Source organism: Mus musculus, chromosome 6 (genome assembly GCF_000001635.26).
Source record: "Mus musculus strain C57BL/6J chromosome 6, GRCm38.p6 C57BL/6J".
NCBI classification, from domain to species: Eukaryota; Metazoa; Chordata; class Mammalia; order Rodentia; family Muridae; genus Mus; species Mus musculus.
Window position 1 is genome coordinate 66833878 of NC_000072.6, and position 288358 is coordinate 67122235.

Genomic DNA, 288358 nt, shown 5'->3' on the forward strand with positions numbered 1-288358 from the left:
AATGATGACTGGGTCAAAGAATATATCAATAAAATATAAAAACTTCCTAGAAATAAAGAAAATGAAAACCACACAATGAATCCTCTTGGATACATTGAAAATGGTCCTGTGAGGGCCCCCAATGGAGGAGCTAGAGAAAGTACCCAAGGAGCTGGGGGAATCTGCAACCCTATAGGTGGAACAACAATATGAACTAACCAGTCAGTACCCCCCCGGAGCTCGTGTCTCTAGCTGCATATGTATCAGAAGATGGCCTAGTCGGCCATCAGTGGAAAGAGAGGCCCATTGGTTGTGCAAACTTTATATGCCTCAGTACAGGGGAAGGCCAGGGCCAAAAAGTGGGAGTGGGTGGGTGGGGGACCATGTGGGGGACTTTTGGGATATCATTAGAAATGTAAATGAAATAAATACCTAATTTTTAAAAAATGAAAAAAAAAAGTAGATGGTCCTGTGAGAGGCATTGATAGCTCTAAGTGCCTATTAAAATTTCAGAAACAGTACAAATAAATTACTTAATGATGCAACACAAAAAGTGGGAAAACACAACTAACCAAATACAAACCCACTTGACATCAAGAAGTAATAAAAATAAAAAGCAGAAATCAACAAAACAGAAACAAAAGAAAAAAATCAATAATTATAAGAACCAGTTCTTTCAGAATACAAACAAATTTGAAAGATCCTTGGCCCAAGTAATCAAAAGAAAGAAAGAGGGACCCAAATAAACAGACTCCGAGATGAACATGCAAACATTACAGGAGACATCAAAGAAATTCATAACATTGTAAAAAGATATTTCAAAACCTGTACTCCATTAAGCAGAAAATCTTAAAGAAATGTATGATTTTCTATATTCGCCCAAAATACCAAAATTAAGCCAAAAAGTCAACAACAAATCCATTAAAATGTGTTCGTTTTGAACAAACTCATAAAAAATGATGAGATTGAAATTATAACATAAGCCGGGTGGTGGTGTCGCACGCCTTTAATCCCAGCACTTGGGAAGCAGAGGCAGGCGTTTTTCTGAGTTTGAGGCCAGTCTGGTCTACAAAGTGAGTTCCAGGACAGCCAGAGCTACACAGAGAAACCCTGTCTCAAAAAAAAAAAAAAAAAAAAAAGAAAGAAAGAAAGAAAGAAAGAGAAAGAAAGGAAGGAAGGAAGGAAGGAAGGAAGGAAGGAAGGAAGGAAGGAAGAAAGAAAGAAAGAAAGAAAGAAAGAAAGAAAGAAAGAAAGAAAGAAAGTAAGTGTGGGAAGCCACATGTGCCGTTGCTGAGTGGCACTGACTACTGCTGGCCACCACGCATAAGATTGGACAAACAACCAATGTGTACATATGCAGTAAAGTTTTTTGCAAAGACACTGCCTGGCCCAGGCATGATAATGAGGTTCTGTAAGGTACTGAGAGTATAACCAATCAGATGTGAGACATGCAAATGAGGTATGATAATGAGGTTCTGTAAGGTACTGAGAGTATAACCAATCAGATGTGAGACATGCAAATGAGGTATGATAATGAGGCTCTGTAAGGTACTGAGAGAGAGTAGCCAATCAGATGAGGAACATGCAAATGAGGCTTAGTGCATAACCAATCCGGGTGTGAGACACGCCCCTCCTAGGCCTATAAAAGCAGCACCAGTTCTGGGCTCGAGGTCTTTTCGTCTCTACAATCAAGCTCTCCCAATAAACGTGTGCAGAAGGATCCTGTTGCAGCGTCGTTCTTCCTGGCCAGTCGAGCGCGCGCTAGAAGAAAGGAAGGAAGGAAGGAAGGAAGGAAGGAAGGAAGGAAGGAAGGAAGGAAGGAAGGAAGGAAGAAAGAAAGGAAAGAAGGAACGAAGGAACGAAGGAACAAAGGAACGAAGGAAGAAAGAGTAACATAAAGCCTTTCAGCTAAAACAAAACAACAGCAAAAACAACAATAACAACAACAACAAATCCAGAGTCAAATGAAATCACAACAGAATTCTAAGAGACTTTCAAAGATCTAGAACCAGTCCTCCTCAAACTATTGGAAATAAAACCAGACAAAAGAAAAGTGAAATGAATGCATTTCAAACTACTACAATGCCAGAATTACTCTAATACCAAAACCAGGTAATAACACAACAGAAAAAGGAGTAAATCTTGGTGAACTTAGACTCAAAAATGCTCAATAAAATACTTGCCTACAAAATACAGACACATTAAAAAGAGTATACAAGAGTAAAAAGAGTATGAATAAGTTTGCTTTATCCCTCAAATGTAGGAATGGTTCTACATTTCAATAATGTAGTTCAATAAGATTGTTCTACAAATCAATTAATGTAATAAACCAAATAAATGGACTAAAAGACAAAAGTCACATGATCATCTCAATAATAGCAGAAAATGTCTTGGACAAAACCCAACAAGCCTTCATGATAAAAGCACTAGAGAATATAGGGCTAGAGGGAACATTCCTCAACATAATAAAAGGTATAAAGAGAAACCCACAGCCAACATCATCCTAAACACAGAAAACTTGAAGCAATTCTACTCAAGTCAGGTAGGAGACACTCCTTTTCAACAGTGTGCCCAAAGGACTAGCTGAAACGGAAAAGGCATGGAAATGAAAGGGACACATGTAGGGAGGGAAGAAGCCAAACTATACGTATTTGCAGGTGACATGAACTATACATTAGAGATCCCCCAATTCTCAGAACATTTCTAGAAATCATAACTAAACTCAGCAGCAGTGTGGCAGCACATAAATCAACTTGTAATACTCAATATCTTTTCTATATAGCAACAATAAAACATATACAGGAGAACATATAGGTACACTCCCACTCACAATAGCTTAAAAGAAAAGGAAATATTTAAGAAAAAACCTAACCATGGAAGTGGATAGACTCTACAATGAAAACTTTAATCCTCTTTTTTAAAAAAAGATAGAAAGATAGAAAGACACTGGGAAATAGAAAGGCTTCCCTGGCTCATCAATTAGTAGAATTAATATTATGAAAATGACTGTCCTAGCAAAAGCTATTTACAGATTCAATACAATCCAAATCAAAACCTTCATCTTATTCTTTTCAGAAAAATCCACCTAAGTTTCTTATGGAACCACAAAGACCCTGGATAACCAAACAAACTTGAGCAAAAGGAGCAGTGCTGGAGAAATCCCAACCCCAGTGTTTTATTTGTTTTTAGTTTTTGTTATTTATTTATTTTTTTAGATTTATTTAGCTATTGTGTATATAGTGTTCTGCCTGCATGTATGCCAGAAGAGGGCACCAGATCTCATTACAGACAATCATGAGCCACAAAGAGATCCTTAAATTCAAGACCTCTAAAAGAACAACCAGTGCTCCTAACCTCTGGGTCATCTTTCCAGCCCCATAATTTCAGTTCTTAAGATGTATTACAGAGCAATAGTAATAAAAACAATATGGTGCTGGCACACACACACACAAAAAAATAACCAGACATGTAGACTAGTGGAACAAAATTAAAGACTTGAACATGAGTTCATGTAATTTCGACAACTTAATATTTGGCAAAGTTGCCAAAACATACACTGGAACAAAAGAAAGTATTGTCAACAAATGATTCTGGCAAAACTGAATGGACACATGCAAAAGAATGAAATTAAACAAGAACTAAGTCCAAATGGATCAAAGACCTAAACATGAAACACTGAAAATGCTAGAAGAAAACAGGTAGTACCCTACATGATATAGGTGAAGGAAAGGACTTCCTGATTAGGACCCAACAAGAAAGGCAATTGACAAATGGGACTTCATGAAAATAAAAAGCATCTGTACAGCCAAGCAAACAGTCAACCAGGTGAAGATGTTCAGAGAGAATATTTTGTAGATAGCTATTAAGTCCACTTGATGCATGAAATTGGTTAATTCTTATGTTTCTTTATTTTTGTCCAAGATGGCATGTTTATTAGACAAATTGGAGTGTTAAAATCACCTAGTATGAATGGATTGATATTCATCTGTGTCTTTAAATTTAACTGTGTGTGTGTGTGTGTGTGTGTGTGTGTGTGAGAGAGAGAGAGAGAGAGAGAGAGAGAGAGAGAGAGAGAGAGAGAGAGAGAGAGATTGGGTGCCCCAGGGTTTGGTGACTATATCTGTTGAGGAAAGAAACATCTCCTTGGTTAACTGTTCTCTTCATTAGGTTGAAGGTGTCCTTTAACCCTTTTGATTAGTTTTAGTTTGAAGGCTCTTTTGCCAAATGTTAGAATAGTGACAACCGATTGCTTCCTCGTCTATTTGATTTGTCCATTCTTTACTCTAAGATGGTTCCTATCTTTAAAACTAAGATAGGGGAAGGGGGTCCAATTTTCTTTTTTTTTTTTTAATTGGATATTTTCTTTATTTACATTTCAAATGATATCCCCTTTCCCGATTTGCCCCTCCCCAGAAATCCCTTATCCCATCCCCCCTCCTCCTGCTTTTATGAGGGTGTTTGCCCACCCACCCCCTCCCAACTCCCTGCCCTGGCATTTCCCTACACTGGGGCATGGAAACTTCACAGAACCAAGGTCCTAGCCTCCCACTGATGCCTGACAAGGCCATCCTCTGCTACATTTAAGAAGTGTTCTTGTTGGGAACAAGATGGATTTTGATTCTTGATCCATTCAGCCAATCTATGACTTTTGATTGGGGGACTGAAGCCATTAATACCTTAAAGTTATTATTAAAATGTAAATGTTAATTGTGGTCATTATGTTGTTGGTTTTGTGTTGTGATTTGTGTTTTCAGTGATATTTTGTTTTTTTAAAGTATTTATTTATTTATTTATTTATTTATTTATTTATTTAATGTATGTGAGTACACTGTCACTGTCTTCAGACACAACAGAAGAAGGCATTGGGTCCCATTACAGATGACTGTGAGCCACCATGTGGTTGCTGGGATTTGAACTCAGGACCTCTGGAAGAGCAGTCAGTGCTCTTAACCACTGAGTCATCTCTCCAGCCCCAGGTATTTTGTGTTTTAATAATTATGTTTTAATACTGCTTTACGCAATCTTTTTGCTAGGCTTATTCTTCTATTCAGCCAGAAATAATGCTTCTTGTATTTCCTTAGATTTGTGTTGCTGGGTAAAATTGTTTTTAGGGTCTTATGTTGTTGAAAGTTTTCCTTTCTCCTTCAAACATGGCAGATAGTTTTGAAGAGTACATTATTTAGGCTGGCTGTCATTGTCTTTTAGGAGTTAGAATGCCTCTAGGCTCTTCTGGCTTTTGAAGTTTCTATTAAGAAACCAGATGTTATTGTGATGGGTTTTCCTATATTCATGACTTGCATTTTTTTTCTTTTTCAGCTTTCAATTTGCTTCCTTCATTATGTATACTTAATGCTTTAATTATGGTATGCTACACAGATTTTCTTTTCTGGTTTTATCTATTTGGTGTTCTGTGTGCTTCTTAAATTTGAGTGTGTCTTTCCTTAGTTTAGGGATGTTTTCTTCTATGATCTTGTTGAATATCTGCTTTATGCCATGGATTTAGGATTCATATCCCTCATTTATGCCTATAATTAAAAAGTTTAGTATTTTCATAGTGTCCCACATTTTCTGTGTGTGTCTTTCCTGTGCTGCCACCTTCTTCTTCCTCTTCCTCTTCTTCCTCTTCCTCTTCTTCCTCTTCTTTCTCTTCCTCTTCTTCCTCTTCTTCCTCTTCCTCTTCCTCTTCTTCCTCTTCCTCTCTTCTTCTTCTTCTTCTTTCCTCCTTCTTCTTTCCTCCTTCTTCTTCTTTCCTCCTTCTCCTTCCCTTCTCCCCCTCCTCCTCTTCCTCCTCCTTCTCCCCTTATTTCTTCCTCCTTCTACTCATCCTCCTTTTTCTTATTTTCATATCCCTTACTTATTTGGCCTAGATCTTCTATTTTAATCTTCAAACCCTCTTATTCTGTCTTTTGCTTGATTCATTCTGCTTATATGGTTTTTCTTTGAGTTTTCTAGTTTAGTTTTTGGTTTTGGGAGGGTTGTTTTGTTTTCAATTTCTTCTTCATTTCAGCTTCAGTTCTCTTAGATTGTTTTCATCCTATCAGCCTTATGTTTGTGTTTTCTTGGGCATCACTCAGGCATTTATTCTCTGTGTGCTCTCCTTGATTTCATTGAGCTGTTTCTGTGTGTCTCCTTTAAACTCCTTGAATTCTTTCAGGAGGTTTATGAATTTTTTAAGAAATCATATGTCATGGGTTCATGCAGGTGGTTCTCATAGCTCATGTACTGGGGGCCTCAATCTGCAATAAAAGATCATGACCTTTAATCAGGAATCAAAAGTAACAAAACTATTAATCAACAATAACACTATTTGAAGCATATTTTCATTCTGGCCTCATCAGTGGGGCTCTAAAATAATTCAATAGAAACTATATGATTTACATTTATTAGGCTTATGGACAATAATTTTGTTAGTGGTACTCTGCATATTGGCAGATGAGATCTCTGTCCCTTCTTTCCACAGAACAGGACTCCTCCAAAAACCAGAGTTAATTTTACTCTCTAGTCTTCTCAGAGCACTTCTGACTTTTGTTTCTTTTGTCTGCTGGTGTACAAAACCTTTCAAGTTACACTTTACTCAAGCACAATAGCCATTGTGGCTGTGTTCCTCCTCAGGCAACAAGTTATCTGAAAAAGATTATTTGAAGGCAAAGGCCAGTATTCTTGAAAGAGTTACATTCTCAGAACAAAAGTCTTCTTGCTTAATGTATTAGTCAGGGTTCTCTAGAGTAAGGGAACTTGTGTGTGTATGTGAGAGAGAGAGAGAGAGAAAGAGAGAGAGAGAGAGAGAGAGAGAGAGAGAGAGAGAGAGAGAGGGAGGGAGGGAGGGAGGGAGGGAGGGAGGGAGGGAGAGAGAGAGAGAGAGAGAGAGAGAGAGAGAGAGAGAGAGAGAGAGGGAGGGAGGGAGAGAGAGAGATGAAAGCAAGCAGGCAAGAAGCAAAAACTTCCTATTTCCATGTTCTTCCATCTGCCTCCAGCAGATGGCGTGTCCCAAATTAAAGGCAGGACTTCCTATCTCAAAAGACCTGGTCTTCCCATTCAAAGATCCTGAATAGAAAAAAATCTTCCCACTTGAAATTAACTAAAAATCCCTCACTGGTGTGCCATGTTTGGGGGTTTTACCATTTCAGAATCAGTTAAGTTGAAAACCAAGAACAGCCATCACACTTAGGGTCAGGGCATAAAAGTGACTAACTACTAAGAGTCACAGAAAACGTGAAGAACTGGTTGCACTGTGAATCTGTGATCTATGCTTCATCAGAAAGGAGAGCAAAAGTGGGTTTCCTTACAGAGGCTGGAAGAGGCCACTGAAATCATTACCCTGGATGACATGTGGATGGAGCAGGTATTCCTGCTTCTCTCAATCTTTCTCAGCGTTCATAACACAGAAATAGAAAAGAATTGTGTTCTTCCAGTGTCTACTGTGGTCTTCAGACAAGCAGTCTTCTGTGACCACGAGTTCTTTTTGTCTCCTAGAGTGCTGAGAAATCTTACCAACTGTGCTTCTGTCCTGGGTGTAAGGAAGCCCCATATCTGCACGCAGGTAAGCATCAGGGATATCTGCATCAGGGATATCTGCATCAGGGATATCTGCATCAGGGATATCTGCATCAGGGATATCTACTGAGAGACCAATGGAGCTCAGGTTTGTAACCTGAGCTTTAGAGTATGAAGGTTTGGTGTTAAGCTTTAAAAAAAAACTATAAAAACAAAGATCTTGACCAATATTCATTCATACATTTAAGAACATTTACTCTAGCCCACTCATACAATAGTGTGTCTTCACACAGCAATGTCTGGCCCAAGCTGAAGAGAAAAACTTCAAGTTTTCGTCTGCTTTATACTAAAACATCCTCAGAGATTTGGGGGTGAGGGGATAATCTAATTATTGTTCTGAATAAAAAAATCTGATTGGAATCATTTTCCCAGTTATTGTCCATGTTCCAATAAACCTTTTACATTTCTTCACCTCTATGCAAACTCTGGAAGGAGATTCTAAATTCTAGCCACACTTCTGAATCCATGTGTAAATATTCACTATATATCGTCTCTATGCCCAGAACATTTCTCAGCACAAAAAGAAAATGGGATAATCACATTTGGACTCTAAACTCCTTTTAACTGAACTGCCTGTCCTTTCTTCAGGCATAGTTTTATATTATGTTTCTCAAGGTTATTGATGAATGGATTATTCCTGATCTAAAATAGTTATCAGAATAATTTAACTCAAAAAAATAATAAATCATCTATGGTGTTCAGTGTGTTTGACTGAAACAAAGCCACTAAAACAAGGGAAAATGGGGACTCACCTGACAGTATAATACAATAAGAGTGGTGAGATCTGTGGGAAAGTGTATGGCATTCCCTTGGACCTGCACTTTCTGGTTTTCTTTTTCTTTTTATTAAGTCCAGGTAATAACTATGTGAAGTAATTTTTAATACAGTTAACAACACTTTTAAATTATGAAAAACTACCACAGTAAGATTTTTTTCTTACAAAATGTGCATTTTCGGTCTTAGAACACCTTAGTCTTAAGAGTACCTAATTGATACTTGGTTAATTTTTTTTCCCCTTCTGAACAAGATATCACTAGGCACCCCACGATAGCCTTAAATTCTCCATTCTCCTCCTTCAGGCTCCTGAAGTGTCAGGAATTGAGGAATATGCCAAAACCCCTGACCATTTTGGTTTTTGTAGTAGTGTATCTTCATTGTAAAACTCATCAAAAATATAAATGTGAAGGTGTAAAAAAAAACAGAAAAAAATTAAAGTATATTTACATAAAAGCATGTATTAACCTGATAAAATGTTATGTTAGCTTTAAGCCTTGGAACATCTTCATTCATCATGGCTTTCTGGAGGAATCCTAAGATCTTGGCATTCTTACCTCCTTGGCAGTCATTCTGAATGCAAATTCCAAGGTACTCTCAGTTCATTTCCAGTGTGCACCAACTCCTGGCTGTCCTAGTGCTTGGAATTCTGGGACCCTGAAAGTTGAGGGTAACTGTACTTCTTATCCTGAACACAATATTCCATCTTCACCAGGGAAAAGCAAACTGGGAATTCATCAGGTTCTATGACTGATAAATCGGAAATGGGAAAGAGAAGATTTCACTCTATGTCTGGAGAAATGAACTCCACTTTCCTGGTGCCGGGTCTTTAAAACTCTTTGCAGAGTATGGGCTGAAAAGCATGAAAAAGTGAAACAAAAATCTTTTATGGAACTCGTGAAAATTCTGAGTGTTCTCTTCCCTCCCTTACATACACTGTTTCAAACTTGCTAGTTTTTAATACCCCACAGCTTCCCTCTGATCATTCTCTAGGCTAAGCTGTGGGGAAAGGAAAGCTACCTCACTGCCCATGAGAAGCCTGGCTGCAGAGCTAAGAGTGGGAAATGAAATCTCTCTTTATAAATCTGACAGGTTTTGTATATGAGAAAGCACAAATTAGAGCAATTCTCTGAGAATACAATAAATTGTCAAACTACTTGAAGATTAAGAAAACCCCCAAACTGCCAACTGTTGAGTTAGTTCTATTAGACTGCCCTGCTATACTCATGGTATCTCCAGGAACTCGTGGCTCTGAGGAAATAGGGTAACAGAGTTTTAACTCTGCCAAACTATGTCATACACTGCCGCATATCTACTTTTGTGCATGTACTTCTTATTTGTTTGAGTTCTGCTCTCCTGTATATAAAAGGCAGCTGAACACAAACACGAGATGGGAAGCCAAAGCTATTATAGAGAGATCTGGGGAAACTTTCCTTTCTCCAACCTAAAAAAGGCTTAGGTCATGGTTTCCCAGAAATTCCAGCAACATTCTAGACGCCCCAGCGAGATTGCACTGTCACACTTGAGCCCTGCCCCAAACCTCTCAGTTGGGCAAGGCCAGCACTCAGAGAATCATCCTTTCATTTTAGCCAAGGTAACATAGGCTCTGGTTTCTAGCTAAAACAGGATTCCATGGAAACAGTTAGGGATTACATGTTTAAACTCTGGATAAATGAGTGTGAATGTGAGAACGAAGATGGTGGCTCCACAATCTAAGGCTACAGAGTCTGACTGGGCTGAAACCAATGGTTCTGCTGAGATTGCTTAACCTGAATGAGCTCTCACCTCCTGTAATGGGGGAGAGGGTGACCCATCACTGAGGTTAAACATTTGGCACGAAGGGAACCTCTTAAATCATTACAAGGTATCCAGCCTGGTGGGAATCAGACTAAGAAGGGGAGTATACTCCAGGCTCCCTACCCTTTTTTGTGCACACACAATGCACACATGCCAGGTGCATTTAAAATCAAACCATTAGAAGAAGTCACAACATCTGCCCCAACCCCGGGGAGTAACTGGGACCAGTGGAACCCAGGCACCCAGGAACTCCGACCAACCAGGATCATAAAATCAGAGGTAAGGAGGACACAACATCTGCCCCAACACGGGAAGTAACTGGGACCAGCAGGACCCAAGCACTCCGCCCAGCCAGTGGCACAAGTTCCTTCTGGTCTGGGCTGGTGCCCTGGGCATACATTGGGTCCACAGCCTGTCCCACAGCATCCAGAAGAAGCTCCATTCCCAGGAGCTCTAACACAACCAGGACCACAGGATCCCAGGATCACAGGAGCTTGGTCACACCGGGATCTCAGGGTCCCAGAGGCAAGAGCAAGAAAGTAATCTTTCAACAAACCCAAAAGAAGATAGACACACAAACGTAATTCCACCTCTAACAACAAAAATAGCAGGAAGTAACAATCACTTTTTCTTAATATCTCTTAATATCAATGGACTCAATTCCCCAACAAAAATATATAGACTAACAGACTGGATATGTAAATAGGACCCAATATTTTGCTGCATATGTGAAACGTACATCAGTGACAAAGACAGACACTACCTCAGAGTAAAAGGTCAGAAAACAATTTTCCAAGCAAATGGTCCCAAGAAACAAGCTGGAGTAGCCATTCTAATATCAAATAAAATCAACATTCAACCAAAAGTTATCAAAAAAGATAAAGAGAGACACTTTATACTGGTCAAAAGGAAAATCTACCAAGATGAACTTTCAATTCTGAACATCTATGCTCCAAAGGCAAGGGCACCCACATACATAAAAGAAAGTTTACTAAAGCTCAAAGCATACATCACATCCCATAGAATAATAGTGGGAAACTTCAACATCCCACTCTAAGCAATGAACAGATCCTGGAAACAGAAACTAAACAGAGACACAGTGAAACTAATGGAAGTTATGAACCAACTGGATCTAACAGATATTTACAGAACATTTTATACTAAAGCAAAAGAATATACCTTCTTCTCAGCACCTCATGATGCCTTCTCCAAAATTAACCATATAATTGGTCACAAAACAGGCCTCAGCAAATACAAGAAGATTGAAATAATCCCATGCACCCTATCAGATCACCATGGACTAAGGCTGATCTTGAATACCAACAAAAACAACGGAAAGCACACATTCACATGAAAGCTGAACAATGCTCTACTCAATGATAACTTGGTCAAGGAAGAAGTGAAAAAAAAATTAAAGGCTTTTTAGAATTTAGTGAAAATGAAGACACATCATACCAAAACTTATGGGACACAATGAAAGCAGTGCTAAGAGGAAAACTCATAACTCTAAGGACCTCCAAAAAGAAACTGGAGAGAGCTAACACTAGCAGCTTGACAGCACACCTGAAAACTCTAGAACAAAAAGAAGCAAATACACCCAAGAGGAGTAGATGGCAGGAAATAATCAAACTCAGGGCTGAAAACAACCAAATAGAAACAAAAAGAACTATACAAAGAATCAACAAAACCAGAAGCTAGTTCTTTGCGAAAATCAATAAGAGAGATAAACCCTTAGCCAGACTTACGAGAGGACTCAGAGTATCCAAATTAATAAAATCACAAATGAAAAGGGAGTCATAACAATGAAATATATCTTAGAATAATTATTCTGATTGTTAAATATTAACAGTAGAAAATATTAAAATCATATTCTACAAACATGAAAATATTTTTGATAATTTTTCTCACTATGCTTGAAATTATCATTTTAATGTTTAATTTAAAAGAGTTTTTGCCATTTTGAAATTTTTAAAATATACTTACTGATAAAATAATTTCTCTCCTTGAAACACTGATAATTTTTTAAGTAAATTTATAGTTAAACAATACACACAGATATATAATGCATTTTAAATACTCTCACAATGTCAGGTGGTATCATATAAGGGCTTTGGAATATATTTCTTGATGATTCATTTTTAATATTTTATGCTGTTTTACTATTTTTAATTTCCAAAGAATATTTTGTATGTTTTGAAACAGTTTAGTATTCAACATTAGATATAGAATCCTCAGTTATGGATTGTATTAAATGTTCATTAATGATATTTTTAGGATATGAAAGGATATGAATATAAAAGTTGAACAAATTTTTATGTATTATTTGATTCCCAAAATACTCAATATTATTAATATATTTGATGTATAAAATGCACTTAAATAATAAAAAAATTAGAAAAAAAATCAAACTATATTAAAGTACCCTATGATGTTTCAGAGGATGTTGGCAAATTTCAAGGAAGGATTCTCTAGAGACTACTGCAGTGGTGTGAGAATAAAGCTCTCCAGATTGAGAGCCTTCTGTGAAGTCCACTGGCTCTCCTAGACTCTCAGTTGGTCTTCAGAAGGAACTCTAGACCTGGCCACCATTCACAGAGTGTGAGACACCTTCATTGAAGAACCCAGACACCAAGTTTCCTTACATTGATTCTTGGCAGGATTTTCCCCTTTACCCCCTCTCCCACTTCAAGACCGGCTTCATTTCCATGCCCCTCAGGAGTCCACTGCAGTCCTGATCTCTAAGTCTCAACTCAGAAAAGTCACCTACCCTTCAGGTGAAGGACTACAATTTGAAACTTCCACCGTATTCCCCTCCTACCTATGGCCACCCTCAAAGTCAAAAACCCTAAACTCCAATGTCTGCTTTGTATCCTGCCATGCTACCTAGGACTATTCAAGACAATAGGAAACTTCTCCAGCTTTAGCCAGGTTTGTTACTCAGGAACTCCATTCTGAACTCCCTTGAGGATGACTTGCCTGTTCTGAGAAGAACCTAGAGGCCTCCAGATATCTTGAGATTCCATTTGGATGCTCACCCACAGCACTGCCAGTCCTTTATTTAAGCTGTTCCTGTTACAGAGAACTCTCAACCCACCCCCAATAAGCAAGGCATAGCAAGGTTTTTAAAGTCAAGAAGATTACATCAAGTCACATTAGCTGCAGGCTTAAGGGTTTGGTTATCTATCTATCTATCTATCTATCTATCTATCATCTATCTATCATCTATCTACTTCAAGGAATCCTTTCTCAGGAGGAAGGAGGAACTCTTTGATCTATGAGATCTTACAAGTGTCACTTCCCAGAAGAGAGAAACCATTTGTTTATACATAGGCTGTGGCTCCAAGGGGAGGAGGAATGGGGTCAGGTTAACCTGACCTCTCCTAGACCATTTCATTCTCCACCTCTTTCAGTAACTTTCAAATCTCTGATTCCTATCAAGGGGTAATATTTGGGTCATGGGGCATTCATTCTTCAGTCCTTTTTCCTTGCATTGTCACATTGGTCCCTGTCTAATGAACTTGCAGGTCCTCCCTCCTTTTGTGTTTCTGGGTGCCTGGATTTTCTCAGACCCGTAGTGCAAGATCCATACTTTTTCCTCTATTTCTAAGTACCTTTTATTCTGTCTCTGCAGCCCCTTATCAGTTAGCATGAGAGGGGCATGCAGGATGGTATTCATGGCTTCACACCTAGCTATTCTCCTTGGACCAGAGGTAGCCAATACTTGGGACAAGAAAAAAAGAAATCCTTGGACCAGAGGTAGACCAATACTTAAAACAAGGGAAAAAGAAATCCTATCTTATTCCCAATATTATTGAGCATGACCCTCATTGATGCTTCTGCCACAGAGCCAACCATGTTTGTGATCCAACAGGTCCAACATAGCCAGTTTTCCAACCAAATTATAAGAGGGCCTCAGCAAAGTCTAACAGTGCATGGTCACCCTGTAGCACCATATAGACTCCCTGGCATCCCAAGTAGAAGGCTAGACCTAATAATAGCTGGATAAGGTGGCATACATGTCTTCCTAGAGAAAGAAGGTTATCTCTATACGAAACAATCATGGATAGTAATGAAATGGCTAGACAATTGTTAGAACAAATCAAGGCCTGAGACAAGACCAAAGGACCTTACTGGGGTAAGACCTGGGCCTCCTGGAGCCCACGGCTAACTCGCCTCCAATGGGGCCTTCGGTTATCATTCTCCCAACTCTATTTTGGTCCACGCCTTATAAGTCTTCTAGATCAGTTCATCAGAAACAGGATAGAAACAGTTAGACTCCAGGTCCTCCACCAGTATCAGGGGATTCTTTCAGAAGAATCACAGGGATTATGACCAAACAGAGAAGGTGTGGAGAGCACAGCCAGTGAGCTGTGGGGCTTGGCAGTTAGGATGTCCACATGAGATTTGGTTTAGAATATGCTTGGCTTATTTACAAAAACATCCCTTACAACACGATGCTATAAATTATGGTAATCCCACGTAAACAGCTACCTCATCAAATAGAAGAGATGGATAGGAAGTGCTGGGGAATCCTTTTCCATGAGGACATTTGAGAAGCAGGTTCAACTCGAATGCACTGTAAGGTCCTTTAGCTATTGCAGGCTGGGAGGATGTCACTGTTGTAAATTCCAGAAGGTCCTTGAGAATCAGCAAGTGACAAGCACTGACAGGGGGGAACTTGACACTGGTGCTGAACACTCAACCATCGTCAGAGCCAGAGTCACACAGTTGCTAATATCAAAGTCCTAGAAATCAGTACAGAGGCTTGAAATGCCCTGCAATCCTGGGGCCTGTCTCATTTCAGTTCTCAAGCTCTTTGGGTGTGTCAGCTCATGCTTATCATATAAATTGTCACATACTTTTCTTCTGTTTTATTCACAGTCAAATCATGTTAGGTTCGCACTGTCAAGTCTTGTCTTTTATGACAATAACATCCTGTAAGTCAAAACACATTTATATTCATTTTGTCAAAACAAATTCTTGATTCAAAAATGACACGACTTGTCTTCAACATCATTTCCAGATTACAGAAAAAATGGTTTCACTTAACGTTCCTCACAGGAGGGAATGTGATGGAAAATCCCCAAACTGCCATGTGTTGAAACAAAGGAAATTCCCCAGTGCTGAAACAGTTCGGTTGAACTGCCTTGCTCCACTTGCAGTATCTCCAGGAACTCAAGGCACTGAGAGGGCAGAGTTATGGAATTTTAACCCTACCTAGCCAGAGCTCCTTTTGTACTTGCACTTCCTGTTTGCTCACTTCCGTGTAATAAAAGGCTATTGAATCCAAGAAAGGAGGCTCAGGCAATTACAGAGTGATCTGGGTGTGACCTAGCAACCTAACAAACTTTCCTCTCCTCACTTGAAAAAAAAACAAAAAACAAACAAACAAACAGACAAAAAACAGCTCAATAACTCAGTTTCCCAGAAATTTCTGCAACACCACCAAAGCAAAATAATAAGTAAACTAAAAGGGTCAAGTAATTTCCCTACAATGTAAATATTTAGTGGGTAGCATGGCAGAAACCAGAGGACTTAAAGAGTGTCAGAGGAGGCAAAAGCCTCCTTCATACACCAGACTAGACTACAGGTTTACATTTTCTCCTCCATACATTTAAGGCTTGGGGCTTGAACACTACTTCAATCTAGTCTCCCCAGAGAACACTCCTGATGCTTCAGGGAAACATAGTCTTCTTGATTACAGAAGCCTAAGGAGAGCTAGCATGTATACATACTCAGATGCAGGCTTGATTGCGCTCATCAAAAGTGTCAATCTATAGTTAGCATTATCCTCACAGAGCGAATGAACATCTATATAGCATCAAAAGGAGCAACTTTTAAAATGCCAGATTCGTCTCATGGATGTGGAGAAATTCCACTACTTTTCTCAACTGTGAAGAGCTAATCTTGGAGCCACTGCATAGTTCATCTTAAAGCTCAGACACCAGACTGAAGCCAGCAGCAGGACAGTGAGTCCCTTATCTTTCTTCAAGTATTTTTTCTCACTTCCCATACCCATTCATGATCAACATCTCAAGACTCCGTGCTGTTCTTCATCCAGCGTTTTATATCCATTTCTGTTGCTGTGATAAGACAGCAAAACTTATAAAAGAAAAAATTTCCTTGGCTTACATTTCCACAGGCAAAGGAGTCCATCACGGCCACGAAGCAGGGCAGCAAACATCAAGCACATGGGCAGGAACAGCACCTGAGTGCTCACATCTCAAACAACAAACAGGAAGCAGAGAGAACAAATTCAAAATTGCATCAAGTCTTCAAGCTCTCAACAACAGATAGACATAGTTTCTTCAGCATGGCCATACCTCCAAAGCATCCCCAAACAGGGCCACCAACTGGCAACCAAACACTCAAATGCCTGAGAATATAGGCAACCTCTCATTTAAACCACCACATAGTGGAAGGAGACAGTATAGACAAAACCAGTATGGCCCCATAGTCAGCCATAGAAATAAAGTCTGACATATGACCTTATCTCGAAGCAAGCATTTTCATTCCTCTAAGCAGGTAGTTGCTCTTTTCATTGTATCCTTGGGGCAGTTTATAGAGTTAGTTATGTGTATACTAATCCAAAGGCTTCATAGAGCATGACTTCTAAGCAACACTCATGTCTTCCTTACACCCGAGATTTACCATACCTGGGCACAGGAGAAAATGGTAAAAATGACTACATTTAACACATCTCATATTAAAAACCTGTAAGGAAGATGTGGTATTAAAAGGTATGACCCTGGTGTTGTGATTATAAAAAGATAAAGAGATATTAATATATGTTCTATGGGGGGTGTGGGGAGCTGTAGAGGAAGGGGATGTCTTGGCAGGCCCATGCCAAGGCATCCCTTCACCCTGTGGGACCAGCTACACAACCATATAGCATAGAATGTAGGTTATTTAGGCCATGGGGAGGGGAGTTAAGAGGGTAGTAGAGGCAGAGAAAGGCAGAGAGAAGGCGAGAGTAGAAAAGTAGAGGCTGGCCATGACCACATGGAGGGGAGAAGGGAATGAAGAGAAAGGGGGAGCAAGAGGCAGAGAGAGAGAGAGAAAGAGAGAGGGGGATGGGGCAAGCAGCCCCTTTTATAATGGACCAGGCTTACCTGGCTGTTACCAGGTAACTGTGGGGAGGAGCTTATCTACCCATTGCCAGGTAACTGTGGGGATGGAGTCCAGACAGAATACCAGCATTCCCTCATTTTGGCTTAATTTTTAAAAAAGAAAAAAAAAAAAAAAACAAAGAAAAAATTAGAAAGAGGTGATAATAAAGCAGGAATAGGGTCGTCCTGATATCTGGCTGCTTCATGCTGACATTGGGGCTACGTGTCTCTAGGGAACCTAGAGGAATGGGTATGCGACTGGAGAAGACTCTCCAGTCTTAGGAGAGTTGGCTGTTTCCTTGCTGTCCAGGGTCTGTGGAGCCATCTGAGGATAGGTCAGAAGGAACAGGTCCAGAAGCGTCTGTGTCTGTGTGGAGACTGGAGCATCTGGAGGTTGCTTCTCTGGAGCTTTCCTGAGTATAGTAAGTGCCTGGACTTGACAAAGTGTTGAAACGCATTATAGGTAGAGAATAAGATTGAGTCCATTTTGGAGAAAGAAATTTTTTTCTTAAAATATACATTTAAAACCCTGAGGAATCCCACCCTCTGGAATAGGTTAGGCAGATGGACTTATCTGGATGGAGCCTATTTGGTCCATGAGAGGTAGATCTGAGTGGGTGTCCTATAGTTTATAAGTTTATAAAAGAGATAACGACATGAGTTAGCAACACGAGCAGTCTTTAAGATGAGCCTTTTGTGGAGCGGAAGGAAAAAGATTAAAATGTTGGATCATATAATGGAATATTTCATTAGAGTTAGGCAAATTTATAGGATCTCAGATAATATTAGGACAGTGGCATAGCAAGAAGAGGAAATATGAGGCGTTTAATTAATGGAAACAGAGTATAGGTAAGGAGATAACAGATTACATCTGAGAAAGGTTTTTTTTCTAGCTGCTATCTTAGCTGTCAATGTAGTTAGAAGTCTGAGAAATAATAATTTAGCAGTTATATCATTTAAAAAGTGACAGAGTCCACTAGCCAACAGTTCCCGTGGTTTCTATGGCAACTTGGGCGATCAGTCTGACGTTCAAGCACAGAAGATGCAGGACTTTTTCTCTGTGGAATGGATATGCGTGGAATGAGAAATGACTTACCCTCCCAAATCACAAGGGAAAACTGTAGTGCATGGCAGGCAGGGGAATATTTAATTACAGCACTCAGGAGGCAGAGCCAAGCAGATCTCTGAGACTTCAATGCCAGATTGGTTTACATAGCAAGTTCCAAGATTAGCAGGGTTATGTATAGAGAAACCTTGTCTCAAAAAGACATTTTTTTAAAATGGAGAGTTATAAGGATATAATGGGGCACGGTACTAACACAGTGGGACCCAATGTTGTTACAATAGAGAACTGTAATGTTTTACAGAGAGTTGCATTGACACAGAGAGACTAATGTCACAAGCAAAAATTATGTTGTCATACAGAGATTTGTGATGTCAAAGTATAGCACTGTCACATCATAAGACATTTTGATGTTAAAATGGAGAATTATAACTTAATAATGGGCATTGCAATATCTCAATGGGACAGTGTGCTATCACAATGCTAAAGTCTGATCTTAAGACAAGCATTGTGATAGTACAGTGGGTTTTATGTTCTCACAGTGGAAAGCTATAAATGTAAAGCTGAGCATTGTGGTGTTAAATGAAATATTATGATGTCATAATATTATGATGTCACAATATGGAGATAACAGGACTTTGTGATGTCAAAATAGGGTATTGTATTGCCTAAATGGGGAATGTAATGTTATAAGGAAGAATTATGATATGACAATGAAGCATTGTTATGTCATTATACTTCATTATATTGTCACAATGGGACAATATGAGAATCCTGCTGAAAAATCTTAGTACTATGATGTTACAATGCAGCATTATGACATCATAATGGAGTATTATAGTGCCTAAATGGGGTATTGTGATGTCACAATAGGAAATTGTAACATCACAGAGTAGAATCTCAATGCCACAATGGGGAATTTTCATGACAATTGGACACTGTTTGGTCACAACAGAACATTTTAAAGGCATAATTGATCACTGTGTTGTTACAATTCAGCATTGTGGTAGAAGAATGGAGGAGAATTGTGATCCCTCAATGGAGGCATTATGATGTCACAAAAAGAAAGCTATTTCATAATGAAAACATAAGGATGATGCAATGTTTCACTGTGCTGGTACTGTAGTGTCAAATTATTGTGATGTCAGAATGGAAAACTATTATTTAGAGTGGACAGGTGTAAGAACTGTGTCACAATGAAGCATTATGGAGTAACATCGAGCATTGTTATCCTATGATTTAGCATTATAATGCTACTTATCATTCAAGAAAGTTCCAGGCCATCATGCTTATCAAGGCAATTAGGTGTGTAAGTAGTCCTTCATTTAAGCTGCTCCTGCCACAGAGAACTCTCACCGCACCCCCAATAAGCAAGGCATGGTAAGGTTTTTAAAGTCAAGAAGACTACATCAAGTCACACTAGCTGCAGGCTTAAGGGTTTGGTTATCTATCTATCTATCTATCTATCTATCTATCTACCTACCTACCTACCTACCTATCATCTATCTACTTCAAGGAATCCTTTCTCAGGAGGAAGGTGGTATCCTTTGATCTATGAGATATCTTACAAGTGCTATTTCCCAGAAGAAAGAAACCATTTGTTTACACATAGGCTGTGGCTCCAAGGGGGAGGAGGAGTGGGGTCAGGTTAACCTGACCTCTCCTAGATCATTTCATTCTCCACTTGTTTCAGTAACTTTCAAACCTTTGATTCTTATCAAGGCGTAAATATTGGGTTCTTTATTTTGCAGATTTTAAGACATTGTTGATTACACAAGGTCCTGCTGTAAGCCTTGTGAGGAGGAGTGTCAGGTCGGTATTGAGAACTGTGAACCAGGGGTTCTAGCCAAACATTTCATAGCACTGGCAATTATTTGACTCATGCTTCTGCTGTCTTTAATCTAGATTGCCCTTAACTTTTGTAAAGTCTCCTAAATAAGTCCTGACTAATTCACTAAAAGACGTCCAAGGGCCTCCAGAATGATCCTGGAGTTCAGCAAGATACACCACCCTATTCTGTCTGGGAATGTGCCATGTCTTTTTCTTCCTGGATTAAAGTTAGTTGTGGAGGATGTTTTCGGTTAGGGAATGTTACAGCTACTGTGGCAAAGCAGCACCGCAGCCTGCTGGGCCAGCTGATCTTCCATCCAGTTTCCTTTGCCTCAAAGTGTTAGTCATTTGATTGGCTCTTACAGTTTATAACAGCCTCCATTTTGGAAAGCCAGATGGCTTTAAGGAAAGGTAGAATATTTTCTGTCTTCCTTCCTTGTGAATCATGACCTGAACATGAAGCATGATAAAAACATACCCACTGTCTATATAAATGTTCATTTGTTTGCCCCCTACCCACCCTCCCAGAGCTTAGGCAAGTGCAGTCAGTTCTGCCTTTTGACATCTCATTAGGTCACCACTCCAATAGGTCAACATCTGCCTTGAGCCAGGAAGCATCTCTGAGATCTTAGCAGCTAGTCGGGGAAATGTCCAGCAGATTTTCAGTCATGGAAAAGGGGTTCAGAGCTGTCATCAGGCATCGGTGTCACTGGGTTAAGACTCTGAGTGGCAGTGAAGGTGAGGCAGAACTGGCACAATATCATTTTAATATTGAGTGACTCAGCCATTTGCTTCCTGCAGGAGAGTCTTGATAGTAGGGGTGGACGTCAACAGGATCCAATCTTAGTCTAAGTTGGGCTTGTCAGCATCTTTTACCATCATGGAGGTTGTAGCTATGGCCCCATGACAAGCAGGCCTCCCAAGTCCACTGGATCCATCCACAGGCTTGCATGAGTATGTCATGGGCCTCCACCAGGGTCTCATTGTCTAAGATAGATTACCTTTTGCAATGCCTTAAGTCTCATGGAGGAAAAGAGCAAACAACTTAGTAACATGGGGTAAAGCTAAGGTAAGGACTCTGGTTAGGACTTACTTTAAATCTTGGAAAACCTGTTACTGTGTCTCTGTCTAACTGAACCAGTATTCACCCACAGTTTATGACTAGAGAGGTGGAGCTCTTTTGGCAAACTCTGGAATCCAGAGTCTTGGGTAATTCCCCCCGGGGGTGGGCGGTGGAGAGAATTACTATAACTATTTCTTGGTCTGGGGCATGGAGACCCAAAAGAGAGGCCTCCTTCTGAGTGGCACTAAGAGTCTTCCTCCCTTGTGTGAGCTTGTATCCCAAGTAGGAAACTTCTATTTAGCAGTTGGGCCTTCTTTGTAGAGACTCAATACTTCAGCATCTGGAACTAGAACAAGTTTTTGGTGTCTTTTAAGCAAGTGGCTGAGTTGGCGACTGCCAATAAAAGATCATCTACATTCTGGAGCTGAGCCGAGTCAGGGTAGAACACCCTGAGCTCTATCAAGTTCTTCTCCAACAGTTCCCAGAAGATGGGGAGATAAATTTTAAGTCCTTAGAGTTATCATTTCTTGTTACCTGGCTTGTCTCACCAAACATTGAACTAGTCCACTCAAAGGCAAATATGGGCTGACATACCAGACCCAGAGGGGTAGAATTAAACAAGAAATTCTTCTTCCAAGTCCAGGACCAGTAGACCTGATGATCTGATGGAAAAGGCTAAGCAGATTCTGGAAGGAAGGACTATCCAGAGACTGCCCCACCTGGGGATCCATCCCATATACAATCACCAAACCCAGACACTTTTGTGGATGCCAACAAGTGCTTGCTGACAGAAGCCTGTTATAGTTGTCTCCTGAGACGCTCCACTAGTGACTGACAAATACAGAGGTGGATGCCTGCAGCCTACCTTTTGAGTGAGCACAGGGTCCCAAATGAAGGAGCTAGAGAAAGAACCCAAGGAGCTGAAGGGGTTTGCAGTCCCATAGGAGGAACAACAATATCAACTAGCCAGTACCCCCAGAGCTCCCAGGGACTAAACCACCAATCAAAGAGTACACATGGTGGGACTCATAGCTCCAGCTGCATATGTAACAGAGGATGGCCTAGTCGGTCATCAATGGGAGGAGAAGCCCTTGGTCCTGTGAAGGCTCTATGCCCCAGAGTAGGGGAATGCCAGGGCCAGGAAGCAAGAGTGGGTGGGTTGGTGAGAAGAGGGAGAAGGGAGGGGATAGGGTGTTTTTGGAAGGGAAACCAGGAAAGGGGATAACATTTGAAATGTAAATAAAGAAAATGTCTAATTTAAAAAAAAAAGATGGCTAAGCAGAGTGTGTAGTTTGGAATAATAGCATAAGTGATCTCTGTTCACTTATTAACCTTCTTGAGATACTGGATGAATGAATAATCTGAAGTTCCTGGCTTGTGGACTGGCTGGAAAGGTGCATTCCAAACAGACTGGCATGGGGTGAAGATCCTTGCTTCCAACAGTCTCTTGATAAATGTGTGTTGTCAGAAGATGAATGGGGAATCCCTAGTCTAGCCTTTTGGCTCATTGGATATTGCCAGACTCATATTGGTGTGTCTGTAGCCAAGAGACTTATCATGACTCATGGGTAGTATAACATCAAGCCTGGAGAGTTTGCCTCTATTCATTCCTTAGGAAGCCATCATTGAGCCATCACTGGACCTGGACATGATAATTATTAGGATTTAAAAGTTCCCTCCCACTCTTCTGGGAGAAGAACTTGATACAGCTCAGGGTATCCCACCCTGACTTGACTCTGCTCTAGCTTGTAGACAAGTTTCAGAGCAAATCCCAAGATCAGGGGTTGCTTCCTCTGTGGAATCTAGAAGGCTAGGAGGTATTCTTCACACAGAGAGTGATTAGACTGTGTTGGTAAGTGGCTGAAAAGGGAATTTTAGTCTCCTGGGGTGTAAAGCTGATAGTAGTTGTGTTAGTTAGTGTTCTACCACTATAAAGAGACACAATGACCATAGAAACTCTTTAAAAGAAAAACATTTAATTGGGGCTGGCTTACAGTTTCAGAGGTTTCAGAGTTTCAGAGTCCATTATCATCATGGTTCAAAGCATGGCAGTGTACAGTTAGACATGGTGCTAGAGAGACAGCTCAGAGTTCTATATCTGCATTGGCAGGCAGCAGAGAGAGACTGGTCCTTGCTTAAGCTTTGAAACCCAATGCCCATCCCCAGTGATACACTTTCTCCAACAAGACCACACCTACTCCAACAAGGCCAAACCTCCTATTCTCTGTCAACCAGTGCCACTCCCTAATAACCAACTGTTGAAATATATTGAGCCTATGGAGTGTTAGTGCCAGAACTTAACTTACCCAGCCAGGGTGACCTGACTATAGTTGGAAAGAATGTCAATTGGGTTGGGTTAAGAAGAGTCTCAGCAAGACTGAGGCTGTGACAAGTTTATTTCAAGCAATCAGACTTTTTATACTTTTATCAGAAACAAAATACAATGGTGGTTGCCAGAAAGAATATAATTGTAGTTGGCAAGATATAATGACATTTGCAAGCTATACAGGGTATTCAATATTAATGTATAAGATTAAGTGTCCTATCAAGCCTCTATATGTTTCACTGATTTCGAGAGAACACAGGCAGCCTGGATGCTTCACTGCCTAAGGGAGTGCCTCAGTTTCTCAGAAACTAAAAGGCACATGGTGCCCCAGGTACCACAGATTCTAACCTGAAAAACCTGTAGCATATGCCTCTCAAGGCAGCTAGACCAAGCCGACTCCATGATTTCCTACAATAGGAGCCATTCCTATTCAAACTACCATAGTGGTACCTAATTTTTAAAAAAAGATCTCTGCCCAGAACAGGAAAAGAACAGTCTGGGACTGCTATGAAGGAGTGGCTGGAGTTAGCTGTCTTTTCGGTGTGTGAGGCTCTAATAGTTCTTAAGTGCACTGGTATCACCCTGAACCAGCATTTGGTTATTTCTTTGTAACTAGCCCAAGAACTTAACAAGGTGGACTCCAAATGATGCTGTGATTAATCCTCCTGGGAGCCTAAGACATCATAGTCCTGGCCTCTTCATTCTGATTTGCTGTCCATTTCCCTCATAGCAGGGAGGATCAGTGCTTTCTTAGGTTTTGGGGCGGTCCATCTGCTAGTGATCCTTTTCTTTACAGTAAGCTCATTGATCTTTCTCTAATGTAGGCCTCTCCATCCTCCCTGTTTTTCTTTTGTTGTTGTTTGTATGTTTGTTTGAGGAGGGGTTTTTTTTGTTGTTGTTGTTGTTGTTTTCTTTTTTGGTGTGGTCAGCTGAAGCTTCAAGATAAGCTTCATGGAATGTAGCCAGCATAGTTTTGACCTGCCAGCACATGGTTCAACCAACAGCCAGAGCAGCCTGTTTATGTCTCTCAGTATCTTGATTACTAAAGACTGTCTAAGGGCTGACCCTATGAGTTAGAACATATTCACACCTGTAAAACTCTCAACCTTTTCATCTTTTTGAGGACATAAGGAACTGACTGAAAGACAAAGGTCAAATATGATGCCATAGTATTTTCTTGGACCAGAGGGTGAAAGCAGACATAGTTCCAAAGGTCTTCCCACAGATGCCTGAGGACTGCTGGGGAATTCTGCTGACCCTTGCAGAACGCTGGGGATTTTAAATGTTAGTAGATTTTCAGATTGTACCCCATATCCCAATTTTAATTAATATTTTTAAAGAAGATTTATTTATTTTATGCATGTGAATGCACTGTCACTCTCTTCAGACATCGGCTTCCATTACAGATGGTTGTGAACCACCATGTGGTTGCTGGAACTTGAACTCGGAACCTCTGGAAGAGCAGTTAGTGCTTTTAACCACTGAGCCATCTCTCCAGCCCACACCCCACATCCCATTCTTAAGGTATCAGTGATAAGTGACGTGCTTGAGAATTGGCAGATATATTGGAGTCCCAATTAGGAATTTGAATGGAAAGACTCCCTCAAAATTAAGTTTATGAGCATCCATCTTGGCTGTTGAGGCCAAGAAAACCTCCTTTGCCTCTTCCCAATACACCCTCATTCCTCTGAAGTAAACCAAGTTAGATCAAGGCTAGCAGTCATCAATAGTGGGGCAGTGGATATGGAGGACAGATTTAGAAATATGCTTAGGGTTTAGAGTGTATCAGAAAGAGGGTTTGGAGTTTTTCAGGTATAGAGATCAGAAGTAGAAAAGAGAACATACACCAGAAAGGAGCTCTAACTTGGGAGGAGGAGGTACTTCCTATAATGGAAGTACAAATGATGGTGTCTGACTTGGGCCTGGGACATGATGGGACGTTAAACAGAAAGCTACTTAGGATTGAAGGGCAGTGGACAAAAGAAAGTGAGATATACCAGCATTAGGAAGGTTGTGAGGGTGGCAGAGAGGTTGTAGATTATAAGGTGAGAAAAGAGAATCAAGGGATCTTTGGCATCATAAAGGAGCCAAACTGGTAGAGGAGCAGCAAGAGAATACCAAGACAGTAAAGTAATTTCTGAGAGCATAGAGTTTAAGCCAGGTAGGGAAGTTTAACCATTAACCAATGTAAGGGGTCAGTGTGTACTGGGGTTCCCATGACCTTAAACCAGACTGCTTGGATGACAGCCAGTCAAGAGTATGCAGTTTTTCTTTTATGAGAGTAACACTGTAATCATCCCCAAACCCCCAAGGAAAGTTTTCAGCATGAACTGAAGTGGAGAGAGCTTTGAATAAGTGATCCCTATGTTAAAAAGATTTATATGACTTGGTGTGGTATAGGATTAAAAGGATGGAGGAAGCAACAATAGTTAAGAGGTCCCCATATGTGTCGCCAGCATGGCCTACGGTGTTAGGTCAAGCAAATGAGTGAGCCAGAGAGAAAGAACCCTGAGTGAGCTTGTGTTGTTGGAGAATTCTCATTCTAGGAAGAGAAAAAAGAAGGGAGGTGATGGTACCGAGATCTGCAGACAGTGGACAGAGTGAACAACAGACAAATACAGATGGCAACCATTCACTGCAACTGTCATTATAATCCCTGAAAGGGACCAACTCCTCTCAGGCAATAGAGGTGATGAGGGTAGTGGGTCTCTTCATAAAAGCAACAAGAAGAAACAAAACCAATAACAAAAGGCATTCTCTGGGCAGAATCTGTCCAGAAGACATCCAGTCATTCACATAACAATCTGAATGGCGATCCATTCAAAACCCAGCTCTCCCAATACTTATCAGGGGAAGAACTGAAACCAAATCTATCTCGTATTCATAAAACACAAAGTTGATACGAGGTCTTCTGTACACTGGCAGTTTAATGTACAAATGACGTGGAAGGTCCCTTCCTCATCAGCAGCACTGTTTCCAACCCAGATTCAAATTGAATTTGTTGTATATGCTTACCTTCTAGGAGAATCAGAAGGACTCCAACTGATTTGGTATCTGGGAACACAGGCATTTCAGACGTTTCCAGAGTTAGCAAAGAAAATGACGAAGACCCTAGAACATCTTCAGGGGCAACTCCCTTGGAACCTCCATCCTCCTGAGGAAGGTGTGGAGTAAGGCTGAGTCCTAAGTGATGTGGAAAATCTCACTGGGGCTTCCAATTTTTTCATGGGTCACACAAGAAAGTTACTGACCACCATGCTCATCAAGCCAATTAAATATATAGATGGGGTTTTTTTGTATAACTAAATGATTTTATAATATTCAAAAGAGTAAAAGATGTCTGCTAACTTACAATGGCTTCTATACTATCAGAAAAAACTACAATAAATAAAAGTATCAAAGTAGTTCTTTAAAAATTGAAACTCAAATAGTATTCTGCCCAGAGTTTACATAAAATAAAAATGAAGCAATTTAGTCTCTTCTTCAATACATTTTAGCTCTATTGTTTCCATATTGGTGCTGACTAACATATGCACATCCACCTTTATTATTTTTGTATAGACACACAATTAATTCAGTGGAAATGATGTTGTGTTGTACAGAACTTTTAGTGAGAAACATGTATGTTTACTGACTTTAAAACACACACACACACCACATTACCAGTGAGATTGAGTAAATTATGGGACTATCTTTCTCATTAATGCTTATGCATTTTGATTCTCATCCTGTATCATTATATGGAAACTACTGACCTTCATTTGAAACATCATCAAGAAAAAAGGTCAATTCTGAGATAAATTGATTTTACACAGTGATATTTTCACTGTATATCCATTTGGGCACATTCTGCTAAAGACGTGTGTTTTAGGGGAATTGAATACACCAAATCATTAAAGTACCCTGAGTATCTACATATAGAATGGATTACTTACATGAATTAAAGCTTGATTAAATATAATAAATCCTAATTAAATTCCCATGTTCTTCTTTGGTTATGGGCTCATCTTTGATAAGGAAAATGATCATGGAACACGTGTGAGGCTAATCTTCTGATCTGTAACAGCCTAACCTTCCAAACAAGTCAGTATATAGATAGTGAACAATATCAAGAGTTAAAAATGGGCTTTTGGAGGCACTCAGAGCTGAATTCCTCTTAGCACTGTTTTCATTATGTCCCATAAGTCTGGGTATGTCGGGCCTTCATTTTCATTAAATTCTAAAAAGTCTTTAATTTCTTTCTTTATCTCTTCCTTGACCAAGTTATCATTGAATTGTTAAGCTTCCCTGTGTTATGTGGGCTTTCTGTTGTTTTTGTTGCTATTGAAGACCAGCCTTAGTCCATGGTGATCAGATAGGATGCATGAAATTATTTCAATCTTCTTTTACCTGTTGAGGCCTGTTGTGTGACCGATTATATATATATATATATATATATATATATATATATATATATATTGGAGAAGGTACCATGAGGTGCTGAGAAAAAGGTATATTCTTTTGTTTTAGTGTGTAAAATGTTCTATAGATATCTGATAAATCCATTTGGTCCATAACTTCTGTTATTTTTAATGTATCTCTGTTTATTTTGTGTTTCTATGGTCTGTCCATTGATGAGAGTGGTGTGTAGAACTCTCCCACTTTTACTGTGTGAGGTGCAATGTGTGCTTTGAAACTTTATTAAAGTTTCTTTTATGAATTTGGGTGCCCTTGCATTTGAAGCATAGATATTCAGAATTGAGAGTTTTTCTTGGTAGATTTTTCCTTTGATGAATATAAAATGTTCTTCCTTATTCTTTTTGATAACTTTTGGTTGAAAGTTAATTTATTCAATGTTAGAATGGCTACTCCAGCTGGTTTCTTGGGACCATTTGCTTGGAAAACTGTTTTGCAGTGCCTTACTCTGAGGTAGTGTCTGTCTTTGACACTGAGGTGCATTTCCTATATGCAGCAAAATGCTGGGTCCTGGTTATGTATCCAGTCTGTTAGTCTATGTCTTTTTATTGGGGAATTGATTCCATTGAAGTTAAGAGATATTAAGGAATAGCGATTTTTGCTTCTTGTTATTTTTGGTGTTATTTTTATGTTAGTGTGAGTACCTCTTTTGGGTTTATTACTTTCTTGCTTTTTCTAGGGTGCAGTTTCCCTCCTTGTGTTGGGGTTTTCCATCTATTATCCTTTGTAGGGCTAGATTTGTGGAAAGATATTGTGTAAATTTTTTTTTGTCATGGAATATCTTGGTTTCTCCATTTATGGTAATTGAGAATAGACAGCTTTAGATTAAATAAAACAGGCTCATCCCACAAGAAATCCTCAGACCCAAAGTGGGGAAGGGATTTTAAAATCAAAAGGCTGCAATTACATCACATGAAGCTGAGGGGTTTGTTTTGGTTTTAGTTTTTATTTTTCACAGCAGGGAACAAGGACCTGCAATACATCTTACAAACATTTCTCAGGAGATTATATTGTCATAATGGAGTATTGAGTTATCCTAATGAGAGATTGTGATATCACAACAAATAATTGTATGTAAAAATGGAGCATTGAATATTACAATGGGCTAGTATGATTTGCAGTGGAACACTGTATTATCAAAAGGGGTTAATTTTCACATGGCAACTGGGTATTTTGCTATCACACCAGTGCATTTTGGAATCACACTTGAGCGCTATGTTGACACAATTCAGCTTGTGATGCCACAGTGGAAAGTTGTGATGTCTCAGTGTACCATTACAACATCACAATTGAGAGATGTGATGTTTCGATGTGGCACCCAAGCCCTGTGGCCTAGAGCAGGTAGGGATCACTAAGATAAATACACAATGGACAAAACCGGAAGATAGAAAAGCAAAACAGCGGGTGTAGTATGCAAAAAAAACATAACTGGAGACATGATGGCAGTGACAGGTGAGAGAGAGGGCTGATGGACATGCTATCATTGTCCAGTACGCTCAGCGAGATGGTGTCCAACAGCCTGAACCTTAGGCAGCCATAGACTCAGCCCCTGAACTTACCACCATGCTGGGAATTCCCCTGGCTCTGGACAATGACTAAGGCCTCTCTTTGGTTAATGGTTTCTGGTGTGAATACAGGCAGAAAAAGACACATCCTCAAATGGACTTGCTCTTTCCCTTTGGGGGAGGTATCCTGGAGGAGGGGGCAAACATGGGAAAACTGGGAAGTAAGCATGACCGGGGTTCATAATGTAAGATTCCCAAATAATTTTTTAAAAATTATAATCACACACACACAAAGGAATTGTGATGTCTCAATGTAAAATTATAATATCATGATGTAGCACTAAAATGACACAGCGTAGAATTGTTTGGTGTCATAATTGGGCATTGTGAGACCACCATGGGGAATTGTAATGTCAGAGCAGAGCATCGTAATAACACAATAAAGAACACGGGATTTAATTTATGGTGTCACATTGTGATGTCAAAATGGCAAATTATAACATCATAATGAGACGTTATGATGTCACAATGGGACATTTTATATCATAATCTGGAATTGTCACAGTAAAAGAATTTGATAACAAAATTGAGCATTGTGACATTACAATTGAGCATTACACTGTCACAATGGAGAATTGTAATGTCATACTGTGACATCAATTGCATAATGGAGCATTACAATGTTATAAGGGAAAATTATAATACCACGATATAGAATTTTTATATCACAATGGGACATTTTAATGTCAAATGGAAAACTGTTATTTCCTAATGGCATTGCAGTGTCAGATTGTTGCAAAAAATTGTGATGACAAAACTGAACTTGCATAGTCAAATCAATCATTATAGTGGAATAATGAGATTTAATTTATGGTGTCACAGTAAGGAACTATAATATCACAGCAGAGCATTATGATGGCACATGGTGCATTTGTACACAAAAGTGATTCATTATAATAAATAAAGGGGCATTGTGCCATGATTGGGCAGTAAAATGTCACAATAGAAAGCTGTGATGTCACATTTTTTTTAAGCTAGGAATTATTACATAGACCAAACTGACCTCAAACTCACAAGGATCTCTTTGCTTCTGCCTCCCAAGTACTGGGGTTAAAGGCATCAATGCAGCTTTTTGATGTCACCTTTTTATGAGCAACATAAACAAAGGAACAACTGTGATAGCATATTGGAAGACAGTGACGACATAATGGAGAACTGAAATGTCACAATGGGTCATTTTTGTCAGGCTAGTCCGCATTCCTGGCCAAGATGGACTCACCTAAGACATCAAGATGGAGGAAGACCCAGTGGGAATCAGCCCCTTCAGGGAAATTGAAACTGAAAGTTCTATGCTTCTCAGAGTCATATGACCCTTCCCTCAGCAGAGCAGCTTGACAACAGCATGCTGATATCTTTTTTTTTCTTTTTTTCCCATTGTTTTATTAGGTATTTAGCTCATTTACATTTCCAATGCTATACCAAAAGTCCCCCATACCCACCCCCCCACTCCCCTACCCACCCACCCACTCCCCCTTTTTGGCCCTGGCGTTCCCCTGTACCGGGGCATATAAAGTTTCAGCATGCTGATATCTTAATGATCAGAAATCCCTTGGAATCATTTTGCTAACAGTTCCTTCTCACCGCAATGCTCTCTCACTACTCTTCCACCAACTTAAGCTACCCCATTAAAAACTCAAACTCAAAGGGCTGCTCTCCCTTTTCTTAGAGACAGCCTGGCAGTTTGTGCCTGAATAAAACTTTGCTCTTTGGCCTCAGTGTAGCTCTGATGATCTCACTCTCTTGTTAAGCCTTAAATTTACATTGTCTCAAAGATGCACTGAGGTATCAAAAGAATTATTTAATGTCACAAAGGAAAATTGTTACATCACAATCTAGTTTTTTATGCTACCAGCAAGTGTTGTCATGTCACAATGGTGCTTTGTGCTGTCACTGTGGCATTTGCAGAAACTGTTCCATTTGTTATAAGAGGAATGTACGTTCACTGTCTGATGGGACATTCTGAAGATACTTGTCAAATCCATTTGGTCTGTGGGCATAATTTAGCTCTGATTTCTATTTTGGAAAACCTATCTAAAGATGAGAGTGGAGAATTAAAATCTCTCAATATTAATTTGTCAGTACTGAGCTGATCTTTTATGAAATTGGATGTTCAAACATTTTTGCATATGTATTTATAAATGGTACACCTTCATGATTAATTATTCTCTTAATTAATGCAAAGTGGCCTTCTTTATCTGTTCAGGCTTTCAGTATAAAAGCTGCTTAACCAGGTAGAAGAATCCTCACACCTCTTCATATCTTCCATTTGGCTGGGAGGCTGAGTTTCATGCTTTATATGTGTGTGTGTATATACATATATATGTATATTGTATATGTAATGTGTGTGTGTGTGTGTGTATGTGTGTGTGTGTGTGTGTGTGTGTGTGTATCAGTGAGGTGTGTTTTATGGAGACAACAGACAACTGGGTATTGTTTGGAGTGTTTGTTTTAAATCCTATCTGTGTCTTTTAATTGATACATTGAAGCCCTTTATATTAAAGGTTAATTATCAATAATTTTGCCATTTTTGTGACTTTGTTTATTAAAGGTCTTGTTTGTTGGGTCATTAGTCATTCTTTTCTCTGCTCACTATTAAAAAACAGGATATCTGGGGATCTGTTGGTTTGTTTTATTGGGCATGATGGAACTCTTCCTGGTCATCCTCTATTCTTCTGTCCTTTCATGAAATGTATCTTCTTATGTTCTTGGATAAGTCTATCATCAGTATATAATGTTCCTTAAATATTTTCTACTGTTCCAACTTGTCTGTCATATTGTCTTAATTTGTTCTTGTCTTCAAATGTTCTCATTTCTCCATCAAATTTTTTTGCCTTTCATTTATTTTGTTTTGAAAGAGGTTCTCTCTACATAACCCTGGGTGTCCTAAAACTATGTAGAACAGGCTGGTCTTGAACTTATAGAGATCTGCCTGTCTCTGCCTCCCAAGTGCTGGCATTAAAGGTGTGTGCCACAGTCTTCTCCATCAATTTTTCAGAAGCAACTTTTCAAAGTATAATAACCTTGATTGACAGTTATTTCCTTTCAGGCCTTAAATACATTATTACATGACTTCTTGGTTCTTGTTCTCATGTTTCCTTTATGGTTTCTTTAATCTTCCATTCATTACGCAATAGCCTGTTGCTCAATATCCATGATTTTGTGTACATTTTATAATTTCTCTTGCTATTATTTTGTAGTTTTATTATATTCTGGTCAAACAGAATGCAAGAAATTATTTCAATTGCTCTATATTTGTTGGTACTTACTTTGTGTCCTTTTATATGATCTATTACAGATAAAATCACATAGATTTGAGAAGAATGTGTATTTTGTAATGTTCAGTTGTTCAGTCTGTAGATTTCTGTTAGATTCATTTGATCACTGATACCACTTAACTGGGATGATGTTTTGCTTAATTTTTATTGAACTGGTATTTCTATGGTAAGAATGAGGTGTGTGCGTCACTCACTCAGTATTCTTGTATTGGTGTTAATCTATGTGTCTACATTAACAGTATTTGTTTATAAGACTGGGTGCAGCATGTTGGGTTTGTACATGCTTAAAACTGTAATGTCCTCTGATGGATTGATCCGTTAGTCAGTACGTATGAAGTGACTTTTTCCCTCTTCTGACTGACTCGGAAGTTTATTTTGTAGGTGTTAGAACACTTGTGTCTGCTTATTATTTCCTAGTTCCATTTGTTAGGAATAACTTTTTCATATTGTACCTTTATGTTCGCATTTTTCTTTGATGGTAAGGTTCATTGTAGGAAGTAACAAATAGATCCTGTTTTTAAATCTAATTAATATGACTTTTGCTTAGAGAATGTATACAATTAATATTCAAAATAATTGTCAGAAGGTATATATTAATTCCTGTCATTTTGTTGTTTTGTTCCTTTTGGTGTTTTCCTATTTTTCATATGCTTGGCTACTATTCTAATATGCTTTATTCTTTCCAATATCCTAATAAATGTGCTTATCTTTCTCTTCAATCCAAAAGATACACCCAGGTATCTTCTGTCAAGTTGATATAGTACTTATGCCTTCTTTAGGGCTGATTTCTCATAGAAAAATTTTCTTTCTCCTTCAATTGTGACAGATTTGCTATGTACAGTCATCCAGACTGGCAATTTTTGTCTTTCAAAGCTTGAAATACATCACTGCAAGTCTTCTGAACTTTTAGCTTTTAAAGTTTCTGTACCTAGTTAATTAGGGTTACCCAACACAGGGGAGATAAGTCCTCTTGGAAGCCATAAACTGGAAGACAAAATGCTCAGTGGCAGGTAGGGATATCTCTCTTGGAACTGTTGGTCAAGCAGGCCCAAGAGACCCACACATAGCCCACTTTCACAATGTTGAAAGATGTTATTCAAGATGCTAGGAAAGAAAAGTTACTAACAGTCCTATGGGGATGTAAATCCTATGAACAACAATAATGACTAGTCTAACAAGATATGCCAAACAGTGCACTATCTTGGGAGTAGCCAAGTCTGATTTGACTTAAGGCCTGCTTGATAAGAGGGAACTCAGGCCTGATACTCTAAATCTCGCCAGGAACCCATGGCTGAGAGGCCATAGACTCAAGAAAAGAACCTACTAAACTACTATTTTGCTAAACCGGTATAGTATCCAATTACCTTCTAAATGCTTATCCACATGCCCGTTGTTGAGTTCAGCTCTCACCTCTCCATCAAAGAAGCTTTTTGCAGCAGATGGAGGCAATTCCAGAGAACCACAACTGGTCAAAGTGCACAGAATAAGGGATTGTAGAGTTCCCATCACCATGTGGTATATCTGTAATATCTGCAACATAACCTTTTAGAGAAACATCATAGAAGCTTAGAGAACAGCATAGAAGAGGTAGCAGAAAGACTGTAGGGTTATAAGGACTATTGTAAAACACTGTATGGACATGACTGAGATGTTACACAGATGAACTCCCAACAATATGGTTAAATGTACAAGAACAGATGGAGTAAGGGCACACAAGGTCCCACCTCTACTTAAAGAGCTACAGATGACTTCTGAATGAAAGAGTGTCCGTTTTCTTCAGGAAAAAGCTGCCTGATAGGCTGCTATGGAGGCTAGTTTTTACTTGACACAATCTGGAGTCATTTGGGAAGAGGGAACATCACTTAAGAAAATTTCCCCCACCATATTGACTTGTTGGTGAGCCTGAAGGGCATTTTTTTTTTTATTAATGATTGATGTGTAAGGGCCCAGCCCACTAGGGGTAATGCCACCACCAAGACTGTGTTCATAGTTGTATATAGAAGGAGGGCTGAGGAAGCCATGAAGAGCATGCCAGTAAGCAGCAATTGTCCATGGGCTCTGTATCAGTTCCATGATTCAGATTCCTGCCTTAAGTTCTTGTCCAGACTTCCCTTCATGATGCATTATGATTGGGATATGTAAGCTTAAATAAACCCTTTTATCACCAAGTTGGTTTTGGTCAAGGTGTTTTATCTCAGCAACAGGAATCCTAAATAAGATAGTTGCCCACACTCAAGTGGTCAGCTATACACTCAAGTACATATGAAAAAACACTAATTGGAACCTCTCTCTCTCTCTCTCTCTCTCTCTCTCTCTCTCTCTCTCTCTCTCTCTCTCTCTCTCACACACACACACACACACACACACACAATTATAAAGGAAAACGATGGGAATTTGAGATAAGAAAGTGGCATGGGAGGAGGAGTAGGGAGGGTTGAGTGTGATGAAATTATGTTGTACTCATGTATGAAATTCTAAAACAAACTTCTACTGAGCTTATACTGATATTCTGACACACCTACCTTTATCTGTGACTTTGTATTTTTGTCTGCTTGGGGTTCTAAGTACCTGCTATACCTTGATCTCTCCTATGGATTTTTAAAAATTGTTTCCTATGCATTTACCATAAAATTCTCCTTCTCTGTTCATGATTCATGAATTTAGCCTTGCCATAGTGTCCCATGTATCTAGAATATTGATTCATACTTTTTTACTAAACTATTTTTGTTATGGCTAAATGCTCCAATTCTTCTGCCTTGTGTTTAAGACTGATGTTCTGGCTTCTCCTTGCTATGTATTCTGTTGGTGAATCTCTCCATGGAAATTTTTACTTGAATTATTGAATTTTTCACTTTCAGCATTTCAATTTGGCTTTTTATTTCTTCAGCATGACTTTTTACTGAATTCTACATTCATATCCTACATTGACTTCTTAATTACAGTTACCATTACTATGATGAAACACTATACTCAAAATCAAGTTTGGGAGGAAAGGTCTTACACTTGCTTATCCTTCCACAGGCATAGTCCACCACTAAAGGAAGTCAGGAAAAAAATTCAAACAGGGCAAAAATTTAGAGGCAGGAGCACTGCAGACACCATGGAGGTGTTACTTACTGGCTTGCTTTCATGGCTTGCTCAGCTTACTTTCTTATACAACCCAGAACCACCAGCCCAAAGATGAAACCACCCTCAATGGGCTGGACTCTCCCACATCAATCACTAATTAAGACAATGCCATATAGATAACTCTAATAGAGACATTTTCTCAATTGGGTTTCTTTTCTCTCTCATGACTCTAGCTTCTATTAAGTTGACATAAAATTAGCTATTGCAACTTCCTTATTTCATTAAGTGGTTTGTGTTGTCTTGTTAATCATTCAGCAGTTTATTTTGTGTCCTCTTATTTCTTTGAGCAAACATTTTTTTCTTGTATGTTCTTTGGAATTTCATCTAAGTTGAGTTGGAAGCCTTTACTATGGGTTTAGTAATTTTGTCAGGAGCTTTGTTGCCATGTTTCTTTGTTTTTTAAGCTTCCTGGGCTTTTTATATTGAAACACACGCATTTGTCGTAAGTCATTTGACTGGATTTTTTAAAATCACTCTTCCTTTCAGTGGAAGTTTTTTTTTTCTTTCCATTTTTTATTAGGTATTTAGCTCATTTACATTTCCAATGCTATACCAAAAGTCCCCCATACCCACCCACCCCCACTCCCCTACCCGCCCACTCCCCCTTTTTGGCCCTGGCGTTCCCCTGTTCTGGGGCATATGAAGTTTGTGTGTCCAATGGGCTTCTCTTTCCAGTGATGGCCGACTAGGCCATCTTTTGATACATATGCAGCTAGAGTCAAGAGCTCCGGGGTACTGGTTAGTTCATAATGTTGATCCACCTATAGGGTTGCAGATCCCTTTAGCTCCTTGGGTACTTTCTCTAGCTCCTCCATTGGGAGCCCTGTAATCCATCCATTAGCTGACTGTGGGCATCCACTTCTGTGTTTGCTAGGCCCCGGCATAGTCTCACAAGAGACAGCTACATCTGGGTCCTTTCGATAAAATCTTGCTAGTGTATGCAATGGTGTCAGCGTTTGGATGCTGATTATGGGGTGGATCCCTGGATAAGGCAGTCTCTACATGGTACATCCTTTCATCTCAGCTCCAAACTTTGTCTCTGTAACTCCTTCCAAGGGTGTTTTGTTCCCACTTCTAAGGAGGGGCATAGTGTCCACACTTCAGTCTTCATTTTTCTTGAGTTTCATGTGTTTAGGAAATTGTATCTTATATCTTGGGTATCCTAGGTTTTGGGCTAATATCCACTTATCAGGAAGTACATATTGTGTGAGTTCCTTTGTGAATGTGTTACCTCACTCAGGATGATGCCCTCCAGGTCCATCCATTTGGCTAGGAATTTCATAAATTCATTCTTTTTAATAGCTGAGTAGTACTCCATTGTGTAGATGTACCACATTTTCTGTATCCATTCCTCTGTTGAGGGGCATCTGGGTTCTTTCCAGCTTCTGGCTATTATAAATAAGGCTGCTATGAACATAGTGGAGCATGTGTCCTTCTTACCAGTTGGGGCATCTTCTGGATATATGCCCAGGAGAGGTATTGCTGGATCCTCCGGTAGTACTATGTCCAATTTTCTGAGGAACCACCAGACGGATTTCCAGAGTGGTTGTACAAGCCTGCACTCCCACCAACAATGGAGGAGTGTTCCTCTTTCTCCACATCCTCGCCAGCATCTGCTGTCACCTGAATTTTTGATCTTAGACATTCTGACTGGTGTGAGGTGGAATCTCAGGGTTGTTTTGATTTGCATTTCCCTGATGATTAAGGATGTTGAACATTTTTTCAGGTGCTTCTCTGCCATTCGGTATTCCTCAGGTGAGAATTCTTTGTTCAGTTCTGAGCCCCATTTTTTAATGGGGTTGTTTGATTTTCTGAAGTCCACCTTCTTGAGTTCTTTATATATGTTGGATATTAGTCCCCTATCTGATTTAGGATAGGTAAAGATCCTTTCCCAATCTGTTGGTGGTCTCTTTGTCTTATTGACGGTGTCTTTTGCCTTGCAGAAACTTTGGAGTTTCATTAGGTTCCATTTGTCAATTCTCGATCTTACAGCACAAGCCATTGCTGTTCTGTTCAGGAATTTTTCCCCTGTGCCCATATCTTCAAGGCTTTTCCCCACTTTCTCCTCTATAAGTTTCAGTGTCTCTGGTTTTATGTGAAGTTCTTTGATCCATTTAGATTTGACCTTAGTACAAGGAGATAAGTATGGATCGATTCGCATTCTTCTACACGATAACAACCAGTTGTGCCAGCACCATTTGTTGAAAATGCTGTCTTTCTTCCACTGGATGGTTTTAGCTCCCTTGTCGAAGATCAAGTGACCATAGGTGTGTGGGTTCATTTCTGGGTCTTCAATTCTATTCCATTGGTCTACTTGTCTGTCTCTATACCAGTACCATGCAGTTTTTATCACAATTGCTCTGTAGTAAAGCTTTAGGTCAGGCATGGTGATTCCACCAGAGGTTCTTTTATCCTTGAGAAGAGTTTTTGCTATCCTAGGTTTTTTGTTATTCCAGATGAATTTGCAAATTGCTCCTTCTAATTCGTTGAAGAATTGAGTTGGAATTTTGATGGGGATTGCATTGAATCTGTAGATTGCTTTTGGCAAGATAGCCATTTTTACAATATTGATCCTGCCAATCCATGAGCATGGGAGATCTTTCCATCTTCTGAGATCTTCTTTAATTTCTTTCTTCAGAGACTTGAAGTTTTTATCATACAGATCTTTCACTTCCTTAGTTAGAGTCACGCCGAGATATTTTATATTATTTGTGACTATTAAGAAGGGTGTTGTTTCCCTAATTTCTTTCTCAGCCTGTTTATTCTTTGTGTAGAGAAAGGCCATTGACTTGTTTGAGTTAATTTTATATCCAGCTACTTCACCGAAGCTGTTTATCAGGTTTAGGAGTTCTCTGGTGGAATTTTTAGGGTCACTTATATATACTATCATATCATCTGCAAAAAGTGATATTTTGACTTCCTCCTTTCCAATTTGTATCCTCTTGATCTCCTTTTGTTGTCGAATTGCTCTGGCTAATACTTCAAGTACTATGTTGAAAAGGTAGGGAGAAAGTGGGCAGCCTTGTCTAGTCCCTGATTTTAGTGGGATTGCTTCCAGCTTCTCTCCATTTACTTTGATGTTGGCTACTGGTTTGCTGTAGATTGCTTTTATCATGTTTAGGTATGGGCCTTGAATTCCTGATCTTTCCAGAACTTTTATCATGAATGAGTGTTGGATCTTGTCAAATGCTTTTTCTGAATCCAACGAGATGATCATGTGGTTTTTGTCCTTGAGTTTGTTTATATAGTGGATTACATTGATGGATTTTCGTATATTAAACCATCCCTGCATTCCTGGAATAAAACCTACTTGGTCAGGATGGATGATTGCTTTAATGTGTTCTTGGATTCGGTTAGCGAGAATTTTATTGAGGATTTTTGCATCGATATTCATAAGAGAAATTGGTCTGAAGTTCTCTATCTTTGTTGGATCTTTCTGTGGTTTAGGTATCAGAGTAATAGTGGCTTCATAAAATGAGTTGGGTAGAGTACTTTCTACTTCTATCTTGTGAAAAAGTTTGTGCAGAACTGGAATTAGATCTTCTTTGAAGGTCTGATAGAACTCTGCACTAAACCCGTCTGGTCCTGGGCTTTTTTTGGCTGGGAGACTATTTATAACTGCTTCTATTTCTTTAGGGGATATGGGACTGTTTAGAAGGTCAACTTGATCCTGATTCAACTTTGGTACCTGGTATCTGTCCAGAAATTTGTCCATTTCGTCCAGGTTTTCCAGTTTTGTTGAGTATAGCCTTTTGTAGAAGGATCTGATGGTGTTTTGGATTTCTTCAGGATCTGTTGTTATGTCTCCCTTTTCAGTTCTGATTTTGTTAATTAGGATTTTGTCTCTGTGCCCTCTAGTGAGTCTAGCTAAGGGTTTATCTATCTTGTTGATTTTCTCAAAGAACCAACTCCTCGTTTGGTTAATTCTTTGAATAGTTCTTCTTGTTTCCACTTGGTTGATTTCACCCCTGAGTTTGATTATTTCCTGCCGTCTACTCCTCTTGGGTGAATTTGCTTCCTTTTTTTCTAGAGCTTTTAGATGTGTTGTCAAGCTGCTAGTATGTGCTCTCTCCCGTTTCTTCATGGAGGCACTCAGAGCTATGAGTTTCCCTCTTAGAAATGCTTTCATTGTGTCCCAAAGGTTTGGGTAAGTTGTGTCTTCATCTTCATTAAACTCTAAAAAGTCTTTAATTTCTTTCTTTATTCCTTCCTTGACCAAGGTATCATTGAGAAGAGTGTTGTTCAGTTTCCACGTGAGTGTTGGCTTTCTGTTATTTTTTTTGTTATTGAAGATCAGCCTTAGTGCATGGTGATCTGATAGGATACATGGGACAATTTCAATATTTTTGAATCTGTTGAGGCCTGTTTTGTGACCTATTATGTGGTCAATTTTGGAGAAGGTACCATGAGGTGCTGAGAAGAAGGTATATCCTTTTGTTTTAGGATAAAATGTTCTGTAGATATCTGTCAGATCCATTTGTTTCATCACTTCTGTTAGTTTCAGTGTGTCCCTGTTTAGTTTCTGTTTCCATGAAACTTGGTGAAAGTGGTGTGTTGAAGTCTCCCACTATTATTGTGTGAGGTGCAATGTGTGCTTTGAGCTTTACTAAAGTTTCTTTAATGAATGTGGCTGCCCTTGTATTTGGAGCATAGATATTCAGAATTGAGAGTTCCTCTTGGAGGATTTTACCTTTGATGAGAACAAAGTGCCCCTCCTTGTCTTTTTTGATGACTTTGGGTTGGAAGTCAATCTTATCAGATATTAGGATGGCTACTCCAGCTTGTTTCTTCATACCATTTGCTTGGAAAATTGTTTTCCAGCCTTTTATTCTGAGGTAGTGTCTATCTTTTTCTCTGAGATGTGTCTCCTGTAAACAGCAAAATGTTGGGTCTTGTTTGTGTAGCCAGTTTGTTAGTCTATGTCTTTTTATTGGGGAGTTGAGACCATTGATGTTAAGAGATATTAAGGAAAAGTAATTGTTGCTTCCTGTTATTTTTGTTGTTAAAGTTGGCATTCTGTTCTTGTGGCTGTCTTCTTTTAGGTTTGTTGAGGGATTACTTTCTTGTTTTTTCTAGGGCATTGTTCCCGTTCTTGTATTGGTTTTTTTCTGTTATTAACCTTTGAAGGGCTGGATTCGTGGAGAGATAATGTGAGAATTTGGTTTTGTCGTGGAATACTTTGGTTTCTCCATCTATGGTAATTGAGAGTTTGGCTGGGTATAGTAGCCTGGGCTGGAATTTGTGTCTCTTAGTGTCTGTATAACATCTGTCCAGGCTCTTCTGGCTTTCATAATCTCTGGTGAAAAATCTGGTGTAATTCTGATAGGCTTGCCTTTGTATGTTACTTGACCTTTTTCCCTTACCGCTTTTAGTATTCTATCTTTATTTAGTGCATTTGTTGTTCTGATTATTATGTGTCGGGAGGAATTTCTTTTCTGGTCCAGTCTATTTGGAGTTCTGTAGGCTTTTTTTTTTTTTCAGAGCAGAGACTTTAATGAATATATTTTACAAATACACTGGAGAATCATGCAATGCTGCCTGCGTTGGATGCAATTCTGGGCCACAAGTCTGCACACTCCTTTGCCACTGGACCTGTGATAGCAGAGCCTTTCATCTCTCCTTTATTGTTTACTATGACCCCTGCGTTATCTTCAAAGTAAAGAAACACCCCATCTTTTCTTCGATATGACTTTCATTGTCGAATTACCACTGCTGGATGTACCTTTTTCCTTAGTTCTGGTTTGCCTTTCTTAACTGTGGCCATCACCATGTCCCCAACACCAGCAGCAGGAAGTCTGTTCAGCCGTCCCTTGATTCCCTTCACAGAGATGATATACAAGTTTTTAGCTCCTGTGTTGTCTGCACAGTTGATCACAGCTCCGACCGGAAGACCCAGGGAAATCCGGAATTTCGCCCCGGAGGACCCACCGCGTCCTCGCTTCGACATCTTGAACGCCCGGAAAGGGTCAGAAAGTCTGTAGGCTTCTTGTATGTTCATAGGTATCTCTTTCTTTATATTTGGGAAGTTTTCTTCAATAATTTTGTTGAAGATGTTTGCTGGTCCTTTGAGTTGAAAATCTTCATTCTCATCCACTCCTATTATCCGTAGGTTTGGTCTTCTCATTGTGTCCTGGATTTCCTGGATATTTTGAGTTAGGATCTTTTTGCATTTTCCATTTTCTTTGATTATTGTGCCGATGTTCTCTATGGAATCTTCTGCGCCTGAGATTCTCTCTTCCATCTCTTGTATTCTGTTGCTGATGCTCAAATCTATGGTTCCAGATTTCTTTCCTAGGTTTTCCATCTCCAGTGTTGCCTCACTTTGAGTTTTCTTTATTGTTTCTACTTCCCTTTTTAGGTCTAGTATGGTTTTGTTAATTTCCATCACCTGTTTGTATGTTTTTTCCTCTTTTTCTGTAAGGACTTCTACCTGTTTGATTGTGTTTTCCTGTTTTTCTTTAAGGACTTGTAACTCTTTAGCAGTGTTCTCCTGTATTTCTTTAAGTGATTTATTAAAGTCCTTCTTGATGTCCTCTACCATCATTATGAGATATGCTTTTAAATCTAGGTCTAGGTTTTCGGGTGTGTTGGGGTGCCCTGGACTGGGCGAAGTGGGAGTGCTGGGTTCTGATGATGGTGAGTGGTCTTGGTTCCTGTTAGTAGGATTCCTACATTTACCTTTCGCCATCTGGTAATCTCTGGAGTTAGTAGTTATAGTTGACTCTGTTTAGAGATTGTTCTTCTGGTGATTCTGTTACCGTCTCTCAACAGACCTGGGAGACAGATTCTCTCCTCTGAGTTTCAGTGCTCAGAGCACTCTCTGCTGGCAAGCTCTCTTACAGGGAAGGTGCGCAGATATCTTGTTTTTGGACCTCCTCCTGGTCGAAGAAGAAGGCCCAAAACAGGACCTCTCTCAGAAGCTGTGTTGCTTTGGCAGTTCCCAGAAGCTGTCAGCTTCTGTGGTGCAGACTCTCACCTGTGCAGACTAAAATCCTAAGTTCCAGGGAGTCCTGGAACCAAGATGGTGACCGCTGCTCCTGAGGCTGAGGCCGTCTCCCGAGCCAGGCGGACACCTGTCCTCTGGTCCGGATGGTGGCCGGTTGTCTGTGGCCCGCCCAGGCTGCTGCCTCAGCGGCTCTGTGCTTCTGCCCGTCCCAGAAGCTGTCCGGTTCTCTGGCGCACCCTCTAACCTGTTCAGACTAATTTCCTAGGTCCCGCGGAGTCCCGGAACCCAGATGGCGACCGCTCCTGCTGAGGCTGAGGCCGCCTCCTAAGCCAGGTGGACACCTGTCCTCTGGTCCGGATGGTGGCCGGTTGTCTGCGGCCCGCCCAGGCTGCTGCCTCAGCGGCTCTGTGCTTCCGCCCGTCCCAGAAGCTGTCCGGTTCTCTGGCGCACCCTCTAACCTGTTCAGACTAATTTCCTAAATTCTGCTGAGTCGGAAGTTTTTTTTAAGTGTTCAAGGGGATTAGGTTGTTCTTTACAATGCTTAAGGGAATTGGGTTGAGATGTCTTTTGTTACACTGATGTTTGGGACACCAGGCTTAATTTCTCGTAGCATACTATCTACAAAACAATTACGGTGTAGACACCATATGAAAATATAATAATAGTCAAATAACCACTACCCCTTAAATGTCAGTTACTTTAGAAAATAAGGGAACACGGAGAGTGCTGGGCATACTGATGGATACAGGAGGAAGGAAGCACAGGACAGCTAGGGATAGGAAAAATAAAAGAGGGATAAGTAATGTGAGGGACAGGGTGAGGGGAGGGGGATGTTTGGATAAAGATACTAAAAGAAAAGAAATAGAGAAATACAATCAGATAAGCTAAAATAGTCCAAGCTCTCAGGAGGCTGCAACTTGGAAAATACCAGTAGGCACTCTGTGGAGTCAGTTTCTCCCTGCAGTTCCTCAGAGGTCAAGGTTACAGTGTCAAATTAAAGTGGAGGTAAGTGCTATCAGTGGGTTTCACAGGCATGCAGCACTGATCCCCAAATAGTAACAATGGAAGTTCCAGAGAGAGAAAATCTAGGGCTACGTGTTGTACAAACAGGCATACAGCACACATACTCGGATGGAGATAGTCGGGTACCAGAGAAAGGGAAAGCAAGGAGGGGACACCTGTTGGGTAAGCAGGCATCTAAATAGATACCAGATGCGAGCATTAGAATCCCAGATGGAAGGAAAGGATGACTACCTGTAGGGAAAGTAAGTGACTCACTGCAAGTCCTCAGACAGTCGACATCAAGGTTTTAGAGAAACACTTGATTACAATGATAGCCAAATTTATTTCTGCAGTCAGACCTCCACCGTGAATCCCAGACACACACATTTAACTGCAGTCTGAAAGTCTCGACTGAGATGTTTAAAGTTCACATTTACACTTTCTGAGTCTGATCTTTGGTTTCCTTTCATGCAGGCCTACCCTGTCCATACTCTTCCCATACAAAGCATGGCAACTCTGTGGTTTCATCCCTGGCTCCTCTTCTCCTCGGACACCCACAACTGCTTTAGTAGCAAGTCCTGTCAGTTCCAGGTCTGTGTCCTTTCCACGCCTCTCCCACTACCAACTTTAACCCAGGCGATCCCTCTCTTCTATACTGTGGCAATGTCTCTTAACTGGGTTCCTAACGTTTCTTCCCACCCTGCCTTGAGTGATCATACTATGCACTTCTTCTCAAATCTTCTAAACCCTCCAAACTTCATCTCTTGGCTCTCCCCCATGCTCTGCTTTGGCATATTTCTTCCCCCAAGCTTTTGGAATTCTATTACCTCTTCCTAAAATGTCTCTAGGAATCCTCATAGCTTTCTTGGTTGTTTTTTTTGGGGGGGGGGTGTCTTTACAAAGATGTAATTTTTCTTTATGTATGTGTACTTGCTAGTCTGTCTGTGCATTAAGTTCTTTTTCACAGGGGCCAAAAGAGGAAGTCAGAACCCCTGGACCTGGCATTACAAGCAGTTCTTGAGCATCATAGTGTGGATTCAGGGAACCAAACAGGGGTCCTCTGTAAGGGCACGTAAGTGTTCTTAACTGCTGAGCCATCTTTTCAGCACCCCAAATGTCATTTCAATGTGGCATTTTCTAACTCATTTAAAATTGAAACACACACACACACTTACACACGTGAGTGCACACGCACACCTTTCCAATTATGTATTTTACTTTTTCCATGCTCTCAGCATTATCTGACATAGTATATATACACACTTCATCTGTACAAATGACCTCCTGTCAACCACTAGAATGAATCTGTATGAGGATACTCTTCACTGCTTCTAATATTACTTAATACGTAGTATGCTCTCAATGAATATCTAGTACATGAATTGAGCTGCCCAGTCTTTCAGAATATTAGTGGAAGAAAATAATCCCAGCTCCTATGCGAGATTCATATAAGAAGCAAGGTGATGCTACTGGGAACTATATAGGGGTGAAGGCTACTGAAGTAGCTCTTTGGCCAAGCGCTTGTCTTGCATGTATGAGGCCCTGTTGGATCCTACACTGTGCAGGGGAAAAGCTGATGAAGTGTCCTGAGAGTATGTGTGAGGAACTGAGCTGCACCCTACACTGTGAGACCCTGCTTCCATTTGGTCACATTTCACCTTTCTATTCAGCAATCTTTCAAATGGGCCTAAAATCTGAAAACTTGATTTGCCACCTGCACTACAAGTTAAACTTCAAAACACTTTTTCCTTCCTTCTGTGGTTAAAGCCCATTTTTCTTGCCATCATAATTTCCACAAGAGAAAAAGATGAAAAGCAATATTCCTTGATAAGTACAGTAGCAACATTTCAGAAAGCATTTGAGAGATGCTCAAGTATTTTAGAATTCTGCAAAGAAGAATCATCTGTCAACCTGAAAAAAAAAAATGGAGCCAGGAAGAGCTGTGTGCAGAGGGGGTGGGGTGTCTGACTGAACTTTAGCCTGCAGCTAAAGCTTGGGAACTACTATAAATTTTATTTTCTCCCATACAAATAAGAGTAATATTCACACGGTTGTATATTCTGTGCCAAGTTCTACATTCTGTGCCAAGTTCCAAACAAAATAAGTGTTTGGTAGTATCCCACTTCAGAGGTTAGGAATTCTATCTTCATACAGATAACAAGTCCCATGGAAGAGGGAAGGCTACCCGAGCTCAGGGACTTGATGCAGTGTGTCAGGAAACAGCTTCTTCTCCATCTTCTTCCTACTTGTCTTCACAGCTTATCTGGCTGGACAGAAGAACTCCGTCTTGCATTAATGCAGTTTGGAGAAAGGGTTATCAAAAAGGAGCATCTACTACGAGTTTGAGCCTCCAAGGAGATGAGAAGGAGTTGGCTACTTGGTGTGGCTCATGTGCTTCACTTATGAGATCATGCTGGATTGTTGCCTCTGACCAAGGCTGGAAGAGCTGAGTCTTAGGGGACGAAGAGTAGGTAGGGGTAAGGGTCATTGTTAAATAGGATAATAAGACAAACATGTATTACATTATTTCAGGCTTTGGGAAAAAATTAATAGGCACAGGTTATCAAATTACATACTCATAATGACCCCATGGGATTAATACAACGATCAACAGATAAAGATGGAGGCTCAAAAAGTTTGTTTGAGACGTCTAGTGCTTATCAGGTGCTAAAAGTGAGAATTTAGAATTAAGGAGTCTCTCTTGTTATCAAGCACACCAAATCAGATGGCACATGCACAGATGTACAGTCATACATGACCCTTCTTGGCAGAGGCCACAAAGAGCCTTGCTCATAAGGCCACATTCACCAGTACATGTCACTAGACAAATCCAACAATACACGATGCATTTTCAGTGATTTTTGACTGGACTTAGGTTGTGAGCTCCAAGGAATCCACCCTCAACTAGCTGAGGAGTAAAGGGACCACACCTGGGCTTTTGTTGCCATCTGGAGGACACTTGGGCAGGCTTTTAAAAAAAAAAAGTCCACGGTGTGGGGAGTAAAAGAGGAAAGGGCTATGAATTTTGTAATCACGAGCTGTTCTCTTTCAGCCTCAGCTGTTTCAGTCTTAATTGTAGGACTCTAAGTTTTACTGTGCAATTAGGTGAGGCATCAAATCATATGATGGCTATCCATTGTTGGTCATCTGCCATACAAATGACACCTTTCCTTTGTTTTCATGATCTTATTAAAGTCACTTGCATCAGCTAAATGTCCAGGTCCAGACAAGAAACCAGAAGCCAAAACAATAAACCTGTCATATGATCCATCTATACCATTCCTGGGCATGCGCCCAAAGGACTGTCTCCTACTACAATAATATTTGAACTTCAGTGTTCATTGATGCCTTATTTATAACAGCTAGGAGATGGAACCAGCCTAGATGTCATCAACTGATGGATAATGAAAATGTGGTATATGCACAATGGAGTTTTATTTGAAATTTGGTGAAAAAAAATGAATGAAACTGGAAAAAAATATACTGAGTGAAGCAACTCAAGTTCAGAGAGACAAACACCGTATGTTCTCTCTGAAAAGATCAGAATCCACACAAGAGACCCTGTATTAGTCAGGGTTCTCTAGAGTTAAAAACTTATGAAATGTCTATATATATTAAGGGAATCTATTGTAATGATTTACAGTCTGTAGTCCAACTAACCCAAGTTGGACTCCTCAGTCCCACAAGGCTAGTTGTCTCAGCTGGTCTTCTGTATAAGCTGGACTCATGAAGGAGTAGGTTCCAACAGATGTGCTGGCAAGTAAGTGCAAGCAGAGTGAATCTTCTTTCTTCCATCATCCTGTGTCCAGCAGAAGGTATGGCCCAGATTAAAGGTATGTACTACCATGCCTGGATTAGGAACTTGCTCTGTCTCAGGCTGGCCTTGAACTCAGAAATCTGCTAGCCTCAGTCTCCTGAGGTTAAAAGCATATATTACATTGCCTGAGCCTAAGCTTTTCATGGCCGCTATGCCTCAAGATCTGGATCAAAAAGTATGCCCTCCATTTCTGAATTGTAGTCCATTCCAGATGTAGTCAAGTTGACAACCAGGAATAACCATGACACACACCAAGACCACGTTCTCAATACAAAGGAGATTTATTTGCCCCAGAAGGAGAAAGGGCAGGGAACATGAGACAGATACAAGTGTGGCCACTAAGGCTTTGGGGTATAATGTGTTTCTAGGTATTGGGAGTGGATACTTAGCAATGGGAATGGGCTGGAAGGGAGCACTGAGAGGATCTACGGGAGGGAAGAAAGCAGGGTGTTCTACCAGGATCTGCTAAATCGCCTGGAAACTGGGGCAGAGAGTGAGGAGAAGCCACAGCATGTAGTCTGCTACAGAGCTGGAGATGATGCATGGGAACTGGACTTGGAGCAGTGGAGGGAGAGACAACGATCTGCCATTGGCCCACCTGCTTACCTGGCTAGAGGGGCCTGCAGATTCCAGCAATGTCAGTTGGAGCTGGGTCCTTGCATGGGATGCGTTGAGGGAAAGAAGTTCAGAGGAGTAGATCTGTGGGATCCCCTGGTGTCTGGGACAAGGGAAGGGAGGAAAGCTGCAGCAGGTGGTCTGATACAGAGCTGGGGATAAGACTGCAGTGCGGGTTCAGGAGCTGATCTGATCTGCAGCAAGCCTACTTACTTCCCTGGCCAGACTGCACATCAACTTTTCCAAAATCTTAGAAATAGTATCCAGGTGTGCTAGCTCACACCTTTAATTCTAGCACTAGGGGGACAGATCTTTGTGAGTTTAAGGCTAGCCAGTTCTACATACCAAGTCCCAGAACAGCCAGGGATATACAGTGAGACCTTCTTTTTAAAAAGAAACAAACAAATAAAATCTAAAAATGAACTAAAACAATCACAATTCTCTAACATTGTATAATTACAAGCAACTAACCACTCCTGAATTAAAAGCATGCAGAGATTTTCCTGAATTACAAAAATGCACACCTGTTGATGGATTTAGTCATCTCTCATTTAGAACATGTATTCTTTCCTTCCTTAATTCATTAAACTGATGCTGAATTATAGTAATGAATCAGCATCATTGGAAACTGAAGACTGACTTGAGATCATTATGATATTCCAAGTGAATGCCATGCAAAGTTACCATTCCTCCTGGCTATAGATGCTTCTTTCAGTCATGATAAAGGCTCTTTAGCTGTTTTGAATCCATGTACTAAGGTCCAGGTCTACTCAGTTCACACTGTTCTCGTTCATTGCTTCCTGCCTCAGTCATTGTCTTTCCCTAACCCTGAATCTTTCTATTTGCTTGCTGGCTTGCTTGTTTTGAGATGGGGTTTCACCGGCTGGCTTTGAACTTACAGAGGTCTGCCTGCTTCTGCCTACAGTTTATTAGCAGTGTACACTACCATGCCCAGCCTAACACAGATTCTTGGGTACCATTACCAAGTCTCTCGTCTTCACAGCTTAGGACAACTTAAGACCAACCTTTACCCAGGAAGACTCTTACATCTTATTTATCCTTCAGTTTTACTGAATTTCATGTCTTTGTTTCAAGCATTCCTGTTCAAGTGAGGTATAACCAAACGGCCACTGGAATATTTTAGCTGTGTCAACAGTTCTCCAAGAGAATGTTTCAAGATGAAGAATGTGGAGAAAGGAAACCACTTATCCATTGCTAATAGGAGTGCAAACTGGTATAGCCACTATGGAAATCAGTATGGCAGCTCCTCAAGAATCTAGGATCAGATCTATTCAAGATCCAGCTATACCACTCTAGGGCATATACCTAAAGGACTCTATATCCTACTACAGAAACTCTTGCTCAACCACGTTCATTACGGCTCCACTCATATCAGCTAGAAATTGGAAACACCCTTGATTTCCATCAACTACTGAATAAATAATGAAAGTGTGGGATACACAAGGGAGCATTGTTCAATTATAAAGAAAAAAGAAAAGTTCAGGTAAATGTATGAAGCTAGAAAAAAAGTTGTCCCGAGTGAGGTAAGTCAGACACAAAAATACAAATACTGTATTTTCTCTTATATATTGATGCTCCCCCACAAGGAGAACAAGAATATATTGCAATGGAGAGGCAAATGGGAAAGTAATAGATTAGGACTAAATAGGGAGGAGGATGGGAGATAAGTGATACCTGATTGCAAAGGAAAAATCAGCTTTTCCCAAAGGAATATTACTGGGCATATCAACTACACTCCAGTATAGTTTCATGTCCATGATAACTTGCCAACACAAAATGAACTTCTTCTTCTTCTTGTTTTGTTTGGTTTTTTGTTTTGATTTTTGTTTTTTGTTTTGTTTTTTGTTTGTTTTTCTTTCTATAATTTTTGTTTCTTGTTTTTTGTTTTTGCTTTTTTTGAGAAAGAGAGAGAAGATAGGGGAGGGGAACAACATAATGTTTGGTGAGTATGGAGGTAGAGAGGATCTGAGGAAAGTTGGAGGGGGAAAGTATGATCAAAGTACAGTGTATGGAAATTTTTTTAGTGAAATAAAAAAACAAATACCAATGAGAACTATCAATTCTTAGTTTTTTTAAAAACAGTGTTCTGTATTGTCTATATGTCCTTTGCTTTATTTACAATGTTTATTTGATGTCTTGGTGAGTGTTCTGTTGCTGTGAAAAGACACCATGGCCATAGCAATTCTTATAAAGGAGAGCATCTAATTGGAGCTTGCGTGCAGTTTCAGAGGTTTCACTGATTATCCTCATGGTGGAAAGCATGGCAGCACTCAGGCAGAAATGGTGCTAGAGAAGTAGCTGAGGGCTACATCCTGATCTCCTAGCCAACAATGAGACTCTTGGCTTGTCATGGGCATTTAAAACCTTAAAGCCCATCCCCAGTGGCACACTTCCTCCAACAAAGTCAAACCTACTTCACCTCTGCCACACCTCCCAATCCCTCCCAAGCGGTGCCACTCTCTGATGACTAAGCATTCTAATACACTAGCCCATGGGGATGATTCTTTTCTTTTTTGCTTTTATCTTTTTATAATCCAGTCATTACCTTCCTCCTGGCCCTCTTCCCCACAGTTCCTCATCCCATTCCTCCTGGACTTCAACCCTATCTCCAAGAGGATACCCCTCCCTATTCCACCAGAAACCCCCCCCCCCGCACCCCAATTCCCTGAGGCCTCAAGTCTCTGAGGGTTAGGTGAGTCTTCTCCCACTGAGGCCAGACCAGGCCTAATAAAGCTTAAACAAAAGTAACCCACAAGGAAAGAAAAAGAGATCTAATGTATGTGATACATTTTTGATAAAAGAAAGTTAAAAAGAGGTAAAAGGAGGCTGAAGGGATGGCTCAGTCATTAAGAACACTGGATGCTCTTCCCAGGATGCAGACTGATTCCCAGCACTCATATGGTGTCTCACAACTATCTATAATTCCTGTCCTAGGAGAGTCAATGGCCTACACAGGCACACACATAATAATTTTAATATTTTGAATGAATAAAAAGAAAGGTAAAGACTTTATATGGCAAGATAAAGATAGTTACAAAACAGAAATAGATGAAAAGAAAGTTAGAAGAGTGAACTATGTTGTAGAAGGAGTGTGAGAAATAGAACATGGTTATAACTAAGTCAGTTGTGGGCAGGTGAGGGCTAGACAGTGTCCACCCCTTCCTCATAAGCTTCTAGTGAAAACACCGAAGTTTAATTCCACTGAAGTTCAGTGGGTGAGATGTGAAGAACTACAGTTTTTTTTTCAATTATGTATTTATCTATTGACTTTACATCACTAATGAAGCCCCCTTCCCTCCTCTCCGCTCAGTTCCACCCTTACAAACCCCCTCCCACATAATCTTCTCCCATTCTCCTCAGAGAAGGGGAAGCCCCTCTTGGGCATCACCCCACCCTAGGATATCTAGTTTCAGCAGAACTAAGCACATCTCCCACTGAGGCCCAACCAGACAGTCCAGTTAGGAGACTAGGTTTACTTACAGACAAGTGGGTGAGAGATTATAGACAGACATAGGATGACCTTAAAGCAGCTGCTCTGGAATGTCCATTCCCAAGAATGATGACAATGTCTCATTGCTTTGAAGATAGAGATCCATTCCCCTGCTACCTGCATACTCTAGCCCTTCCTTAAGATCCTGAGGCCATGTGTAATTAGGGCAGAAGAGCAAATTGGTCTAGAGAAGTGGCTATATACTGAGGTAAGACTCCTGTGGCTCTCCATATACCGTATTTCTATGAGGAATGTACACTATCAACAAGACCAGCAGTGACTTTTTTGAGAGCAGGCCTAGCCAAAACTCTGAAGATGGTGATAGGCTGACTCTGAAGATAGTTCCAAACAAAAGTTACTAAATTTTTATCAACATCCTGAGATAGAATTGATGCCTAATTCTTTGTCTAGAATAATAAGCTTTTAAGTATCAAACTTTTTTTTAGTACTTTTAAAAACTGATTTAGGAAAACAAGGACTTTGTTTTATCCTTTTACTAAATGAAGGGTCTAAACTTATGATAAGACTTTTAATAGGTTTTCTAGATAGGGTCTCTCTGTTTAGTGATGGCTATCCTGGAATTCACTCTGTAGATCAGACTGGACTTGAACTCACAGAGATCCACTTGCCTCTCAAGTGCTCAGATTTAAAGGTGTACACCACCACCACCTGGCTAACACTTTATTTTTTTATTTTCTTATGTTTTTGGATTTCTTATTGAATAAAACCCTCCTTTACTGGGCAGCTATTTCCTCAACAGTAGAGAAAATTCTTACTGATGGAATTATTCCAACCCTAACTAGCTATCTTTGCCACCAAGTGAAACTTCCTGTGCCAGGAATGCTTTACTTGTAATGGAGCTGTTGGCCAAAGGGGCTCATGAAAACACCCAAACAACTCATTCTATCACCAACGATATTGGTTTTTATCCACAAACTGATGGCACAGTTATACTGCTGAAGATAACGCTTTCATATCTCATTGAGAATTCGAGATGAAGCTGAACTAGAGCCTTCACCCCTACTGGATAGTGTTCAGGGTACTGAAAGACGGTACCCTGCACACTACCAGAGGGAAAATGTAATCCTCAACATTATCCAGTTACAAACGCTTTGACCTACAACAGTTAGGCAACGGTAATGACCTACAAGATACATGAGAGCAATAGTGGTACAAAAGTTATGGGAGTAACCAACTACTACCTGATTGGACCTAAGGCACAATCCAGGAGATGGAACCCATACCTGTGTGACTAAGAACCCAAGACTGGATAAGCCACAGGCCTAGGAGAAAACCAAATAAGGAACACAAACATACAATGACTCCTAATGGCATACTGCTACATCATAGGTCATTGCCTCTCTCAGCTATCATCAGAGAAGCTTCCTATTGCAGTCAATAAAAACTAACATGGAGATCCACAACTGACAATGTGTAGAGTGGAAAGTTTTGGAGTACTTAGTCCTGAATGGAATATTTCTATTACACCCTTCTCCTCAGGGCTCAGTGAGATAAGAGGAAGAAGAGACTAAAAGATCATAAGAGCCAAAGGGGACAGATGACACTAAAGAAACTGTCTTCCAGACACAACAGGATACACATATGAACTCACAGAGACTCAGTAGAAACAGGACCTGCACAGATTCAAGACAGATGAGGTACCAGTGCTGAGACAGGAAAGTAGACATGATCTCCCATCCCTAAACAAGAAACTATCTCTAATTGACAACCTCTTGCAAAGGAAAACCAGTTTTATCCCATGGAGTCTCTGTGGGTATATAAACAACAGTTAAGGATAGTCCCCATTCCCAGCAGTAAATGGCCAATACAAAACAAACATAGGCTACTGTTGTAGATCTTTCTTTCCTTCTTTCTCCCTTCCTTCCTTCCTTCCTTCCTTCCTTCCTTCCTTCCTTCCTTCCTTCCTTCCTTCCTTCCCTTCTTTCTTTCTTTTCTTCCTTTTCTTTACTTCCTTCCTTATTTCCGCCCCCCTCTCTCTCCTTTTCTTTCTTTCTTTTTTTTTTTTTGTTGCCAGTTTTGGAAATTTTATGGGTTTTGTTTGTTTGTGTCCATCTGTGTGTCTTTCTTGTGCTTTATCATTTTTGTTTGTTTGTTTGTTTGTTTGTTTTAAAAATTCTGGTTTATTTGCTTTTTTATTTTCCTACTTATTTTCTGAAAAGAGAGAAGGCATGGAGTTGGATATGGGGAGGATCTGAGAGGAGACAAGGGAGGAAAAACCATGAATCCAAATATATTGTATAAACTTTCAATTAAAAAAAAAAGCAGAGTTATTCCAGGGGATCAGAGAGATGACCCAGATGTTAAAAGCACTTCTTTTAGAAACCCAGGTTCAGTTCTTAACACCCTCATGGTGGCTCATAACTCTCTGAACTCCAGTTCCAAAAGATCATACACAATCTTCCAACCACCTCAGATACCTCAATGTACATAGTGCATATATACACATACAGACAAGCACTCATACATAAAATAAAAATAAGCAAATCATAGCCAGGTGTGCCGTTGCACATATTTAATACTATCACTGGGGAACCAGGAATTGATGAGTCTCTGAATTTGCGGCCAGCATAATGTATATATTAAGTTCTGCTCTAGTCAGAGCTACTTAATGAGAATTTGTCTATTTGAGGAATTCTGCTAAATCACACAGTAGTTATGGAACTCATTTTAATGGCCAAATATTTAAATCTATTCATAAGCTTGGACTATTAGAGAGACAAATAGAGATAACAGGTTGTCAGAATTAACTGAGCTTTGCCTTTTTTCTGAGATATGCCCTTTTAGAAAACATCCATTATCCTCTTATAAAGTACTTGGCAGCCTATAAAAATGAAAAATTATATGTGCCATCTCTACTAAAAGAGGAACAAAAAAGGAACTTTTAAATAGTATAACTAAAAATTCAGAATTGGTTTCAAAGTCTTCCTCAAAAGATTATGAAAAACATGATTTTAACTGTAAAACCAACAACAACAACAAACACAAACAAAGCAAAGTAGCTATCACATCAAAGATCCATTATGCCCGGAGGGAAAAGCCTCTGTCCAAGTTCCTTGAGGGCAAGATTTCATGCCATGAAATTGTATAAGTCTCACATCAAGTGTGTGCTAATGTCTACTTCCAACACGTGTGCATGGACCTCAGACATCTAGATGCTGCTCATCCTTAACGACATTGACAGCTGAGAACCCAAGTAACTGAACAGTTCTTGCATGGTTAGTTTTGTTAAAATCATTTACAAGTAGATATTTTTAATTGTTTAAAGTACTTAGTATTTCAAAACTCACCGAAGTTTCAAGTAATAGAATAATGCCAATCTTGTTTTAATAGAATTGCATGGGATGAGTTTAAGGTCAAACATGCCTAAACATACAATCTAGTTTTTAGAAATGTATAAATTTTGGTTGTTTAAAATGCTCATTTCCATTATCTGTACCTTTTCCTTGTTAGGACAGCTTTCTTGATTATTTTAATTTTAAGTATATTAATCCTATTATAGATTATAGATTATGTCAGATTACAAAAGGAAAAAAAAAGGAAAAACGTGGGTAGAGGAGATGGCTCAGAGGTAAAGACACTGATAAAATTCAACCCCAATCTCCTGGGCATATATCCAGAAGATGCCCCAACTGGTAAGAAGGACACATGCTCCACTATGTTCATAGCAGCCTTATTTATAATAGCCAGAAGCTGGAAAGAACCCAGATGCCCCTCAACAGAGGAATGGATACAGAAAATGTGGTACATTTACACAATGGAGTACTACTCAGCTATTAAAAAGAATGAATTTATGAAATTCCTAGCCAAATGGATGGACCTGGAGGGCATCATCCTGAGTGAGGTAACACATTCACAAAGGAACTCACACAATATGTACTCACTGATAAGTGGATATTAGCCCAAAACCTAGGATACCCAAGATATAAGATACAATTTGCTAAACACATGAAACTCAAGAAAAATGAAGACTGAAGTGTGGACACTATACCCCTCCTTAGAAGTGGGAACAAAACACCCTTGGAAGGAGTTACAGAGACAAAGTTTGGAGCTGAGATGAAAGGATGGACCATGTAGAGACTGCCTTATCCAGGGATCCACCCCATAATCAGCATCCAAACGCTGACACCATTGCATACACTAGCAAGATTTTATTGAAAGGACCCAGATGTAGCTGTCTCTTGTGAGACTATGCCGGGGCCTAGCAAACACAGAAGTGGATGCTCACAGTCAGCTAATGTATGGATCACAGGGCTCCCAATGGAGGAGCTAGAGAAAGTACCCAAGGAGCTAAAGGGATCTGCAACCCTATAGGTGGATCAACATTATGAACTAACCAGTACCCCGGAGCTCTTGACTCTAGCTGCATATGTATCAAAGGATGGCCTAGTCGGCCATCACTGGAAAGAGAGGCCCATTGGACACACAAACTTTATATGCCCCAGAACAGGGGAACGCCAGGGCCAAAAAGGGGGAGTGGGCGGGTAGGGGAGTGGGGGTGGGTGGGTATGGGGGACTTTTGGTATAGCATTGGAAATGTAAATGAGCTAAATACCTAATAAAAAATGGAAAGAAAAAAAATTCAACCCCAAGAACCCACATAGTGAAAGGAAAGAACTGACTTTCAAAAGTTGTTCTCTGGTCCCTACATATGGGCTGGGACACAAGGATATCCACACACATGCATACAAAATAAATAAAACATATATAATAGTTGGATTTGGATCACAATGGCCAGTAGATTTTGACAACGCATTGCAGGAATGCTTTCTTAATGGATGGACCTGATGTCTTTTCTCCAGCTGACTGCTCTGCCCAGCTGAGTACCTTGGCTGTTCTAGATAAAGCCAGTCTCTACTCCAGGAAGAGGGGTTTTCTGCTGGTTTATAGATCTAGTCTTCTAGGCCAGCTAAGGAGATAATGTGGTTCTCTTTATGTTCAACTTTGATCATTAGACTTACAGCTCCCTGCTGAGGGAGCTTTTGTGGTACAAAACCCCAAACTTCACTTCCCAAAGCAACCACCTCTTTTTCTTTGCTAGTTCCTCATCCAAGTAGTCAACCACAGATGAAAGCATCCTTTAAAACATTACATTTGTACTGAACGCTCACTATAGGAACACTCAGTATGTCTGCCTATGTGCTGCCATGCTTCCCACTGTGACAGTAATGGACTAAAACTCTCTGGAACTCTAAGCAGGTTCCAAGTAAATGGTTTCCTTGATAAGAGTTGCTGTGGTCATGGTGTCTCTTCCCAGCAATAGAACACTGACTAAGACAAAAGGGGGGAGGGGAAAAAGAGGAAGAAGGGGAAAGAAGGAAGAAACTGGAGACAGAAAAGATGTAAGAAAGGAAGGAACCATGACAATGAAGCCTGAAAACTCAATGATCGTGAATGTGAGGGGGTGGGGGGTTGTATAGGAAACACATGATTAGAGGTGACCCTTCCTGGAGGAACCACCTACACACATCACAAGGGACAGTGAGTGAGAGGGAGGCGGAAATAGAGATTAAAGCAGAGGCTTCAGAGGACAGAAAAGTAGAAAGGAGGCATTCTGTCTCCTACAATGGGCATTTGAATTGTTTTCCATATCATTTGCTTTCCATTTTTTGGTTGATTCACGAGCTATGGGAAACTCATGAACTCTTGAGCCAATATGTTTAACTTCTAGACAACAGTGTTGGGAATTTCCACTATGAAGGGTCTAGTTTGATAATGATGTAGAAACCTCATTAGTAACCAATGATGTAGTCTCACCTGAGGATGGAACTATATTAAACTGCCTTCTAATCTGTAGCCCTTATTTGGATCATAGTTCATTCTCATGGTCCCACCTGGGTTACAATAGATTGCCTAGGGATTCCCCGGACTGTGAATACTTCTCCCTTAGCTAACTTCTACATGGGAATATGTCAGCCTCTGACTGAGCAGAAAAAACAATTTGTGGAACACTAACCTACTTAAAAGGAGGTAGTTCTTCATAGTGTCTAGGGTAGGTTCAGACAGACAGTAGCCATGTAAAACAGGACAAGTCAAAAAAAACCACAGAGAATGAAGCTGCTGCCTATACTAGTTCTGAAGTCTGTGAAACCTCATCACACAAGGGCTCACTGGTTAGCCTCATTTCCCCTACTTCTTCAGAATGCTTTCCTACTGATGCTTTAGTTATTGTGATACTGTTGGAATACTGGATAAAAGCTTACAGAGTAGTGTCATGGAACAGTGAAAGAAATTCACAGTAGGTTTACATATAAGCTGCAATCAATTTTAAAGAGTAGCTGTCTTGAGCTATAAAATCATTTATCTTGCTGGCTTCAGGAAGGGTTATACAGGGGAGAACGCCACCTCTTTTGTAACATTTGGCTTTCACAGACTTGGGACTTTAGAATCATCCTCTTACAACCCCTTTATATATCCACTTATCCCTGAAACCTCACCCATGAGACTGCTCTCACCCTGATCCTCTACTTTTTCTTTTTTCTTTACAGCAACTGATTCTTTTATAAGCAACCGATTTGTTTGCTTTATTTCTGAGCCATGGGGAGAGTGGCATGTAGAAATTACAGAGAACAAATGAAGAAAAGAGAAAAAAATTAAAGGAAGCCTGGGAACAAGCTAGAGAGGAAATTAAATAGACCCATGATACCAGGGAAAGTACAGCCAGCAATTGCCCCCGTGTGACATACAAATCTTCACTCATGGGGCCGAGTGAGATGGCTCAGTGGGTAAGTTATCTGAGATTGGTACCACATAAAGGTGGAAGACAAGAGATGTCTTCCTAAAAGCTGTCTGCTGACCTCTACACACTCACCAGAGCATGTGTGCCCCCACATAATCAACTAAAAGAAAACTAAGGTCACTCCCCAATGGGTTCAGCTACATGCTCCAATTATTCCCAATCATAAACAAGCAGAATCTGGGAGATTCCCTTCTGTGAAACCTCTCCCAGGACCATGCTGTGGGTTGGTACAGATGTTCCCTGCTACAGAGCATATCCATCAATGGGCACTGCCTTAGCAATGTACTTTGTCAAAGTACTGCCTCTTTCTAGTAATGTAAAATACAGAGACACAGAGGTCAAACCTTGGCCCTGATTCAAAACAATCAACTAACCAACCAACCAATCCAGAAATCCAGAAAAGCCAAAAACAAAAACAAATAGACAAACAAGGTCAACGGCATGGACTCAATGCAGGCCAACTCTGAAGACCCACCCAGCTTCAGTCCTGGGCTCGGATGTGGGCTTAGCTCAGGCTTCAGCTGTCTCTACACTGAGAGGGTCTTGTGCTTCCTGCCAGTGCTACCAGTCTTACTTCCTTCCAGGCGTTTCTTTTAACTAATTAGAACTTCTTCAGGAAAGGCTTTTCCTGGACACTTCCTCTAAAGGACTACACAACTTCACACTCAGCACACTTCAGTGTCAGTCAGAATCGCGACTGAAACTCATTTTCTCACCTCATTAATCCAGACCATTCTTGATGACTATAGCTCCTTCTGTGGCCAGAGCTCTATCTACGAGAACGTAATTCTTCCTTCATGATAGGGGCTGCTGCTGGCTTCTCCAGACAGGTCTGGTACCTAGTTGGGCTTATTGTTACTTTAATAGCTGTTATTTTATCTTGAGATTGTCTAGAAGCAGAGCCTGAGATGAAGGAAGACTTAAAGGAAAATGATGTGTCAGAATCTAGGAGAGCCTCACCAATGTGCCAAGGAGAGTCACACCCGTGTGCAGTACACAGAAACCTATGTTTGACTTAATGCTCAGCCATACCATTCTGAAATTCTTAAATAATTTTTGAGCAATTTTCATTCTGCATTGAGTCACACAAATCCTTTTGCAGGTCTCCGTTGGAATATATTCCTAAAAAAAATTGACAGGGGAGTAGGAAGTAGAACTGGTAAGACCAAGAAGGGAAGGGAAGATGTGTTACTAAGCAAAGAGCTGGAGACAAGGAGAGATGCTTATCCAACCACTGCAGGGAGTGTTGCTGACATCTTAGACGCAGCCTCCAGTTATTCCAATTGGTGTCAAAACAGATGGAGCGTTTTTTACCTCCACTCTTGTCACTGCTTAAAGAACCGATGTAAGAAGTACAGTAGTTGCCAGGTTCTTCCAGCTGCCCTGTGCCCAGGGATAGAACACTCTCAAGCTGAATGTGGTAGTTCTGCCATAAGATGCAGGTGCTGGCAGGCAAGAAGTATCCGTGGAATCAGTGTTCATAAAGCTGAGAGAAGGGTTGGAAGAGATCAGACCAAGTATTAAGAGAAACTGATGGAGTTGGGCATATACTTACTATGTACAGGTTTAAAAAAAAAGATATATATATTATATACCTTGTAAATATACTACTACATACATGTATTTGTATGTATGTATGTTTGCATGTATATACGTATGCATGCAATAGGAAGCACAGCCACGTGGAGATGGAATGTGAGTCATCAAAGTTCAGGAAGCGGGTCCAGAATCATGGTTAAAAGCATAATCTGTTTAAGCAACCTGCACTTAAAACCTATCTCTTCAGTTTCATTGGGTTAACTTTGCTGTGCCTACATGCTAGGGTTGCTAGGAGAATGAAAAGATTTAATACATGTAAGACTCTTAAAGCAACATCTGCCGCACAGGAAGTACGGGTTAAATGTTACCTTTTACCGTTTTGCCTTTTGGCTACTATGATCAGAACCTCCCAACCCTCTGTAGTACAGCTGTCCCTCAGTGCCCACAGGGGATTGGTTCCAGGGCTGTCCTTCATTCATATACTAAAATCCAAGGATAGAAAACTCTCATACAAATGACATAGTATTTGCATATAACTTACCTACATTTTGCATATGATAATGCTTTAGTTATTCCTAGATTGTTAATTATCTAGTCCTGTACAATGTAAATATTAGTTTTGTTATACTGCATTATAAATGAAATAAAGACAAAGAATATACTTATTTATGACAGACTCAATTTTATTTTCAAATACTTTCAATCTGTAGTTGAATTTGAGGATGCAGACCCCTGTGGGTATAAATGATTAACTGTATTTTATTGTTAATTTGTTGCAGGCTGACATTTTAGTACAGAAAAGAAATAAAAAATGAATAATGTGTGAGGGGAGATAAAATAAAAGACCATATTTCAAACAACTTGATGCAATAGACAATTTCTGCACAAGTTTGTACATGATACTGGATTTCTGTTCTCTCCATATGCAGATAACTGTTTAAAGACTAATCGGTGGATACAATTTGAGAAGCCAGACATTCTTCAACGAGCCACTTTGCTTGTTTTTGCCACAGATTAGTGAGAGAAAAATTAAAAGTACATGAAGTACTTAACTGGGCTATATAATGATCCAGAGGTGGAAATCACAACCATAATAGTCCATTCTTGTGTCTGGCCATTCTGTTTAGGGTGCATCTTCAAACTGTCACGATCTGAATCAGCCAAGTGTTTCCTAACACTGTAGAAAGTAGGAAATAAAAGGCAGGCTGTGGTTTGTACCTCAACAAGAACATCCTCTGGAGGCTGCTCAGACCACACTGGCCAAGCAAGGCATTCTTGAGTAAGAGTGCAAACAGGAGTGAATTTAAAGCCTTCAGTGGGATTCAGTACCTAGATCCCAGCATCCCCAAGACCCACTCAACAGTGCATCCTCATCCAATGCTAGTACTTATTTATTTCTGTTTGATCTTTTAAATAATATATTTTATTTATTCTTTGACAATTTCATACAGGTATCCTGATCACACCCAACTTCCCCTCCTACTCTGCCACCCCCAACCCCCAACATGTTTCCCTCCCACCGTCCTTCCTTCCCCTTCCTTCCTTCCTTCCTTCCTTCCTTCCTTCCTTCCTTCCTTCCTTCCTTCCTTCCTTCCTTCCTTCCCTCCCTCCCTCCCTCCCTCCCTCCCTCCCTCCCTCCCTCCCTCCCTCCCTTCCTTGGCACTGAGTCCAATTACTGACCCCTGCTCTCACCCAATAGTAGCATCATTTTAAAAAGAGATCACGATGATTATTAGTGACTCACACCTTGGAGTACTCTAGCCAACTGCTGAGTGTTACCATTTCTGTACATCCATCTCTACAGGACTTAAGCAAGTCCCCCTCAGGTTGATGGTATCTCCTATCACATTTAGCATAATGCTTGACCCCACACAACAGGTGCTTCGTTTTGTTGAATGGCTGTAAGCAGCTTTTGTGGAAGCAAAACTAGCCCTTCAACCTGCCAAACTCTAAATGCTTACAAAACAAAACAAAACAAAACAAAACAAAAAAACAACCTGTCCAATTAATTTATTATGCAGTACTCTGTCCGGTCTGGGACATTCAATAATCTGGCTTTACCTCCATTTCTGGGAAACAACCTCCCTGTTGCCCCAGAGTCCTTTAAATATGACGGTGGCCGTTTCCTCAGACCTTTCTGGATCAGAGCCCCACTTTTGTGTGGGGTTTGGCAGAGCTCATCTTCGCAGCCTGGGGACTGCGGTGTGTGGTCCTGGTGGTGATGTATGGTGGTGGCCTCGCGTGGTTGCCCGGGCCCACCGCACCGCAGCGAGCTGCACCAACCCAGCCGCGGGCACGCGTGTCCTGACCCCCGACGGCCGCAGTTGGGCGCGGCGACCACGTCCCATGCCCGTGGGCCAGAGCGGAGGGGGTGGCGGCGACAGCCCCGCCCACCGGGCCGTGCGCCCCGCCCACGCGCGAGGGGAGGAGCTGGAGCGGAGTAGGGAGGAGAGGTCGGGCGGTCCCGGGAGCGCGGAGAGCCGGACTCCCAGGCGGCGGCAGCAGCGGCGGCGGCGGCGACGACGGCGAAGAGTGAGTGCCAAGGTAGCGCCGGGACCGGACGGGGCGGGGCGGTCGCCGCTACTTCGGGGCCGCCTGTGGGTCCCGCGGGCTGGCAGCGGGCTGGAGCTAGGGAGCGGAGGAAGGAAGCGCGTGCTGCGGGCGCTCTGGGCCGCGGAAGGGGAGTGGGAGCGAGGCCAGCCGGGGCCCACAGACGCGAGAGCCCGCTGGGGCGCGAGTGGCCCCTGAGGCTGGGTCTCCGTAGCTGCCTCGCTCGGCCTCGCCCCGCCGGAGGAAGGCCCGGGAAAAGCCGCCAGGTCGCGGTGGTGCGGGAGGAGCCGGTCGGAGCCGCCACGCACGCCCCTCCTCCGATCTCTAGACGCGCGTGGGTTGGCAGCCTCGGTACTGGGTCTTCACAGGGGGGTGGCGGCGGGTAAGGAGCTGATCGTGGAGAGAATTCGGGTGACACTTCACGAGGGACCCTGCGGCGGTGACTGGAACAGGAAGGTCGGAGTTCAAACTTGAGCCTTGTGTGCTTTTTTTATATTTTTTTTTAAATGTAGCGCCTGAAGCTTAGCCCGTGGGTTTAAAAAACTCCTCTTTATTTTAGTTAGGGCCTGTCAATTAAACTTCATTTTAAGACGCCATTGCTAGTGTCTCCTGACACTCGTTTATCCTTTTAAGTCTGTGGATGCCTTGTAAACTTGACTTAACTTTCACAAAGGGAGCCGTGATTCTTGTTAAACTTTAAGCAACTGGAAATCAGCTGGAAGGATCTGCCGAGGCCTGTGGTCTCGTGGTCCTCCTGTGCGGGCGTGGCTGTGCACAAACAAGTGGGTAGGAAAGGACGCAGCCCCACGCTTGAGCTGGAGGGGAGATCTGTGCCCATGTGCCAGGGCACGTTTAAACGCAGCTCCAAGTGGAAACACTGGGGATGTCTTAGGCCTTGTTGGACGGACTTCACATGATTCGTCTCATTCCGGTCAGTTATTTCCTCTCCCCACTGCTCTTTAGACACTGTTTATATTTCCTGGGGCGATCGTAGCGTCTCCTGAATAGATTGTCTATAATGAATCTTTTGGATGTTGTCAGAGCCAGGCTCTGTGTCTGTGTGTTCTCAATGTTTAAAGCAATAGCTTGGCTGTGTTTTGAGAGTGCTGGTCACCCTGCTGCACCATTGCTTGGCACTTCAAACCATGGATGTAAATTACCTCCGGATTCCAGCCCTTCCCCAGGGAAGCTGGGAAAGCAGTCACTGGAGAACAGTAAGGTTAAATTTACTATGATCAAGCAGTCACTTTCAAGAAAGGAGGGCCACCCTCCCCTTTTAGAACAAAAATGTATATGTCAGCAGGGTCATTTTCCAATAAATAAGCATATGGTCCTCACATATTTTTATATTTTCTCTATATTTTGTCTGTTTCGTACACGTGTACCCCCTTACCCTCTCTTTCAAGCCCCTCCCACTGATCACCTCTTTCCTCCCCACCACATTTTAAAAAGCAATCAATTGTAGATTGCTAAGTGGGCGTTTAGATAAAATATTCAGATCCTTTGCCTCTCTTAACAGTCAGCCAGCACCATAAAGTCCTGGGTGAAGTCCAGTGAATGCTGAACACTAAGTACAATGCAGCTGGATTGAGCACAAGCACGTTACTGTGTAGAACCCAGCACAGTGTGCAGCTCTTAGATTTGTATAGAACCCTATAAGAATAAGGATCTGTGCTTCTCAGGAGACGACAAGTGTGGTATACAGAGGAGGTGCAGAAAGCTCTGAGCTTATTTGAAAGACAAATCTCTTGACAGTTGGGTTGCTGTTGTCATAGGTTACAGAACACACATGGCGTTCAGGTGATGAGAGCAAAGGGCCCCACAGTAAAAAAAAAAATTTTTCAGAAAAAAGTTAGCTAATGCCCAATAATTTTTATTCCAAACCTCTCTCTAGTAGGAAAAAAAAGTCAGAACGATCTCACTTACTACGCTGTGTTTTAACTAGCTTTTGCTGTTGTTTGTTTCATTTTAGTGTAAGCCTTATAGGAAGGTGAAGTTCTAGAAGTAGTTTTCTGAGCTTGACTGAGAGGGGAAGGTACTTAACAGTGGTTTGCTGTGTAGGCTTTCTTGTCAGACACTCCAGGATGAGAATGTTATTTAGCCCTTTTCAATCCGATTTGTAAGCAGGAGTAACAGTGGTCTCTACTTGTAGTGTTTTGATGAAAGTGTATCAATTAGTCTTTGAAAAAAACAGACTGAAACTAACCTACATAAAGGGCTTAGAATGATCACTTTTCTTTTTAATCTAGTTTACACAGCAGGTTACTTGATAAATGATAATAGGTAGAACCTTCTGGAAATGCAAGATGCCACCATTTTAAGTTCCAAAGAGTGATGAGTGCTGGCAGGGTAACTCACACCTGTAATCTCAGCAGTTGGCAAAGCCGAGACAGGAGAATTGCTCTGAGTTCAAAGCCAGTTTGGACAACATAATAAGTTCTAAACTAGCGTATATTAGAGTGATATCTTGCTTTAAAAAAAAAAACAAAAAAACTAAAGGTTGAGCAGATTGTGTGTGTGTATGTATGTGTGAATGTATGTATGTGAATAAGTGTGTATAAGCTTGTATGTCCTGTTTTACCCATGGCAGTATGAAAATGATTGATGGGCCAATAATTTTAATAATGCTTTTGATGTTGTTAAATACATAGTATTTAATGCTAGGCAATTAGGAACATAAGTTGCTTTTTAAGTTTAAAAAGAATTTTTATTTTAAATAGTTACATTTATTAACCTTGGATAGGAAATTAAATAAATAAATAAGCCCAGAAGTAACATTTGTCTTTAATCAAGAACGACTGTTAAAGTTTGAAAAGATGTGATCCAAGAGTGTGAAGTGGTTGGCTCTTGTGTGCCTGGCTGTCCAAGGCCAGCAGATAAGCCATAAAAGTGGGGACTAATTGTGTTTATTTTGAAAATTTTGTGAGAGTAGATGGTTAATTCAGGAAATGAACTCACAGAATCACTGACTTATTTGCTAAAGTTTGCGAAATTGAAAAAAAAAAACTTTTTACTCTAAAAAACAAACCCCTTTGAGCATCTGCTTCTTCATTAATGCATATCAGATGCATCTGATGAACCAAGTCGGTGACACAGGAGTGCTAGCTTACCACGATTTCAAGTATAAAGGGTACAGTGTTCATTATGAATTGTTTTGAGCCTGTGACATTGTGTTCTACTGTACTGAAAGACTTGATTGACTAAATCATTGCCTGCTTTTACTCCTGGAATGTCACAGCATAATGTTGGCTTACTGGCTTGTGTCCCTAGGTGTGTGAATCAGATGACTTAGTTATTTCTCTGTGCCTTATTGAGGTTGTGAGGAATAAATGAATTTGCTAGGTAGACCACGTTGGACATTGCCTACCATGTATTCAGTATTCAGTAAGTATTAACATTAAGATATCTTTGTACAGATAATGAGTATGCATTACTTTTAAAACAGAAAAATGGCCACACAAAATTTTCATATTTCTCTCAAGTCAAAAAGGCTATTATTATTTTTAAAATTCTGCCAAATTGTACTTACAAAGTAAGAAACTATGCAGTGATTAGGCAATAACATTTTGTCTTTTAAATATGAAACAGGTTTTGGTTATCAACTTACTCAACGAATTAATTCTAGATCTTAATTTCATCTTCCTTTCTAATCGGTAACTCTGAGAAGAGGTTTGTTTTAGGTTACACAGTTGAAAGACAGATTCAGATATAGTGCATTATTACAATTACAGCTAGCTCTGAAGTTTTTTTTTAAAGGCTTGAAGGAAGATACAGATGGGTGCCTCCATTTTCTCCCAGTTTCCCTAGTAAGCGTGTACATATAACAGATCATTCATAATAGTTACTCAAAATAAGTTCTGGTTTATAACTGCACATAGCAGGATTTTGTTGCCTTGGGAAAGAAAAAAACACCAACTTTTGTGACACATGAATGCCATCAAATTAAGGGCCCATGCCTTCCTAGTAAATGAGAAGCCCTTCAGAAGTTTTTAGGTTTATCTTTGTAAGAGATATTTAGTGTGCATTTGGTGTGTGTGTGGTTGTGTGTGTGTGTGTTTTACTGGCAGTTGAATCTAGGTGCTTGTACATGCTACATGGTTCTATACACTGCTACCCAATCAGGCCTTGAACGTATGGGCCTTGCATTGCCACTTCAGGTGCTGGGGATGATCTCTGCTACCACAGAGATACTAGAAGTAACATAGTCAATAATAAAGAGCTACATATAAGCCAGTCCAGGTCTAATGCCTTGACAAGATGCATTTATAGAAGAGCACCTGTGGTCTGTCCTGGATGACAGAATTGAGGAACAAATGGGTGCAGTGAAGCTCACAGCAATGACCGATAAGACGTGATAGCAGTACAATTGACTGATTCTAATCACCAGACTGCCATCCAACCTGAGCCTTCCTAAGCCTTTTTTAGTTTAGGTCTTGCCCAGTTCTCAACAAGGCCCCCATGAAACTAATGTTTCTTAAGCATTCAAACCTCAAGGGATATAAAAAAATTTCCCCCAGAGTATCTGTAATTCTATAGTTGATTTAGCACTCTACCAAGAATCACAGGAGGGGCCCATACAGTCAGAGGAGAAAAAATAGAGGGCTTAATGGGAGCATATGCTTTGAAAAGCTGTAAATCAAGTCAAGAGACACATAAATAGGGCTTCTTATGTAAGTGAGATAAGTAACCAGAAGAGAATTATGGGGGCCTCTCCTTTGGAGCTCATCTCATCCTCAGCCATTGCAGTTGGTGCCCCTATCACATCTGAGACCCAACAGGCGTGAGATACATTCACAGACCAGTCTTTCAGAGACCTGTGAAGCTGTCCTTCCATAGGAAGCCTCGGTTGGGTAGAAGAGAAAATTGGCTTGCAAAGTTCTGTTCCAGCATAGCTCCTACCAGTAGGTGCAGGGTGCCCTACATTTTCTCTCAAGGGCAGGGGTAAGCAGCCTGGAGCTGGGGAGAAGGTAGAAATGATTGAGCTGAAGATGGCTTCCAGCTGAGTTACTCCATTTGCTGCCAAATCTCTTTTGAAAAATCATTTCTCGTGTCACTTAAATGTTTCGTTTGTCATGGCAGGTTTTATTGGGTGTCATAAAAATGCTTAGCTGCGAGTGTCTGGTTCGTATCCTGGCACAGGGAGGGTTTTTGTCTTCTTTTTAATAGGGCTGCACTTCAGAAGGTTACAGAACAACGAGTGAGAGTGTTGCAGACCTTTCAGATTTGATACTTTGAGCTGCTCCCAAAGATTGTAGCTAAAAGAAGTTTTTTTCTGGGTCTGTCTGAATGAATCAGTTGTTAAGAACTTGTACTTTTTCCATTTGTTGATTTTAAGTTTGTGATTTTGAGACCTGGGATTCAGAAATCTGTGTATTCTGTGTCCTTTCTTGCAGAATAGGCTGTAGTCATTCCTCTTGCAGGGAAGGTCGTACAATAGTTGACATGTGGTTGACTTGCGAAGAGAAGCTAGCTTGAGCCCAGGTTGGATTTGGGTGGATGTGGTCACCAGTGTTCACTGGCAGGCGGGACTCATTGCTATCGTCCACACTTGAAATCTCTCTGGAGAACCTTCATGCAGCATGACTATGTGCAGGCCCCATAAGACAGTCAGAAGGACACCTCACTGGCTGAGAACCCTCAGATTTCTGTTGAATTTCTATTAGCTGCTGATAAGCTGATACTGCTGGCCAAGATAACCCTGACCACTTGACGCTAAACCATTAGTTCTCACTGGGGTGCATTGACTCAGATCTCAAGCTCATCATGGTAACTTCAAATTTTGTTCACCAGAATATCTAGCAAATTAAAAAAAAAAAAAAAAGTAGGCCAAACTGGGTATGGCAGTGTATACCTATAATCCCAGCACTTAAGGGGCAGAGGCAAAAAGGTTGCTAGGAAATTGAGACCAGCCTGGTCTACTACATACTGATTGTCAGGACAGCCAGGGCTACACAATGGAACTCTGTCTCAAAAACAAGCTTCCTCACACCGTTAAAAAAAAACAACAACAAACAAATAAGCAAAATAACCAAAACAACAGCAAAAACCAACAGAACAAAACCATATACTGGAGTAGGACTATTCTGGGATGTAGATGTGTTTCTTTCCAGTCCACTCGGGTGTTTCGGTGGTGGTAGTAGTGGTGGGCTTTGTTTTCTCAACCCACAGAAGTGCTGTGTCTGACAATAGCTGTGCCTCTCGAAGCTCATTCAGCTACAATACCCTTCTAAATGCCCTGAACTGTAGAGTGTGACCCATACTAAGAACTTGACAAATGCCAGAGGACTGAAGAAATAAGGCCATGCTCCCTGAATGTGTGCCACAAGATGCGTAAGCCACTGTCTTTTTGATCAAAAAAGGAAATTAAATTGTGTTTTCTGGGAATCATATCTTCTTCAGTAGTACACAGATTATTTAACGACTTTTTTCTCTTGGATTCATTTTTCCCTTAAGGGGCAGCTAAAGACCTGGTTGTCCTTGACATTGTTTTGTGTTGATTGCTCTGCAGCAGTCTTGGGACCACCTAATACTTGTTGAGCTGGGAACAGCTCGTGCATTCCTTCGCAATAATTTCTGTCCACTAAAACACCCTCATGTCTGTGACACCAGAAGGGAGGCCTAGGAACTGCCGGGAATGTGATGACTCCTGTTAGGTACTAGACAGATGTGGTCCTCTTGCTGTGGATAAATAGTGGTGAGTCTAGCTATAAGAGCCTTTGGAATGGCACCTTTGGGAAACAGGCTTCTAATTTAGGAGAGAAGTCGGAAAGGCTGGTGCCAGAGCCACCAGAAGCTATGAGTTTCTCTGGATCTCCCTTGCTGCCAGCTGGCTGTTAGGCGGCGGCTTCAAGTTTGCTGTCAGAATTAGCTTCCTCTTCCTGCAGGGTTTTGGGAGGATTGGGATAGCAGGTGGGAACAGAGCCCTGTTTGGTGGGTGTTGCTGTCAGGTGCTGTGCGAAGGTGACGGGGTTGGTCTGCACTGTGCCTTCTGCTATTATATGGGCAGACCACGTGGTGAGAAGATGCCCGCGTGTCTAGAAAAGCAAATGCCTCCCGCTTTTCATTTGGTTAGATGGAGCAGATCATCCTCAGTCTTGGATCTCCGAAGCAGAGATAGCAGGCAACCGTTCCTTACAAAACTTCCCGGTGGCCTCCTTTAAACAGCAGACTCATCTGCCACATTGCAGTGTGATTTCAAAGACCCTGTGCCATGCATCTGCATGTGCTTTGCTTCTTGTCTAACTTACATAGGTGATAAGCAGAATGCTTCAGCTACTGCGTAGTCCAGAGAGCAAATAAACACTCCTGGCGTGCTGCCTGGGAGGTCGTGCTGGCTTCCTGCCTTTGCCTTCCATTTACCTGTTCTTCCCTAACTTCCTCTGGCTATAATACGTAACAGGGACTCCAGGCCACCCACACTCACAAGGGCAGAAGTCCCCTGTCCACACTCACTACACTCACTTCCTGAACTCTGCACGGAGTTCCTCTGACCTACAACCTTTGGCCTGAGAACCTGTTGTCTACACCTCATACTCATAGGGACAATCTCTTCATAAGAGGAAATATTAATATGTGCGCCCCAGTGTAACAATCATGGTAGAAAGGACAATACTAAAACTTTGTCGGACAGGCCTTTCTCACGCCACCTACAGGTGTTAACTTGTACATTTAAGGAGGTGTGAATGTGTATGTTGTTCTTCCCATTCTTTTGTCTAGATGGTTTCTCTACTGGTACCTGCCTTGCTGTGTTAATTAGCAGTGTGTCAGAAATAGCTTCTCTTTCGGTCGCATCAGCTTCCCATTGTGCAGATGCAACTGGGGCTGGGGATTGTATCTGATCCTTGGGCCGTATGTCCTGTGAAGACAGCTTAAGCATGCCATTTTGCATACGTACGGGTGTGTCCCCACAAGTGGTCTGCAGAGCCACTGAGCTCTGTGAGCACCTTCGGGAAGTATTGGATCAGCATGTTGCTCATAGACCACCAGTAAGAGGACTGTTGGGTCTTCTTTATTCTCCTGATCTGGTTCCTGAGAAGTGACAGTTTGGAGTAGTGATTTTTTTTTTTTTCCACAATTAGAAGTGAAGTGGAAGTTTGAGTTAAGTATGGGCCTTTGCGACATTGTTGAGGCTGGTAAGTTCTCTTGTGGGACTCTGTAACTGTTCTTGTGTATGGCCTGTCAGAATTTCTTAAATACAGACCTAAAAGTGTGAGCCTGGGTGGAGTGGGCTGCCAGATCATTAGTACAGAATCAAGACAAGTACAAAGTATGGTTTCTCTGCATTTGCTAATGTCTGAATTACAGGCTTCAGCTAATGCTGTTATTAACTTGTGGCTTCTCCAAGGCCACAAAAAAAATATCTTCTAGCCTAGAATTTCTCCTCTCCTTCCTTCCCTCCTCCCCCATACACATACAGACAGACACACAACACGTAATGCATGTACATACACATGGGTGTGTATGGAGATTGAAAAGGAGATTAAAACATGTAGACTCCAATTTTCTGTAGAAATCTTTTCAGAAGTCTAGACTTTTTCACATTTTTTTTTTATCTCTAGGAAGGTCATACAGGTCAAATTAGTTTGGTCTTATATTTGGTTGTTCTGTATGATTTTTATAACCAGGGAGGTATTTGATCCTTCCAAGGTAAAGGAGATGAAAGCAAAAATGGCTTAAGAGGATCAGAGCTCCGCATGCTAGGAACATGAACGGATGGAGCTGCAGTTTGCTTTTGAGATGCCTTTTTTAAAAGGAAGATTCTGTCTGTCCTTGTGTCCCAGTGTCTGTGTGAGTGCATGCCGTGTGTGTGCTGTGGATCCTGTATAGCTGAGGTCAGTGAGGAGCCTTCTGCTGTGGGTTCTAGGGACTCAGCTCAGGTCCTTTGGAAAACAGGATTCATCTTACCCCTGAGAGGACTTTTCAGCCCCTGCACGTGCTCTTTAGTCAGTAAACATTTGGGATGCTGTTAATCTAAAATTAATTTTCAGTTTTTAAAAGACTGAATTCTGTCAAAAAAAGGGGAACCTGATTTGGTGAAGAGAAAGCTGTGGTCCTTTTTTAAATTTGTTTTTTTTTAGAAATTTGTAAAAGGCAGTCCTATATAAAGCTGGTTTACCTGTTCATAAAAAATAAACCATCTGGGCATGGTGACACATGCCTGTAATCATACCCTTCAGGATCTTAAGGCAGAATGGTCATAAGTTCATGGTTAGCCTGGGCTGAAAGATTGAAACCAGTGTGGGCTGTCCAGCAAAACCTTTCTCAAAAGCAAGCAGAAATCTCTAACAACAAACTCACAGTTCACTAGCCGTAGAAGGAGTGACCAAGGGGAAAAGATCACCTCTCTCTATCTCTCTTGCTCTCTCTCTTGCTCTCTCTCGCTCTCTCGCTCTCTTGCTCTCTCACTCTCTCATTCGCTCGCTTGCTCGCATGCAATGGAGTGCTGTGGATGGTAACTTTTCTTCTAGTGCTCATTGTAGTATGTCACAGTTGATGCTCTTTGCTGTAGTGTCCATTCCACAAGGAAAAGGTTAGAGCCTATTACTTTATCCCAGGACCTAGAAGGATACCCAGCACCTTTGAGTGCCCTCTGGGTCTTCGTATTCGACGTGTCAAGGATCCTGTGTTAGATGCTGGCCTGGGCACCATCTTTGACCTTTATGGTATACTCAAACGCTTGGGAGCTGTGTGGCAGCATACTTAATGCTTCAGAATTTAAGCCTGCAATCTGAATTACCTGATGGCGTAATATAATGTCCACTTGCAAAACAGTTGACAGGTGTATTTCAGGTAATCTAAGATGCTGTCAGTTATGGAATAGGCCATTTCTCTCAGCTATCAGGGAAAAGAAATGCTGTCAGTTAAACTATATCAGGTATCAGCATAAGAGGGTTAGTTTTGATAACTGCTATAACAGATTATCAAAAACAGCTGAGACAACCAGATGTTTTATCTCATAGTTCTGTAGATCAGAAGTCAGGGTATGTGTGTGACTGGTATGTCTCCTTGAAGTGTTGGCCAGCTTGGCTTTTGTTAGAGGTTCTGGGAAGAATTTCCCATTTACCTCAGGCTCTTTCAGGTTATTGGTAGACTTCTGTTCTTTGAGGGTTGTTCCTTATTGTCTCTCAGTGGGGGCCACCTGCACTTCTTAGAGACTTTTTTGGTACTTGCCATGGGCTTTATACCTTAGCCTGGGCATTAGCACGGCAGACCCTTCTTGTATCTGGATTTTAATGGGCCCTTCTACTCTCTGTTCTCTAGCTAGGGAAATTACCTGCTTCTGAGGGCTGTTTGGGTAGATTTGGTCCAGCATTCATAGGTTCCTGGAGTTAGAGGACCTGAACAGCTTAGGAGGAGAGTTCCTGAGTCATCCTAATACCAGCAGTGGCAAAATGACTGTCTCTGTCTTAGCATAGAGGAGTGACTGATGCTTATACAGCATTGGGAATGTTGGAAAGCATGCTTGAGTGTTAGCTGTTTCCATACAAATGCCATGATCACAGTGGTGGCACAACGCCTGTCACCTTGAACCTTGGTGCATTTGTCAAACCCTAATTAAAAGAATGCATTTTGCTGACAGCAAACTTGATAACAAAGGTAGAGATTAGTACTTAAGTGCCAGAGGTAGGCATGTGCTAGGACACTTCCTTACTCCTTGTAGGAATGTGAGGTAGGGTACACCAGCTCCATTTACAGGGGAGAAAGTTGGTTTGGAAGGGGGCAAAAATCAGTGCTAGTGGCATTCCTCCTATGAATCCCAGGATTCTAAAGTTGGTATACTTTTTATGTATTCACTTGGCTCACTGTCCCGGAGAATAGCATATGAAAAGTGTCACAGGAGAGGCTTCCACTCACTGGAGCAGGTGGTCTGCTAGCTAGGAAGGAGATAAAGGGGAAGGCACATTTTCCTCTGATGGCTCCCTTGTTTGTTCTTGCTATTTAATCTTTAATTCATTGAGACAAGAGCCCCAAGCCTTCATCCTTTTAAATACCCTAATGATCTTCTTAAGTCAACAAAGCAGTTGCCTGATCCGTGAAGATATGGCTTTAAAAAAAGATATGAGCAGTTCTTTAGTAAAACCACACCAACAGTATCCATACAGGACAGGGTAAGTACTGTGGAGGTCATAGAACTAGGAGTCAGGAGACTAGGAGGACTTCCTTAATGGAGAACCTCAGGGAAGGCCTCTGTGTAAAATAATACTTCTGCCAAGACCAGGGTGTGCAAAAGGTAGCCTGAGCTTACCTGTAATCTTAATGTAGATGAACACAAAGAAAGAAGGCCTTTTTGGTAGGCATGAGTGAGAAGTTCAGAGAGCCAGATGATGGGGCTGGAATGCGACTCATTGAGAGTGCCTGCATAGTATGCATAAGGCCCTGAGTAAAGTTATAAGCAACACACACACACCATGTGTGCACCATGTGGTATCATGAATGAAAATGTCTCCCATAGGCTTACATGTTTGAATGCTTGGTATTCCCAGTTAGTGGAACTATTTGGAATGGATTAGGACGGTGTGCCCTTATTGGAGACAGGGTGTCACTGGGGGTGGGCTCTGACATTTCAAAAGCCTGTGCCAGGCCAAGTGTCTTTCTCTCTGCCTGCTGCCTGTGGATCAGGATGTAACTCTCTTAGCTGCTGCTCTAGTACAGTGTGGTCTGCTTCCTACCATGCTGATCATGGACTAACCCTGACACTGTAAGCAAGCCCCCAACTAAATGTCTTCTTCTATAATTGCCTTGGTCATGGGGTCTCTTCACAGCAATAGAACCATAACTAAGACACTGGGTTTAATGAAAGTGCCAACGAGATTTCATAGAGAAATCTCTGTTCACAGATCCGCTATAGTGAGCTGGGAGCCTGTGCCCCAGACATGAGCTTTGTATGACTTCAAAGGGGTGGAAGTTTTGGAACTATTTTTAATTCTTGCCTTTAGCCCCATTTTAAGTGTACCAAAGCATAGGGGATGAGTAGGAGGGTGGGTTGGCAGAAGCAGATAAAAAGAGAGGATGCTTGAGCTCAGAGTGCTCAGGGATCCGCCACACGTTGTGCCAAGAGAATTACTTCAGGTAAACGTTTTTGAAAGCTGAGCTCATCATCCCTTTGAGTCTAGTTTTCTTTTTGCCCTTTTCAGGTCTTTTCAGGACCTCCCCCTCCCTGCAAGTTGTTAGACTCTGAACCCCTGAGTTATCTGATCTCCTTTCTCCCTGACACTTCCTTCTATCCCAGGCAGCCTTGTCCCTGGCCACTTCCTAGCCAGCCTCTCTCTGCCCCTGACTTTTGCACTCTGCTGTCACCAGGTGATTTCTCTGAAATGAAGTTCTGAGTGGTTACTTCCTGCATGACAATGGGCTCCCCAAAATTACCATCCTGTCTGGAAGGAGTTTCCTGTCCAGGTTCAGTCCAGCTATGATTCTTACCAGCCCTGAAGACTTAAAATCACTACCCCTAAAGTGGAGGTGCCAGTGCACCTACCCAAAGGCAACCTGTAGATTTAAAAGGAGTTAATAGTGAGATTCAGTCAGCAGTGTTTGGTACGCGCACCCTCTATGAACAGTATTCGATAGCTACTCTCTGTGTGGCAAGCCCAGCTGGTCTAGCCTGCTGCTTTCAGGTCAGCCTCGCCCCACTCTTCCAGCAGGCAGCAAGATAAGTACAGAATTACTTATTGGGAAGATACAATCAGTAATCTCTGTAGCAGCTTCACTGTCAATGAATTCGCATATTGCCCAGTTTCTAGGAAATCTTTTTTATTGCATTTTACAAAAGTGTTCTTCCGAAGTGAGTTGGTAATAGCCAGTCAGTTTTTTACCCTCTGTCTGCTGAGGTCTAGTGCACACTCACTAAGCACCTATCATAAGGTTTGAGAACACAAGGAGGGTAGTCAACTATGAGAAGGTTTTTCTTTAACCATTGAGCTTCTGCCTATCTCGTTGACCCAGCCTAATCTCGTGTATTGTTGACCCATTAAGAAGATGTGTCTGAGGCACAAGTGATGTATGTAGTCCTCACTGTTCTAAGGTCTATGAGGCAAGGAGTATAAGGACAGTGTCGGGGAGACTGAGTCTGTCTGAGAAGGGCTAGGAGGAGTCAGGAATGGTTTCACAGGTTGTTAAGACAGAGGCAGTGTGACAGAAGATGGAGATGCATGTCTAATGTCAAGACAGTGGCTGAAGCCTCGCTGTAATACTCCAGCCATGTGGTTGAACAACTTCCTCCCAAAGTCTGAGACCTTTCCTTTGTGACCCAAGGCTAATAGCATCTGCCTCTCTCAAGATTGCCCAGAAGCGCTCGAGTATGTGCATGTAGAAAAGTGCCTGACTTCAGAGTTTATAAATTGCTACAGAGTGAGTTCCAGGACAGCCAGAGCTATACAGAGAAACCCTGTCTCGAAAAACCAAAGTAATAATAATAATAAAAATAAATAAATAAATTGCTTGGTGTGACTTTGCTCTCTATACTTTAATCTGGGCACATTAATATATTTTCTTGTCTATGTTTACTGTAACAAGCTAGTCAACCAGTATACTAATGATTACATTGGACTGGATAGTTTTGCCTGTACGTTTTGTCTTCTCAATATGTTGGATCTCAGTGGCATATTTTCATTCATAGTATGACAGGCATGTTAATATATATAAGTCTATGTTTTGAGATGTATTGAATTAAGGAACAGATAATTTGATAGTTTTCAGAAGCTTCAAGAAGAATCAGGTCAAAACATTAATTTCTACCTTACAGGTAGGGAAACTTAGGCACTTCTAGATAGCTTCTGATATTTGCCCAGAGTCATTTAAGATGGCAGATGAATGGCAAAGATAGGATTAGAAGCCTGTGCCCCTTGTTTTCCTGGCTTTATATTTTCTTGTGAACTCAATCCCAAGGCTTGAGAGCTTGGCCATGTTCAGCCCCTTGTTGTCTGTCACCTGGCTTCAACCAGGCATGGGAAGGTTGAGTGAGCCAGAGCCTAGCCTAAGGGAGAGCCCTAGGGAACACCCCACCCAGCAGCCTCTCGGCTGCCCTGAAGGTATTTATGAGTGTGAAGGTCCACCTGGAAACCGAGGGAGAGGCTGGGAAGAGCAACCAGCTGTAGCTGCCAGAGAGTGGAGGAAGGGAGAAGAGGCCTGGTCCCTGAGAGTAAATGACTTGTAACTAACTAGGGTCCAGCAGGAGGAGCCAGGTGGAGCTCAGGGGATGGAAAGCCATGTGGAGAAGTCCAAAGGGCAGGGGAGGCTGCCACAGACTGCTTCTTGGTACACAAGCCTTCTGTCCTCTCAGAGCATTCCCTTTTACCTTCTGCTGGGAAGCATGCGCTCTGCTTACTCACTCACTTGGTGTTGTAATCTTTATTGTGTAGGCAGGCAGAGGGGAGGGCTGCGCACACAGGAAGGCTCTGACCTTAACCCTCCTGACTTGAAACAGTTGAAGAGTGTTTGACATTGTGTTCCTTTAAGTGTGTCGTTTAGTTAGAGAGAAAGCGGTGCTCAGGGAGTAGGATCCAACAGCTTTCCTGAAGCCAAAGTTCCCAGGGTGTGGGTCACACGCTTGTCAACTGGGAGTGACTGAAAAATCACGACACCCAACCGCACCCAGACCTGTGGAGTCAGCCCTTCTGGGTGTGATCCAAAGGCAGTGCCCCTGTGGAGCTCAAGCGAGGTTCAGTGTAAGAACCTTGTAGGGTGCCAGATGAATTCTGCTCTGTGTCAGGACAGAATCAGTCCCTGGCTGCTCAAGAGTCAGGAATTCCATTTGGTTTTCTCATCTACATATGAGGTCTCCGAGGAGCCTTTGAGCACAGATCCATGCAAGCCCCTTCCTTGAAATTTGTCAGGCCTTGTGTAATCCACCCATTAAAGGGGGTGGGGTCAAACCAGAAACTTCTACATTTAAATTGTTACTGCATCCTCTTGTGGAGGAACAAAACAGAATGCCCTCAGAGGAATACTGTCTGTTTCCATTTCCACACACCACAGCTCAGCACAGGTGAGGCCCACAGTTCCGAGTGCCATCAGCTGAGGCTCTGAGGCAGGTCAGCAAGTATTTTTCCAGAGAAGACAGGGTTTTAATATTCTGAGACATTGAGGGTTAACTCTTGACCACCTTGCTATAACATGGAGTATAGGAGCAAATTGTTCTTTGAAGGCCACGTGGACTTCCAGTTTTTATGAGAAATTGTTTTCATGCTTAACATGAAATTCATGTCCAGCACATTTAATTTATCTGTGACTTTCAGGAAAGGCATGTGGACTATTTGAATTCACATGAAATCTGCAGTTTTAGGTTCAAGGCCAAACAGGGTCACTTTTCTTTTTTCTTTTCTTTTTTCTTTTCTTTTCTTTTCAATTCTCTTCTCTTCTTGTTTTTCTTGTTTTTTTTTTGTTTGTTTTTAACAAATGTTTTGCTTGTCTTGAATTTCTAAACCATATGTGTTTCTCTCTCTCTCTCAAGAATGTTCCCAAAAAACCTGAAAGTAGGCATCCCTTGAGAAATTTATGCTCACAAACCTGTTAATTATTAAAAATGAAATCTAAAGGATACAACTTGGTCTTGAAATGTTTATGACATTTGATTAAGAGAAACTGTTGTTTATTGTATCTGCTTTCCCAATCTCCCTCTCTTCCTTGTTTTTATTCCTTTGTTTGTCTGTCTATTTTTGTTTGGGGGTTGTTTTGTTTTTGTTTTTGTTGTTTTGGTTTGGTTTGGTTTTGGCAACTCTGCCTCTGTAGCTCAGGCTGATCTGGAACTGACTTTGTAGTCCAGGCTGGTAGTAAGCTATTGATTTTCTTGCCTTGGCCTTTCCAATCCAAGGACTCCAAGAATGAGCCCCTATACCCATCCATGCGCTTACACTCGACCAGGTATTGAAACCTTCTAAAGAAAGTGTAATTAATTTTACAAGGAGAAAACTACAGTTATGACAGGCACACTGGCTTGTCCAAGGATGCACATATGGACAGCAGACTAGCTCAGGCTTTTTGTGTTGGTATTTTATTGTTGTTAATGATTATCAGTTATTTTTCTTTCTTTGTACCTTTGAAAGACTCTGTCTTTTATTGGTCACAAGATTGTTCTCTGAAGTATATAAAACACAAAAAGTATTTCCAGCTTTCTAAAGCTTGAGGCTCAGCAGAGTCAGCATCCTCAGTATAAAGTCCGGGGAAGAGATGGCAGGTTGAGCATCCGAAGAGCCTACCATCATAACAACTTCGTGGGGTGGAGTTGCCAGGACCCACTCAGTCTCTGTTTCCTGTAAGGTATCGTTGCTAAGAATCCACCTGTAGTTGAAGTTTCATTGGTGGATGTCTTTAATTGACTGTTACATTGAAGTCAAAGGCTTTTCTATCTTGTTTTTTGTTTGTTTGTGTTTTTTGTTGTTAATTTATCAAAAAACACTGCCAAGGGGGTTTAAGAGTAAATGTTGGGAAAGAATTAAGAGTTTGGTGTTCTCCAGAACTCAAAAGAAAAGATTCAAGAATGGCAGTCTGGAAGGGTACTAGGACAAGCCTGGAAGCTGTTTGCTATACAGGCACAATCCCTTTTTTCTCTTTGGTTGTATGTCACCAAAATGTTTTGTAATGATTTTTAAAATATCTATTGACAGTATTGAAAAAGGGGTTTTGCATGTTGGCAATGCAGAAGCCTGATAGATAGTTTATAAATCTCAGCCCTGCCACCTTCAACTTGTGTGACCTTGAAGAACTTACTTAAGCTTTCCATGTCTAGGTGTCCTCTATGGCAAACTAGAAATGAATTCCTGTGAGGTGTGAGTTAATTATCAATGTGTTTATGACTGTATTTGACACTTCCTATTGCCATTTTAATTAACTGAAGCTTAATTATTATAATTGCTGGAGCCAGGAGAGACAGTGGGGGGAAGGGAGGATGCTAAAATTGCCACAGTCCAGCCTTCTGTGAATTCTCCCAGGATAAATAATTCCCTTTGGTGCAGTGATTTGAGGTTTTTGTTTTCATTGGCATGGAACATTGCTTTTGAATTTCCCCAGTAGAGTATAGTGAGATCACCAAACCACTTTAACCCATGCTGGCTTAGATAGAACTCACTGTGTTGGCCAGGCTAACCTCAAAATCATGGCAGTCCTCCTGCTTCGACTTCCCAAGTCCTAGTATTAGAGGCATAAGCCACTATTTACCTCTTAAAACACACTCTGTCTTATTTACTGTTCTATTGCTGTGAGGAGACATCATGACCAAGGTAACTTACAGAAGAAAGTACTTAGTTGGGAGCTTTCTACATTTTAGAGGGTTGATCCATGATCATCAGGGTGGGAAGGAGACAGCATGTTGCAGGAGCAGTAGCTAAGGGTTTTGCATCCTGTTCCACAGACAGTAGGCAGAGGGAGCCAGGCAACTTTAGCCTCCTCTATCCTCCTTCCCCTCCATTGTCTCTCCTGGCTCCTGAAATTACATGGCTTTTGTAATCATAATGACCTGTCTGTGCCTTGGTTTCCTCATTTATTAGCTGAAGTCAACACCTGAGATGTGGGATTTGTAAGCCTCAAAGGCCACTCTCAACGATACATCTTCTCTAACAAAGACTGTGCCTCCTAATCCAACCCAAACAATTCCATTAAGTGGGGACCAAGCATTCAAACATAAGAGCCTGTGGGGGCCATTCTCAGTCAAACCACCATACTCTTGCATTCATCTATCTTCCAAGAGGTGGGAAATTTGCATGAGATGTTTTCCATGGGTGGAGATAAAGGCTGGAAGCAAAGCTGTCAGAGCTCTACCCTAGAAAGAAATAATGCGATGTCTGTTGAAAAGGGCCTTCAATGTTTAGGCATTAATTCATACTTATCTCATAACCATACCATTTCTATTCTGTAGCAAAAAGAAACAAAACTCATTCTGGAGAAACAAGAATTTCGTTCCTAAATTGCAAACTTTTTCTTCTGTAGGTTCATATGGGAAGGACTTTGGGGTGAGCATCTTCTCTATTTCCAGCTGGCTTTTCTGGTGAGTAAAGTCTTTTTATGACTGCTTCATATGTTAACTTGGATATACTTAAAGCATGCTATTGAACTTGGACTTAGTGACTGATCCTGCAGGAAGTACTAAGTATCCAATGATGTTCTTCTCTTGGTCTGATTTGATAAGGGGTCAACGTGGACAGGATAGATAGATTGAATAGTCTCCCATTTGTGAGCAGAGTTCTAGGATGTTACTGCAGAAAGACTTTTTTATGAGGAAGAGTGGAGGGAGGCTCAGTTTTGCCCACATTCATAGGCCTGCTTGAAAGCAGCTCCAGGACTCCCAGTCCAGCGGCAGGAGCCAGCAACTACAGCCTTGTCTCACACAGTGCAGGCTGCGGCATCTGTGTGGTAGGGCACCCTGCAACTCCGAACTGTCTGTTCTGCCTCGTGTGGGAGCCACCATACATGGCTCTTGAGTGTTAGATGTTGACTGTGTTGCTTTCTCTTGCTCAGTTGAGAATTTAAATGTATATAATTATGTCCATTTTGGGGCTTCAAGAGGGAATGAGTTTAGCCTCGTGCTCCTCATTGTGGCCCAGTGGGAGGCCGAACCTTCTCCCCTTTCAAAGGGTATCTCTTGCCCAGTGAGGCTGGACGAGGGATCTCTGGGGCCCCCTCTTTGGATGCTTTTTGATTAGATCTGCTTTCTACTTATAATGACATGTCTGTGCCTCTGTGTCCTCATCTCCCAGCTGACGTTAATACCTGTCTGTTCCTCCCAGATGTGTTGGAAGAAGCTTGCACTTTAAAAGTCATGGAAGGAGCTTTCTTCACAAGCTTTTTTATTTTCTTTTCAAAACTATGCTGTTGTGTCTGGAAGCATTTCGGTTTGCATACTCGTTATGGATTGGGTCTCTGTTCTCTAAGACGGTGTAGTTGGATGAACTCGGTGTTTCCAGGTGATTGTCACTGTGAGACCAGAGACTCAAAGCCCTCCACTCCTGTGAGGCATGGCCTGGGAAGGCAGTGAGGTCAGGCTGACACGGCCGAGGTAGGCCTTCTCTAACCTGGCTGTCACCCCCGTAAGGTGCTTCATCTCAGAAACCAAAGCAGATGCCCTTCCCTTGACTTTGATGGGGCTTCTAGTGCTGTGATCAAACACCATGACCAAAAGCAGATTGAGGAAGAAAGGGTTTATTTCAGATTATAGCTTTTATAGCCCATCATCCAGGGAAGTCAGGGCAGGAACTCAAGGCAAGAACCTGGAGACAGGAACAGATGCAGAGGCCATGAGGAGTGCTACTTACTGGTGTGTTCCTCATATGGCTTGTTCAACCTGCTTTCTTACACCATCCGAAACCACAGTGAGCCATTCTGGTAGGGGCATTTTCTCAATTAAGGTTCTCTCTTCCCTCTTCACTCTTTGGCTTTCTGATCTTTAGCAGTGCTAAGTCTCAATTTCAGTATTTGGTGCCTTGTTTTCTTCAGCAAGTAAAACTCTCTCAGGTGTCAATGTCGATATGGCCGGAGTAGCTCTCAGACTTATATTCTAAGACAGGAATTTTAGCTGGTAGGGCAGAGCATCCATCAGTCAGTAGATTCCATTTGCTTCAGGAATGTGCCATTCAGTTTTGACAAGACAGCTTCCTCTGCAGCAGCAGCAAGCTGGGTCCAGGGAAGTAACTACACTAGTACTTTTTGAAAGGTTTGCTCTAAGCAGAAGGTATCATCACTGAAACAGCCTCTGTGGGAACCTGAGACATTGGTCAGTGAGAAGGGGTATAGCTATTGATGCTCCTGGATACCCCAGGGATATTACTTTATTATACCAGACTCTGCTTTATATTACAGTTTATGGGTATGGTGAGCTTTTTAATTTTTTTCAGCGGCACCGCCAAAAGTTGTAGTGTGTGTCTCAGTGACAGAGATGTTAGGGTTCAGTCTTTGGGTCCCATTTTCTATAGGTTTTGAAAACTCTGTAACCTATATTCACTACTGTAGTGTTCTACACAACAGTTGCGTAGCCCTGGAAGCACTCTGTTCTCTGTGTGCTTCCATCCTCCTTCAGCGCCAACCCCAGCAACCACTGTTGTTTCTACCGTCTCAGTAGTTTAGCTTTTCCAGAGTGTCCACCAGTTGAGATTGCCGTAATGTATAACCTTTCAAAGTGGTTTATCCTGTTTAGTAATATGCACTGGATATTTATCACCTGCTAAAGGTTTGGCAATTGTGGACAAACTACACAGACATTCATAGGCACATTTTTGTCTGAATAGAAGTTCTCAGTTCATTTGAGTAAACACCCGAGGACACCCTTACTGGATTGTGTGGTAGGGCTGCCTTTACTTTGGTGAGAAGTCAGCAAAGTGTCTGGGCCTCTTTGCATGTCCATTGTTAGCTTCTGTGGCCCTGTATCCTCATCAGCATTTGGTATTGGTGATGTGGATTTGGGCTGTTCTAGTAGGTGTGCAGTATATCAGACGGGTTGTTTTCTTACTGTTGAAAGTATTTAACTGCTTGAGGGCCATGGCATGGACCACCAGGTACGTGTTGTACTGCTTACTGCCGATTTGGGGGGGGGGATTTCCCCCCTCTGTTTGATAATAGGTCTTTATCAGAAGTTTCTTTTTCAAATATTTTCATTCTGCCTGTGGTTTCTCTTTCCATTCTCATGAAATGGTCTTTAGCAGAGCAGAAGGGTTTTGTTTTCCTTTTCGTTTTAATGAGGAGAAGCGCATTGGTTCTCTTTGACTGGATCACCTTCAGTTATTTCTGAGAAGTCATGCTGCCCCCACGCACGTGTGCGCGCACACACACACACACACACACACATACACCCATCATCATTTATTTTCCTGCTGCTGTGGTGGAGAGGTCTCAATGGCAGGAACTAGAAGCTGCTGATCACATCACTCCCAGAATTTGGAACACAGAGCAATGAATGCATGTGGAGAGCATGAACTATCCAGTTCCCACCCCAGGAAACGGTGCCTTCTGCAGGGAGCAGGACTTCCCACTAAAATGAACTGAATCCGGACAGCCGAGATAATTCCCCACAGATATGCCCAGAGCTCCCTCTCCCAGGTGATCTCAGATTCTGTCAGGTTCTCAAGTGCTGTTAAGCGTTACTACCCAAGCCTTCCCACACGCTCCTAGAGTAGCTTCTGGTTTTTAGTTTTTAGTTTTACCATTAGATCATCGGTCTTGAATCCTGTGAAGGCTGTGAGGTGTCTCCTCTGGTTTGGTTTTTAATGCTTTTGATGAGAAGGTTCTTTATACCATTGCCCTTTTTACTTCCCTGTCAAAGCTTAGCAGACGGTATTTATGAGAGTCTGTTTCTGACCCTCTTTCCATTGCTCTAACGACACTTTTGTCAGGACCATGCTATCTGATTACTGTAGCATTCTGAGTCTTGCAGTCAGACTCAGTCCTCCAAAGTGGCCCTTTAATAGTGATTTTCCAGGTCTTTTGTTTCTCTGTGTACGTGTTAGAGTGAGTTTATTAATTTAAAAAGTAATTCTATAGATTTGGGGGATGGTAAAGATCAAGTTGAGAAGATTTGCAATCATAAGGTCACTGCAGTTTTCTCTCTATGAGCATGAACTGTTCATTTATTCAGTTCTTTGATTCATTTCATCAGAATTTTGTACTTTTTCTTACGTAGTGTTTATAGCTCAACATTTCATTTGGGGAGGTGCTAATATAATTTTAATTTGAAATTCAACATGATCATTGCAGATAGATAGATAGATAGATAGATAGATAGATAGATAGATATAATAAAAGAAGTTGTATCCGGCAACTTTCCTTTGATCACTTACTTGACTGGAGACAAGTTTTGTTATTTTTTTCAGATTTATAGATGATCATGTCACCTGTGAACAAAGTTTTTTTTTCATCATTTATTTATGAGTGTGTGTTTGTGTGTGTGTATGTGTGTGAATTCATGTGCACATGGGTACACACACAGGTTTACACTTCAAGGTCAGAGGACAATTCTGGGTAGTCAGTTTGTTCTGGGGATCAAAGTTAGCCTGCCAGCCTTGGTGGTAAGCATCTCTATATCTCATAGATTCCTGTTTATTTTTTATTTGTCTTTCTGGTTACATTAGCCCTTTGAATACAATGTTGAAAGTAGTGGCAGTTTGTCATCAGATGAATGGATTTAAAAAGTATTTTATATGTATGTATGTATGTATATGTCTGGTAGAATTTGATCTTGCTCTAAAGAATTGAAAGTAGCGAGATTCAGAAAGACAGATTTTGCATGTGTTCTCATATGTAGACTCCAGATTTAAGTTTATATATAAACATATAAACTCATACCTATGTAGGATGTGGAAATAGAAAGGGGACTATAAGAAGAAAACAGTAGATGTAAATGAAAGAGAAGAGACAAGAAAGAAAAATAAAAAGAGAGGGGATGAGCTAGAGAGACAGCTCACAGTTAAGAACTCTCTTAGAGAACCTGAGCTCCGTGCCCAGCACCAGCTGTCTGTGAGTCTAGCTCTGGGCAATCTGACATCCTCCTCTGCATCCATGGATCCTGCATACATACACACACACACACACACACACACACAGAGAGAGAGAGAGAGAGAGAGAGAGAGAGAGAGAGAGAGAGAGAGAGAGAGGGAGGGAGAGAGAGAGAGAAAGAGAAAGAGAGAGAGAGAGAGAGAATGAATCAACCACAAATGAGATCTTTCCGGAAGAAAGAGAAGAAAAGCCATGGGAGAGGGCATAGTGATCTTTTCTAATTTTAGGAAAGCTTGCTGTTTAAATCGTTGTGTTTGACACCACTAAACGTTCTGTTAACTGCAGTTTTTGCAGTATCCTTGCTTTTGTTTTTGGAGATTTTTAAGGGGGAGGTATTTTGTTTTTGTCTTTGTGAGATGGGGTCTCACAGTCCTGGCCCATTTTGGCTTGGAGCTCTGTAGTTTAGGGTTGCCTTGAAGTGTGTCAGCCCTTCTACTAGAGTTTCCCAACTGCTGGAATTAGGGCATTCACCCCACGCTGCTCACTGTGGGGACTTTATAGACATTCTTGGTCAATCAGAGGATGTTTATTTCCAGCTGACAGAGTTTTTATACATATTGGGTTTTTCTAAGTGCCTTTACTGCTGAAAACCAAACATGTTATTGTGTTTTATCTGTCAGAAGCCTATTATATATTACATAATTATATCACAAGAATATTTCCTGACACAAATGTCAGCCTTTTTGTGAATAATACTGTTTTTATCTTGATAACTTTGTTTTCTAATTTTACAACATTATTTGTAACAAATCTTTTTCTCTATTATAATCTTTGAATTAGTGCTGATTGGCTACTGTATATGTCTTCCCAGTAACAAAACCAGAGCTCTCAACACTGAACAAATATGTATATATTTTATATGGGGTAAAGTACAGAAGCTATGCAGGCATGTTCTACCAAGGCCCTTAGTCTTTGGATTTTCTTAATTGATTTTAAAAGTTTAAGCATTTTTTTGAGAAATAATTAAAGCATATTTTAGTAATTTAATGATCCTTTAAATGTACTGTTAGTCATCTCTCTTCTGAACCTACAATAATGTTTGTCTTTTTAGCCTCAGTTTCCATAGTTAACATTTAAAAATGCCAGATCCAAACCATTCCACTAGGAGTTCAAAGAACTGAGAGTCAGCATCTCAGTATCTATAGTCTCTTAGGCCTGATGTAAGGAAAGTCATTGAATATCATTGGCTTTTAACTTCCGTCCCAAATTTAACAGTTAATTCCTGATTTGGCTTGGCCTGACTGAGGACCTGGAATAGCAGATTTTTGGAAAGAAGCGGTGGGCAGGGGCAGGGCATGGTACAGAGAGAACAGTAACAAAGCCATAGCTCCCACACATGAAAGACACAAGTCCACGACTAATCCTGAGGTGTTTATATTCACAGGCATACATGTCCATGGCTTAATTTCCTGTCAGTAATAGTAATTTTAGCACACATTAAGTTAAAAATACTAAAATGACGTTGTCAAAGATTTTGTTAATAAGGTTTAGAAATTTCAGTGGCAGATTTAATTTTCCTGCATATTGTTTTAGATACAAATGACATTATCTCATCATCATCACAGCTAGAGAGATGTTCACTGGCTACGGCCATTTTACTGGTTTTGCAGAGGACCTGTGTTTAGTTCACCTCCAACACACACACACATACACACACACACACACACACACACACAGCGGCTCACATCCTTTCTAGTTCCCATTTTCTCCTAAAAAAAAAAAAAAAAAGAATGCACAGATTGGGGGTCACAGATTGGGGGTCACAGATTGGGGGTTGCTCCGTCTTAGCAAAGGAGTGTATGAGTTGAGGCTGGTTTATGTGTGGATATGGGAATTTCCTAGATTTTTAGGCCAAGCTGGGTTTCCCACACTGTTTTGGCTGGGCTGCATGCCTTTGGGAATGTCAGGTAGAGTAGGTAGGCTCACAGTTTTATGCTGGACTCGATGTGAGCAGTTGTTTCAGATGCTCCTGTGCCTGGGCCTCTGTCATGGTGAACACTCCCCTTCTCCCTTCCGCCGCTTTTGCCGGGGCTGTGTTACACAGCATCATGAACATACACTAAGTGTGTGGAGGGATGGTTATAGCTAAGTGGGGGATCCTTGTGGAGGTTCCAGGGGCTAAAATGACATCATTAGGTAGAGGCTAGTGGTCTGCTAAGAAAAGTGTTCATAGTCACAAGGATTGGACACGGGGATGGGCTATGAGTGGGTTTCTGGGGGAATGAAACTAGGTCAAGGTGGTTTCAGTCTGGTCTGCAACACTTAACTCTCCAGGGTCAGGAAGTTCAATCAGTTGGCCTTGCAGAATTGTTACCACACTTGCGCCTTTTGTTTTTCCTTCTGTAACTTGTTTATGATAAAGTAGATGATGACTCTGAAGCACTTCCCGTGGGCTGGCTGCTGTGAGTGTGCTGCCTCAGGGCGCTTGCATACAGATAGAGAGGACTGCTGCTTCAGCCGTGCTCCAGTTCCTTCCGGATGCTCTCCCACCTTCCCCATGTCACCTTCCCTAGATCAGTACTTTCAACCTATTTTCATTATTATATGAGAAGAAAAATTAAAGAAATCTGAGTTCAGTGACTTAAATGGAAATGCCTGTCCTACAGGTGAATTTAATACTAAGAGTAAGTTGTAATTGAGTTGGGCTGTGCTTAGGAAGGCTGTAGACCACAGCGATGCCTATGATTCCTTGTGTCTTTTCCTGCCAAGAACCAGTTCACTCTACGATAATACATCCCATGTCTCTAAGGCTCGTCCATGGCACTTTGTCCTTCTGAAGTACATCTCATATTGTCTCTGACTTCTTCCAGTTTCTCGGGCCAGGGCAGGGCTGCTTCCTGCCTGGTATGCCTCTGGTGGCTCTTCTGTTTCCCTCCAGGGCTCACTCACCCATTCAGAACTAGCTGGTTGAGCATCTGGTACGTAGTGCAGTATAGAACAGGGCCACACCTAAGGGACACACATAGTGGGAGCTGTGGGAAATGTGTTAACACTATGTAGACTGGGGCAGAGGGGAGGATGTGGCTGGGCGGGAGGGCTGCCTGGAGCAGAGCTATCCTACAGCCTGGGAGGGACCTGGACCTTCAAAGGTACAATGTAGCACTGCTCATTTCAGTTTGATTAATCTTTGTGTATGTGTGTTTATCCATGTGTATGTACTTGTGTGTGTGTGTGTGTGTGTGTGTGTGTGTAGGCCAATGGTTGATATTAGATGTCTTCCTCAGTTATTCACTATCCTACTTAGGGTCACAATTACTGTCATTAAACATAAAACCAAAGCAACATGGGAGAAAAGATTATTTGGCTTACACTTCCATAGCAATGTTTATCATCAAAGGAAGTCAGGGCAGGAACTCAAACAGGGCAACAATCTGGAGGCAGGAGGCCATGGAAGAGTGCTGCTTACCAACTTGTTCTCCATGGCTCCTCAGCCTGCTTTCTTATAGACCAAAGCCCCGGAAAGGCACCACCTATACTGAGCTGGGCCTTCCCGAATCAGCCACTAATTAAGAATCTTATAGAGGTATTTTCTCAATTGAGTTTCCTTCCTCTCCGATGACTCTAGCTTATATCATGTTGACATAAAACCAGCCAGCACACTCTATTTTTTGAGACAAAGTCTCACTCTGCTATTTGGCAAGACTCGCTGCCCAGCAAGCTCCAAAGAACCTCCTGTCCCTGCCTTCAGCACTAGGTTTTCAGGCGCCCCACCACAGCTGCTCGTTCTAAGGCTGCTGGGGATCGGAGTTCTGTACCCACTGATTAGCCATCTCCTCAGCCCATTTTACCGTGCTTATAATATGATCTTAATATGCCACTTTGGAAGAAACATTGGTTCCAGAGAAGAAGTGCAAGAGCATATTGTGCCCAAGTCCTGTGACAAAAGCATCGGCTTTCCTGTTCGGTAGCGAATGGAGTGGCTGGCTAGAAAGCAGGGTGGGGACTAAACACACCTGACCAGCCAGAGTGTGGGAGCTAAGTGGTTTTACAGGTATGTCTTGAGCATCTTGCCTCTCATTTCTCCATCCGGCTTCATTCTCAGTGTCCTGTGCCCCACACGTGTCTGTCCTGTGTTCTGTATCCTCCTGTGACTTAGCCATTCCTTTTCAAAGCGTTTGCAGCCTCAGCAGCAGCTTCCTTGGTCCCTTGGGCTGGATGCCCTGTGGCCACCTTCAGCTCAGCTCATTTTTCTCATCACCCCGACTTGGAATCGTGGGATGACTTGAAGCTTCTTATTCTGTTAGGAAATCATAACAGGGCAGGCAGAGCTGCTCTCTCTGACACTGTCTGGGTCACTCCAGTAGCCTGCAACCATTCCTCCTCCTCCTCCCCCCTCCCCCTCCCCCTCCTCCTCCTCCCCCTCCTCCTCCTCCTCTTCTTCCTCTTCCTTCTTCTCTCTCCCTCTCTCTCTCTCTCTCTCTCTCTCTCTCTCTCTCCTTTCCTTTATTTCCCACACCTGTTTTCCTGTTTTTCCCCTCCTTCCTTTTTTCTCTCTTTTCTTTTTAAAAAGCAATATTTATTAAGCCAAGATCTGTACTCATTTCCCCACATGGATTATTTCATTAAATGCTCATAAAATCTGTGAGAAATTAGTACCACTATCACTCCAAACTCTGTAGTGCAGGCAAGTACAGACCAAATCAGACATGCAACTTGTCTAAACTCATGTAGTTTGGGATTAGAGTTAAGGACAATCTATGAGTTTTGTCCAACACCCTGCCTCAATGAGCAGCTTGCACACTCAACTGGGATACACATTGATCTCCTCCTGTCCTTCCTCTGTATGGGTCACAAATGTGACCCTGTCACTTCACAGAGTCCAGTATTAACATCCCCCACTCCTGGCTATGTTTTCTGCCATTCCCTGAATTAACATCTATCCCAGCCATGTTCTTTTGCCATTTTGAAGACACTGATTTATGGAAAGCAACATGGCTTTGAAAGCCTGGGTTCAGCCCTAGACTTTCTTCTTGTCTTTGCTACCATAAGAGGTAGTCCATTTCTCTGAGTTGTTCACCTGTTCATTTAGTGGGTATTGACCGCATGTTTTCTCCTACTGGTCTTGCGTGAGCAATGTGAACGTTCAGAGCTGCCAGACAGGCCATTTGCTCACCATTGATTTCTTGCTGGACTGTGTCGGTGGTCCTTGTGGAGTACACTTTGCCTGGTGCATGGTGCTAGTTCCTTAGAGCTGTTTTCTTCTGCTTTGCCAAGAAGCTCCTTCCATCTTGCTAATCATTTGTTTCAGCTTGTTCTAGCCTTCTGTTCCTTACAAAATACAATATAGTTTTTTTTTTTCTTCTTGTGTGTGTGGACATGTGTCACAGCCCTAGTATAGATGCTGGAAGTTCTCTGTGGACTCACTTCTCCCCTCCCACCTTTATGTGGGTTCTGGAGATCAAACGCAGGTTGTCAAGCTTGCACTGTTGTGCGACAGAGCCATCTTCCCGGCTCCATCTCGTGTCCTCTGGGTGGCTGAACTGGAAAGCTCTGTTATTCATTACAGCTTTCTGGACACTTCTCATTGAATAGAATTGTGTCATTTATGTGGCAGTTCAGCCATTCTCATTAAACCCTTTAAAAAGCAGGGGTTTTACCAAGAGTGACCCACAAACACTTGAGTCGTCTCAGACCCTTTCAGAGAGCAACAAGGTGAGATGTGTTTCTATAATAATATGAAGATATTTCTTGGTGTTTTCACTTTGTTGACATTTGGAATATGCTGCAAAAGACATGGAACAAACTTCGATTGCTTAATTATTAATCAAGGCAGGAGTCACATGCCTTACAACTTTATGCTCAGAGTGAGAAGAAAAAATGTTACTTAAGGATGCCCTTGATGTAGTGGAAGTTACTTAACTAAGCCTCATTTCAAAACATATCTTTTTAATCTACCATGTAACACCATGTAACACAGTAAAGAATAAAGCTCTTTTCCTGACCATCAAGCCTGGTGTCTCGGGGAAACCCTCTGATCTAGTTGCATGCTGAACTAGCTACATTGTTTTTTATTGATTTCTCTAGTGAGTTCTCTATTTTGCATCGCCCAGGCTTGACTATGGACAGCAAAGCACTAAGTAGGATCCTATAATGTTTTCTGCCTATCTGCCTTTGGACCTAGGTGTTAGTCCCACTGTCCCAGCCACAGGGATGTTCATAGTTGAACAGCATTAGAAGAATCAGGGATTGCAACTTTTTGTTTTGTTTTTGAGACTGGATAATAATAATAACACAGTAAGTAGGTTCTTTAATGTTTTGGTCTCTCAAACTTTCTGACACTTTTAAAAATTGAGAATCCTGTGGGGTTTTTATTTAGCTTTATCTGCTGACATATAATGGTTAGCATATAAGAAATTGAAATTGGGAAGTTTAAAAATGTTTCACAAAATTCTTATAATGATTCTCCCAGGGTCCCACTCATAAACAAATACTATAGGCAAATAAGGACTCCTGAGAGTGAGAGAAATAGTCCCTCTCAGGAATGAGTCCCAGGTCCTTATCCAGTAACAAGTGGTCAGCACTGAGTTAGAAGTGTGCTTACTATGGCAATGAGATAATTTATGGTAGGCAGCCCGTAGGTAGCTTCAGGATGAGGGATAACTAAATAAAACAAAACAGAACAAGAGTAGATTTCTGTGGTAGAAGTCCCAACACACCAAACTTTTGGGCGAGAAAAGATTATGGCAACTGGTGATTTTAATGGGCCAGCCATGCTTGTGTAATTAAGCCTCCATAAAAACTGGGAAGAGTAGTGTTTGGAGAGCTTCCTGGTAGTTCCTGGAAGTTGATGCATGATAGTTCCTTGTCTCTTTCCACATGCTCTGTTGTAACTATCCATCCCTTCATCTGGTCTTCATCCATGTCCTCTTTGATATCCTCTTAAATAGACCAGAGTGTTCTCTGAGTTCTATGAACTGCTCTAACAGGGGAGGGGGGTCTGAAAACCCTGTTTCTGGCCATTCAGTCAGAAGTGTGGGTAAAAAGTACCAGGGCTTTTTGCCTGGAGCCTGAACTCTTAGGGAATGTGTCTTAAGTATGGGAGAAAATTGCTTTATCCAGATAGACCATATCAGAGTTAAGTCAAATTGAAGGACATCCAGCTGGGATCCAGCTTGCTTGCTGGTGCATACAAGAAGACCCAAACACATCTGGCTGCACACATCTGGGTTGACTATTGAGAAAACCAGGATTGGTTTCCTTCCCTGTGTTAAGCCCACTGTCCAAACCTTGTTTTTATCCCTAGTACCACAAAAGAAAGAAGGAGAAGGCAGTCCTTTTGTGCCTTGGTTGTTCAGGAAAAACAGTGACTTTTGTCCTAACTAGTGTGTATATCCTTCTCCTACCTGTGCCTGCAAGCCACAGCTGATGGAAGTTAGTGACAAGAGCCCTTAAGTCCTAGTCAGCTCACTCCACTGGAAGCACCAGCGCCATCTGCACAGCCGCTTTATATGAAGGTGAAACCTGAGACTGGAATGTAAAGATGAAAGACACTGAGGTCAGGGGACACCTCGGGGAGTCAGCTGGTGGCCATAACCCTGAGGTTAACGCTTGCTTTCTAGTTAGTAATGTGTGGTATATGGCCCCTGTAGGTAGCCCTGGAGCTGGACTGATTTTTTTTTCATTGCCCCACCTATTTTTAAGGTTCAAACCTCTTCTGATAAAGTGTGGGAAGTTTAACTGGGAATTATTTGAGTAAAATCAATCTGGAGGAGTTGTCCAAAATTCAGAACTAAAAAGGGACTTTTCTGCACGGGCCATCAACCCCTACTTGGGCTTCCTTAGATCATGGTGTGCAGTTTTATTTGTGTGCTGTTTTAACTTGAGTTGGCGCCTTGATTTCACATTTATCTAAGTCACTGGTTATGCTCAGCCAGCAGCAGTGTGGCCTTCTGCAATGACTGTCTAGAAAATAGAGACCTTAAAGAAGAGAGTCTTGGAGACTTGGAGAGAGTCCCCAGTCTTGGTCTTCATGGCAGGACAGGCTCAGTATTCTTAGAAAAATAATCTGGGGCTGGAGAGATGGCTCAGCAGTTAAGAGCAGTGACTGTTCTTCTAGAGATCCTGAGTTTGACTCCCAGCAACCACATGGGCTCACAACCATCTGTAATGGGATCCGTTGCCCTCTTCTGGTGTGTCTGAAGACAGCTACATATTTATTCTTATAAGTAAATCTTGAAAGAAAGAAAGAGAGAGAGAGAGAGAGAAAGAAAGAGAGAGATAGAAAGGAAGGAAGAAAACTAATCTGAGAATTTACCTTGGTGTGCATGATTTTTATTTTTTATATGGCACTTTTTAACTAATAAAATATTCCAAATGAGAACAAACCAGAGCTTCAAGAACAGTGAGCTGAGGCGAGGCTAAGTAGCCTGCTTCTGTCAGCCTTGGCTTAAATTAACTAGCTTTTCCTCTATAAAAAGTCTGATAATTCTGTTACTTCGAACTGTGGACATGAAAGGTACCCAAGTTAAATTATCATGCAGCCAGCAAACATGTTCAGTGCCTGCCTTCTGGTCTGTATACTTTGGGATTACACTGTAAGACCAGGTTGAAATGGGATTCACAGGAAAGTACTTACCAGTGTGACTGCATTGTGGTAGAATACTCAGGAAATAGCACCGTTTCTGTTGTTACTGTTGCATCTAAGTTTAGAACTTCTTGAATTAGCCAGAATTAACCAAGAGAAGGATGAAGAAATAGTTGGCATGCCAGCCCAGCAAGGCGAGGCACATGACGCTGTGGGATGGAGCCTAACATACCTGCATCTGTAGTACAGTAATGTATGGTTCCACACAGCGTTCGTTCTTGGGAGGCCTTCAGACATTAGGAGCAGTATACATGTTTAGTCTGTAAATAAATGGATATATTTTGTCAAGAAGGCACCGTGATCAAAAAGTAATAATAATAATAATAAGGAAGAAAGGAGAGCATTCATGTTTTCAAGGACACAAAGACATGCCTTTTAAAACTGGTCAAATGTTAATTGTGAGCATATAGTTCATAAAAATTTTCAACATTGATAATATAACGACTCTAAAGAGAAGCAGTAGAAAGAAGGGCCAGTTTCCATTATTTTATTGAGTTGCAAACGTGAATTCTGGTGTTCTTATGAATGCAGATTGATATTTTCATGTAGGTGGGAACCTGTGTTGGCGCTATGGGTCTGTCTTTACATCTTCCCTCATTGTGTATTGCCCTTTTCCTGTGTCCTCATGCTCCCAGTTCTTCTTATAATGGCAGTAAAAGAAACCCTGCCCTGCTAAGTGCCTGTTGGCTTAGCTTTTCACCTGAATTGTAGAATATCAAAAGGCAGTGTACTTTTCTTGTTACATGTAAATTAGGCAACTGAAGCAATGCCTAACATTTGAAGCACAGTGAGACACATGTGGCATATATTGCACAGTGAAAAGCATAAGGCAAAACATTCAGATAGTTGAATCCCAAAGAGGTTAAACAGAGTTTTAATGTAGGAAAACATTTAGACCCCAAGAACCTCAGTGTCTTTGTCTCTAAAATGGGTATAGTTGTTTTGTGTCCCCTGAGGTGTTTGTATCTTCTATGCCTGATGGAGTGTCCATTGTAAATTACTGGTTCAGCACTTAGTTGTTGGCAGAAGGAAATGAAAGAAGGCAACCCTGATTGATTGGTGGATGGAGCAGCTGCTCTGGGGGGGGGGGGGGGGGGGAGCCCAGAGGCTCCTGAATTAGATGGCACAAATACATCCTGAGTACGTCACATTTGTCCTGTCAGTTGCAAGTTCGATAAAGTGAATGTTCCTAAATCTGCAAGCCCTGCCATTTTATGAATATTAAGGCTAAACATATCAGAAAAGCAAACTGACCAGTCATGACCTTGAAATGTTAAGGGCTATATCATGAAGGAGGCAGCTGTTTCTTTACTGTCATTAAAGGTCCATGCTTGTCTCGGCTCATTAACTTACCCCCTTGGTTGCATTGCTTTTTAATTTTAAATTTCTCATGGTCACCAAATGGCTGTCACAGCCTTTCAGCCAGCTTTAAAGCACCAGTAATACACTCCTAATTTTGCTGAGGACACAGAATCCTTTCCTGTGTCCTCCCCAGGTGTCCCTTCAGGTCTCATTGAATTGACCTCAGCTTGGCCACCCATCCAGAGCTCCCAGCATCCCTACACAGAAACCCAGACTTTGTCAGCAGGAACATTTTGGGAGCTGTCTGCCCAGTGACCAGGAGTGGTACTGCACATAAAACAGTGGAGGGAAAAAGAAAAACAAAAGATGGACAGGATTTTTCTGTGGGATTCTGATAACCCTATTAAGGGGTTCAGGAGTTACAAATCCTGAACTGAGGATTCTATTGGTTTTGAATCTAGGAGGAACACTGGAAAATACTCTCTGTTGTATATGTAAGAGTTTTCATCCCTACCCCTGCCTTTAAAAAAAAAAAAAAAAAAAAAAAAAAAAAGCTAAAAAAAAAAGTATGAATGTAGCCATGTCCGTGGGTGCCCACAAAGGCCAGAAGAGAGCATTGGCTTTTCCTGAGCTGAAGTTACAAGTGATGCTGATTCATTTAACCATGTACTGATACTCTCTGCCAGAACGGTACCTGTGAGCCTGCCTGCCTTCCAGTCCTTGCCTTACTTTAATCTTCATTTACTTATTCTTTCACATTGTTAAACATGTATGTATTTGACCACACTCACCTCCTTACCCTCTCTTACCCTATCCTGTGCCCTCTTCTTTCTGCTGCTCATCCCTTTCATGTCTTAGAATCTGCTTGTGACTCAGTGTCTCACAGAGTTTAATTAGGGTTGCTTAAGTAACCACACTTGGTTATTTACCAGACCACGGGCAAGTTACTAGTGGTGTAGCACTCAAGAAAATGACTTCCCCTTTCCTGGCAACCATTAACCACATTAGCTCCTCAGGGCACAGTGAGACGTCATGAACGTTGATGGATTCAGTGTTGTGCAGGTCATGAGCAGATAACCACGGTTGCTGTGAGCTCGTGAGTCTCAGCTCTCCTCCACCCTCCTGCTCTCAGTGTTCTTCCCACCCTCTCCCAAGTCTGCAAAGGGCTCTCGTACCACCTTCCTTTCTGGGTAGAGGAACGAAAGAATTGGAGACGTATGGAGGTTTGTGTTAGGCGTCTGAAATGTTTTAACCTTGAATATTGCCAGAAATACATCAAAACTGGCCAAAGAACTATTAACAGATTAATTACTCACCCACGCCCCGTGAGGAGGAGAAGAAAATGTACAACAGTATTAGGGCAGACAGGCGTTTGAGAGTGTTTGCACTGAAGCTTTGCAGAAAAGTACAGGAGTGTGAGGGTCCCTCAAAAAGTCGCCCATCCTCAGTTTATGTTGACTGCCTGGGCTAGTCCAGGTAGCAGAGACCCTGGAATTTATTCAGAGTTAAATTGTGCTCATATCCCAGGAGTCCAGATTTCTGATCATTTAAAAAAAAAAAAAAAAAAAAAGGAGGGAGGGAGGGAGGAAGGGAGAGAAAGAAAAGAAAATGAAAGGAAAGAAAGGAAAAAGAAAAGAAAAAAAGAAGAGAGAAAGAGGCTTTGTGGGGTCATATTAACTTGAATAACAATGTGTTTCTTTTGTAATTCATATTTACTATCTTCTTTTGGACGTACTACCCAAAAGCTTACATTCCTATATGGTTAGAGGGTCCACATCAGACAGAACCACTGCTGAGAGAGGGTAGCATATCACAGAGAGGACCAACAGTGAGAGAGGATACGCATCACATGCAAGACCATGTAAACATTAAAGACACTTCATAAATAAAAGTCCACCAAGACTCATGCATAATTTGTTACATTGTGCTTATGGAGGAGGTCACTGGGCAGGAAATCTGTGTGTTTTATTTATGTTATATGTAATGTTACCATGTGATGAGATCTTTGAACTGTGCTGTGAATTCTCAAGTGATTCAAAATTAAGAATATTGTAGTCTGTAATTTAATCACAAAGTCCTTATCTGTTCCTGTTAGCTCCCAAATGAATGAAACAAAGATTAAGTTTATTAACAATCTGTAAGCCTAGGCTAGGCAGGTTCTGAGCTGTTCTAATCCTCTAGGGCTGTTTTTCAGCCACATGGTTCTTGACCTTCAATCTGAGTCTGCCCCTGGTTTGCTCTGCTCCATGTGTGTCCTCATGATGAATCCCTTGGCAACCTGCTTTGTTAAGACTCCTCTTAGACCCTCTGCCTTATGGCCACCTCTTGGTCTCTCCACTGGGTCTCTCTCTTTTTTCTTCATGATCCTTCCTCTCCTTCTCCATGGGACCCCTGGCTGGGATCACAGTCCAGCCTTCCTATCTCCTCTGCCCAGCCATAGGCTGACCAGCTTCTTATCAACCAGTCCGATACTTACACAACACTGGTATAGCAGATGGTTCCATAATCATAACGGTGCTAGCTAGTGTCATTAGATCTCTGGACACAGGAATCAGCATTTGAATATACAGTGTATAAGACTCACTCGCAACACAGTATCTTGTTTGGGGGCCAGCAAAATGGCTAAGTGGGCAAAGGCACTTTCTGCCATGTCTGGTGTGAGTTTGATTCTCAGAACCTATGTGGTCCCTCAAGTTGTTCCTGACCTCCACATGCATGCTAGGGCATGAGTGTACCTCTTCACCACAATAAATAAATACAATAAACATTTTTTTAAAAGAATGCCTTGTTTTTAAGAAAGAATCCCAAAGTCTCACCTTTAAAAGCTCCAGAAAGATTATGCTTTAAGAAGTAGACAGGTGAGGGGCTAGAGAGATGGTTCAGTGGTTAAGACTACGGGCTGCTCTGGCAGAGGACTCAGGTTCACTTCCCGGCATGTACATGGCAGCTCACAACTGCCTACAACTCACGTTCTAGGGGATCCAACACCTTCACACAGACGTACATCCGGGCAAAACACCAATGCACATAAAAATAAAAAGAAAGAGGAAGAGATGAACCAGGTGGTTGTCATAGACCTGTGTTCTGTTACAGACCCAGCACTCAGGACACTGGCTCAGGTAGATTTCAAGTACTAGGCAAGCCTGAGCTGTAGAGACCCCGTCTTACAGCAAACATAAAGGATAGGGAAGAGCAGCTGGTGAGATGGTTCACCAAGTACAGTACTTGCTGAACTCCCAGACTTCCACAGCCCCCACCTCACAACAAAAATAAATAAAATGTAAAACGAAAACCAATTGAAAAAAGAAAAGCCAGTTGGCACTTGCTCTAACTTGTTGGAGCTGACTGAGCCGCCTTAGTGAGGCAAACAAAGGGAGGTGAAAGTATGATGGGAAATAGTGGTCTCTGTGGGGTTCCCTTCTCTACTACCCCGACAGATGCCAGGGTAGAGTGGCTGTCCCTAGAGCTAACACTGCCTACTTAGTGTGTTCTCATCAATGGAACTCATTCATGAAGAAGAAACACTGCCCCTCTGAAAGGCACCGATATCAGCCAAGCTGCCTGAACCCAAAAGGACCCACTTGGGAAGGGTTTGTGCTTGTTTCTAAAACTCCCTCTCCCAGGAGTTTTCTTAATGTTCTACAGTGTTTTCTTAATGTTCTACAGTGTTTTCAGTGGCTGTTGGCCCCAAACTTCATTGAACCAAGCAACAAAAGTAGTGGAGCAACCCACTTGGCACTGAGATCAGAGCCAGCAGTATTTAGAAGTAGCTGGAAGAAGCTGTGCTCCTCACCACGATAGGGCAAATAGGATGTAATGTTAAAGTAGCAAAGCCTGAAGGCCTTAAGAGACAGGGGACTGAAGAACAGCAGTTGCCTACCAAACATTTCCACTATAGCCATGATATTTTCTATTGAACTCATATAACTTCTTTGCAAGTCAACATGGCATTATTTATTTATTTATTTATGTGGTTTCTTTGTTTGTTTGTTTGTCATTTTTGGAAATGAGAAACATTTTCCTAGTACTAACTAAAACTCAGTTCAACAGAAAATATTTCTGGCCAATTTATAGTACCTGTGGGAGATGGGAAGATGCTTCAGTGGGCAGCGTGCTTGCTGTGCAAGCCTGAGGACCTGAGTTTCCAAACTCCAGCAGCCATGTAAAAGCCAGGCAAAGCAGCACTGGTGGTGGAGGCAGGTGGACCCCAGAGCTTGGTGGCCAGTCTAGCCAAATCAGTAAACTTGAGGTTTAGGCTGGAAATTGATTGAAGAAGACACCTGTTCTCAGCATCTCAGGCCACATGCATGCGCCCATATTCGAGCATGTGTGCTTGCTTGCGCTCAAGTTCTCTCTCTCTCTCTCTCTCTCTCTCTCTCTCCCTCTCTCTCTCTCTCTTTCCCTCCCTCCCTCCCTCCCCACATGCATATAAACTAAATACAGTTTTTATTAGATACTTATTCTTGTCAGGCTTCATTTCAGGCCCTGGGGTACATCATTAAACATACAGTCTGTTTGCTCATGGAGTTTTCATTTCAGTGAGAGAGAGGCATGTAAGTCAATAGCTAGAAAGGAGAGCATCAGAAGTTACACTGACATAGCAAAGCAATGTGGAGGAGGGCTCTTCTGAAGAAACCTGGAGGACCAGAAGAAACCAGATAGGCAGGAGTAGGTGTCTGCTTATGGTCCCAGTAGAAAAGTGAATATACTTGAAGGCCTCAAGACTGGAGCTTGCTAGTGATATTTGAAGAGAAGCCAAGTCTATGTAACTGGATAGAGGGCTAGGCCAAGGGGGCCTGGTGGCCAAGGGATGATCTTCAATGAGTATGCTAAGGCTGCTGTGACTTCTGAGTAGGAAAATAAAGTGAACAGCCCTTTGCTCACTGGATGGAGACCAGACTGAGGTCCAGAATCTGGAGAGGGTTATGATAGTCGTCTATGCAAGAGATGCTGGCTGCCTTAGGTAGCTGAGTGTAGAAGCTGGAGAGACTCAGAAGGTATTTTGAAGCAGGAGTCATAGGAGTTGCTTACGAAATAAAGTAGAGTTTAACTTATATCACTAAATGTGAGATGATAAGAAAGAAGCCAGAAATGGCCATGTGTGGAGTCGCATGCTTATGATCTAGTCCCCTGAAAGGATGAGACAGGAGGATTACAGTAAGCTTTGAGGTTAGCCTAGGCTACATAGCAAGACATTGTATCGACAAACATCCAAAGAGGACAACTAAGCCATGTGAACAGAATGATTCTTTTCAACATAAAATCTAACAGCCTAGAGTACTCCAATAAAACTGGAAGTTTTAGAAGGCAAAGTAATGTTAACATATATTATCAGTGACAAATGCTGCTAAGTTCTACACCTTTTATTTCCCCGGGGGGGGGGGGGAGGGGGCTTCTCTCTTAAATAGCTTTAGGTTTTTCTTAAATAGTTCTATCTATGCATGTTGGACTCTGAGCATTTTTTCATTAAGCTCTAACAGTGTGTTACACAGCATTGCTTTTTTGTCAAGTTACTAAAGCTCACATCCCCAACCATTCTTCTGACACTCTTCTTACCAGGAAATTGGAACTGGATAGCATTTGCTAAGCTTCCTGGGCAGATGCACTTGAACTGGAATTTACTAGCGGGCCCTTGGCACTTAATGGCTTAGAAGCTTTCTGCATCTCATGTTGGAAAGCCATTTAGCCTGCTTTACATTTTCCTCACTACCTGTTGTGTGGAAAGGAATATTTTTGAATAGTCTGCTGCTTTGGTATACAGCCCTGTACCTACAGCCCAAGAATATTCGACATCTTACACAGTCCAGGTCAACCTAAGCTGTTATGTTGAGTGCCTGACTCTTAGTGGTTTCCTTGATAATCATTGTCTGTAAGATTTCAAAGTTAGAATGCTAGAGATCGTGGGTTTTCTATTGCTGCATGGTTTGCACTGTAGTTCGCTCAATTTAGGTTCCGAATGCCTGGTAGTTCTTTGGCAATAAGGTGCCTCTCCCATCTTGAACTCCTCACAGTAAGCTCTTGCAACCACTGGAGTACCTAAGAATTCCTTCCCTCTTCTCGTTAGCCCTGACCACTCATCACATCACCCTTCTGGAAGCTTCCCATGAGCATCCTGGACTAGTACAGGCATTCTCTTTGCTCAGTAGAAAGTCCTGTGTCCTTACTACAGTTAGATTTAAGCCATCACTGCTGTCATGCAACAGTTGCCTGACTGGGTATCTATGATTTACTGTAAGCTTCTCAAGGAGAAGGCTAGCATTATTCCCAACCTCTTTCTGCCAGGCACATATAGATGCCAGATATGCTTAGATGGAGTAAGATGGTGGGAGAACCAACATGCTGCAAACCTTCTGCCTCTACAGTGTATCTGCTGTTTCCCCTCCCTTCTCCTTGGGAGATGATGACACTAGTTGTCTCAGAAGGGCTTATCCACTCCATAGGGACTGCAGTTGGGTTGTAGTTCGTACTGTAGGGCACAAGATTTTATGAAAATATACTTAAGCCAGTCAAGCCTGCCAAAGTGAAATAACTATCAGTGAGGATGGGTGGGTATAGAAACGGAGAACCTGTTACGTAAGGTGGGCCCAATGTCCATCTGTATATAAATAAACTAAATACATTATGTTATAACAAAGATTCAATAAGATGTGTCATCATAGAAAGTTCTGAAGGTGAAATGACACATAGGCTCTACTGTTTTCGGTTGTGAATTGTCAATGTTTTCCTTTCATATGTCGATCCAAATTATTTTGTTTTCTTGCCAATTAATGTCAGTTGCCTCCCATGAATTTTACTGTGTTAGGAAACAGATATTCCATATTTCTGTGAGACACTAATCGTATCTTTATGGGATATTCAGGTAGGCACACACACTCACACACACATACATACACAGGACTCTTCAAGAATGGGTTAGATGTGAATTGCAGATATAAGCACAACAGATATATTTATAGAAAGGCACAGCTTGGTGTCAGGTGTTAAATATCTTGGAACACTCCTTTTAATATAGCTTAGCATTGTTTAGCTAATACAGACTTTGTCTCATAATAGGAATGTGTTTGTGATGTATCAGAACATATAGTTAATGGAACTGCACTGCTCTTCCCATTAAGGCTTGCCACTTAACTGTATACCATTCTTTTATCACTTTATGAAATACTGAATTAGAATTATTCTGCATATTGCTAGACAGTGGGTTAATAGGACCACAAAACAACAGACTCTCAAAGCCTTCCCCTGCGGTTTAAGTGCAGTGTATTATGAATTACATTGATAAAGGGATAAATTGTAGAGCTTCAGGGAGTGGAATGATTTCACTGAATAAAGAATGAGGAAACCCTTGTGAGAAAATGTATGTTTATTCCAAGTTTAAAAAGACAACACCAACAAAACAAACAAAACAGAAACAAAAACAAAAGCAGAGCCACCTGTGGTGGTAGACACCTGTAATCCCAGCACTTAGATCAGAACAATTAAGTTCACTGCCAGCTCTAGGGCAATCTCAGAACAAACAAAATAGAGCAAAGCCTAAATTACATTTTAGGTATTTAAATTATTAGCTTCATGAAAGAAGGTTAAGGATAATTATCACTTTGGTAGACTCGCTGAATTTGCTAGCATCTCTTGAGAGCCTCCAGGATGCTTCCCTGGTGCTGGCTGGGAAGGTTTCCATAGAAATGTTACAGAATTGGTGCTGTGAGACTGTATAAAAATACACTAAAAAAAGCCAACCAGACATGACAGTGACATGAATGTGTGTGAGTGTCTGTGTGTGTCTGTGGGTGGGTGGGTAGGTGGCTGGGGTGGGGGGGTTGTGTGGTACAGAAATTGAGAGGACACACAATTCATGAATTGCACACAATTCATTTTATTTTACCTCACAACATTTCTTTCCTGAGAGACCCAGAGTCTGCTCTACAGCTGCCTAAAGGACTCCGGGACCCTACCATGTCACCTGTAGTCTGCACCTCAGTTTCCATGCTGCTCTGTGAGAAGGCATCGTTATACCTGGAAGCTTTCCCATAGACTAACTATGGAATTCAAAGTGGATGGAAATGGGCTTTGAAAAGCAGCCAAAAACATTTCACTAAAAATTTCACTAAGAAGCATCATTGTTTATGAGGCTTAGACAAATATGCTTGCTGCATATTTACTAAGTGTCATAACTGAGAAAAGCTACCTCAGAATTTAAAAAACTGCTGGTGTGGTGGTGGCAACTTTAATCCTAGTACTTGGGGATGAAGAGGCAGATAGATATCTGAGTTCAAGACCAGTTTGGTTTACATAGTGTGTTCTAGGTCCACAGCACCTATATAGTAAAACTCTGTCTCAAAAAAGAAACACACAAACAAGAACAACAACAAAATTACAAAAGTTTTGGGAATATATTTGTAGCAGTGTATATGTGTGTGTATACATATACATATACACATAATATATATATTATTGATGATCAACTATAAAGAAGACAGTTATAAGAAAAAAGGGTAAACTAATAGGCAAATGAACAAAGAATGAGTATTTTCATTGTAACAATTCATTGATAAATAGGAAATCTTCATTTTTATTAAGTTAGAAAAAGCAAAACATTAACAGTACCATCTTATTTATAAAATATTAAGATTTAAGAAGTGCTGGGGAGATGGCTCACTGGTTAATAGAGCTTACTGCTCTTGCAAAGAATAGGGCTTTAGTTTCTAGCACCCTTGTGGTGGCCCTCTATAGCCTGTAACTCCAGTTTCAGTGAATTGAACATGCTTTAGTGACCCCCATAGGCTCCTGTGTGCATGTGGTATGCAAGCACACATGCACACACACAAATCCTAAAAACTGCTGAGTAAAATAGATCTTAGGAACTATTTGTTCATTATTTTGTTGGTAGCGTGCTAATAAAAGTTTCTTTAGAGCAGAGGGGTTCACAAGTCCCACCCCTAACTGATGAAATCTGATAAAAATTGATAGCTTCTAGGAGAGGGGGAGGCCATTTCTTTCATGGTATGTTAACCCCTGGTAGGTAAACTACACTTCAGTGAATGGTCCTATACCATGAGTCTATAGACAGAACAAAACTGACTCAGTAGCAATTAAAAGAAATGAAAAGGAAGGGGAAAGTGGATCTTAAAAGAGTTGAGAGAAGAATGGGAAGTGATTGCCATCAGAATGCATTGCATGAAATTCTCTAAAATTAATAAAATATTATACTTTTAAATAGATCCCCTTTAAGAAAAGAAAAATAAAAGCAAACCAGCTAGCAATTCTATTCTTTGAATTCAAGGAAACTAGAGAAGTGAGCTAGAAGAATTACAAAGCTAAATCATAAAGACATCCAAAGTTAGTTGTACTTATAAAGGTAGAAGCCATTAATCACTTTAAAAATTCCAGCATGATAGGAATGATTTAATAAATTAAGGCTTTCAAAATGAACAACTTTAAATGCATATAGAAAACATGCACAATAGTTAAGGCTTAAAATTTTAAAAATAATGCCTATCACTTAACAAATTTTTCCCTTTAAAATTTTTATTGTATATGTATGAGTGTTTGGCATGTATATATGTGTGTGTACCATGTGTGCATGGTATCTGCAGAAGTCAGAAGAGGGCATCAGATCTCCTGGGACTGGAGATGTAGATGGTCATAAACCACCATAGGGTACGGGAATCTAACCCTGGTCCTCCGGAATGCTCTTAACCACTGAGCCTTCCCTCTGACCCCCTACTGAATGTTTCTGAGCGGCACTGTGCTAATAGTTCTCATCCTTTTAACAGCTACATGCAAACAGTATTGTTAGTTCCCATTTTATACTAGAGAAAACTGAGGCTCAGAGATAATTATCCAGGAACTTACTCCTTACTAATTAAGAATCCAGCTCTCCCTTTCCTCTGTCCTTACCTAGTTGTGTTGTTGATGACATAAACTGAAGTCAACATCATATAAAAATACATACATCCATCAAAAATTCCAGCACTGGGACAGTGGAACACACTAATATTTTAAAAAAGATTTTCTAATCTAATGAGTATGAGCCAATATGAATTTATGGGCACCACGTTGCACGTGGAGTCTGGAAGAGGGCATTAGGTCTCCTCGCACTAAGAGTTAAAGGCAGTTATAAGCCTTTGGGTGCAGGAAACCAAAATTTCATCTTCTCCAAGAACGATAGGTGCTCTTAACTGCTGAGTATCTCTCCATCCCTTAGTCTATAATAGTATGTATGTTCATAGTATAACAAAACAGAAGAACTAATGTAGGCCCATGATATAATTCAGCCCATAAGGCCCTTGTTGCCAGACCTAATGACCTGAATTTGAACCCAGGAACCCATGATGAAAAAGAATGCTTGTTCTAGCAATGTTTCCTCTGGTTTCTATACATGGAAGAACAGGTATATTAATGTTTTTCTGTGTTAGTGGTATTGTTAGACTACTCAACTTACCCATGCATTGGTTGAAAACATAGACTACCAGCTACTACGAGGAACTGGAGAGGTAGTTCAGTGGTTACGAGTCCTGGCTACTCTTGCAGAGGACCTGGATTCTATTCCTGGCATCTACACAATGGCTCACAACCATCTGTAACTTCAATTCTAGGACCCTTCCTAACTTCTGCAGCCACCATTCACTGGCTTCTTAGTGTTTCTGTACATTATCATCCTGAACAGGCCTTACGTCAAAAACACCATTCACCTTATTCACTGCTACATTCCCAGTGCTTTGTAAAACTCTCAGTAAACACTTGAGATAACAAAAAACAAAATACAGACACATAATTTGGTTGTGAATGATAGATGCCACTGATACTCATGAGAAGGTGGTAGGTGATGTCTCTGTGCTTCAATGGACAATACAGCTAACAGCATTTATATGTGAGTACGCGCTGGGCCACAGTCCTGGTGCAGTCTTTGGGATAAGTTAGAAAGAGCTATTTCTCACTGGAGGTCTTTGCATGTCTCTGATCCTAAAGCTGCCTTTTCTACTGCTAAAGGGCCATGTCCTTATATAAAGTTCCTTTGTGTGGTCATCCAGGAGGAGTTTAGAGAGATGCCTTAGAACTCTAGACCATTTCCTGGCAAGCACCGACAATTCTCATCATGGGTCTCTTTTCTCCAGACAAAGCCATTGTATGCTACTACTTAGGCAAGCTTTCCATGTAAGAGGCCATATGTAGAGGCCAGGAAGGAAACTCAGTCAGCAAACTACTTGCTTTGCAAGTATGAGGACTGCATTCAGCCCCAAGCATCTATATACAAAAGGTCGCTGGAGTAGCACACAGTAATCCAAGTGCTATGCAGAGAGTAACAGGCAAGTTCCTGGTCCTCGCTGGTTGTCAGCCTGGCCTTCATGGAGAATTCTAGATCAGAAAGAGTCTCTGTCTCAAAAACAGGTAGATGGTTCCTTAGAACAACCCCCAAGTTGTGCTTCAGCCTACACACACAAGCAGACACATGCATGCACACAAGGTACATATCCATTGTAGAATCAAAGTGATGAATCTCTTGGAGATGTGATTAAGTCAGTGAAACTCAGTTGTTTATGCTCCCTCTGTAGTGAATAGGCTGTGGAAGTAATGGTACTTGGTAATGGCTGAATTTAAAAGACTAAGATAAAATGTGCTTTGTTGAAGAAAATATGCCCAGAGACTCTTTCCTCTGTTTTTATGAGGCCCTGTGCCCCATCCATGCAGTGCCACTTTTCCATGTGTGTCTTTATTGAGCACCCACTGTATACTGAACATTTTAGGTCTCAGAGACTCAAAGATGGGATATAGAGGTGGTTCTCACTCTTCCAGGATTCTGGAAAATCTGCAGAGAGACCAGCACATCACAAACTAAGTGCTACTGAGCCAGTCGGTGTAAGGATGTTGAGGAGGGCAGTGGGACCAAGTGGGTCAGTGTAGCTGTTAGAGCACAGGCTCTGGAATCAGGTCGCTGCAGGTTCAGTGTAACTGTTAGAGTATATAGGCTCTGGAATCAGGTCACTGCAGGTTCAGTGTAGCTGAGACTCCAGAAGCAGATTGTCTGGCTTCACCATCTGCTGCTGCTACCTGCAAGCCTTGTAACCTTAGGCTATTGACTTCTTTGCCTGTGTATCTACCTGTTAAATGGGGCAATAAAGGGTGACTCACAGAATTACTGACAGCATTAAGGGAGCTTGTGGTGCATTCGTACCTGGCTCCATAAAGACCAGCTCTTACAGTACCCGCTGCCTGCTGTGTGTTTGTCAGCTGAGAAAAAAAAATGCTCCTACAGTTCGAGCATAGTTTTGGCTCACTGGGCTGGCTGGCAGGGAGGTCTGGATAACTGAAGAACAGCATGTCCGTGGGGAATGATGGGAATGGCGGGAATGAGACAGCTAGGAGCACGTGTGAGTCTTCTTACAGGTTGGGTGTGACTCTGAGCAACAGAGTGCTGCTGCCGCAGCCCACAGGCTATGAGGTGTCGTGGATGAGCTGGCCAGGTCACCCTGTGGGTCTGACTTTCCCTTAACTTCTGCCCATGCATTAATAAAGTAAAAGGATGTGATTTTTGTTTTCTATTTTTTCTGATTTATTCTTTCGGCCTTAACTCCCTACTGCTGCTAAGACAGATGCATAGATGTAGACTTGTGACTTTCTGGAGAATGATAAAGAGATGGGCCTTTTGCTGAGACAGATGACAGACACAAGGTGCTCTGTCAATTACACATGATCCTCCCCTCTTTCCCTTCCTCCTGATGCAGCAGATGCCAGATTCTGCTTGACTCCAGGCCTGCTTTGGTTTGCATGTTCCCAAGTCAAATTGTTTTCAGTTTTTAAGTATGAAGTTAACTTCCCATCTGGCATTACTGTCACTGTCTAACCATGGTATCATGAAAGCTGATTTTGATAATTAATGCTTATAATTAAAATGAAAGGAAATGTTCCAGTTCACTTGAGCGTAGTTTTGCTACAGCCCTCTGAAGGCCGCAGACAAGGCTTGTAATCTCGCTGTGTTTCAGGTGCCTCATTGCACACTTCCACAAAAAGCTGCCTTGAGGATTAGTGGAGGTAAAAAGAACAAGTGCAGGTCCTGCAGGCACCCGGACAGTACTGAAACCGATTTCTGCTAAGACAGCTAGTGACGGTTTATTTAGAGAAGGAAATGGTGACTGATAGCTCCATTTTGGCAGCTGGGGAAATGTCTCAGTGGATAAAAGTCTGCTGCCCCAGCTTAAGGATCTGAGTTCAGCTTACCAGCACCATGCAGCAGTACACATTTGTTATCCTAGCACTGTAGGACAAAGACAGGCAGACCCAGGGGCTCACTGGCTAAGCAGTTTAGCTGAAAGGGTAACGTTAAGATTTGGTGAGAATGAGAGGGGAACCCCTTGGTCCTGTGGAGGCTTGATGACCCAGGATAGGGGAACACTAGGCCACTGAGTCAGGAGTGGGTGGGCGGGTGGATGGGGGAACATCCTCATAGAGACAGGGGAGAAGGAGGGGATAGGGGGCTTGTGGAGGGGAAATGGGGAAAGGGGATAACATTTGAAATGTAAATAAATAAAATAACCAATTAAATTAAATAAATAAATAAATAAATAAATAAATAAATAAATAAAAAGATTTGGTGAGAAACCTTATCTCAAAAAAGTATGGAGAGAGAGCTGGTGAGCTGGGCCAGAAGTTAAAAAGTATCTGCTTCTCCTAAAGGGATCCTGTGGTGCATACAGATGCAGCCCAAACACTCATATACAGAAAATAAAAAATAAATCAAATAAGGTAGGGTGGAGAGCAACAGAGGAAAACATGTCACATCACCTCTGATCTCAACACACGTATGCATGGGTGTGCCTTATACCTCCATACATGCATGTGCATACATACACCCCATACATTGATAAGTATATATCTGTACTATGTGCGCTCGCTCGCTCTCTCTCTTTCTCTCTCCCCCCCATTACAGTTGATTTGCTTTGTAGTTTGGTTTTCACTGAATGCTGAAACACTCACTGAGAATAGTTTTACATTTTTCTCAATCTGTTCTATAGTTTTACATTTTTCTCAATCTGTTCTGTTCTGTGTGTAGCCAGCGGCTGTCGTGGACTATATTGTGGCTCCCCTGAGGTGAGAGGTACAGGATCTTGACAGTTTAGTTTTAAAAACCAAGCAGGGGAAGAGTTGGACAGCTGTAGGTCAAAGGCTGCAAAGAAGCAGATGTAAGGTGAGGAAGTAGACGCTACAAACAGGGACTAAGATGAGTAATGTGTAGGAAGGATTTGAGCTTTTCTTCTTACAGTGGGATCTGGGGCTAAGCAGTGCTGCTCTGGAGACCATTTCTCTATGTATGTAATTTTCTCATAACATCGTGTTCTCAATCTCAATGTATACAGCCAGGTTTATTTAAATGAAGAAATGTAAAATGACTTCAGGTTTTATGTGGACTTCATGTTCTGATAGTATTTTTAATCATTCAAATCTCTTGTCAAGACTTTCATCTGCTTTTTTTTTTTAATTTTTTGACGTAGCTTGTATTATATTTCTCTTGGGGCTCACCATTAATGTTAGGGCAAAATTTTATTATTTCCATGCTCAGGTGACTGCATTAGAAAGCCTGGCACATCCCTCCATATGTCCTTCAAGTTAGGCTTAATCCTAGCAGAAGGGGGTTGTGGGACCAGATCAAGAGTGACAGCCGAGGAGGCTTGTGCTCACTTGGAGAGCTTGGATGAAAACACTACCATTTATAGTTATGCTGGCCTCAGCCCTCCAGCCACTCTCCAAGGCAGAGGCAAAAATGCCTTCTATTCAGGAAGTTGAAGTATGTAGGCAAAAATTCACTCTCTAGTAGGAGCAGGACCAAGCTTCGTTAACCTGTAACTAAGAGAATAAATACTCGCATTACACAGTCGCTTGGGATGAAAGCAGACCCTTCCCACATGTGATTCACTCCTGGGATGCCTGTTTAATTCTCTTTCAGATTCACCCCACCATTTAAAACCTGGAGGCACTGGGCCACACAAAGCCTTGCTGGTAAGGTCCGTCTTCATTCATTATTCAAACAAAGTGGCCATGTGGAGTTGCTTTTAAAATGCTAGTCACATGTTTAGTCAAATACATCCCTAAAAAATGGCTGAATATTTATTTGCACATTTTTTCTCTGAATGATTTATGAATTTTCCATGCCTTAAAAAATGTTTTTTTTTTGTTTTATTGACTTTTTTTTTTTTACTGTTTTTTTGGTTTTTTTTTTTTTTCAAAGAATTGAGGAAGGAGTGGCTCTGTGATTCATGCCAGAGCTATTAAACTAAAACCTTCTGTGAAATGAATCCCTTCCCAGGTCCAAGCTAATGTCTTTCTTGTTTCATATAGTATTCAAAACACCAGAGCGTTCCATTCCTTGGCTGTGGAATTCAGGCTTCGCCTTGAAGTATGTTGTAGTGAAAATGGGTGCACAGCTAGCACACATTAGGCTGTGCTCACTTTCATTGTGTTGTCTTACAATTCTCCGTTATGTGGATGCACGTGTGGAGGTGTGTGCACAGAAATGCAGCGGCAGGAAGACATGGTTGTGAGTCACACAACCATGAGTGTGTTGGTGACCGAGCTGGATCCTCGGTTCTTCAGCAAGAGCAGCCAGTGCTCTCCGCACAGAGCCAGCTCTTGAGCCCCAGGCCATCATTCCTGCTTTGTATTCCTTCTCCTCTAACCTTAGTGTGTCTGACTGGAGTACTGACAGTACCTCAGAGGTAGGAAGCACTTGCCTTTTTTTTTTCTTTTTCAAGTGAAAAGCCTGTGCGGGTTGATATGGTATCACTTCCTGGTCTTGCAGCTGTAGACTGACAGTGGTGTTAGCTTTTGCTCTATAATAAGCCACCCCAAATTAACTCCTCAACTAGCAGTTGTTTATTTTCAAATTCGGGGAGGGGTGGCCACTCAGCTCAGTTATATGATTCTTCTGTCTTGAGTTGAGACTATTCAGGAATAACACCCAGGTAACTAAGGCTTTATTTTGTTGGTCACGTGGCTGTTGGCTGAACTGTTTATAACGCCTGCCCCATGGATAGAGTTCCTCTTGGTGTCCTTCAGGATGTCCCCTGCTCTGCTCAGAAACCATCTGTACCACCTGCACTCCCCATCACACCAGCCCACTCATCTCTCTTTCGCTTCTCTACCCTTACTACCTACGTGCATCATCCTCTTGCTCACTTCTTCCTTTTCTCTTTCACTCTTTGTGTGTGGTATTTGTGTCCAAGCCAGAGGTAAACCGTGGGTGTCATTCCTTAGGAGCCATTGACCCTGTCTTTTGCTTTTGTTTGTTTGCTTTTTCCCCAGACCTGTCGATGGCCAATTACCCTGGCCTCAGTGGCCAGCAAGCCCAGAGGTCTGCCTGTCTGCATCACCAGGATTGGGATTGCAAGCACATGCCACTACGCTGGTGTTTTACATGGGGACTGATGATGAATATGCATCATCAAGCTCACACAGCTAGCATTTACTTCCTGAGCCATTTCCCTCACCCCTAGGCTTTTTGGGGCGGGGGAGGGGGGTTAGGTTAATCTGTTTGCCCTCACATAAGGCATTTTATTTCATTCTTCATTCTCTTGTTTTTGTTTTTGATTTTAAGGCTCAGTCGTTTTAGCTATCTGTGATTTCATCTGCTCCAGCCTCCTTACAAGCCAAGCATGGCCAATTTTTTCACCTTGCCTACTCTACCCCCTTTTTTTTGGGGGGGGGGAGCTTTGTTTGCTCTTTAAAAGCAGAAATTTCCATATGCCTTCCTTGTGGCCCAAAACACAGGCAGAAAGTATAACAGATACTTGGTTAAGCAGAAAGCAACGCAGCCCAGCCCTCATCACAGCACCCAGCTCCTCAGAGTCACAGGAGGCCCCGCTGCAGGCCCGGCCCGGTTGCTTTCAATCATCAGGCTTGCGTAAGACCTCAGGAATCAAGGGATGCTTCAGAGCTTGGCCATCCAGAAGCAAGGACTTAGGTAAAGCTTGGGTTTAAGCACAACTCTAGGAGTTCCCTTTAAAAAGCTACCTTTCTGAGCTACAGTTTTCTTGTCTGGAAAGAGGGCATGATACATAACTCAAAGCTTTCCAGAAACGAAGGGGAAAAAAGGTTGTGTGTGAAAATGCTGTGTAGACCGTAAGGTAGAACTGAAAGACCTTAGTTAATGTGGATCTCTGACTACTCAGCAGTTTGAAGAGGGAAGCTGCCAATATAGTAGTGGGAGAGCAACAGAGAGTGGGAAGTTGAATGGAAATGGTAGAAGCGGGAGATTCAATAAAACAGCGTCAGTGGTAATAATTAGGGGATGCTGTCTGCCAGGCACCGTGCTGTCTGCTTACGTACAGATTTCCTGGAACATTCCCCATCCATTTACAGAGCAATCTTTTTCTTGAGATAGGGTCAGTCTTACTGTTTATTCCTGGCTGTCCTGAAATTAACAATCCTGCTTCAGCCTCCCAAGTGCCACAGGTGTCACATCATACACTGCTCTCATATGTACTATATTTTATTAGATATATTTCCCCCATTGGTGATTTGTGTGTGTTTGTATGTGTGAGTGTGCGTGTGTGCATATGTATGCATGTATGTATATATGTATGTGTATATATATGTATGTGTGTATGTGTGTGTGTTTAGTTTTATATTCTTCAAAATACCTAGATCTACCTATCCCTGGCAATGGTCTGGTGTTAAAGTTATCAACCATTGACAGTTAGACTTACTATGAGAATTTCATTCAGAAAACTGATTTTAATTCAGTCAAGATTGTTACTAGAAGGCTCCCAGAATTCTATTGGGCCTGGACTGTTCATGGAAGCAAATTTCCCTTGGGAAAATTTCCCTATGTTTTCCCTTAAAATAAGGTTTATCAGCTACATTTATTCAGTTTGTAATCAACAGAATTCCAACTTAGACTAGGCATGTTTGTCCTTCACAGTTGTGTTGAGGGCTCAGAGGCCTTCATCCAGCCATTTATATTCTCTATCCTGTTCTTCTCCCACCTTAAGTCCATCAGTGTCATCCCCATCTATGCACCACACTCTATAATCACACCACGGTGGCACCTGTAACCATTAGTGCCAGCCACCATTCTGGCAGCTTGTATCGTAACAAGAGTAACTCTTCAGCCATGATTCTAAGAGTAGTACCAAGGAAGTGTTTTCACTGGCCTGGTTGGATAACCTGTTGGAGTCAGCATGATTACAAGTGGGCAGTAGACAGCAAGCTGTTTTTCTTTGACCATGCTGTTCATATGTCCCATGACAAAAGGCAATTCCACCAATATCAAATGTGGTGGGTTCCCTCTGTGGGGTTGGTGGAGGGAAGAGTTTTCACGACAGGAAGGATGGGGGAAAAGATGCCAAGCAGATAAAATCTCTAAGTACCACAGTGGTCTGATTTAGAAATTTTGTAATTTGGAGTCAGTTAAACTTGAAAGGTTGAAAATTAGTTGTAGCCTTGGTATGTTATGATCCAGGCTATGAACAGTGAACAGATGCCAGGAATGAGAGTGAGTGGCCTTACTTTGGGTTTGGTGGGAATTCCTGGGTTGAGGACTTCATGTTGCCTCCCAAGGAGCCATAGAGTAGTTAGTACCTGGAGGCAGTGGAGCTTCAGTGGATCTGCGGACTCCGTAATGATTTACAAAACTGTGCAGGAGAGATCTTGTGTTCCATCACACTCTCCCTGGACCCCACTGACAAACCATTGTTTGACTTAACTGTAGCTGTTTTCAATTTGGCTAGTCTAGTCTCTGGCATTAGCCTCTGTTCTTGGCTCACCTATTGAAGCTTAGTGTCCATTATAAACATGGCTGCTTGTGGGACAGACAGTGATGTCAGTGGCTGAGCATTCTGCCTTAAATTATATACTGAGTTTTCCAGCTTTATGTATAAGGTTTTCACAGTCATAGCTGCCATTTACCTAATGCCAGGTTCTACTAAATACTTCATGTGCATTATCTGAACTGCATATTTCTACATGACTAACTCCAAGAACCTCAAATCTGTCCCAGTACATGCTGCTGGGACCAGCACCTTCCGGCTGCCATTCTGGAAGCACAAGACAAGTCTCTCTTGTTCTTCTTACATCTGTGTGTTCACCTTTCCATACACAGGTAGTAGGATCAAAGCCCCAACATTGGAAGACACTGCTAAAATCATGTGGTTCATTGGTTTCACAGTTTATTCCAGACCCTCACTGTCTTAGTTATGGTTTTATAGCTATTAGGAAATACCATGACCACGGCAACTCTAATAAAAGAGAGCATTTAATTGGGTCTGGCTTACAGTTCAGTCCATTACTGTTATGGCTGAAAGCATGGTGGCATACAGGCAGACATGGTGCTGGATAAAGGAGCTGACACTTCTACATCACAATCCACAGGCAGTAGGAAGTAACTGAGACACACTTCCTACAACAAAGCCACACCTACTCCAACAAGATTGGGTAGATAACTTGTGTGATCCTGGGCACACTGCTTGTCTCTGAGCCAGTTTCCTTATCTGTCAGATTGGATAGACACCAATCTTATGGAATTGTTTAAGAGACTAAATGAGGTTCATGCTCCACCCCAACACACACAAACACATGCATGCATACACGCGCACACACACAGACACTCACACACACACGCACATGTGCATACTCAGTTAATTTGCAGTACTCTCTAGGGAAGGCGACCTCCTCTTCCAGCTGCTTACCTTGTGTCTGTGTGCCACAGTTAGGAGAATGCAAAGGACTGTGCTGTGTTGGCTTTTCCAGGGAAGTTCACCCAGACAGGACAGCAACGTAAACCAATTCCACCGAAATTTAGCTCAGCAAATTAGCAGTGTTTTAAGCTTATTTACAGAGCGTGGGGGCAGTGCTGCCTTCAGGATCATGATTACCCTGAATGTCCTGTGTCAGAAACAGACAACTAACTCATTTGTGTCTTTCCACAGTGTCACAATTTCTTGAATACCAATAAATTTATAGGGTATGGTAGTTTTCAATGAGGCAAACTCTGATTCTTTTATTCAAGTCTTAATTACTAATACTAGTTTTCAGATCACATGCTGTGTATCAAATAGTAAATATCTCTTTGTTCATGCATATATGTAGGTTATAGAATGACTTCATAAGATTAAAGAGACAGGAAGTTTAAGGGGCTTCAGAAACCAAAGCTGGGACTGACAGGATTACACAAGTCTCTGTTGATAAGATAACCGAACCAAGCCAAGCTGCAAAGAAACTGAAGCAGCAGCAGTTATGAATGTCACCATTATAGTTGTCGAGGATCAAGGCCAGACAACCTCGTAGGAGGATGAGCAGGTGTCAGTAGAAGAAGGTTGTTGGCAAAAGTGGGGCCCAAGTCAAGCTGAAAGGACAGTGTGAAGTCCTCTGCCTGTTGGTCCTTGCTTCACACATCAGGAGGTCAGATGACAGGACACTGGGGCAGTTGCTATTAACACTGCTAGGTAGTGTCCAGGTTAGGGAGTTCTAGTCTTCCTTTGCTCTGGTATGTCTGGTAAGTACTTGCACCTATGTTTGTTTGTTTGTTTGTTTGTTTGGGGGGATAGGATTTTAGTATGCCCATGTCTCCCTATAGTCTCCATTTACTCTGATAAGTTTCTAGGGTGGCACCCCCTCTACTCCCAGGAATAAGTTATCAGTGGGTGCTCCTGGCTACATGGTACTTCTCTTGTGACCACTCAAGTACAGAGTCATCTTCCATCCTCAAAGCAGTGTCAAAACTGTTTAAAAGAATACAGTCTCTGGAGCAAGGCCCATGCAAAAACCTTTTACATAATGTAGGTAACAGAGCAGAACAGACTCTCAACAGCAGGTGAGCCCAAACAGCTACATCACTGAAAATTCCCACCTCACTATGGATAACCATCTCATGGAGGCCCTCTTTCAGATATCCTTCCACTTCCTGTATACTCAAGCATCTCTCACGAGCCTTGAAGCTGGGAATGTGGGGAATAGGGGAGATGACTGGCCCTTTCTCTCTCCACTAGGGCACAGTCAGTAACTGCATTGCTATTACTGTAGACCTAGCTATTGCTGATTTGTTTTGCTGATTATTGGTTCTTGTTACTTGACCAAGAATGGTCTACTTCAAGATGGCATGCACGAGCTGAACATATTATGTCTGGAGGGGAAACAGTCATCCTACAACAGGCTGATGGAGAAATTTGATCTTGTGATTGGATTCTTGTGCAGCTTTGTCCCAAACTCCCCACTGAACCTTTCTGTACCTTCCATGATCCTGCAGTACTGGGTTCTAGACACAGCTTCCGGTTTCCAGTCCCCTCATCTATTATAAAGGATACTCAGACTGCCTTCTAGAGCTCAAGATATGTGTGTTCCCTTACTCATGTTGTGGACAGCCATTTACTCTGACATTGAACAATCCCTCTCACATTTGGTTCCCTTGGGTAGATGTTTTGCATTGTCCAGGGGTTTGGGCAGAAGCTGCCTTTAAAAGTAGCCTCTCTGCACAGTCAGCTATTGGATGGATCACAGGGCCCCCATGGGAGGAGCTAGAGAAAGTACCCAAGGAGCTGAAGGGATCTGCAATCCTATAGATGGAACAACAATATGAACTAACCAGTACCCCCCGGAGCTCATGTCTCTAGCTGCATATGAATCAGAAGATGGCCTAGTCGGCCATCAGTGGAAAGAGAGACCCATTGGTCGTGCAAACTTTATATGCCTCAGTACAGGGGAACACCAGGGCCAAGAAGTGGGAGTTGGTGGGTGGGGGAGCGTGTGGGGGACTTTTGGGATAGCATTGGAAATGTAAATGAAATAAATACCCAATTTAAAAAAAAAAAAAAAGAAAAGAAAAAGTAGCCTCTCTGAACTTGTCGCAAAAGACTAACCCTATTGTGCCCACCACCTTGGGGTTGTAGAAATCAGAACATTTTCAAGAAATCCTCCTCCAGTTGTGTTGTCTATTTCCACTTACTTGTTCTGTTTATACCCTTGTTATAGCTCCTAGAACGGTTGGGTTGGCTTCTTTTAAATGTCCATGTTATGGTCTATCTAATCCTTCCTTTAGAATTTCTTATCCGCCACATCTTCATGTTCTGCTATAATATCATGTTATATTAAGTCAGCTCTGATCCAGGACAGAAAACTCCTCTCCAGAAACCTGAAACGGAGCTCGGTGAGCACATGGAAGCTTTTGACTGACAACCTGGGTAGCTTTCATTACCCTCATACAAGTACACTTGATGAAATCTAGTGCCTCTGTGGAAACTGCTCAGTCGCCATTTCTCATGCTCAGCACCCTGACGATCAGAGAAATGATTTGCTGCATATCATGAGGGTGTTTTGATGAGGGCTTTGCACAGAGCTTATCGGTTCCACAGAATCAAGCCTGTGGGATGTTCCACCTCTTCACTGAAGAAAAGAGACCTTTTATGCTGCAGAAATAGTCCTTACTACCTGTTTTCGTGGATTTTATTATTTTATTTGATATGTTTCGTATATTTATTATGCTTTGTTCTTAGGCACCCCATCCCCATCTCTTCCGCTTGGTCTGCTTCATCACTCCAAATATTGTTCTTAGGAGCCAGCCGCTGTTTCTCATTCTCTAGGTGAAGCACTTAGAATTCAGCCTTGAATTTGTGGCCCTGCTGCCTTAGCTTCCTCAGTACTGGGAACACAGTTTTGTACCCCCACCCCACTACAATGAAGGGAGCAGTTCAGTCCAGGAAGTGACATGTTACTAAGCTTTTCAGGTCAGCTAAAGTTAGAGTCACTCATAGCACAATGGTCTAACACTCTATCGAGGTTTCCACATGACCATTTGAAGACCTGGATACAGACACAAAATACTTCACATGCTTCTACTAAAACATGCTGCTTATATATGTCTTAGTTACTTTTCTATTGCTGTGTTAAAACACTGTGACCTGTGCAACTTAAAGAAGAGTCCGTTTCAGGTCTAGAGTTTAATAGTGATGATAGTTCATGCAGGCAGAGCAGAGAAAGCAGGTGACTGGAGCAGCAGCTGAGACATTACATTTCCAACCCAACAGGAAACAGTGAGGGCCAACTTAATGCTGTCTTTCAAAACCCCAAAGCCTACCCCCAGTCAAACACTTCCTCCAATGAGCCTGCACTTCCTAATTCTTCCCAAACTGCCACCAAATGGAGACAAAGTGTTCAAATAGATGAGTCTTTGGGGGCCATTCTGTTTCAAACAGTAATGAAGGAGGGAAGAGGATGGTGGACTAAGAGGCCAGAGGTTTGTGCCGCCTTCAGTTACAGAACCACTTGAACAGGGACTTATGCTGAGTCTCAGCTGCTTCATCTGCCCGTGAGATAATTCACTTCCATAATATGATCACTCCACTACAGGAAGCACTGCTCGTGACAACAGCCTCCTTCTCTGTAGTCAGTACTCAGCCTTCTGCAGCTTCAAGTGTTATCTATACATGGCTACGATGAGTTATATGTGGCTAGGGTGACATTTTGAAAACTTTTAAAGTCATTTTTAAAGTAGACCACTTCATCAGATTGTTTAAATCAAACAGGAATTTGAGAGTAACCTAAAATATGTATATGCTTTGGAAAAAAATAAGTGTCTTGGGCTGGGTTGATGGCTCAGTAGATTAAGGCACTGGCTACCAAAACTGGTAACCTAACTTCTGTTACCAGAACCCACATAGACGGTGAGAAGTGATTCCTGAACATTGTCCTTTGACCTCCACAAATGTGCCGACATATGCCGCACACAGTCACACGGATAAATAGTGTTATTTTTTTCATACTATATACATCAAATTTATACAATTTTATTTGTCAAATAAATGAGACAGAGAACATGTGAAAAAATTGTAAAATGGAACTTGAATCAAATAGAAAAAGCTCAATTTTGGCAAGTATTTAATTGCTTTACAATTCTCAGTACTCAGCAGCACTGCATGACTTTATCAGGTCTTTTGGGGCAATGACTACCATTTGACTTAGGTCTTTATCACTTCTGTGGCATTTGAAATGTTCAGACAAATTTCTTGGTTTCTCTTTTTGTCTTCAGTCAGAGTCCAAGTTAGCTATAGCTACTAGCTTACTCAGGGATATTTCTTATACTGCTGGTCTGTATCCTCTTTACAAATGATGATAACACATAGCAGAAATAATAAATTTAATTTGAAAAAGGACAGTAGTAATTATATCTTTTGACTCAGTCTTTTATATGAACAGATTAATAGTGTCATTCTTTTATTAGGTTCCATTTAATATTTTGTGAATAAATTTTGAGGCATAAAGGTATACAATCTAAGGTTTTTGTATAAAGAGCTCTCCTTTTAAAAATTATTTTCTTTTAAAATTCTCCTGTGTGTGTGTTTGTATGTGTGTGTGTGTCTGTCTGTCTGTCTGTCAATATGTGCATGTATCCTTAGAGGTTCATAGGCACCATATCTCCCTGAAGTTACATATGGCTGTGAACTTCCAAACTTTGGAGGTAGGAGGCCTTTGCAAGAACAATGTGCTCTTAACCAATAGTGTTATTTTTAAAAAATGCCGGTGTTATGAAGTTCATTAGTCATATAGTGTGAGAACTCAGAGCTTAGGTAGTAAGGATTAACTTCCTCCATGTAACCTAGATCGGGTCATTTTCATGGGGATAATGCACCCAGTGTCATGGAAAGAAAAGGAAAGCTTACAGTGCTTGGAGTGGGCACCGGCACACTGGCACTGCGCTTATGATGGCCGTTGTTTCCTGTCGCGGTATCAAATGCAAATGGACATGCATTTGAACAATGCTTTGTTCCTTGTGACAAGCGATGAACAGCAACCCGAAGGCACTTTTATGTGTAAAGTTACTGTCTGTTTTGTTTGAGGAAGAACATTTGGCAATTGAGAAGCTTTTAGTTACCAAACTAGTACATATATAAAGCAGCCACATTGACCTAATTAAACAGCTTTCCGTTTTTTAGATCTCATTTCATTGTTAAAATGAGACAGTGATTTTGCTACCAGATTGTGTATATATTTTTTTACAAGGATTAGGAAAATACATATTTACAGCCATATTAGATAACTGCTCTAAGTGCAGATGTTTATTTTGCTTTCTTTCCGTAAAAGAACAGGTGCCAACAGGAAGCTAAGCAGAGCGTGTGACTTCCCTTGGGAAGAACGGGGAAAGCAGGACTTGGAACCATGTGCTGATAGCCCAGTGCAGACAGGAACAGACAGGCTAAGCGGGAAGGTGCCTTTTCATGTGGCAGGCACTCACTCCAACAGTCCCCCACCCCCACCCTGGGCAGCCCAAAGTAGATGGAGCTACAGTCTCGTCGTCCTGTAGTACGTACAGGGAGTGTATGCACTGGTTTGGGCTGAGCTAGTTTCGTAGTCTGTTTTGTAACACATGCCTGTGTTCTTCTGGTGAATGAATAACCAGATGAGCAAGAAACCCATGCCTGTGCTGGTCCTGACAACACCTTTTGAGCAACAGTCTTCCTTTATTTGGAAGATAAAATATGACTAGGCAGTTGCAAAAAGGGAAGCGGTAGATGGGTCTGTGGCGTAGAGTAGACCACTTTAAACGGTTGGTTACCAAACGTTTAGTGAGTATCTAACCTACACTTGAGGTCATAAGACCTTTTTTTTTCTTTTTACAAACCTGTAGTCTACTCTGAGTGGCCTTAGAAGAAGAAAAAATGTATAGGCATACCTTGTCTGCCTTTTCAACCTTGTCCACAAGCAGGGCCCAGGACAGTGATTTTCCTCCTGAGTCTCAGTTATGGTGGCAGCAGTCAACCATTCCCATTCCTGTAGCTCAAGAGACCTGGCAAATTTTGCATTGTTTGGTTATTTTTTTGTTTTGTTTTTTTGTTTTTGACACAGGGTCTGCTCGGTAGACCAGACTATACTCAAACTTGTAATGATCCCCTAACTTTCAGATCATCTGACTTCAGTATATATAAACAGGACTGGATTTAATTTTGTAGTCTTTGTTTAAAGAAGACTCTCAAGGTAATGTAAAACTTAGAACCTACAAAAGTTGGATCTGAGTGTAAGTAAGTGTAGCAGGACTGACTGCCCCACCTCCAGGCCTTCCCTTTGCCCTGTTGTGTGGTCATCAGCATACTCAACCCCCAGCCTACAGCAGGCTCTTGGCAGGAGGTAGGGGCTAAGCCTGGTTGTTCAGTGAGGACTCCTGACTCTTCCAAAGAAGGGAAGACAGCCCAGGTTGCAGAGAACTGCTGCCAGAGTCACTCGTGGCCACCAAGCACTTGTATGATATGATGAAGTCCCACCACTACCCCATGAAGGGAGGCCTTCACTCTCAGGCCTCCCGTGCATCTGTGGTTGACCAAAAGCTCTACCGAGGAGGCCTTAGAAAGGAGCCTTGGAAGCCGTGACCCAAGCCTTAGGAGAACCATCCAGCCTGCAAGACTGTACAGATACGTGCTGACGTGTACTCGATCTCTCTCGGCCTTAAGTGTCTCTTGCCTCTCTCTGCATAAAAGAGCTAAAGCACTTTGCTCATCAGTCTGAGTGAGATGTACTAAGCAGAAAAGGGATGGGGGGAAAACCCTTTGGGAAAATCAATGTGAGGGTGACTTTTCCAGTACAACACTGGCTCTCCTCGCCCCCTGGAGGAGGACTAGAGAATGACTGTCACAGACCATCCCAAGCATAGAATGTTCCTTCTGCATGCCTTGAGAGTATTATTAGAAGCTTAGAATTGGACACCCGTTTATAGTGGTAAAGAGTGAAATGGTTACGACGCCATTAAATTGACATTTCATATTTGTTAAGTACACAGTTGTCTTAGCCAAGGTTTCTATTCCTGCACAAACATGACCAAGAAGCAGTTGGGGAGGAAAGGGTTTATTCAGCTTACACTTTCCACATTGCTGTTGATCACCAAAGAATGTCAGGACTGGAACTCAAGCAGGTAAGGAAACAGGAGCTGATGCAGAGGCCATGGAGGGATGTTACTTACTGGCTTGCCTCTCCTGGCTTACTCAGCCTGATTTCTTATAGAACCCAAGACTACCAGCCTAGAGATGGTCCCACCCACAAGGGGCCCTCTCCACTTGATCACTAATTGAGAAAATGCCTTACAGCTGGATCTCGTGGAGGCATTTCCCCAACTGAAGTTCCTTTCCCTTTGATAACTCCAGTTTGTGTCAAGTTGACACATAAAACCAGCCAGTACAATAGTGAACAGTTAGGACAACCTACCACTGCTGTGGTTCACATCAAATTATCACTAGTGTTGTGCATCGTCTCCCTCTTTAAGACTTTACCAAGGAGGCTGTAAAGATGGCTCAGTGATTAGGAGCATACACTGCTCTTCATGGGACCTTAGTTCAGTTCCTACTGTCCATACCAGGTGGCCCATACCTGCCGGGAACTATAGCTCCAAGGGATCCAACCTTTGGCCTTAGCAGGTATCTGCACTCACGAACAATTTAAAAAATAAAACAAACATTAAAAAGAATTTGTCAAGGATAAAAAGGTGATCAATCAGAAAACAGGAACTTTCAACTGTGAACTGAATACATATATCTAGAGTCTTGAAAACAAAATCAGTTTACTTTAAGTTGTTGGTATTACTACTAGCAAATGCCGAGGGGGAGGGGGAGGGCAGATTCTAGTTACAATTAAATTAAGGAGTAATCTTACCACAGCTCTACTTTCTGTGTATTCAAAGAAGAATTCAAAATAAGCCAGTGTTGCAGAGGCCTGTAATCTCATCATTTAAAGAGATGGGACAGTGCCATGGCCCAGTTGTTCAGCGTTGATTGTGTGCTTTATAAATGGAGAGCATCTGTAGGAAAAGTCTCACCCATTATCCTTGTTCGACTGCAGTACTTCCATCCCCCAAGTGACAGACACAGTGGTGCTGTTTAGTGATAGCTTTAGTGTTTGCTTTTTCCATAACCTCCTCTCTCCAGAACCTTGGGTGCACATCAGCGCCTGAGGACATACATGCACTGCTGAGATCTTGTAGTATTCATATGTCGGGGCAGGTGCTTCTCTGTGACTGTTTTTCCTTAAAAGAAAATGGACATGTTGTAAGTTATTGTTAGCTTTTAAAACACTTGGCAGAGGCATTAATAACTATTGAGGAAGTTCTTAAATATTTTGTCTTTAGTATTTCGCTTTTATATAGGCAAAAGATGAGAGTATCATCAACTTTTTTTTTTTTTTTTGCCTCAGGCTTCTAGAGACCCCAACAGGCTTCATCCAGAACAAGTTGATGGGCTGTGTTTCACCCAAGACAAATTCTTAGGGAACCCCTCTCTTTTCTTTCATCTTCTTCCTCTAAGGACATCTAGAGGTGACAGTGGGTCCTGGGAAGCTAGAATTTCTGGTGAACTAGATGGGTCCCTAGAACTGGCTGATCTCCGTTTTCAACACCCATCTTCACCCTGACCTTCCTTGCCACTCCTGTCATGGAAGGAGCACATGCACATGTCCACACAGCCATCAGTATCTTTCTCTCTTTTTAGATGTCTGTCCCCACTAGTAAAGCCACCATTAGGAATCTGCCATTAATACTGCAGTGCTTTGTATAAAATGGTATGTGCCTGCATAATAATGTACATATATGTACATTATTGACTTTTGAGACAAGTCTTGATATATATCTCAAATTGGCTTGACCTCAAAATGCTCATGCTTTGACTTCCCAAATACTAGGGTTATAGATGTGTGTCAACACACCTGGCCCTCTCCTGTGTAGATTGCTTTTACTGTCAGATACAATGCAAGTCCTATATAAATGCTGTTATGCTGTGTTGTTGAGGGAATAGTGACACCCCCCCCCAATCCTGTACATGTGCAATACAAACATGACTTCCTACCCTCTCCCCCGGAATATTTTTGCTATACAGTTAATTAAATCCACAGTTGTAGCATGCGTGGATACAAAGGCCTGTTGTGATGTAAGATGAAACTGGCCATGCCTCGGAGGCCCCACCCTCTTGCCTCTGGGCTCCCAGTTCCAGCCTTACCTGCTTATTTGCCTTTCTTGAAGAACCAGGCTTTTCCTTGCTGGTTTAGAGTACTCCTCCCATATATTCAGAAATTCTCACCTGTGTATTTCATACTGTCCACCCTGTTCTGTATTAGTTCTTTTGTGTCCTTATTGAAGCACTTTATCCAATTCCTAGAACACTTGTTCAGAGTAGACACTCAGTAAATATGAACTGACTAACTGAACAAGAGAACAAACAGATGTGTTCGGGGTCATGAGAGGACAGGACTTTTTATAGTCATACTTTAAGTTAAAAGGCCATTAAAACAGCAGTGCTCCAGGCATGGTAGCACACGCCTGTAGTTCCAGCACTTGGGAGGCAGAGGCAGGCAGATGTCTGCGAGTTTGAGGCCAGTCTGGTCTACATAGGGAGTTAAGGACAGAATATCATGTCAATATTCAGGGCTAGGAAGGCTAAGACAGAATTCCTTGCTGCGTGCAGATAGAAAATATTTTTAAAACTTAGTAGGATAAAATAACCTAGTAAGTTCAAGGCCAGTCTAAGCTAAAAATCTTAAAATAAGTACTAACAATAACAAAATATTCAACAACCTTTAATTTGTTAAGGAAAGATATTGTTAGAGAAAAGCCAGTAGATAAGTATTTAACAGGGATTCAATTTAGAATTATAGAAAAATTATAACATACTCCCAGAATTTTACAAGGAAATGTTTATCCAAATATCGTTTCGCCTGTCCTTTAAAGTGATGCATAATTGTGTCTGTAGTACCACTGCCAAAGTTACATACTTGTGCCTTATAAGAAAGAGGAAGCTAGCAGTTTCAAATTGTGGAACATTCTACTCTTAACAAATACCCAAATTGTCAAATACAAAGAAGGACTCAGGAGATACCCTTTCTGTGACAGCTTGAATGAGAAGGGCTCCTATAGTCTTATGTATTTGAATATTTGTTTCCCAGTTGGTAGACTATTCAGGAAGGGTTAGATCAGGAGATAAGACCTTGTTGGAGATGTATCACTGGAGCTGGGCTTTGAGGTTCAAAAGCCTCCCTTTCTTCTCCTCCACCTGATCCTCCCTCCCTCCCTCCATCCCTGACTTCTCCTCTCTCTCTCTCCCTCTCTCTCTCTCCCTCTCTCTCTCTCCCCCTCTCTCTCTCTCTCTCTCTCTGCCTGCAGCATGCAGATCACATGTGAACTCAGAGCCACTGCTCTATCACTTTGCCTGTCTGCTGTTGCCACACTTCCCTTCTTAATAATGAAGTAACTCTCTGAAACTATAAGTAGCCCCAGGTTAAATGCTTTACTTTGTATGTTGCCTTGGTCATGGTATCTCTTCTCAGCAATAAAATATCAACTAAGATATTTGTGTTAAGCCGGGCATGGTGGCGCACGCCTTTAATCCTAGCACTTGGGAGGCAGAGGCAGGCGGATTTCTGAGTTCGAGGCCAGCCTGGTCTACAAAGTGAGCTCCAGGACATCCAGGGCTATACAGAGAAATCCTGTCGAGAGAGAGAGAGAGAGAGAGAGAGAGAGAGAGAGAGAGAGAGAGAGAGAGAGAGAACACTGAAAATAGTGTATACGTTTAGATTTTCTTAATTACTATAATAGACATTTGTAGGACAGTTGCCAAAATCTGAATAAGGATGTTGGTTAGACCTACCCTCATTTCCTGAGTTGACTAACTATAATATAGTTATATAAGAGAAGCCCTTAGTAATAGGAAATACATGTCTATGTATTTGTGTGTCTGCCTGCTTGGGTATCTGTCTTTCTTCCATCCTTTAGAAGGAGATTGGGATTAAAGTAAGTACAGTAAGATGTTGAAGTTGGAAGGATTTGACTAAGTAAAAGGCACTTGTGCTCGTGTCAGTGGTGACTGTGTGGTCCTGCTCCTCAAGAGTCAAGGAGAAAGGACCACTTTAATTGAGCAGCATAAGGAGACTTGTGCCTCAAAGAAGCACCACAGTGGGTTGTTCATAAAAGTTGTATTACAAAGAATCCCACATAGAGATGCTTTTGCTGAAGTGACACAGGAAAGATTAGAAGGAATTGTAATTTTTGAGACAGGGTTTTGCTAAGATAAAAGCAAAGAGTTGGAGACAGAGCTTTGTAAAATGCTTGCCTGGTATGCATAAGGCCCTAGGTTTGGGCTGCAGCAAGGCAAGAATAAGGCTGTGTGTCACACACACACACACACACACACACACACACAATCAGAGTGATCTGTGGTCTTTGCTTCTCTATCACTATATTCTACTAAATGGAGAGATGTATAAGCTAACTATATACATATATAGGTGTATACAAAAAAATCCTGTACACATGTGTTGAAACAGAGCTATGGAACCCAGGCTAACCACAAAGGGTGACCTTGAACTTCTGGTCCCTCTGTTCCTGCTTCTTAGGTGCTAGGATTGCAGGACCTGGAGCTTTGTACACGCTGGAGAAGCACGCTTAACAAATGAGCTGTAGACCTCTGGCCCTTTAAAATAATAGTTCGAGAGAATTCCCATATCGGGTAGGAATGAACCGAGATGACTTTATAAGCATCTCTGGCTCTGGAATTCCTCACTTTCTTTTCAATTCTTTGGGCATAGCAGCCTCTATGAGCCAGATAACGTAGCAGTGTCCTTTCTAAAGATGTTTATAGTACATAGGTCAAGTTAGATAAGTCAGAGACTGGCTTCCCGGCTAGCCAGGAATGTAGGAATCCTGTGACTGCAGCAGTTCCTACATCAGGGACTTGGGTTTGGGTAGGAATGGCAGGCAGAGTTACGGAGATGCTTTCGTCTCTTAGAACTGGATGTTACGTGTGAGCTTCCACACAGAGCAGACTGACAGAGCACAGCTTTCTTTACCATGGTCTTCTCTTGTGCCATGTGGAGGCCCTGGTTGGAGGGGTCAGTCTTACAAGAGTTACAGGTCTTATTGAACTTAGATTGTGCAAAACCTACTTTTGTAAAGGTTCTTAAACATTTCAACTTCTCTTCCAGCCCACAAACCAGAAAGAGGTAGGGAAAAAGAAAGGCTAATGGGAAACAGCATTTGTGGACCTGTTTAGAAGTAGTTCCTTGGGGCAATTCTAATCTTCGTTGTCAGGATATCATCAGTCCCGTCCAAAACACTAAACACAAATCAGTAGCAGTGGCTCAATCCAGAAGAGACGGAGAGGCTCTGACCATCGGCATGAGTCCATGGAAGCGGCAAGAACCAGCCGGAATACCATGAGAAGTTCTGTGGTGTGTTTCTCTCTGCAAAGTCACAACACACAAAGATCAGCAGAGACCAGCAAAGTGCAAGGCATACTAATGCAAGAGCAGCAGCAAAGACCAGCGAAGCACTGCAGAGAACCAGTGCGAGAGCATCCTCTCTCGGTAGGGTTGTATTTATATTCTTTCTAAGCAGCAGGCACCCTCTCAAACATCTGCTCCAGCAGAACACCACATGCCCTCTCACAAGACAGCTTCCAGAAAAACACCACATGTGTGTTCTCAACAAAACAGCCTCTCCTGTGTCTGCCTCAGCAAAACATCCTCTCACAAGACAGCTTCCAGAAAAGCAGCAGGTGACACAACTTAGCCTCCAAAGCAACCAGAAACTTCCTCTTCGGTCTTGTCCACTCTCCTGTCCAGATAAAGGAAGGGGCAGTGGCTGCTGGTCCTGACTGGACCCTGTGCTTTTTTATTTATGGCATTACTGTAGAGTTTTCCTGCTTGTCCTACCAAGGAAAGCACGTGCTGTGTATGTAGATGAGGGAGATGGTGTGAAGGTAGCATAGTGGAGAGTTGCCTAATCTCTGATGTAGTCAGGTGAGTTGGTTGAGTGTTTTACTCATTTGAAATCATTAATAAAACCAAGAGGCCATGTTGTCTGGCTTTTCAGGTTCCAGAGTTTCTCCAAAGAAGTATTCTTAAGCACTGAGCGCTGGCTGCATTCCCCCAGACAGCACCTTATCTTCGAACCACTTGGAGGTTCATTTTTCCATTTCCTATCATGAGAGTCTTAGGACTCTAGTATATTTTTCCCCTCTGCTATGAAGCTAAATCAAATATACACAAATCCTGGGTAAGATTAGAATATTCTTTCTCTCTTCCAACCCTTCTCATAAATACCTCATTTGAAAGCTGCCTTCTGACTCCTAGGATTGTATGAGCTAATGTAATGTGAAGGCCTCACACAAAATGAACAATCAGTAGTAAACACACGCTTTGGAAAAAATAGGGGAAAATCATTAAAAGTATGTTAGTATCTAGCCCAATAACCTAAAAAGGCACAAGGTTTATTACCTCAAACCACATTCTGTCAATTTTAAAGCAAGACTAATGATAGCCACTCTCCAATGTAGGCCTTTTCCATGGTAAGCAAGTGTACAGCAGGCTCCTGGTAGTGTCTGGCAGCAGAGTCATCTCTATGTATGGGTAAATGTGCAAGTGGGTTTGGGTGTGGAGGCCACAGTACAGCGTTGAGTGATAATTCTCAGATGACTGGCCTGGAACTTGCCAACTAAGCTAACCTGGCTGTCCAGTGAGCCTCAGGGGTCAGCCTGTCTGTCTCCATCTCCCAGCTTTAGGATTACAACTGTGTATCACAGAACACAGTTATTTATGTGTGGTTGCTGGGGGCATCTCAGGTTCTCAAGCTTACCAGGCAAGCCATTTAATGAACAAGTCCTTGGTACACGCAAGCTAGCATGCTATTTTATAACACTGCGAATGCATGCGCTTGCTTACTGCCAGGAGATCTAAGTTTTCTACATTTCCTGCAGTTGTTTTTCACTTTAGGCATGTTGTTACATTTCTCTGCGTCTTGAATGAGAGAAGGAGCCACATGCTGGCCTCTTGACCAGCCACTAGGTGTCATCAATGGTCAACTAATAGAGAAAGTTTTTTTTGCACAGTGTGCAAGCCTGTGTAATTCTCTTTAGAAGCTGGTTGTCTCTGGATGAGGTGGCTGGCTTGCCTTGAAGAGAGGCAGGGAGTTTCTTCAAGCATTTGCATATGTGGACTTTCCAGATAAATGTGATTTAGAGTCCAAGATTCTACTTGTGCTAATACAGGGGAACCTCACAGGTCTCTTGGCAGCAAATGTAAGTCCTGTGGTCAGGTCTTTGCCAGGTGATAACAGGAACTGTACACAGTTCAGCAGTAATATGGGTTTCTCCTGGAGCCACATGCGGTAAAACAGAGCTGTTCTATTACCTGCCAAGTGCCAGGGTCCAAAGGCTTCTTCTTGCCTTGTTCTTGTTTCACAAAGCCAGCTTTTCAAATAGCCCCTCAGATAGTAATGTGGTGCCATCCCAACAGAGGACAAAGGGCAATCTAAAGTGTCAGAATAGATATCACAGATACTTGGGGGGGGGGGGGTCACTCTGGAGCATAATTAGCACCCAGCAGTATTTTGTAGATAATTGGAACTCGGAGTGAAGGAAGGTTAATGTCTTTGGTAAAACCATTCAAGGACAGGATTTTTTTTTTTTTTTTTTTTTTTTTTTGCATGAGCTATTGTTTGTGTCTGGGTGTCTGATTTCTTTTAAAATCTATGAATAAAACCTACTAGTACTTATTGTAAACTTAATATTTAGAAGGTAATATGCTGATTGCTGCACATGAATTTTTTCTGCCTAGTGCTCACAAAACATCCCTTTGATGTGGATATAATTATCATGTTCATTTTACAGATAATGAAACAGAGGCATAGAAAGATTGTAATAGGTCCTATACTTCCTGCAAGTCAACTGTGATTCTAAGACTTAAACTGCAATGTTCCTAACAACTCAAATATATGTTCTATCACTATCATCATTTTAAGATTAGGAAACCCAGGCACAGGGTGGTCTTGGCAGGGTCAGGAAGGAATGGTTCAGAACAGAAATCCGCAGTTAATTCCAAAGTACTTTTTTAAAAAGTTTGCCGGGCTGGTGAGATGGCTTAGTGGGTAAGAGCACCCAACTGCTCTTCTGAAGGTCCAGAGTTCAAATCCCAGCAACCACATGGTGGCTCACAACCATCTATAAGGAGATCTGGCGCCCTCTTCTGGAGTGTCTGAAGACAGCTAAAGTGTACTTACATATAATAAATAAATAAACAAATAAACAAACAAACAAATAAATAAATAAAAAGAGTTTTTTTTAAAACAAGAACATCTCTTTAAAAAAAAGTTTGCTACATTGTATTTTATATGCAGTAAATACTTGGTAAATGTTTATGACCAGCATAGTTAAGGACCTATAATTCATCAATGCAGACAAGAAGAAACCATACAGGTCTACTACCCCTTCCACCCAAAATTGTACTTCTGCCTGCTGCCTTTAGAATTCTGGGCCACAAATGCCATTCCCTGTGGTAGTCTCCACTCTTCAGTTTTTGCTAGAAATTGCATGTCTTTCAAGTAGAACATCAGGGAACAGCATCCTTGGGAGAATCTTGGCTCATTTTATTTTATTTAATTTCTGACATAGATATTTCCTGGACTTGTTTCTTCTTGCATAGTAGTGTCCTGAATAGTCTGTGTAGCCTCAGAAAGCCATGGCTGGAGGTTGCCGTAGTAACAGTCTAGCCCTCTGTATTGCACCATCTGTGTCTACTGTCACATGCACAAAGCACTTTCCAGCCGGGTGTGAGCATGCTCCACACTCCTGATACCAGCCCAATGCCTGGGGAGGGTTCATTAAGAGTCATTGCCCAGATCACCAAGGCCGGGGCTTGGTGCTGCCGTGGCCTGAGGAGGGAGCAGGGCTCAGCTTATCATTCTCCAGACTCACTGGTTTTCTTTCTACTATGCTGCCATATTAGGTAGTCTAAGGGAAGTTGGAGTAAAAACCTCATCAGACTCTTGGATCAGCGCACCAGGCTTGTTTCTGTAGCCACTTGCTCCTCGTAGCATGCTTGCTTTCAGCAAACAGCTCTCAAATGTCTCTCAGATCTCAGCATTCCTTCAGTGTCTTGGGACCCCTGACGCTACCCTCTCAAGAAAAGCACAAGCTTTCTTTTGGAACCTTTCTCTCTAAATACAAGGACATTTTCCACTGACCAGAATCAGTCAGAGGAAGTAGTGGGGAAGGTGTGGAGGAATGTCTCCATGGAAACAGCCGAGGTGGACCGCATTCCCTTTCTCATTGACTCATCAGCCATACTGATCATTGCCTTCTAGCTACACGGGCCATTATTTATCTATCCAGTGCACAGGTAGAATCGGGCTCTTTGTCCTGTAGTCAGAGAGCTAGGAGCCATGGGAACGGAAGGAAGAGATTGGGAGGCCAGATGAGAGCTGGACTTCTCTGGATGTTTTCCTTTCTATCTGCAACAAGAGTGCCTGTCTCTCAAAAGGACACACTTAGGAAGATCATAATGTTTTATGGAGGAAAGAGCCTATTTCCTGTCTAAACTGGGCTGCCCAGGCCCTGTCCAGCTATCTGTGTCTGAGGCAGATCAAAACCCATACAAGATACACCGCCTAAAAAACTCTGGTCCAGAGAATTGTTAAAAGGGGCAGACTACTCCTACAATCTGTTTGGTCTCAGAGATTACAGGTCTGACCACTTGATGAGGCCTGTGAGCAGAGTAAAAGAGGCATGGCCACTTGAGCTGCGTCATACAGGAGTCAGCAGCTGTGCTGGGACCAGATCCATCCCCATGGGAAAGGGTGGCTGAAGAGGAAGGAAGGCCTCATGTCACACATGTATACATACGAAGTTCAGCAGGAGCCTCTTTAAAAGTATCGGCCTTCCATCCTCCATTCCAACAAGAGTTTTTCAGACAAAAAGGAAAATTTAAAACTACTGTATTCTACCACGTTACCCCTAACTCACTTGCCCCTGCTTTTCCATCGGAAAACTGGAGCTGTCCAAAGCCATCACCTTTACGCAGCAGCCAGGCATTGAGGCCGTGCATCTTTTGTTGTTGACCTGTTCCAGCTTAAGAAGCTCCTGCTGCTCTCTAGTGAATGGCTGTGGGGACTCCTGTCTGCCCCACAGCAGACCTGCATCTCACCACAGTTCAGGCGTGTCACTTACGTTCCCCACACAGCCAGGACGGGCTTCTTGTCAAGTACACCCTCTTTACTATTACTTTGCTTGCCTCTCTTTGGGTGAACTGTCCTTTTATGTTCTGGTGCAATGCAGATGATCCTGTGGCAAGCTTTCTCAGTACACATCTGACCTTATGACCCATACTATGTCCTCCAGCTTCTTAGAAAGCATCTGCCACACTGGTGTGTGTGTGTGTGTGTGTGTGTGTGTGTGTGTGTGTATGCACAAGCACATGTGTAAAGGTATCCACAAGGGTCAGAAGAGAGCCTCAGCTGTCCTGGAGCTGGAGTTCAGGCATTTGTGAGCTGTCTGGTATGGATACCGAGTGGGACCAGAACTCCAGTCTCCTAGAAGAGCAGCAAACAGTCTTAGCTCTGAACCATCCCTGCAGCCCTATCTCCACGCTGTTTTGAAGTTGCTTTTCATTGTCCTCAGCCCTTAGCCTTTAAGCCCATTGAGGTCAGTGGGTTTGTCATAGTACCAGACCATGGTGCAAACAGGACTAGCAGGCAGTGCACATCCAACTTCTGCTTCATTGTACAGTGCTCAGCTCTACTTGTTCTATTTAAAGCTTCATCATCGCAGTATAGAGCCTCTCCTGTAAACAAACAGAAACTTTTTTCTAGTGAGGGCCTAGGACCAGGATATATTTAGCACAGCTAGTTGAAGACTGCTATTCATTGTTAAAGTCCTAGAACATTATAAAACTCCTAAGCGCCCTTGACTCATCAGAGGCAAATTAGATTATTCATTTAGCAAACATTCTGAGTGTACCCTTTGCACAACAGTGTGCTCAGTGTGATGGAATATGTCAGGGTAGGCTGACAGGGTTTGCTCCTAGGATGGATCATGGGGCTTTTATATTTTCTTCCTATATTGAACATTAGCAGATAGAGTGAGCCTAAAGAAGGCTGGCCTTCAGGGTAAAGTCACATTTCATATAAGACTGAACAGTGGAGGTGGGCTCTTCACTCAGATTCGGGGTAAGATAGACCACCAACCTTCTTATGCTTCACAGAAAGGCTGCAACCTTTCCGACCAGTGCCAACACAGAAAAGAACTGCTTGTTGACATACCTCTCCTTTAAGATGAGGTTACCTCTTGAAGCCCACGAGTCAATTTCTCCTCGTGTTTCCCTGGAGAGAATTAGGACACACATCCTTCCTGAACTTATCTCTGACACTTATGTGATCTACCCCAGTCTAGACTTATTGTAGTCACATGAAGAGGGAACTTACGAGGACAGCAGACCGGGGAGGGGGAGTAACAATCAAGATTACTCAAGAGACCACACCACCGTAGAAATCCAGAGAATTGGGGCATGTGCCCTGTTTCCCTGCAGGAAATACAGATAGAGTGGTCAGCAAGGCTTTCTGGAAAAAGTGATGTCTAAACTGTGGAAACGTGGGGAGAGACATTTTCTTTTCAGAAAGATCACTCTAGTAGCAAGAAGTAAATGAGAAGACTGCAGAGAAGATGTAGAGAGAGGAGCCTGGAGGTAGCAGAGGGGTGCAGGAAAAGTGGGGTGGAGTCGGGGCATTTGCCCACACATCGGTGCTATTCCCTGAACTGGAGATCGTAGCAATAGGTTGATTCTGCAGTTGGGCTAAAATGGTGAGCAAAGGTGCAACTAGTACTCTCTCTGTGGGAGGCTGGTGGATGGGTGGTCAGAAGAAGCCCAGGTAATCAGAGATAGACACATAGGGCCCTGAGTTGTGCCAAGAGGCCACACACAGTCCTTTTAAGAATGTGAACAGAGACAATGGTGAAGAGATGGGGGGAGGAGATACTGAGAGCAGGCAAACAGATCATACCTCTCCAGGTCCAGGCAGGGACAGCAAGGTCTCTGTGATAGTAAAGTGAACTGCACAAAGGAGACCTGAGTACAAGGATTCCCACCAGAGTGACAGCACTTGTCCTGAGTTTAGCAGACTTAAATCTTGGCAGTGTGCTTACATACACTGTTACTTAGTGCTGGCCTCTATGAGTGTAGGCATTCTTGCATTAACAAGCTTTGCAACAGACCAGGTAGGAACTGTTCAAGGGAGTCAGGGCATTTCTGAATGTAGCTCCTTGTCCCTTGTCTCAGGCCAATGCTTTGTTTACTAGAGACCTCTGCAGAGAGCCTTCATCCATCACTGACCAAGCATTTCCTGAAGTATAGTCTAGTACAGAAGACAGGGACAGGCAGAAATACAGCTGCAGAGCACCAAGTCACAAATCCGAGGGGCTGGGGGGAGAGCTGCTGTGGCTCTGGCCTCTGATCTAGCTGGCCTGCCTAGTACTTTCTGTTGACGTAATAACTCTAGTGGCCACTAGATCATCTGCTCACTGTAGAGCATGAATCAGAACTACTAAACAACAAGAGCTTCCCTTATGGCCACTGTGTCTCCAGGACCATTTCGAGTACTGATTGTGACAAATGAAGAAGGTGTTCTTGCTTTCCTAGAGCTAAGTAGGGAAGAAGGTCACAGGAACAGAGTTCTGTAGGACAGTGAAGCCAGTGCAGTGCTAGGACTGCAGGAAGCAGAGAAGCTCTGGGCTCCATCCCCCACTTCTCAGGGAATGCTGCTGGAAGCCGTGCTGGACATCTAATTCCAGCTGCCTTTGTCTCTCTGGGATCCTTCTAAGGTCATGGGGATGAATGATGTCATTTGGTGTCTAACAGCTTCTAGCACATAATGAGTTTCTGGAAATGATGGCAGATAGCTCACATTGTAGCCTAGACAAGTGGAGGGGTTTTGTGTGGTGGACTAAGATTATTACTGGGAAAATGGTGCCTCAGTCGCTTGTCAACTGTGAAATTATATGAGATATGCTACAACAGGACTAGCTCCTGCTTCTCAATGAATATTCTGTCCACACTTGATGAGGTTGTGTTTGTCATGCATCTCTAATTGACCTGGCATCTCTCTTAATGCTGAGGGAAGATGTACTTCTCGCAGAACATGGGTTCTGAGCCACTGAAAGCTTTTTGTCCAGTGAGAAAGTATGTAGACTTCCTCCAACTGTGTGCGTGGATGAGTTCATTCATGTGTATGAATGTGAGTGTACACTTACATAGCACACATGTGCGGGTGAGTTGGTCCTCACCTTCTACCTTCTGAGATGGCCTTTGCCGCTCACTTGTTGGTACACAGACTAGCTGAGCCAGGAGGTTCCAGGGTTCTCTTCTCAGCCAAGCATAGAACACTGGGATCACAGACCATGCTACTGCTCCTTACTTTTACTTGGGTTCTAGGGCTTTGAGCTTGGCTCTTCCTGCATGCATACACACTAAGAAAATAGAACCACTAAGATGAGAATTCTGCAGAAGTTAATGTTGCTGTTAACAAATGATTATTAAGGTAGATTTAAAGACATAAATATATTCTGTAGTCTGGAGAATAAAATAAGCCCTTTGCTCTGTATTGTACACAGCCTTCTAAGAAGTGGTTCCCAGGGACTAGGATCACAGGTGATTACATCTGTACTCCTTTTGATATCATGATTTAGTTATTTGAGTACTGCCAGTTTGATGGGAGACCTGAGATAGATGATGGTGCTCAGTAAGCCAGCAGATGAATATGTAAGGGCACTCTGAGAACTGAGTGGCCCTGGAAACCTAAACCCCAGCTGTTTCCATGGAGAAATATGCCCCATAAGGACCTTCTTTGAAATCAACTTTTGAACTCCTGCTGATTTATTAGTTGGGGGCTAATGATATAAAGCCATCACCTACTGATGTGTAAAATTCTCAGCATTAACCCATCATCAAGAGTTTATTGAGTGAGTGCTGGGTGGATTACACTGATAGGCGTAGCAGAGAGGAACAAAGGACAGAAAGAAGCGTGTCTGCCCTCCAGGAGTCTACACCTAGTTGAAGAGGGAAGAACTGACTATAAAGCAACTTCTATGGTGCCTGAGCCAAAACACAGGAGTCTGCAAGCAGCAGCAGGGAAGGGGATGTGAAGCCAGTGTGGTTAATCGGGAAAATGCAGTGTTCCACCCTGGAGCATGTTCTCTATTCATTTATAATCCCCAGAGGCACCAAAGGCTACTCATTCTTCCTGGAGAGCCTTGTGGGTGAACCCCTGGCTGTAGTGTTCCTGGTATGGGCAACTTGAAACCACACAGGAGTGGCTCAAACCTTCTCTGTCTTTTTCCCTGTATTTCCTTCAGCTGCTTTTGCCTCCATCTTGGCCATCTTTTTCTCCCTTTTTTTCCATCCATCCATCCATCCATCTATCTATCTATCTATCTATCTATCTATCTATCTATCTATCTGCTTTTAGTAGTGTTTTCTGTTGTCGTGTTTGGTGTGGGGTTATTTTGGAGCAGGCTAGGTTGCAGGCACATCCTACCCCAAGTTCCACCTGGTAAACCTGAGTGTCTGGAGCCTGATATTTAAAGCAGATTGTATATTTTTGTCTAATTTTCAGTGAGTCTGCAAAGGAGGCAGGTGTTGGCTAGTGACTCACCTGAGAGGTAAGGGTGAGGGTACATTAGCAGAAAGCATGACATTCCGCTCAAAGGACTGACCTCAATATCATTATCCCTGTAGTTGGCTTACTTTTTCTGCTGCAAGAGGCAGGAGAGATGGCTTAGTGGTGGAGAGCCTGGTGCACGAGACCAGCACCTACACAAAGGCAGTTCCTACCTGCTGGTAACTCCACCTTCAGGGCTGTCTGATGCCTCCCACCATCTAGGGCATTGGCATGCACACGCACATAAACACACACACAATAAAATAAAGGCCGTCTCTTAGGAAGCATTCTCCCCACTTTTCTGGATTATTTACAAAAAAAAAAAGCATGCCTTTTCCTTTTTTCTCTCTCTCTCTCACTTTTCTAAGCATGGTGTTTTTCATAGCACTCTTTCTAGAAATCCTTTTTAAAGGCATTTCTCCTCCCCACCATATGACTCACCTTTATGCCAACAGCTGAACTCGAAGTACATGGTCCCTCTCCCTCTTCTTTTTTATTCTCCATCTCTGGACAGCTTGTGAGATTCACAGCTTGGCTGCCTTGGGACTTTTCTTTTTGACTCGAATAAAATTGTCTTTGATAAATAAACTTTGGCTTTGCTTGACTTTTAATATATGACAATAAAATAAAAATCTCTGGGAAAAAAAAGAAAGTAATCTAAAAGATGGAGTTTTTATATTGGCCCACCGTCCGTTGTGGTGTGAATTCTTGGCAGTGGACTGTGAGGTATCTGGTCACGCTGCGCCTGCAATCAGGAAACAGAACAATGGATGTTGGTGCTCTGATGGTGCTGTTCCTGGTATTCAGTCTCCAGCTCAGCCGTGGGAAGGTACTACCCACCCATAGGTAATGTGGGTTGTCTTACTTATGAGTACAAAATCACAGACACACCATAGGCATGTCTAGGTGATTCTGTGTTCTGTGAAGTTGGCAGTATTAATCACAGTAGTCACAAGTAGCATAGAACACAAACTGGTATTTACTATGGTTTCAGCACCAAAGTACTCTGGACAAGTTTGCCTAGGTTGATAAGGCATTTTATATTACTAAAACTCCAAATGATGTTATCCTGAAATCGCAGTTGCCCTGTTCAGTTCCATTTGAAGATAAGTGAAATGCAGGGAGGTTCAGTAACCTGCCCAATGCTTCACTTGTATAGCAAATATGGCCTATACCCCCCCCCAAATACAGTATTCTTCTTAGATTCCTTCTTATTCACTGCCTTACTGGCCTGAGCTAGGAGAGGGAAAACAGATGGGAAATAAGAAGAGGGGGGAGACACCTTGGAAAAGAAAGAGATGAAGTTCTTTTCCAAAAGAAGGGCTCGTAAGGGAACTGCTGAGGTGGCTGGCAGCTGCTGAGAAAGGGGTACTTCTGAATGTCTCTGTGCCATGGTACTGTGTGTAGAAACAGAAAATAAACCAGGACACAGTGAGATCACACAAAAACCAGACTGCTGAGAAGGCCAGAAAGAGATTGCCTCTCTAAAGCCCCATCGCGCCTGCTCTCTGCAGCTCTCTTGTTTGGGGGAAGAGTTTCACATCCAGACAACAAAGTCAGGATGTGGAATTCTGAGTTTCTGCAGCGGCCTGTGGTAGATTGGGTTACTCTGACTTCTATCTGACAGTTGTTTTTGGTGGCTGCCACCAAACCCTTGGGCTTCTCTGCCACTAGCCTTGGAAAGCCAGAAACCTTTATTGATCAGTCACCCAATGTGAAGAAATATTTTACAAGCAAAAGAATCCCTTGAATGTATACTTCAGCCTGTGTGAGAGCCGTCAGGCTCTCTTTTATTTTTCCCCCAAAAGGAAGATTTTATTTTACCTCTCCCTCCTCCTGTTCCCGTCCCCCTTGTAAGACAATAGTCTCTTGTTCAAATGTAGCATGTTCTGTAATTATTTGTGCTTTCAGACTAGGAGAATGAAACATTTCAGTCACTATCTGTGAGGTTACGCTTTGCTCCCAAAGGACAGATCTCTGCCCTCACAGCCAGCACCGTGAAGGCCCAGTGTGTCTCAGCTTTGGCATGGAGAGCAAACATTCCTGCACAGCAAAAATAGCCAGTTCAACTTCCATTACGTTCCCACCAGGTTGTGGGTGTTCTCGTGAGAGGAGGAAGGATGGAGGCTTTTGTGGTCTACATATAGTGCTACCCACCCACCACACACGCATACCCAGTCCTTCAAAGGCTAGCTAACATAGAACATTTCCGGTGCAAAGCCACATTTTTAGCTACTACTGTCATCATCTTCAAAGGCAGCAACTATGAATACTCGCCTCTTAAACCTTCACCTATGTATCGTACCCTAAGTATATGAAAATAGTGCGAGCTCCTGTCAAGTTAATTTTTGTTAATGAAGATGTTACACCACACTTTCTGGAACTTATGTTAGGAATGGTGTTGACTGAGGGAGAGTGACACTCTTATCCCAAAGGCATGATCTTGCGACACCCAATACTTGGAAGATTTCTTGTGCTAAATCTGCAAGTTAGGAGTTCTTTACAGCTTCGATTGTATGGGAGTATATCCAGAACTGACATCAGGAAGAATGGAAGTAACTCAGTTGAGGCTCATCAGTCTCCCCCCCTTGCTTCTGTGAAGCGGTTTCTAGCATCCTCCCTAGGAAAGCATTGCCAAGCCCGCTCTGCTTTGGGATGTCGAGCTGCCACTCCTTTCAGACTGGAACTCAGGGTATCCATGTCCTCTAACCCACATACATTGCTCTCTTTGCCTTTAACCTTCCTCAGATTCTTAAAGATCCTTACAGCCCTGTAGTCTGAACAGTATTGCCAACCCTGAATTAACCGCTCCCCAGCTTTACAGCATAATTACTTGTATGTAATTTATAAGTCAAAACACCAAGTGGTGAGTTTAAGTCAAGCTCTTATTTTTAGATCACTAAAAATTTACATATTTTTATTTTGAGCCACATGGGTGCGCAATAATAAGGGACTCCTGGGTACTACTCCATCCCTCAGTGGCAAACTGCTTTGACACTTCCTCTTCTGGACTGCACTGCCCCTCCCCCTTGCCGCTGCAGCACCAGCTACTTCTGAGGCTTTGATAGTCTACTACTGAGAAGGAGTCCTTTGCAACATTCCTTTTAGTTCTGGTAGATTTAAGTGCCTGTCGAGCTTGAGGGGGGAAGTTAAGAATGGAGGGGAAAGTGTCCTGCATTTTTACAGAAATCAGTGTAATTATGCTGTGTCAGCAGGTAGTTTATAGGGGTTTCAGTTTCTTAAAGGAGTGACTCTGGCCTTTAATTATCCCAGTTGGTGTTCAGCTTTGGAAAGCCTGTGTACTTGGAGAGCATGTTAATTTAACCACTTTATAGTTGGTCATTCTAGAACCCAAACCCCCTTCCTAGAGGAAAGAATTTGAGGATCAAGAGATACAAAAAGTTTTAACTCTTTCTATCTCTGTTCCTCAGAGTCTAGCTCTCCTTGAGCCTTTAGGGCAGCATAAATCAGTATATTAGACCCTTCACAAACAGTTCATGAATACAGGTTAAGTGATGACTCTCCAATAGTTGTAGGGCTAAGGGACACCAATAATAGACAAATTCAGGAGATTATTTCAGTGAATGCTAGGCACCACAGATGTGTGGCTGTACACCTCCTACCAGGTGTAGGCCATTTTGGAGAGCCTGTTTTTCTCCATATCTATCAAATTCAGCTTACCCAACCCCAACTCTGAAAAATGGGAAGAGAGCACTATTTTGTCCATCTTATACAAGTAAATTGCAATTTAAAGAAATGGAACAATTTTTCCAAAGCCATAAAATTTGTTGACCCAAAGAAAATCTAGCTCAGCTCAACCCAAAAGTGTCCTGTGTCCAATGACCCAAGTTTACTCCCTGGAACCTATGTGGAAAAGAGAGAGTTCCTCCAAGTTGTCCTCTGACTCTACACACCTGTGGCATGCGCATACACACATGTTTTCCCTGCACCCTCTCTCCCACACAGACACACAGATACACTGTAAATGTAAAAGAAAAGTGCTTTGGTAGGTGCTGGTTCCAGGGGACCTTGTCCTGTGTTCTTTCCCTGGGCCTTGCTGCTGTGTCACACAGGCTGCCTTTCCCACTGGAGGAAACTAGGCCCACAGGAGTCAGTTGCCTTCCAAGCCCCACAGCCCAGGCACCACCAGATCTGCTATTCTTTAGTTCAGCAGCTGGAAAGCCTGAGGCCCCAGCTGTGTAGGTGGTGGTCATGTATACAGACCCCTGAGGTAGCCAGTTGACTCAGACACGTTGTATTGACAGGCCACTCTTTGTTCTTTCGTCGGCCACCTACATATAAGTTCCCACCTAAGATAGGGTTTGTTTTCTTCTTTCAAGATAGTATCAAAAGGTTAGTAACCTTTATTCAAGCTGAAATTTTTAATGTGATTTTTCTCTTCATGTATTAACTGTACAATATAATAGGCTTTATTCCAGTGTTTCCATGCATGTGTGCTCTCTGTTTTGACAACATTCACTCCACTTTCTATCCCCCCTCCCCCTCCTGCTGATCCTTTCCCAAACAGTCCTGCTTCTACTTAGGTGTCGCATATATTTTTCCCATATATGAGGGAAAATATTATTTATCTGACGCTGGCTTGCTTCACTTAACAGGATTCTGAAATTCCATCCATTTTTCCTGCACATGACGTGATGTGCTCTTCTCTTGTGGCTGAGTAACACTCCATTGTGTGTATCCCATTTTCTTTATCCTCATCCTTGATGAATACCTGGGCTGGTTCTCTAACTGGCTGTTGTGACTAGCACTCTGACAAAGGAGAGAATGTAATTGTCTGTCTTGTGCGCAGGCCGTGACTCTTTGGGGATATATACCCAGAAGCAGGATGATTAAATCGTGTGGTAGTTAACAGTGGAATGTATATTTTATTTGTTCCACACAGGCAAACATTTACTATGTGTCCAGCACATTCTAAACACCTCACAAGCATTGAAACACTCACTTTCAAGTAAGTGTAGAAAGTGTGCAAGAGCAGAAGCACTTTCCTCTCCCTCACAGAGGCAGCCGGTTACACAGCTGCTCTAATCCGAACAAACTGGATTTGCACTTTGGCCTATGAACTTGATTCTGGATGTTGTTGTCAGTAGTTCCAATAGTCCCATGCTCTCTTAGGTGGGACGCTAAGTCACAGAGGATCTTGAGTGAGAGAAGCCTAGATTCAGAACCCAGATTTTCACATTACTATGTTTGTGACTTGGAGTATATGAGTGTGGCACATGAACAAGGACTATGCCTCCCTCTGGGCCGTGGAGCCTCATTCATCTTGGTAGGCCATGAGGAGGCTAAGATGAGGTCTCTCTCTCTCTCTTTCTCTCTCTCTCACACACACACACACACACACACACACACCTTGCCTCACAGCACCCGAGTCCACTACCGCTGCCTGATAAGTGCAGCTGCACATTTGTGATTCTGGGGAGGCGCCTTTGTGCTGCCTCACATAGCACTGGACTGGATACATGAGTTCTAGACTCCATTGCACCCTTCTCAGAACTTTGAATATCTGAAATTTGATTCTTAAAAGAAGTGCCAGAACACAGTGCAGGCCACTGCAGAGAAAAAACAGTTCTTGGGACACCTAAGAATTTCAATACAAGCCGGCCATGGTTATGTGTGCATTTAATATGAGCATTCTCAGAGGCAGGCGGATCTATGCAGTGAGTTCTAGGACTATGTAGAGAGGCCTCTGCTCTAGAATTCCCTGCAGCTGAATACAAGGCCTGCTGTTTAACTCCGGCCCATCCTGCTTCAGAAGCTGCTGCTGAAGGATGGCTCTCTTCCTTTATTTAGCTGCAGTTTGCCAGCTCCGGTGACTTCGCTTCTTCCTGCCTTTGGTTATATTTATACCAAAGTAAAATCTCAGACAGGGTGAGCATGAAGGGAACCGAGGTGCTCTTGTATAAAGTTTTGCCTGGGATAGAAGTGCCCAGCAAACACTGACCCTACTGTCCTTATAATCAATGCCCTTTGGGGATCCGTTGGGCCCTCCCTTTATCTCTCCCTCCTCCCATTTTCTGTGTGTCTTTCCCTTTCAATAAAAGTGGCTTATTACATGATTTCTACCAACATTTTTAGTACTCTGATGGCAGATAAGCACCACTCTCTCTCCCTTTTGGTGCTTCCTAGAAAACTGTTTGCTATCCAGCTGGTGATCCCAAATCTCTTGGGATCACTCTCCATTTTTTGAAAAATGTGTTGACTGGCTTGCCTGGTAATTTACCTCCTGTTCCTCATATATATACAATTAGTTGTTTAATTATATATATATATATATATATATATATATATATATATGTGTGTGTGTGTGTGTGTGTGTGTGTATCTGGAATGCCCTAAGTATAACAAACATGCTATTAATTGCTGTTTGAGTTTTTGAAGTTCTAAAAATAAATCATAAATTTAGGTAGACTTTTAATTTAATTTGGGGGAAGGGGAATCAAATTCAAGCAGGGCCGCTAAATGTACATAACCTGTTTCATTTCCCCAGGAGGAAGCCCTGTATAGAGAGGCGGCCTCTTTCTGTAGCCTCTAGCTGTGCTGCCAGCAGCTAGAGAATCTGTCTGTACTGTACGAACCTCATGCCAGGGATTAGGAGAGTTTTCTGTTGTCTGTTAACAAAAATATTTACATTTTGTTTTGTCCAAATTAAAAAGGGAGTTAATTTAGATTGAAAGAAAAACAGCAATATCTGATACTAGATGGTTGCAAGGTATGGTGACTAGTGCCAGTGTTACCAGAAAGGTAGAGATGTAGTCTGTCTAGTTAGTGATCAGAAAAACAGGGTTCTAGATGCTGAATTCACCACCAGTCTGTCATTGGGTAGTCAAGTCCCTGAAGCTACCTTCTTGATCTCCAGCCTCACAGAGAAGAGGCAAAATGACAATGATATTTTGATGATGTCTAGGAACACCTTGCTGTTGCTTCAGGTACACTAAATATAAATGTCACACTTAGATTCTTAAACTTAAAGAGCCCTACTTCCCCACAAGATTATATATATATAATATTTATTATTTATTAAGTAATTACAAACACTGGGTAGTTTTAGAGCTAATCATGGGAAATGCACAGAGTCTGGGGTCATGAAATGAAGCCTCTCTTGCTGTTGGTTGATTAGTGAGTGCTGTGGTCGCAGAGTCTTGTCTTAAGGCTTATGAAGATTTACTCATGCCAGTCCACCTGTTATAGGAATGCTGGCGTCCAAACTGCAGTCTTCATGGTCGGAATTCAAGGGTAATGGATACCTTTGGTAATCAGTTTCTGTTTGGGACAAGCCAGTACACCCCCAGCCCATGCTTGTGACCATGTACTACTGATGCCCAGGAAGCTTAGGCAGCAGATGCCAGGCACACAGCAGTAGAGGTAACTCCTTATGGACTCCGGTGCAATGTGATAAACATTCTCCCAGGGTTGATGTATTTGTTTGTAGTGCAGTAAAAGCAGTTTGGAAGAAAAGTTCTTATTATCATCAGGTGTCTGTGACCTTACACAAGAAGATGTTATTATAAAGCCCAGGGGAACAGTCAGTTGAAACAACTTAAGATCCAGCATGCGTCTGTAACCCTGGCACTTTAGTACATAAAGCCTGAAAGGACAGAAGTTCAAGGTCGTTGTTGGCTACTTGGGGAATTTGAGATCAGCCTGGGCTACAAGAGACCTTATCTCAAAAAAGAAAAAACCCAGAAACTCAACTCTTCTTCCTAAAAGGTTGTTTTCAAAAACAAATACACAGAACCCCTAATTGTAAAAAATGCTTTTCAGTTCTCAGTTTTAATCTTCTAACATAAGAAACATTTCTGGGGGCTAGAGAAGTGGCCCAGTGGTTAAGAGTACCTGCTTCTTTTCCAAGGGTATCAAGTTTGGTTCCCAGCAATAGTGTCAGTGGTTCATGACCACCCATAACCCTTGTTCCATGTGATCTGACACCCTCTTCAGCCTCGGCTCTCACATAAAACACAGATGACATACATTCACACAGACATACACATAGAAATAAAAATAAAATTTAAGAAAGTAAGAGTTGTGGGGCAGTGGACCACACCAGGAAACTTGGTAACCAGGCCCCTGTCATGTGACCACACTCCCTACATAGGAATATGACCTATGGTCATGTAGATCAGAACAGAGTTCTCCATGCTGATGCGGTATCTAGAGGCCCTGAGGGTTTAGCCAATAAGAATCCTTTCCCAGACATTCCTTCCTGCAAAAGGTATTTAATCCATGGCCCACCTTGAGGAGGTGGTTTGCACCCATTTTCCACAACTAATAAACAATTGCCACTGACTAAGGACAGGCTCACATGACACCCCCACCCCCACCCCATCTCCTCAGCCCATGGACACAACTCCATCCCCAGCTCCCCTGATCCAGCAGCTTTAGATGTCCAGGAGTTTAGGAGCCCTGGGCTCCGGGCTCCTCATTGCAAGTTCCTGGACCCCCAACATTTTATCCAGACTCCTCTGTTCAGTTTCCAGCTGAGACTGGATACCTGGGAGTCCCCAGCTTTGGCCTCCCACATCCATAGGCTGTGTTTTCTCACCTCCTGAGTTGTATATTGGTGTTTCCAGTGAGCCCATTACCTGAAAGTGGACATAAGGTCAATGTAATCTAGTACCCTGCGTTTTGTCTGCCTGGCTGAGTTTCCATACCACTGTGGCAAGATGGAAGGTGGAGTGCCTCCTGTTTTGCCTGCCCAAGCAGTGCTCCCACACACCCAGGGGCTGGTCAAACTCAAAAGTTAAAATGAGTCTCAACTTAGGTAGTAAGTTTGTGTTCCTATGCAATCTTAGATGGTACCTTCTGACTTCACTCTCAATGTGGAGGAAGGAAGCCTTGAGTTCCTCTGAAGATTATCACCTAGGGGCTAAGTTCACAGAAGAACTTGGAGAGATTCAGGCCACAGGGTTACATATGTGGTAGGCTTCTGCAATGGAGTGTGATCTTCCCTTATTCTGGAATTGGGTTTGACAAGCCTGTCCCATGACAGAACAAATAGTTAATATGTCAGGTTTGTGAACCACATGGTCTCTGTCATAACTGCTCAGTCCTGTTGGAAACAACTTCAGAAGACAGATAAGCAAGCACATGACCTGTGTTCTTAGAAAACTTTCTTCGCAAGAGGAAACTGACAAACTAGAATCAGCCCAGTGATTATAATTTATATTGCTCCTTATGAATGAGGGAAAAATACAGACATCCTGTTTTCCATTCTTGCACTGCTCAAGCAACAATGGTAAAAGAACATGCACTGTCCTCTCTAGCAAATGAACCTCTTTTGTTCCACTCACTCAGTGTAATATGTAGTGCTTACAAGCTATGTGGATTGCAGAAATCTCATTCTCGTGTGTGTGTGTGTGTGTGTGTGTGTGTGTGTATGTGTGTACCTAAATTCTTTTATACATCAATAAATTCTTCAAAGATTGTACCCTCCCTGGTACAGAATTCAATGTCCAATTGGCGTGCCACCACATACCATTCTATATTTGAGAATTTCTTTTAATCCTTATATTTTATTTTCAGTAAATATTTTTTAGTGCTTGGCTCAATGCACATATCTTGGATTATTCCTGCAGGTTAGGATTACTGTGTACAAAGATATAAATGTTAATGTGTGGGCTGTGACATGTGCTATGGTCTGAACACAGAGCCCTGAGGTGTCTAGCAAGCATGCTACCACTGAACTAGAGTCCTAGATCCCAGTTTTTATGCTTTTGGGAAAGAATTGAAACAGTGGCTTTATCACAGCTGTAAGTACCCCTGGGCCATTGTGAAGGTCCAGTTCCATGATGGTTTTCATGAGTAGGCGCTGAAAATCTGGAGTCATGTGTCTGTTTCCCAGCCAGGGCTGACTTGCTCTTGTTTGCAGAAATGGAAGCCTAACACTTTTCAACTCGGCTGTTCATCTGATATTTGGACCCACAGGGCATCATATGAAGTTAATCCCCAACCGTTGGGGGTTGAGGGTGGAGTCCCTATGCTCTGTCACTTCTCTACACAACACCCTGCCTTACTGGTGTGATGTCGGCTTGCTGCCTGTGCTGTTGTCTACTCCTGTAGGTCTCTTAAGGATAGGAGCTGCTCAGTAAGCACACTTGGGGTGAATTAAATTCACAAGGCCCCTGTGGTGAATTGTCTGTTCTTGTTACCTTCATCAGGAAGATGTCAGGTGAACGTCCGTCAGGTTTGAGCATTTGGGCAAATGATTTTACAGTTCAGAAAAGAGTATGCCACAAGAGAGAGCAGAGTGTTTTGGCAATCATGACAGGAAAGTATCCCAAGATTTGCCTTACCGGAGGTTTGAAGTCTTAAACAGATAGGAGGAGCTGAGTGACCAGAGCTCCATAGGGAGGGTTTAGGATCTTGGTTAAGATTGTGTATGTGTGTGTGTGTTAATCTGTAGCAATTACACAATGAATTTAGTGCAAAATAAAATTACTAACTGAAATTTTTGTTTCATTGTTACAAACAAAATACAAAACTACTGGTTTATGATGAAATCAGAGATTGACCTTTCAAGGTCTTTTAAATGATGGCTGGTTCCTGCCAGGAGCAGAGGGTGTTTGCTGAGTCCACACAAGCTGAATATCATCGCAGACTTACAGCTAGGACTCAAGTGAAGATGTTACTACAGCTGTCTGTCCTCACACATGATTATCAGGCTTCAAGGACAGTTGTCATTTAGTGTTTGTACGAATTTCATATTAAAATATATGAGAGCACTGATGTCTGGAGCCTCCATTTACTAAGAAAGGAAAGAAGAGGTGGTGAGTGGCCTGAGTAAGCCATCCAGCAGCCTGACAGCTGGGCCTGGAGTGGCCCTGGGGGCTTTGTTTTATTTTGTTTTTGTTGGTTTGTTTGGTTTGGGGGGGGTCGTCGTTTGTTTGTTTGTTTGTTGTTTCTGAGACCGGGTTTCACTGTGTAGCCCTAGCTGTCCTAGAACTCACTTTTGTAGACCAGAGATCCTCCTGCCCCTGCCTCCTGAGTACTGGGATTAAAAGTGTGTGCTGCCACCACCCAGCTGAGCTTGGGTTTCTTGAAGGCTCTGTGTGATATCAGTGTGCCAGTTGCCTTTTGACTCTCTCTTTAGGCCATAAAATTATGTTGCTGTAGAACAGAAATCATTTATAGTGGGTCTTGAGATTGTTTCAGAGATTTATTTTGCCAAATGTTTTTATGAGCCGTTTAATGAGACCTTGCTTTAGCAGATTGCAAAACCTACTTGCAGTTTGCCAAACACCTTCCATTAGTGACGTAGAAGTGTAAGTAGCACAGGAAAGGTTGCTAAAGTAGGGTTTTCAGTAATCAGTAGTAGAGTAGTACTTGTGTTGAAAATTAAGATTTGATTTTAGGTACAAGCATCATTAAAAAAATAAAAACAAGCCTGTGAGCCTGTGTAGAGGGGACACAGGAGTCGGTTCTTAGTTTAAAATCTGGCCCCACAATTTTAGTAACTAAACTGATGTTAGCCACGTTCATTCCTGCAAGCCAGTTTACACATTTGCAAAACAGAGATGAGGCCCTTCCTTGTAGCATTGGTGTGGACACTGGATGCCTGCAGAAATGACCCTGGGAGAGACAGGCCCATCTTACACAAGAAGAAACAGAATCAATTGGAAGTGACCCAAGGATTCAACCCCAGTCCCCTAGGTTTTAATCTTCCACCAACCCATGCCCTGACTGAGGTTGCTGGCTGTCTCCCCAGACTGTTCTTGCCAGCAAATTGTCTGTTCTTGCCACATGGATGGGTTCCCTGGCAGAGAAGGTGACCCATGAGCCACTATTCCTGGGTTGGCATCATGAGTCTAAGCCTGCAGAGCTCAGCAAGTTCCACTGAGAAGCCACCCTGACAGTTCCATTGTCCCACAGCCCCCGAGCCCCAGCTTACCATCCTGTGTACTTACAGTAAAACACCAGAAGCAGGGTGGGTGGGGACCTGAGGCACTCTAGCCCACTGAGGACATGGTATTTCTCATGCCCTTGGAGCCTGTGCTCACGTTAGCTTTGGGGAAAGTGGCCTTCTGCTCCAGCCTTGCCTGCTTATGGCTTAACGAGCTTTCTGGTTACTTTTCTCTTAGCTCTCACATGTTTTCCAGGTATGAGACCAAAAGAAGTAGGGACAGGGTAGGTAGGAGTGTGGCATGTCTGGGAGTCAGCTTCCTAAACAAAGCCACAGATCCACCTTTCCAAGGCAGTGGCAGTAGATGAGTGCACCCCATAGATGCCATGCCATATTCTGCTCAGCAATGAGAACTTATCCCTCCAAAATTGATACACATCTTTCCCTGTGCACAGTAGTCCATGAGCTTAGCTTGTCCCCCCTGAAGGACATCTCTCTCCATTTCCACACAGGACACTAGTCCATGTCCTTGTCTGCATCTGTCATAATGAGCTCTTTTAAAAATGTTGCTTTTGTTATTTTATAATTTGTGTGTGTGTGTGTGTGTGTGTGTGTGTGTGTGTATGTGTGTGTGTAAGTATGGGTACCCTCAGAGGCCAGATCCCTCATACTGGAGACGTGAGCTGCCTAAGATGGATGCTAGGAATAAACTTAGATCCTATGGAAGCATACTACATACTCTAAACTGCTAAGCCATCCAGTCCTATCTATAGTCTTGATTGTGTGGCTTTCCCTATCATCATAAGAGATTGTCTGCCTATTTAAAGTATTGTAATGTCTTTGTCCTCAATCGCAAGGTATTCTTGATCATCAGGAGAGCTCCTATGTTGATATCTTGGAACCAGGCACCTTGAGACCTTTAAAGAAGGATATATTTTAAATTAAGTGAATGAGTGAGTGTAGGCAGGGGTAGGGGATCTGTTACAACATGCTAGTCTAAGAAGGCTGTGTAAGATGGTGCCAGTCACATAGACTCTGGAGGCAGAAGTCCCTGGTTTCCAGTCCTCTCTGTCCTACTCCATAGGTACAACATGTTAGCCTCCCATGCCTCACAGGCTTCATGCATGTACATAGGTACAACATGTTAGCCTCCCATGCCTCACAGGCTTCATCCATGTACATAGGTTCAACATGTTAGCCTCCCATGCCTCACAGGCTTCATGCATGTACATAGGTACAACATGTTAGCCTCCCATGCCTCACAGGCTTCATCCATGTACATAGGTTCAACATGTTAGCCTCCCATGCCTCACAGGCTTCATCCATGTACATAGGTACAACATGTTAGCCTCCCATGCCTCACAGGCTTCATGCATGTACATAGGTACAACATGTTAGCCTCCCATGCCTCACAGGCTTCATCCATGTACATAGGTAAAACATGTTAGCCTCCCATGCCTCACAGGCTTCATCCATGTACATAGGTACAACATGTTAGCCTCCCATGCCTCACAGGCTTCATCCATGTACATAGGTTCAACATGTTAGCCTCCCATGCCTCACAGGCTTCATCCATGTACATAGGTACAACATGTTAGCCTCCCATGCCTCACAGGCTTCATCCATGTACATAGGTAAAACATGTTAGCCTCCCATGCCTCACAGGCTTCATGCATGTACATAGGTAAAACATGTTAGCCTCCCATGCCTCACAGGCTTCATCCATGTAACAGAAAGAATTTGGAGGAACAGCGTGTATTTGGAGAACGTTTGTGAGGATCAAATCAGTCAAGGCGCCTAAAGAAACTCATCACCATTGTGCATATAGAGAAGTTGTCCCACATATGAGGCAGAGTCTCAAAACGTGTGCCTCTTGTGTGGATGTTCACCAAGAGGCTACTTCACAGATCTTGAGAAAGCATTGGAGGGAATCACGCCCCCACTTCCTCTCTAGCTGTCTGGTCCCTTCTCTGCCCCTTCCCCATCTCATTGCTCCAGAGTGTTCTTTCAAGCTGAGCTCTGATCTAGGCAGTAGGTCTTTGCCCTTCAGTCAGGATTAGCATTCTCCTCTCCAGGGACAGAGGGTAGCTGTCATGGTTAGCCACATGATATAGGTGACCCAGCAGAGGCTACAAAGAACAGACTGGTGAGTCAGGAAGGAAAGCTCTGTTTGAACAGTATAACTGCGTTTACAAAACCACTGGCTCTTGGGCTTCCAGAACTGGAAGCATCCGGAATCTTGCTCCTGCCCTGGAACAGCTCCTCCAAGGCGAGTGGACACTGTCCGTGGAGCCTTAGAATTCTTCAGGCATCGCTTCTGGATGCTGGTCTCTGGTTCCTGGCCTGCCTGGCCCGCCAGTGGAAGTCATTCTCCAGACAGATTAGCCTGTGGTTGGGTTCTGCTCATCTTCCCCCTTGTGTTTTGTGAAACCGGTCCTGTGTTCCTCAGGATGAGCTGAGAAGAAAAATAATCAGCTACAGGAATTTTCTAATTTCCAAAATGACCCTCAGTATTTTGTTGCATTGCCCGTCCCCTCCCCATTTTCCCCTCTTCTTGTAAAGACTTTAAATATCTCAAAATTAAAATCAGGAAAATAGGCTAGCCACCTGTGTAGCAAGGCTGATTGCACATGGTGTGTGTATTGCTATGTGAAACAGCAATTTGTAGCACTGTATACAAATAGACCGCATTTGTTTAAAAACTCCTATCTATGCATATGGTATGTTTGTAAAAGGCAGCTGAGGGTGTGGTGGAGGAAAGATTCTAGACAGTGGCTGCCCTTTGGAGTGAGCTTAGAAGGAAGGAATTGTAGCTTTTTGTTTGGTTCACATGAGTATAGTGGGGGTTTGCAGCATATTTCTTGTTTCATTTTTTAAAATGCCTTCATTTTTAAAAACGAAGAAAAGGCAAATACCTGAGCTGGCTTCAAACAACCGGGGCTAACTAGTGTAATGTCTAGAAGCTGGGTCTAGCCTGGCTGCTGTAAGGTTTTCCCTGAAGGAGCTCAGACAGAACATGAATTCATTTTGGGTACTTTGGTCCTGCCTAGCACACACTGCTGGAGCCGCAGACTGCCTCTGGAGCATTCAAGTGGGCAGTGTGCCTTGCCTGCTCCTCTTCCTTGGTGGGGGTGGGGGGAGGGGGCAGCTGCAGGAGCTGCCGGTGCTCATGAAGGAACACCATAACCACCCAGTCTCAACCAGGTCAAGGAAGGGGTCGCTCCATGCTGCAGTACAGTGAGGGCATTTGTCATCCCCAGTCACCTCTGAGCGCACTAGCTATGCAGGACTGATGTCTTGCCCACAGAATTTGAGACATTGAAGAGTAAATTCCTCGTTGGTAGTCAGCACCTTCTGTTCTGAGGGACCTTGGGCAAGCCCTCAGGTCTCTGCTTGCCTGTTTTCTCCTGTGCTGATGTCCTTGCAATTGCATACTTCCGAGGTATGCTAATGAGAGGGACGAGTGTCAGAACTAGAAGGTGACACCCAGGGAGGGACAGCACAGTGAGTGTTCCTAGCAGCTGGGTTCTTTTGCGGATGGTGGCCGGGACACATTCCTCACTTCTACCTTGTGTGCAGCTGTCTGTCCAGTAACCAGACTTCTCCTTTGCCATTGCAGTCATTCCTCTCATTGGCCATCATAGTGAACATTTGGGCAGAAAACAGCTTCTGAATATGGAACCCACCTCATTTTTATTGTACACCAGGTCGAGCGAGGGGTTCTGTGTTGTTGTTTTTTGTTTGCATTTTGGTGTGGGCTTTTGTTTGTTTTTAGCATTCCAGTTTTCTTTCCTCGTTCATTTAGATGCATTTTAAATGGATGCTGCATATGCATTTGTTCATACAAGCAAGATAGCACACTGCCACCAGAACCCTCTGTCCTTAAAGTGAGAGGACAGTACACAACAGGAAGGGACAGATAACCACAGGCTAAAGCAAAGGATGAAAAAGAGCCTCCTAGGTAGAAAGACGTGTTCTGTATCCTCCAGAGAGCACGAGATCCCTTTAGGTTTCTTTGTAATCCTCGGTGCCTGTCAAGGTATCATACAGTCCCTGTTGGAGAGCTGTGAAAGGGCGGGGACAGTGGGTGTTGTAGCTGAGGGATGAACAGAGGCTTGGTGGAGAGGCGGTGTGGCGTGAGCTAGAAGCAGCTATGGGTTTCCCAGAGACGGAATTGGAAGACAAAGGGGTGTCTAAAGAAAACAAACAGAGCCCGGCATGGTGGCGAACGCCTTTAATCCCAGCACTCGGGAGGCAGAGGCAGGCGGATTTCTGAGTTCTAGGCCAGCCTGGTCTACAGAGTGAGTTCCAGGACAGCCAGGGCTACCCAGAGAAACCCTGTCTCGGAAAAAAAAAAAAAAAAAAAGAAACAAAAGAAAAGAAACAGAACAAAAAGCAGGAACAAGTTATGGGGTTAAAGTTTGGGGACCACCTAAGGAGCTGGAAGTAGAGTACATGTTCTCTCTCTTCCTTGGGCAATGACCCTTGTGAACATCAAGAATGCTGTGTGTGCCTGCTGTGGACTGCTGTGAGCTTCTCCCCAGAAAGGGCCCACATCACATTTCACTGGGCTTTTGGGGTATTTAGTGTTGGAGAATCCACCAAAAAAGCAAGTAGCCCAGGGGCAGGCAGCTTGTTGCACCCAGTTCAGCATGCAGAGATCCTGACCCTGACTGCAGGGGCCTTCAGATGTAAGCACTGTCCCGATCCTTGAACCATCATTTATGACTGCCCAGCGTCCTGACTTCTTACAGCGTAGAGCAGTTTGACCTGTTTCTGTTCTGCATTGGCTGGAACCATATGGGGCACACTCCATTTTCATGCTTTGTGGCTGGCTTCTCTCATTCATCCTTGTTTATAACCCAACCCTGTCACTACAGGTGTCTGAGCTTGTTCTTTGCCATATTCTTTGTGCACACGGAATTCATTCAGTGCTCAGCTTGACAGTTTCATTTATAACCTACTTTAACAAGTGCTGCTGTGAACTTCTGGATTTGTGTCCCTGTCAGTGAGGCGCACATTCATTGGGACTATACCTGATCTGAAATAACAATATACAAATGTTTTGACTGCAAGTAAAATTCACATCTCCATCAACTGGTTGGCATAACCCATCAAAATGGAATTCATATTCCCACCAACCTGCTGACATAACCATCAGTGCTGAGTTTCAGGAAGATGGGCCTGCCTATGTGGTTTCAGTGTCCCCTCAGACAGGCTATGGGGAGAAAAGGGAACTGGTGATGTTCCAGACTCTAATCCCACTCCTAGAAGAGCAGCAGGTTTACCTTTGCCATTGTCAAGATCTCTGGGTCAAGCCCAGTTGGCTCATAGTTCAGAGAACAAAGAAAGCCAAAGTTGATGCCACCTCCCCCCCCCCAAAAAAAAAAGAAATGTTAAGCAAAATTTGAATGTACAGTTGCTGGCTGGCACATGGAGACAGAAGCACTGAAAGAAAATGGTACCAGTACAGGCCAGCTGATCTGTGGATGTGAGGAGACAAGAAGCTGGTCTCAGAAACACAACTTCCGAAATGGTAGCTGTAGTAAAAGAAAGATGGTGCTGAATCATCCGTGTTATGGCCTGAGCTTGCAGACAGCTGTGAGCCCAAAGACAGATGGGGCCCCTCAGCATCCCCTGGGAGTGGTGGGCTGAGTCAGGATGAGAAAGCAGCACTGGACCAGGTCTTCACGAACAGCTGTGCTTAGACACAGGAAGCAAGGCAGGCTCTGTTTGAAACATGAAGACATACTGTCCTAGATTGCTTTCTGTTGCTGTGATAAACACTTAACCCAGTGGTTCTCAACTTGTGGGTCACAAGCCTGTGGAGATCAAATGACCATTTCACAGAGGTGACCTAAGACCATCAAAAACAGATATTTACAACCCAACTGCTAACAGTAGCAAAAATTACAGTTATGGAGTAGCAACAAAAACAACCATAAAGCAGTAATTTTATGGCTGAGAGTCACCACAGCATGAGCAACATTGCAGCATTAGAAAGGATGAGAACTACTGTTCTAGGCATATGGCTTTCAAAGGAGTGCACATCAGAATTACATACAGCTTTCCCAGAATGCACCTGAGCCAGGTCCTATCCCAGGCACTCAGTTTAGTGGTGTAGGGTGAGATTGGAATTTGAGTAAATTGTAGCAGTTACTCAAGTGACTCTAAAATGCAGGCCTAGTATGAATACATTCCTAGAGGCTTGGTTGTGGATTCTCTGTCATGTTACAATATCCTGTACTACTTTATAAAGAAAAGCTAATTTCGGTCACAGTTCTGAAGCCTGGAAGCCGGATATTTTATGTCTTCATGTGTGGCAGCAGGTGAGAACATCATGACATACGGTATCACAGCAGCAGTAATACTTGCAAAGAGATCACAGGAGGAGATGGGAAGCCAGGCTTGCTGATTTATAACAACCTGCTTTCAAGGGAAGTAGCCAGGGTCTGCGGGAACTACATTATTCCCTTCCAAGGGAGGCATGCTCCCAATTACTAAAGGCTCTTTCACCTCATAGCGGTGCCATATGAAGACCACACATCATGCCGACGATCCTCGTAGGGAACACGTGGAACAATATCCAAGCCAAGCAAAGCCGGAGGACAGAGAGTCCTCTAATAACTATCCCTAGGAAATTACTGAAAGCACTGCGAATATACCTTACATTTAAGAAGGAAGCCCTTGATAGGCTAGGAAATAGTCTCCAGGCAAAAATAAATAAATTTTAAAGAATCTGGAGTTTTTAAAAATTATCTTTAATAAAAGTTGTCTAGCATTAATTGCATGTTAAATTCAAAATGTTCCCACAAGCCTCCAAAAGAAGAATTTAAATAAATTTTAGTAATTAATTGGCCCTGTCCAGTATAGACAATATTTAAGAAAGCGCTTTGTTTTGTAAAGTCTCTTGATGGCATTCTATCCAGCTTCCCAGAGTAAGTATCACCTCTGGCTCACTGGTGCAGAAGTCAAGAACATGAACACTGTGGGTGCACTTTAGAGATAAATGGAATTTCTTTCAATGGACATAAGAAGTGAGGTAAAAGTGCTGTGTTTTAACGTTGTACTTGTGGTTTCTAACGAGATCTGATTAGAACCAGAGCTAAATGTTTCTATTACCCTCTTCGTCCAGTAGATGATCTGTATGTAAAAGTACTCACTGGAGGAGAGCCTTGGCGATGAGACACCCTCCTGGTTTGAGAAGTCTCCTTTTTATACTCTGAGTGCAAGCCTTCTTGGCGCTTACCTATAGTGCATACTTCTGAAGTGTTTCATGATTGTGTTTATGGGGGCCTCGTTCTGTGATCAGTTCATTAAACTGTGTTGGGTCTTGCTCTGTACCTGATTTCAAGATAACACTGTTCCTCTTTGGCTTAGTTAGGGTTTCATTGCTGGGAAGAGACACCATGACCATGGTTAAACTCTTATAAAGGAAAAAGTTAAATTGTGGCTGGCTTACAGTTTCAGAGGTTAAAGTTCATCATTATCACGGCAGGAAGAGTGGCAGCGTGCAGGCAGACATGGTGCTGGAGGAGCTAAGAGAGCTACATCTTGATCCTTGGGCAGCAGAAGGAAACTGAGACTGGATGTAACTTGAGCACAGTAGACCTCAAAGCCTGCCCCCGCAGTAACACACTTCCTTCAAGGCCACACCTACTTCAACAGGGTCACATCTCCTAATAGTGCTACTCTCTGTGGGACAAACATTCAAACATATGAGTCTATGGGGGCCATAGCCTATTCAAACCACCACACTCTTTATTTCCTGAATTATGAAGAAGACTTACAGAACAATTTCTTCTTGGTACCCACATGTCATAATAAATCAAACCAACCTGAACTTGTGTTTGTTGTGCATAGAAGACATAAGCAACTATGTGCGTATGGCGCCATCCTTCCAGGAGACCATCAGATAGATACATGATTAGGCTAGAGGAAAGATACATGAAGCAGATATCAGCATTTGTTAAAAAAAAAATCCATGATGCCATTTCATGCTACTATGCCAAGTAATTTCCAGTGCTTCAAATAGGTCAGGCCTAGAAAATCCAGGGCTGACAATAGCCATAGAAATTCTTTTCCAGAGTTTACAAAGAAGAATCTTCCACTCCGTTCTATTTGAAAATTTTATTTTGCAATTTTTTTTAATTTGAGTGAATAAAATTTACCAGGCAAATTGTGTATAGTAGCCTACTGAGCACCTAATGTCTTTTATCCAATATGTGCACGTGTGTATGCACATATTCATGTGTGTTTGCAGGAGTCCTGGGCCATCTCCCCAGCTCCTCTCCTGGTGTCTGAAGTGATTCTTTGCAATAATTTGTCTGAACAATCTTATTTTTAAGTTCTGTACTTTATCTGAAGATAATCTATATACCTTTGAATTAATGAGTATTCCTTAGCAATCTTTGAAACGAATTGAAGACATGCTAAAATGTGTATGAAATTTGGTGACTAAACAGCTCAGAAGGTGTTGATGTTACTGCTGGATGGACCGGTCAAACCTGCAGTCCTGGTTCTGTTTCCCCTCAACTTTTTTATAAAGAAGTTGTTGGCCAAGTTGATGACTTTGCCTCGAGACTTAGAGTTCTAATCATAGAAACACCAAGTCTGAACTAGAAGACGTGAGCTTGGGAACTCCTTGCATTTTCAGCCTCCTACCCTTTGAACATGAACACTTAGGCTCTATGAAGCTCAGCACAGGTACCTTACCCACAGGGGCAAATGTAGGAACTTTATCTTACTGGTCACTGCAGGAGTTCCAGACGGTTCTGTTCCTCGAGTCTAGCATGTTTGAAAGCAAAATGAATACATGCTGCTTGCTTGTAGGTTCCTCGGGAGAAGGTGAAATGGAGGCTACATAAAAATAAAACATCCTCTTCTCCCAGGTTTAGCGTGTTCTAGACTTCTAAACCATGGCGTTGGGCATTTCACTTTTTATGGCAGTTAATACAAAATGATGCACCTGTGTGTGTGACCCAGAACTGAGCACTGTGCGAAGTGGGCAGAGCACTGAGATCATAGATTGTCATTTCGCCTGTGCTTCCTTAGAAGGCAGTTCTTTGCATCGTGGACACTTGCGTGTACCCTGGGTCGTGATCTGGAAAAGAAAATGAGATCATCATGATGTGCATCTGCCATTCTTGACACATCTCACCTGATAATAAATAGTTAACATGTAATGTTTTATGAGTGCTTAGAATCATAGTTTTAACTTTCTATCCTTTAAATTTTTCAGCATACACAAAAGTACAACTTAATTGTTAACAGCCAGCAGATAACACAGGGCCAATCCTAACTTAATGGACTTCTACTCTCGTTATAGCAGAACTTGAACTGTAGATATAAACCCAACAAGACAGCCTGCTCTCATTTGCCCCTGGTGGGCTTTGCTCATTATATTTAAGATATTTGTGTGTATTACATGTACTGACGCTCCTTAACTGGGACTGGAGAGATGGCTTAGTGGTTAAGAACATTCTGTTCTTCCACAGGACCTGATTGAGTTCCTAAAACCCACATTAGGCAGTTCACCACTGTCCATAACTCCAGTTTCAAGGGGATCCAATGCATATTCCAGGAGAACCTCAATGACTCTGGCCTCCAAGGGCACCTACACTCACATGCATGTACCTATATGCAGACATACACATACCTATATATAACCAAAATCAATAAAAATAAATCTTTAAAAAACAACAAATTTAAAAAAAAAAATCATTATCTGTGGCTGGAAGATGGCCAGTGATTAAAGCACTTTCCAGACAAAGAAAAAGATGTGGGCTTAGAACCTATGTAAATGCTGGGTGCAAATGGTCGCCTGCCTGTAGCTCTAGCCTCATGGAAGGAAGAGAAGGGATCCCAGAGTCAGCTGCCCTTTGAGACTAGCCATACCAAGCAGTTGTGTACACCCTGAGGACAATAGTTAGCCAGCATAGGTACTATCACAGCATATTCCATTGTCCGAAACAAAACCTCACAACTGCATCTGTGCATGAATAACATGAAATCCTCCTAGAATTCCTGTCACTGGCAGGAGGAACATTTTGGAATGTCTTTCTCTTATGTGCTTCCTGGGTATGTTTTTAACTACAGATCCTTCCATGGGCTTAGCTGCCTTCTGGAAGCATGCCCTCTTCCCCCTGGCTTTGGTGACACTGTTGCCCTTTTCAACTCCTCTGAAGATGTCCTGCTTTGACCCTGGGCTAAAGACTTAGGGGCCCGGGTGAACTCTAGTATTTTCCTCTGAAGTGCCTGGAAGTCAGATGTGGCTCTGGCTCTGTCAGAGCCTCCTGGCTCAATGACAAGAATGGAATCTTACTCATTTTTTAATCCTCTGCATCCAACCCTTTGCACAGTCGCATTCGTTTGTTTGAAGCACTGACTGCTGACGGTGACGTTGATCACAATGACGGTAGAGATGTAGATAACACTGTGTGATTTTCTCGTGCGCGCTATTTTCTGTGTGGTTTTGGTTGATCATTATGTCCTGTGAGGTAGCAATCTCCTCATCTTGTTTTACAGAAAATCCGGGAGTTCTTGAAGATTAAATTTCCTTACACCATTCTGCACTGGATGACAGGGCTGAGATATGAACCTAGTCTCATTTGACTGCCAAACCTTATCACATCAGCTTCGCCTAAACTTTCCTTGAAAACAATCTGCCTGGACTTCTCTGGCGCTCACTTGTCTCCCTGTCGGAGCTTGCCTGACCCTTTCCCCATCAGCTCCCTGAGGCCTATCACTTGTGCCAGAAACCTTTGGTGGCCCCATTTCTCTAAGAAATTCACTCTAGGCTGTGCTCTACTCCTCTTGCCAGTAACTGTTTTGAAATCCATTCCCCTCTTCATCAATACCTTGAGTGCCGGGTCCTTCGAGGATTGATTCATTTCAGTCACCTACACGTTGAGCCTGCCTGAGCCCTCAATGGCCACTCATTTCTCCAGGTTCCTAACTGCTGCCTTCCGGCATTCATTGTCCCACTTACATTCTTCCCCGGGTTCACCCTGGTGGAAGCATAAGCTACCAATCCAGCCCATATGACTATTAGCCATGCTCAGTGCCAGCTGGTAGTTGTGTCAGTGTCACTGAACTACATAGTCTTCTCTGGCCCTCCCTGGAAGGCTGTTCCTTGTTAACCATTTATCTTGTTCCTTCAAAGCAAAGCAGTGGCTTCATGTCCCCTATAATCCAAAATGGATACAGCAGAGTCTTATTGCTACATTTCCACTCTTTTGGGTATTTGGGGGTGTTTGGATGCTCTCTTGAAAGCCAAGCTCCTGCATGGTTAGCCATGGTAGAAGGCATGCCCTTTGCTTCATGTGAACCAGATGCTAGGTCTTAAGAATAGATTCCTAATTTTATTTCTTTTGCATTGTCATGGCAAAAAATGAGTAAAATAACTAGCTGCATTGTAGACAACATCTAGGGTAGATAGGAAGTCTGCTTAGAAAACAACCTTGGCTTTGCTGAGCCAGGGAGGTAACGGAAGGACAAGCTCCTAGGTCCCTAGGGAAGGCTGATAGGAATAGCACTCAATTTGTCAGGTGGATACAAAGAAAAGTTTCTGAATTCAGGTATAGAAATAGTAACAGATCTCTAGCACAGGTCTTTAAATCAAATCCCCAGCCTGAGCAAATGAGCGATTCTGCACCCTTCCTTAATCAGACTTCTCTCAAGTCCTTGCCACCTTTCAAGCTTTGTGTAGGCCTTGCACAGCTGTGCATCTGAAGCTAGGCTTTATTCTAGAATAACATCAGGAATATGATCAAGTTTGTTTAAATAAAACAGCTGTTTGTTTATTCCATAGCCAGATCTTCCTGCTGTTTGAGAGCTCTGGTTTGCACTTGTCCAGGGCAGCAAGTATTTCCTTAACTTGAGAGGCTTAAGAATGAACTAGGGACTTAACTGCCTTTATATTTATCCTTATTTGTAATTGTGTGTATATGTATGTATGTGGCTGTGTGCACATATGAGTACAGGTGCCTGCAAAGTTCAGAAGGTGTCAGTTGCCCTGGAGCTAGGGTTATAAGGGTTTGTGAGCCTTTCTCTCTCTTCCTCCCAGGTTGGTGATGAGAACTGAACCAAGAGACCAGTCTGAGCTCTTAACCACCGAGCTATCTCTCCAGACCCTCATCTTGAGTACTTAGGGCAGGGGTGCTTCTAGGACACTCATTGACAGGGTCCACCCCAGTTCTGATTCAGTATGTCTGGGTTGGAATCTGAGAATTAATGTTCTAAGAAATTCACAGATGTTCTTGAGGTTGCTGCTGCAGGTATGCAGAGCACAGGCTGAGAGCCACTGTACCAGCGAACACCTTCAGTGTAGCTGTTACCCTTTGTGGACCCTTCCTCTCACAGATGTATAAGAGCACCACTACATGGAGCAGGGAGAATTTCTCTTTATGCCATTTGGAATTCACGCCATTATTAGTAGCATGTATCTACTGTAGTAGTCTAAGGGGATGTGTGCATTCTTTTGTGTACACAGTGGAAGCCACTCTTTGCTTTAATATCTTGAAATAGGATCGCTTACTGAACCAGAAGTTTACAAGTTCAGCCAGGATGGCTGATCAAAAAGCTCTTGAGATCCACCTGACAAATGGTGAAAGTGCACACATTCAATATGCAGATTTTTTTTTTAAACCTGGGTTATAGGGACTTGGACTTAAGTCCTTGTCTTAGCTATTTCTCTATTGCTGTAACAAAATACTGTGGCCAAGGCAACTTATAAAAGAAAATGTTTAATTTGGCTTATCATTTCAGACAGTTAGAGTGGAGCTCATGATGGTGGAGCACGGTTGTGGTACAAGAGCAGCCAAGAGTTTACTTACATCTTGATCCTAGAGCAAAAGGCAGAGAGAGCTAACAGAGAATAGGGTGGGTGCCTGAAACCTCACAGCCAACCACCCCTAAGAGACTCAGCTCCTCCACTGAGGCCACATTCCCTAACCTTTCCCCAACTGTTCCACCAAAAGCCAAGTATTCTGAGGAGTTGATGGAAGCCATTCTGATTCAAACCGCTGCATTCCTCATGCTGTAGAGCAAGCACTGTTACCCACTGAGCCGGCTCCCAGGGCCCAGGATAGCTGTGTTTTATTGTAGACTCTCGCCCAAGCTAGTATCTCGCCAGCAAGGATTCACTCAGACAACCGGATCCTTCTACGGCAAAGCTTTTATTGCTTCAACATAAGGAAGACCCCGAACCCGGAAAATGGCGCTGCTTATATAGCCCGCAGCATGACGTTTCAGCACCTGATGTGGCGTGACAGCACCTGATTAGTTTCTCGCCCATCACCCCATTACTACGCCCCGAGATGGGCAGTGACAGGGCGTGAATTTACTCTTGCACTTGCGCATAAGGCTTGTTTACTAGTTAGGTGCAGTGGAAGCCAGCGCCATCTTATAATGGCGACGAATGCTCACGGCACGGCTCTCCACAGTAGACCACTCGGGTACCATTGGTGCTTACTGCTTATACTCCTAGCAAAGACGCTAATTAATGAAATAACAGTAATTTCTTTTTTAGGGGTGTTGTAGAGTAAATAAAAACATGACATAAAGCCCTCAACATGGTCCCTAACATAGAAAAATCTAGCTTCAGAGATTGACCTGACTGGGGTGACATGAGAATGAAGAAAGGACAGAAAGACACAGTACAGAAAAGCTGTGACCTGGTAGGCTGTGCTCATTCTAAAGGAAGACATCGCCTGCACAGGCCTGAACCTATTTTATGCATCAAAATCTAGGAGGTGGGTTTATTGTATACAGCTGAAACAAAGGAGGTAGATTTAGCAGTCTCAGGCTTCAGTCATCCTGGAGAAGGAAGCTGTGGTTGATAGTTTCTACATACACCACTCCCATTTGGACCAGAGGAAGCCTTTGCCACTCCCACTGATCTGAGGCATTGGGGTCCTTGACATAGCTCATGTCAACATACATTAACTGAAGCCTTCCTCTCTCCCCACATTACCACTTTTTAACATTCATTCATTCATTCATTCTTGAATAAACACATGAGCCATTTAGTTATCTTAAACCAGCCATGCAGACATAAACAAATATTTTCTGAGCCAATAGTTTCTTGCTGAACTAGGTTTCAGGTAAAACTTGATCATAAGCATTGTTCCCAGTGTTAACTATAAAAATTTGTCTGGACAGATGAATGGAGCATGGCCCACCATTAAAGCAGGGGCCAAGAACTGCACTGCTATAGGTCATAGGACACCTCTTGGACTTCCCTCAAACTGAAAACTTGTTTAGATACCTCACATGGGTACACAGTAGCATGGTTCTTGGAAACTCTCATACTGGAGGTGAGGGTTCACAGAGTGAACATATTTGTCCTAATCAAATACGTGGGAAAGCCAGGAATTCCTAAAATCTGTGCAGGGAAGCATACCAGTAGGTATTCATTGGCTTAGAACAGACAGTTTCACTGAATACCTGTGGGAAAGACCAGCAAAGTGTATCCTGTTTCTAACAAGCATCAGGTATACAAGCATCCCCCAATGGTGGTTTCACACTACCTAATACGTAGTTGCTTTGCTGTATGTCTTACTCTAACCCAGGTATTTATGGAAGTCTCTTCCTCTGCATTAGTCACTATGAGAGGGAAGGTAGAACAAGAAGATCAGGACATGGATTTGATGTTGAAGAAATATGAACTAAAATCTCTAGCTTTGTGATCTTGAGAATTCTGTAACCTTCCTGAGTTCTATGAGCATGATAAATCCAACCTCTAGGGATACTAAATAAACATGTATTTGCACAGAGCGCTGAGTACTAGTTACAGTGATTGGCACATGGTAATGAAGACATGTAGTCACTATATTACAATGCTTGTGTAAAACCAGTTAGGTAACAATATGCATTGGGTAGCAAATATGCATGCACAGCTTGCCCTGCCTACCCTTTCCATGCATGGTCAGGCCCTTCAGGAATCCTTTAGCCCCTGAGCTATAGGCATAGAGCAGGAATTAAGTAATAAAGGGGATTAGTCACTTCAAGCAAAAGTAGTCACTGAAGCTTTTCCTGAAGAGGATAGCAATGTAAACAGGGACCTAAAGCTAGAGGAAATTTAAATAGAGCCAAGAAGCTGGCAGAGAGCTTGAGTGAAGGCCCAAGACTTAAAAACACAATACAAAGTCAGGGACATGAATGTTACACCCTGACACTGTTTCTGTGTACCAATAAAAAAATTCCAGGCCTGAACCCTAGAATCAGTTTATCTGAACTCAAACTTTATCCTAGCAGCTTTTTGGATGCCTGGTGCTTGACACATGGCTGATGTCATGTATGAAACTAGAAATAAAATGGAGCCTCCCTCAGGTTATTTTGAGGACTTAGGACTGTGCACCAAGTGCTGTGTCTCACCTGGTACCTGGCATTTGATGCACACTATATAGAAACAAGCTTCTTTTGTGGTTGAGTTTTATTATGATGCAGAACTGTGAGAGGGCCTTGAATGCAAACCCTTTGGACTTTGCCAGGGGCACCCTGGGAAACCCCTGCATCTTGTTCAAGTCGGCCTTTCAGAGCTATAAGTTAGGGCTGGACTGGGCTGGTCAGGCCAGATGAGACTGGAAGGTTGGGGACAAGGGTGTTGCTTCAGGGATGATACAGTAGCTCTGGCTTGAGGTGCTCAGAGCCTAGATTCAGCTAAACCAGAAGCCAAGAATTGGGGAAAATGAAAATGGAGTTTGTCAGAGTTGTACTTGAGAGGCTTGACAGTACCCTCGTCTGAGATCCCTCTGTGCACTGAAACAGCCACTGCTGAAGCTGATATGGTGCTGTCACTGTCACTATTGAGCACTCAAATGTCACTGGTCCAATTAAGATTCAGTGTTTCAGTGATGCAGCGCCCCAAATGTAAACCATCTCAATAGCCTTATATGCGTTACATTAAGCTACAAGCATTGCTCGTAATATCTTTTTTCCATCTTTCTTTTCATGTGGCCCTTTAAAAAAAAATAAGACAGCAAGTAGCTCACATCTCTGTCAGACAGATCTTGATCTGAGGAGATAAAAGTCAGGCTGAGGAAAAAGTCTACAGTGTTCAGGACAGGCGAATGGGCAGGCTGTGTGGCTTCATTGGGTTTTACCTGTAAAATCCCTTGTTGGCTCTGCTACACCAGTACCCCAAGGTGGTCCTGAGACTACCTGCACTGAAACCAAGGAGCACCAGGTAGAAGCATGCCTGTGCGTGGCAAGTGCAGACTGTCTAGCATTGTAGCACTTTACAGAAGGAAGTGCCTGTCATGGAAACCAACTTGAACTTTTGTAACAAAGAAAAATGTCCACTAATAGAACGTTCTCATGCTAAAGGAAGTCAACCCTGTAGGCTACTGTCATCAAAAAGAGAATCATTCAGGGCTTAGTCAGAGCTTTGAAAAGTCATTCATGGACAGAAAGTAGCATTCTTCTAAATAGGCCCATTTTAATTAAAGGCAGAAATAAAGATGGGCAGGAGCCAGAGGCAGAGGCTGGCCATCACTACTGGTATTTCAGGAAAGTCTTCCACAGAAGCGTTTAAGCTGTTTATCTGGGCCTAGTTGCAGACCTCTGGAACCAGCTTTCTGAAGCAAGTGCCTCAGGTGTTCTTAGATACCCAGTAAAGTAAGGACTTCTCTGGCTGCCAGGGCCAACAGCTCCTGCCCATTGGATTTATTATGGAGATTGGCTAATTCTCCTGGCTCCTTCCCAGCATCTCAGGGCACATGGAATGTTGCAATCATCTGTGTCCTTACAGTAGCCCCACCTAGGGTCTGGGGCAGTTGTCCTGTTCTCTTTAACCCCTCCCCGGCTTCTTGCAAATTCCCTCCACTCCACACTTCAGCTCATACTGCTTGAGGGGCCAACTGTGAAAATGAGCCCCTGAATGGGGACCACCTTTTATTCAGTGAGGCTAGCGGGTGCATGCCATTCTTTTCTGCCAGCTCCATCCTGGATTCTGCTATTCAGGGCAAACTTCACAGGGTGATGTATATAATAACATCTTAAGAGTCACATAGCCTGAACTGTAGTCCCACTATGTGCGACCTCAGGCATTTATTGATTTACTTACTTACTTACTTACTTACATACTTATGTATTTAAAAAATCTGTGTACCATTTGCAAAAGAAGTAATAAAGGGTCAGGGCTCCTGACATTGCTAAGAAAATTAAATGCAATGATGTGTGCATCTGGTACAAGCAGTACTCAGCAAATGCTGGCAGTTGTCAGAATTAACCATTTTAACTTACTGCCTTTATCTTTATTATTTGGAAGTGTACCTTGGTGGCACACACCTTTAATCCACTTAGAGACAGAGGCAGGCAGATCTCTTCAGATTGAGGCCAGACTAGACTGGTCTACAGAGTGAGTTCTAGGACAGCCAGAGCTACACAGAGAAACCCTGTCTTGAAAAAAAAACACAAACAAAAAAAGATAAGCCAAAGAAAAATGTCAGATAAGTCTGTCTCAAGGAAGCCTGTGGAGTCTTTGAGAGAGATGTTATCTTTTCTGTTTGATTGATTCTAAACTATGTAAATGTCTCTTAGAGATCTCTAGGTGGTACATCTTCTCCATACAAAATGAGTGTTCCTATTCCTCTACAGAACTTCCTTATTGCTTCTCCTTTTCCTCTCTACAGACTGCCCACAGGAGCTGGGTACCACATGCAGCTGGGCCACAGGCTTGGATTCCCTTGGTCTCACAACCCATAACCTCACTGGGAAAAAGAGTGTTAAGACTTGGTTCTTCCTCCATGAAGTCCAGGAGTCTGAGGTGGTCAGCAATGATAGCAGGGCAGTAATAGAAATCAGAGCTAATCTGTAAACTATTAACAGCAGGTTAATAATTCTGAGTGATTCATGCTTCAGTTACAGCCAACAGAAAGCACCCTGCAGTTTTAGCAGAAGTGCTAAACTAGACTAAACCTAACATAGACTGAGGTACCTGTGCAATCACTGAAAAGCAGAACAGGCTCTCACTAGAGTACCTAGAAAGGACTCCAAACCAATACAAACTTGAGCCAGGGTTCAGTGTCCAGTGCAGGACCAGAAGACCCCCATGATATGTGGCCTCTCTGTGATTGATGACTAGACTCTGGAATACCACACCCCCAGCTCCTCAAACAGCAGCCTGCCTTCCACCCTTCTTGTCTGCAAAAATCCCTGTCACTCCCATGTGCCAGATAATTTCTAAATACTTTGAGAACTGTTTTGGTGGCAAGAGAACCTAGGTGTTGCCATTTGCTATTTGCTGTGTACTATCCAGTTACCACAAGCCAAGGGCTTAAGCAACAACAGTTTTAGGGTTTTGGTTTTTTTTTTTCTCCCCTCATTTCTGGAGATGAGAAATATGAGATCTAAGTGTTGGCCTACTTGTCTGTCTCCCTTTGTGAACCTCTAGGCCCAAATCTCCCTTTCTTTTTTTTTTTTTTTTTTTTTGGTTTTTTTGTTTTTTTTTTTTTTTTCCATTTTTTATTAGGTATTTAACTCATTTACATTTCCAATGCTATACCAAAAGTCCCCCATATCCACCCACCCCCACTCCCCTGCCCACCCACTCCCCCTTTTTGGCCCTGGAATTCCCCTGTACTGGGGCATATAAAGTTTGCAAGTCCAATGGGCCTCTCTTTCCAGTGATGGCCGACTAGGCCATCTTTTGATATATATGCAGCTAGAGTCAAGAGCTCCGGGGTACTGGTTAGCTCATAATGTTGTTCCACCTATAGGGTTGCAGATCCCTTTAGCTCCTTGGCTACTTTCTCTAGCTCCTCCATTGGGAGCCCTATGATCCATCCATTAGCTGACTGTGAGCATCCACTTCTGTGTTTGCTGGGCCCCGGCATAGTCTCACAAGAGACAGCTACATCTGCGTCCTTTCAATAAAATCTTGCTAGTGTATGCAATGGTGTCAGCGTTTGGATGCTGATTATGGGGTGGATCCCTGGCTATGGCAGTCTCTACATGGTCCATCCTTTCATCTCAGCTCCAAACTCCGTCTCTGTAACTCCTTCCATGGGTGTTTTGTTCCCAAAGCTAAGGAGGGGCATAGTGTCCACACTTCAGTCTTCATTCTCCTTGAGTTTCATGTGTTTAGCAAATTATATCTTATATCTTGGGTATCCTAGGTTTGGGGCTAATATCCACTTATCAGTGAATACATATTGTGTGAGTTTCTTTGTGAATGTGTTACCTCACTCAGGATGATGCCCTCCAGGTCCATCCATTTGGCTAGGAATTTCATAAATTCATTCTTTTTAATAGCTGAGTAGTACTCCATTGTGTAGATGTACCACATTTTCTGTATCCATTCCTCTGTTGAGGGGCATCTAGGTTCTTTCCAGCTTCTGGCTATTATAAATAAGGCTGCTATGAACATAGTGGAGCATGTGTCCTTCTTACCTGTTGGGGCATCTTCTGGATATATGCCCAGGAGAGGTATTGCTGGATCCTCCGGTAGTACTATGTCCAGTTTTCTGAGGAACCGCCAGACTGATTTCCAGAGTGGTTGTACAAGCCTGCACTCCCACCAACAATGGAGGAGTGTTCCTCTTTCTCCACATCCTCGCCAGCATCTGCTGTCACCTGAATTTTTGATCTTAGCCATTCTGACTGGTGTGAGGTGGAATCTCAGGGTTGTTTTGATTTGCATTTCCCTGATGATTAAGGATGTTGAACATTTTTTCAAGTGCTTCTCTGCCATTCGGTATTCCTCAGGTGAGAATTCTTTGTTCAGTTCTGAGCCCCATTTTTTAATGGGGTTATTTGATTTTCTGAAGTCCACCTTCTTGAGTTCTTTATATATGTTGGATATTAGTCCCCTATCTGATTTAGGATAGGTAAAGATCCTTTCCCAATCTGTTGGTGGTCTTTTTGTCTTATTGACGGTGTCTTTTGCCTTGCAGAAACTTTGGAGTTTCATTAGGTCCCATTTGTCGATTCTCGATCTTACAGCACAAGCCATTGCTGTTCTGTTCAGGAATTTTTCCCCTGTGCCCATATCTTCAAGGCTTTTCCCCACTTTCTCCTCTATAAGTTTCAGTGTCTCTGGTTTTATGTGAAGTTCCTTGATCCACTTAGATTTGACCTTAGTACAAGGAGATAAGTATGGATCGATTCGCATTCTTCTACACGATAACAACCAGTTGTGCCAGCACCAATTGTTGAAAATGCTGTCTTTCTTCCACTGGATGGTTTTAGCTCCCTTGTCGAAGATCAAGTGACCATAGGTGTGTGGGTTCATTTCTGGATCTTCAATTCTATTCCATTGGTCTACTTGTCTGTCTCTATACCAGTACCATGCAGTTTTTATTACAATTGCTCTGTAGTAAAGCTTTAGGTCTGGCATGGTGATTCCGCCAGAAGTTCTTTTATCCTTGAGAAGACTTTTTGCTATCCTAGGTTTTTTGTTATTCCAGACAAATTTGCAAATTGCTCCTTCCAATTCGTTGAAGAATTGAGTTGGAATTTTGATGGGGATTGCATTGAATCTGTAGATTGCTTTTGGCAAGATAGCCATTTTTACAATGTTGATCCTGCCAATCCATGAGCATGGGAGATCTTTCCATCTTCTGAGATCTTCTTTAATTTCTTTCTTCAGAGATTTGAAGTTTTTATCATACAGATCTTTCACCTCCTTAGTTAGAGTCACGCCAAGATATTTTATATTATTTGTGACTATTGAGAAGGGTGTTGTTTCCCTAATTTCTTTCTCAGCCTGTTTATTCTTTGTATAGAGAAAGGCCATTGACTTGTTTGAGTTTATTTTATATCCAGCTACTTCACCGAAGCTGTTTATCAGGTTTAGGAGTTCTCTGGTAGAATTTTTAGGGTCACTTATATATACTATCATATCATCTGCAAAAAGTGATATTTTGACTTCCTCTTTTCCAATTTGTATCCCCTTGATCTCCTTTTGTTGTCGAATTGCTCTGGCTAATACTTCAAGTACTATGTTGAAAAGGTAGGGAGAAAGTGGGCAGCCTTGTCTAGTCCCTGATTTTAGTGGGATTGCTTCCAGCTTCTCTCCATTTACTTTGATGTTGGCTACTGGTTTGCTGTAGATTGCTTTTATCATGTTTAGGTATGGGCCTTGAATTCCTGATCTTTCCAAAACTTTTATCATGAATGGGTGTTGGATCTTGTCAAATGCTTTTTCTGCATCTAACGAGATGATCATGTGGTTTTTGTCTTTGAGTTTGTTTATATAATGGATTACATTGATGGATTTTCGTATATTAAACCATCCCTGCATCCCTGGAATAAAACCTACTTGGTCAGGATGGATGATTGCTTTAATGTGTTCTTGGATTCGGTTAGCGAGAATTTTATTGAGGATTTTTGCATCGATATTCATAAGAGAAATTGGTCTGAAGTTCTCTATCTTTGTTGGATCTTTCTGTGGTTTAGGTATCAGAGTAATAGTGGCTTCATAAAATGAGTTGGGTAGAGTACCTTCTACTTCTATTTTGTGAAATAGTTTGTGCAGAATTGGAATTAGATCTTCTTTGAAGGTCTGATAGAACTCTGCACTAAACCCATCTGGTCCTGGGCTTTTTTTGGTTGGGAGACTATTAATAACTGCTTCTATTTCTTTAGGTGATATGGGACTGTTTAGATGGTCAACTTGATCCTGATTCAACTTTGGTACCTGGTATCTGTCCAGAAATTTGTCCATTTCGTCCAGGTTTTCCAGTTTTGTTGAGTATAGCCTTTTGTAGAAGGATCTGATGGTGTTTTGGATTTCTTCAGGATCTGTTGTTATGTCTCCCTTTTCATTTCTGATTTTGTTAATTAGGATTTTGTCCCTGTGCCCTTTAGTGAGTCTAGCTAAGGGTTTATCTATCTTGTTGATTTTCTCAAAGAACCAACTCCTCGTTTGGTTAATTCTTTGAATAGTTCTTCTTGTTTCCACTTGGTTGATTTCACCCCTGAGTTTGATTATTTCCTGCCGTCTACTCCTCTTGGGTGAATTTGCTTCCTTTTTTTCTAGGGCTTTTAGATGTGTTGTCAAGCTGCTAGTATGTGCTGTCTCCCGTTTCTTCTTGGAGGCACTCAGCGCTATGAGTTTCCCTCTTAGAAATGCTTTCATTGTGTCCCATAGGTTTGGGTACGTTGTGGCTTCATTTTCATTAAACTCTAAAAAGTCTTTAATTTCTTTCTTTATTCCTTCCTTGACCAAGGTATCATTGAGAAGAGTGTTATTCAGTTTCCACGTGAATGTTGGCTTTCCATTATTTATGTTGTTATTGAAGATCAGTCTTAGGCCATGGTGGTCTGATAGGATACATGGGACAATTTCAATATTTTTGTATCTATTGAGGCCTGTTTTGTGACCAATTATATGGTCAATTTTGGAGAAGGTCCCGTGAGGTGCTGAGAAGAAGGTATATCCTTTTGTTTTAGGATAAAATGTTCTGTAGATATCTGTCAGGTCCATTTGTTTCATAACTTCTGTTAGTTTCACTGTGTCCCTGTTTAGTTTCTGTTTCCACGATCTGTCCTTTGAAGAAAGTGGTGTGTTGAAGTCTCCCACTATTATTGTGTGAGGTGCAATGTATGCTTTGAGCTTTACTAAAGTGTCTCTAATGAATGTGGCTGCCCTGGCATTTGGTGCATAGATATTCAGAATTGAGAGTTCCTCTTGGAGGATTTTACCTTTGATGAGTATGAAGTGTCCCTCCTTGTCTTTTTTGATAACTTTGGGTTGGAAGTCGATTTTATCCGATATTAAAATGGCTACTCCAGCTTGTTTCTTCAGTCCATTTGCTTGGAAAATTGTTTTCCAGCCTTTCACTCTGAGGTAGTGTCTGTCTTTTTCCCTGAGATGGGTTTCCTGTAAGCAGCAGAATGTTGGGTCCTGTTTGTGTAGCCAGTCTGTTAGTCTATGTCTTTTTATTGGGGAATTGAGTCCATTGATATTAAGAGATATTAAGGAAAAGTAATTGTTGCTCCCTTTTATTTTTGTTGTTAGAGTTGGCATTCTGTTCTTGTGGCTGTCTTCTTTTTGGTTTGTTGAATGATTACTTTCTTGGTTGTTCTAGGGCGTGATTTCCGTCCTTGTATTGCTTCTTTTCTGTTATTATCCTTTGAAGGGCTGGATTCGTGGAAAGATATTGTGTGAACTTGGTTTTGTCGTGGAATACTTTGGTTTCTCCATCTATGGTAATTGAGAGTTTGGCCGGGTATAGTAGCCTGGGCTGGCATTTGTGTTCTCTTAGTGTCTGTATAACATCTGTCCAGGCTCTTCTGGCTTTCATAGTCTCTGGTGAAAAGTCTGGTGTAATTCTAATAGGCCTTCCTTTATATGTTACTTGACCTTTCTCCCTTACTGCTTTTAATATTCTATCTTTATTTAGTGCATTTGTTGTTCTGATTATTATGTGTCGGGAGGAATTTCTTTTCTGGTCCAGTCTATTTGGAGTTCTGTATGCTTCTTGTATGATCATGGGCATCTCTTTTTTTATGTTTGGGAAGTTTTCTTCTATTATTTTGTTGAAGATATTAGCTGGCCCTTTAAGTTGAAAATCTTCATTCTCATCAATTCCTATTATCCGTAGGTTTGGTCTTCTCATTGTGTCCTCGATTACCTGGATGTTTTGAGTTAGGACCCTTTTGCATTTTGTATTTTCTTTGACTGTTGTGTCGATGATCTCTATGGAATCTTCTGCACCTGAGATTCTCTCTTCCATTTCTTGTATTCTGTTGCTGATGCTCGCATCTATGGTTCCAGATCTCTTTCCTAGGGTTTCTATCTCCAGCGTTGCCTCGCTTTGGGTTTTCTTTATTGTGTCTACTTCCCCTTTTAGTTCTAGTATGGTTTTGTTCATTTCCATCACCTGTTTGGCTGTGTTTTCCTGCTTTTCTTTAAGAGCCTGTAACTCTTTAGCAGTGCTCTCCTGTAAATCTTTAAGTGACTTATGAAAGTCCTTCTTGATGTCCTCTATCATCATCATGAGAAATGTTTTTAAATCTGGGTCTAGATTTTCGGTTGTGTTGGGGTGCCCAGGACTAGGTGGGGTGGGAGTGCTGCGTTCTGATGATGGTGAGTGGTCTTGATTTCTGTTAGTAGGATTCTTACGTTTGCCTTTCGCCATCTGGTAATCTCTGAAGCTAGCTGTTTTAGTTGTCACTGTTAAGAGCTTGTTCTTCAGGTGACTCTGTTAGCCTCTATGAGCAGACCTGGAGGGTAGCACTCTCCTTAGTTTCAGTGGGCAGAGTATTCTCTGCAGGCAAGCTCTCTTCTTGCAAGGCAGGTACCCAGATATCTGGTGTTCGAACCAGACTCCTGGCAGAAGTTGTGTTCCACTCACTAGAGGTCTTAGGATCACGTGTGGAATCCTGTGTGGGCCCTTGCGGGTGTCAGGCGACTCAGCTGGCAAGGTAGCCGGGGCTCGAGTGGAGTGGAAGGGGTTTGTGCCCCAGATCAAGCCCGGGTAGCCTGCTTCCCTATGTACCGCAGTCTCAAGTTCCACGCGATTGGATTGGGGTAGGCGCTGTGTTCCACTCACCAGAGGTCTTAGGGTCCCGTGGGGAGTCCCGTGTGGGCCCTTGCGGGTGTTGGGCAAGACTCTGCTGTCAAGGTAGCCCGGGGCTCGAGTCTCGAGTCGAGCGGAAGGGACTTGTGCCCCAGATCAGGCCCGGGTAGTCTGCTTCCCTATGTACCGCAGTCTCAAGTTCCGCGCGATTGGATTGGGGCAGGCACTGTGGTCCACTCACCAGAGGTCTTAGGGTCCCGTGGGGAGTCCCGTGTGGACCCTTGCGGGTGTTGGGCAAGACTCTGCTGGCAAGGTAGCCCGGGGCTCGAGTCTCGAGTCGAGCGGAAGGGACTTGTGCCCCAGATCAGGCCCGGGTAGCCTGCTTCCCTATGTACCGCAGTCTCAAGTTCTGCGCGATTGGATTGGGGCAGGCACTGTGATCCACTCACCAGAGGTCTTAGGGTCCCGTGGGGAGTCCCGTGTGGACCCTTGCGGGTGTTGGGCAAGACTCTGCTGGCAAGGTAGCCCGGGGCTCGAGTCTCGAGTCGAGCGGAAGGGACTTGTGCCCCAGATCAGGCCCGGGTAGCCTGCTTCCCTATGTACCGCAGTCTCAAGTTCCGCGTGATTGGATTGGGGCAGGCACTGTGGTCCACTCACCAGAGGTCTTAGGGTCCCGTGGGGAGTCCCGTGTGGACCCTTGCGGGTGTTGGGCAAGACTCTGCTGGCAAGGTAGCCCGGGGCTCGAGTCACGAGTCGAGCGGAAGGGACTTGTGCCCCAGATCAGGCCCGGGTAGCCTGCTTCCCTATGTACCGCAGTCTCAAGTTCCGCGTGATTGGATTGGGGCAGGCACTGTGGTCCACTCACCAGAGGTCTTAGGGTCCCGTGGGGAGTCCCGTGTGGGCCCTTGCGGGTGTTGGGCAAGACTCTGCTGGCAAGGTAGCCCGGGGCTCGAGTCTCGAGTCGAGCGGAAGGGACTTGTGCCCCAGATCAGGCCCGGGTAGCCTGCTTCCCTATGTACCGCAGTCTCAAGTTCTGCGCGATTGGATTGGGGCAGGCACTGTGATCCACTCACCAGAGGTCTTAGGGTCCCGTGGGGAGTCCCGTGTGGACCCTTGCGGGTGTTGGGCAAGACTCTGCTGGCAAGGTAGCCCGGGGCTCGAGTCTCGAGTAGAGCGGAAGGGACTTGTGCCCCAGATCAGGCCCGGGTAGCCTGCTTCCCTATGTACCGCAGTCTCAAGTTCCGTGCGATTGGATTGGGGCAGGCACTGTGGTACACTCACCAGAGGTCTTAGGGTCCCGTGGGGAGTCCCGTGTGGGCCCTTGCGGGTGTTGGGCAAGACTCTGCTGGCAAGGTAGCCCGGGGCTCGAGTCTCGAGTCGAGCGGAAGGGACTTGTGCCCCAGATCAGGCCCGGGTAGCCTGCTTCCCTATGTACCGCAGTCTCGAGTTCCGCGCGATTGGATTGGGGGAGGCACTGTGATCCACTCACCAGAGGTCTTAGGGTCCCGTGGGGAGTCCCGTGTGGACCCTTGCGGGTGTTGGGCAAGACTCTGCTGGCAAGGTAGCCCGGGGCTCGAGTCACGAGTCGAGCGGAAGGGACTTGTGCCCCAGATCAGGCCCGGGTAGCCTGCTTCCCTATGTACCGCAGTCTCAAGTTCTGCGCGATTGGATTGGGGCAGGCACTGTGGTCCACTCACCAGAGGTCTTAGGGTCCCGTGGGGAGTCCCGTGTGGGCCCTTGCGGGTGTTGGGCAAGACTCTGCTGGCAAGGTAGCCCGGGGCTCGAGTCACGAGTCGAGCGGAAGGGACTTGTGCCCCAGATCAGGCCCGGGTAGCCTGCTTCCCTATGTACCGCAGTCTCAAGTTCCGCGCGATTGGATTGGGGCAGGCACTGTGGTCCACTCACCAGAGGTCTTAGGGTCCCGTGGGGAGTCCCGTGTGGACCCTTGCGGGTGTTGGGCAAGACTCTGCTGGCGAGGTAGCCCGGGGCTCGAGTCTCGAGTCGAGCGGAAGGGACTTGTGCCCCAGATCAGGCCCGGGTAGCCTGCTTCCCTATGTACCGCAGTCTCAAGTTCCGCGCGATTGGATTGGGGCAGGCACTGTGGTCCACTCACCAGAGGTCTTAGGGTCCCGTGGGGAGTCCCGTGTGGACCCTTGCGGGTGTTGGGCAAGACTCTGCTGGCAAGGTAGCCCGGGGCTCGAGTCTCGAGTCGAGCGGAAGGGACTTTTGCCCCAGATCAGGCCCGGGTAGCCTGCTTCCCTATGTACCGCAGTCTCGAGTTCTGCGCGATTGGATTGGGGGAGGCACTGTGATCCACTCACCAGATGTCTTAGGGTCCCGTGGGGAGTCCCGTGTGGACCCTTGCGGGTGTTGGGCAAGACTCTGCTGGCAAGGTAGCCCGGGGCTCGAGTCACGAGTCGAGCGGAAGGGACTTGTGCCCCAGATCAGGCCCGGGTAGCCTGCTTCCCTATGTACAGCAGTCTCAAGTTCCGCGCGATTGGATTGGGGCAGGCACTGTGGTCCACTCACCAGAGGTCTTAGGGTCCCGTGGGGAGTCCCGTGTGGGCCCTTGCGGGTGTTGGGCAAGACTCTGCTGGCAAGGTAGCCCGGGGCTCGAGTCTCGAGTCGAGCGGAAGGGACTTGTGCCCCAGATCAGGCCCGGGTAGCCCTCTTCCCTATGTACCGCAGTCTCGAGTTCCGCGCGATTGGATTGGGGCAGGCACTGTGATCCACTCACCAGAGGTCTTAGGGTCCCGTGGGGAGTCCCGTGTGGACCCTTGCGGGTGTTGGGCAAGACTCTGCTGGCAAGGTAGCCCGGGGCTCGAGTCTCGAGTCGAGCGGAAGGGACTTGTGCCCCAGATCAGGCCCGGGTAGCCTGCTTCCCTATGTACCGCAGTCTCAAGTTCCGTGCGATTGGATTGGGGCAGGCACTGTGGTCCACTCACCAGAGGTCTTAGGGTCCCGTGGGGAGTCCCGTGTGGGCCCTTGCGGGTGTTGGGCAAGACTCTCCAAATCTCCCTTTCTTATAAGCCCACTGTCTTATGACAGTAAGGGCCTACTCACGTGACCTCATTTTAACTCAGTTACCTCTTCAGATATAGTCCTACTCTGGCGTGTATGAAGTTGGGGTGGGGAACACAATCCCTCCCGTGAATGTTGGGACATATTGTTTATTGCTCCCTGGTCCTACAGATCAGTGACATATGCCAGGAAGAGGGCAGACCTCTGCCAAGTACCTGGAACTATAGTAGGAACTAAAGAGTATGGTGCACACCACGCAGATAAGCGTACAAATGCTAAGCACTCTCAAAAGAATTACTTATATTTATTAATCTACATGCTTTTCCCAGTGGCAGTGACTGAATCCAGGGCCTCAATTACAGTAAGCATGTATCCCAGCACTAAATTATACCTACACACAGGCTAATTTTATCTGATACTTTTAACAGTCCTTTAAATAGGGAAGTAGTGTTATCTCCATTTCTTACCATGAGAAAGTTGAGGCTTAAACAGCAAATCCTACACAAGACCTTTGCTGGGAAGAGCAAGAACGAGTGTGTGCTACCCTGCAACTGCATGTCCAGGGCACACAGAGCAGGGTCAGAGCTAGCAGATGTCAAAGAAGCAACTACCTATCAGATCTAGCAAAAGATTTTCCAGTTTTTCTAGACATCATCCTTCTACAGTGAAATCTCTGTTTTTCTATTTATTTTTATTCATTTGTTCATTCATAAATTTGTTGTTTGTTTTTTTGAGACAGTCTCACTGTGTATCCTTGACTGGCTTTGAGTGTCTACCTACCTCTGCCTCCTGAGAGCTGGGATTAAAGGCATGCACCTTAGCCAGCTGAAATCTCTCTTTTTCCAAAGGGTGATAGTCAATTTGATACTAAAACACACTGTACAGTGCTCGTGGGACCCAGTCTAACCATTAGCCTTCAGGCTCTGATATGAACCGTAAGTGCTCATGAGGCTGAAAGGCTGTAATAGCCTGCTCTGCACTTCACCCCTCTTAAGCTGTATTAAAAAGTGATTGCTACCTGATCACATAACCTCGTAATTCTCCAGCAGCGCATTAATTGTGGTTCACACTAAGAACATGGGGCTGAGCCCAGCACTTAGCGTCTCTGTGTTTGCTGCTTTGAGCACACACTGTGTGTATGTGTCCCATCTCTCACAGCCCTAGGAGGCAGGTCTTCTTGTGCCTCCTTTATAGAAGATGCAGAGAGCTGGAGTAAATGGAGGCTTGCTCTTTTGTTACAGCCACAGAGGGATGTTTGTTCTTGGAAGTTGCTTCGCCCCAGTGATTAGCTCTGGGCCAGGCCACTGTGACTTGTCATTCAGACTCTAGGCTCCTCTGTTCCTTCCACTGAAGAGTATGCTCTGTGACACATTTTATGCTCACTCTCCTCTCTGGCTCGGGTCCTCTTGACACAGATTTAAGTGCCTGTATTCCCTTAATGGAACACCCTTTTCCTAGGAATTTCTAAGAATCTCAGAATTTAGGCAAGCCATAGTGTCAAAACCAGTGCAAACCATTTGATTACCTAAATACCTCATGTCTGTTCCATTATTTTGCCCATGTATGAAGCTGAAAAGAAACAACAGCTGGTTTTCATCAGATGGTCATTGGCTCAAGTTCTAACATTTTGGCTCTACTGGGGAGAATAGAGTGCTAGGGTTCAAGATACACACTGACACCATCAGAGTGTCAGAGGTGCTCCAGTGATGACCCACATTGTGGAACATTCTGTGATGCCACACCCCCACCCCTCAGTGGGTTTTTTGTTTGTTTGTTTGTTTGTTTGTTCTTTTTGATTTTTTGAGACAGGGTTTCTCTGTGTAGCCCTGGCTGTCCTGGAACTCACTCTGTAGAACAACCTGGCCTCAAAGTCAGAGACCCTCCTGCCTCTGCCTCCCAAGTGCTAGGGCTAAAGGCGTGTGCCACCACTGCCCGGCCAGTGTTTAAATATAATTAAAATTAGCCACTTTAATTATATTGGTACCCTTTTTGTGGTACAGGTGGGAAGGGGGACATCTGGAAAGAAAAGTCTCACAAGCAGCATGGAATGCAGAATACTGGGTTGCCTGGGAGCCATCATTTCTAGTTCCAGATGCCTCACCTTTAAAGCAACAGTAAAAACTTCACGCAGGGTTGTAATAAGGCTTCCTGAAAGACTGTATGAAAGCAACAAGCAAGCTCCTGGTTTTCATGAGGATGCCACATGGTATTTACCCTGGAAGCTCTGCTTGGATAAAGCAAGCTGATGCATAGACGGACAGCCTGGCGCTCCTGCCCAGGAGAGAATAGAAACATTTGGGGGTGTTTTCTACCACTGTGGTCCTGCTCTGCCCCAGGACATTAGGTGAGGCTATATGAAGTATCTGCAAGGAGGAAGGTCCTCTATAGCCAGTCCCAGCCCCAGAAAGGCCTCCCTCCCTCCAAGCACTGAAAGAGACACAGTCTCTATCTAGATTTGAGGCAGCTCAGTAGAATTCCATGTCTCTGAAAGATGTTCTTCTAGTTAAAACTATAAAATTTCGACCTGATTCCTCTCTAAGAACAGAAACACTAATCAGAGATTCCCTTTCCTTTCCCCATGGCCTAGTGGTTGTTTTCTAGGGCTGCCCACAAGTAACCCATTGAATTGACTTCCCAAAGCTGTTGCTACAGAAATGTAATAAAAGCACACTGTATTTAAGAATGAAGATAACCCTGGCGGTGGTGGCGAATGCCTTTAATCCCAGCATTTGGGAGGCAGAGGCAGGCGGATTTCTGAGTTCGAGGCTAGCCTGGTCTACGGAGTGAGTTCCAGGACAGCCAGGGCTACACAGAGAAACCTTGTCTCGATGCCACCGTAGGGGAAAACTGGTTCTGGAAAAGGAGGTGCAGCCTCTGGGAGTGACAGTGCTGACAAGAAGTCTCAGGGTCCCAAAGGTGGTGGCAATGCAGTAAAGGTCAGACACATTGTGTGTGAACAACATGGAAAAATCATGGAAGCCATGGAAAAGTTAAAGTCTGGGATGCGATTCAGTGAAGTGGCCATACAATATAGTGAAGATAAAGTCAGACAAGGGGGTGACTTGGGTTGGATGACCAGAGGATCCATGGTGGGGCCATTTCAAGAAGCAGTGTTTGCTTTGCCTGTCAGTGGGATGGATAAGCCTGTGTTTACAGACCTACCAGTTAAGACAAAATTTCGATATCATATTATTATGATTGAAGGGAGAAAATAAAATCACATAAAAGACTGAAAAAAAAAGAAAGAAAGAAAAAACAAACCTAGGAAGAGGCCTCTCTCAGTGGTGAGAAAAAATACCTACCTTTTGAGACCCTGCTTCAAAAGGGGGACAGGAAATTGCCCAGCTTGGTAGCTTGTGCCTCTAGTTCCAGCTGTTTGGGAGGTTTCAGGAGGATGGCCTACGCCTAGGAGACTGGAGCCAGCCTAGGCAACATAGTGAGGACATGCTCCCCCACCACACACCTCATTAGTAAGAAGGAAAGAGGAGGTGTAGAGGAAAGGAAGAGTAGGAAAAATATCCAAGTGATGTATGGACCTCTTAGCGCCTGGGAACCTGCACGATCTCCCCGTGGCAGGGAGTGAGGGGCTAGGAGTCTGACCAAGTCCAGCTAAGGAGCAGTAGAGGCCTGAACGGACAGGAATGAATTGTGGATTGCTGTTTTTATCGCTTTCATTTTCTTTTGTCTTGACTTACAAGCTAACTGGTTTAAATATTAATTGTAAGACAGTCGGGGAAGGGAAAAAGTCGCTGTCCCATCCCCACCCCACCCCACCCCACCCCACCCCCACCCCACTGTGTAGTTCTGTGTAGCTATCTTCACTGAAAGAGGGAACTTCACTTCCCAAGCTTTTATAAATAGACCTGGACTGTGGATTGTTTGCTGATGGCACACAGGTAAGAGCAATGAGCGGTGTCCGTGTGTGACCTCTACTGCAGTTACATGAAAATTTGCCCTGGCCTTAGAAACTGTACCTGAAGGTTGAGAAAAAGAGAATGCTTGGCATGATTCCCATGGGAAGGGAACATAGTGAAACCCTGAAGGTGAAGCCTACAAACCACAGCCATGCAGAAAGAGAGTCAGGGTCACATTCAACCAACCTCCAACTGGAAAGAGAGTCCAGGCTCCCAGGCTGCAGGGACAGATGTCAGGGCCCTGCACTCTGTGCAAGGTGAGGCTGCCCATGCCTTGCCGGCACTTCAGACCATGATTAATAGACCCTGGCCTGCATGCATATTAAGGGATGTGGGCCAAGTCTGTGATGGGAGGCACCTTCCTGCTCCCCTGGAGACCCTAAGCCTCTCTCTTGGGTGGGGCTGCATGTCTGGAAGCTGAGGAAGAGTCTGTTAGTCTGTGTGTTGAATTAAGGTCACTTAAGGCCTCAAGACCAGGCAAGGCCACCCTGCCCTGCCATACACTTCCTTGTTTGTACCTCTGTCCTACTGGGGCCTCCCTATTCCCCTAATCTCCTAGTGACTGTCACCACACCTTTGGCTCTGTCCTGATACTGATGTGGCAAAATTGCCTAATGACTTGTTGGAAAGGGCCCTGCCTCGACCAAATTAATCAGAAGCCCTGAGGTTCACTGAGCAGGTAGGGGAAGAGGGAGGAGATTCCAGTCCTGCCCACAGCTGCAGTCTGTAGACCACCATTGTCCTGGACCCCATACTAGATCTGCATAAGCTGTGGAGGTGGCTAATGGTGCCCTTCTCTTACCAACGAGAAGATAAACAGTCAAAGTGAAACAACCTGCCCACTCTCAACCTCCTGATTAGTTGCAGGGAAGCAGCCAAGCCTGGTACCTGGAAGCCCGACGCGACGCCAAGCCAAGGCCTAGTCCAAAGTCCTGCACACCGATCGAAGGGATATCATTGGCTCTGGTTTTTGAATGTGTTTTGGTTTCATATAAATGTGTAAAAATGAACACCAAAGGGTTCAGCCCTCTGAGATCATTGACTCAGCCCTTGGAGACATCTGTGTCTCCAGTCACTCACTCGGTCTATATTACTGGGTTTTTCTACCTTGTCTAGTCTAAGTCTTGTGCAGCAGCAAGCCCTCCCAAAGAATGAGTCAGCCTGGGTTTGCTACTGGCGCCATGGTGCCCTAGACTGCTGAGTCCTCACATAGTGCCAGGGAGGCACACCTACTGCCCACCTGCTCCCATGAGTCATGAAACTGCCACCTTCCTGCCAGCTCAGCCTTTTTCTCCAGTTGCCACCACTCTAGGCATGAATGTAACCATATATGGAAGGGGCACCAGGCAGCACTTGCCCTGGACCTGCCCTCCTCTTGAAATGGTGCCCTTGGCTAAGCAGACAGGTCAAAGCTCAAGGGCCAGGCTCTTTCCACTGCTTTGCATCATCTGGTTGTACAGACAAGGCAACAGGGTGGAGTAGAATCCAAAGGCTCAGGCCAGAGAGGAGGGTCAACCCTCTAACATTAGAGGGCAGGTTGAGCAAGGGTCTTGGCCATTGGGATAAAGCAGGAAGGAATGATAACATTTCAGGCTATTATACATTTGGCATTTACTGTAGATCTATCATGGAGAGTCCTTCAGCTGGAAGTTCCCCCTAACTCCCTTTTAAATAAGGACTTTACCTACCAATAGTCTTAAACTTACTGCGCATCTGATGTCCCCTAACAGTTGCCCTGTGTGTAGAGTGCTTTAGGAGAGGACTTTCTCATCATTTCCTGCGACTTGAAGTTTTCATCAGACCAATAGAAATGAAGCCTTCTCTTATGGGTTGTGGTGATGGTAGCATGCTCTGCTGCCGGACACTTATGTTTGCTGTAGGTCCTTTAACTACTTCATTGTTTCTTAGGAAGTTCTTTAAAGGACACTTCTGTAGTATGTCAGCGCACACAGAGTAAACTGATTCGTGCTAAATTTCTGCAGAAAGGTTTTGTAGATACTCTGGCACATCTAGATCGTCACCAAAATTACTGCAGGGCATTTCTGGCTGGGATATTTGGGGATATGCAGCCAGTCTCCTTCAAGTAACCCATTTTAATAAAGGTTCAAATAACCCAAAGGAAATGCTGTTCACCTTCTTAAAACTTCTCTTCAGATTTTCAGAAAGAAGACTCATCAAAGATGTCCAGCAAGACGGCAAGCACCAACAGCATAGCCCAAGCCAGGAGAACTGTGCAGCAGCTGAGATTGGAAGCCTCCATCGAAAGAATAAAGGCAAGTGTGAGGGACCCGGTGGCGTGTTCTGGGTAATTCCCCCACCCTTCCTGGGCGGGAGCATGGGTCGGAGAAGAAACAGCTGTGTGCGGCTTGCTTCCAGGCCTTTCCTGGAGCAGGCTGACAAGAATTTAGTTTTCATTTCCTAGCCACCACAGGTGTTATTCCAAAACAGCTGAGGGAGCCGATCTCTAAGCTGGTCTCTCTGTCAAGCCCAGGACAAGCTGGAAGTGCCTGCTTTCCTGACTGAGTGTGATCAAGCCTTGTCTTCTGAGTGGGGACAGGATTCCCTGGGGAGGTGATAAACATCCTTGTCACCCTTCCAGAATTTATCAAGGGTTACAGAGTTATCAAAGTGTTGCAGGTAACTGCCAGTTTGACTCTTCCTGCAGAAAACAAAACAAAACAAAAAGGCTGCCTTTTGGTGTGCCACTGAGTGACTGCCCTGTGCCCCAGGGTTAATAGAGACCCCATCTTGAGGCAGATACATTTTCTTAGGTACCTTGACCTTGAAGTGTTTCCTTCAACCCTGAGAAGACTGGCCCTTGAGAGCACTGGAATGTTATGACTCATGCTGTTTCCTGAAATGGGAGCAATTACCTGACTGGAGATAGTCACCTGTCTGCAAAGCTTGAGGTTCCTGTGGTGGCCCTCATAGCTCTGATCTTGTCACTCCTGGAGTCTACCTCCAGACTCCCTTCACAAGACAGAGTTGCACATGCCACTCCAGAGAAAGGCATGGAGACTTCCCGTGCTCCTGTGTGCCTTTCACTTCCCCCACACTAGTATCACGGAGAGCAACTCTCAAAGCCTACTCAAGTATGAGCTCCACTATTCAATTCTTCAATTGTGCTCTGTGGAGCAGTCTTCTTCCTCTTACCTAGAAACTAAAATGTAAACTTCCTCTTGACTCGCATGCCTTTCCTTCTTTGTCCCTAACTTTTATTTTGAAACATTGCATACTGCAGAGGAATGGCAAATGTTCAAATACTCAGTTTTTACTATTAATGTTTTTGGGGTGTGTGTGTGTGTGTGTGTGCGTCAGTAATAAGCACACACGTAGACGGCAGAGTACAGCACAGAAGGCTGTTCTCTCACACCATGTGGGGCCTGGGGGGCCTGGGGGAAGAACAGAGGTCATCAGGCTTGGCAGCAGGAGCCTCACCCACTCACCACCATTTCACGGGAGTTTATTTACACTTCTTACCATTGAGTATTGTTAAATGTCATTTGCTTTCATTTTCTCTCAGTGTGTCTCTTTTGCTCCATGTTCATATAGAAAACACTAGGACTTTTACTTTAAACCACTTGAAAATCATTGCTCTTCAGGGTTTTCTGTAACAACATGTTTTATGGGGAATCCAGGCAGCTTGTTTCACAGAGTTGCCATCTCTTAGAATGGAGATTGATTGTTGCCTGTTTCTAGCTAAATGTTTTTGCTTGCAGGAGAGATGTCCTCCTCTGATCACTTGGTTAAGGCAGGTCTTACTGGCCAGGAACCATTTTCCCTGCACTTGACGAGCGGTGTGAAGGTCATGCTATGTCACCGATTATTGGGTTCAGTTACACTACTGACATTTGTCAGTAAAGTCTTCTCTTTCTTATTTTTGTCCATGTCAGGTCTCAAAAGCATCAGCAGACCTGATGTCATACTGTGAGGAGCATGCCCGGAGCGACCCCCTGCTGATGGGCATACCGACCTCAGAAAACCCGTTCAAGGATAAGAAGACCTGCATCATCTTATAGTGGACCAGGAAGCGCCCCTTGCCTCTTAACGCAAACCACAGCAGCAACCTGAAGGGATTCCTTCAGCTTACCTGGTAACCACAGCTAGTAACTAAAACACCCTTCTCTCGGAATAATAGACCCTGAAGTCTCTCTTTTTCAAGTTGTCCTTTCTTCACCCTTTACTGATTTAATACAGAATAACAATCTTATTTTCTATTTGATAACTATGGTATCATATTGGGTTACTGTATAAGGAAAATGGCAGGGGAGTTGTGGGAAGCTTGTCTTTACAAAATATAATTGATTAAGATATGTCAAGACCTACATTGTCTAAGCACCGGCAAATTAAAATGTCGAGAATCACTTCAGTCAAAAACCTTTATATTCTGTTCTTAATAATGTTTGTGCCAACCTATATCCCATGTAAGGGATCTGGGGAGGAGGCATGTGTCTACAACCATACCTTTTTGCACTATGGGCACTAACCACCCTGAAACTTCCTGCGGTAGCTCCCTCCCTTCAGAGTTACATCATTATCCTGACTCTGTGTAGGTAAATTTCCGTGAAATTTTTGTACAAAAAAAAAGGTAATGAAAGAACGTTGCAAAGATCATCTGCATTATAATGAGTTGATGCTGTTCTCACTCCTCTCTTGGAATTGTGCTGGCCCCTTAGTCTACAATAAACTGTGCCAATTAAAAACCTAAGGCTAAAACTGAAAGCCCTTTGATGGGGTCTTAACTCATATCAGTCATTTGGGCTTCTCTGATCCTGAGGCTAAGAAAGGGGAAGAGACCCTCAGGAGGCAGCTTCCACTCCAGGGCTCTTGATCTCTGCTGGATTGGGGGTGGCCACCTCAGAAACTTCCACCCTCATGACTGGAATGGAAGAGGGGACCGAGAGCCTCACAATCTCGGAGAGGGAGGAGAAATTCTTAAAAACAGCTGCTCTCCTGCGCCCAGCTTCACAGGCAGCCCTGCCCCTTTCTCCTCACCAGCATGGTACCTGCCCTTACTGCTAGAGCAGCTGCTTGTAGAGGGACATTCCCTCCTTCCCAGTTTTAACTGGTGGACCACAGTGGGGGGAAAAACATTCAAGCGATATAAAGACACTTGGGCTCTTTGCAGATGCCTATACTTCCAACACTACCATGTCCACAAACCACCCTGGGGGAGGGCCCTTCCAAAGGGAGGCTTGCTAGTTTCAGCGTCTAGCAGTTGGGTCCTCACTTTTACTCCAATTGTGAAAATAGCCCACGTACCCTCGCAGTGTCCAGTAGGGATCCCAGAGGCACATAACCAAGAAAGGATTTTGACTTTGTCACAGTGACTATTTAAAATAATCTATTCGAAGTCCAAACCAAACACAAAGCCTGTGATATTTTAGGTTATTAAGGTAACTGCTAATGAAGGATTTTAAAAAGTGTCCTCAAAAAGGACTTAGCCCCGGGAGTTGTTTATAAAATTTCCCCCACTTGTATACAGTGTGCACTAAAAGAAAATGTATTTTAATATCTAATGCCTGGGCTCTGAGCGTCATGCTTCTTGGTGGTAAACATGCAGTCCTGTTCCTAAGTGACTCAGAGGCATCAGAATTTCTCCACGTTACCCATCTGCTTGGCACTCGGAACTGAGCGTGTGAAATCCATAGCACTGCCCACAACCTGTTCTCACTGCTTAGCTCCCAGCTGGATTAAAGACACCTGCTCAGGCGGGAGAGAGAGAGAGAGAGCGAGCTTTTACCTTGGAAAAGGTAAAGATGGAAATGTACACCAAAAAAGACAATTTTTACATTTAATGGAACATTCTTTTTTTTTACAAGTATATTTTTCTACTGATAGTTTCAGAACACTAATCTTATATTCACTCTAATCTTAAACATGTTTCTTTAAATATTTATAAGGCAGTTTATTACAGAATATTTTCATGCAATCATGTGCACATTATTGGTAGCAAACATAGTATATCCTTTAGTACTTTAACATATTTTTGTTAAAATACTTTTAATGGTAAGAAATGAACTTGAGGTCCCAGGAGGTTTTGTTGCCTTTTCATTGATTAGAGACAATAAATATCTTGTAACTTCCTAACCAGATCTGAGCTGTGCTCACAATAATAATAATGAAATCAGATTCTTTGATGCTGGACTCAGGAGGGAAATCATTAGCCAACTGTTGACTTACTTATAGCTAGATGTCTATGTGAGAAAGTATAATATATATATATACACATATATATGACATGTAAGAGTCACTTTTATTTATCTGTCTTTGTTCACTTATGAAGCCGGTAACTGCAGCAGTATGTTGGTGATGTCATGATGCACAGAAGTCCCATGTGGAGTGTTTTTCCCACACTGACAACTTGGCTTCCTTTCTGTGTGTTCAGTCTGTTGTCTGAACTAACACTCCCGCGAGCACTATACTCTTTATACTCTGATCCCCCTAGTTCATCTTAAATTTGTCCGTGGCCCTGGCAAGATAGCGTACACAAGATTCCATGACTCCAGAGCATCTTGAAGAAACATACATATTTTGAAAGAGGGGAAATGTAGCAGATAGTTCACAAGCTGCGGGTTGTAGCTAAATATTCCATTTCTTTGAAATCATGTTTCTAAATTCTTTACCATCAGAAAGAAAAGGAGTGTCATACACTTTCAAGGGAAGGCTTGGTCTGCGTTTTCTGTGTTTGGATTATTTTTATACTTTGCTGATCTTTAAGCTATCCATGGGGGAAATTTTATACCAACGAGTTAATAATTCTCATTCATCGTTTACACAATGTAACATGTGTCATACTGGGGCCAGCGAGATGGCTCAGTAGGTAAAGGTGCTTGATGCTAAGCCCGGCAGCCTGTGTTTCATCTACAGGATGCACAACATAAAAGAAAAGATCTGATTCCCGCAGGTTCTCTTCTGACCTACACACACACACACTAAAATAACATTTAAAAATATGTGCCAAATTATATTTGTTCGGGTGCCACCTTCCACCAGCTTACCACTACGGTAGAACTGTCAAATTCATCTCCCTGAATTTGTCTTAAAGGGGTGTCCATGCACAGGCCCAAGAGTCACCTCCAATGAAATAAATGTAATACTGAAGTATGCCATGATGTTTGTTGTTTTCTTTCATCGTAAGCCTGTAAGCAGGAAAAATACGTCAAATCAGATAGAATAGAGCATTTACCAGTGGTCGATGGCCTGGTCAGTCCTGTGCCGGGTGACTTAGGACCAGGCACGTCAGCTCTCTGAGCCTCCCCTTCCCTTGTTGTCACAAGGGAATAGAAGCAGAAGAAGCTGAGAGCCTCCCTATTCCCAGATGCCCTGGTGGAATGACCTGCCTCTCTGCCGTTTCTGCCAACGTGTTGGTGCTATAAGCTGCTTCAAATACCAGTTTGTCTGTAGTGTGTACTCACCTAATCACTTGTTATCCAGTGCCTGTTCTAGGTTTATGGACTTAACTATTTCTGTGATGTTTCATTTTTAGCCATGTTAACTCCTAACACATATTCTCTTATGTCTCAGTAAAGTTTCATTTGATAAGTTGTTGAGATTCTGTTATTTGATAATATTCTTCGGCTGTCCATCCAGCATCTTAATCACTTTAAAACTGTGATTGTTATTTGCAACTCTGTTCTTTGGAAAGAATAAAAGCATTTTTTTTCACTTGCTAACATGCTCACAAATGTGAGAGAAGAGTCATTAAAAGCTTTACTTACTGGGTCAGTGCGTCATTGACTCCTTTCTGTGTTTTGCCCAATAAATTAATAAAAGACTATTTCTTCCCTTTCTCTTCATTCACTTGACATTGTCTAAGAACCTTCTGAGAGCCAGGAGCTGTGGTGTGCAGGTAAACGAGGCTCACCCAGGGCTCCCCAGCCTTAGGGATGGCGTGAGGAAGGTGGGGTGCTGACATTTATCGCTATCCTTGCAGCATTGTATAGAGAGCGTGAGTCATGAAAGGGCCTTCTGGGAGCCAGAAGGAGGGACAAATGTCACAAGATCTATTAGGAAGGCTACTAAGGTGTTATGGGTGCCGAGGCTTGATAAACAGAAAAAAAAAGCACTGCATTGTCTTGAATTGTTTTTTAAGAAGAGAAAGTAGACTTCAAGCTTAGATATAGGTCTCCCATACACTGCATCTATCCTGGAAAAACAAGAGACTTATGAGGTGGCTAGGGAGTGACACCACCCTGAGTACCATCGGTGACCATGACAAGTTAACATTGCAGTTGCTGAAGATACTCTGCTTTCCTGTAATCCCCCTACAATGATGAAGGTCAGACAAAGGAGCAGCCCATGGGCCCCAGGTAATAAAACCCCCACCCCTACAGAGGCCCATCCCCACAGCACACACACACGTGTGCAGGCACACATGATAGAACAGGAGGTTCTCACTCAGCCTGTCCAGAAAGGATTACAGAAGCACTTGCTAGGCAAGTTACTAGGAGACCATGTCTCAGCCTTGCCAGGTACCAGTCTCCCACACGTTGCAGAAAGCAGCTGTGATATGATAGAAATAATTCCTTCCTGTGCCCCAGAACCTACTTGGGAAACTACTAACGTTCCTCTGGGATCAAGTAGAATTTCATAAGAACATAATGGATGTGAAGACCCTGATGTTATGTATGCGAAATTATTATCTTCTGATGGTCGTAAATTTATTGTAAAAAGAGAACATGCATTAACATCAAGAACAATAAATGCCATGTTGAGTGGCATTTGCTGAGAATGAAACCAACGAGGTCAATTTTAGATCCCTTCACATGTGCTATCAAAAATGCATGTATTTTACCTACAAGGTCTGCTATACTAACAGCTCCACTGAAATCCCTGAATTCCCAATTGCACCTATAATTGCACTGGAACTGCTGATGGCCACAAACTTCCTAGGTTGTTAAATAGAATAAAGTATAATATACTGTTAAGAAGAGAAAAAAAAAGGAGGGAGGAAGGATTACAAAAAGTAGCTACTCTGGCAATGAGAGTCAGGCTACAGTTGTTCTTCCCGTTGTTACTGAATTCCCTAAAGCTGTTTTTTAGTCACCCTTTTCTCATCCTTGCTACAACCCCTCTTATACTTTTTGTGACTCTGAAGATGACTGTGTTGGAAATGATAGTGTTTAAAGAGAAAGGAGATGACCAAACTAAAAGGGGTGGCAGAACGTCAGGTGAGTGTACACTACCCTACAGTATGGACAGGAGGCCCCTGCCAAAAATGCCAGGTAAGTATACACTGCCCAAAGTTGCAGGCAGGAAATATCTGCCAAGAATGGCACTAGCAGCCCGAGATGCATGTCACTCAGTGTTTCAACTTTTCTCCACTTGTACCATCCTCAGCTTCTCCCTGTCAAGCGGATTACACAGAGACACAAGAATAGTCACTCCAGCCTTTTCACTGAAGGATAGGCAATCTTACACCCCTATCCGTGTGTCTGTCTCGGTCTTGTCTTCCAGCTCTAAGCCTATTTGTAGAATCTGACCCATCACCAGCTTTGTCTTTGAGGAGCCTTGGTATGGTCATCTCCTTTAATTGATTTGCCTTTGCTCTCTGTTACCCCGCCTGTGACTGTTGTGAGCAGCAAATGGCCTGTGCCTTCAGATGGGCCCTTTCTGTGCCATGTCCTCCTATGAGTCATTCCAATGCACGTCGGAATTCAAATCTGCATTTGAATGTCCAGGTCATCCCTGGACAACTGCACTGTGAGTTTTAAGAACATTCATCTCAACAATCTATTTGTTCAGAATTTAATATTGACTTTGCCCTGCAAGAAACTACTGTCCAGGGGCTGGAGAGCTGGTTAAGAGCATGAGCTGCACCTGAAGGCCTGAGCCTAGTTCCCAGCACTCTACAGCAGACAACCTAAATGTGCCTCCAGCAACAGGGAATCTGATGACTGAATTCCCAAGGCAAGCATGAGCACATAGCCCCACACAGATACATACTCATACACATGACTAGAAGTAAAATACCTTTAAAAAATTGCAGTCCAAGTAAATTCATTGTAAGGTATTAATGGCATAATGTGAGCTTGTTGGCACCATAAAATAAAACTATGGAGGAAGCAATGCTTGTTGGCACAAAGGAAAGCAAGATAATCATTAATATTTAGGTATCATTGGAAATTATTACAAATGCAGTATCCCAGGTAATACCTTCCACTCCTCACAGGCAGTCCTTACTGCTATGAAAGTAATAAAATCAGTTAAAATACAAACTGGATGATGCCAGACTTGAGGAGGAATAACTAGACATCCGTATGCAGATTGTGCTTCCGTAGACCCAGCACCTCCAGACAATTTGCTTAATGGCATTCACTAAAAGCTAGAGGACATAAACCATGTGACACAGGCACCTGGGGACCCGTTAGATTCTGAGCTAGATAGATGTAAAGCAGTCAAATGGGAGAGAGAACCTGCTGACCCAGGTGCTGGTAGACAGGGTTATTAAGGTCCCCTTACAATAGGGGAGGGGCGGTAGTACAGTTCTTTTCCTTTGGTGATGGGTATTGAAGCCAGCACCTCAAACTTCATAAGTGCACACACAATGAAGGGGGCACTCTCAACTACAAATTAATCCTTCAGCTCGCCCTTTATATAATTTTACATGTCCAAGGAAGCTAAAACTAGTTTAACAGATTAGATAAAGTCGCCTTCTGAAGTGTTTTTTTTTAACCAGTTTACACTTTTTAAATATAACTAGCACAACCTGTCTTTAGTTCAAAACTACACAAAGGCCTTGTGACACTGTAAGCACAGGATTACATCCTGCTCCTAACCTTGGCATACTCTTTCTTCCATGGCCAATGTATTACAAGTAACCACTCAGATTGGACAGATAGCTCAATGGTTAAGAACACTGATTGCTCCTCAAGAGGTTCTGAGTTCAATGTCCACCTATCTATAGTAGGATCTGATGCCCTCTTCTGTCTGATTTACTCTTCTGTCATGCAGGCATACATGCAAATAGAGTGTTCATATATAAATAAACACACCATTTTTGTAGTTCTGAATAAGTCTCAGATATGGTTATCAGTGAGACATATTTTAACATAGGGTATGGAACATCTCTCACCAGTTCTAGGCATTTGTGCAAGGCATCGGAGAGGGAGACCAGCGGTAGTTCAGGCATTGTGCATGTTCTGCTTAAGCCCTATAGTCACTGTTTAAAGACAAGTTAATGTAATGGAACCTCATCTTACAGGTTAAGAAACAGGCTCAGAAAGATTGCATCATACCCTATCACTCAGAAATACATAAGAGATGGCTCTGCTGTTAGGAGCATTTGCTACCCGTCCAGAAGCCCCAGGTTTGGTCCCCACCACCCATCTTGAGTCCTCACATCTATAACTCCAGTTCAGGGGGCCTAATGCTCTCTTGTCTCCACAGACACCGGTAACTCAAATGAGAAGAGCCGCTATAGGTACCAATATTCAAACAAATATCCACCACATTTCCCAAGTGGTGGAAGCCCACCACTTGGGAAATGGAAGCCAAAGAGAACCAGAAGTTCAGGGTCATCCTCAGAGTCATAGTGAGGCCAGCCTGGGCTACAGAAAAGCTTCTTTGTTGGCAGAACTGTTGGGGTAGGATTAGGTGTGGCCTGGTTGCAGGAACTGTGTCACACGGGCAAGGTTAGGTTTCCAAATCCATTCCATTAACAGCTCTCTCTCTCTCTGTGTGCCATGCTTGATCAAGATCTAAGCTCTCAACTACTGCTTAGCTCCATGCCTACCTGCCTGCTGCCATACTCTGTGCCATGATGGTCATGAAATTTAACCCTCTGACACTAATCCTCCAATAAACTCTCCTATAGGTTGCTTTGGTCATGGTGACTTATCACAGCAAAAGAAAAATAACCAATACAGACTCCTGCATCCATGTGTACACGTGCATACACAAGTGAAATATAAAACAAAACCTGGCATGGTGTTTAATTCCAGCACTCAGGAGACTGAAGCTGGTAGATATCTGAGTTCCAGGCCAACCTGGTCTACATCGTGAGACCCTGTCTCAAAGTGAATTTGTGTGAGTGTGTGTGTGTGTGTGTGTGTGTGTGTGTGTGTGTGTGTGTGTGTGTGAAGATCCTAAGTTTATGTCATGCAAATTCTATACCCAGGTAGCTCTCCCTGTTTTTAGTTTTGAACAGGCATGTTTTATTTTTGTTTTGTTTGTTGTTGTTTTGATAATGAAAATACTTCAAACCTTAAAATCAAGAAGGTAAGGAAAGAAAGAACTTCATCAGTAATCAAGAGGACCAGGAAGTATGATGGCTTCTATGGAGAATTTCCAACACTTGGGAAATAGAGGCAAAAGAGAACCAGAAGTCCAGCGTCACCCTCAGAGTCATAGTGAGGCCAGCCTGGGCTACGTGAAAGCCTCCCTGAAGGAACAAAATATAATGTCTGGATGAAGAGTAAAGGACTCCAGGTAAGTCCTGGGATCAGGTACTATTTGTAGTAGTTTGCATCTATTGATTAACTTAAAGCTCACAGCAAATCCAGGCATTAGCTACTATTTTTATCTGAAGTTACAAAGATAGAAGCTTAGCTCAAAAACATTTAATTTGCTTTTTGAATTAAAATTCTTATGGTTTGATTTACATAGAAAAAAGCACATGGTTGCTCCTGACTCTCCTTTCCAGTCCACAAGGGAAACATTTTAAATGCTGCCCGTGGGCACTCAAAACCACAGACAGCAAGCACCAAGTGCTATGCAGACAGCTTCTTCTTGTATGTACGTATTCATGATAAAGTTTAATTTTAAATTGGGCACAGTAAGAATTGAATAACAGTAACATAGTAAAATGATTATAAATATCTATAATAAAATTTGTGAACTATTCAATTTTCCTTGTAATATTTTCCAGCCTTGTTTGACCACAGAGGAGGGCCTACTGAACCATCCAGTCTCCCACCTGGTTGCCAGGCTCAGCACAGGAGAGCTAGGATCTCCAGTTTTGTTTTCTTGTCCAGTAAAAAGAATTCAGGCTAGGCGATGCCTAACATTTTCCTCTAGCTTTCAGGTTCATCTTGAAAATTGAATTTTGCCATGATCACTGTCTTAGGTTTCCATTGCTGTGATAAATACCACTACCAAAAACAATGTGAGAGGAAAAGGTTTATTTCAGCTTGTTCTACATCACAGCCATCACTAACTGAAGTCAGGGAAGAAACTCAAACCCCGAAAGAACCTGGAGGCAGGAACTGACCCAGAGGCCACAGAGGGGCACTAGTTACTGGTTTGCTCAGCCTGCTTTCTTGTATAACCCAGAAACTCATCCCTGCCACTAAGAGGTGGGGTGGAGTCACCACCCACATTGAACTGGGCCCTCCCCCATCAGTCATCAATTAAGAAAATGAACTACCAGCTTGTACACAGGCCAATCTGGTAGGGACATTTTCTCAATTACTGTTCCCTCTTCCAAAATGATCCCAGCGTGTGTCAAGTTGTCATAAAAGCTAGTCTGTACAATCACCAAGGCGATTTCCCCAGGGCAAGGCTTATCCCTGGCACTCTGGATATGTGGACCCTTGCTATTTCCCCAAATGTGGGAAAGTTGACTGCATAATTTGTGGTGATGGGGGAGGTCTGCATGCTCTGCACTGGGAGAAGGAAGAAAATTGGAGGGAAGCAGAGCCCAGAACCGGGAGGCTGAGAAGAGTGGGTTCAGGGTGTACAATTGGAGGTCACAGCTTACCGTTGCAGCTGTGGGCTTGTCACCAGGACTGAAGAAAAGTTTTAAAGAAAAACTAACTGCAGAAGGCAATTTCAGTTTTAATTGTCAATGGTAAATAGAGTTAAGAGAAATTCTTCAAAAATCTTTATTATGCTAAGTTACATGTGAATGATAAGGCCTTTGGCTTTCATTGACTCATTTACCAGGAAGATAGCACAATGGAAGACACACTCTTGGATAAACTCCAGAAAGACAAAACGGAGTTTTGGGGGGAGCAGGTGAAGTAAGAGTGACCAAGCTAAGGACTTCAGTGCCTCAAAGCGATGGAAATGATAAGGCCTTCCCTTGATTCCAGGATGGATGTTGATAGGATGTGCTGAAAGTATCAACCACAGCTTCCTCCTCCAAATGACTGCGGCCTGAGAATGTGCCTCTTCATAGACCTCTTATCCAGATTAGCAAACCAGCAAATTCGCATACACACACACACACACACACACACACACACACACACACACACACACACATATATGAAAGAAACACCCTGAGTTTTCCAGATGACTGGTGCATCTCCATCTGAGAGCATGGCCCACCCAGCCCCAGCATTTCGGTACGTGTGTCTAGGGTTTCTTCATTCCCCGTTGCCCCAGGCAGGTCTGTTGCGTCAGAGTTTGTTTGGAAATAATGGTGAATGGGCAGTAGGATGGAAAGATAAATTACTACCCAGCTTGGCAAAAGCTGTATTGCTGTTGCTGTGCCTGGAGGAATTGGCAACAGTTTGGGAGAGAAGGCAAAGTAACTGTTGGACTTTGAAAGATGAGTAAAGCCTTCTTTGTGAAGAATAGGGGAAGGATTGTAGACGCATTGCTTCTTGTCAGGGACAGAGCAGTTTCAATGGAGAAAGAATTTATTTTGGTGCATGGTTTAAAAGCTCTTGGTGGGGAAGTTACCTGTGGCTGCACAAGTTCATAGCACTAGATAAATCTTAGCAGATTAGTACGAAGAGAGGCCCCAGTCAAAGCCACATTCCTGAGCCACACTCTTTCTCCCTTGATCAAAGCTTTCCAGTGAGTGTCTTCTGGCTCCTTGTCCCCCCTCCCAGGGGACTACAACCTGGTTTTTGCTACTCCCACTGGTAGAGCGAAGCTGATCACACTGATCACACGCTACAGTTTGCAGGTTCAGGGAAGCATTCCATCACTGCCTCTGAGACCTTCCTAACAGTGTGACCACTCTCCTACACCACTGTCCTCTGTGACCTCAGACTTTACCCCTGTTCTTCCACCACCTCTTCCTGTCTCTTATTTTCCTCCTCAGCCACAGGTTTCTGTTTTGTGACCGCCCCCAGAAGCTTCTCTGACTTTGGCAGTTTTCCTTGGGAGATCACACCAACTCTTCATGCTGAAGGCTAGATGGTTTGGGGCTTTTCTCTCTCTCTCTCTCTCTCTCTCTCTCTCTCTCTCTCTCTCTCTCTCTCTCTCTCTCTCCCCCCCCCCTTAAGAGTTCTTTTGTCTTTGTGCAGGGAGTCTTTGTTTGCTTGCTTTTGAGATGGGGTCTTGCCAGCCTAGAACTTAGTTGTATGGCTCAGGTTGGCCTAGACCCTCTGCCTTTGCGCCCCTGTGTCCCCAGAGTAGGCAGCCGTGATCCATGTGGCTATCCATCATGTAGCACCAGAAGAAAATCTCCCCTGGAATGAAGGTGTTATGAAGATCTCTGGCTGAAAAGCTACATTCACTATTCCCAAACCATGGTCAAGAGGACAAGACATGTACATGACATGTCTACCCTGAGGCTGGGGTGAATATCAAAGGACAGTAAAGTGCAGGGCAGGAAATAAGGCAGGCAGGGACACTAACTAGTCCTCTGCCAGGCAAGCCTGTGAGATCCAGCTTTCTAGGGACTAGGCACCTGAATCTACCTGAGAAGAAAGAACCAGAAATTTGAACCTTTTTTTCTGGGTGTTGTGTGTGCGCGCGCGCGTGCGTGCATGTGTGTGTGTGTGTGTGTGTGTGTGTGTGTGTGTGTGTGTGTAAAAATCCTCAAGCCAAATGTGATAGCACTTACCTGTAATCCCAACACTTGGAAAGTGAGATAGAAGGATTAGGAGTTCAAGGCTAGCCTTGGCTACAATACTGAGTTCAAGGTTTACCGGAAATCCTACCAATAAATAAACAAACAAATAAATAATCCTGAGTCAGTTCACTGTCTACAGAGCAAAGTCCATGCTGTTGTGCCAGGCATGCAAAGTCCTCAGTGTGTCTCTCCGTTTTGTTTGCCTGTCTTTACTTCCTTAATACCAAAACCTGGGTAAACAGTATTGAGCAAGATCCACCCTTCTCCCTAACAGGATCCCAGTTAAGACTTGTGACTCAGGTCAGGCATCCCCCTTTCCTGGAAGGCTTTCTGACCATCACACTGCACAGGCAAAGGGGTGTAATGGGTGGGAGGGGGGCTATTTGTCAAGCCGATCTGAATGTTTTCTTTATGCAGAAACCACATGGGATCAATCTTGTGAAGCGAGCTCTAGCACAGCATTCGGCACAGGGCTTGTACTCAGCCTCAGTCACCAGAAAAGTGTTCTGTGAGCCCAAATGAGAGGGGAAGAGCTAAAGTGAGCACTTGGTATGCAGATAGATTAGTGATGAAGTGAGCACTTCCAGAAACACACCCCCACCCCACCCCCCACCTCCCCACCTCCCCACCCCCATCCCCTCACCCCCTCAAGAGGAAGCCTGTTATCAATGCATTGAGTGCCTCTAGAAACTGAATGTCCAGGACTTTATTTTACTAATTTACCTAATTTGTAGTCATCAGAAGTAAACTTTCAAGAGACACTAGAAGTTTGCCCACATTTAAGTGTTTTACTACTGATTTCTTTTAAATTGTTAAACATTGTGTGAACAAAATTTCAATTGGCTGAACTTTCTAACCTCTCAGGATTTTGCCGTTCGTTGCATCATCTTTCCCAGATTCCCTCAGAGTGTGATAATATCCCATTTCTCCTTTTTCGGTTGTACTACACAAATATATGTATAATTTATATATGCAGAAGTGTTCTTTTGTTTCCCCTTTGCACTGTACCACTAAGCTACAGCCCCAGTGTTCCTGGAGCTGCTCTGGTTCCAACAAGCTGGACTCAGCCATGTAGCCTCGATAGGAAATCGGAGACAATAGTGAGATGCAGCAAAAAGAGATTCTTGGGGGGGGGTGGCAAGTAAGAGGTTTAATGACCACCTCCTCCTAATTCCTGGCATGAGGCTTAGATTTAAATTGAGGACAAGAAATGTGCAGTCCTGGTGTCCTGGTCAAGGGGTGGCCCTCCCTACCAGGCACACATCACTCATTGTCTCCGCTCCTGCCTCCAGGTCTGTCCTGCAAGTGTTCAGCGCTGTGTGACAAAGCTTCCCCACAGGCTGGCAGCACCAGCCCTTTTCTTCTCAGCATGAGACTCCTGGGGGAATTCCAGTTCCTGGGGGTCCATTGTCTCAATAGAAAGATAGCCAAAGGGAAGGGCAGTCTTACTTTAGAATGTCTTCATTCCTCCCTACATAGTTACACAACCCCAACTCTCCCAGTTATTTAAAAATAACTTTAAAAAGAGCGGAGAGAGGGGGTCAAAGCTTGCCTTTCAACAGAATCGGGGTTTGGTGCCTTCTGTCTCTCCTGCCCCATCACCTTCTATCAGTAGACATGATGTGTTGTGCCACTCATTAACAATTTGCTCCTGGCCAAATTAGTCTCTTTTCCTTTGCCGCATGAGGACAGTAACAGAACCCACTGCCACAGGACTGTTGTGAGTGCTGGCGAATGGTAGTTGGTAAGGTACTTGGCACGAAGCTATCTTGGTATGTCCTGGGAGCTAGCTCCAAGTATGCCAGGAGCTCCTTCATTAAGAAGAATGTCAACCCCATCACCTGAGCTCCTTCTGCAACAAAGCACTTCACTTTCCCTGGCAAATGGGTCAACTTTAGGGACCTGTCTCCAGCCTCAGAAATCCTTAGGTGTTGGGCACCTCTCTATTCACCCAGTGTCAAGATAGGGGGACATACACATACAAACACACACACACGACCACACACGCACCAAACTAGGCGCATCCTTGAAGGTAAATTACTGCTGCTTTTATAGCCCTGGTACACAGTACTCTGTACATGACAGACATCCGGTAAATCTCTGGTAGGAACTTATTTGACTTTCTTACAAATTATAAACTTCTCAGTGCCAAGAGGTCCTATAGGCTACATCTCTAGTCTCTGCAGCATCTAGCAGAATTGGATATAATCCATCAGCCAAGCATTTTTATGGTGTTTGCAAAATGAAACGCTAACTCCGATCAAAGAACTTACAACCTTTTCCTCCATTCTGTCCTATATGCCCTCAGGAAACTTCTACCCTTCAAACTTCCACAATAGTCCTTTAAACCTTTTGTTGCTGGACTCTACTTTAGGCCCTATCAATGTGCTTTCTGTTTCACTAGACTGTGAGCTCCCTGAGGCCAAAGGATCTTTTTTAGACAATTCTAATGACCACAGTAAACATTCACTAAAGAGCTCTTGGTAGTTTCGTAAGTACAACTTCAACCAAGTTCTTATGTTTATGAACGAATTGTTTAAAGGAAAAGAAAAATTCAGCTTTTGTGTGAGGGATTCAGCTTTGTGTTGCATCAGTGCTATCAAGTTTTGTTCTTGAAGAAAACAAACCTTTTCCTATATGGCAAGAATACAATTTTTTTTTAAGGATGAAGGTTACAGTAAGGTCATAAGGCAACTCTACAAGTTTCTAGCTTCCTACAAATAGCACCTTTTATTTTAGCTTGCAAAATAGTTTATTATAAAAGGTTACTCTCATGGACTCTTTTCATTACGGAGCTTTAACATACTAAAGACCCAGACTAGCCAGACAAAGCAGAAGCAATACTGAATCTATGAAGTCACCTATGGAAAAATAGGTATTTTCCACTTTTCAGCAAACAGCACATCTCAGTAGGTGTGTAAAGTCTTTGTTCTTGTTGCATGTAAGGAAGTCAGTTGCTTGCTTTTGTGTTTTTAAGAGGATACCAGGGTGGGTTGGTACTAGGTAACCTAGTGGCCTTAAACTCAAAGTAATCCTCCTGCCCCAACCTTGTTTAATAATTTCTAAAGCAATTAACTAAATATTGGCACAAGTTAGAGGCATACTTTATTTATACTTAACTCTTTCATAGATTTAGCTTTTTATGAATTTTATTAATGTGGTGTGGTGTGGTGATGGTGTGTGTGTGTGTGTGTGTTGTATGTGTTTTTGTGTATGTGTGTATGTGTGTGTATGTATGTGTGGGTTTGTGTGTATGTGTGTGTATGTATGTGTGTGTATGTGTGTGTATGTATGTGTGTTTGTGTGTATGTGTGTGTATGTGTGTGTATATGTGTGTATGTATGTGTGTGTTTGTGTGTATGTGTGTGTATGTATGTGTGTGTAAGTATGTGTGTTTGTGTGTATGTATGTGTGTGTGTGTTTGTGTGTGTATGTATGTGTATGTGTGTGTATGTATGTGTGTGTATGTGTGTATAAGTATGTGTGTTTGTGTGTATGTGTGTGTGTGTGTGTGTGTGTGTGTTTGTGTGTGTATGTATGTGTGTGTGTGTGTGTGTATGTGTATAGGTGCATGTGCACATGTCATGCACTTCTGTGGTCAGAGGACAAGTTGAAGAGGTCAAGTCTCTTCTCCCTTGGGTTTCCAAGATCAAACTCAGGTTGTCAGGCTTCGGTGGCAACTACCTACTGAGCCAACAGCTCATAATTTGTTTTAACTTATGTTTGAGTTATCTTATGAAAGAACAACAAAACAAAAATCAAAAGAATACCTAACTCTACTTATTGTTGAGCTTTTCAAGAGATGGAGTAATCTGAAGGTTTTATCCCACTACTTCATCTCACTAAGCACTGGGGTTAAATGACTCAAACTCCTTTTTTTTTTTTTTCCTTTTTTTTTTTTTCTTTTTCTTTTTTTTTTTTTTTTTGGTTTTTCGAGACAGGGTTTCTCTGTGTAGCCCTGGCTGTCCTGGAACTCACTCTGTAGACCAGGCTGGCCTCGAACTCAGAAATCCTCCTGCCTCTGCCTCCCGAGTGCTGGGATTAAAGGCGTGCGCCACCACGCCCGGCCTCAAACTCCTTTTTAATAATATGTATAAGTAACAACTCTCTGTAAGGCCTTCAATATTCTCCTGTTGCTATGATCCGAGCAAATACCATGTACCAGGTAGTGATTATTTCCCCAGAGCCAGAGATATTGCAGGATCTCGTACATGCTCTATCTATCACTGAAGCTACAGCCTCGGGTTCATAATGATTTCTAATCATTCATTTATTAAACAAATATTACCTCATCATCTAATGTATGGATACATCAGTGGACCAGATATTAAGTTCATCCTTCCAAGAGATGACAAAGCTATAAAAGGCAACTCTGTAGGCTGGGTAATGTGCTCTTCATTTTACACATGAATGAATGGTGGGGGTGCTGGTGGAGACCTGACTGCCACTCATGTGCTTTCCAGCAAACAGCTGCTTTTCTCCACGTGTCCTACTTGGTTTAACTTAGTTCATGAAATACAACAGTTGTGGAAACCGAACAAGCCGCTAGTGGGAAGGCTAAAGGGCTTGCTCGAAAGGAATTGCTCTCAAATCTCCTGCTAATATAAAAGTAAATGTTGTTATTCCAGTTGTTTGGGATTACACATTGTCTTCAAGCAAAGACTAAATAAGGCCTAGAAATCCACATTCCTAAGAGTAGAAAAGCAGAAGGCTCATAGGCCTATACAAGATGGGCAGAAGCTTAAGGGTTTTGTGGTTTCTTCTGCTCTCCCTGATGGTCACAAGAAGGCTGGCAAACAGTAGGGGCCCAAGGAGTTCCAGAGAGGAAGGGAGGGAGGGAGGGAGGGAGGGAGGGAGGGAGGGAGGGAGGGAAATAGAGAAAGAGAGAGCTCCAGAGAGAGAGGAGAAGAGAGAGGGAGGGAGGGGGAGGAGGAGGGGAGGGAGAGGGGCAAACAGTGGAGACTATAGCTCTGCCAGGCTTTGTCTTCAGCACACACCTTTGCTTCCCTTGCCTCTGCCTCCCAGCTACAGTTAATTACCAGGTGCTTTCTAACCAGACAGTAGAAAGGCTTCTTCTACTGAAGTCTTTTCTTCTTCTTTTTCCTCTGACACTTCTTCCCTGACATAATCAGACCTCTCACAGCAGTAGGGGAAATTCTCTGGGAAGAGGCTACAACTTGACAAAACCTGCCCTTTGCCACGGTTCTCCCTTACGCTGGTACTGTATAGCCAGCCACTCACCCTATTTACTACCCCATACCTCCCCAAGTTATCTACCTACAACACTGACCAGGTCACTTCCTTCTGCAGACTGTGGCAAGTTCACAGAAAGAAGCTCAAATACATAATGGTGATGCAAGAACTCCTGTCAGCATCTGAGCTGAACCCCCACCTTTCCAACCCTCTCTCACTTATCTGCCTACACCAGAGGCAGGCAGAGACACCCTCGTAGGTCTCTCTGCAGGCTGTGATCTTTGATGCCTCCAATGAAATGTTTTTTCCTCAGTAAAAGCTTCACTCATCTTCAAGCAGCTTTGGTAACCCTCCTCTCTGCTTCCACGTTTTGCATGCAATTAATTATAGCATTTAAGTCATTCACTGTAATTTAGACTTTGCAAGGTGAATCTTGCCATATTCCCTTTTTCCTTACCCCGACCCTCTACAACCGCCCCCCCCCACCATCTTCCTGCCTAGTGTAAAATACAGCAAAGCTTCAATAGAATGTCCAATAATCAATATTGTAAAACACAAACCACACGTTGAGAAATGACACAATTATTCCATACCAGTTTATTTTAGATAATGTGCTTCAAAAACTTTATCATAAATAACCTTTCACATCATAAAATAACTTAGTAAGATTTATAATAAAACTTCTGAGAATTTAACATCTCATCAAAATACATTTAAACTGTGGCTTGAAAATATGATTAATCCTCTTTTACTTTCCTTTTATTTGAGGGCATAAAGACCAAAAAAAAAAAAGAAAAAAAATACCCAAACTATTGCTATACATTTAAAGTTTCAACAAAGCAATATTTGGCTTATTTGAAAGTAACCTGGCCATCCTAAATTAGCAGTTTTCTTTCTTGCAGTGCTTTGTAGTTTTTGTCCCTTTTGCCTTGGATTTCTCTTTTCTCGCAGCTTCCTTCTTCAGGCTCACCTCTCTCTCCCTCTGCAAAGTCATCTCTGAGCCCTCGTGCAGTTGAACTCGGCCCCTTGACATCAGTTTCTGTAATCCTTGCATCAGCGTGGGGAGTGACTGCTTGAGTAACTACAAAGGTATTTCAAAACTTCAGTGCAATTTGGTTCAGTTATTTCCATTCGGATGCCATCACCGTTCCGGGAGATTAATCACGGGCACCCACTGATCCATGTAGCGACTTTCCCGGCAAAAACAAATAAGTTGACTTAAGGCAGGATCCTTCCATTGTGATGAATGTGGGTTCTGTGAACAGATTTTGAAAAAATTACTTCCCCGGAAAATAATCAGCTTCTGCTACTAATTGTGCTACTTTTGAAAGGGCCAAACCCCGAACATTCTGTTAAAAACAGCATCTAGCATAGTCTAAACACCTGTAACGTGCACGGAACTACACAGAGTTTTGCATATTAACTACCCCATTCTGCATGAGGTTACCATTCTTAAGACCTCCCTTCCAAGCATGTACCCTGGTGGGTCATAAGTAAAAGACTCCTGAAAAGCATTCTCAGGCTGTGTGCACGGTGAGGGCTGCAGGGCAGGCAGCTGCTGAACTCTTATCTTCCCTGACGATGAATAGCACATTTTACTGGCAGCAACAAGTAACCAGGCAGTCACTTCCCTACACAAGTCAGAAGAGAAAGAGTACAAAAACAAAAAACCAGAAGACCTAGACAGCACGGTTCTTTCTGAAAACACTATCAACCCACCACACATTTTTAAGCGGTGGGGAGGAGGGAGCTCGTTTAAACAAACTCAAGAGCAGCAAAGAAAAGAATTCCACTCGGTACACTTCAGAGTATCTATCTATATCCAGGGAATTAATAAGGTCTGTCTCCTACACCACTTCTACCTTTAGCTTTGACAGCAAATGAAGAATGAAGCTAACTTCTTAACGAAGGGTAAACCGGGAATTTATTTGGCTTTATCTAATCTGTTCTGCTCAAAGAATTAGCCACGCGAGGTTGTGCAGAGGTAAGCAGAGGTAGCAGCTGGGCAGCTTGCTGACTCACAGGGATATCTTCCGCCGCTGGAGGCCACCCACGAGCTTAGACACGCTCCGTACCCTATCACAACCCCCGCGAGATCAGCGTTCAGCTCGGACAAGGTCCACCCCAGCAGATTCTGGGCTGCAGCCCCGGGTCTCTTACCGTCACCAGCACACAGTGCAGGTCCGGGGTCTGCGCGGCGCCCCCGCTCTCCGCCGGGCCCGCGTCGTTCTCCAGTAGCAGCAGCTCAGCTAGCCGACCCGGGTTGCTGACCCGCAGGATGTTGATGTCGTTCTCGCAGCAGAACGCACGGATGAGGGTGAAATGGATCTGCAGAGCCACATCCCGGTCGTCGTCTTCGTCAGCAGCCAGCAGGCACAGTACCACGTTATCGGGGTCTCTGCGGGCAGCGGGGCAGCGGTGAGTTGCATACGCTCAGGGGGGCGCGGGGTAGAGGCGGGTGGGTGGGCGAGCGGGGAACGCGGGCCACTTACACGTTGAGCAGCTTGGCAGCCTCGTACACGCCGACCGTAATGGTGCGCTGACTCCGAGCCTTGCTGAGCACTTCCTCCAGGGCATCGCCCACCGTGTCCATCCTGCGGGCGGCAGGGTGAGAGCGGGTCAGCCGGGTCCCCGGACGCGAGGCGGGAGGGGCGGCGGCCACCGAGTCGGCAGGCACACTTACCTTTCGGTCTTCTGCTCTGCAGCCGAGAATTCCTCCAAAGTCATATTGCAAGTGCGAGTCCCTCCCTCGGCGCGCGGGCTGCTCCTGGCCCCCACAGTGCGCGGCGCCGGCTCTGCGCTCGCTCCCACCCTCCCTTCTCCGCTCCGGCCGGCCGGCTGCTCGCCTAGCCTCGCTGGGGAACTCTGCACTGCTGCCTCGGGGCCACTGGAGGACAAAGGGCCCGATTCCGGAGATATGGGGCTAGCCCTCAGCCAACCAGGTCCAGCTTCATTTGCATGCAGTCAGGCCATTGGGTTATGCAAATTAGCAGACGTTGACACCCAGACCCTCGCTCCACCAAAGCAAGGCAGAGTTGAGCGGAAAGGGGCGGAGCTACGCGGGAGGGAGCCCACGGGACGAAGGTGGTGCTGAAACCCGGTTGGTGGGGTCCTGAGCCAGCTCTAGGTAGTTTGTGGAGCCTTCTGGTGCGGAGGGCTTTGCAGTGGTTCAAGTGTCCTCAGCTCTGACTGAAACAGCCTGCCAATTGTTTTTCTGGTTGTGGACATCTTTTGATTGTCGTTTCGTGCCCTTTGTGTTAAGGGGCTGCTTTTTAAATTTTACTTCCAGGGATTAATGCACTCCAGTCTAGCTGTTGTTAGTAAGCATATTTTTAAGTGTCCAGACATGCCGGGCAAAGCTTGCTTCAGTGTTTATATGCAAGTTTCAGGTAAACCTGCTTATTCCCAGTAGTAGTCTTTTGGTGCCCTGATGGCTGGTTTGATTTGGTTTTGGTTGGTTGTGAGAATTTGAAACTCCAGGGAGAAGAAAAAAAAAAAAAAAATCGCATTTGTGTGTAGTGGTGGCACAGTACCAAGTTGGAATCTTTTCCACAAAAAGTTGGTGAAATTTCTGCCTACTCCATGTAAGGTGGGGAGCTGGTGATCGCATGTTTAACGAGCCAAATTCACCGTTCTTAGAATCCTTCCTGAAGAAGGCTCCTTCTGATCAAGTAAGAGCTAAGAGAGAAATTCTGTGGTATTCAGAGGTGCCATCATGGAAATTCGAGGTGCTCACGATGTTCCCTGAGCGTCCCATCACAGGCAGAAGAGTATGACACCACCTTTACTGTCTATGAGCTCACTCTGAATTACTGAAGCTGAATCATGAAGCTGTAACTGTAGTACATTTTAGCCATGTGCTCAAATTTCACCTTTGAGATAATAGCAACTTGTAGGTAGAAGGCAAACCCTCGTAACTGCAAGCAGGAGTTACAAAGTAAAAACAATTTTTAATGCAAACTTTTACTGGATAGCTCAAAACTCTCTTTGTTTTATGAGCTTATTCAGTAAATACAAAAGCATTGCCTGAACCTACTAGTCACGGAGAGTGGTGAAATTGCAGCCCATATGCTTGCATTCTTAACAGTGCTAATATTGAGGTCACTGGGTAGCTTACAGTTACAGAAGTAAATTTTGCAGAGGTACATGTGAGTTATCCTTAAGATTTTTTTTGCGGGGGGAGGGGTGGTTTTTCGAGACAGGGTTTCTCTGTGTAGTCCTGACTGTCTTGGAACTCACTTTGTAGACCAGGCTGGCCTCGAACTTAGAAATCCGTCTGCCTCTGCCTCCCGAGTGCTGGGATTAAAGGCGTGCGCCACCATACCCGGCAAGTTTTTATTCTTGTGGACAAAATATTTTCAAATTCTCTTAATCTTAACTTAATGGATAATTTATAGGTTGGTTTTCTAGTTCACTTATTGGAGATGTCCCCAAGAGACAAAAGTTGAGTAAAGGAGCAAATGTCAGTGTATGACTTACCCTGGGTGCTGTGTACCTCATACTTACGCCTTAAAGCTTTAAATGGCGATGCTTTGTTAAAGAATCCCTTGGGACTGGGGAGTTGGCTCAGTGGTTAAGCACACTGGCTATCCTTCCAGAGGTCCAGAGTTCAATTCCCAGCAACTAAATGTGGCCCACAATCATCTATAATGGGATCTGATGCCCTCTTCTGGCATGAGGTGTACATGCAGTTAGAGCACTCAAAAGTAAATAAAGCGGAGAGGGGAGGGGAGGGGAGGGGAGGGGAGGGGAGGGGAGGGGAGGGGAGGGGAGGAGAGGAGAGAGAGAATTTCTCTACCATTGGGGGCCTGGGATTCTAGGTCAGTGGTAGAGCAGTTGCCTAGCTTGTTCCAGGCCCAGGCTCAGAATTTGATCTCTAGCCCTACAAAACAGCATCAGGGGCAAAATCTCAATATTGAAGTTTAGGCTTCAATTTCTATGGTTAACAGTGACCGTTACCTTAATGGTGATCAAGAGCCATTACTAAAACAAGCCTCTGGGCGTGACTGTGATGGGTCATCTAGATTAGGATGGATAAAACCATTCCATGGGCTCGGGGTCTTCACTGCATGTAAAAAGGAAAACAGCTACACTGAGCATGGTCATTCTTGGTTCATTCCTGACTGAGGATGCCATGTGACCAACCACCTCTAGCTCTGGCTGTCAAGCCTTCCCCATGATGGACTAACTGTACCCAGGAATAAACGCTTCCTTTCTTAATTTTGTTCCAGGAACAATACAGGTAACTGGCACTAAAATACCATCTTTAAAATACCATAATGACACAAACCACTCCGAGTCACCATTTGGAGACTAATGAACTGTGTTCCCTAGAACTCCAGGGCTCTACCCATTAGACATTTCTTAGAAGTTCTCTGGAAGGATGCAGCTGACAAAGAATTAGAAGATGATGTGACAGCAGAGACTATGACTTCATCAGCTTGGTGTCCTCAACACCCTACATTCAGTAGTACAGTGGGTGTCATGAATTAAAAAGAATCTGAGAATTAATCACCACCTCATGACCCTACAGTCCTGTGCATGAATTCTCAGAAAAGTCACCTTTAACATCACTTCAAAAATATAAGCCCTAAAAAATTTCTGGTCCTTTCTCTACAAAGACCTCATGATCTACTTGGTATGTCCATTGTATTAATCAGGGTTCTTTAGAGTAGTGGAACATATAAAATCAATATATATGTATGCATATGTATATACACACATACATATATACAAAGGGGATTTATTAGGTTGACTTACAGGCAGTATGTAGTCCAACTAATACAACAATGGCTGGCTATGAACAAAAAGTCCAAGAATCTAGAAGTTGTTCCGTCCTTGAGGCTAGATGTCTCAGTTGGTCGTCTGAATGTGCTGGGATCCCACTAAAGTAGGCTCTAATGGCAGTGAAGGAATAGACATGCTAGCAAGGCTAGAGCAAGCAGGCGATGAGCAAAAGCTTCCTTTTTCCATGTCTAAGCTTCCCACACAAGGTATGGCCCAGATAAAAGGTGTGCCTTTCCCACCTCAAGACCTGTATTAAAGGAGTGTGTCTTGTCACCTCAAGGTCCATATTAAAGGAGTGTGTTTTCCTGCCTCAGGATCTGGATTAGAAGTGGATCTTCCTATTTCAAATTAAGCAAAAATTTCTTCACTGGGGTGCCCTCTGTTTTTGAATTTTAGATAATTCCAGATGTACTGAATGAAGTTGACAACCAAGAGTCGCCATCACACCTATGTTTCAACTGGATTTTAGGACAAAATGGTATTCACTGTCATCAGCTAGTTATGCTGAACGTCCCATCTCATCTGAATGGAAGCTGAGTCGAACCATGCACTGTTTATGCAATTCAGATGAAACATAGGACTATAGTGTCCCATTAAAGGCAGCTATTTGAAGTTTAAAATGGGTATAACATAGCAAAAGTATAGTATTTATCCCTCAAAAACTATACTTAATGCTATGTTTAGCCTTATTGTTAAAAAAATGGCATTTTATCCAAATCTGGTATTCAAAAACTGTTCATGTCACACACTCTGACTCAGCCAAGCTTGTGTTACCTCATTGCTGAATTTCCCTAGAATGTTTCATCAGTGATTGTCTTCTGTGAGTATTATGGTTGGAAGGAGGAATTGCACTCAGCCCGCCTGCTTGCTTGCAGCTTTATATTAGAGTCCTGGATTATATTCCACCTAACGAGTCCAGTATGTAGAGATATTGCTTTAGATAGGGTTTCTTTTGCTGTGATAAAATCACCATGGCAACTTGGGAAGGAAAGGGTTTCCTTGGTTTACGTATCCTGAATCACAGTCCACTGGGGGGAAGCCAAGGCAGGAACTCAAATCAGGAAGGAGCCTGGAGGCAGGAGCTGCTGCAGAGCCCACGGGAGAGTGCTGCTTGCTGCCTTGCTTCCCATGGCTTGTTTAGACAGCTCTCTTACAGAACCTGTGGTCAGCTCAGGGATGGCACCTCTTACAATGGGCTGGACCCTCCCACATGAGCCACTAATTAAGAAAATATGCTACAGACTTACCTGTAGCTCAATTTTATGGAAGCAGTTTCTCAATTGAGGTTCTGTCCTCTCGGATGGCTCTAGTTTGTGGCAAATTAACATAAAACTAAGCAGCACGGTTACTGTTTGTTTCTGACAGAGTCTCAAGCTCTCAATCCTTCTGCCTCAGCCTCCTGAGTGCTGGAATTACAGGTATGCAGCATCATACCTTCCTAATGCTATTTTTAAAACTACTCCTGGTAGTCCCAGGTGTTGAAGTATGGAGGACTAGAGTGACATTTTAATCATATTTATGAAATCTCTAAATGGTTATATCTGGTAGTCATGGGGAAGTAGGTACTAGACAATTATTAAATTATTTTGCTGTTTTGCCATACTAGAGTTTTTGTGACAACATCCTCATCCTTATCACACATACATTCCTACTACTGGTTCTACAATACATAATTGTAGTGTTTCCTCCTTTCAAACTATAGCCAGTGCTACTGAAGGAAAGGAGCTTGTTATTTCGGTGTGAGTCAACTCATAGTCTACTGCCTAGAACGGAAATCCCAAGTTATGAAATCATAAGGCTTCAACTTCTTGTTGCTCTTGTTTATCTGCATAGGCTTGATAAGTCTTTTTTTGGTTTTGTTTTGGGGCTTTGGGGTTTTTTGTTGTTGTTGTTGTTGTTGTTGTTCGTTTGTTTTAAAGCAAGCCTGTGAGTTTACCTCCATTTTTATTTCAGAACGTTATTTGGACAAGATTTACCATCACTTAAAAATGTGTCTTTCCTTAGGATCAGTATTTCCTTTGAATTTGTAGCTTAGGTATGAAAAGTTGACCCTCCCTTCCATTCCCTCCCCCCTCCTCCTCCCTCTTCTTCACCCCTCTAAAGCTCGGGCATCAAAGGCTTGATCAGCAGTTAGTGGTGCTACTTCAGAAGGCAGCAGAAATGTTAGGAGCTGGTGCCTAGCTGGAAGAAGTAGGTAACTAGGGATGCCCTTCTGAAGGATGTACCTAGTTCCTTGTCCCTTTCTTTCTCTTGTCTCCTTCCTGCCAGGATTTAAGCATCCTCTGCCCCGTGTTCCCATGTGATGGCCTCACAGCTGGCCACAGTCAACAGAGCCTTTGAAACTCTGAGCCACAACAACTCTTTCTTTTCTTCTTTATGTCAGGTATATTTTTCTTCTTTACAGCCATAAGAAGTGTGTCTAAGGCAGAATGGAACAAAGTTTAGTTTCTTGGCCCATCACAGTAATGGGAAAAAGTCCAATGTGGTCATGATGATCTCTACCTGCTCCTGAGTGTGAGCAAAACTCGTGACTTGCTTCAACTAATAAAATATGACAATTGGGTTTTACATTCCATTGCAAAGAGGAAAGGACTTTGTAAGTGTAATTAAGGTCCTAAACAGTTGACTCTGAATGAAAGAAAGGGGGATTCTACCGTATAGCCCTGGCTCAGACAGATAAAGGCATGTCGGTGCATGCTTAGGTATGTGTCCATGTGTATGTCTGCCATGTGCTGTGTTCTTGGGAGTCAGATTAAATAGGTGTCTCCTTGGTCCAGAGCAGACCATGTAGGGGAGAGTGGCTGGACTGTTAGCCTCAGTTGAGGTCTTTAAAAGAGAACTGGATCTTCTCTAAAGAGAGATTGAATATGTTTTTCCATTGCTGGCTGGAAAGAAGCAAACAAGGAAAGCAATTGTTCTAACAGCCTAAGGAAGCTTAGAAACAGATCCTTCCTCATCAAGCTTCTAGATGGGAGTGTGGCCTGACCAACACTGGTTTAAGCATGCTGTGACTTAGACAGGGAGCCCAGTGGTCTGTGTCTAGACTACCAGTACTACTACATAGTGTTATTATTTAAATGTCGTAGACAGTTTCACACACACACAAAACACATCTTGCCCACTCGCATCCCCCACTTCCCAATCACCTCACCAACACTCTCCCCACAAACCTGTCTTACACGCATAGCATTTACTTTGTTTTGTGACCCACTGAGATTACCCAAGGCTGTCTGTGCGACCATGAATTTGGAGGCCAGTGGTCTCAGCAGTGGGTACTCAACTAAAGACAGTGGTTCCTCATCTTGCAGGGTCAATCACTACCAATAGCTCAGAGGTAAAGGGTAGAGCCCAGGGAGCCCTCCCCACTCCCTCTTCTTTGACTTATTGTTGATAGACATGATATTTTAAAGATTTATTTATTTTATGTACATGAGTACACTGTCATTGTCTTCAGACATCAGAAGAGGATATTGGATCCCATTACAGATGGTTGAAGGCCACCATGTCGTTGCTGGGAATGAACTCAAGACCTCTGGAAGAGCAGTCAGTGCTCTTAACCTCTGAGCCATCTCTCCAGCCCAGAACTGATCTTACATGGGTGGGTCCAAATGCAGGTAACTATAGTAGTTGAGGGTTAATAATTGCAATACTTGTATTGAGTCTAGAGAATGGTGTTTCATAGCCTTTACTCTATTGTCTGGCTCTTACTTACTTCCCACATTTTCCTCTGCAATGTTCCTGAGCTTTAGAGGAGATGGTGTTCCTGTCTTGCTTCAGGCTGGACCCATAACCATTGCTTATTTTCTGTATCTTGAGCAGCCATGAGTGTCTGTATTCACCACTGTCCTTTGTTTGGAGGGACTTCCCTCACTGAATGGAAGTCACTCTTGTCTGTGGATATAAGCATAGATATTTAAATGGCAATTCACTGCTTTGTCGATTTAGCTAAACATCAGGTACAAGTTCCCTGCCTACCTGAGCCTATGAACACCCCCAGGCCTGAGTTGTTAGCCAGACTTATAGATCCAAGAATAGGTCATCTTCTCACCTCTCCAACTTCTTTCCCCTGGAGCAGCTGTGCTCAGACTTCAGATAGTCAGAAGCTCTGAAATAGTAAATAGATGTTGTTTAATTTAAAAATGGGGGGGATGGAGAGATGGTACTGTGTTAAGAGAGTATAATGCTCTTTAAGGGAACGCGAGTTTGGTCTCAGCATCCATGTCTGATGGCTCACAACTGCCTGTAACTCCAGACCCACAGGGGTCTGATGCCTCTGGCCTCCTGGGGACACCTGCACTCACATACACATATGCACCCCCACATCCACATAATTAAAAATAAAATATATCTTTTTAAAAATTCATAAACTTTTTTACATTTATTTGTTTTACTTTATGTGTATGTTATGATGTGTGCGATCTGTATATGATATGTGTGATATGTGTTATATGATTTGTATATGTGATAGTTGTGTGTGTGAGATGTATGTGTGCATATGTAGTGTGAGAGAGAGAGAAAGAGACAGAGAGAGAGAGACATGTTTGTGCACATATAGGCACACATGTGGAAATGTCAGAAGATAACTTTCAGGACTTCTGACCTTCCACCACATACATGGATTCTAGGGATCCAACTCAGATTTTCAGGTTTGATGGCAAATGCTCTTTTCTAAGCTACTACATGTGGATAATTTGTTACCTCTCATGTAAAACTGTACAGTATTCCCAGTTCCTCTGATTTGGGGTTTAAGAATAACTTATCCTATGGCAACTCTTTTCTGCTATAAAGAATAGTTTGACCTGTTGGCATATGCCTATAATCTCATACTCAGGAGGCAGAAATAGGAGGATCACCACTGAGTCAATAGAGGCTACATGGAGGGGTGTGGGATGGGGAGAGAAAGTAATGGAGTCATGGTGTGGTGGACAGTTTGGGCCAGTTGCCCTGTGTTGCTTCTAGATGTTCAAATCTCACCAGCCATTCAGCATGTCAAAATAAGAGGACCAGAGCCTTCAGGACACCCCTCACCCCAAGTTTACCTCAGAAGGCTTCCATCCCAGGAGGGTTTTAAGAGGCTTTGTTCAACAGGCTGGTTCCTGGGGAAGAAGGTGGGTGCCTTGGTAGCTGACTTTTGTAGGTCTGCCCCTGCTCCTACAGGCTCGGAGCTTCCTCTCTGAAAGAAAGTCTCCTCCTCCCACATCAGCTTCATTGCAAAGTTTGTTTCTTCCTCTCAAAAGCTCTGTCCTTGAACCTCTTCTCTATCTGTCCTCATAATCTTAATGACTTCATATAGTCTCATGGCCTTAATACTGATACCCCGGTGACTGTCAAACGTGTATGCTGTTGGCTGAGCCTTGGTGCTTACTCATCTTTATCAGTAAGCATTTTGAACTTCAGATGACAAAAGTTGTCCAGCCTCTTGTTCTTCTAAATCTGTCCCTGCTGTGGTTGGTGGCATCACCTTTCCTCCCACTGACTCCTTTCTCTCTCTGCCCTCTTCCACTCTATCAGTAAGTACTATTGGCTCTACTTCAAACTGTAACATCAGGCAACCTTTTCTTATAATCGGGGCTAAGTGCCACTAAGATGAATGTGTGCACTGGTCTCTGCCCTGTTCACCTCCAGAAGTGTAAAGGTTTTAACACCTCTAAACCCTCCAATATAACTGCTTTGCAAGGGGTGTTCTCTTGATTTTAAAGTACATCAGTGCTCATCCTCTGACACATCTATCTTTCTTAAAAACCTTGGCTACCTGACTGTCCTCTGCTGGCCATCCCAGGCATCAAGTATAAGTTCAGTGGTTAGATTAGCAATCTTCCTAATGCTGTGACTTTTTAATACAGTTCCTCATATTGTGATGACCCCCCCACCAAAAAATTAATTTTGTTGTTACTTCACAACTATGACTTTGCTACTATTTTAAATCACAATATATTTAGCTAATATGCAGGATATCTTAAGTACAACCCCTAAAAAAGGGGGTTGTTCAGCTCCCTAAAGGGGCTGCAAATTTAGTTCGGTGCTCTGATCAATCTCCGAGTGAGCAGAATAGTGCTTTACAAACAGTAGACCCTTAAACATTTTTTAACTCGGATCTCATGCTGAAAAGATGTATGTATGGGTTTAAGGTTGTGGCAAATGAACTAGAGTTAGGGCTGTATCCTGGTCTTTCTGTACATGCCAAAGTAGAAGCTGTCTTGATGGAATACTATTTTGCTTGTGGCCTTGTTAAAGCACAGAAGGTTGTACATACTATTGCACATTATTCTTCATGCTCCCTCCATGCTGCCCTAGTGTTTTGTTAAATGGATTGTTTTTTTTTTTTTTTTAAGAGCCATCACCTGGTATGTTTTATTCACTAATGATCAGTGATCTCTACTAACTTATGCTGAACTCTAAAACTTAGTAGGTTAAAAAGGTGCTTAATTGCCAAGTTCAAGGCTTATTCTTTCAATGTAGCATAAACAGATTATAATGGTGATGGGTGTTTGTTTGTTTTTATGCTGGGGTCTGAATCTTTGATATGTTCTACCACTGAAATCCCCCAATTCTGAAAAGGTTTTATGGAGGTCCTTCTTTTAAATGGGAGAGTGCAAAAAGATGCAGTGCAAATAAGGAGAGCAAATAATTTTCAGGAGATTGAAAACAAAAGAAATGAAGAATAAAGGAAAGTTAGAGCAGTCTTTATTATAGTTTCAACGTTTACCCCTCTAACTTCAATGCTTTTAAGAAAGCAGTAAACCTTACGCTGTAAGATAACATTATCACACTGTAACTGTCCTGTTTGCACAATTCTGTGCTTCATAGACCATATCAGTGTGTGGCACAGTGATGGACGGTGTTTAACAACATTCTCATGATGACATATGATTTTCCCCATATGTTTTGGTTCAGCTCCTTATAAGACCCAGGAGTGAGCCCAGGAGTGAGAAGTAGTCTTGTTAATCCTTCTGACCACTAAACACAAAGGAGCCATGGATTTTTCTATGCACTTTTAGCTGGAGCCTCAAAATGGGGAACAAGCTGTCCTCTCTATTGTAGGCAGCCTCACTACAAACACATGAGAAGCTGCTTGTAGATGTATTTCATGCTTACATTTCATACCTGGTCTGTATTTAAGGAAGTTTTGAAGTGATGTTGTACAATTAGTATTCGTGTAGGTACTTTGTATGTATAGCCAACTATGATAAATCTAGTTTGATGTCCTTCCAAGGATGTGCATTAGGTAATATGTCCTGTAAGGCAGGTTATTTACTGGCTCTATTCCTCAGTTTTTTCATTTGCCAAATAGTTATTAAACCTAAAAAGAAAAAGAAAACCACAAGGCAGAATTTTCTCCAAAGACAAAATGGGCACACAGCAGAGCAGAGATGTAGCTAGAGTGGCCTAAAGGGAGTGGGGGGGGGGGGGCGGGGAGGGGGGGGCGGGGAAGCATAGGCTTCTACTCAGCATCCACTCACACACATGCATTCAGTGCAGCCGCAGCCCCTGAGATGCACAGTGAGCCCAGCTGGAAATAAGAAGGCTGCTCTCTAAGTCCACTCCAGCTCTAACATTTTGTACTTATTAATTTGTTATTCTATTATTTTCTGCAGTCACTGAAACACACCATCCCTTATCACCGCTGACAGAGAGAGGCAGACAGAGACAAAAAGACACACATACACAGAGAGACAGACACACAGACTGAGAAACAGACACAGTAACAGTGTTTTGGTCTTACAATTTAAATCTCCAAAGAATGGGTCTAAGAATTCAAAACACATTTTTTCACAGCTTTGATATTGAGTTTTCAAATTTTCCATTTCACCTCCAGAGTTCAGTTGAAGCTCTTACAGTTTGCTGAATTAACCTCAACACGTTGACTGCTTCCCAAATGCTATGGTATACAGCTTGGCACTGCATCCTAATAAACAGGCCACACCTGGGAACTGGTGGGAACTCAAACATTGGAGAACATCCACAACAGATGGCGAAACAACTGAGGCCAGGTGGGCTTCTTGTTTAATGACCATCTGGATTAAGTTCAGTTAATTTGGCATGTCTCTAATTATCCCTAGCAACTGGACCCTCTACTCTGTTTTAGAAGTTTAGGTTTATATACTACATATAAACTTATCATAACCAGCCCATCTGTGACCCAAAGCTATACACATGTGGCCTTGAATCCAGCCAGTTCTCAGGTTTTTTGATTGAGCTCTTAGCAACCTTCAAGGCAGTCCTCTCCAGTGCTCTGCCGCCTACTTTTCTCAGATTTGATGACATTTCTCCCTTGACTTTTTGCTAGGTTTTTTAATTAATAAAGAAAGCTTTTTAGACTAATGTAATATGCTTATTTGCACAGTATTCAAAACTCAAGAATGTCTAGATGCATGTAGTGGCAGATGCCTATAATTCCAGCACTAGGTAAGAATAACATTCTTTTTCTAGGGATAAAAATCATACAAATGATATTTAAGAAACAGCATTAACTGAAGTAATATGTCTGTTTAGTACTTTTATAGAACATGATAAAAAGTCATACATTGTTCATGATATGGTCCCATCTTTACAGTTTCTATTTTAACTATATTTGTTCTGATTTCTTTCATCTAAATAAAACACCATGTCTGTTTTCACTTTCTCTAACCTTTACACTGTCGTTGATGGTAACAAAAATACTAGACCTCCCAGTCCGCCCACTGTGATGAAAGCTTCCTCTGAATTTCAGTGCAGCCTTGGCTACAAGCAATATGCACAATCCTTCCTGGATGAAGTCAGCCCTCATGAAAGGAGATTGGACAATGGGAAATGATGTATTTCTGTGCGCTAAAGAGTTGGCCTTGCTGTTATGCAAATATTTCTCATCTGTGCCTCTTTATATACCAAACAATGACTTCCCCCAAATCCACTTTAGAATGGCTGTATGTTTTCTCTCATCCTCTGAAGGCTTCCTGTGTTTGTGAACTTTCAAACCAGCAACTGCAGCCTCAACATCTGGACCCTCCCTCCTTAGGGGACATTAATTAGCTGATAGTATCCAGTAACTAATAGAGGCCAGAGTAGAAAGGAAGAAAGGGTTGACATGGTTCAGGGATGTAGCAGTTGGCTGGCAGGCAGCACCTCACAACTGGCCATGGCTGACATGGATAATACTGTTGCTCCCAGAATTGAGCTGCAGTACCAGGAACATACTCCCCCCACCCGGCCTCACCCCCTCACCCCCACCCATCTGACACCCCTTGCCACTACCCTGTGCTTCTCTGCCGGAGGGCTGGGGGCCATTATCAACTCCCAGCTGTCATTTGATCTCCATCTGGCTGCTGTCATTAGAGATGCCTTTTATCGTTTGCCAGAAGTGTAAAGCTGAAGACGGTTCTGTTTCTCACAGATCTTTGCTTCTGGCCCTTGCTTTTCTACTTTTCAAATGATTCTGTCCAAATGTTTCCCATCATTGGCAAAAGAGGACTCACCAGAATATTTAACCACAAGTTATCACGCTTCTTGCTAAGTGAACCACACTTAATGTGTTAATGATCATGTGTGTGAGCACAGATGCATGTGGGTCACAGAGAGCATATTGACGTCAGTCTCTGGTCATCCTGTTTGAGACAGGATCTCTTGTTTGCAGCTGCATATGTCAGGTTAGCTGGTTCTGTGGATTCTTTGCCTACTTTAGAGATTTAGGGTTAGAGATTCTCACTACCACATCTGGCTTTACATGGGTTCTGAAGATGTGAATGCAGAAACTTACTCTTGAGCACTTTGTCCCCTGAGCCATTTTCCCAGTACTGGCAATGGGACTTTTAAAATAGAAGTTCTAATGTGATCTGTCACTTTGTTGACTTCAAATATAGTTTTCAATTTAGTGTGATTTTTAAATTTCATATATGTGAGCTTTGCTTGTATGAGCTCATGCTGTGTCATGTTTCTGAGGTTGTAGATCATGACAACCTAGTCATGCAATGATGCAGGTCTCCCCAAGTTAAAAAAATAAGTCCAACGAACCAGACTGGTTTTTTTTTAATAGTTTAACTATCTGAGGATGACAGAAGAGCAAATTCTGAGATGATACTTTATGTACTGCATCAAATAAATGTTCTACTCCCAGCCTAATGATTTACTGCTGTGATCTTCTGGTAGCTAGGATTCAGGTCTCAATCAAGGAAGCTCTTTAGGGAGTGATTTCACATTCTACATATGCTGCTGCAGAGAATGCTGGATATCATAGGCTCCAGACATCACCAAACAAATGTAGAACCCTTGTTCTATGTAGCAAACTAATCCTTTAGGAGATAATTATAAAGAATCTTTAAGTATGTTGTTAGTACACAGTTTATTTACAAAATTAAAACATAAAACTTTCTGTCCAACTCAATGCTATGTATGTATGTAGAAGTAATTAGGAAGACCACATGTTAAAATGTAAGCAGTGCTCCTTTGAGTGTAGAATCACAAGTTATGCTGGTTTTTTTTTCTTCACATTTTTTATTGATGTTTTCCCTAATAAACATATTTTACTTAAGACATTTTAAAGTGAGGCTAGAGAGATGTTCAGCAATTAAGAGCACTTGTTGATCTGGTAGAAGACTTGAGTTCAATTTGCAGCACCCACAAAGTGTCTCACAACTGTTTGTAACACCAGTTTCAGGGACCTGACACCCTCTTCTGGTCTCTGTGAACACTGCACACACATGATACACAGACAAATCACACATACATATAAAATAACAAATTAATTATTTCTTTGATTAAAATGTTTTTGAGGCAAAATTTATCTTCAATGAAGCACAAGATGCTTGTATAACCCAATAAAGATATAAGGCCAACACGAACAGGTTGGGAAAGGATTTTTACCAATCCTAAATCTGATAGGGGACTAATATCCAATATGTACAAAGAGATCAAGAAGCTGGACTCCAGAAATTCAAATAACCCCATTAAAAATGGGGTACAGAGCTAAACAAAGAATTCTCAACTGAGGAATACCGAATGACTGAGAAGCACCTGAAAAACTGTTCAACATCCTTAATCATCAGAGAAATGCAAATCAAAACAACTCTGAGATTCCACCCACCTCACACCAGTCAGAAAGGCTAAGATCAAAAATTCAGGTAACAGCAGATGCTGGCGAGGATGTGGAGAAAGAGGAACACTCTCCATTGCTGGTAGGATTGCAAGCTTGTACAACCACTCTGGAAGTCAGTCTGGAGGTTCCTCAGAAAATTGGACATAGTACTACCGGAAGATCCAGCAATACCTCTCCTGGGCATATATCCAGAAGATGTTCCAACTGGTAATAAGAACACATGCTCCAGTATATTCATAGCAGCCTTACTTATAATAGCCAAAAGCTGGAAAGAACCCAGATGTCCCTCAACAGAGGAATGGATACAGAAAATGTGGTACATTTACACAATGGAGTTCTACTCAGCTATTAAAAACAATGAATTTATGAAATTCTTGGACAAATGGATGTATCTGGAGGATATCATCCTTTGTGAGGTAACCCAATCACAAAAGAAGTCATTAGATATGCACTCACTGATAAGTGGATATTAGCCCAGAAATGTAGAACACCCAAGATACAATTTGCAAAACACAAGAAAATCAAGAAGAGGGAAGACCAGTGGGTGGATACTTTGTTCCTCCTTAGAATAGGGAACAAAATACCCATGAAAGGAGTTACAGAGACAAAGTCTGGAGCTAAGACTAAAGGATACTATCCAGAGACTACCCACCTGGGGATCCATCCCATAATCAGCCACCAAACCCAGACACTATTGCATATCCCAGCAAGATTTTGGTAAAGGGACCCTGGTATAGCTGTCTCGTATGAGGCTATGCCAATGCCTGGCAAATACAGAAGTGGATGCTCACAGTCATCTATAAGACGAAACACGGGCCCACAATGGAGAAGCTAGAGAAAGCACCCAAGGAGCCGAAGAGGTTTGCAACCCTATAGGTGGAACAACAATATGAACTAACCAGTACCCCCAGAGCTCGTGTCTCTAGCTGCATATGTAGCAGAAGATGGCCTGGTCAGCCATCACTGGGAAGAGAGGCCCCTTGGTATTGCAAACGTTATATGCCCCAGTACAGGGGAATGCCAGGGCCAAGAAGTGGGAGTGGGTAGGTAGGGGAGCAGGGCAGGGGGAGAGTATAGTGAACTTTCGGGATAGCATTTGAAAATCGAAATGTATATAAAGAAAATATCTAATAAAAAAGTGCAAAAAAAACCCAAAAAACAAACAAACAAAAAGGATATAAGTCCAAATCGCACTCTGACCCTAACATTGGTATATGCCAATAAGACAGATGCTTGGACTACGTCAGAAGACTTCCTGCCTTTCATTTCACACAACCTCTGCATCCCATAAGCAATTTCTGTTCTTATCAGAACAGTTACTTCGGTCATTTTTGTCAAGTCACATATGACACTTTGTTGTTTGATTGACCATTTGTTTTTGAGATAGAGTCTTACTACAAAAACTAGGGCCCATAGCTAGCTTAAATTCTCAGTCCTTGTAACCCAGTTTACTGAGTCTCTGTCGAGTTCATAACAGTTTGTGTGTATGTGTATACACATGAGTGAATGACATAGTATCAATACGAAGGTTAGATGTCAGCTCTGTGGAATCAGTTCACTCTTGCCATATTTATTTTCTGGGGATGAACTCAAGTCACCAGGCTTGAGTGTCAAATACCTTTAGCTGCAGAGTCATTTTAGTGGCTTTCAAAACAGTTTGTTACAAGAAGTTTCTATACAGACTTAGATAACACACACATGCACACATACATGTCCATATACAAATACCCCATATACAAACACCTCCACCCACAAACACCCCAACACAAAATCACATACATAGCCACACATATATGCACACAGACACTCACACACATGCCCATACACAAATACTCCCATATATAAACACCTCCACACACAAACACCAGAGCATAAGCACACATACATAGACATACACTCATATACATGCACCTATATACAAACACCTACACACACACACAAACACCCAACACAAACACACATACACACATACACAAACACCCAATACAAAAACACACAAACACCCAACACAAATACACATACACAAACACCCAACACAAGCACACATACACATACACCCAACATAAGCACACACACACATACACCCAACACAAGCACACACACCAGAAGAGGGCATCGGATTCCCATTACAGATGGTTGTGAGCCACCATGTGGTTGCTGGAAATTGAACTCAGGACCTCTGGAAGAGCAGTTAGTGCTCTTAACCACTGAGCCATTTCTCCAGCCTCATTTATTTGTTCTTGGACAATTATTTCTTATTGTGTCATTAATTTACTCAACTCTGGATCTATATAATGGCATAAAGGTAGGCATGATCCCTAACTCCATAGAGGGATCTGGTGGAGACTAGCATGTGGAGGGATCACAGAGGAAGGATATGGGCGAACCTGAAGAAACAGAGCAAGAATTGTGCTTTGGCTAATGAATAAAGGGTGGGTATCAAAAGTGACTGCAGATTGTATGAGCAACTTGGTTAATGGCAGAACCACTTAACTTTGTTTTAATCATAGAGAATGCAAGGAAGTCCTTGGCTCCAGGATGAATTGGAATGGGGATCATATCTCAGTGGTGTACTGGAGAGGCAAAGGTGACTTGACAGATGAGACACGGTAGTACGAAGAGCTGGAAGGAGTGTCCTTAGTGCCCAGTAGCTCTTCTCTTCTCTGTTCTCCTTCTGGTGTATTATCTTCAACTACCCCTCATATCCTTTTTGAGTGTCTAACTCCTCATCCTACTGAGGTGATGGCTGCTCCTTGTGCTTCTGAGATGCATTTTTTTTTCATTTCTCAAAGTGCCACGTGCATGTAGTCTTTATATTTTTGTGGAAGGGATGTTAGGAGGACAGGATGGGCCAAAAAACAAGGTCTTAGAATTCTAATTTCTTAGCAGAAGGAGCTTCTCAGGCTGTGTGTGTGAGGCCCACTGTACCAATTTCTCTTACTCCTGCATACTCTCCCTTGCCTTTCCCAATATTTCCTTTGTGACATTTGTGTTGATTGGTTGTCTTTGTGTGCGATCCTATTTCTGTGACTTGGGAAAATTTCTTCGACATAACCATTCTCAGCTTAAGGACCTTTGGTGCACTGCATCGGTGTGGACTCAGCTTAAGTACCTTGGGTGCATGGCATCAGTGTTGGCGGACTTGATGTCTTACACATTGATAGTTCCCCAGTGTTACCATCACACATGGTTTTGGATCTACTGCTGAGATCTCATACTCAAAAACTCACTCTAGGGCATAGTTAGCCTCCATTGGTAGACTGCACATACTCTCACATGGGTCTCTTTCCCAATCTGCAGGGACATGACATCTATTTCTTTAGGGATTATGGAACTGTTTAGATGGATTATCTGATGGTATTTGGTATCTGTCTAGAAAATTGTCCATTTCGTCCAGATTTTCCAGTTTTGTTGAATATTGGCTTTTGTAGTAGGATCTGATGATTTTTTTGAATTTCCTCATTTTCTGTTGTTATATCTCCATTTTCATTTCTGATTTTATTAATTTGGATATTGTTTCTGTGCCCTCTGGTTGGTCTGGCTAAGGGTTTATCTATCTTGTTGATTTTCTCAAAGAACAGCTCCTGGCTTTCTTGATCCTTTGTATTGTTCTTTTTGCATCTACTTGGTTGATTTTAGCCCTGACTTTGATTATTTCCTGCCATCTACTCCTCTTGGGTGTGGGACATGACATCTATGAGAGATGGTCATTTGTTCCACTGAGGTTTAAGTATACATCCTCACATACAGTAATTATTAAGGGAAATAGTGTGTCTGAATCTGCACAGATCATCCCCACAATGATAAAAGCACTTCAATACATAGATTATACATGTGTTGTTTGATACTTTCAAGATGATGAGATTCATATATCTATGAATAAAATAAATAATCTACTCTAATAATTTATACCCATGAGTAAATATACATGTTTATACAAATCACTTAGTATCGGTCCAACATTCATCCCTGTACTCACACACTGCTATTAAGTACCTACTGTATACAGGCAAGTGTACCAGGTGCTATGCCTATAGTGAGGAAAAAGACAGAGTTTCAAAGGAGATGATGTTGGAGAAAAAAAAATCAGGATTAATTGTTTGATTTTTAATTGTGGAAAGACATAATACATAACACTGGAAGTTGTTATGAGAGTCAGAGCCAGGGTTCAATCAGGTAGTTTGGTCAAGGTTGAGGGAGACTCCTGAGGAAGTTACTGAAGCACTAAGAAACCGAACACAGTTTGTAGAAAGGGAAAGAGGAGAGTGCTTTGCTACTCATAGGATGGAAATGGTGTGTCTCTAGACCTGACCTAGGGGAGTCAGATTCAGGCTTTAGAAACTTAATGAGGTCCTAAAGTAGGGACCACTTAGCAATAGGGAAGAAAACCACCCGTACTTTAGAAGCTAACCAACCAATTGACATTGGTGACAGCATAATAAAGATATTAAACATTTCCCTTACAAAGTATACACAGGCTATCTATCCAGGTGTCCAGCTTTATGGGTGGTCTCACTGAGCACAGCTGCTTTACACATCTGTGAGTTCATTTGTTCTTCTAACCTTACAACACAGCTCTACACTCCATTTTAGACCAAGTAAAGTACAAGTTAAATAACTCATCTGACACTGTACCTGTGACCTCGCCCAACTGAGGTGAAAGGTCAAGATCATTCTGCCATATTCAGCAGCCCAGTTATTAGCTCATTATCTAAAGAATTCTTCCCTATTGAAGGACAGGTAAAATATTAAATGTGTGGCTGGGTTGTAGCTCAGTGATAGGATTTCTGCACAGCACACTCAAGATCCCAGGCACTAACACTAACAGAATGGCAAACATTAAATTTACAGTGTGATGATTATCTCTGGAAACAGGAAGTGAGCTGTAGAGTTACCCGCCCCTCTTGTTTTGAAAGATTACTTCATACAGACAGTTATGAATTCTGCGCAGATACCTTGACGGTTTCAATGTGTGAGTTGACGTCCTAGGTCCTAAAGTTTCTCAGCAAAGAAGTAAAAGGGAAGTCAGAACAGGCAGTTCACACGAATGAACTGAAGCATGAAAAACCAAACAGAAGAGCACAACTAGAGGGTTAAATAGAAGGACTTTAGCTGTGGGAACGACTCTGAGCCTTCTGCAGGTTTGGCGTTTGTGCTCCGTGTCAGTGGGTCGATATGCCAAAGCTCTGATGCGTACATGTAACTCTTCCTTTGTAGATCAGATGAAACGGGGTTCGTACACTGGAAAGAATGCAGGAAGCTTCCAGAGAATAGTTTGGTAGCTGAGAAATCTCATCGGAAGGGTGTAAGGATCGGTTCTATCTCATGGGGAACTCCAGTGACACCCAGAGGCTATTTGGAAGGAAACCAATGATAAATAAATAGGTTCTTCACCCACTTGTGCAAGTTACAGAAATGGAGATCTGCACAACAGCTTCATTTCTTGCATTTGTGCCTTCTCTACGATGGGCTTCCCTAATAAAAATTATAAGATGGTGTTAAATAACTAGAACAGACCAAAGCAAAAATGGTGTTCTTTTATCTTGAACTTTATAACCACTGCCAGCCCTCACCCATGTTTCTTTCCAGTGAGTGCTTTGTGTACCTTAAGGTTTAACTCTGCAAGTCATCTTCCTAGTCTTTCTCAGCACTACTGTTCTTGGATATCCCTGGTACAAAGGCCAAGTTCAAGGCTGGAGCCTCTCTGGCCCATACAATCTCAACTATTGCTGAGCTAGCCAGGGCTTCCTCCCTTATCCTCCCATGTGCCTCTGACAGGACTACCAGAAGAGTCTTTTTACAAACTAATCCAATCAACTTACATCATTGCTAAGAAGCCTTCTGTGGCTTCTTATTAGTTATGGGATAGATTCCAGCCTCCTTACATGATCTCGCCTCCACTGACCTTGCCAGTATCATTTCCTGCCTCATAAAGTACTGCTGAGGTACTTCTTGTTCCAGCAATTCTGAAGCATTTATGGTATCTATCAAGTCTGCCTTTATCCGCGTGACACCTGTTCAGTTGCACAAAACTTGGAAGCACTTCCTGTTTGATTTAGCAGCCTGCTATAATTGTTATGAAATTGTTAAGAATGTGTGTCCACAGCTTCATTTGTGTTGGGCTCAACAATGTAGGTTGCTGGCACCAGAACACAAAACATGTTGTTTCATTCCTCTATGCTGCTTGCCTAGCAAGTCTCTCCCTCCACTCCGATCAGAATGCTCTTTCTCTAAAGCCCAGTTAGAACCGTGCCTCTTCGAGAAGGCAGATCTGAAAGTGTGCACTTCCACCTCTTGCATCCATGGCTCCCCCGTTCTGTTTTGCCCCTTTATGTTGCCCATACACCTAACATAACCCAGTGTGGTGATTAGGCTGCCACCTGCCTGTCTCCTTTAATGAGACTTTGAACTCCTTAGGGACAGGGTTCATGCAAGGCCTAGGCAGTAGAGTACCATGGTTAAGAACTGTAGAAAATGACTGCCTGACTGGCCATGATCCTGGAGAAGCCACTCGATCTCTCTGTTTCTTTAGTGGTAGGAACATAATCAAAGAATCTACCTGGAATGGGTAATTGCTTCCAAATTTAAAAAAAGGAAAAAGGAAAAAGAAAAAGGCTCAGCATTTAGTGGGTGGCATATAACTACTACCTATTCCGGGACACTGTTCTCTTTATGTTCCTTTAACCTACTACAACCTACAGCCAACAGACATTTATTCCTCATGAGCTAAATATGCACTGTGTGCCAGGCTCTGTGTTGGCTTCCTAGGCTGCAAAGTAAAGAAAGTCACAACTTCTGTCCTTGAAGGGTTGACGTTTATCAGGGAGAAGAACGCGCAGTCGAGAAACATGGTCCAGTGTGATAAATGCTAAGTGCAGAAGATTTTAGAACGCAGGGCAGGGCATTCAAATCACCCCAGGGAGAGGAAACTCAACTGGAGTTGTATAGAATGAGTAAGAGTTGGCTAACCATGGAAAGGAAGATTACTGTAGGGACAGAGATCATATGCAAAAGCACAGATGCATGTTTTTAGGTCTGCATTTTTTTCTGTGTGACTGGAGCAAGTGGTGTTTGACATGCTCTGCAGAGGCTAGAGAAAGTGAGTCAGGCAGGAGTGGCAGACAGGTTCCTATGCGGGCCTGTAGGTGGGGGTTTCCAGAAATGCCTTGCAAAGGATTAGAAGCCTATACTGAGTCTCCATAAAAGCCACTCTCACTTCTCCAGTGGGTGTGGAGAATTCACTGCAAGTTACTATGCTAGACATTAAGAATACCAAGGTGCAAGGATATGGTTTCTATACACAAGAAATCTACAATAACTCATTAAAGTTTTATTTCACGTTCTAAAAGTTTTTATTTAATTACTTAATGTGTGTTTATGTGTGTCTGATATATATGTATGGGTGCCCATAGAGGCTAGAGGAAGGTGTTAGATCACCGAGTGACAGGTACCCAATGTGGTGTTGGAAACCAATCTCTTGTCTTCTGCAAGAGCAGCCTTTTGTTCTGTGGTTAGAGGAAGGGCTACGGAGTCCTTCACCACAATTTCCTTAAAGGACAAGTAAAGTTGACCTTAAGTCTGGGGAAATCTTCCAAAATTAAAGGTGAAACATGTTCATTATTCCATTTCCTGTATAGAAATCCTTCTATAAGAATGTTTTTAACACGCTAGACTAAAGATACTCCTTACCTCAGAGATGGATGAGTTGGTTTCTGCTTAGAAAGTTTCTCCAAGTTGTGCAACACTGGCTACTGAAGCAATCCAAGAAACTCCCAAGGCTACCTTCATAACTATTAAAAAGTTATATTATCTGAACTGTGCTTTTTAAAACCTAAAAAACATATACTAGATTCAAAGCTCAGCTTCTTTAGCGGCTATCTTGTTTCTTTTTTGTACAGCTCCTTCTAAACCTCAAATTCTTTTTCTTTCTATCTTTTTTTTTCTTTTGGTTTTTTGAGACAGGGTTTCTCTGTGTAGCTCTGGCTGTCCTAGAACTCACTCTGTAGACCAGGCTGGCCTCGAACTCAGAAATCAGCCTGCCTCTGCCTCCCAAGTGCTGGGATTAAAGGCATGCGCCACCACCGCCGGCAAACCTCGAATTCTTATTTGTAAAATCAATACTATAATATATTTTGATAGTTCACCTATTCAGTCATCCAAAGACCATCTTATAAATGTTTACTGCATACCAGTAATTGATCTAGGCACTAAATAAATATCATTCAATTGGAAGCACACTCTAGTAAGCTTATAGCTAGGGAAGGGAGGAACAATAATGGATCTTGGTGCTATGATGATAAATAAAGGGGGAAATATAAATCTGGTATTCATTGTTACAGGAAAATGCTGGAAGCTGGCTCCGAACCCTGGAAGTACAAGGTCTAAGGACAATTGTATTGAGTTCCTGTAAAGACCCCTAGGCTGTGACATACAGAAGTACATGTGTATCTCTGTCTGTGTGGCCTCTCATCTTATAGAGACACCAGGACTCAATCATATGGCTTCACCTGAAGGACCTAACCTCCCTAGCGGATATAACCCTAAATGCTATAGTTGGATAAGTGATTAGACTCTTATGTGAGTTTAATCAACCACATCCAATTAAAGCAACAGCTAATTCATGTGGGAAGTCAAAGGAGGTTTCTGTGCAAAGGTCATACGTTGTAAAGGGCAAACTTTGTAAATGAAAATGGGGGATGGGTTATAGGAAAGGAAAGTGGCTTGAGTAAAGGCTCTGAGCTGGTTGAGGAGAGTCTTGGGAGGGAAAAACAGAAAATAGCATCGTAGGTTGAAAACTGAAAGCAGGGCATTGTCTTAGAAAGAGGATGTTTCTTACCCTAAACCTCAGTGAGGCTACTTCTGGGAAATCCTGTAGGAAATGCCTGTATGTGCCCACTAGTGGACATATGTGAGAATGTGTTAACCGTCGCTCCCATCAGCATAAAGCTAAAGAAAAACAGACACCGAAAGAGAAAAAAGCTTTATATGCTCATATAATAAAAGATGTTTTGAGCCCAATGGTGATGGCACATGCATTTAATTCCAGCACTTGAGAGGCAGATGCAGGCCGATCTGTGTAAGTTCAAGGCCAGTCTGATCTACAGAGCTAGTTCCAGTACAGCCAAGGCTTCATAAAGAAATATTGAATATGAATCAAATATTCAGACCAACAGATTGAAATTTTATAAATAATACATTACGTTGAGTAAATATACTGTTAAAAATAAAAGCAACCAGTGGTATCGCTAACTATACTTTTTAAATGATCTTACTATATCCAACTTTTTTTTAAAGATTTATTTATTTATTTATTATATATAAGTACACCGTAGCTGTCTTCAGACACACCAGAAGAGGGCATCAGATCCCATTATAGATGGCTGTGAGCCACCATGTGGTTGCTGGGATTTGAACTCAGGACCTCTGGAAGAGCAATCAGTGCTTTTAACTGCTGAGCCATCTCTCCAACCTATATCCAACTTTTAAAAAAGTTGTAGAACCTATATTTGAAGTATTTTTAAAAGAAAAGGAATAAGAAACTTCTGGCAGGATCTTGGAACAGAGAGTAAATCTACTCTTTCATAAACAACTAGAAAATATGTCAAACAATGACTTGAGAACGTGAGCAAACAGTAACAGGTCAGTAGTAAGACGGCATTTCAGTGACTCTTCCAGGCCTCTGCCTGGGCAAAAAAAGGGTCTTCTGAACAGAGTCCAGTGGTCTCTTCTGATTGGAGGGAACAGAAAGTGGAGTTGGAGAATAAGGTGACCACAATCCACACAGCAGAGTATCCCAGGGTGGACAGCCAGACAGTACAGCTCTAAGAATTTAGAGGAAGACTCACTTCATGTCTTTGGCTATATACTAACCCTTGCTAGACTGATGGGGATCACCGGAGGCCAGGAAAAGGCTTTCCAGAAAGAAGAGGGCAGAATCATTCCCAAACCTCATAAAAACCAAGAGACGGTTTTGTTCCCATAGTTCAAAGCAGAAAGGTCTTGTAATGGTTGACCTATCCGAAGGAACCTTAGATATAAAATACCTTGGTACTGGGCTTCAAGAGGGTGCAAAACCCACTCCCAAATAATAAGGCTTAACAGAAAGCTGGAAGAGACCCAACTGTAATCCAAAAAGCCTGACTCTATGCCAGAAGGAAACATAGTAATTTTCAAAGAGCACAAGAAAATCTGGAAACCAGCAGCAAAAATTCACAATGCCCAGCATAGGATTTTTAAAAAAAGGAACCAGAAAGCATAACTATAAATAAGAAATGAGCAAAATTATGACCTAGAATATGGGTAAAAGTACAAGCAATAGAAACAGAAATTATATCAGCGATGAAGCAGTGGACAGGAATGTTAGAACTGCCATCATAAATATGTTTTATGTGTCCAGAAGGCAGAAAAAATATCAACATAATGAAGAAATAACTTGCAATGTTATTGTCAAGAACACCTACATGGAACTTGTAGAGATGGAACCCACCAGACTGAAAGTGAAAATTGTGTTGGATGCGGTTTGGCTTTGGTTGTGGGAGATGTATAGTCTTTCTCCCTTTCCTATCCAGTCTCATGGTCATTGGCTTTCGATTCATTTGTTTGGACCACTCACATTGGGTGTCAATATGAACTTGTTGGATAAGTCGGCCTGTTTGCTCCTTTCCCCTAGTTTGGCTTCTGTTTTGTTTTGTTTTGTTTTGTTTTGTTTTGTTTTGTTTTGTTTTGTTTTGTCTTTCTCTCCTTCATCTTTTTGTGTGTTAGTTTTTTTTATTCCACTGTAGTTCTTTTTTGTTTGTTTGTTTTGGTTTGGTTTTTTTTTTTTTTTTTTTTTGACTTGGTAACTGTACTTTTAGCTTCATTTCGAGGAGTTCTTAAACCAGAGTGCTTCTTTAACTTATCCCACTATAAATCAAGTAAATGCTAATGATTGTTGCCAATACATAGGAGCCTCTGGCCACTTTAGTACACACACACACAATGCTGTGATGTAGTGTTGCAAGATTCTTTTCAGAGAGTCAGATATCCAGGGTTGGGGAGTTGAAGTATGTGCTGCACAATCAAGACCTGGGCTTGGATCCTTGTCACCAGATGAAGTCTGGATGCAGCAGCACCTGCCCTGTAATCCTAGTGCTGGAGATGCTGTGGGGCAGTCTGGAGGATCACAGGGGGCTTAATAGTCAGCCAGGGTAGCTTAAGGTGAAGTGAGCCAGCATTTCTCAGAAGATAAGGTAGAAAGCAATAGAGGAAGTTACCAGAAGTTGACTTTGGACCTCCGTAAGTACACCTCCAGGTGAATATGTCCATCCACAGTAAGTGTGCCACCACACAAGCACAACACATACATAAAAACACATGCCAAAATATGAGTGACTTTAAAGAGATGAAGGGAAAATATATAACTATGTACACTATTTTGTACTTATATCCATATTAGTGTGGTATAGATGCATACTTTTTATGCATAGTCACATGTGTGGATATGTGGGCATGTGGGCACAAGCGCACGAGTGTGTGTGTGTGTGTGTGTGTGTGTGTGTGTGTGTGTGTGTGTTTTCCAAGCTACCCAGTGCTACCCAGTGAAACTTACTTTGCCTTATTAATTAAAAATGAATTTCCTTATACATACCTATAAAAGACACCTTTAAATATTTCTTAAATCTAATATCTAGAGCCTTTTGGACTCAATATTTGTTGATTAGTTTTTTTGTGTTTTTTTGTTTGTTTTTGTTGTTGTTGTTGTTTTTTCAAGACAGGGTTTCTCTGTATAGCCCTGGTTGTCCTGGAACTCACTTTGCAGACCAGGCTGGCCTCGAACTCTGAAATCCGCCTGCCTCCGCCTCTCGAGTGCTGGGATTAAAGGCATGCGCCACCACGCCCAACTTACTGATTAGTTTTTATCTCCCGAGTATGATCTTCTTCTGATTATTTTTTTGTTGTTTAAAAAGCAAACATTGAGATAATATGCTTAGTTATTTTGTATTTTGTTTATCCTACTTATAATTATTGCTTTTTGTCTCATTAGGTAACTGACTTGTCTGCACTCAAAACTCAGAGCCTGTCTTTCCCAGAGTATGACGTCACTCATCTCTACCCACCTGCTTCCCTCCAGGAGTAGCTGTGCTTGGCTACCTAGCGCTTGGCTTATTGATGACCAATGATGTGGTCAGAGGCTACACTCAGTGGTTTAAGCCACAGAGCTTTTGTTCTCTGCTGAGTATGTGGGTTGGGGTACATTAAAAGGCACAGAATTTTTCAAGCATCGCAACTGTAATGACTGAAGTTAAGTGAACTTCACCAAGTGCCAACAAGGGTTTGCAGTAACTGGAAGTTTCATGTATTAGTGAGGGAGATAAACAAACAAAACAATAACAATAAAAACAGTTCAGCCACTTTGGAGAGTGTTGACAGTGTCTTGAAAGCTAAGCATATACTTTACACACACAATTCAGCAATCTCAAACCTGGGTGTGCACCCAAGAAAACTGAAAAGATATTCTTATAAACAGACTTGTCCATGAGCTCTCACAGAAGTATTAGTATTAATGTTCTAAAATGCTTAATAACTCTCATGTTTATCAACTGATTAGTTGGACAATGCTGCATAAACTGGGAAATGAATCTCAAAAATATTGTACTCCCTGGAAGAGGTAAAATGGAAAAGATCGCATACTTTTATAAAACTCTAGGAAAAGCAAGACTATACTTTCAGGAAGCAGTGGTTTCGAGCAGCTGAGAGTCGGGGAAGAGACAGACTACGGGTCAATGAAATCTAAGCTGTAATTGTGTTGGTTGTTACTGATTATACTTAGCAAAATTCATTGCATTGTATATCTTCATCATGTGAGTTATTACATATAAGTTATGATAAGTCTGGTTTTCTTAAAGTAGGGCATAGCTTTCATAGTATGGATAGGTGCTGTGAAGGCTGATGGGGGAAACTGTTCTCCAGAGTCTTTCTTAGCTCTAGACTCTCTGTGCTATACTTGCTAAACAAGATGTGCACACTGGTGTAACTGTAGCTTGACTGTTATGGGGGTAACAGGTTATGATTGAACTTGAAACTTTTCCACAAGAAGGAATTTACAAATGGTACCCAGTCAAAAGCTTATCCGGGAAGGTCATAGATCCTAGAGGGTGACTGTACACTTTGCTAAATGGACAGGATGTACCTGTCAAAATGCCTGCTAAATATTTATGTTGCTGCTGTCATCTTTGGTCAGAAAAGCTTCTTTTTCATTTAGGTATCAGTTACTGCAGAGACTCAAGAGATTTAAGTGCAGAAAAGAAGGGACTTTTGAGTGCTCAGTCCTAAGTTGAACAATGATATCATCCCCTCCAAAGCTCAAGGTATGTCAAAGAAAAGAGAGCAAAAGAAATGTGAAAGGTGAAGGAAGAGTGTTATAGAACACTGTTGTTTGGGCAAGATGTGGGCATTCGGCTCCTGAACTCTAAGCAGCTATGACTACTTACAGAAGAGCAGAACAAGTAGCGGTCTATTGACCCTCCAGCATAGATGAGGACAGACTAATGAGGCCCACTGTGTCTTGATGACCTAAAACAGCTGATGGTGGCTGTGGAGGAAAAGAGATTTCCTCTGGTGATGTAGTCACTGGTAAGTTACATGCAACCAGCTCATTCAAACCCTAGACAGGAGAAGAGGGGAAGAGTTGGGAAGAAGATCAATTGGAGTGGGAGGGAGAAAAATAGGGAAATGTGATCAAAACGTACACCTATAGGAAAGTGTCATAATGAAATCCATTATTATGTTGTTAAAAATATTTAAAAAGATAAAAAAAAATCAAGGGAATAATTAAAAACAACCTTCAAAACAGTGATTATCTTTGGAAGGTTATAGGGAGATGAAATCTGATAGATACATATAAGAATTTTGAATGTTGGTTATGTCTTCTATACTTTTCCTATTTTTTTTAAATTAAAATGTAGAAAAGGGGAGACAGAGTGAGGAAATGAGAAGAAATGTGGACCTATGTGGGGAAATCTTAGAAACAAAGATAGCAGCTAGAGCAGAATGTGGTGGCAAGATATTTTTAAATTAAATGTATATCTTTGATTGAAAATGAAATTATTTCATACACCATATTCTGATCATGATTTCCTCTTCTTCTCCCAGATCCTTCCCACCTCCATCCAGCTCCATTCCATCTTTCTCTCTTTCAAGAAAACATGCAAGCAAATAAAAAGACAAATAAACAAATATAAAGCAAAGTGAAATAAGAAACAGAGAAAAGAAAATGAAAGCACAAATACAAAGATACACAGGCAGGCTCACATGCACACACGCACGCGTGCACACACACACACAGACACAGACACACACACACACACACACACACACACACACACACATAAACACACACGTCAAATAAATCAGTCAGTATAAGACCAAAAAACTTCTCCCCAAATACCTTTGAGTTTGCTTTGTGCTGGACATCCCTGTTATTTGGGCTGGGCATGGGGCCTGCCCTTTAGTGTGGTTTATACACTCAGTAAGACTCCCTTGGAAAAACTCATTTTTATTTGTAAGTGGCTGCTAATTGGAGCTAGTGTCTGAGTTAGGAATGGGGGCTTGTGTCCACTTCCCCATCCTAGCACTGGGACCCTGTCTGGTTTGGATCTGTGCAGGCCCTGTGCATGCTGCCACATCCTTTGTCACCATATATGTACATCAGTCCTGCTGTATCTAGAAGGCCTTGCTTTCTTGGTAACTTCCATTCCCCTGCCTCTTCCAATATTTCTGCTTCCTCTTCTACAAAGTTCCCTGAGCCCTGAGTAGAGGGATTAGATGAAGACATCCCATTTAGGACTGAGTGTTTTGAGGTCTCTCACTTCTGCGCATTGTCCAATTGTAGGTCTCTGTATTAGTTTCCATCAACTGGAGGCAAGAGCTTCTCTAATGATGGCTGAGCAAGACAATGATCTATGGGTATAGCAGAATGTCATTAAAAGTCATTTTCTTCCTGTTCCTTTATCATAACAATAGTATTGAGTTTTCCCCTGGGTCCATGACCTTGATAATTCCAGATTCTTGGCCACTGGAACAGTGTCAGGGATGAATTCCAACTCATGGAGTAGACCTGAAATGTAAGCAGGTAATGGTTGATTTCTCCCACATCACTTGGGCCACCATTGTACCAGCATGTCATGCAGCCAGGTCACCATTGTAATCAAAGGGTTTGTAGCAAGGTTGGTGTTTTCTTTTCTCTGGTAGTGTGCAGACTCTACTCAAAAATGGTGAAGTCTTTACTTAGGCACAGATTGACTCCACAAGTTCGTTCGTTCATTCGTTCGTTCGTTCGTTCGTTCGTTCCTTTCTCTCTCTCCCTCTCTCTCTCTCTCTCTCTCTCTCTCTCTCTTTCTTTCTTTTAAACTTATTATATTTAAGTACACTGTAGCTGTCTTCAGACACACCAGAAGAGGGTATCTGATCTCATTACAGATGGTTGTAAGCCACCCTGTGATTGCTGGGATTTGAACTCAAGACCTCCGGAAGAGCAATTAGTGCTCTTAACCGCTGAGCAATCTCTCCAGCCCGACTCTGCAAGTTTCAGTGAGATATGTAAGTATCAACTTCAGCAATCAGGCCTTCCCATCAATTTGTGGAGAGTAACCAATAGCCTTGGTAATAGCCTAAGTTGTTTGAGGGTTTCTATGGGGCCCCTTTGGCCAACAACTCCATTAGCTGTAACCCATTCCTGGCACTGGAGGCTTCATTTGGTGTCAAGAGATATCTAGTTTGGACTTTGTCTCCCTGTTATTTGGTAATTCTTTTTAGATTTCTTTCATACATGCATATATTTTAAGAAGCTTCTACTCTTGTAGATTTTGTATGACTCTTCAAATGGTCCTTAGTATTAGCTGTCCACCCCATATTCCCTCGCTTACTCCCCTCTTACTTCCTCCTCTTCACCTAAACCTCCTGTTGCTATTTCTCTATACTATTTCTCCTTCCTTGAGAGATCCCGCTGTTTCCTCTGGTTCCTTACTTTATATCTAACATCTGTAATAATTAGGATAGTAACACATCTGTCATAGATTTAAAAGTTAGCAGCCACATATAAGAGAACACACACAATATTTGTTTTGGGGGGGTTTCGATTAGCTCATTTTTTTCTAGTTCTATCCATTTATCTGTGGATTTAACATTTTCATTTTTTAATAGAGGAGTGATCTTCTGTTGTGTAAATGTACCTCATTTCCATCATCAACTCATCAGTTGGTATATGTCTAGGCACTTTCTACTTTGAGGGTATTATGCATATAGCAGCAAGGAGCAAGCATCTCTGTTATAGAATGAAATGTCCTTAGGGTAGATGCCCAAGAGCAGTATACCTGGATCGTGGGGTAGACTGATTTGCATCTTCCTGAGGAACCATCACACTGATTTCCATAGTGGCTATGCAAGTTTGCACTCCCACCAGCAACGGATGAGTGTGCTCCTTACCCACAACTTTGCCAGCATGAGCTGTCATTTGTTTTATTGATCTTGGCCATTCTGGCTAGTGTAAGATGAAATATCAAACTAGGTTTGATTTGCATTTCTCTGATAACTAAGGTTGTTGAACATGTCTTTCAGTACTTCTTAGCTAGTTGTGCTTCATCCTTTTGAGGCCTGTCTGTTTAGCTATATGCTCCATTTTTACTTGGATTCTTCATTTTCTTGATGTTCAGTGTTTTAGTTCTTCTGTTTGTTTGGTTTGGTTTAATTTTGTTTTTTTGTTTGTTTGCTTTTGGGGGGTTTGTTTTTTGTTGCGTTTTTTTTTTTTGGTTTGTTGTTTTTTGTTTGTTTGTTTGGGCTTTTGGTGGTTTTTGTTTGTTTGTTTTTGTATTTTTTAAAGACAGCATTTCTCTGTAGCCTTGGGTGTCCGGGAACTCATTCTGCAGAGACCGGGCTGGCCTGCACTCAGAAATCTGCCTGTCTCTGCCTCCCAAGTGCTGAGATTAAAGGTGTATGCCACCACTACCTGGAAAGTTCTTTATATATTTTAGACACTAACCTTCTATGAGCTATGCAATTGGTGGGCTGGAGCGATGATTCAGCCATTAATGACTAGACTCACAACCAAAAACCAGATAGGTAATTGGTAAAAATCTTTCCCCATCCTGTAGCCCGCTGCATTACCCAACTGATAGTGTCCTTGGTCATGCAGAAAATGTTCAGATTTGTGGCATCGCATTTATATATTGTTGGTATTAGTGCCTGTAATGTTGGTGTCCTGTTCAGAAAGTCTTTTCCTATACCAGTGAGTTCAAGCCTATTCCCCACTTTCTCTTTTATCAGATTCAGGGTATCTGAGCTTATGTTGATGTCCTTTCCTTTATCCACTTGGAATTGAGTTTTGTGCAGGGTGATAAATATGAATCTATTTGCCTTCTTCTGCATGTATGTATCTGTTTGGTCAGCAACAGAACCACTCATTGAAGATGCTGTTGTTGGTAATATCCAGTTTTGATCCATGGCAATAGTAGGGTATTGAAGTCCCCTACTACCACTGTGTGAAGGTAGTGTTTTTTGTGTAGTAGTGTTTTTTTTCTATGAACTTGGATGCCCTTTTGTTTGCTCCATGGTTATTTAGAGTGGCAAGACCCTCTTAGTGGAGTTTTTTTTTTTTTCTTTGAAAAGTAAGTATACAGTGTCCATCCCTATTTCTTCTTCTTAGTTTTGGTTTGAAGTCTATTTAGTCAGATACTAAAATGACGACTGTTGGGTTTCAAACCTAATCAAATCACTAAGGTACCTATTTAACATGTCACTGTGGACCTGATCATCCGACTCTCTCTGAATTTCTCAGTCTCACCCTATTGCAGAGCCACCCTGACTCAGATACATAAACTCTCCGTACCCTGAACTCTGCAGCCCAGGGGCATCTTCTCATCATTATTACTATAATAATAATTCACTTTACATCCTGATCAGAGCCCTCCTCCAATTCCACCTTCACAAATCCCTCCTGTGTTTCCCCCTTCCCTTCTCCTCAGAGAAGGGGAAGCCCCTATTGCGTAACATCCTGTCTTGGGACATCAAGTCGCAGCAAGACTAAGTGGAGATTGTGCCTCCACTACTTCCTGAGTGTGTGCCACAAACTTCTGTCATAGAAAGGGAACAGCAGCAGGCACAGGGACAGGGACAGGAACAGGGTCTCTTGTCTTTTTATTAGGGAATTGAGAACATTAATGCGAGCCAGTGGCTTGTGGTATTGTGTGGAGGAAATCAACTTATGATTTGCGATTATCCCCTCTCTACTGTAAGACGGGGGCACAAAAAGATGAGCACATATTTAGTTAAGCTTAGAAACTTAGCTGGGGGGAGAAGAAGAAGGTCTCTCTGGAAAGTTCTCAGCCACGTACTTTTTAGGCAAGCAGCAGAAGCGGGAAGGGCAGGTTTGAGAACACTGTCGGAAATGGCTTTGTGAATTTAGTGAGGAGCTGAGGAGCAGAGTCTGCTTGCTCACTGCCTGCTAGACTGAGCAGTGCTCCTTCCTCCTATCTTATGTGCTTACTTTAGTCCGTTCGGGGCGTGGGGTGTCTTGTGGAAAGCTAGCTATGCTGTGTCTATAGCCCAGAGGAGTAGAGCTCTGTTCATGGGCCAGAGGAAGAGTCCTCAGAGCAGGCAGCTACCTTCCAGCACTCCCCTTGCCCTAGATCTGCTGATGTAAACACAGTCGGGGAGCTGTTTTAAGCATTGTACAATCCCCAAGGGCAGAGGGACTCCTCTCTGCTAAGGTTTGCGTGCCAGCCAAGCATTCTCGGCGCCGGAGCTTTCTTGGAAAGTTTTTGTTTGGGGTATTTGCATGTGGTTGATTCACTGTGCACTGAACTGACCCATCTGTTGTTCCTTTGGCTGAGCTTCCACTCTCTGGGTTGTATATGGATCATCCTATGTCAGGGTAGACGTGTGCAGTGTAGCATATGCCAGACTGCAATAGAATGGTCTACTTACAGTGGAACTCCTGCTTTACTTCTTGTGTATCTGGCACTGCAGAAGCTCAATAAATGTGGAGAAGCCAATCAGCCAAGTGAAAATATACTAGTGAGTATTTACTTCAGTGCTTAAGAGACAGGCTTTAGCCAGAAATCTCATATAAACTCTGTCCTCAGTCACCCAGAAGCAGACTGGTAAAGACATACAAGGTATTAAGGAGATGGCAGGGGTAATATCAATGTATAGGATTAGGAGTTAAATTTGAATTCTTCAGAAATGAAAGATTTGTGAGTTAAGGTGTGTTGTCTTGCTTTCTCAGCCTATCTCTTTGTTTTTATAGAAATTAGATGCTTATAATCACTTTGAGAAATAACTGAAACAGTATAGATAAGGTGACTAACAGTGTCTGGACATGGCACTCACTAAAGTTAGCCATGCATGAAAACACCTTTTACATTCTGTAAAAGCAGAATTATGATCTCATCTGCTAATGAGGGTTGTATAACACAATGCTTTCAGTTTGTATAGCAAGATCCTCACAGTAGCTCCTGGATATGAAAGGACTTGTATCTAATTTGCAGAAGAGGAATACAGAAAGATCTATTTTCTTTCTCTTCCTTCCTTTCTTTTTTTGTTGTTATTGTTGTTGCTGTGGCTGCTGCTGTTTTTTATTGTTTTATTTTCTAAGACAGGGTCTCACTATGTAGATCTGGCTGTCCTGGAATTTGCTCTCTGGTCCAGGTTGGCCTTGAACTTACAGAGAGCTGTTTGTTTTAATCCTAGCTCTGAGTGCTAGGATTAAAAGCATGTGCTACCATACTCAGCCAAGATCCATTTTCTTAATGCCTGGCTACTAGTAAATGGTAGAAGGAAGATATGCAAATTGAGCCTCATAGCTGGATGTTAATAATAGTAGCAGATCTGTAATACTACAAGTATTAATAGCAAAAGTATGAGTACAGAGAGCTCATGTTAGCCATGAGCTACAATCTCAGCACTTAGATGGTAGAGGCATGAGAATCATGAGTTTGAGCCTAGGCTATATGGTGAGACTCTTTTTTAAGAGAAAGAGATCACTTTGGTGGCAGTGAGCTCTTTGATGGTTTTCAAATATGACAAGATCTCAGTGGGGGAAGAGGATAACCCATTCCCAAAGCATGGGGTGACGAGAGTATGCATAGAGACAGTCTTCCTTACAACACTAGGCCTATTTAACCGTGTCAGGTACATGCCTCACAGGGAAATAATATAAGATGAAGCTGCCTTAGATATATGTAAGAACTAAATACTCCAACATGCTGTTGCTTATAAGTTTATCAAGATCTGATATACCTGCCTGGAACTGAGGAAATCAAGATTTGAAACTGTGTTACAGAGAGTGTTTGTATATATATGAATGAGAGAGAGAGAGAAAGAGAGAGAGAGAGAGAGAGAGAGAGAGGCTGACTAAGGGATGACTCAGTAGGTGAAACACTTTTGTACAAGTTTGAGGACTAGAGTAAGAATGTTCAGCACTGATGCCAATGTCTGCTGGGCGTGGTGGCTCTCTTATAATCCCAGTGCTTAGGAAACAGATAAGATCCCAGAAGAAAGCTGGCTAGCTAGACTAGACAAATGGGTGAGCTCTGGGTTCAAGTGAGAGACCCTGTCTCAATTAATGAGGTAAAGAAGGATGAAGGAAGACACATGACATCACCTTTGGACCCCCCACATAACCGTGCTGACACACATGTAAACATACATATATTTATACACCACATACACATAAACACGAAGAACAATCATAATGGACATTCTCACAGAACCTTTGAGTGTATTCATTGTGTCATATCCAAAGCTTTTTGGTGTTCTTCATGATAAGCTTGTCACTGGGGTAGTCACATCCAACAAGCCTACTTCAGAATGGGTACTAAGTCTGTGGCCATAAGTACCCCCAATAGCATCAGAGTGGGTATTGAATTATAGTGGAGTTTTTTTTGTAAGTACCAACCAGTGAAGGTCGACAGTACTCCTCAGTGACTTGTCCTGGTCACCAAGCCAGTGTGTGCTGGAGCTAGCACTGAGATGAGCTCCTTGCCCCCAGCTCACTCAGCTTGGCATGCTCTTGCAATTAGCCTAGTAGTCTTTCCCGTGTAACTCATCCAAGGAATGTCTGGGTGCCTACCTACTGTCCACATCATTTGTATCTGTCTACAGGAATGCAAAGACGAGGATGTATACAGTGCCCACCAATCACTGGAGAAACTGCACTTTCATATCTTTAAAAAACTAAAACAACCCAGAGCACAGTGTGGCTAGGCCAAAAGCACTAGGAGAATTCCAGCTGTATGGGATGGGAGGAGGAGGCGAGTGGTCTCACGGGGAAGGCAGTTTGAACATATTCAAAATCACATTCTCACAGACAGCCGGGGGTCACCCTTAACACTCCCAGGCTATCAAGTGTTAGTGGACACACTGGAACTAATGAGGCTCATAAGGGGACAAGCAGTACTAATGAGCACAATCTAGTACAGGTGTACCAGCGTGGGAGCGCTAGACAGCTTCACGGAACAGCTGGAAGAAGTACAGTAGCCGACAGCCAACAGCTGCTGCCCCTCTGCAGCCCACCGCTGTTGTCTGTCACACAGAGGTGACACTCCCTGCGAGTTCCAGACCAGAGTCAGAGCATGTTGGTGGCAGCAGAGCTGGGTCATTACTGACCTGACATAGGAGTGTCAGGTACATCAGCCTGCCCACACCTTCTCAGAGGTGCCCCGCCTCCTGGAGCTTCCTGTCCGGTCTCTCTTCACTTTTCTTCCACATTGCTGTACCCTGTGTGAGGCACGCCCTGCCTGCTCTTTTTTGGGAATGGGAATGAGGGAGAGGAAGGGCAGGGAGAGAAGGGGGTGCAGCAAGAGCAGAGGTTTGGGGCAATACCTTAGGTGAAGAGCGAGGGACAGAGAGCGTGGTGGGGTTGAAATGCCAGAAAGCCCTGCAACCTGTATACAGAGAGAGTAAATTCCAGGAGGACAATCCCTGGATTCTAAAGAAAAATGAAAAGTGGTGAGGCTATTCAGCCACATATTTGGTTTTGGAAAAAAAACAAAAACAACATTTTAAAAAATGTTAAGTGAATGTATAAACAGAGAACTATTCATGCAAATAAACCCCCAGTGCCCAGGCATTTTCTCCCAGCAAAATTAAGGTTCTATATTTGTCTAATTATTTGCTTGCTTTTTTCTCTATCAAGGTTCAAACTGGCCTAAAATTTTCTAGATGCTCAGACTGGCCCCAGCTTCCCAAAAGCTGAACTGGCAAGCATGTGCCGCCATGCCTGGTAAAATCTGAGATTTGCACGCATTGCAAAACCAGTCCTGCAGGTAGTTTCCTTGGCTTGCCCATCTAGAGCAAGTGTTTTCCTGGGTGTCAAGGAAGGGGAGGAGGGAGGAGTGGGGTGGGGGGGTGCGGAGTGGAGAAGGAAGGGAAGGAATCATTTCATCTTGATTTTTTTTTAGGTTAGCACAGCGTAATGGGCTTAATTTTCATATGAGTGTGTCCTCATCTGGCTTATTCTCCTCCCACGCGGTCCTCAGAAGCCTTTCAAGGTCTGACCTATGAGTGGACTTTCCATCACCTCTCACTCCTCATTCGGAATGGGCATTTGGGCAGTGTGGGACCGGAAGTAAGACCCTGCTCCTGAGAGTGTGGAAGAGAAAGCACCATGAGACAAGACTGGGTAAAACCAAAGACTTCCTCAGCCACAAGGCAATTAGGGAACCAGGATACATCTTCAAAGGGAGGGGCAGGGGCAGGACCTCTATGCCAGTCAAGTGTTTTAACTTGGTGACAAACCGCAATGAGTGAAGGGAAGCAGGGGTGGACTGGTTGGAGACTGAACTCGGAACTGCTTTGGGGATCCTGCCACGCTGTCTTGGGGAGGGGGGGGCAATGTCACCCACTCCCTTCAATCTCTTGCATTTACCAGCCTTGCCCAGCACTTGTGAAGTTCTTGCTGCTGTCTTATCTGGGCTACAAGCCCTTTAAGGGGGACTCTGCCTTTCAGGGGGAATGGTAAATGTCCGAATGAAGACCTGACTCCAGCATGGTGTCTGGCACAACACCACTCTCTCTTAAAAGGAAAAACAAAACAAAACAAAACAAAACAAAATTATTCAACACTCTGGAAATTTTGATCTAAGAACCTGCGTGAGGAAAAAGAACCTATTATATTTTTAAAAATAAAACCTTTATTTCTATGGTCCTGCATGCATATAAGACTTACAATTTCAACCCTTTAATTAAAGTATATAGTTCATATTGAGCATGCTCAACACCCACTCTTCCACAGAACATGTCCTACCAGGGAAATCTTCATACCCTTTAACAAGTAGCTCTCCATTCTCCCTCCCCCGACCCCCAGTGGTCACTGCTATATGGTCTTGTCTTTATGACTTAGCTACTCAAGGCACCCTCATGACTGGGCCATTTCTTGAAGTTTTACTGTAGTCCTCACGGTCATTCATGTTGTAGCTTAAATCACAACTTCTTTTCTATTTCTTGTTTATTCATTTAACTATGGTGTGTGTGTTTGTGTGAGTGTGTGTGTTTGTGTGTGTGTGTGTGTGTGTGTGAGAGAGAGAGAGAGAGAGAGAGTAAGTTAGTGTTGTATGTGTGTGTTCAAAGAGGCCAGAGGAAGATGTCAGATGTTCTGTTTTATTCCCTTGAGAGAGAAACTCTCACTGAGCCTGGAACTAGGCTGGTGGCCAGCAAGCCCTAATTATTCTTCTGTCTCCACCACCCCCACATTGGTGAGGCTACAGGCATGTGACTACTCAGGTTTTTGGTTTTGTTGTTTTCTTTTGTTTCATTTTGTTTTGAATGTAGAAACTGGGAATTTGAACTCAGGTCCTTATGATTGGACAAGCAAGCTCTCAGCCTTGAGTCATCTCCCCAGACCCATTTCTTTCCTCTTTAGTAACATCGCCAAATAGACCTATACCATATTTTGATTATCTCTCGGAGTGGAATTGGAGATGTGTCTCTATGTTGGCTGTAAATGATGTTGCTACACATGAAGGCTCCAAGCACTTCTTTAAGATCCTGGTTTAGGTTCTTTTATGAATATCTAGACTTTTTGTTTTCTAGCTCTTGGAGTAAAATCACAGCTAGATCTGAAGCCCTCTGTCCTGCAGAGGAGACAGTAAACTAAATAGCAAGGGATGCAGGCTGGAGGACAAGTTTCAGGAGGTAGTGAAGATGTGAGATGACCTGACTCCTTCATCTGCTGACCAGAGCAGAGGCAGCGGAGGACTGAATCAGAGGCTTGAGGAAGGAGAAGAGCCACCGCAGCCGCTGAGGGCAATGTCACCGCAAGATGGCAAGATTTTGGCAAAGGACCTGTATGTGCTGTATGTCTGTATCACTGGAGGAGATGGGGTGAGAGTAGAGGAACCCCTCCTTTCTTGGGAGACAGTATGTCTCATGTAATTTAGCTGCCTTCAAACTTGTGGTATTGTCTAAAGTAACTTTGGTCTTCTGGTCATCTCCTCCTCCCAAGTGCTGGGATGACAGGCCCTCACCACCCTGCCTTGTTTATGTGGTACTAAGGATAGAACCCAGGGTCTTGTGCATAGTAGGCAAGTACTCTTCCAACTGCACTATGTCCGAAGTTAACTTAAAATCTAGCTCATTTGTGTAGGGAGTAAAGAAAGCGTGCGGTAAGCATGCTTGGAAATGAGCCTTGTGGACATCTGCCAGGACCCAGGCACAGTTTACGGGGTCACAGAGTAGGGTCAAGGGCTACAGAGGAAAGTGGTGGTGGTGGGGGGAGAATGGATACTGAAAATGATCTAGCTCTGTAAATGGGTCAGAGGATGTAGCAGGAGGCCAAGGGAGGAAAGGACAGCTAAATGCCAAAGAAGTGCTGAGTGTGGCATACCTAAACGAGCCGAGGTTCCTACGGGAGCTCCCTGAGAAACAAGGAGGGGCACAGCCATGGCATAGCACAATTATCTGTTTTATCAAGTCAACTCCCGATGCCTCCTGTCAGCCCATCCTTGACATGATCCCTCTCTATGCTCAGACTGCTCATCTTTCCTAGACACTGGTAACTTTCTTCACCATCAAGATCTCCATGCTGCATCCAGGAAACAAACGTCTCACTTTTTGTTGACCTTGTTGCTTCATCCCTACAGTGACTGCCTGGCCCAAGGCTGGCCAGTAACAGAAAGCTGAGACCTCAGGGAGTCTCTTTGGTGACTCTATGGGCTGACTGCACTTCCAGTTCTCCTCTGTCCTAACTCATTACACAGCTGTGGGCTGAAGTGAAACTGCCCAGGGATCTCATTTGAGCTCATCTTTGGTCTGTTGTTATGAAGGAGGTGAGAAAAGGAAGGAAGAAGAAGGATAGGGCAGAAAGAAGAAGGGGAGAGGAAAAGGGAGGAGAAGGAAGATGAGGAGAAAGAGAATGGAGAGAAGGAGGAAGAGAAGGAGGAGGAGTAAGAAACATGGTTTTAAAAGCAACTGTCCTGAAACACCCATTCTCTCCATCCTCCTAGATAACCAGCTTGTCTTATAACCTGGAACTTCTTTTATAAAATGGGAAAACTTTATTCTTTTCTCCCTAGGATGCCCCATTTTGCCCTTTGATGACCTCCTCCTCCTCCTCCTCTTCCTCCTCTTCCTCTTCTTCCTCCTCTTTCTCCTCTTCCTCCCCCTCCTCCTCTTTGTGCCTCTGCTTTACTAGGGTAATTGCTCTGAGTGCCCCCTGACCACTTGGGGGAAATCTATCAATTGCAACTGTTCGCTTGCTTCTCTGGGCTTCTGGCAGCCCCCACCCGCTGCACCCCCTGCACATTGCTGCTGTGCTGGAACTGTACAAGACCTGTTTGTTTTTCTAAGCAGCCTCTTAAATTAGTATTTTGCTTAGCACTTTTTACTGTCTTTCTCTCCTTGCAGACATGTTAGAAGCCTTCCCACAGGCTGTTTACCTAAAGAAACCACTGTTCTCCTGAGGCACTGACTATCCAGATGACAGTGTCCCACTGTGCGTCCCACAAATATGCTGGGCAATCAGGTAAATAGGGTTTTTAGGGGAAGAGGCAGTACTCAGAGTTGGGAAGGAAATGATTTTGTATAGTAAGTTGAATAGTTAGCTAACTGTAAAAGATGGGCCAAGGGGAAAATTAGGAAAGGATGTGTCCTCTCAGTTTTCCTTCTGACTGGAATGAAGCAACCCTGTCAAAAGCTGTGCTCAGGACGCTCCTTGCTCAGTCTCCAGTCTTCTACTGTAGTCCATTTCTGCCAAGTTCGTGCCTCCTGTTTGTCTCTGTACACTAGTGAGTTTCCCTGGCTTCCTGTGTTTGCACTGTCAGAGCTCCCTGGAGACCTAGACTGTTTTGATTCTTGCCTGCCCCAGATAAAACACCCTTTACTAGCTGTGGTCCTGTTTGAGATTAACCAACCAGAGGGAGGCATGGCAGTCAGGCCTTCTCTCTCTCCCCAGGCCTTCTTAGGTGGTCCTCTTGGACGGGCAAAGGGAAAGCAGAACAGAGTTCCCAGGAAACATTTGAAGGATGCTTGTCCTTCTGAGGCAAAAATGGGAGGGTGGAGAATTTCCAAGAAAGGAATGGAAAGATTTAGAGTAAGTTCTTTGCAGTGTGAGCAGAAGAAATAAGAGCGTTTAAAAGAACACCAGTAAAATAGTTAAGCATCTGTGGCTTCCAAACTGACCCACATGTTAAGAAACAAAGATAAAACTTGGAGTCAAATACAAGAGTAGAACATAGGAGTGTGAGGTGACTTGGTGGCCATCTAGACCCTCAGCTCACCACTGGTTTAAATGCCAATCCATAAACAGGGATGCCTGTCTCACACTGGCATTTTATTGCTGACCTGCTGTACAGATTCTTTTGACCACAACTTCATGCCTGTTTAGTGCTAGACACCACAGGAGTTGCAAAGCAGCGCAACCCAAGGACACACTTCCCAAGGCTGAAGTCATCACAAAAGTCAGGACAGAGCTCCAGAAGGCACTGCACAGGAACACATGGTTAAGCCTGGCCAACTCCCACACGTCTGCTACCACAGCTACTCTGCAGCCCAGACTGCAGGATCCAGAAGTTCAAGGTTTGTATGAGCTACAGGGTGAGTTCAAGGCCAGCCTGGGTAACTTTATGACGTCCTGTTTCAAAATAAAAGCAAAATAGTTCTCAGCAGCAGAGCACTTGTCTATAATTTACAAGGCCCCATATCCAATACCCAGCAGTACAGAATAAAGTAAGTGCGTGGTTGAGAATGAATGAAGTTGGTACCATGGGCTTCCATGGGGGAGGGGGGAGACGGGGAGCTCCCTGCAGGTGGGGGATTGCAGAGAGATGTCTGGATGAGCCTCAAGAGGAGCTTGGTGGTAAGGCAAAGGAAGAGGCAATCCCTGGTTCATGGTTTACTGCATTCTAATTACAGCAACAAACTCTACAATAGTTATCTCCCATTAAAACCAAAGAGCAGCATTTTGCTCTTGTCTGTGACCACCAAAGACTGAAGGAGAAGCGTGAACAGCAAACACCTGGCTTCTGGTTGCTGGGGCAGGGTCAGGTGTGGTGGCTTGCAGGTGTACAGACTTGGGAGGTGCATTCTGTGCACTGGAGAATTATGCATATAGAGTCATGAAGCTCTCTGTGCCAGGAATGGGGGTACAGTGCCTAATAGTAATGTTATTAATAAACATGTTTAAGTATCCCTCCTAACAGATGTGGTACTATATGCCTATCATCCTAGCACTTGAGGATGACAGGAGGATTAGGAGTTCAAGATGAGCCTTGTCTGTGTAGTGAGGCTAGAACCAGGCTGGGCTATATATCTCAACTGGAGGGAAAAGTCTATAGTCTGTGCCTGCCCACACATACCCATCTTCGGTGGGGGTACTTTTGCTTGCCATGGGCTAATCTCATTACATTCATAACATGATGGCTACAGTTGGCCATGGAACTGCATTTCAAACACGAAGAAAGGGACAGGACCAAAGATGTTTTCCTCATCTGCTCTGTCTTTCCATTCACAAAGAAACATTACAGAACAGTTATCCTGAAACCCCATTGGCCAGAACCCAGCTATACACCGTGCCCTAGCAAAAGTTAAGCTAATCATAATTTCCCATGGTCCTAGTGGTCCATGACCAGATCCCATAAGGTCTCCAGTTGCTACCTCAGTAAAGCCAGAGATGGGTGTGAGGATGGTAGATGGGTAAGTGATGACCTGTATCTGCCTCCTGAGCCCCTTCCTGTGGGCTCCATCTCAGTGGTAGCCTGTGAGTAGAATCCTAAAATTACCCTCCCAACACATAATGTATATATCTGACTTGTGCAAGAATGGCAAACCAAAATTCTATGCAGCATGCTTTCAATCTGAAAAAGTGCATAGGACTGCAGATGTGTTCCTAGCATCCACATTTGGTAGCTCACAGCTACCTGTAACTCTAGCAACAGGACATCTGACAATCGTCTGCTGGCCTCCAAAAGGACTCGCATGTATGTGCACATAAATACACACAGAAATAAATAATGCACATATGTAATGTAGCAATAACAAAATGAATCTTTCTTTTTTTGACAGAATCTCACTATATATCTCTGGCTCCCTGACTGGACTGGAACTCTATATGTAGTCTAGTCTAGCCTTGATCTCACAGAAATCTGCACACCTGCTAGGACTGGCCATGCACACCATTACACAGGACAAAATAAATATTAAGAAAGAAAGGATTGGTGAATGAATGTACACTTATGTATAAAAACCATCTCTATTATATACCTTTTTTGTGTGTCTCCTGAATTAAACTAAACTTAACCTACAAATGTCTGGTCCTAGCTGATTTTGACAAGAATACTTCTTAGAATTGTTGGTGTCTTTGCTGGAACTCCCTGTTCAGTTGGCTCAAGGGTGGGTTTAGGGTTCCATCTTAAGCTCTAGGACTGTGGATTCTATAGTAGCTGTTAGCTGTACAAACTCACTGAGCTCCGGAAGTGTATGTAATGTGGCCAGTGGGATGAAGGAGCTAAACTTTTAACCTTGTTAAGTTTTAATGTATTTAAATTTAAATTTTCACTCAGTCCCTATCTATGCTTGTAATAATTTGGATACGTGAATCTCTTCAGCCATCTGTGTTATGAAACCTTAAATATAATTTAACTCTACATGGTGAAGGTTTGTTACGTCGACTGAGATTATTGTAAGTATAAAACTACCAAATCCTGAAGGCCTGTACAGAGTTTTAAAACTCAATTTGTATACAGGTTATTTATTGAAATGCTGACATTTTAAATATACTTAGTCTCTAAGGCATATTAAAATTAATTTTACTTGTCTATATTGTTTTGTTTTTGTTTTTGAGACAGGATTTCTCTATGTAGCCCTGCCTGGTCTGAAACTTGCTATATAGACTAAGCTGGCATCAAACTCACAGAAATTTGCCTGCCTCTGCCTCCCAAATGCCACATTTAAAGGCATGTAAACCACCATCTTTAGTTTCTTCACTGCTTTGTAGAGGTGGCTAATAGAAAATGATAAATCACACATGTGGCTTATGTTCTATTGCTCTTGGAAAGCACTGTTCTAGCACGGGGTTACTATGAATGTTAGTTGAATGAATGCATGAGTCTTCCACATAAACTTCAGACTGGATCATAGGATTTCTAGTTTTCATACCCATTGCTTCACATCATTCCTTGCAGCCTCTGATGTCACAGGCTAGCTTCCTGGTCATGCAGGCCTACTCACTTGTAAAACAGCAACGTTGCTTGTAGGAGTTAGTTTTGAGAACAGTCAAGGAAGGAAGGAGTGCCTGTGTTGGGGGCGTACAAAAGGCATGGTTTGTAGGAAACAGAGCCTTTATAATGGAGCAAAGTAAGGTGACCTTTTTGTTTCAGAGTTTGCCATTTCTGGGTGTCCGTTTTGAAATGTCCAGTCAGCTCATTCTGATAAGTGTATGTCTCATAGAAGGGTTGGAACTGTACTTCTGGGCAGAGTCCTGCTGTTGCTCATTGTTATTTCCAATGCAGACACGCCGCCTTGGCTGTGTGACTACATCTGGAGAAAAGAGAAATGCCAGCACCCAGGCTGGGCACCAGAAGGGGATTCCTAGCAAGACCTGCTCTGTCTGAGCCTGCAGAGGCTATACCCAGCTTGCAGTGGCCTAGCAAGGAGCTAGCCACTGCTCTCCAGATACATAGAAAAATAGGTTATATATTGAAAGGCTAACAGTGAGTCACTGTGGGTGAAATTAGGTGTGGCTTTATTTTCTTCTTTATACTGTAGGTTTAGACTGTAATTGTTTACTATTTCTAAAACAAAACTTTAGAAGATCTAAGTGAAATGAATCATTTCCCTTCATGGAGCTAATTTTGAGATATTCCTAACCCAGTTCTCCATTCATCCTTTCTAGACTTCCTTAAATATTCACTTTGGCTTTGTCATACTTGACTCTAAAATTCTGAGTCAGTTTGTTGCTGGTCAGTACCTACTGTGTGGGCACTTGCTTCCTGGTGCACCAGTTGGGCTGTCACTCTGGGCTTTATCCCCTATCCAATTCTCTGCTTTATGTAGTGTTGTTGTTTAATATAAATAAGTCACTTCTTTTAAATTTCTATTTTATTTACTATTAGTGCATATGTGTATGTATTTGTGCCTAAGTACAGTTGTGTGCATTCTACATTGTACCTATGGTGGTCAGAGAACAACTTTTGGGAGTCAGCTCTGCCCTGCCATTGTGGGTTCTAGTCTTGAACTCCAGCTCTCAAGTATATAAAGCTTTGTGCAGCCAAGAGTCTTTAGTTACTGGGCTATCTTGCCAACCATATGAATTTCCTTGTGTATGTTCATTGTACATGGCTCTGTTACATGAGATTCTCTCACACAGTATACATGCTACAGTTGAGTGTACTTCCCCCTCCCTATTTCTGGTCCATCCCTTTCATTTGTCTCCTTTGTACCTTTGGACAGTTGTAACTCTATTTTTGTGTCATCTATACCTATATAAACATTTCTTTTCTAATTGTGATAAAAGATGCAGAACATTAAATTCTCGTCATCTCAGCATTCCAGAGGTGATAGGCAGGAGAAGGGTCAGATGTTTATGTATCTCATCTATGAGCTACATGATACATGATGAGTTTCAATCATCATCATCGTCTTACCACTTTTATGAAGTTTAAATGCACATGGAGTATAATACCATGAAGCACACATACATTGGTGTACAACATCACCACTAACCCATTTCAGAACCTACACAGCATCTCTTCTCCGCCTATTGAACTATAGTTCTCTATGCCCCTGTCTATACCCCAGCTCCTGGTAACTACCATTATTTCTGCCTCTGGCAGTCATCTACTCTAGGTCTCTCATTTCACCAGTGTCCTGTGGCTCGCTGATTGCACTTAGGATTTCCAGGTCCAACCATGTGTAGTATATGCCAGAACTGCCCTTCTTCCAGGCACTGAGTATTAGTGCACATTTCCCTGTCTGCCCATGGGCACAGGAGTACCTGGACTGCTTCTAGCCTTTTAGCTTCTGTGAATAGTAATGTTCTGAACACAAACATCTATGTTGAGGAATTCTTTTTCTCAAATCAGACTTTCTAGATCATCTGATGATTCACTTTCTCAATTTGTGGAGATTTCCATAGAAGCTGCATCTTTTCCCCCATGTGGTGCTATTTTAAAGAAAGATGGCTTATTTAGGTAGCCATCTTCCTGAGGACAAGCACCCTGTTAGATTCATTGTGAAATCTCTTAAGTACTGTAGATGCTCACATGTATGTGAATGAAAGTCATGCACCCCGAGCTCCCGCGAGCTCCTCTGCGGGCTGTGGGAACGATTCCCTGTGTTCAGCACTCAGCTCCTATGATTTACACCCCTGTTAATGATGGTTATAGCTTCAAAAACTCGCAGTCTGGTCACTTAGCTCTTCAGAGGAAGGACAACATACTTAGAAAGTCTTGGCTTCAGGTCCTGGCTTAGAAGTTGGCCTATCTTCTGACCTTTTGTTTCAGATAGCTGTCATGTCATGTGAAGGCTATTCTTGGTTGTCAACTTTACTACATCTGGAATTAATTAAACCCCAGGAGGTTAAACTCACCTGTAAGGGATTTTTCTTGATTAAGTGGAAAGACACACCTTTTTTTTTTTTATGTTATAGGTCTTTTGCTTTAGTTTGGTTTCTGTTTCTGTGTGTTTTCACCAGGTTTGTGTCTGTGGTTTTGCTTTTTGTTTTTGTTTTTTTTTAAGAGAGAGAATTGGGTAGGTGGGGAGGTGAGGAGGACCTGGGAAGAGTTTAGGGAGGAGAAACGTGTCATCAGAATGCATTGTATGAATTTTTTTAATTAAGATTTTTTTAAATTATTTTTAAAAAATTAAAAATAGATAAAAGAAACAAAAATAATAAAACAGAAAAATCCTACTTTCAAATGCAATCATTTGGGGGAATTAGGCTTCAACATAAAAATCCGAGGTCAAGCCGGGAGTGGTGGTGCACGCCTTTAATCCCAGCACTCGGGAGGCAGAGGCAGGCAGATTTCTGAGTTCGAGGCCAGCCTGGTCTACAAAGTGAGCTACAGGACAGCCAGGGCTATACAGAGAAACCCTGTCTCGAAAAAACAAAAAACAAAAAAAAAATCCGAGGGCAAGTATGCTTTGATAGTTTCTATTGCCCATTATATATTGTCATATGTATATGGGTATATGTGTGTTTATATAAACGTAAATAAATATATATGCAAATGCAAATATTTTCTAACATGATCTGGCATTTTGTTACTAATATCTTCTGCCACATATAATATTTCAGTTTTTCTTATTTATAGCCTTTTTTAAATGGCTCGTTTAAGTCTACATAAGATTATAAACCTATTGGTTTTATTCTCATTATTGTTGTATTATTGTCAAAGGAATAATAAGGAGTTTTAGGTTTAGGTTTAAGTAGAAGAAAGACTGGAGCAAGAGACAAGAGCATGCCAAGCTGTCATCTTAGGTCTGGCTCTTAAAGTGGCCCAAGAAGGTATTGTTATAAGCCAAGCATGGCAGTGCACAACTTTAATCCCAGCACTTGGAAGGCAGAGGCAAGTAGATCTCAATGACTTTGAAGGCTAGCCTGGTCTATATAGTGAGACCATGTTTTAAAAAATAAAATTAAAAATGTGTAGTTATAATTGTCATTGTCTAGGACCAGCCTGGCTCCTAAATAATGATGTGCTCTGGGTACAGCCTCACCATCCTAGATAATTGTCTTTCAAGATGAAGAGGTCTGTGCTTAAGGCTTTGCTGTTCCTGGTGTCCCCAGTGACTTCAGGTTTAGTACTTATCTCTGTGCCTTCAGCCTTGAACTCAACAGTCTCTCCTGAGTGATTATCATGTCTGTGCAGAGCAAGCAGGAGTCTGATCCAAAGTAAAGGAAACACATAGAAAATGAATTGAGAAAACTGAGAAATGAGAACGAGACAGCAGATGCATGCAAGTGAAGAAAAAGATGTTAAGGCTGAGAGAAGCGTTATAAAGCACAATACATAAAGTAGAACATGGAGCCAAAGCCAGCGAGCATCCAGCAAGGTTGCATGAGGTCCTCTCTTCTACAAAGCTCCATGAGTTCATACTCGTGAAGAAAATGCTTAGACCTTTCTTGCCTCCACTTTGCTAGAGGAGTTTATCAATGGTATGGGTTGTCGTGGAAGCAGTTTAGTTCTGGTCAGCATATGCACGAACCGCTCCCTTTGGAAGGACTGGCACAGGTGACTCCATTTTTATTTTGGTTTTGAAAAGGGTTCTTGCCATTAGCAAAGGCTAGCCCCAACTCAGAGTCCTGCTGTTTCAGCCTCCCATCTGCTAGTCCTACTACTTTCAGGAAGCCAACACACCCAAGGGTAACTTCATTTTGATTTGGACCACTTCTTCCTCTTGTCTCTTTCCCTGAAGACTTTACTGACCAGCCTCTTTTGTTTGGGGGTTTTGGTGACAGCCTCTCAGAACAGCTGAACTCTGTCTTCACTGCTCAGGTCTGGACCCAGGTTGGGTGTGTGGAGCAGGTAACAAGGATTCAGTGTCAAACTTACCAATCAAGAGAAAAGCCCATTGCTGACTGATATTTTTACCTAATGTTCTTTACACGGGCTAGGAAGAGATTCATTTACACTAACACTTTAGTTTCTTTAATGGTCATTACTTAATCAGTATTTCCTACTTCTTGGACAAATGTTGGTTAGCTGTAGTTTCTTAGAAAAGCATTCTCTTTTCTGAGTTTCAAGTTTAGTGTTAAAAAGTTATGTTGAGGGGGCTGGAGAGATGGCTCAGTGGTTAAGAGCACTGACTGCTCTTCCGAAGGTTCTGAGTTCAAATCCCAGCAACCACATGGTGGCTCACAACCATCTGTAGTGAAATCTGACATCCTCTTCTGGTGTGTCAGCTACAATGAACTTACTTCTAGAACATACTTAATCAATTAATCTTTTTTAAAAAGTTAAGTTGATGTTAGTATTTAAAGTTAGGCTTAATTTTTCATGTCTCATAATGCATATTGAGCACTTTATCTCTCCTTAAAATTGACTTTCCAGCCAAATATTTTTACAGATTTATTTTATTTTATGTATATGTCTTCTGGAACTGAGGCATGAATGACTTTGTGCGTCGTGAGGGTGCTGAGGACTGAACTTAGGTCCTCCGTAAAAGCAGCTGGTACTCCTAACTGCTGAGTCATCTTTCCAGCACCCACCCTGCCCCCAAATCATTTTTAACTTGAAAAAAATTGGTGCTGATGGGTTTTTTTTTTTGTTTTAGTTTTCATGTTTTGCTCGTTGGTTTGTGTTCGGTTTGTTTTTTCCACCCGTGGTTTTATGTGTCTGTGTGTCAAGTTAGTATTCAAAGCCAGGAGCTTGTGCAAGCTAGGCAGGCACTCAACCACTGAGCTACAGTCCTGGCCCAAGACTGTGGTTCTCTTGTTGGTTTTACTGAGTCCTCTGCCCCAAACCCAATCTCATTAATTTCTCCGTCTATCGTAATTAATTCACTTCCTCCTACTTGGCCTTATTTTGTTTCTTTTTTTTCCCCCGTCATTTTTATGTTTTTAAAAAGTGAAGTAAGGACAGAGCTTTTTCTTGGAAGCTGCTCTGGCCCTATGTGGTCCACTTCCAAGTGGTTTCATTCCTCCATAAACTAAGAGAGTTCTAGAAGTATGTTTTCATGTTTTAGGAGTATAGATTTTTCTTTGCTCTATCTGTTAATTTGCATTCAGGTCAGTGAATGTAGCCTATACAGTAATATTTTTTATTTGTTTTGGCACTTATGTATACACATGTGTGTATGTTTGAATGTATTCTAATGTATGTAGCTTTTTTTTTTTTTTTTTGCTACCATTGTTAGCACCTTGAGATAGGCTGTAATTTAGAAGCATACAGCAATAAAACTATTACTGGTTCATTTATTCAACATACTTTTTTTTAATCCATGCATTCTAAGAATTTTGGAGATTCTTGTATTTAGGGGCAAGAAGCTGAGCAACAGACATGGCGCAGCCCATGGGACTGTACATCCTGGTCACTGAGAGGGTCAGGAATGACAGTCCTATTAGTGGGTCAATGATCGACAGCACAAACATGTTCTGTGAGAGTATACACAGAAGCTTGGTCCTACAGAGGTCCTCCCGATGCCCAACAGAGAGCTAAAAATGTGGAAGTTTAAAAAGAGCTGGAGGAGCCAGAGAGATGGCTCAGTGGTTAAGTGTATCAACCGCTCTTCTAGAGGACCTGGGTTCAATTCCTAGCATCCACACAGTGGCTCACAAGGTGTAATTCCAAGATCTGACAACCTCACACAAATATACTTACAAATAAAACCCTAATACACATTAAAAAGAGCTGGAAGAAGAGTGGCTGTGGCCAAACAGCATTCTGTGGTCACCGGCAGGATGCAAACAAGGTTCTCTGGGATCCTTGAGGCAGGCCAGTCCCTGCAGCACCCAGAGCTGAGGGGCAGACCATAGAGGCCTTTCCAAGAGTTTCTCTTTTAATTTTAAAAGGACAGGAAGCCAACACATTGACTCAGCTGGTAAAGGAACTTTCTATCAAACTTGACAACCTGAATTTGATCCCTGGGACTCACACAGTAGAAGGAAATAAACAATTCCTGCAAGGAGTCCTCTGACTTTCTACACACACACATACACACACACACACACACACACACACACACACACACACACACTGAATGAATAAATGAAGAAGGACTGAATTAGGTAATGCTCATGAGTTATGTATGAGTCAGGGCTTGACCTGGGGGTCATTTCCCCACTATCTACCATACACAGAACTCGTTCCCAGGACAGAGGGTAGCTTACTCCAGAGTCTCCATTTCTCTCCCCCGTGACAGTTTCTTATCTCTTGGTGTGACAAGAAATATAAAGTTAATTGTTTTTCTAGTTCTGCCATGGGCTTGGGTGTGTCTGTAGTGGATACGTGCATGAAAATGTATAGTGAAAATATAAAATTCAATGTAAAGTTCCACTTCTTTAGAATTTCTATTCTAACTGTATAGACGCACATTAAAATGTTTGGTTAATTTTTGGGTGATTTTTTTTATTTGCCTTTTTAAAAAGTAATAAAGTTTTTTTTCTTTAAAAAAAAAAAAGTCTATAGCAGTACAAACAGACAAAGGCTTATTGTCCCAGCGGCAAGCGCTGGCCAAAGTGAGCACCCTACACACCCTGCAGCAGGAAGCCACTTAATGTCCCCACATGGCTAGTAAGGAGACCCAGAGCAGACAGGCATTTCCTCAGAGCAGAGAGTAGGTACATAGAAAATTAGAAAGGACATAAATGTCTGTGAGCACAAGTTATCCTGGGAAGAAAGGGAAGAGAGGTCAGAGGGAGATGAGATAAGATGAAGAATAGTTATCTAAAAAAGTACCACATGACCACGTGTATCTCCAAATGAATGTATGTATCTGTGTGGGTGTGTATCTACACACACACACACACACACACACACACACACAAAGAAATTAGTTTATTGTAGAAGCTGAAGTTGAAAAGCGAGAAGCTGGAGAGATCTTGCAAGGCCAGAGAATATTGAGGACAAAATTTCACTGTGTGACACAGAAAAGATACATGGTGTGTGAGATGAGAAACTGTCACAGGGGAGAGAAATGCAGAGTAATTTCGGGAGTAAGCTACCCTCTGTCCTGGGATATGGTAGATACTGGGGAAATGGTTCACATCTCCATCTTTGAGACCCCGTGGAGCCTCTGAAGGCTCCCCTCAGAGTGTTCCCCACTATCACCTCAAGCAAGATGTGTCTCTGTGTCTCACGTGTTTCTCACGGGTGTCTCATCTGAGTGTGTCTACCAGAATGTCTATTTTATGGAACCTGGGGGGCTCGGCACCCTGTGTGCAGCTGAAGAAGAGACCAGAGAAGATACTGAGCTGAAATTCAAACTCAGGCTCACATAACAGCAAAACCTCATTCGCAAGGATAGGGACGTTTTCAGTGCTCTCAAAGATAGTGAGTACTGAAGAAACTCGCAGAGTGTCCCCTGCGTGGGAGGCCTGGAGCCCACAGAGGGTACAAAGGTCAGAGTCCAGGTACACGGGCGTGGAGAAGAAAGCTTTACTGTGGCAAGGCAGAGCTAACCTCACAAACCTTCCCTCTCCCGACCCCTCTCAAGTTCTGTGCGCGCTTGCACGATCAATCGCCTCTGCCACTATCCAGCTGCCAGCGCAGAGGACAGAGGGGTCTGCAGCGTCACTGGCTCCGCAGAGAGCTCTTATGGCTCCTAATCGTAACGACACTGAAGACTCTTCTTTCCCTGATTTTTACCCAGTCACCTTTTACACTATTCCTGCTGTTGGTCCTGTCAGACCCAACCATGACCCAGAGACCAGACAGACCCACAGAGGTGAGACAGTTAGGAAGAGCCCGGATCACCATCCCAGGTACCGCCAGGAAGCACAGTGACAGAGTCCAATGGTCAAAATCAAAGCCAACCCCGAGACTTCTGCAGGACTCAGAGGCAGCCTCTGTGACAGTCTTCACTCTTCCTAAGTGAACATCCACTGCAACGTTAGGCACTGGGTATTTTTATTTTAAATATCCACTGCTTTCTGGTACTAGTTCGTGTCTGTAATCTTACCACTTAGGAGACTGAGCCAGGAGAACCACCAGTTGTAGGGCATCCTGGGCAACATAATGAAACTCCACAAAAGAAAATTGCACTTTAACTTAAATAAAAGTAGGACATTCTAGGAAATGAAAAACTGAGGCTCACATGTCCAATAGAAGGAAGCCTTAAACATACATTTAATTATTTCAGTGCTAATCTTTCGTCCATGTTTCAGCTGAAACCTTGGCCCAGTTTAACCTGACTTGTGTCCCCTGCCTATTGATCCCATTTCCACAGCTGTGGTTGGGAGCTTACAGTCAAATGGACACGTGACTTCACCAGATGGTTGGGCCTCATTCTCTTCCCCGGTTACCAGGGGTAATCACAGCACCTGCCTCCTAGGCTAGTTGCAAAGATGGGAGGAAACCCACAATGAAGAAGGTGCTTAGCAGAAGGCCTGGCACACAGCACACCTGTCCTAAATCCTGCCTGTTTCCCAGACTCCTTCCTGAAGGCAAGGTTGTGACTGCCAGACACCTACTGTGACAGTACTTTGGGGAACATGCTTTTTATCATAAGTAGATCAAAGCTCAGTGTGAAATGGAAGGCACCAAGGAGAGTGGGAAAGGTGCAGAATTAGTGCTATTGCTGTAAATAAGAAGTCAGGCTCTGGAGTGGACAGCTTACAAGGTGAGTGGGCCAAAATCAAAGGCATTTTTCAGGCTGAGGCTCTAGGGAGGCCTCAGAATAAGGTGTATATTAAGTCCTTCTTGGCATAGCCCTCACCCCAGCAGTGCGTCAAGGACACTTGGGCTAGAACACCAACTCTGGACTCTTGGCCTTATAGGCTAGAGGCAGCTCATTTTGAGCCCAGACTACAGTCCTTAGCCACAGGCCTCACTTCCCAGGTACCCTGGGATCTTGCCAGAAATGTGGCTCACCTCTCAAGAGAGTAATGATGACTCAGCCCGGGTCAGAAGACACCTGAGCACTGCACAACCAAAACTAGACCTTTTCTCCCAGACGTTTGCAAGATGGAGAGCAAGCCCTCCAGCACAGCTCAGTACGGGAGGTCTTGAGATTCCCTTGTTTTTAACCATTTCCCCTCTTTCTCCATGCTCTGTCTGGCTTGGCTTTGCATGCTCTGTCTTATTCACAATGCCACTTCACCCTTCCTCTGGGAGATGAACTACTTTCCCCTCTCCTCCTCCTTGGCCTTTCTTGTGCCCCCTTTTCCTCTCTTCTCCATTCAAGTCCCCTTTCCCTGTTCATCTCTCCTTTTCTTCACAAACATGTCCTGAGTCATTCCTCATGGACTGGCTATTGGTTCCAGGAGATACAATGGGAGCAGAGTCATTATCTGTGACTTTAGTCTGAAGGGGAAGACAGATTTTAAAAATAATTGTCAACAATTGTTTAAATATGCCAGCAATTATGCTATTAATAAGGCATCCAATTCTCCAGAACTCATTTGGCATTTTCTACATCTGGTTGACTTGGCAAATAACTAGCATTAGGACCATCCTGGAGAGCAAAGCCTCCGGTGTCTAGTTCATGTGAAGCCTGGAATGTATCTAACGTGCACTCAGTAATTGTTTGTGGAATAAATGGAGAAAAGACTTCAGAGTAGAATCTGTGAATGAACACTTGATACAACCATCATGAAACAGAGAGTGAATCTCTTTGTCTGTGCCATCCCTCTCCTACTCTACCAAGAGACAAAAAGATGCCAGGAGCATAAGGTGTCAAAGAATAGATGGATGCCATGTAGCTGAGACTCTCGGTCATCAGCTCTGCCCTCAGGAAAAATTGCCGGGACCTTTCCTTCCGTGAATTAACTTTTCAGTGCCTTAGTTTGTTTTGTTATTACGACAGAACACCATAGATTGACAAGGTTTATTTTGTAATCCTCTTAGTTCTGGAGGCTAACAAATGAAATATAAAAGAGTCAGCATCTCCTGAAGTCCTAATAACACTTCATTCCATGGTGGAAAGCAGGAGTCCATCATGCTATAATCACTGTCACCACCATGGTAAGGACCTCTATCTACCTACAAAGGCAGAGGCCTGACCTAGTCACCTTGTATATACCCAGCCTCCCAACACTACTGCACTGGGGATTAAGCTGACACATGAACTAAAAGCCAGAGACAGAAAGAATAAAAGGGCAATCACTGTAACCCACTTTCAGGGCTTCGGAGCATGACAATGTTTGTCTTTTGTAACTATGGCCATATAAGTGCCTTTCCATTCACACCCTCTTTACGAGAACTTTATTCTGACTACTCCAAATAAATGGGAAGCAGATGGCTACTAAAAGCAATTACCCAAGGAATGGAGAAAAGACTCAGTGGTTAAGAGCACTTACTACTCTTGCGGAGGACATGATTTCTGTTCCCAGCTTCCACATGATGGTTCACAACTGCTTGTGACTCCAGTTCCAGGGAATCTGGTGCCCTCTTCTGTCCTCTGTGGTGCCCTCTTCTGTCCCCTGAAAGCACCAGGCACACATATGGTGCACATGTACACATGCAGGCAAAGCATTCATACACATAAAATCAAATAAAACTTTAAGGTTATCATTTAATTAAGAGCTGGAGACACGAATCCATGGGCAAGAACCCTGGCTGCTCTTCTAGAGAACCAGGGTTTGGTTCCCACACCCATGATGGCTCCAGTTCCAAGGAGCTAATACTTTCTTCTGACCTTCATGGGAATATGCACTCAGAGAGTATACGTATTTACACACACACACACAAATTAATTAATTAAAATTAATTAATTAATCTTTAAAAAGTAAAGAGATTTAAAGAGCCATGAAAAATAAAACCTAATGAAAAGGACAGTATGACTTTGTTTCCGCTCTCACATTTGTACTTCACACTGCACAATGAAATAATAAGGGAACATCAGAATAGGAGTAAAGTCAGCTGAACTACTGTTCCAAAGGTGGGCAGAGAGGGAACAGTATTCATCATCAGGGCTGACCAGAGCCCCAGAAGTTGTAAGAAATGATCAGACCTCATGTAAGGAGGCAATGGGACCTTTGGATGGACCTGGATTTGACCTGGTTCTTAAAAGAATGTATCATTTGCAGTCTTATGAGTCTAAATTCCATGCATTTCGACAGGGAACTTCTGCACGCACACCCCCAAAAAGTAAATCTAGATTGCTCTTTTGGACAGAATTGCCCAAAATTCATTGTTATAGTGTAAGAAACATGACATCTCTGACCTTCTGGCTCAGGGCACAGTCAGCCTGTTTCCCCTCAGTATATGTGAGAGGGAAGCTGATGTAAGGGCCAGTGACGTCATCTTCGGTGATGTGTGCACAGGTGAGCACATTAGACAAAAAAAGAAATGGATGCTCTGACTACTTCAGAGCAAACCGTAGCTCATAAACCCTATTCCTGACAGGATCCTAATGACAATGGGTCTATAGACTCTGAACTAGCTCTAAATCATTGCTTCCACAGAGAACTGGAGGTCAGGACAGGGGAAATAACTTTCTCAGAGAGCATCTCTAAGTGAGTAGCTGAGCCCTGACTGCTGACAAAATACCTTTGTCTGCTTCTGCCAAATCTCCATGGTAAGTGATTTTGCATCTTGCCTTTGGTCCACCCTGGAGCATTTTGGTGGCATCTTTCTACTTTCAAATGCAGACACCAGGGAGATTACCCAGGACCACACAGCTGACCAGCATCAGAGCAGGAAGGCCATCTGACTCTAGTGTCAGTAACCTTTCCAGGAAGCCTGCTGTCCTCCCAGCATTCTGTGTATTGTAAGGCCAAGAATCAGAAAGTCCCTGTCCATCAGACTACACAACCAATGCTCTGCCAGTTCTGTCCACAGAACAGCCGTGGTGTTGTGATGCTCACCAGAGGGACAAAACAAAGACCTCAAGACAAGCATTTCCTTCCATTGTGAGTACACCCCTGGGAATGGGTATAAATCATGAGCAGTTGGACATAAAGGTGGACAAGGAGCAGGACCCAGAGGTCCTGAGTCATAGACAAGTGTCTAGACTTGATCTTACCCATGGAACTTGGTGGGTGTAAATAAAGAACTCTGGAGGTCATAGGAGTTTCATGCCTATGAATGGATAAAGGCTGGATAAAGAATGTTCTTGAGAGAGGTGGGGGAGATGCTAAACCGGGAGGAGGAAAGAGCTACTGTGAAGTGGTTAATGATAGAGGCTTAAACATCAGTTACAGAGAAGGTGTGGAGGGAGGGGCAGAGGCAGGACAGATGAAGTGAGGCTGAGAAAGAGGAAGAGTCAGAGGCAGCTCTCCAGTTTCCAACTTTAATGGCTGTGGTGCTGGTGAGCTCCCAAGCACAAAGAAAGGACAACTGGAAATGACCTGAGTCTTTGACCTCTCAAGGCTCACCTCTGTTGACTTACTTTTTCCAGTCTCCTCAAAGAGCACTACCAATCTGAGACTAAGCATTCGAATGTATGAACCTGTGGGGGACATTTTCATTCAAACCATCACGAGGTCCTTATGCTTTAGTGGAAGAGTTCAAGTTATGCCATGAGTAACTGCAAGTATCAGTGACGTGCAACTTACCAAAGAGATATTTGCACATTCGTGTTTGTTGCTGACCTAGACACAATAGAGGGAAAACAGAAGCAGCCTACATGGCTATCAACACATGAAAGGATAATGAAATGTGGTATTTGTGTAGCCATATATTGGACTGGATTGGAAATCATTGTGTTAGGAAAAATAAGCCATACTCAAATGATATATTAGAGTATTATTATATGCAGAAATATTTAAATATTTAAAACTGTATTGTTTAGTATTCTTTCAGATATTATGGGTATTGTGAGAAAAAGCTTTATTGTCAAGAAAGCAAATCCTGGTACCTAACACAGTGGTTTTCAAGGAACTACACCACTGGAAGTTGATAGGGAACTATGAAAGAGGAGGAAAGGACCTTAAAGGAGTCAAGAGAGGCACACAGTGTGAAAGCAAAGGAGAAACTATTTGGAGAGAGGAGGACAAGCAATAGTGAGGACACAGGGAAAAGAGAAGGATAAGAACAATTATATTGATCCATGTGTATGAAAATGACATAATAAAATTTTTCTTTATACAACTTAATTTAAAGATGATTCCGTGGTTAATTAAGAGCCCCAGCTGTGATGCCAGGTAACCCAAGCCTGGTTCCCAGTGGCAAAATCACGTGGCTCACAACTTCCTGTACCTCTGACCTGAGGGGTTCTGAGACTTTCTTGTGGGTTCTGTGCAATGGCATACACGCAAACAGACACACACTTGTAACTACTTCTTAATTAGTTAAAAAAAAAAAAAAACACAGTGACTTAGCAAAAATGTTCTTCATTTATTTCTCCTTTGCCCAAAGTTTGTCATATTTCTCCAGGGCAATGATCCTCCACGTGTCCTCCCCATGTCTCATGAGTTCAGGAGCATCACCATCTCTCTGTAAGGCAGCTTTAATATTAAAGGAGGAAGAGACAATGAAGAGTTTCCTATGGGTTTGTCAATAGTGCGGCTTGGAAGTGACCCACCACACTGTCTCTCAGGACACATCACATCCTCACCCAATGACACAGAGACTAGGAAATCTGAAGTAGCCTGCAGATGATTTGGACATTGTTGTATTATTGAGCTACCTCTGTAGTCCATGGCTATCTTTCCAGAAAGATACTGTTGTGTTAACACGCGCCCTCCATCCCATTGCTCTGTGTCAGGGCTTGTTGGGAATCGCTGCATTGTGAACCACGCACAATGACCATACTTTTTTCATTTTTCTCCCTCCCTTCTCCATCTCTTCCTTCTCCTTCTCATTGTCTTTTTCTTCTGCTCCTCCTCCTTCTTCTCTTCCTCCTTCTCCTCCTCCTTCTCCTCCTTCTCCTCCTTCTCCTCCTCCTTCTCCTCCTTCTCCTCCTTCTCTTCCACCTCCTCATTCACCATCACCAGAATCATCACCATCATCTTAGCTCATCTATAACTACAATTGTCTCTAGCTCACAGCTTTAGATCTTGTTAGTTGAGGAGCTAATTAAAATTTATTAAACAAACCTCTAATGTAGTGTTTCCTAGGAACTATTCCAAGAAAATTCATTCTTTCAGATATTAATAGGTATTCTGAGAAAAGCTTTATTGTCAAGTAAATAAGTCCTGGTACCTAACATGGATTTTTACCACAGTATGTTTTAAATTAATATGCTGTCGGAAGGACTTCCAAAAGGTATACCTGGAAGAAGGGTGCTAAAGAGTCAAGCTAATATTCTCTAGTTTCATGTGTACTCTTGACAAATAATAACATGTCTGATTGATCCAACTGATGGTCCTCTTGTCCTGTCTCCATCCTTACCAAACACACACACACACACACACACACACACACACACACACACACACACCCTCTGTCTACTCTGGTGTTGGTACACTGCTCATCATATATAAGTCTCTGTCTAACAAAGGCACCATAGTAAACATCATCACAGAAATGGATTCTAGGGACTAGGGACTAAAGCCTCAGCAAGTCAGGCACTTTCAAACTCTTGAATTTTAATGGAACTGAAGGACAGGCTAATGGAGTTGTTAAGGGAGATAGACCATTGAAATCTTTTCATGATAAATGACTGCATGTTCTTTTTTTTTTACATCTCTAAAATAAACTTGTTTGATAAATCCATCCCCTTCTACTTACTTATATGAACAATTTCTCCATGCCTGTCTCTGAAAAAAAAGAAAGAAAGAAAGAAAGAAAGAAAGAAAGAAAGAAAGAAAGAAAGAAAGAAAGAAAAAGAAAAAGAAAAAGAAATTAGAAGGGTTGCTGCACCCTGCCTCATTCAGCACAATAGAGAAATGAAACACTTGAGAAAAACCCACTTGACTTATTACTTACTATAACTCCAATAAAAATGTGCTTAAGTATTAATATCTTCTGCTGTTTTAACTAATTCTAGCTTAATAGTAACTAAACCCAGAAAAATATAAGCACTTGTAGACTTGAACTTACATAGTGTATTAGCTGGCAGTGACAAACACCATGACCAAAAACAACTTGTGGGGGGTGGGGAGGAAGGGTTTATTTAGCTTATACTTCCAGGTCACAATACAACATTGAGGGAGTTTAGGCAGGAACTTAAGGCAGGAACCAGCAGACAGGAACTATGAAGGAAGACTACTTATCAGTTCCCTCACTGGCTCAGGTTCTACTAGCTTTGCTATATAGGTCAAGGTCACCTGTCTAAGGATGACACTGCCTTCAGTGGGTTGAGCCCTCCTACTTCAATTAGCAACCAAGAAAATGCCCCCACAGACATGCCCACAGGCCATCCTATTGGAGGCAGTTCTTCAACTCAGGTCCCTCTTCCCAGACAACTCTAGGGTGAGTTAAGTTGACAATAAAAACTACCCAGGACAGGTGTGAATTTTTTTCTTTTGATATGGAGAGGGGGCAGAATATGACACCTTGACTAATAAAACACTTTCAAGCATTAAAATATTATTTACTTCGGGATAAAATTCTGTTGTTGAAAATGAAATGGTGAAAGATTTACTAAAAAAAAAAAAAAAAAAAAAAAAAAAAAAAAAGAGCTTGTTTGTGGCTGGGTTTGCAGCCCAGTGGTAAAGCACTTGCCAAGCCCAGACTTCAGGCTCTGTCCCTGGAAAAGGGAGAAGAGCCTGTTATGTGAGCTGCACTAGCTGGTGGTGGGCTGTGCACCACCCTTCACTAGCAAACCCCAGTAGGGTTCCTCAGGAAGCACTCACTAAAGTAAGGACTTTGCTTTTTAATGGCATCAGACACTGTCGTTCACTGTGCTAACTCAGCATGAAACTTTTCAGATACGTAAAACTAGAGACAAGGAGAAAAAAGTTTCCAAACATTTTGGAATATGCAGGCAAAAGAAAGAAAGAAAGAGAGAGAGAGAGAGAGAGAGAGAGAGAGAGAGAGAGAGAAAGGAAGGAAGGAAGGAAGGAAGGAAGGAAGGAAGGAAGGAAGGAAGGAAGGAAGGAAGGCCTGCCTTAACATGATCTGTTTCATGACCAGAAGATATGAAAATTGTAGAAGTGTCCCTTCTGCCAATACGACCTGTTCTTTTTAATCATGTATTTGCATATATGGCATATATACATGTATGTATGAGTGTTTGCATATGTGTGGGCACATGTGCATGCATGCATATGAACATGTATTCAGAGGCCAGAAATTTTCAGATGGCTTCCAATTTAGCTGAGGGATTGCAGATGGGATGCCAGCACACCCAGCTTTTAAAGTGGTTCTGAGAATCTGAAGTCTGATCTCTGGTTGCAAGGCCACAACCTTTTTCCATTGAGTCACTTCCCAAGCTCCTGTATGTATGTATGTATGTATGTATGTATGTATGTATGATTGTTTGGGTTTTTTGTTTGTTTGTTTTAAAGCTAGTGATAGCATTTGGGTGGCTAAGGCCAGAGGCTATTTGAGGCTCAACAGGCTATACTGTGAATCCATCTCTTAGCAGGCTGATTATATCCATCCAGTGTTGTACATGCACTACAAACACATACCTAGAGAAATGTTTTTTATGTAGATAAATGAAAGGTAAACTTCCCTCCTGCCTCTCTTTTACTTACTCCAAGACATGGCATCAATCCATGAGCAAGATCTCATCTAAATAGCAAGTAAGAGGACTCTATGCTCCACAAACAGCCTGAAATAGAGATACACCTGAGGGTAAAAGTCAGGGAGATGGAAGAGGACAGGCTCATGTCGAAGCCATTGGGAATATCAGGTACATGAATATTATACCATGGCTACTTGGAGACTAAACGTTTTCCTTGGAGATTTGTTGGGTCCCAGCAGCTATAAAAAGAAACACAGTGAGGAAAGACTAGCAGTCAATAACTATGAAGAGCAGACTATCTTAAAAGACCTGTATACAGTACATCTGTCTAAAACCATGCATCTGAATGCATGAATGAAACTGGAAGTTAAATGGAAACTGAAGGATGCTTTTGAGAGAGCCAGATCTTGAGAAAAGGATTATTTATGGTATATTAATGATACATTAAAATTGTAAGGGATTAGTGGTTTTAATAAAGAACTTTGACAATCAAAATTTCAGTTTTGATTATCCCCCAATTTAAAACTTGTGATAAAAGTAGGGTTAAACTGTCACCTCCAACCATATTAGGACCCTAAGAAATCCTAATATTTAAAAGCAATTTAAAAGTTGTTAATAATTGCTCTCACAATAGCACTATCAGTAGTCCCAATGGCTGAATAGTAACATAGTTAACACCCAAATGCCGTATTGAGTCTTGTACCTAGTGGTCAAGCTTCCTTTATAATCCTGTCTGGTGAGATGTCAAAATGGTCCAGACATGGAAAGGATGAATGATTTACAGCAGAGACTCCTGCTGTCTAAAGACAGTGAGCCAGAGGAACATGCAGGAAAGTGGACCTCTCGGCTCAGCCACAATAGAACAGAAACCCCTCTTTGAAGAAAACGGAGCTACCTCACTCAGGAGTGTATTTTCTAGCTCCATCCATGTACTGGCTTGTTTTGTGTGTCAACTTGACACAAGCTGGAGTTATCACAGAGAAAGGAGCCTCCCTTAAGGAAATGCCTCCATGAAATCCAGCTGTAAGTCATTTTCTCAATTAATGATCAAGAAGGGGTGGGCCCATTGTGGGTGGTGCCATCCCTGGGATAATAGTCTTGGGTTCTATAAGAGAGAAAGTTGAGCGAGCCAGGGGAAGCAAACCAGTAAGTAACATCCCTCCATGGCCTCTGCATCAGCTCCTGCTTCCTGGCCTGCTTGAGTTCCAGTCCTGACTTCCTTTGGTGATGAACAGCAGTTTGGAAGTATAAACTGAATAAATCCTTCCCTCCCCAACTTGCTTCTTGGGCATGATGTTTTGTGCAGGAATAGAGACCCTGACTAAGACAATTCATTTTCCTGCAAATTTCATGATGTCCTTGTTTTTAACAGCTGAGTCGTATCCATTGTATAAATGAACCACATTTTCTTTATCCATTCTTTAACTGAGGGACATCTGGGTTGTTTCCAGTTTCTGTCTATTATGAATAAAGCTGCTATGAACATAGTGGAGCACATGTCCTTCTGGTATGGTAGAGCATCTTTTAGGTACATGGCCAGAGTAGTATGGATGGGTCTTGCAGTAGAACTATTTCCAATTTTCTGAGGAACCTCCAGGTTGGTTTCCAGAGTAGTTGAACAAGTTTTCACTTCCACCAGTAATAGAGAAGTGTTCCCCTTGCTCCACATCCTCACCAGCATGTGCTCCCACTTGAGTTTTTGATTTAGCCATTCTGATGGGTGTAAGGTAGAATCTCAGCATTATTTTGATTTGCCTTACCCTCATGACTGAGGATGTTGAACATTTCTTCTATAAATGTTTCTTGTACATTAGAGATTCCTTTGTTGAAAATTGTCTGTTTAGCTCTATACCCTGTTTTTTCTATTTGTGTCATCCTGAGTGAGATAATGAAGACACAAAGACATGCATGTCGTGTACAAAGTTAAAAGTGGACACTAGCCATAAAGTACAGAATACCCAGGCTAAAATCCACAGACCCAAGAAGCTAAATAGTAATATGACTCAAAGGAGGATGCTTGAATCTCACTCAGGGGAGATGACATTTCTAGGACATGCCAGAGACTTGGGATAGGGGAGGCTCCAGAGAGTCTATGAGGGTGACTCTAGCTGAGACTCCTAGCAGTGAGGCATATGGAGCCTCACGTGGCCACCTCCTGTAACCAAGCAGGACTCCCAGTGGAGAGAAAAGAGCACGAACCCACCCACAAAACCTTTGACCCAAATTTGTCCTGCCTACAAGAAGTACAGGGACAAAGACGGAGCAGAGGCTGAGGGAATGGCCAACCAATGACTAGCCCAACTTGAGATCCATCTTATGAACAAGAACCCAATCCCTGACACTATTAATGATATTCTGTTGTGTTTGCAGACAGGAGACTACAATAACTGTTCTCTGAAAGATTCCACTCGGCAGCTGACTGAAACAGATTCCCATAGAGAGTTCCAAAAATTAGATGGAGCTTGGGAAGTCTTGTGAAAGAGTTGGGGGAAGGATTAAGGGACCTGGAGGGGGTAGGGACTCCACAAGAAGACCAACAGAGTCAATTAACCTGGACCCTTGGGGGCTCACAGAGGCTGAGCTAGCAACTGAAAAAGCATACTTGGGCTGCACTTAAGCCCCACACACATATGAAGCAGATATGCAGTTTGGTCTTCATGCAGGTCCCCCAACAACTGAAGTAGAAACTACTCCTGAATCTACTGCCTGCTTGTAGGTCCTGTTCCCCTAACTGGGCTGCCTTGTCTGGCCTCAGGGGGAGAGGATGTGCCTAGTCTGCAGCGACTTGATGTGCCAGGGTGGGTTGGTACTCAGGGGAGCCTCCACCTTCTCAGAGAAGGGGGTGAGGGGAGGAACTGTGGGGGAACTGGGAGAAGAGGTGGGGCTGCGATCAGGGTGAAAAAGAAAGAAAGAGAGGAAGAAGGAAGGAAGGAAGGAAGGAAGGAAGGAAGGAAGGAAGGAAGGAAGGAAGGGAGGGAGGGAGGGAGGAAGGGAGGGAGGGAGGGAGGGGAGGAGGGAGGGAGGGAGGAAGCAGCAACCCATTCTCTAGTCTCTTGTGATGTTCCACATGGTGCTGGTACCTGCTGATACCCTCTCTCCTGTGGTGAGCTTGCAGCCCAGCACCTGCACTTGACAGCTCCCATTCACTAACTGCCTGTTTCCTAAACTGGGAATGTACCCTTGAGTTCCTCTGCTGCGTTCTCCCAATCCCCCTTCTCAGCTACTGCTTCCCACTTTCCAAAGTACATCAAAATAACAGTGTTTGTCTCCTTGCAAAGGACTCAATAAACTTGAAGCATAAATGTCCTGATTTGATACAATCTATAACTAACCTCGTTCCTCAAGGAGTGTTCTGCCAAGAAACACAAACGGTATATAAGAAAATACCTATCCTTTGGGCTGTTTGGGTGCCACCTCCTCCAGGAAGCTTTCCAGATCATCTATCAACCAGACTGGAGTATATGGCCTTCTTTAATTCTTAAACCACTAGTACTTACCATTATTAAAAAGTGGAACTCTGCCCTGTAAAAAGCTGATGTACTCTTTTGAGTGCCACCTCCCCTTTGTAGAGAGACATAATCACATGGATCCCCAGGAACTACCATATTATCTGGTACAAAGAGAAAAGTCAGTGGATATTGTTCAATGAATGAATGGATGGATAATGCAATAAATAAGAACCAGTGGAGACACACCAAAGCCATGGTGTGGAGACTCAGGCGAAGGTACTGCTGATTCTGCTGCTGAGGTGAGGGACAGTATGAGAGACTCTGGGATCTATCTTGAGAGATTGAGTTAGAAGACTATAGCTGTAACTTTGTGTTAGGGGACATGGCCAGTCTGTGTAACTTCCTGGGTTTCACTCAGCAAACCACCAAAATAAAATAAGCAAAAGACAAGTTGGCATTTCCCTCAAGACTACTGCATAGAAGACTATTCCAAGGTGAAGGGACAGCATGAGCCAAACCACAGAGGTGCGAAAGCATGTGGGTCACTGCCAGAGACAGCACTGCAGATAGCAGCACTAAAAACACTGGAGACAACAGCACTGAAGACAGCAACTCCGCACAGTAGACAACAGCACTGTAGATGACAGCGCTGTAGACTACAGTGCTATAGAGGACAATACTACACACACTGCAGACACTGCAGAAGACATCACTGCAGACACTGCAGAAACTGCAGAAGACAGTAGTACTGCAGACACTGCAGATGAGACAGCACTGTAGAGGACAGCACTACAGAAGACACCACTGCAGACACCGCAGAGGACAGCCTGGCAAGACTCCAGAGCAGTTCTTAGTGGGAGGAAGTGGGACAGGTGGGGCTGGAAAGATCTCAAACAAGTTTCAAAAGACTTGGAACTGACACCGAGGAGTCTGAAGTAAGTCACTGAAGTCTGTAAGCTAACTAATAACATAACTAGATGGCTAAACAGGAGAAGAGGATTTGTTTCCTTTTCAGTAACTAAAAAGCCCAATTTCCTCTATTTTTATATCTCTTGTCCCTTCGTGAAAATGGACAAACAAAATCCAGCTGCAGTGCTCCTCCTTGCAAAACAAATTCGGGTTTCTCCTCTTGCTTTCTGGCAGCCGGCTCAGAAGTGAAGGCATCCGCCGTGCAGCTGGGAAAACAGGAGCTTGTTTGGCTCTGAGCAATGCGGGGAGTGCTGGTCTGGGCAGTGAGTCAGCTCCTTCCTGAAAGTCTAGGTCAAGGGAGTCCATACCACAATCTTGTTTACTGGCTTTTGCTTCCACTGTCCGAGCATTGATTCTGATTACTGCAAAGGTGTATTCGGTCACTCTTGGCTTAAAAGCCTGTAATTCCGTTGACAAGAAGATGTGATCAGAACAACAGTGACCCCATTTTAATCCTCCAGTTCATTGGAGAGAGCTGGATGAAGAGTGGAGCGTTGTTTTCTGGTGGCTTTTGTTCCTGCCTGACCACAGTCATGTGTGGGAATGACTCTGCAGAGCTGTTTGCTGGCCTGGCAGATTTGGAGGGGAGCCGATGAGTGACCTGTCTGAATCAACTCCTCCAGCCCAGACACGTGGGGCTACAGCTAATCAATCAAGTCTGCTGAGGGCTGCTCCCTGCCAACCTCTGAGGACAACAGGATGCCAGGGTGAATAAGACAGTCTACCAGAGTCTAGGAACCGGGATAAAAACTCAGGCAATGGAGACTTCAGCTCTTAACTATTATTGTTGTTGTTGTTATTATTATAAAGGAATACAAATTTTAATTGTTATTTTATTTATTTACACTTCAAATGTTATTCCCCTTCCCAGTTTCCCCTCTGCAAACCCTCTATCCCATCTCCCCCCTCACCCCCGCTTCTATGAGGGTGCTCCCCCACCCACCCACCCTCTCCTGCCTTACCACCCTAGCATTCCCCTACGCTGGGGGCATCAAGCCTTCACAGCACCAAAGGGCCTCCCCTCCCATGAATGCTAGTTAAGGCCATTCTCTGCTACATATGCAGCTGGAGCCATGGGTCCCTCCATGTGTATTCTTTGGTTGGTGGTTTAGTACCTGGGAGCTTTGTGGGGTCTGGTTGGTTGATACTGTTGTTCTTCCTATGGGGTTGCAAACTCCTTCAGGTCCTTCAGTCCTTTACATCTCACAAATTGACTAGCATGGTGTACATACCAAATGCCTTAAATGAATAGGTATAATTCAAGTTTGCACAGGTACCTCCAAGCACCTGTTATTAGCCAGTGTCTACTAGGTACTTGAGCAGGATGCCACCCATACTCTCAAACTGTTCACAGCCTTGAGGAGAACCACTGTTCTGCCAATGCTGATGGGAACATCCAGGGAGCCCTGGGGTCTCCACTGAATTCCTTAACATCTGGATCCTCCTCTGGAACCCTTAGGTCTCAATACTAAATGCTAAAACAGCTGGCATCAGAAAAGGGGGATGATGCAGAGAGAGGGGGAGGGAGAGGGGGGAGGGAGAGGGGGAGGGAGAGGGGGGAGGGAGAGGGGGAGGGAGAGGGGGAGGGAGAGGGGGGAGGGAGAGGGGGAGGGAGAGGGGGAGGGAGAGGGGGAGGGAGAGGGGGAGGGAGAGGGAGAGGGAGAGGGAGAGGGAGAGGGAGAGGGAGAGGGAGAGGGAGAGGGATTCTGAACTGTCCACTATCCTTACACCCATTCTGGCTGTTGAACTCTGCTTTTTCACTGATATCTGGATTATCATTGCTACAGGCAATAGTGGAGGTACAAGCTGTTCTTCATGAGGCCAGAGATGGGTGATCTGAGGAAGGTGACTGTTAGATACTGAAGGAGAGTTTGTAGCCTCCCACAGAACCTAAGGAGCAGAAGTATACCATTCCGCCTACCTCAAGCTCCTCCTGACTAACTAATACAAGCGTTGTTCACAGTCCAGACTCAAGGAAGCCTGTGAGCCAAGACGCTCCAGCATCATCTGCTGCAATAATTAGAATCTAGAAACAGAAAAGGAATTTGAAATGGCATGATGAAGCATTTCCATTTTAAGAGTTGATTTAATTTTTTGAGAGATGATCTGATTGGAATAAGCTCTGTTGCATCTGAATCCTTCCATTGTTTTGGAACAATGCTGTCAGATGCAAGTGCCCTGGCCTCAGAGTCACCTGTGGCCAGTCCTGCCAGATCCAAGCCTACTTTCAAAGTATTTAGGGTACACCACATGGAGGAGAGAGGAGTGCTTCTGTTTCTCCTTTTCTACCTTCTGCTCCCAGCCTGCCTATGCTCTGGTGGGGCCTCTGACTCATTCTGGAAATGAAGAAGGGCAGGCCTACCTGGGTACTAATTTCATGTGTGTACAGTTAAAGGTCTCCAACCAAATCTACTCTATCAAAAGCTACCAAGAAAAAAAGAAAAAAAAAGTTTCTCTGCTCCAGCTGCTCCAGACTGATGATGGAACCTTGATAGAAAGTACCAAGAGGAACTAAGCAGAAATAAGGGTTTCTTGATGATTGAAAGCCCTGTTGTTAGAATAGCTATACGCCAAGAACAGGGTTATTTGATGCTGTATCCTGTTTTATGGTAAAGCAAATCTGAGAAACCAAGGGAAGAAGAATGCAGGATCAGCTGTCTTGGAGGGAGGTTTTGAAAAGTTTACTCCTTTTGGATCACTCTAGAACATCTGAGGTACTATGGAGGATGACCGTATCTGTTGGCAGAAAGGACCCCCAGTAGGTGAACCTGCTCTCTTTTAATGCTGCTGTCTTGGAAAAGGAAGACCAGAAACACCCTGGAACTTTCCAAGTGAACAGAGGATAGCATTTCAAATTAGATGCAAGAGCTGTGACACAGAGGTCTGAGGACAGTGCACGATGCTGCAGTCCCCAGAGACCTGGGGTAGGGGTGGGGGTGGGGAACACAGAGGCTTGAGGTGGCTTCACATCAAAGTGTGGATGGAAAGGACCTTGTGAAGGAGATGGGTGTCAGTGAAAGGATGTGACCAGAGCAGAGAGTGGTTTAGTCTCTAGAACCTAGCAGCATGTTGTTCAACAGAAGTGCTGTGTGACTGACTGGGTAGCTTAAGTCACAGGGTGTTGAGTCAGACACTGTTTAGTGTCTTAAGGGGTCATAACAAAGTACCACAAACTGGGCGACTCAAACGTCAGAAATGTATTGTCTCACAGTTCCGGGGGCTGGACCTAAGATCAAAGTACTGGCTGGGTGGCTCCATGCAGGGTTTTGAGAGACTGTTTTCACTGCTGTGCCTGTTGGCTTGCTGGCAATCTCCACATTTCTCGACTTCTAAGGAGGGGCTTTACAAATCTCTGCCTTCATCTCCACACAGAGTTATCCCTGTCTGCATGTCTGTCTCAGCAGTCATCACACCTTAATCGTGAGGTCTTCAAATATCCTTTTTGCAGATAAGATCAAATTTGCATAGGTTGTGACTTTCACATCTCTAGGTGGAGGTGGGGGATACAGCTACACCCCTTGCAGGTTTTCAGTTCAATTCTGCTACTTAGTGTCTTTGTCTTCCTGGAAGTATCACTGACTAGGTGTCTTGAAAAACTGTTCTCTTTCTTTTCAGCCCAGTTATCTATTTATAATGGGACAAAGAGTGTTTGTTTTGTTTTGAGACACTGTCTTACTATGTAGCCCATGCTGGTCTTGTGCATTCTATCCCACCTCTGCACCCCACCCCTACCCCCCATCCTAGGACTACAGGCCTGGCACCAAAGAATTCTTCTAGATACAAGAATTAGCATGAAGTATCTAGTGTCCATCCAGTTGTATTCACAGAGCTCTTAGGGAAGCCAAGGACTGGCAGGCACCACTTCTGAGACAGAGACAGAGGTGCCCCTGACATACTCATTCTCTTGGTTTCTTTTCTCCTCCCAACCTGAAATCTTTTCAATCTCTTCTTTCTTTCTTTCTTTCTTTCTTTCTTTCTTTCTTTCTTTCTTTCTTTCTTTCTTTCTTTCTTTCTTTCTTCCTTCCTTCCTTCCTTCCTTCCTCTCTCTCTCTCTCTCTCTCTCTCTCTCTCTTTCTTTCTTTCTTATAGCTTTAGACTTAATCTTTATTCACATAATTTTGGGGTGCTAGAAAGTAAAAGCTGTCAACTTAGGTTTTCTTCACCTCTTGCCAGGATTGTGGTAAATCTCACTACCCTGTGCCATGACTCAGAGCACTGGCATTGACTGTTGCCCATTCACCTGTCTCCTGGGCTTCTTGCCAGGCACCCAGTGTCTGGGTTTCTTGTGAGACATTAAGTGACCAAGTAGAACTATGGCACCAGTCCCCATGGGCTTCAATGTCCTGTCCCATTGACCACTGAGACCTAACAGGGACTCTGCCACCTCCATGCCTCCCCAGGTCAAGTGGGATCTTCCCTTTCTGTGCGCCAGGATGGAACGTGGGAGGTTTCTCTTTCTGAGTTTCTCTGATGGTTAGTTGCTGTGAACATTTACTTCTGGGGACTTCCTCTAATGCTCGGTGTGGGGAAGGGCACAGCACCCCTACCTCCGGGCTTCCCAGAGTTTCTGGACAGTTCTAGCCCCCAGGAATCCTTGTTCTGAAACCATCTCACCCATAGGATTTGGTTTGTTTGGTCTGATTTGGTTTTTGCTTTTTGAGACAGTGTCTTTCTACATGCACCTGACTGTCCTGGAACTCACCATGAAGACCAGTCTGGCCTCCAAATCACAGAGATCTATCTGCTCGTGCCTCGTGAGTGCTGGGATTAAAGGTGTGCCCCATCATGCTGGGCCTCTCAGCCCTGCTCTTACTAGCCTTTCCTATCATTGGGGATGCCTATCTATTGTCTCTATTTCTGACCAGGCTTGGGCTTGAAAACATCAAAACCAGAAAGGGGTTGCAGGCCCCATGCCTTTCTCCTTAATAACTCTGTCCCTGAGGCCTGAGCATTCTGCCCCAGTGGGAAATATCATGAAAGTGAAAAAATAAATTTTTTGTAAAAGTCTATCATCCTAACTTGTTTCAGTGAACGTATAAACCAGTAAGTGAATCGTGCCCAGGTTCCTTGGGAGATCCTAGCTAGCTTCCTGGAGCCCACACCTACATGCTCAGTAGGGGATCAGAACCCCTATACTTATTCTTCACGGACAGCATAGTGACTATGCTCCTGGTCCCCAAGCCTAACTCGAGTCACTGTTCTCTCTGTGCTCTCAAGCATGGCTATGGTGCTAAAGAGAGCTCATTCATGCCTGCAACGGTTGTAGTTAATATTCTACATGGTTGGCCTCCTTCCTACCTGGAACTGGTGCTTACACATGCAGTGAAACCTTTGTCACTCACTACTTGGGTGACCTTGGCTGACTTTGCCATTCCCTGCTTCCTTTTCCTAGTAGGTAAAACGGAATGGTTTTTAAAGATATGTAACACCCATAGCTGGGTTGCTATGAAGTCTTAACTAACAAGCTTGTAAGCCTCTAGTGGACCTGACAGTGGTGCTGTGGTGGATTAGCTATGGCTGCTGTTGGCTTGAGCTGGCTCCCTTTTGTCTCACCTTCCTAGAGAAGAGACTGGATGTTTGCTAAGAAGCCTCACTGCAGCAGAGTGGACTCCCCTGATAGGAGTCATCCAACTGAAGGCCTCTCCTGAGGTCCATCACAGATTCATAGTGTACTAACCACTCATCAATAACATGTAGGATATCAAGCTCGAGCAGGACAGCCTATACCCCAGACATCTAATTGAGAGAGAGGCAGACGGGAACAGGATACAAAAGAATGGTGATGGCAACAGCTAACACACTGGGTTCAAGGAGGCACAGAATCAGGGAGGGTATTGTTTCCTTACTTATTTGTGTGTTACTGTTGTCTTCTCAGCCTTCACCTTTTCCAAAAAGGGGTTTAAAGGAATCAGGTAGAAATTCTGCCCAAGAGGGCATCTGTGACCTTGGCTCAGGCCTTGGCTCAGGCCTCAGGCGGTTGACACTAGGTGCCAGAAGGTCAGGGATTGTTGGGGCTCAGGGGACAGCATGTGCCAGGGCAGCACTGTGTGGATACCCAGGTATGGATGTTTCTTTCCCAAGAGAGGACATGGCTGCTCAGTCATAGCTGTCTTCCCACCCCCTCCAACTCCCCCAACCCAGTCACCTTCAGGTTTCTATTTGAACTTGCTATCTTAACAAGCTAAAGCTTGTTTCCTAACTACTAGTCTCAGATCAAAAGGACAGACTGCTACATTCCAGGAACCATAAGAGATGAAGAGGAATAACAGGGTCATGCCCCCTTAATAAAAGTTAAAATATGCATGCTGTATACCAGAAACTAATATTTTAAAATACTCTAAATTCTGGGCTAGAGATTGGTCAATGTTTAAGAGACTAGCAGCTCTTCAAGAGGACCTGTGTTCTGTTCTCAGCACCCATATGCTGCCTTACAACCATCTATAACTCCAATTCCAGGTGATCTAGTGCCCTCTCTGGCCTTTTTGGCACTCCGTGCATGTGGTACATACCTATGCATTCGGACAAAACACTAACGTACCTAAAATTTAAAACAAAAATCTTTAAAATACTCAAAATTGACCATTTTCCAATTCTTTACTATTATGTACCCAATGGCTGTTGATATCTAACATCCCTGGTAGAAACTGTTGTGATTATAAAAAGATAAAGGGGGTCTAAGAATATGTTCTTAGAGGGTTCTGTAAGGTATGGGGGGAAAAGGGTACCTCAGAGGGCCCATGCCAAGGCATCCCCCTCCCCGAGGAACCAGCCACACAATGGTATAGTATAGAATAGAGTTTATTCAGGGCATGGGGAGGGGAGTTAAGAGGGTAATAGAGGCAGAGAAAGGCAGTGAGGGGAGATAGTAGAGGCCAGCCATGACCCTGGGGAGAGAGGGGGGAAAGGAAAGGGGCAAGAGAGAGGCAAGCTGGAAGCAGTAGTAAGAGAGAGAAAGGAGGGGGCAAGCAGCCCCTTTCATAGTGTGGGCCAAGCCTACCTGGCTGTTTCCAGTTAACTGTGGAGTGTGGAGATTAGACAGAATGCTAAAAGAAACACTGCAGAGTGCTATTCCATGGTACACTTCTTTACAATTCTCCCTTGAGGCCAGCTTCATCATGGCATTGCCAATGTAGGCATATTTACATCCCTGAAATTGGTCATTGCTACAAATCAGACCTTTGTCAGTTATTTCCTTGTACCAGCACACCACTGAAAAATCATGTCACTTAAAGCTGTAGCCACCTACTCCCTCCATTCCCATGTACTCTGATTTGTTCTCTTATGAACATACTACTTTTAAAATGTGTTTCCTTGCTTAGTGTCCTTATTCCTTGTAAGCTCTATGAGGCCAAAGTTTGGGGTTTTTTTTATTTAATTTTTGCTTTGGTTGTTTTTTTCCCCCTGACTGTGAGGCTTTTCTTGTGACCCCAGTACCCAGAAGAGTGACTAAAATAGAGATAAATTTGAATCCCATGAATGTTGGCAAGTGCTGATCCTGTGTGTAAAACTGCTGTGGTCAGCATTTTTCCACAGTCTTCCCAAGCCCCCGTGGACTCCTTCCTGACTCGTAGGCTGACCTCATTTGCAGTCACTCTCTCTCCATCCCTCCACCATGGGTCACAGCCAGCGAGTTAGTTCTTTTTGAGTGTGCTCCTAAAGAGACCAGTACTTGGAGGGCAGAGGGTGACAGATGTCTGTGAGTTCAGGATCAGCCTGGTCTACATAGAAATTTCCGGGATAGCTAGAACCACACAGTGAGACCCTGGCTCAAAACAAAAATAAAAACAAAACAAAAAACAAAACAAAACAAAGCCATGTCCATAGGATTTCTTGTCACTTAGCAGCTTTTGTCTCAGCCCTGAAAGGGCTCAGCACATGGACATGAATGTTACTGAGATGCCTGCTCCCAAATGGTCCTGGAGCAATAGCACCTACAACACCTGAAATGAATTAGATGTGAAGTCATTGACTCCGAGGCAGGCACACTGGAACAGACCCTCTGGAGATGGGGCCCAGGAACCTGTTTTTTGAGATTCTTTCTGGTGGTTCCAGGCACAACAGTTTAGGACCCACTGACCTAAGCTCTAGAGTCATGCTAAGGTAATGGCTCTTGGCTGGGGCTGCTGTGTACTCCAAGTGACATTTGGCAGTGTCTGAAAACATTTTTAGTGGTTGTAACTGAGCAGGACCCACTGGCATCTGTAATACAGAAGCCAAGAAGGCTGCTGAGAGAAGAACATAAACCCTGCTGCCCTCAAGAGTAACTAAATGTCAGTCATGTGGGGTTGGAGGGTTGTATGGTGTCTCTTGCTGCTTCTGTGCATCAAGCTAGCCCTCTCTTCTTCCCTAGAACACATTTATGACATAAAGAGTTAAATATCACTAGTGACAAAATACTCAGGTGACCCACAATCAAAACCATGGGGAGAATGGGTGAGTTGGGATCCAACAGGGTGGGTGACAGGGACACCTCTCACGGTAGTACATGCTACATTTCTTCTAGTGTGTTAGCAATACCATCTCATGTGATCCCTGGGGCACCTTCCAGTGGACACTGTTTTCGACATTTTACATATGCAGTACTGAAGTTCAGAGATGTCCAACAACTTGTCTGAGTTTGCACAGGTAGAGAGGAATTTGGACCCAGAGCGCTGTTCTCCAAAACCTTCAAGGAAATAGTCGCTATTTACAGACAGCAAAGGGGGTAAATCTGCGGTGTTTAAAAAAGAACGGCTAACCTTTGAGGCAAGGGCTGAGTCATACTCTGCTCCTAAATTCATGGGTTGAATTTCCCCACCTCTAGTACCTTAGAATGTGATTGCGCTTTTGGAGGTAAGGTCTTCAGTCACCAAAGAGGTGATTAACGGAGATGAGGCCTTCAAGGGAAACTCTCCTTCAGTATGTGCACAGGTACATGGGGGTGTGCAGGGGCCATAGTGGGAAGAACACCGTAGGAGAGATCAAACATGTCCACAGCATCCCGGACCTTCCACCCTCCAGAATGGTGAGGAAATAAAGTCTCTTGCTTAAGCTTCCTGTTCCACCGTGCTTAGTTATGGCAGCCCAGGCAGAATAATACATCCTGAATTGTCTCTGAGAACATCTCTTTTCTGGCATGCAAGTTTACAGGATGTTACCTGGAGTTGCTTCCTCTGCTCTTGAACAAAAAAGGAAATGGGAGGTACAGGCTTTGTCCTCTGTTTGTCCTGATATACATCTCAAGAGGACCCCTGGTAATTGATATTCAGCTCAAAGAACCCTGATACTGCTATGCATCTCAAGAGAATCTCAGGACCTTTTGTTTCCCTTGCCTTAGAGGCGACAATGTCCTTGGCTTTGTTAAGAGCCAGAAATCAACAGAGAAACTGAAAAGCCAGGAGAGAGCCCTGGAGGGGATCATAAAAGGTGGCAGATAACTTTGAGTGCCACCATCAGACTGAGACTTGCTGCTACACAGAATAGCCATTGGGCTTAGTGTGGTGGTGCCTACAAAGGTATTCACAACTCCGGAAGCAGAAGCAGGCATTGAACTCTGTGAGTTCAAGGTCAGCCAGGTTTACAAGAGAGCTTGTACAGCTAGGACTTCAGAAGACTCTGTCTCCAAAGGTTGGGAGGGGAGGTGTTGTACACCTGGTCAGGCTAAAAACTGAATTTCCACTCCATAGAGCACCAGACCTGAAGGCACAGCTGACTGGCATCTCAGCGCCTCACACCATAGACCACAGCCACTGGGAAGCTAGGAGGATCCTGACAGGATAGTCAGCCAGGCTCAATCAAAGCTGAGAGTGGCTCTGCCATAAACCAAGAGAGACGGAAGACTCATGTTTGACAAAGATGAGCTTAAAGCTTTTGAAAAATAAACGATGTGGCATATTTTTGCACCCCAAATCTGTACATTGAGAGTCAAAGCAACCACAAATTATTTTCAGAACTGGGCTGCCAAAAAGTAGTGTGGTAGTAAAAGGCAAAGCTAAAACCACTTCTTCCAGGAAAAGATGCACAGGGCAGGAGGCCGACCAAGGTCCAGTGTTTTTCCTTTGGTTGTTCGGCTCCCACTAGGACTAATTATGCTTGAGGGCCAGGGCTAATATTAGCAGACCAACTGGGGGAAAGTGCTTGGCGCTCAGAGAATGAAAGAGGATCTAATTAGCGTCTGCAAATCACACCGAAGCCTCCTCTGGCACTGACAGAATAGCTCCCCACATTTCCCTCCAGCCATGGAATTCTTTTTTTGTTTGGTTTGGTTTGGTTTTTGTCGAGACAGGGTTTCTCTGTGTAGCTCTGGCTGTCCTGGAACTCACTCTGTAGACCAGGCTGGCCTCGAACTCAGAAATCCACCTGCCTCTGCCTCCCGAGTGTGTGCACCACCACTCCCTGGCTAGCCCTGGAATTCTTTGAGTGGAGGAGAAACTAACACAAGCTCTTCTCAGGGTCACTGCCAGGAGGATAAGGTGGGGACCTCATCTCCTCTTCTCCCACACTGGTTGATCTCTGTGTGCAGAGGGTTAAGGAGACACGAACAAAGCCTGGCAGTTAAATGGGCAGGTGATGGCACAAGAGGACCAAGGTTCAAATCCTGGCTCCTCCATTTCCAGGGGAGGACAATTTAGCTGAAACTGTGCATATGAGGCCCCACTTCTTTATTTGCCCAAATGGGGGCGGCACCTGTAATGCTTAAATTGACTTGGGTGAGTCTACACAACCCAAGTATGAGTACACATTTGATGGATACTGCCGTTAGTTCTGCCTGGCCCGTAATGGGTGCTTTAAATACTGGGTTGGCTCGAATGTCTTTCTTCAACGCGTGCTTGCTTGCCGCTTGGTTTGTTACGGGCCAGAGAATGTGGGTGCTGCACATCCAGGATGTGTGTAAGGATACTGTCCTTACAGAGCTTACAGATGCTGCATCACCCAGTGCTTCCCTTGAAGCCTGGCTTTCTCTTAGAGGGTGTCGAGTTGTTCTTTTAAAAAGCATGCTTTGTGGAGCAGCTCAGCATGTAATCCCAGAGCTTGGGAGGTGGGAGTAGGAGGATCTGGAGTTCAAGGTCATCTTCTGCTTATAGCCAGTTCCAGGCTAGCAAGGGCTACATTGAAATTCCCACCCCTAACTCACCCCTCAAAGAAAGGGAGGAAGGGAGGCGCGGAGGAAGAAGGAAGAAACAAAGAAAGAAGCCAGGTAAAATCCTGAGCACTGTGTCTACCTTGAGAACCAAAGATTATTAGTACCCTAACCCAACCAAGAGGTAGTAGAGAACACCTTACGGTGGCGTAAAGGGTGGAGCTAGTCGGGGCCTCCTCCTCTGCAGTTTGACCTGTTATGTAAATGAAAGCCTGGCTGCAGGGTGACTAGTTCCAGGATAGGAAAGACCGGTTCCCACCAGTTCGTTTGTCTCAGCACTCATCCGGGCTGGTAACTGACTGGAGCTGGTGGAAACATTTAGTCAACTTTTTTGTAGTGGGTTAGTTTATGCGGTGCCACTGCGGGTGGGCAGCCTGCATGCCAGGGTCGGTGGGGAGCTAAGGACTTCTTCCTGTGTGTTTCATGAAATGTCCCTAGCCACCCTCAGAGGCGCGCGTGCACCTCTTCAACCCTGTTTTCAGTTGAAGAGTAAGAGAAGGCTAGCGAGCGTTGCGACACGACTTCATCGGACTGTACAGTTAGCGAGTGGTAAAGCGGCAAGTCAGCTCCCTGGGGAGACCTGCTCCAGGGTCCTCACGAGCGATCTCCGCCACACTGCCTAAGACGTGCTTGCAGAACGCCACAAATGGAGGAGGAGCTTGCTGCAGGCGGAGGGAGAGGTGGGTTGTGTAGAGAGAGCAAGACCCACACTCAAGGCCTGTGGCACGAGAGCCTTAGCAGGAGATCTGCCTCAGGAGGAATCCAGAGCAGGCTAGCCTCACTACTGATTAGCTTGAGCAAATTACCTTCTATTTCGACATCATAGTTTTGTTCGGAAAATTGTGATTGCAAATGAATGGGACAAACCCTGACAAAGAGGTAACAACACATTATTTCCAGAACTCAGGAGGTGGAGGCAGAAGCATGATGATCAAAAATTAAAGGCCAGCATTGGCTACATCCATGAGTCTCTCACCAAACCAACCAAACAGTAATGCACAGGGCTAGATATGAAGTCTGTGACAAAGCCTCTGCCTAGCATTCATGAGGCCCTAGGTTCAAACACCAGTACTTTAAGAGAGAAAGGAAAAAAGAAAGAGAGAGAAAAAAGGAGAAAAGCATTGATAAGGATGCAGAGAAATTAGAATATGTACACTGTCAAAAGGAATATATAATGCGATAACCACTGTGGAAAACAGTATAGCTGTCCTCTGAAAGTTAAAAACAGAACTGCGGTACAATTCAGCAATTTCACTTCCGAGCATATTCTCAAAAGAAGTGAAAGAACCAGACAGAGGTATTTGTGCTCATTTTTATAGATGCATCATTTCAATGATGGAGCATTCGGTCCACCAGAAGAAGAACAGATGGCTCAGTGATAGATAGCCACAACACAACAGTATTTAGCCTTAAAAGGGAAGGGAGCTATGGCACTTGCTACAGTGTGGTTAAGGATCTTAAGCTACGTGAAATATACCAGATTCTAGGAGATAGAAAGGATGGTAGGCAGGGCTAGTTTTCCAGAATATATCTAGATCATATCTATAATCTGTTTTCCATATATAATATAGTAAATACACACATATACACACACACACACTCTCTCTCTAGAATTTGACAGCTGTGACAGCAGATGAAGATACCTGCATGTCAGTTCCGTTCACAACGAGCTGTGCAGTTTTAAATGGCTGAGGTGGTAAACCTTATGTGTGTATTTCACCACAATTTAATTCTGGTCTGTGTCAGTTGAGGAGTGTTGTGTCAAACAAAATTGTGAATGACACCCTGGACGCTCCAAATGCCCCCCAAAACCAAAGGACCTCATGTTTTAGGAGAGTTTCCACTGTCCAGACCATAAAGGGGTAGAGAACACCCAGACTTTATTCAAGTGGAGGCCACACACAGAGCTTGGCATTAGGGTTAGATTTGGGGTTGTGTTCAAATCTGGGAAGAACTCTGGGTGCAATTGTTGGCTTCAAAGCAGACATTTCTCACCACCCACAGTTCCTGAAACTGGCCTCTGGGCAGGGCTTGATGAGTGAGGCCCCACTTGGGTGCCTCTACCACACACAGGTGCCTAGTTGCTACCAGCTGTCTGATCTTCCAGTGGGGGGGAAAATTCAGAACTACTTGCTCAGTCTGAAATGGCAGGCTTCTGTGTCCTTGCCAGTCTCTGTGCTGACAGGAGCATGGAAGGGCCTCTGTCCAGGGACACCATGCTGTGCTGCAGACACTGTTTCATTTAACCCTCATGGAAGCCCAAGGGGTGAGTGGCATCTATTTTTCAGATAGGAAAACCGAAGTTGAAAGAGCTGCAGTGGCTTGCTAAAAGCTGGCAAGTAGGGGAGCCTGTGTCTGAAGCTGGGCATGGTGCAGAGGTTCAACAGGGTTCATCTGCTGCATTGAAAATGAGGAGAAGAAAATCCTGGGCTGTTGTTTCCCAGTGTGTTTCATCTGAGGATTACAAGGCATTTTTTTCCTCAAGAATTGTACAGTCACATATTGATTATTGTCTCTGCAGCTAGGATTCTAACAGCAGGCCACAGCTGTCCCTGTCCTTGGGGCTTGCAGACAACTGGATAGCTGAGTGTGTGGTAAGTGCTAAGGATGAATGTTTACTGATGTGGCTGAGCCTGTGTTATTTAATCTATGTGAAGAAGGAAAGAGGAGGGGGAAAAAGAGGAGGAAGAAGAGGAAAGGAGGAGGAAGAGGAGGAGGAAGAAGGGGAGAGGAGGAGGAAGAGGGAGAGGAGGAAGAAGAGGAAGAAGAGGAAGAGAGGAGGAGAGGAGGAGGAAGAAGAGGGAGAGGAGGAGGAACAAGCACATCTAGAAAAAGAAAAAGAAAGAAAAATTTAAAAAGAGTTAACTTGTGAAGCTCTAATACTATTTTCCAGCCAGAATTCCCTGGCTTAGATAGGCTGCACCGTGACCTGTGGTCCATTCAACTCTGCTACTCCAGGGTCACCCTTGGCTCATAGGCTGCTTCAAAACAAACACAGAATTGAAGCAGAGTTGGGCTATGGCACTTTGGTGGAAGAACAACTGGGTAAAATTACTTTTAAATTGATCTTGCAGGGTCCACGAGATAGCTTGGAAAGTAAGGGTGTTTGCTGCTAAGCCCGATGACCCAGAATTCACATTACAAGGAAAGAGAACCGATCCGCAGGAGCCCGTGTCTGCATGCAGGACTCTGAAAATATGAAGCTTTACCTGAGCAGGTAAGCTGGGTAACCCTGCATGTTTTCTGTTTGTTTGTTTGTTTGCTTGCTTGCTTGCTTGCTTACTTGCTTGCTTGCTTGCTTGCTTGCAGAGCGTTCACAGGATTTCCTCTTTGTCTCTCCATACCCAAAATACTAAAAGAGGGTTCATGCCTCACTTAATAAATGCAGGCTGGGCAGACTTTATACAGGACCTGCTTTTCTAACAGCAGCCACCAGGTGAGTGTGAGTGTTGCATTAGGAATAAAACATATTTGGTTGTGTGACTAAACTTTGTGTCTTTGTGTGAATTAGTGGACCCTACAGGAGCAAAGGCTACTTAGGGAGCTCCTCCTCCTCGGGGTAGGGTGCTGTTGGTCCTGAGGCCTGGGTGCTACTGGACCTGGGTGCTGAGTGCTAGGTACTGCTGGACCTTGGAACTGGGTGCTGGACCTGGAGACTGGGTGCTTCTGTACCTGGGGATTGGGTGCTGCTGGAAATGGGGAGTGGGTGCTGCTGGACCTAAGGGCCTGGGGGATGCTGGACCTGGGGGTCTGGGGGATGCTGGACTTAATACTGCAGCCTTTTAAGTAGGAAGAGCTCAGCAGGCACTACAGTGGCAGTTGTGAAAATGTCTGGGGGAGAGTGTATGTGCTCTAAACAAAAATCCAGTTTGGAAGTTCTGGAGATGGCACAGTGGTTAAGAGTGCTTAGTGTTCATGCAGAGGACCTGGGTTTGGTTCCCAATACTCACGTCAGATGACTCATAACTACCTGTAACTCCAGTTCTAGGGGATCCGATGGCCTTCTCTGGCGTCTGAGGGTATGTGCATGAATTCAGTAGATACAAACTCAGATATATATACATAACTTTTTACAAATGAATAAATAAATCTTGAAAGGAAGGGAGAGAGGAAGGGAGGGAGGGAGGGAAGAAGAGAGAGAAAGAAAGAAAAGGAAGAAAGAAAGAAAGAAAGAAAGAGAGAGAAAGAGAGAGAGAGAGAGAGAGGAAGGAAGGAAGGAAGGAAGGAAGGAAGGAAGGAAGGAAGGAAGGAAGAGGAGAGAGGGGAGAGAGAGAGAGAGAGAGAGAGAGAGAGAAAGCTCTCTGGGGCCAGAAGGCAGATCTCTGTAAATTCGAGGCCAACCTTGTCTGCAAACCAAGTTTCAGAACAGCCAGGGCTGTTACACGGAAGAAACCCTGTCTCGAAAAACAAACAAACAAAACAACAGCAAAAGGAAACAGGCATTGTCCTATTTAAGAAATTTCTGCAACTAGGTCGGGGACTGACCTACTTCAGCCCAAGGCAGATGTGGTCTAATATGTCACAGCATTTATGCCTTAGAATGTCTGCCAAGCCCTTCATATCTTTGAACAGAGAGACCCAGCACCCTTCCCACTGGAGGAGTCCTGTTCATAATATGTGTGAGGACTCACTGTGTGCTGGGAGGAAAGCCCGGCCCTGACCAACAAAGGTCATTACCAAGGTTTGTCAAGCAGCCACAGGAGGGGGGTTCCCTCATGAGGGCAGGGGATGCTTCTGTAGAAAGGAGAGTTTCTACTGAGCCTCAAAAGGGAGGCAAGCAGATGCGAGTGTGGGGATACAAAGAGCAAAGATAGCACAGGAGTCAGAATCGTTACAACTCACCTATGAGGCAGCCACTGAGCACTGTTTTCTTCACAGTCAGTGAGGAATAAGTGTGGCCTAACAGTTGGCTTATATATCAGTTCTTTCTGCCCTCCACTGCAGCTCTCCTCCCTCCTCCTCCTCCTCCTCCTCCTTTTTGTTCTTCTCCTCTCCTCCCCCTCTTTCTTCTCTTTCTTGTCAGAAGAGTACTGATATTCAAAACATATCTGTTGAATGAATTTATTGTAAAATATGTATTCTACATTCCAAAATCTAGACTCTAACCTCCTATCTACAGCAACTGTGAAAGGAGTCATTATCAGAGGAAATATTTTAAAAAAATATCTTTAAAGCAATTAGAACTATGAGCAGACCGGATTTGTTAAGAAATGGAACAAGTTTCTAGGAACAAGTTTCCTGACAGGGTAGCTTGGTGTGATGTTCATTGAAACTGAAATGGGTTTGAATCCAGCCTCACACTGTCTGAGGTTACTAAGGGCATACTCTTTATCTTTTGAAGCCTCCATTAAAGTAAAAAATCTATTAACGGGGTAAGGCACAATTATGAATTAGAAGGATTAAAACATAAGGCACCTGTCTCCATAGCTGTAGAACATGAAACTCACCAGACACCTCCTCTGAGTGGCAGCTCCCTCCAGTGAGCACCTAGATCAACTGTATAGAATATTTAGGGGCCCTGAGCAAGTAAGAAACTTGCTTCTCCCTTTGATCTATTGGGTTTATAATCAGCCGATTAGAGTTTGCTCCAGTGTATACAAGCCAAGACATTCACAGCATCTGTCCCTGGGCAGAACACACAAGAAAGCAAACAAGAAATGTATTCCTGTTTTTGAATCTTAGGAAAAGGCCAAGGGCTATTTTTAGCTGTGGTAGGTTTGGGTTCTGGGAGGGCATGGAAGCTGTGTTTGTGTGTTTGTTACATTAAGTTTTAACATAATCCAGAGTCACCTGACTGAAGAGATCTGTGTCAGGCTGTTTTTGTTAACCAAAGAGTGGTTTGCTTGTTTTTTTCCAAGTTGACATGTTCAGACTGAATGACTAGCAAGCAGCAGACTCCAACCTAGCAGATTTCACCTAGTAAAAATAATTTTTTTTGTTGTATCAAATTTCCATGAGTTATCCTAAAAAACGGGGTGAGGTTTTTAGGTTAGAGGCAACACATCGTTGCCTTTGCTTGAGTAAGACATTCTTTTAGAAAAAAGATGTCTCGTGATTATACTTCTGTGTGTCTCACGGCCATTAGTGTTGGAAGAACAAGCTGAGATTTAGGAATCAAGACAGCGCCTCTCTAAGGAAGAGACCTGAGCTTTTTCAGGTAAAAACGTTTGTATTCTAAAGTGGCAGCAAGCAAAGAGCAGCAGAGGAGAAAGATAGTGACGGCAGCTACAGTTGATTTAGATTTGAGAGGCTGAGGAGAGGATGGGAATGGAAAGGAATGTACCATGGCCTTCAGGGTTGGACTCAACACAGTTATTCCAGAAACATTCACTAAGGGACTCGTGGGTAAGACGACAGATTAGAAGCCTCTACAATATGACCAGCTGCCGCAAGCCCCTGAGGTAGTAACTCCCCTACCATGATGGATTACAACCTCAAACCGTGAGCCAAAACAAAGCTTGCCTCTGTTAGATTGCTTTTGAGAGGTATTTTATCCCAGCAATGACTGGACTAACTGATACACTAGCCTTGTTCATTCATGACCCAACAGTTAATAAGTCAAAGTACCATTGTTGTTGATTGGCTAGTAGCAAATTTGTGTAGATGGTATTTCCAACAGCTATGATTACGTCATAGCTAATATTCTACTCTAAGGGTTATGCAGAGGGCCCAACATGTACCCCAAGCAGCTGGACTAAGGATCTATATTCTGAACTATGCACTTCCACTCTTCCACAACCAAGCCTCATGTGAATATTGTGAGTGCTTGGGCCGGAAAGATGGTTCTTTAAACCAAAAGCATACAGAGGATCAAAACTCTAAGCAATGAACTACCACCAGGTGTATAAATATCAGCACAATAACATAAGAACATAAAACCCCAAGGTAACACAATCCTCCAAAAAAGTATGAACCTGCAGCGATGGCCCCCTCTGAAGGTGAGTTACACAAAATTCAACATAAAGGATCCAGTAGAATTATTATAAGTGTGTTCAAATAATCTAAAAATGATAAAGAAAAAAAAAACTTTTGAATGAATCCCAGGAGAAGATAAAAACAAACAAATAACAAAAACAGTAGAATTAAATAAGGAAGACAATTCAAGGTAAGTAACAAAGGGGTATTGAGAGATGATTCAGTGGTTAAGAACCCTCGTTGCTCTGACAGGGGAGTGGGATTCAATTCCCCGCACCCACGTGGCAGTTCGCAACCATGCATAACTCCAGTTTCCAGGGATCTAACAAAGCCTTCTTCTGATTTCTGTGGGCTCCAGGCATGCATATGTTGTATATGATGCAGGCAAAATACTCATATACATAATAAAATAAAGAATAAATTTTTTAAAAAAGAGAAAAATGAAGAAAAGTCAGTAAAGACATTCAAAAAATAAAACAAAACGTCTGAGCAGTGGTAGCACACGCCTTTAATCCCAGCACTTGGGAGGCAGAGGCAGGCAGATTTCTGAGTTCGAGGTCAGCCTGGTCTACAGAGTGAGTTCCAGGACAGCCAGGGCTATACAGTGAAACCATATCTTGAAAAACCAAAACCAAAACCAAAACAAACAAACAAACAATAAAACAAAACAAAGAAAAGTCTAAACTGGAACATTGGAAATGAAAAATACAATAAATCAAATAAAAGGCTCCATAAAAAACAGGACATCAGAATCCCTGAGTGTGAAGTCAAGGTGGGAGAATTGAGACTTTCCAACAAAGACAAAGATAAATTAATAAGGTATAAGTGGGCTTGTCAATACTTGGAACACAACAAAAGACAACATCTAAGACTAACAGGCATAGCAGAGGAGAATAATTCTTAAAAAAAAATTGAAAAATATCATAGCAGAACATTTTAAAAATTAGGGAAAGTGAATGCCAATTCAAATAGTAGTGTTTAAAATACTAAATAGACAACATTAGAAAAGAATGTCCTTAAGTCATACTGTAATTAAACCACTGAATATACAGAATGGACAGAACAAAGAATGAATATTGAAAGTAGTCAGCAAAAGATATAAAGAAAACCCGTCAAAACAACAGCAGATTTCCTAATAGATTTGAAAGTCCAGGAAAGTGTGGAATGATGTATTTCAAGTCTAGAAAGACAACTGCCAACCCAGATTACTATATCTGAATAGCTATCTGTCATATTAGAAAAACAAAGAAAGATGTTGCATGACCAAAATCATTAATAATAATAACAATAATGATAGCAATAAAGGTAAAAGAATTCATGACCATTAAAATAGCTCTACAGAACTCTTCAGCTTGAAGAAAGACAAACATATATGTGAGGCCACAGAAAACAGTAAGCTGTAACTGAATGATTTAAACAAGAGAGGTTGGAAAAACACTGAACTCTATAAAATCAATAGAAATGGCAGGAATTACTACTTTCAAGAATAACTTTGAACATGAATTCTCCCAATTCACTAATCAAAAGGCACAGACCATCAGAATGTACTAAAAACAGGATCTCTTTAGTGCCTTCTAGAAATGCACCTCCCTATAAAAGAAAGTCACTATGTCAGGGTAAAGTATAGAAAAGGTATTCTAAAAAAAAGGAGGTAGAGAAAAAGTCAGCAACCATGTTCTCGTATCGAGAGAGAGAGAGAGAGAGAGAGAGAGAGAGAGAGAGAGAGAGAGAGAGAAGAGAGAATGAAAGCAGACTGCAGACCAAAACTAG

At 42.9% G+C, this 288358-nt stretch overlaps 2 protein-coding genes, 5 long non-coding RNA genes and 3 pseudogenes across 14 annotated transcripts; 5 read left to right on the forward strand and 5 right to left on the reverse strand.

The window, feature by feature from the left end:
- Window positions 1–6137: 6137 nt before the first annotated feature.
- Window positions 6138–9099, reverse strand: Gm36610. 2 transcript variants are annotated; one of them, XR_001785438.1, is made up of 3 exons: window positions 8865–9099; window positions 7471–7596; window positions 6138–6215 (listed from the first exon to the last, which is right to left on the reverse strand). It is a non-coding gene; the product is annotated as a predicted gene, 36610 (long non-coding RNA). The 2 variants fall into 2 exon arrangements; XR_001785437.1 differs by having other exon boundaries at window positions 7471–7599.
- Window positions 9100–41384: 32285 nt separating this feature from the next.
- On the reverse strand, window positions 41385–41887 carry Gm9794 (annotated as a pseudogene).
- An 18879-nt stretch (window positions 41888–60766) lies between these two features.
- Window positions 60767–90299, reverse strand: 4930597O21Rik. The gene is made up of 3 exons (XR_003956381.1): window positions 90240–90299; window positions 62168–63140; window positions 60767–61283 (listed from the first exon to the last, which is right to left on the reverse strand). It is a non-coding gene; the product is annotated as an RIKEN cDNA 4930597O21 gene (long non-coding RNA).
- Gng12 (guanine nucleotide binding protein (G protein), gamma 12) lies at window positions 62520–187484 on the forward strand. Of its 7 annotated transcripts, none has more exons than NM_001177560.1 (5): window positions 62520–62650; window positions 80576–80633; window positions 109948–110005; window positions 181848–181966; window positions 183587–187484. In NM_001177560.1, the coding sequence occupies exons 4-5, from the start codon at window positions 181874–181876 to the stop codon at window positions 183710–183712; spliced, it is 219 nt and encodes a 72-aa protein (NP_001171031.1). In that variant the 5' UTR covers window positions 62520–62650; window positions 80576–80633; window positions 109948–110005; window positions 181848–181873; the 3' UTR covers window positions 183713–187484. The 7 variants fall into 7 exon arrangements, with proteins under 7 accessions (NP_001171031.1, NP_079554.1, NP_001171030.1 ...); NM_025278.5 differs by having other exon boundaries at window positions 109948–110000; NM_001177559.1 differs by having other exon boundaries at window positions 62520–62638; window positions 109948–110000.
- Gm36816 lies at window positions 150440–175110 on the reverse strand. Its single transcript, XR_869154.3, has 4 exons — window positions 175080–175110; window positions 157036–157391; window positions 156127–156220; window positions 150440–150743 (listed from the first exon to the last, which is right to left on the reverse strand). It is a non-coding gene; the product is annotated as a predicted gene, 36816 (long non-coding RNA).
- On the forward strand, window positions 178607–179012 carry Gm15644 (predicted gene 15644; annotated as a pseudogene).
- Window positions 187485–193165: 5681 nt separating the features above from the next.
- On the forward strand, window positions 193166–193299 carry LOC115490498 (annotated as a pseudogene).
- Window positions 193300–201218: 7919 nt separating this feature from the next.
- On the reverse strand, window positions 201219–203530 carry Gadd45a (growth arrest and DNA-damage-inducible 45 alpha). Its single transcript, NM_007836.1, has 4 exons — window positions 203324–203530; window positions 203133–203234; window positions 202801–203038; window positions 201219–201895 (listed from the first exon to the last, which is right to left on the reverse strand). The coding sequence occupies exons 1-4, from the start codon at window positions 203365–203367 to the stop codon at window positions 201782–201784; spliced, it is 498 nt and encodes a 165-aa protein (NP_031862.1). The 5' UTR covers window positions 203368–203530; the 3' UTR covers window positions 201219–201781.
- E230016M11Rik (RIKEN cDNA E230016M11 gene) lies at window positions 202722–246775 on the forward strand. The gene is made up of 7 exons (NR_040278.1): window positions 202722–203058; window positions 229518–229657; window positions 230736–230841; window positions 232952–233071; window positions 243371–243488; window positions 244350–244540; window positions 246026–246775. It is a non-coding gene; the product is annotated as an RIKEN cDNA E230016M11 gene (long non-coding RNA).
- An 11278-nt stretch (window positions 246776–258053) lies between these two features.
- Window positions 258054–269385, forward strand: Gm29928. Its single transcript, XR_377747.2, has 2 exons — window positions 258054–259472; window positions 267415–269385. It is a non-coding gene; the product is annotated as a predicted gene, 29928 (long non-coding RNA).
- Window positions 269386–288358: the final 18973 nt, after the last annotated feature.

Coding starts and splice junctions, on each gene's coding strand:
- Gng12 (NM_001177560.1), top strand. CDS start 181,874: ATGTCCAGCAAGACGGCAAGCACCAACAGCATAGCCCAAGCCAGGAGA. Junction 181,967..183,586: donor CCTCCATCGAAAGAATAAAG/GCAAGTGTGAGG, acceptor TGTCCATGTCAG/GTCTCAAAAGCATCAGCAGA.
- Gadd45a (NM_007836.1), bottom strand. CDS start 203,367: ATGACTTTGGAGGAATTCTCGGCTGCAGAGCAGAAGACCGAAAG. Junction 203,039..203,132: donor GCTGCCAAGCTGCTCAACGT/GTAAGTGGCCCG, acceptor CGCTGCCCGCAG/AGACCCCGATAACGTGGTAC. Junction 201,896..202,800: donor TGCACTGTGTGCTGGTGACG/GTAAGAGACCCG, acceptor ATCTGTTCACAG/AACCCACATTCATCACAATG.